At 45.9% G+C, this 286,916-nt stretch overlaps 3 protein-coding genes and 1 pseudogene across 6 annotated transcripts; all 4 read left to right on the top strand.

Moving 5' to 3' along the window:
• Nucleotides 1-20,542: 20,542 nt before the first annotated feature.
• MAS1 (MAS1 proto-oncogene, G protein-coupled receptor) lies at nt 20,543-42,450 on the top strand. The gene is made up of 3 exons (XM_074397179.1): nt 20,543-21,030; nt 28,926-29,131; nt 36,044-42,450. Exon 3 carries the CDS (start codon nt 36,080-36,082, stop codon nt 37,055-37,057), a length of 978 nt encoding a protein of 325 aa, XP_074253280.1. The 5' UTR covers nt 20,543-21,030; nt 28,926-29,131; nt 36,044-36,079; the 3' UTR covers nt 37,058-42,450.
• Nucleotides 42,451-113,997: 71,547 nt separating this feature from the next.
• IGF2R (insulin like growth factor 2 receptor) lies at nt 113,998-239,066 on the top strand. Its single transcript, XM_039467281.2, has 48 exons — nt 113,998-114,321; nt 136,048-136,187; nt 152,664-152,788; nt 154,379-154,477; nt 163,756-163,888; nt 166,350-166,479; nt 169,032-169,137; nt 172,201-172,363; nt 172,595-172,760; nt 174,071-174,174; nt 178,122-178,286; nt 180,884-181,024; nt 182,257-182,400; nt 183,502-183,639; nt 184,256-184,403; nt 184,901-185,078; nt 185,850-185,965; nt 186,432-186,600; nt 188,502-188,681; nt 193,631-193,732; nt 195,437-195,538; nt 196,301-196,493; nt 197,603-197,773; nt 198,576-198,719; nt 198,826-199,001; nt 199,274-199,361; nt 199,847-200,062; nt 200,824-200,954; nt 201,228-201,325; nt 204,534-204,670; nt 205,888-206,078; nt 208,135-208,261; nt 209,055-209,174; nt 209,504-209,760; nt 210,050-210,268; nt 212,004-212,153; nt 214,405-214,566; nt 215,765-215,972; nt 216,309-216,455; nt 217,475-217,709; nt 218,841-218,977; nt 221,560-221,674; nt 222,645-222,791; nt 223,460-223,647; nt 229,162-229,348; nt 235,140-235,292; nt 236,293-236,362; nt 237,234-239,066. The coding sequence occupies exons 1-48, from the start codon at nt 114,173-114,175 to the stop codon at nt 237,648-237,650; spliced, it is 7,482 nt and encodes a 2,493-aa protein (XP_039323215.1). The 5' UTR covers nt 113,998-114,172; the 3' UTR covers nt 237,651-239,066.
• Nucleotides 225,410-229,155, top strand: LOC120363182 (calcineurin B homologous protein 1 pseudogene; annotated as a pseudogene).
• An 11,510-nt stretch (nt 239,067-250,576) lies between the features above and the next one.
• SLC22A1 (solute carrier family 22 member 1) lies at nt 250,577-286,499 on the top strand. 4 transcript variants are annotated; one of them, XM_010344321.3, is made up of 11 exons: nt 250,582-251,276; nt 258,118-258,221; nt 260,010-260,164; nt 261,720-261,888; nt 263,571-263,685; nt 263,895-264,001; nt 266,793-267,007; nt 270,642-270,750; nt 281,850-281,921; nt 282,975-283,074; nt 285,532-286,499. In XM_010344321.3, exons 1-11 carry the CDS (start codon nt 250,866-250,868, stop codon nt 285,565-285,567), a joined length of 1,593 nt encoding a protein of 530 aa, XP_010342623.3. In that variant the 5' UTR covers nt 250,582-250,865; the 3' UTR covers nt 285,568-286,499. The 4 variants fall into 4 exon arrangements, with proteins under 4 accessions (XP_010342624.3, XP_010342623.3, XP_003933827.3 ...); XM_003933778.4 differs by having other exon boundaries at nt 250,587-251,276; nt 281,809-281,921; XM_039467925.2 differs by lacking the exon at nt 250,582-251,276 and adding an exon at nt 251,320-251,748 and having other exon boundaries at nt 281,809-281,921.
• Nucleotides 286,500-286,916: the final 417 nt, after the last annotated feature.

The following is a 286,916-nucleotide window of genomic DNA, read 5'->3' as shown; positions in this document are numbered from 1 at the left end:
GGGGAAAGGAGAGGAAAGACTTCAGAGAGAATAGCCCTGCTTGGAGTCAGAGGCTTGAAATGACTGAATTTAGAACTAGAATTGCCTGCCTACTAGAAAGGAGCTACTCAAACAAGAGATGGAGGGACATTGAGTGCCAAGATGGAGTATGTTTCCCGAACAAAGTGGTTATGGGAATTTGAGGGCAAATAAGCTCCACTCTAGAAAAGCAAAGATGGGTCTATTTCTGCATATTGGGGTCCAAGTGAATGGCCCTCCACCGGCTTCACTGCATGTTAGAGACCCACTGGGCTGCTCTTGCCTGATGAATCTGTTGCTACCTGAATGACCTCTCACCCTTCATCACTGCTCAGGTGGGCTCTGTGCTGCTGTGCAGTGGAGCAGGTGGGAAAAGCATCCGCTGTCCCTCCAAAACTCACATCCACCCAGAACTTCAGAATCTGAGTTTGTTTGGAAATAGGATCCTTGCACATGTGATTAAGGCTCCAGCTGAGGTTATACTGGATTAGGGCGGGCCCTAAATCCAAGAAGAGAGCATTGTAAGAGACAGAAAAGGATCAACAGAGATAAGAGGAAAGAGGTCAGGGAGATGGAGCAGAGACTGGAGTGATGCTGCCACAAGCCAAGGAATGCTGAAAGCCACCAGAAGTGGGAAGGGGTGAGGAAGGACCCTTCCTTAGAGACTTCAGCGGGACCGTGGGACTGCTGATAGCTTAGTGTTGGGCTGCTGGCCTCCAGAACTATGAGAGTAAATTTCTGTTATTTCAAGCCCCCCAGTTTCAGGTAATTCTTAACGACAGCCCTACAGAGCAAATATACTTCTCTGACACAATTAGGTAAAAAGAACTGGCCCATCCTTAACAATGTGGGGGTCTGGAATAAGAGTACACACCCCCCATGCCTAAATATTTAAAAGTTATAAAACAAGCTGCTCTTCACTTCCATTAGGATGGCTATTATTTAAAAGAATCCCCCAAAACACAAAATAACAAGCGTTGGTGTGAATGTGGAAAAATTGGAAATCTGATTTGCTGGTGGGATTGTAAGGTGGTACAACCACGGTCGAAAGCAGTCTGGCAGTTCCCCGAATAGTTACACATAGATTACCAGTTGATTCACTAGTACACTTTGGTTATGTGCTCAAAAGAATTGAAGGCAGGAACTTGTTCAGGCTCCTGAACAGATGCTTGTACAGCAGGGTTCATGGCAGCACCGATTCACACTAACTGAAAGGTGGAAGCAACCCAGTTGTCCATGATGGAGGAACAGATACACAAAACGTGCTATATAGCTACAACGGGACATTATTCAGCCTTAGGAAGGAAATTCCGACCCGCTGATACATGCTGTAATGTGGATGAACCTTGAAACCATTATGCTGAGTGAAATAAGCCAGGTAGAAAAGGAAAAATAAACGTGGTTGCACTTGCATGAGGTACCTAGAATAGGCAAATTCAGAGAGAGAGGAAATACAATGGTGGTTGCCAGGGGCTGGGGGGAGAAGAATGGGAGTTAGTGTTTAATGGGCAGTAAGTTTCTGTTTGGGATGATGGAAAGATCTGGAAATGGAGAGTGGTGATGGTTGTACAACATTGTGATTGTACTTAATGCCCCTGAACATTTTCTATATATTTTGCCACAACAAAAAAATTTAAAACAAGCTGCTAAACTATTAAATAAAATGTTCTATTCTTTACCTTGACAAATATACATTTTTAATTATTTATTTTGAGACAGAATCTTGCTCTGTTGCCCAGGCTGGAGGTCAGTGGCACAATCTCTGCCCACTGCAACTTCTGAATCCCAGGTTCAAGCAATTCTCGTGCCTCAGTCACCTGAGTAGCTGGGATTACAGGCATGTGCCACCACACCCGACTAACTTTTTTGTATTTTCAATAGAGGTGGGGTTTTGTGTGTTGCTCAGGCTGGTCTCAAACTCTGGCCTCTAGTGATCTGCCTGCTTTGTCCTCCCAAAGTGATAGGATTATAGGTGTGAGCCACCACACCTGGCCCCCTTTATTATTATTTTTAATTGACACGTAATAATTGTAGATATTTATGGGGTACACGGTGATCTTTCCATACACAAATACAATATGTAATAAACAAATCAGGGTAGTTAGCATATCTGTCACCCCAAACATAATTTGTTTCTTCATGTTGGGAATATTCAAAATTTCCCCTTCTAGCTATTTGAAAATATGCAATAAATTTGATAAATGATTAATTATAGCCACCCCATAGTCCTAGAGAGCACGGGCACTTACTCCCGTCTAGCTGTGCAATCGTGCCCCTTCACCAACCTCTGGCTGCCTCCCCGTCCTTCCCAGTGCCTAGTAACCACTCTTCTACTCTCTGCTTCTGTGAGATCACCTTTTTTAGCTTTCACGTATGAGAACATGTGGTTTTTATCTTTCCTTGCCTGGCTTATTTCACTCAGCATAATGTCCTCCAAACTCATTCATGTTGCTGCAGATAACACAGATTGTTGTTCTTTTTCATGGCCGAATAGTATTCCACTGTGTATGTGCACCCCTCCTTGGAGTTCCTTGACAGAGCATAGCCATAGAGTACGCCCCTGGCCTGCAGTCCAGCCCTCTTATCTTCCTGAATTTGGCTCTGTTCCTCGCTATGAGGGGCCTTACTTGCAAATGCGTGGCTACCCCTGGGAACATATCCAAGTTCTATCACACCCTTTGAAAACAGCCCCAACTTGGCCATCCCTTGGGCCAGGAGTATGCCCACTGGTAGCATGTATTACCTTCAGGAAGACTGACCCAGGAACAAGGCCTGTGCAGGCCCTGGAAGCAGGCTCAGAGCTGTTTGGCCCAAAATACCAGGGTCCTGGATATCTAAAGAACAATCAAAAGTGGAGGGCAATAGGCTGCCGGCCGGCACATGGCCTGGCTCCCACAGACTGCCCTGTGATGGAACAGGATGAAGGAGGCCACTGTGGGCCTGTAAAGTGTGGGCTCAGGTAGGGGCCCCACTTCATCAAGCCTAAGGGAGTGTAAAGTGGTTCGGGATGCTTACTAGCTGGGATGAGGACTGAAATGGGGCTGGAGGGGCCAGTGACACCTGAAGCGGATCTTTGTCTCTCCTTTTGGCCACCCAGAGTCTGACACCCTTTCTAGGTTGGGGGAATTCTCTACCTCATGGAATCTCACTTTCCCAGCTCCCCTTCCTGTGGGCCATGGGCTTTGGCCTCGGCGCAGCCAATCAGATGTTTCTGGTCCCGAGTTTGCCTCATCTACTGCTGCCAAGAAGGAGCAGGTCACAGAGAATGCTCTCCCTGGTGTGGGTGGTGACGGCAGGAAGATAGGTCACGGGGTAGCAGGCGCAGGCTATCAGTGGTAACAGGAGGTGCATCTGAGTCATGGTGGCTTGGGAGAGGTAGCAGCAGTGTCTTGATGGAGCTAATTCTGCTGCATGATTTTAGCTCCTGCAGTTGTTTTTGGAATTCTAACTTAGTCTGGATTTTATTTGTCTTCCTAGAGATTCTGTGAGCTAAACAATATCCTCTTAGTAAATCCTCTTTCTGCTCAGCTTACTTGGTGTCTGTTTCTGTTTCTTGCACTTAGAAGCCCTGACTGATACAGGTTCCTTGTCACATGTGTGGTTTGGGGTCAGCCGTACCTGCAAAGTACCCTCTACTTAGTTTTAGGTAAAACATACCAGCCTATTGATTGCAAGAGGGATCCTGAGAGCTGGATAGGATGAAGGGTATTTGGGAGGTGATCTATAAGCATGTCCGCCAATGGAGCACTCTTTAAAGAGGTGCCCTCCAGCAACCCAGGTGCCCAGCTACACATGAATGGATAACAAAATGTGGTTTAAGCATGCAGCAGAATATTATTCAACTTTAAAAAGGAGGGAAATCCTGACACATGCATTCTGACACATGCTATAAAATGAATAAACGTTGATGTCATGGATAAACCATGATAAATCATGCTAAGTAAAATAAGCCAGACCCGAAAGGGTAAATACTGTGTGATTTCACTTACACGAGGTCCCTAGAGTGGTCAGATTCTTAAAGAGAATGTAGGATGGTGGGTGCCAGGGGCTGGGTGGAGGGAGGAATAGGAAGATATTGTTTAATGAGTCCAGAGTTTCAGTCTGGGAGGATGAGAAGTTGTGGAGGTGGATGGTGGTAACGGCTGCGCAGCATACTTAGTGCCACTGAACTGTGCGTTGAAGTGTGCGTGCACTGGCAAATGTTATGTATCTTTTACCACAGTAAAACCAACTACAGGCTGGGCATAGTGGCTCACACCTGTAGTCCTAGCACTTTCGGAGGCCGAGGCAGGTGGATTGCTTGAGCCTAGGAGTTTGAGACCAGCCTGAGCAACATGGTGAAATATTGTCTCTATAAACAGTACAAAAATTCGCCTGGCATGGTGTTGTTCACCTGTGGTCCCAGCTACTCGGAAGGCTGAGGTGGGAGGTCACTTGAGCCTGGGAGGGCAAGCCTGTAGCGAGTGGAGATGGTGCCACTGTACTCCAGCCTGGGCAACAGAATGAGACCTGCCTCAAAAAATTAAAATAATCAATTATGAGAGAGAGAAATAGAAATTCTCCACAGAAAAAGTTTTGTGTGTCAGAGTCTGAAAGTGAGGCTTGAGGCCCACATCAAATGAGATTTCCTAGCCCTCAGATTGACCCTTACAAACTGGCTTCAGGCATGGAGTCACCTTTGTGGTAAGGTCTGACAATGTTCTCTTCAGGTAACCCCTCACTGGAGATGGCACCGGTGCTGAGGTCCCAGGTGGGTGTCCATAACCGTGATCTCGGGGTTCGTCATAGACCAAGCTGCAGCAGCAAAGATAGGGGACGCTCATTCCTGCCGATCCCATACGCGGGTCACAGAGAGTCTTCCCCAGGAAGGGCTTGAGAAAGTTCGGACTCAAGGAGGTCAGGAGATACTCCTGGTGAGGGTCTGGCTAAAGATTCACAGCCCCCACTCTCCAAAGTGGCAGCCTGTGGCACCAGGCAGGCAGCTGTCCGCCATTCAGTTGAGAGAGGAAATGGAGAAAAGGGCGGTGGGGTAGCCCTGAGCTGAGTGAGCTGTGAACACAAAGAGCAAATCTTTCGTTCCCAAGAGCCTCATACTTTTCCTGTGGAAATAGAATCAAATGAGGTGTTGTCCTGAGTATTTCAAAGTCATCTCCCAGACTAGTGGCAAACGGATCTTTCCTCTTGACACATGTTCACTCGTTCTAAAGAGATCAAACAATAATTCCATTGAACAATGGACTTTTGGGGAGGGCACATTTTGGGTCCCAGTTGGCAGAATATGGCAATTCTATTTCAGAGCCTTGGGCCTGCTGTATCCAGATGAAGGTGCTTGATCTCAGGGACAGCTTAGCTATGGCCTCTTCAAAAGCAGCAAGTCATGGGTGTTAATGTCCCTAGATGGCATGTCCTTGGACCTTAAGAGCGTGAGCCTTGGGAGCACACTGGTGTGCCTGCCAGACCACCCTCAGCGCACAGGTGGAGTCTACCCCGGAGCAGAAGGCACAGCCCGCCTCTGGAATTCCAACACTTCAGCACGTGGCTCCCTGCTAGAACTGTACCATGTCAGGTAATAGACACAGGAGGTACCTCAGCTCGGGGAAGGACAGAAATCCAGAACAATCTGCCGGTCACTCCCTCAACTGGAGGCCTCAGCAGGAGAGATGTAAAGATGCTGGGTATTAGGATGTCCATAATGTCTCTAGAAGTGAGGCCAGAAGACTTCCGTCTAATGCTGGGGAACTTGAGAGCAGACCTAGGCTGCCCATCTGCCTCTGGAAGGAGTCGAGACACTGGAGACCTAATTCAGTGTGCAACTAATTTCAGGAATAAAACACAGGAACTGTCACGAGCAGCCACCAACACATCTTGGAACAACTCAGACTGGATCAAGCAGTGGCCTGCTGCCAGGGTGAGGCTGTAGGAGCTTTTGGCAGATAGAGTGTGGCTGGGAACCAGGGGCTGCAGGACAGGAGCAAACGGTCAACTGCTGAAGCCTCTCTGTGTCTTGTGCTATGACTGTTTAGGACCTTACCCACTGTTATGGCTGAGTGTGTCTGACTGCACCCCGGTTCCTATGCTGAAGCCCTAACACCTGGTACCTCCGAATGTGACTGTATTTGGAGATAGGGCCTTTAAAGAAGTGATTAAGTGAAAATGAGGTAATTAGGGTGGGCCCTAGTTCAGTATGGCTGAGGGCCCTTATGAGAAGGGGAAATTAGGACAGAGTCATACACAAAGGATCTGGCGATGATACAGGGAGACAATGGCCACCTGAAAGCCAAGGAGAGAGGCCGCTCTGCCGGCACCTCAATCTTGGACTTCCAGCATCTGGGATTGTCAGAAAATACATTTCTGCTCTTTCAGCCTCCCAGTCTGTGGCACGTTGTTCTGACGACCCCAGCACATGAACACACCCAGGCATAAAGTAAGGGAGGAGGATGAAATAGCACAAATAGCATAACCCACAGGACACATCTGCCCACTGGTGAGCCGTCCCTGTGTATGTAGCGTTGGCCAGACAGAAGGTCCCGCCTTCTGTACACAAGGTTGGCCAGACAGGAAGGTCAGGGTCGCCACCCCTCTGCTGTGGATTGGATGTGGTTTGTTTCCACCAAAACTCATGTTGAAATTTGATCTCTACTGTGGCAGGGTTGGGTGGGGCACTGGTGAGTCCCAGTGCCTCTCTAGTCGAGGGAAAGTGGAAAGAAGAAAGTCTTTGTGAGAACACAAAGATTTTCCAAGTTATTCCATCTTCTCGCCGACGGACCCCGAAGGCTCCCCCACTGTCCCAGCCGCGTTGCTCAATATAATCATCCATTTCAGTCACAGGGGAAAATAAGGCTGCAATTCACCCAGAATGGAAAGATCAGGCGCATATTTTCACAGCAATTTTTTCCACTGACAGTGACTCGATAAATAACCATAGGCTAGGAGAAGAAGACTGTGGATGGGAGCTGGATGGGGCATGCAGTCCAGTTGGCCTTCCGCCCTTGGAAGAATCAGAGGCTGCCCAGCAAGACTCAGCCTCAAGCCGTCCCTCATGCTGCTGATTGTCCCTAAGATCAGTTTGTTGTCCGCAGTGCACTGAGGCGCTCCTCTGTGCCACAGACCCCACCCAGCTCTACCACCCACCTCTTGGAGTGAACAGTCCTCTACTGCACGACCCTCTAGAACACAGCAGGAAATTGGCATTCTTTGGGCTAATGAGGCATGCAGGGAAAACCCTGATCTCTGCCGGAGGGGCACAAAACAGAGCAGCTCTGTGATTATTTGATGTATATGCTTTCAAAGTTATTAATTTAAAAAAATTTTAGATTCAGGGGATACATGTGCAGGTTGGTTACATCGATACATTGCATAATGGTGAGGTTTGAGCTTGTAGTAAACCTATCATCCAATCAGTGAACCTTGTACCCAACAGGTAATTTTTCAACCCTCACCCCCTCCCACCCTCCATTTATATGCCAATTTCATGGTTTTGGTCTAGCAAAGTCATCCACTAAAAACACCCAGTGACTAACAATGTTAGGCCTCAGTTTTCCACTCTTTCTTTTTCTGGACTTTTTTTAAAAATTCATTTTATGGATATACAGAAATATTAACAAATTTTAAGTGTACAGGTCAATGACTGCCGATATAAATGTGTATCTGTATAACCATTACCTTACTCAAGATAACAGAAACAGATATTTTTTAAAGGATGACAGCAGAGAACTGTTTCATTTTTTACGAATCATTTCTTCCCCCTCATCGTCATCCCTCAACATATATGAGAGATTTTCAGTAATGTTGGAATGCTCCTGATTGCTCTGGGTACAGGCCAGCAGAGGGCTGCTTTGGGGTCTGGAAGGGTACTGATGGTCAGGGAGACCACTCAGGGCTCATGGGACACCCCCTGTTGCCTGCAGCTCACTCCCTAGAGCTGCCTGAGCAGGGTCTCGAGAACACGTTCCGATGCCATCCCCGTGTGCAGCAGGGCAATGCAATTCCACTTTGTAAAGCACATGCTACAGGCTGAACTGTGTCTCCCCAAAAGATACACTGAAGTCCCAACCCCCAGTACCTCAGAATGTGACTTTATTTGGAAGTCACTGCCGATGTAATTAGTTAAGATGAGGTGACGTTGGAGTAGAATAAACTCATATTGAATGACTCCAATACGATCAATGTCCTTAGAAGCAGACGGTCATGTGATGACAAAGACATGGCCACAGAGGTGGAGATTGTGCAAGCCATAGAGTGCCAAGGATGGACAGCCGCCCCAGAGGCTGGGGGGTTCCACCTAGTCTCAGAATGACCAAGGCCTTGGGGACACCTGGATTTGGGACTTGCAGCCTCCAGAACAGTGAGAGAACACACTTCTGTCATTTAAGCCATGCAGGATATGGGGCTCTGTTGCCGCAGCCCTAGGTAATCTGGGAGAACAGCGTGCTGCACACTGAGCACCACACCACTGCAATGTCTCACCGTCCGCTCTCTCCATCCCATGCCCCCAAGGTGACTTTACTGAGTCCTACTCTTTAAAGTTTGTATTATGAAAACAACTAACTGACTTATCAAAGATTTAGACAGAATTTCAAATTACATATCTTATGAGCCACACTGTTATGTCCCATGATAGCTATAGAAACAACACAAAGATGGCAAATCTTTTCAGCGCTTAGTAGGAGTCTTTCTTGCATCATCCCATTTAATTATCCCAACAGCTTTTATTAGGTGGATACGTCATTGTTCCCATTTTACAGACAAAGAAGCTGAGGCTTTGGGAAGTTAAGTAACTTGCTCAAGGTCAACAGCGGTGAAGTGGATTGCAGTTTGGACACACAATGCCACATGTGGTGTTAGGTGGGCTGACCTCCCCCCAGCTCCACCAAGAATCACTATGCAAGTGTGGGTGAGCTCCTGCCTCCTCCACAGCAACTCAAGGTGTGAAGGTCCTGTTGGACGTGGACGTGGGGATCGTATCACCTTGCTGCAGCTTGGGATATGACCAGAATGAGCAAGTCCATTTCCTGAGTGTGGTGCTTAAAGCCCCACCTCCTGGTAAAGGCAGGTAGTGCTCCTTCTGGCTCCAAGGCTCTTTGTTGTGCTAATGAGAAAACTTCAAGTTTGGCCTCCGGTAAAGCACCTCCCGGGGGGCCCACCTGCCCTGGGAAGCCTTGAGTGTGCTGGCATGGTATCCTGTCAAGATTGCGGGCCAGGACAGGAGCACACAGTGTTGAGGGATTTATGCCTGTGGAATTGCTTGGGAAAGGCTTCCAATCTTAGAACTTTCCTATTCTAGAGCTTTCTAGAATATTTAACTCAGCTTATGCCTTTTACAATCCCAGGGTATCAGAACGATTTAAGGAATTTGAATGTGACTTGGATGAATTGTGCTGTGAACCTGCGTTAGCGTGACTTCACCTATATCCACAGGTCTGTGCCCTCTGACCCTGACTTCTCCCCAGGGACTCCAGGGATTCCCTGTTGGGGAAGGTGTACTTCCCAGGGGTCACTCGGTTTTGCCCTGTGCATGGGAGTCTTCTGCTTTCCCTGTTATCCCCGTTATCCACTTCTTTCCTGTCAGCACTTAGGAACCCAACCCTCACTTCCACTTCACTACGGAAGAAAGGCCATGTATTAGTCTGTTCCCACACTGTTATAAAGAAATGTCTGAGAATGGGTAATTTGCAAGAAAAGAGCTTTAATTGGCTCATGGTTCTGCGGGCTGTAGAGGAAGCATGGCAGCATTAGCTTCTTGGGAGGCCTCAGGAAACCTACAGTCATGGTGGAAGGCAAAGGGGGAGCAGGTGTCTCACATGGCCAGAACAGGAAGAAGAGAGTGGTGGGGGAGGGGTCACACGCCATGAAACAACAGGGTCTCACAAGCACTCACTGTTGTGAGGACAGCCCCAAGGGGGATGGTATTAAGCTATGAGAACCACCCCCCCATGATCCAATCACCTCCCACCAGGCCCCACTTCCAACATTGGGGATTACAATTTGCCAGGAGATTAGGGCGGGGACACGGATTCAGACCATGTCAGGCCCTATGAGGGCTGGTGTCTTCTGGCTCAGCGTTAGTGGCCTGAAGTGGCAACCAGATGCCCATAGTCAACCGTCATTTTCCTTGTCAGCAGAATACAGTGGAGAAACTGAAAATCCCTTATCTCATTTTGGCCAATGGTACAGGCTCCTTCTCCAGCACATTCTCACAAGAACACGGGCATGGTGAGCTCGCCCCACGCTGGTCCTCTTGTTCCCTTTCCCGGCGGTAGGTTTGTGGAAATGAAGAAAGAGGAGCATGGAAGGAGCAGGTCTTCTGTGCAGAGAGCCACGCACTGCGTGGGTGAGACTGAGCCGTGGGAAGGTGACTGTTTTTTCCTCTTTCCTCTGAACGATGCTTAAAGTTGGGACAAAATTCAGATCTGTTTTATTTATTTTGTCATGTTGCATGAGCTGGGCACGTTTTTGTTTTTGTCTACTATAATTTTATTTTTTCGTTTTAGAGACAGCATCTCTCTGTCACTCTGGTTGGAGTGCAGTGGTACAATTGCGGCTCGCTGCAACCTTGACCTCCTGGGCTTAGGTGATCCTCCCACCTCACCCTCCTGAGTCCTTGGACTACAGGCATAAGCCCCTGCACCCAGCTCCTATAATTTTTATTATTAAACATTGGGTATGGGGAGGGATAACATGGGGAGAAATGCCAGATATAGTATACACCTAAAGTAAAATTAAAACACACACACACACAAATTGGGTAGTTGAAAAGCTACTGTTAAGTAGCCAACAGTTGCCAGAAATCATTAAGCTATGATTTTCCTCATTGCAGATGCTGAGTGCACCTCATTAGAGCAATGTATGGGCACTGGCTTACCAATAATGAACCCAGCAGATGGTGTGGCATTTGGGTGATATGCAGACTGTTTTCAGATAAGTGAAGCAAGGCTGCTTAGATATATTTTTATGTATATGTATATTAGCCAGGCATGGTGGCATGCTTGTAGTCCCAGCTACTCAGGAGGCTGAGGTGGGAGGATCACTTGAGCCCAGGAAGTCAAGGCTGTGGTGAGCTGTGTTCATGCTGCTGTCCTCCAGCATAAGAATAACAGACGACAGAGTAAGACTGTGTCTTCAAACAACGAAAAGGTAAAACAGTGTTCAGCCCTACTGTGTTCTCGGGCACGCAAGGAAGAATTGATTTAGTTCATTTCCCAAATGACTTACGTACAGTCTAACTGAAGGAATTAGATTAACATTCTAGAAATAATGATAAACCGGTATTTAAAATTGTGGTATTCTAAACATAATTTATTTATTCAAGTTATTGTTAGGCTCAGCCAGTACTAAATGAGTTAGGCATGACTCTTGCCACAAAGAGCTAATTTTAGTGAGGAAAACAGACACGTAATAAAGTAACTCTAATCGAATTTAGCAAGTGCTATTGAGAACGTAGAGGGCTCCCTCCTTTCTTCAGGGATTCTAAGTCACTTCTATTTTGTTAGCTATTTGTAGTATTTCCAATACACAAGTTATTATCCTTTGGAGGTGACTTTTTTGTCAGTATCCTTAAGGATATTATAGGTGAAAAAACATTGCCAAAATTTATAGTTACTGGCAGAAAAAGGATAATACAAATTTACGATACCCAGATTTTACTTCTGACTAAATAATTTCGAATATTTTCTTTTTTTTTTTGAGATGGAGTTTTGCTCTTGTTACCCAGGCTGGAGTGCAATGGCGCGGTCTCGGCTCACCGCAACCTCCGCCTCCTGGGTTCAGGCAATTCTCCTGCCTCAGCCTCCTGAGTAGCTGGGATTACAGGCACGTGCCACCATGCCCAGCTAATTTTTTGTATTTTTAGTAGAGATGGGGTTTCACCATGTTGACCACGTTGGTCTCGATCTCCTGACCTCGTGATCCACCCGCCTCGGCCTCCCAAAGTGCTGGGATTACAGGCTTGAGCCACCGCGCCCGGCCTCGAATATTTTTCTTTTAGGTGGCCATAAGACAGGTCAAATATATATCTTCAGCCTTCTTAGCAGGAAAAGAGAAACAAGCATTTCACTTACCCAATTTACAGTTTTCTATCAATACAAACAGATTGGCTGCTGTTCAGAAGAAACTCAGCTACTCCAGATGTAGAAATCTCAAAAAGGAAACTTTGTATATATCGTGGGAAGAGTGTTAGCCAACCTTTATGAATACAGTTTTGATCTTTCTGTGTCTCTGTTTTGTAGAGCCCTGAAATGCTAGCTGATGAGTATCTCCAAAGGATAATTGAATCAGTACAGTTCCATGAAGGGCCAAGTATGCCGGGCTCAACCCGGGGTAATATTTAGAACAGCTAGAGGAATGGGCAGATTCCATGACCCAAGGCAATACTCCAAAAATATTCTTTTTCACAACTGGATTTTTTTTTCAAGATGTTTGGGTAAGAATGAGCACATGATTATATTCTAGGTAAGGAATCTAGAAGGCAAAATATCTGTGTAGCAGATTAGGTGCCGATTCATGGGGCAAGGAAACGTTTCACTTATTTTAAAAATCACGTCACCCTCTCAGTGCTCATGTTTGTATAAATGGCTACCTGGCTATGGTCCAGGAAGGCCCCAGGAATTCTGCCACCTTGCTTATCAGCTAGTGTGAGTAGCATATGCAGTAGCAACATGTATGGATGCCTGCCTCTTAGCACCCTTACCAGCACTGAGTATTTTAATTTTTAAGTGTTTGTCAACCCAGTGGGTGAAAAAGGAATATATGTATTTTTACATGTGCATTTCTTTGGCTAACAATGAGGTTGGTTATTCTCCATATCCTTTGTTTGCCCATTTTCCTATTTGGAGTCTTACTGTTTTTTTCTTAACAATTTGCATGGGCTTTCTATGTATTAAGTGTGTTCATCCCTATTAACCTGGATCTTGAGCCACTACTTACTGATAATAAATATAAAACGGCCAGCAGAATCCAGGATGAGTTTTGGGAAGCATGATGAGGCTAGTTGGTTTAAAGTACTGTAATGTGGCTGGGTGCGATGGCTCATGCCTATAATCCCAGCACTTTGAAAGGCTGAGCTGGGCAGATCACCTGTAGCCAGGAGTTTGAGACCAGCCTGGCCAACATGATGAAACCTTGTCTCTACTAAAAATACAAGAATTAGTCAGGTAAGGTGGTGCACGCCTGTAGTCCCAGCTGTTTAGGAGGCTAAGGATCATGCAGGAGAATTGCTTGAACCTGGGAGGTGGAGGTTGCAGTGAGCTGAGGTCATGCCACTGCTCTCTAGTTTGGACAGCAGAGCAAGACTCCATATAAAACAAAACAAAAAAAATGCCATAATGCTCTGATGCTTTAGGCTGGTATCAAAACCCTTTATTTGTAATTCATTTTTAAACCTATCCTTACTTCCCAAAAGGCTTGCAGCTCACAACGTAAGCTGCTTTAGTAATAATTTTGGTGTGAGGCAGTCGCGGAGAAATGGGGGTCACAATACAACATGTAACTTTAGCATGTAATTTGAAATTATTGAAAAAATAAATTCAGAATTCTTATAGTTTGCAAAGAAGGCATTTCAGTTTGACATTATGTAAGTGTATGCTCCTGTATGAGTATGTCCATGCATACTTTGTAATTTTGTAGCAAATCACTTTCCTTAGCCACTAAGGGAAAAAAAGTGTGAAGATTTCAATGACTAAGCTCAGCTACAATGCTTTTTGAAATTAAGAAATACTTTTATTGAGGTATAAAATGTACATATAGTGAAATGCACAGATCTTAGTTATTGAGTTTGGTGAGTTTTGATAAATGCATATGTCTACCTTGGCCATACCTTCAAGATATAGAATGTGATCACCTCAGAAATTTCCCTGGTATGTCTTCCTGGTCAATCTGCCACTTCTAGGAAAACATGATCAGATTCCCATCACCATAGACAAGTTTGCCTCTTCTAGAACTTCATATACACATACGGATTCAGATAGTGTATACCTAGTGTTCCGTGTGCAGCCCGTCACTCAGCCTCATGCTTCTAAGACTTACCCATGTTGTCGTAAGCATTTGTATCTGTGGGTTGCTCCCTTCTGTTGGCAAATCACATTCCATTGTTCTATATATGAATGATCTTCAATTTGTTGATCCGGCTTCCAGTTGATGAACTTCTGGGCTGTGTCTAATTTTTAATTTTATTTATTTATTTTGAATTTAATTTTATTCTTATTATTTTTTATATGGAGTCTTGCTCGGTCACCCAGGCTGGAGTGCAGTGATGCGGTCTCGGCTCACTGCAACCTCTCCCTCCCCGGTTCAAGCAATTCTCATGTAATTGAAGCAATTCTTAGCCTCCCGAGTAACCGGGATTACAGGACCATATCACCATGACTAACTAACTTTTGTATTTTTAGTAGAGATGGGGTTTTGCCATTTTGGCCAGGCTAGTCTCCAATTCCTGACTTCAGGTGATCCACCCACTTTGACCACTAACAATGCTGAAATTATGGGTGTGAGCCACTGTGCCCAGCCCTAATTTTTATCTTTGTAAATAAAATGGCCATGAGCATTTTTTTTTTTTTTTTTTTGAGATGGAGTTTTGCTCTTGTTGCCTATGCTGGAGTGCAGTGGCGCAATCTCTGCTCACTGCAACCTGTGCCTCACAGGTTCAAGTGATTCTCCTGCCTCAGCCTCCTGAGTAACTGGGATTACAGGCATGTACCACCATGCCCAGCTAATTTTGTATTTTTAGTAGAGACGGGATTTCTCCATATTGGTCAGTCTGGTCTCTAACTCCCGACCTCAGGTGATCTGCCCACCTCGGCCTCCCAAAATGCTAGCATTACAGGCGTGAGCCACCGCGCCCAGTGGCCATGAGCATTCTTACACAAGGCTTTTTGTGGCTATGGGCTTTAATTTCTGATGGATAAATACCTAAGAGTGAAATTTCTGGGTCATAGGGTAGACGTGTGTTTAATGTTTAGGAAACTAACACAATTTCCCCGAGTGGCTGTGCTATTGATACTCCCACCAGAGCTATATTAGAGTTCTAATCATTCTACATCTTCACAAACATTTGGTGTGAACAACCTTTGTACTCACATTGTAGTGGGTATGAAATGGTATCTTATTACAGTTTTAACTTACCTTCCTCTGGTGATTCATGCTACTGAATACTTTTTCATGAGCTTCTTGGCCATTTGTCTATCTTCACTTATAAAGTATTTGTTTAAGACTTTTGTCCATTTCAGAAAAAGCTATATTGTCTTTTACAAATTGTAGGAAGTTTTTATGTATTCTGGCTACAAGTCCTTTGTCTGACATGTTTTACAAGAATTTTCTTGGATTGTGGCTTGCCTAGAAATTTTGTGTCTTTGATGAGCAGGCGTTTTAAATTTTAATAAAGCCTATTTTATCATTTGTTTATAGTTAGTGCTTTTTGTATCCTAAGAAATCTTTGTCTATCTCAGTATCAGGAAGACATTCTCTTGCTCACTCTAGAAGCTTTGTGATTTAGCTTTTATACTCACATCTGTGACACCTCTCGACGTGACTTGTGTGTGCAGTGTGAGGTAGCAGCTCCGGTTCACTTGTATCGCTGTGAATATTCATCTGCTCCATAAAGACTTGGCTTTCCTCACCGAATTGTTTTGTCACCCTTTTTGAAAGTCATCTTGTCATATGTGTGTGTCATAACTGTACTCTTTATTCTGTTTCATTAATCTATTTGCCTATTCTTTTGCCAACACCAGCCTGCCTCAGCCTCCCAAAATGCTGGGATTATAGGCATGAGCCACTGCACCCTGCCTACGCTGTCTTAATTACTGTAGCTTTGTAATAAATCTTTAAGTCAAGTGGAGTCCAACACTTTAACTCGAAACCCTCCTTTAATAAGCTATAAGGCTTCAGACATCTAGCCTACATCCCAAATCAGAGATACCATAAAATACCTATGGGTGTGCATTACCCGTCGTTTATTCTCATATTGAGCTGGAAGCGCTCTGACGGGCATGCAGTGACTTGCTATGAATTTACTAAGTATGAGCACTCGCTGCTGAACATCTCCCACTCCACAGTAATTTCCAAACTTGTTTCAAGAAAAAACGTTCTGGTGTGGTGTTCTGAATTTAGAAAATAAAGAGAAAAATGAGATTTAAAAAAGAAGAGGAGAAAAAAAAAAGAGAATAGAGATGAGTTTATAGTTTACAGCCTTTATGTCCTAGGTGTAGGTGGGGATTGTGCACCCTGGAGTCACTCCCTCTTTGCTCTGACAAGGGAGTTAGGGCAAGTTACTTAAACCCTGCAAGCTTCGCTTTCCTCATCTGTAAAATGGGGATAATATTCAGCACTTAAGAAATGTCCTTGTGACTCCCAGGAGTAAAGAACCAAAGGAATTCTGAGGACTTCCTCTCTAGCTCTGTGAGTCCAGATGGTGCTCAGCTGGAGGAGAGACAGATGGGAATACACACACCTGAAGTGCAGGTGAGCTCTCAGATCGGACAGAGCGAGTCATCGTGAAGTGCTCGTATATTTTCGCCCGTGACTTAACTGCAAACTTTCTCTAGGGATGTCCCTGTGAGCAAGATCATCTGTCATGGGCTCTGGCACTGGTTTCCCTCAGGGACACTTTTTTCAAAGATTCCCAGAGAAAGAGGGGAGAAGAAGAGAGGAAAATTAGCCAGGGTAAGGGTGTTTTCCCAAGCCATCAGAGCATGTGAGTCTCTTCAGGCAGACCCCGGGCTCCCCGGCACCGGGGGAGTGCGCCCTTCTCCTTTTCTCTCCATCCTCACCCTGCTCTGGCACCCGGTGCCACCCCTATCCCCTCCCCATCTTCATTCACTATGTTGGCCCAGGCTGCCTCACACCATGCTTGGTTTATATTCGAATTATTTTCTCCCACTGCAAACTTTAGCCAGCCCTGTAGACATGACATTGGGTGATTCTGGAGGACTCAGAAAGGCATTTATTTGTTTTCTTATTCCTTTGAGCTATATTAGTTGGGAGTTCTCCTTTTGGAGCTAGTGAGGTGTGGTTTGTCCTCTGCGATGGGCTCTGGGGCGACAGCAGCAGCTCAGGCTCTCCTGCAGGAGGGAGCAGCTCGCTGAGCCTCCCCCGGCTCCTCAGTGCAAGGGCTGTCCTGGATTAGGGATGCTTGCCTCCTTCTGAGTCACTTCACATCCTCCTCACTGCTCCGCAAAGGCACTTGTGCCAGATGAGAAGTCTCCTTCTGGGCAGATTCGTATGATTGAGGGGAGGTTGGGGGGCTCTGGGAGCTGGAAGCAAAGCCTCCCATATGATGAGTTCTCATCTGCAGCCGTGCTCTGTTTGGGCCCTTCCTTTCGGAAGGCTACTCACACTGCATCCAGTGGGTTTGCTTCCCTGTTTTCATACCTATACAGTTTCTGCCCTTTGTGGCGTTCTCACTGTGCCCCCCATGTGGACCTGACTAGTTGGAAGAAACCAAGCACATGGTGGGGAAGATGTCATTTCTCTTTCAGATCTGATGTTTAAGAAATGTATGCTGAGTCTAAAGATTATTGCTGGGGTCAGACCCAACCAATTCCATGGGGGAGTTGGCTAGCAGAAGCCTGGAGAAGATTCCCTGAGGCTGATGGGGATCTGATCAGCCTGAGACGGTTCTGTTCTCAGGGTTTTATCTTGGGCTTTTATCTGACCAGTGAGATCTGAAGCCTCTTTTGCAGCTCCAGAGGGCAGAGGGCAGACCAGTCCCGCTCTGAGACTCTGTCAATCAAACGGATGGGATAAAGAATCACTCATCACTCCCGTCAAGTTCGCAAGTCTAAATTTCTAGCATACCTGAGGCTGTTCTGCTTCTGAATGGTGAACCGAGGCCATGTGTTCTAAGCCAGCTGCCTGCCATTCTGCGGCCCTTCTGTTTCCACTTCTTACTCTGGAGCTGTCTTCTGTGAAAGTGAGTACTCCAGCAACTGACCGTTCCCTCCATCCCTGCAGCCCAGCCCCCTGCCCCCTGACTTTTCATCTTTCTAACACGGAGGGGAGTGCTGGGCTTTTGTGAGGCATTTAATGGTCATCCCCCCGGAATACAGGCTTGGCATGGAGGACATGGACGAGTTCCTTCCAGATAAGGAACATATCTTAGGATGTGACTTGAATTCTTTAGACTTCCCTGGGTTTAGTGCTGAGTGAAGACCCCATGGCACTTTGGGGCTTTAGGGAAAAGCACTGATGGAAGAAAGGAATTCTACCACTTACTGGTCTGCCAAAGGACTCTCTGTCTTACGGTCTACTTAGGGATTCTTCCATTGTATCCTACTTAGAGGCTCTACTACTTAGGGACCTACCACTGTGCCTACTGCCACTTTTATGGGTCCACTGCGTGGCTGTGGGTAAATATGTTTCCTTCTTCCCTGCTCCCATAAGGCTCTTCACCAGGCCCTCTTCATTATGGTTCTCTGTTGTTTGATGGGAGAAAGAGGGATGTTGTTTTTCTAGGGAACTTTGGAAGGTTTGACTTGGAGGTGGATGCCAGAACTTCCGCCGGAAGTTGGAGCTCCAGACCCTCCTCTTTCCCAGGTTTGGTTGCTTTGTTACCCACTGTTAATACACCTCCTTCCCCGCAACTCTGCCCACCTCTCAAGAAAAGAATGATTACTCACAAAGACAAACCAAGCACAGAAATAGCCAACCTATTTGTGGCTTAAATGCAAGCAGTTTTATTTTTACTGTGAGTTGCTGTATTTTCTCTAAGGATAAATCATTTACCACAAATGCGACTCCCTCTCCATCTGCGATAGTTCCTGCTTTGTTGGTGGTGCCAATTAGTCACAAAACAACTGGGGACTTCCGCCACCCACTCAAGCAGGGGGCAAAGGAGCCACCTCGTTCAGGCTCCCCCAGCCGGCCACCAGCCCCTTTAGAGACTTTCTCCCTACCTAGAAGCCATCGGGCCACCCCAGCTTCATGGTGTCTTGCTCTTCATTCACCTTGCGACCATTATCAACTTCCACATTGGGCAGCTTGTCCTCTGCCTGTGTGGACAGACTTCTGTTCTATCAGGCACTGGAAAAAGCAACTTGGTGAGGCCCTCAGTTCTGTTGACTTACGTAATGACGTTGGCGTCCTCCTTCTAGCTGGTCACCATGCAGGGTTTCACAGCACCCATGAGGACAGGGTGAAATGTTCATAACATCTAGACAGCCCCTGCTCTGAGAAGCAGTGAACGTGGAGCAGAGAGGATCGCTCTGTCCCATCCCATCTCCTTCATCCCGCGTTTCCTTCAGGGTCTCTTCCTCCCCTGCTGGGACTGGCACCTTCCTGGGCAGCCTGTTCTTTCTCTCCTACTTGCGTTTTCTGCCGTGGGTCTGATCCTTTCCCGCCAGGCACTCCCTCTTTTCTGCCTTGCAGTTTGCTTTAGCTGGTGCCTGTTTCCTTTCAGTTTCTGACCATCCTCTGGGAAACTAAAGTTCTCCAGGAGGCTGATCTTCTCCTTCCTTGGAACATCAGAACCAGGTAATGAGAACACCTCTCCAACTTCAGGACTTGCTGGTCTATTGATTTGCTGAAATCAACAGACCAGTAAATCACCTGCTCTATTGATTTGGTGCTCAGCACTGCCTGCCCAGTAGATGCCTGCTGGCTCCAGGGGAAGCTTTCTCCTTCCCCCCCTTTCTTCTTCCTTCTGGGAGGACTCGAGCTGCTGGTCAGGCTTCCCACGAGAGGAGTTTGGCTGTGCCCTGGGACTGTGGTCTTACTGCTTACGAAAACGGTCAGAGGGAAACTTCATCTGTGGGTGCCTGTGGCTGCTTTCCCACAGAGTCTGAAATTGCCTTCTTACCCGTTTTGATATAATCAGTCCCCAGGGTCCCTTAATAATTTGGCACAGTATCTATGAAGGAATCCCTTTACATAAGAAAAATGCTACCATGATTGAGGGGTGGGTCTTCAGGCTTGAGATCTCAGGCTTGGCTACCTGAGATCCGAGAGATCCAGAATTCTCCTGCTCAGCCTTTGGTGCTTCACATTGGGTTCTTTGAAAAATGGGTAACATATTGACCATTTTTGGTTTGAAAAAAAGAAAAAACCCAAACCAAACAAAAAAACAAAACAAACAAACAAACAAAAAAAACAAAAAAAAAAAAAAAAAAAAAAAAGGAAAAGTGCTCAGAAGGGATCAGGGGAAAAGGAATTTGCTCTCATGTTCCTGACTGCACGGGTGAGAGTCTGCATCTAACAGAAACAGCTGCTCCCAGGAGAAGTCCCCAGACTGGGCTGGGAAGCAGTGTGGGCATGGCCAATGGTGCAGACCCCTGCCTCCGCCCCTGGAACCCACTCCTTGGCTTGCTTTTCACTGAATCATATGGGTCTTATATACTACATTGAGCGTGATTGTCTCTGAAACTGGGTTGTAGGAAGGGAGCAAATTCTTAACTGTCTAGCCACATATCTCCCACATGTCTCTCTGGGTCTATACAGAGTCTTATCCCATCACTACAACATGGCAAGGTAATATTATTAGCTCCATTTCACAGGTGAGAAAACCAAGTCTTGGAGAGCTTGTCAGAGGTCACATGAGTAATTAGAAGCTGAGCGGAGAATTTGAGCTGGTTTGGTCTTTCCACCACACACGTGGTTTTGCCCTTCCATGTGGCATTTCTCCAGGTCATCTTTCTCTTTAGCCCTGGCTGGCCTTTGTGGTTCGAGGTGGTCCACTGCCTTGCGTTATCATCAGTTCACATCCCGCTCTGGATTGGCGTGAAGATTTTCACTCGAGTGTGTCACCGAATGATGCCATTGGAAGCTTCTGCTGATAAGCGTGGGACCATCTGCTTGGCACTTCTCAAATATTTTCAGCAGTGGGAGAGCAGCTCTGATTCCTTTTGAGATGAGAGGCTGCAGCCATCCTTCGAGATGTTGGGACTGGAGACCCTGCAGGCTGGCTGGGCATTGATGCCCTAGATGCAAAGGGAAAGCCAGCCTGTGGCCACTTCTGACCCTTCCTGAGCAAATGACACCAGCGAGTCTGCATCCCAGTTTTTCATTGTTCAGCTGTCCTTGACAACCAGAGTAAGATTTCCCCTCTTTAAAAAGCTATTTCCTGCGTAACTCTTTTCTGTGCTGGTTTTTTTCTTTTTTGTTTGTTTGGTGGGTTAGATGTTTGCTGTTGGAATGTGTTGGCAAAATTTCTGTCTCTTCCTGCTTTGTTTCAGAAAATTTACTTCTTTGCTGAGTTAACTGTTCCTAGGCATCGTTGTTCAACTTCAGGGTTGAAACTTATGAGTAGTGTTTTCTTTTTTAAGTTGTTGCAGGGGAAAGAATCTTAGGATCAATTCACGGTTGGAATGGTGGACTTCGAGGTTTTCAAGGTTGCTTAATGAAAACTTACGAATGATAAAGAAGTTGAGCTTTGAAAGAGTTGTTACTGAATTTGATTCCTCTGGAGAAATCACTTGGCTCACAGCTGTTGAGCATCACTGGGGCAAACTGCATTGATTTTTCTTCATTTTTCCCTAGTGGGCACTGGCATCAGTATTAGCTTCTGTTGCTTAGGAAGGTCATGTGCAGCACTTTGGTGACAAGGTATCTATTAAAAGGAATCTCCTGCTCAGTCTTGATCTTTGGTATGAGAATTTTAGCAACACTTCCCAGTCAGGATACTTAGAGGAAATTTGATGAGAGAATGTATAGGGTGTTGTTAGATTGCTGTGGGTGCAGCAATAAAAAGGTGATCACAAGCTGGCCTCTGGCAGAGTGCTATGGACTGGGTACCACTGGCTTTGTGGGCTGGGTAATTCTTTGCCGTGTGGGCTGTCCTGTGTATTGTAGGATGTTTAGCAGCATCTCTGGCCTCTACCTGCTAGATACCAGTAGCGCACTCCTCTCCACTGTGACAACCAAAAATATCTCCAGTCATGTAAAACATCCCTTAGGGGACAAAATCACCTCCCCGCTTATAGACCAGGGCTCTAAATTGATCCTGCAGTATGTTTAGAAAGGGAGTAAGAAGTCTCTGCCTCTCCATGCAGATGGTCCTAGCGTTGGGAAGACGGGAATGATGCATTTAACACAAGGACAGATGTTTCTGCCCTGTACATTCCCCTCAGAGCCCTTGCCTGCCAGCGAAATTCCATCTCACAAATGGGTTTCTGTTTGTCCGGGTGACTGCACACACACACACACAGGGCAGAATGTGCCCCTTTCTCTGGATCTGCACACCTCGAAAGTCCAGCCCTAGGGTCAGGCTCTCTTTTAAGCTGCCTGGGAACAGCAGGCAGTTTCGGATGGCCCACTCCTCAAACCTGAGTTCTGTTGGCTTTTCTCTCTTTCCTTTTTCCTCCCTGCCTTCCTCCCCAGCCCTCTCTTTCTATCTTCTAAGAGTGATGTGCTAGGCTGGGAATCTGGGGCCATGGGAGGACTGTACTCAACTGAACGGGAATGTGGAAGGGGTTGTTTGCTTCTGAGGTCTCTAGAGAACACTTGAGCAAGCATAAATGTATGGCATTTAGAACTCTCTGCCGACTCTGAGTCTCCTTGCTTTTCCTGTCAGCTCCCCCATCCATCTGTTCCTCTCACTTTCACTGAGAGGTAAATACACAGCAATCTCAGGTAGACCTGCCAGGACACGGGCTCTGCAAAGCCCACATCCTTGCACATCTATGGAAACCACCATGCTTGTTTTCCCTGCTTATTGATTCATTCTCTCAGTTTGGCATTTCCCTGAGACTCATGGTGGCACTCCTAGCATTTCGTATACCCCAGCCTTTCACAAATACATTAAAATGCCAGTTATGTGAAGCAGTTGAGGCGCAGTGGGGCTAAGCTGTTTGACGTAGGACTTGCCTGTAGTGGTCAGTCGGACTGAAAGTGCAGCTCCCAGGCCAAGCAGCCATAGGCACGGGCAGAATAGACAGTGGCCTCTGCGTCGTTCTTTGATCAGTGTCAAACCTCTCTTCTCGAAAGTCTCTTCTGCGTTCAGATGTGATAACTGCCTACAATTCTTTGAGTTTTGCAGGTGGGTGGTGGGGATTAAGTCCTACTTTCCACCATGGTCAGCCTGGATTGTGGTGGCTTGTGTGAGGTGCTGGAGCCTGAACAGGCAAGGATCATCCCCATGGGGGCAGCCACGCCGGCGTGAGGGCAGTGGCAGTGGTGGCATGGAAGGGGATGTCAGCGCTGGGTAGGGCAGGAGGATATCTGCATGGCGGGTACAGGGACCTGGTGCTGGGTGCTGGAGCTCCTGCTGGGTGAGGTCTGTGTCTCAGGGTGGGGGGCAGGGGCAGCATCAGCCCAACAGGAAGTAAAAGGACTTTACAAATTGAGGAGGCCGTCTGTGCAGAGGCAGGGGAAGAGCAGTGGCAGACATAGGCAACTGTTCATAGGTGGGTTGATCAAGTGAGCAAATGCATAGATGACCATGGAATCCAGGTTACTCAGAGAAGGGAGCTACACGTATGGAGAGGGAGAAAACGCGAATGAATTCATTGGTAGTGGGTCAAAACCTGAGATGTTGGCGTCAGTTCATCATTATATGTATATGTTTTACAAATATATTAAAAGATGTAGGAATACAGCTGTAGGTGTGTGTATGTACAACTATACATAAATGTATCTATATGCATCTATTCCTTGGCCCTTCCCCTGAGAGGGCCTGGGAGCAGTGACAGCCTCCTAGCAATGAGCACATTTTGCACCCAGATCTTAGCTTCTAAATATAATTATTAACTAAAAGGAACCAGGGCTCCTTGGAGAAATGGCTGATTCTAGGCACTGGTGCAGGGGACATGCAAGATTATGGTAAAATGTCCAGTTTTTTTTGTCTTGGAAGGCCAGGCATATTGGAAGAAGTGTGAACTGTCAGGGAAGGTTGGATTTCTGTTTTGGCTCACTGAGGCTGCTGTGCCGCCGTGAGAGGCCCAGTCGGAGATAGCTGAGGCTGTTGGTTATATGGCTCTGATACGCTGGGGAGATGTGTAAGCTAAAGCTATGCATTTGGATTTCATCAGCAAATGGTGACGTTTTGAAATGGGGGGATTGGACAAGACCACCCAAGGAGAATCTGTGGAGTAGGAAGGGAATAGGGTCAACAATGGGGTCTGCAGCCTGGCCAACATGGCAGAACCCCATCTCTACTAAAAATACAGAAAAATTAGCTGGGCATGGTGGTGGACACCTGTAGTCCCAGCTACTTGGGAGGCTGAAGCAGGAGAATTGCTTGAACCCGGGATGCGGAGGCTGCAGTGAGCAGAGATGGCACCACTGCACTCCAGCCTGGGCAACAGAGTGAGACCCTGTCTCAAAAAAAAGAATGGATCCTGGCGGAACTCTGAGGCACAAGGGCAGTGGAAGAAGAGATCCAGCAAGGGAGACGGAAGAACTGCAGGAAGGCAGGAGGAGAGCCAGAGGGAAGAAACTGCGTGAGGCACTAGCATCATCTCAGAGACAGCAGCAGGGAGACAGGGAGTGGGGTTCCATAGCAACACTCGTGCGCTGGGGAGGGGCTGGAGCCTGAGACCGTATTTCAGCCCCTTCTGGAGGACTTGGCTGAGAGTGCTGCACTCTTGAATGGACCAGCTCACTTCTGTTCTTTGTTCTGATGAAAGGACATGCCTGAATTTCCCCCTCTGACATCAGCGATCTTTACCCATAATGGCAAAGTGTCACGTTCTTCATCAATAGAAGTGTTTATTGATCAGGATGATGGCCATGAGCCACTCTGTTTCACAGAAGAAAGTGAAAACAGAGACAATATTTCTGAAAACAACTCATTCCTATGTGTTTGTGTTGTTTTGGTTATGGGTTTGGCATTGGGTAGATGATGCTTTAATAAACAAACATCCGTTATTTGATAAATAAGATCCATCCTTTGATAAATAAAAAGAATCCATCTTTTAAGGTTTTTAATAAGTATCATTACTGACAATGCAGTTGATTGTGTGGTTGCTTCTGGTGACATAAAAGCCATTAATAAATGTTCCCAAAGTCCTAACAGCCTCACAAATGGGCGTGTGAACTTCACACATAGACAGACTGTTGACAAAGAGCTGGTGTGTGTGTATGTTGGGTGGGGCAGAGGAGGGCTAGATATAGCGCCAACTTGGACCGGGGCAATCCAGGCTCTGCTGCTGCCTTTGTTACTAAGTATGTAACCTTGGACTAGTCCTGAGTTAATTTGCTCACCTGGAAAAACAAGGGGGTGGTTTGCAGTATCTGCGTGATTTTTTCAAGCTCTAAATCTTAATGATTAGCAGAGGATGGTCGGACCTTATCAACAAGGAAGTGTTTTTATGAAAACGCCAAACAGCATCCTTTCATGTTTTTAATAAAATACTCCAGTTCTGAGGAAAAATAATTTGTAACATATATGACCAAGTGTCATGTTTACAATTATTTCTTGCAATTCAATGAAAGAAATGAACAGAGAGTATAAAAAATCCATTGAAAAATACAAGTAACTGTTAACATAAAAGAATGTCCAACCTTATTAACAATCAAATAAATACAAATTAAAACAGGGTATCTTTTATCACCTATTACATTTGGGAATTTAAGAAACTGAAGATGTGTAAAAAAAGAAGCATATATATGCTGTGAAAAAAAATTATATACTGTTGATGTTGATATTAATATAATTGGCATGGTTATTTTGGATGACAATTTGTTAATACACATTTAAATCTTGAAGAATGTTTATACCCTTTGGTCTAACAATTCCACTTTTAGAAATATGTCCTAGGGGAGTAATTGGAGATATGCACAAAATTTGCATCCATACAAATTCATTACTGCGCTTTGTTTTTAAAAATAGAGATGAAAAATCAGAAGCAAATGGTATGTCCAAGGCTGGGGGATTGTTAAAAATAAATAAGGAGCCGGGCGCGGTGGCTCAAGCCTGTAATCCCAGCACTTTGGGAGGCCGAGGCGGGTGGATCACAAGGTCGAGAGATCGAGACCATCCTGGTCAACATGGTGAAACCCTGTCTCTACTAAAAGTGCAAAAAATTAGCTGGGCATGGTGGCGCATGCCTGTAATCCCAGCTACTCAGGAGGCTGAGGCAGGAGAATTGCCTGAGCCCAGGAGGCGGAGGTTGCGGTGAGCCAAGATCGCGCCATTGCACTCCAGCCTGGGTAACAAGGGCGAAACTCCGTCTCAAAAAATAAATAAATAAATAAGGAAAGCTGGGCACAGTGGCTCACGCCTGTAATCCCAGCACCGTGGGAAGCCAAGGCAGGAGGATCACTTGAGTCCAAGAGTTTGAGACCATCCGGGCAACATGACAAAACCCCATCTCTACACAAAATATAAAAACGTAGCTGACATGGTGGCATGTGCCTCTAGTCCCAGCTACCTGGGAGGCTCACTTAAGCCCAGGAGACTGAGGCTGCAGTGAGTTGTGATCTCGCTGCTGTACTCCAGCCTGGGTGACAGGGTGAGACCCTGTCTCAAAAATATCAATCAATCAATCATGATAACTCCAGCTAGTGATACTAAAGTCATACTTTTGAGTATATACTGACATGAGAAAATGTTTACAATATGCTATTGCATGAAAAAAGGTAGAAAGTAAGCATACCAAAAGATTATAAAATGCCATCTCAATTTTAAAAATGAGTAGTGTAAGACATTGAAAAAAAGACTAATGGAATATCCCAAATGTTGAATGGGGTTAATTTTTAGTAGTAGTTGTATGTGTGGATTTTCCGAATTTTCTTCAATGAACACATACTGTTTTAAAATTAGAAGGAAGGCGATAACATGTAAAAGAAAATACCCCCATTTTGGGTTAAGACTAAACAGGTTATAAAATGAGCCCAGTTGTGACTGTAACTGCCCAGAGGGTTCTCTTTGCCTGCTGCCCAGACAGAGCCAATTTATCAAGACAGGGGAATTGCAATGGGGAAAGAGTTTAATTCAATTTATCAAGACAGGGGAATTGCAATGGGGAAAGAGTTTAATTCAATTTATCAAGACAGGGGAATTGCAATGGGGAAAGAGTTTAATTCATGCAGAGCCAGCTAAACGAGAGACCAGAGTTTTAGGACTCAAATCAGTCTTCCTGAAAATTCAGAGAATGGGATTTTATAAGGATAATTTGGGGTGTCGGGGACCAGGGAGTGGGGAGCGCTGACTGGTCAGGTCGGAGGATGAAGTCACAGGAAGTTGAAGCAGGTTGTTTTTGCTGTCTTCTGTTTCTGGGTGGGATCACAGAACTGGTTGAGCTGGATTACCTGTCTGGGTGGCACCAGCTGATGCATCAAAATGCTCCAGGGTCTGAAAAAGATCTTGAGCCCCAATTATTAGATTTTACAATAGTGATGTTATCCTTAGGAGCGACTGGGGAGGTACAGAATCTTGTGGCCTCTAGCTGCCTGACTCCTAAACCATAACGTTGAATCTGGGCCTAGCTTGTTAGTCTCACAAAGGCATTCTGGTCCCCAGCAAGAAGTGGGTTTGTTTAGGGAAAGGGCTGTTACTGTCTTTATTTCAAAGTTAAACTATAAACTAAGTTCCTCCCATAGTCAGTTCAGCCTATGCCCAGGAATGAACAAGGGCAGCTTAGAGTTTAGAAGCAGGATGGGATCAGTTAGGTGAGATTTCTCACAGTCATACTTTTCTTACGGTTATAATTTTTGCAAAGGTGGTTTCAGGGTCATCATTTTTTTAGTGGCAGAGCTCTTTGAACAGGCAGGACTGGTTTGATCAGTCCCTGTGGACATCTTCACATGCAGAAAGCACGCAGTGACAAAGTCACAATGAGAAATTAAACTAGTCTTTTTTTTTTCTTTTCTTTTCTGAGACAGAGCCTCACTCTGTTGCCCAGGCCAGAGTGCAGTGGTGCGATCTCAGCTCACCGCGACCTCCTCCTCCTGGAGCGATTCTCCTGCCTCAGCCTCCGAGTACCTGGGATTACAGACAGGCACATGCCACCACACCTGGCTAATTTTTGTATTTTTAGTAGAGATGGGGTTTCACCATGTTGGCCAGGCTGATCATGAACTCCTGACCTCAGGTGATCTGCCTGCCTCAACCTCCCAAAGGGCTGGGTTCACAAGCGTGAGCCACCGCACCCAGCCTAAACAAGTCTTAAAAAATATTCCCGGCAATATGGTGACTTTAATTCCTTAAATAGGAAAGGTTAGAGGCAGACTAGATTGGAAAATTTAAGTGTAGAGAGACTATAAAAAGTAAAGTCTTAAAAATAGGATTAGGCCCCAGAGTATAGTGGAGAGACCTCTGGGCTAAGATCAGGCACGCTGGGCTACAGGGCTTCTCGGACCGGTTGTGAAAGTTGGCCTGCCTCACAGGCTCTCCAGCAACCACTTACTAAACTGCAAAGTTGAGGGGTTTGGCAGAACAGTGATTTCCAGACTACTACTCCTCCCCCTTCTTCCCCTCCCCCTTCTTCCTCCTCCTCCCCTGTCCTCCCTCTTCCTCCTCCTCCTCCCTCCTCCTTCCTCCCCCCTCCTCCCTCTTCCTCCTCCTCCCCCCTCCTCCTTCCTCCCCCCTCCTCCCTCTTCCTCCTCCTCCCTCTTTCTTTGCCTCCCTCTTCCTTCTTCTCCCTCCTCCTTCCTCCTCTTCCTCCTTCCTCTTCTTCCTCTTTTTCTTCCCGTCTCAGCTTGTGGTCAGAAGTCAGGTGACCTGGATTTCTGCCTGGCCAGCACTGTGAATTAGGATCCAGATAAGTTTCTGGGCACTACAGTCCTGCAGGACCCAGGGAGCACTGGACACACTGGAGCAAATGCAGATGGTGGACACTTTCGGGCTGTGCATCACAGTGGCTCGGAGCCTGGCGTGGTTATGAATCCTTAGGTTTCTCCCTCTTAAAAAAGGGCAATGACATTATCCTTATCAGCCTCCCAAGCTGATTGCAAGGCTCCAAAGCTAGGCTGGAAGGAAAGGTGCTTTGGCCTCAAGGGTCTACACCACGGTATTCTCACAGTCTAACTTATTTCTTTCTTCCTAGACATCTCTTTCATGAGAAGGAAGAGAGGAAGGAAGATGCTCTGTGATGCTGCCAGTAATGCTGACCAGTCATGGTGCCGTTACCTCCTCGGCCGTCTTTGCACTCTGTTCCCACTGAGGTTTCTGCTGCAGTGTAACTGAGCACTCCAGGTACCACCGGGGGCCATCAGGATGAGCTCTCCTTCCATCCCAGCCTGTCACTGCCAGGTAAACATGCATCCCTGCAAATGGATGTGCTGTGTAAGAAAAATGATTCCTGGCCAGATGTGGTGGCTGATGCCTGTAATCCCAGGACTTTAGGAGGCTGAGGCAGGAGGATCACTTGAGCCCAGGAGTTCGAGACCAGCCTGGACAACATGGCGAGACCCCATCTCTATAAGAAATAAACAGTGACAATAAAAATTAGCTGGGCGTGGTGGTGAGCACCTGTAGTCCCAGCTACTCAGGAGGTTGAGGTGGGAGGATCACTTGAGTCCAGGAAGTTGAGGCTGCAATGGTCTATGGTTGCACCACTGCACTCCAGTTTGGGCAATAGAGCAAGACCCTGTTTCAAGAAAAAGATAATGAAAAATGTTTGGCATGTCTGGGCAAAGAGCCTCTGGTCCTAGAATTGGGTTGACACAGAGAGAAGTTGCCCTCCGATTTACCCTGCTGTGCAAATGCCTACCTCGTCTGCATGGCTCTCTGAGATATCAACTGTGTGGTCTTCTCTCTGCGCTAGGGAAGGCTCACTGAGCCAACACTAAATTATTCTGAGCTAGACTGTTTTGTCAGCTAGCAGCAATTACCCTTCTACTTTCCTTACACTTCCCAACCTCAAATATCCCAGTCAGTCATCCACCAACAGAGATGAAGAATACACAAAATGACCAAGGAGCTGAGAGAGGAAAGGGTTGGGGTGGTGAGCACGTAGGGCTGGCTGTCGTCAAGGCATTTCTTGCCATCTGCTATTTCACTTCAGAGACCGAAACTCAGTTGGTGGGGTAAGACTGGGAATATAATTTTTAGCAATGTGTTCATTTAAATAGAACCCCACTATAAAAACAATTTGGAGGATTATGACTCGTTTTTCAATGAGAACAAGTTTTAATGGAAATTTTTTATGAGCATTCCGATCATGAGTAAAATTCACATCATGATCAAAATCTGCCTGAATACCGTGTGTGCTTCATGAGTTGTGCTCTAACCGTTAGAAAACCATGTGTATTACGTGTGATGCCCTGCACTGAAAGTGGTGGTTTTCTCTCATGGGGAAGCAGAGTGTGTTCTTAGAAATGTTATAATGGGGTTTATTTCTTGAAACAGTTCAATCAGTGTTTATTAAATGCCTACTGTGTACAAGTGTTGGAGATTCAGACGCAAATAAGGTAAAGTCCTGTTTTCAAGGAGTTTGCAGTTTAGTGAGTGTATTAGGCTGCTCTGGCTGCCATAACAAAATACCATGGACTTGGTGACTTATATAACAGAAATGTATTTTCTGACAGTTCTGCGGGCCAGAAGTCCAATACTGAGGCATTGGCAGGGCCGGTATGGTGAGGGCTCTCTTCCCGGTTTGCAGATGGCTGCCTTTTCTTTATGTCCTTACCTTGCTTTTCCTCTGTGCCCACAGAGATGTCTCCTATGTCTCTCCCTGTTCTTACAAGGACACCACTTCTATTGGCTTAGGGCCCCACTCTTAGGAACTTATTTAGCCATAATTACCTCCCTAAAGGCCCTATCACCAAATACAGTCACATTGTGGATTAGGACTTCAATATATGAATTTTGGAAGGGAACACAATTCCATCCACAACAATCAAGAAGATATAATTTTAACTCTGAGGCCGGGCACAGTGGCTCTCACCTGTAATCCCAGCACTTTGGGAGGTCAAAGCAGATAGATTGCTTGAGGTCAGGCGTTTGAGATCAGACTGGGCAACACTACAAAAAATTAAGAACAAAATTAGCCAGGTGTGGTGGCACATGCCTGTTGTCTTGGCTACGCAGGAGGCCAAGAGGGGAGGATTGCTTGAGCCCAGGCGTTTGAAGCTGTAGTGAGCTATGAATGCACCGCTGCACTCTAGCCTGGTCAACAGAGTGAGACTTTCTCTAAAAAGTATGTGTATTTTTAAATTAAAACATTTTTAACTCTGCTTTGTTGCAAGGAGAGTATAGGGTTAGGGTTAGGATTTGTTATATCTTGGCTATGAACATAAGGAGTCCCCATCTCTAAAAAAATAAAAAGAAAAGAAAAATTAGCCAGGTATGGTGGCATGTACGTGTAGACTCAGTGATTGGGAGGCTGAGGCAGGAGTGTTACCTGAGCCCAGGAGTTCAACCTGCAGTGAGTTATGACCACAGGACTGCACTCTAGCCTGGGCAACAGAGCAAGACCTTATCTCTAAAAAAATACAAAAAATTTCAAAAGAAGATACTATCTGAAACACCTTTCCCAGCTGACTTTTGTGAATTTACTTGGACACTTTTGGGGAAAGGAAGAAAAACTGAATACAGAAGTAGAAACTAGTATTGTAAAAGGAAAATGTAGGACAGGTCACTTGGGAGGATGGGTCAGTGGTGGAAATGGAGCATGCTTTTAATCTAGGATGAGCGAGTTAGATGACGGAGACGGGAGGCGACCTGCGGTCACTGAGAGCTCTCTCCACACAGCAGGAAGCTGCAGCTAAAGGACGTGGTCGATGAGAAATCCCAGGGCCTGGACTGGAGGCAGAAAGACGTTCTTGTCAGTATTCTCAAAAACTCAGATTAGGTCCTGATTTTACATTTCTAGTCTTTGGTTTAGGTTTGTAATTAGAAGATGAAGGCACTTGGCTTCCTTGCATAAGCAACTTCGGTTTTGCCATGGCTGTCAACCTGTGTTGGCCAACATGGGAGCCCGAGTCACATGAGGCTCCTGAGTGTGGGGAACTGGGCTCATCGGAAGCAAGGTGCTCTGCAAGGGTGAAATACCCACTGCCTCTGGGGGACTGCTAAGTATACATCAGTGTAGAAAAGAACATATTTGTTGTGCTGATGATATGTTGAAATAATATTTTAAACACATTAGGCTAAATAAAGTAGGTTATTAAAATGGATTCTGCTGGTTTCTTTTTACTTGCTTTAATGTGGCTCCTACTTCACTTACACAGGTGGCCCACCTGCTGTGTTTCTGTTGGATAGCGCGGTCCAGGCCCTTCTTACCCCGACTTTTGTGTACTCTGAGTTACTTTCCTTCCATCTCTCCACACCAGCAGCAGCAGGAGCAACAGAACACCCGCTCTGAAGTGTGTGCTGGCCACTGTGTCGCCACCCACTGTCCTTGCTGTGGCCACTCAGACCCCTGGGTTGCTCTGCTCTCCTAGATTCCCTGATGATTTGATTACAGCCATTTTTTCCACTGATATTTCTGGTCTCCAACACTATTTCTCAGCAATTGCAACATCTGTGGATGATTCTTCCAGCCCTGCGTCTCCAGGTTCTGCTTTCAGCTCAGATGATCTTGTCCTCCACCCTCCCTCAGCTCTTCTTTTCCATGGTCATGCTGTGCACTTAATGCAGGTAACCCTAAAACTACACTGCCCCAAGCTCAGTTTCAAGCATCGTGTTCCTCAGCCCCCACCTCCAAAGTCCCCTTCAGTGCCTTTAGTATGGGGACTTCAATGATTCCCTGACACCACTGGGACCTCTGATGTGTCGCTGTTTCCTGATCACATCTGTTACCTCCCTGGTGCCCTCACTTTTCTCCTAATCCCATCGGGCTCCACGTCCCACCATCGTAGCCCTTGGCTTCCACATGCTTCGCTGCCTTTGCCCCCAGCTCTGCTTCGTACCCGCCTGGTAGCCCCCAGCCCTGGTAAAATCCAGCCCTCCCCTTTCTCCATGCCAGCTCCTGGACAGCTGAACTGAGCTGGAGAGCAGCACAGGAGAGGCTGAATGGTCTCTCCGCGCGCTCTAGGTTAGCCTGGCGGGAGGTCCTGCGCTTCCTGTATGTCCCTAGCCCTTTCTTTCACTCATTTCTTTCACATCTTGCCCTCTTTCCTTAAACCCTTAACATCTCCTCACTCTTTGCCGATGACCTTGCTCCTTACTTTGCTGATAAAGAGATACTGTGCGTTCAGAAGACAGCTGCTCACCTTGGGCACTCCCACAGCCGCCTCTACCCGCCTCACGGCATCTGCAACCACACACGCTGCCTTCTCCTTCACCAGGTAGAAATTATGCTCTGGCGAAGGCCGTGGCTCCACCCAGCTCTAGACCCCTGCTTCTCGACTCCTCAACTGTTAGCTTTTTACTGGATACTTCTTATCCGTTTATCACCCCTCTCTTAACCCCACAGCCCCCAAGAGCGTTGTCTACACTCACCGTCTCCACCTACTCTCCTCCCGTTCTCTCTAAACCACTTGCATGAGGCATTCATTTTGTCGGGTCTACTGAAACTGCTCTGACCGAGGTCAGCAATGGCTCCACTCACATGGTCAATATCAAGTTCCAGGTCTCAGCCCACTTGAACTTGCGGCAGAATTTCACCCAGTTGGTTACCCTTTCTTCTCCTCGAGCTTGTTCTTACCTGGCCTCCTGGGTGCCCCTTTCCCCCGGTTGTCCTCCTGTCTCGTCAGGCCCTCCTCAGGTTTCTCGTCTTCTTCCTCCTCTCTTCAGCCTCTAATTTTGAAATGCTCGAGGCCCAGTCCTTGAACCTCTTCTCCTTTTTAATTGCCCATATTGCCCAGACACTCGTGGCTTCAAATTCCACCTGCTTGCATACAGCACCCACATTCACATCCCCAGGCTACAACTGTCCCCAGCTCCTGACGCTCCTCTGGACATGGCCCTGGCTGCCTCGCAGGCTTCTCAAACCCCTAAGCCCCTGCTAACCCGCTGCACCTGCACCTGTCTGTTCAGCAAATGGCTAACCACGTAGTCTCTCTTTCTACCACAACACGTGTGTCTTCCATCAGTGAATCAAATCAAAGGCCTCGCACCAGATATGACTGCCTCTGCCACAACCCGGTCCATGCAGACATCCCCCCTGAGTCCAGCACAGTGCCTTCCCCTCCCACCGGGCCTCTTCCTTCCTGCCATGGCCCCTAGAGCGTCACCTGAACACAGAGGCCACGCCGAGGCTGTTCCCGCCTCAGTCCCCTCAGGTTAACCACATTCCTCCTCTCAGACCTCTCAGAACCTCCTGCGGTTTACTGTCTCACTGACCGCCAAAGACCCCTGCCCTCAGCACCTGACTGTCCTTGCCAGGCCCTCCCAGCCTCGCTGGCCCTCCTGCGGCTCTTCATTCCTGGCTGGCGCCTGCTTCTGGAACTTTGAACTTGTGGTTCCCTTTGCCTGGAATGCTTTTCCCCGAGAACCTGCAGGCCTACGTCGCCTGCTTCCTTCGTGTCTTTGCCCACGTGTGTACCTTTCCCATCACTCTATGGACGCCAGAACCTCAGCCTCTGCCGCTCCTTGCCTTTAATGCTGCCTTCCTTTTCTCCTTGCACTTTTGATTCTCTGACATCAGCTTGTTTGCTGTTGCTGTTTTATTGCTTTTGCTGATCGACGCCTCCCCACTGGAACATAGACTCCACCAGCTCGGCACTTTATTTCCTGCCGGGTCCCAGAGCCTAGAACAGTGTCTGGCGTGGTGTCTTTGGTTAGCCATGACATGGAATGTGAGCTCTCATCCTGTGTGGGTTCCTGTCGGAGACCCTGTCTTCTAACTATGAAGTAAAAGGAGGCTCTCCTCCAGTGAAAGCGATTTCCTATATCATACCAGAACAGCTGAGCAAAGTGTCAGTAGGAGAGGCGTGATCGGGACCACGGAAGCAGGGGCCTCCTGGGTGCCTGGATCACATCGCTGGAAGGAAACACCCATTTCACCAACACAAAGGCCACCTGCTGGCCCAGGATCCAGGCCCGGCTGTACTGAGATCAGTCCCAGGGTCCTGCACGTGCCGGGCTCTGCTGACTCAGTTCTGGAAACATCTAATATCACCAGAGCCATTCAAGTGCCACAAAATAACACATTTATATATTATTCTGCTTCAGGTGAGCTCATGAGGAAAAAGGCAGATATCTACTCATCAAAAATATTCTTTTGATCGACTTCCTAAGGACAAAGTTCAGAAAGCAAAGAACAAATTGCCTTGGCTTTCCAAAGTGTTAGGACTGCAGGCATAAGCCACGGTGTCCAGCCTAAAAATCACTTTTAAAAGCCAAAGACAAGTTAGATTTGAAACAAGGGAAATGATCTCTGTTGACAGCCTCCTTTTCCTTCCCAGTGGTGGGGTGTTTTGTTATAGCAAGAGGGCAGAGCTGTGCATATATCCATTTTGTAATTGGTAAAGTGTGGGGGAAAGTTTCTGAGAAGCTTTACTTTGCAGCCTCGAATGCTGAGCATTTTTCCTGGTTTGAGTGAGCGCTTTACCTGGTGTCTGGCGATGGTGTTTCCTGCACCATCTGGCCTGTGGTCTGTGGGGACGAACATACATCTTGTTAGGGTTCTCCATCCAGTCCACACAGCGTTGGTTTGCCTGGCTTACGTAGTCTGCGCAGGTGCCCAGCTTTGTCGCAGATACTGAAGCTGTGTAAAATAAAGGCCTTTCCATTGTTCATGCCTTAAGCAATATTTGTACAGTATTAAACCCATTGTCCCAGGCACTCCCTCTCCTTACCCACTGCTTATGGCGCTCCATGTGTTACAGAATGGCAGCACTGCCCAAACGTGCATTTTGTCATCAAGTCTCGATGCAGTCAACCTGGTCCCTCTGGCAAATGAATGGAGGCACAGAAGGTGATTTTCAAAACGCATTAGGAGAGCTTGAGCCAGAACTGGAAATGGATCCTCCACGGGGGATTCCACCACTCTTGCCTGGCTACAAGCAGACAATAATACAGAATGAATGGCTATCACTGGGGATCAGAAAGGGTCATTCAATCAGTTCTCTCTCTTATCAGGTCTAAGTTATCTTTCTTATCAGGTCCTAAAGGTCTAATCTTATCATTGTGCTAAAGATAATTGTACATTCTGTTAAACTTTTTTTTTTTTAATAACATGAAGATGATGATTTATAGCTGAATTTCTCCCTTTTATTCCAATCCAATAATTTTCATGGCTTTTTGTGTTTGTTTTTGTTTTGGACACATTTTTAGAAAATTACCTGAAGAGGTCCAGCCTGAGGCCTCCTCATGGATGGGTCAAACGTGACATCATTTGTTGTTGAGGAACCTACGAACTTCTCCACCAGCGGGAATGCCTCAGCCGGGAACGTGCATCGGCAAATCCCCATCGTGCATTGGGTCATCATGAGCATCTCCCCAGTGGGGTTTGTTGAGAATGGAATTCTCCTCTGGTTCCTGTGCTTCCGGATGAGAAGAAATCCCTTCACCGTCTACATCACCCACTTGTCTATTGCAGACATCTCACTGCTCTTCTGTATTTTCATCCTGTCTATTGACTATGCTTTAGATTATGAGCTTTCTTCTGGCCATTACTACACAATTGTCACATTATCAGTGACTTTTCTGTTTGGCTACAACACGGGTCTCTATCTGCTGACGGCCATTAGTGTGGAGAGGTGCCTGTCCGTCCTTTACCCCATCTGGTACCGATGCCATCGCCCCAAGTACCAGTCGGCATTGGTCTGTGCCCTTCTGTGGGCTCTTTCTTGCTTGGTGACCACCATGGAGTATGTCATGTGCATTGACAGAGAAGAAGAGAGTCACTCTCGAAGTGACTGCCGGGCAGTCATCATCTTTATAGCCGTCCTGAGTTTCCTGGTCTTCACGCCCCTCATGCTGGTGTCCAGCACCATCTTGGTCGTGAAGATCCGGAAGAACACCTGGGCTTCTCATTCCTCCAAGCTGTACATTGTCATCATGGTCACCATCATTATATTCCTCATCTTCGCCATGCCCATGAGACTCCTGTACCTGCTGTACTATGAATATTGGTCCACCTTTGGGAATCTCCACCACATTTCCTTGCTCTTCTCCACCATCAACAGTAGTGCCAACCCTTTCATTTACTTCTTTGTGGGAAGCAGTAAGAAGAAGCGATTCAAGGAGTCCTTAAAAGTTGTTCTGACGAGGGCTTTCAAAGATGAAATGCAACCCAGGCGCCAGGAAGACAACTGTAATACTGTCACAGTTGAGACCACCGTCTAAGAACTGTGAGGGAAGTTGTGAATAAAAAGTAGAACAGGTCATTTTCAGTTTGTGCTTGGACTATAACTTAAGTATCTCCTAAATGTGATACAGAAGAACATCTCATTCCGTAGACATGAGATACTAATTAATGATGAATTTCAACTCTTGTACTGTATCTTCTGGAAATGACCTGTCATTTCTATACTTAACAAAGACTCTTTCTATTTCTTTCAGTTCTTTTGGGAGCATTTTGCCATGAACCACAAAAATGACTTTAGCAGGAAGATTTACAGATGTGTACAGGAGAAGGTAACAAAACTGTTGGAACTTGAGGAGGCAGCTCCAAGTAGCAGGCAGTACAAAGGTTGCTTTCTGTGTGACCTCAGGCAAGTTGTTAAATCTCTCAGAGCCTCATTTCCTCACTCATAAAATGGTCACAGCAATAGTCTATGCCTCCTAGGTCTGTGGTGAGGATGAAATGAGAAGATAACGCTTGCAAAGCACCTGGCACATTGTGGATGTTCATTAAACATCAGTCTCTCCTCAGTCCCTTCAATGGTAGACAATATGTAAATTTTTGTTTTGTAAAGCACACACACAAACATATACACGGCTCTATCATGTACAGAAGTTATGATGTGTTTTTACATGTTGAATGTAAATTTACAACAATCTTCTTTTTGCTTGCGGCATGAGAGCTTTTCATGGCATAACACCTCTGTTGGAAAACTTCACAGATGTTAGGCTCTAACCAGCCATGTGCTACTGCATCGCTTCAGGTTGTGAAGAAATGCGTTTGGCCACCAGTCGAGGAGTTTCTCATGGCTTCCCTTCCCTCTGCGGGAATACTAGATGAAATGAAAGTCTGTGTTTTGAAATCCTTTGATTGCATTGGAAATTTTTACGAATGGAGTTGAGTGTATGAGTTCCTGGGGGTGACTGTGGCCCTCCTCCTCCACGAAGCAATGGGTTATTTATAGCCAGAGTTCTCACCTGCAGCCAAGTGTGGGTCTCTGCACCTCTCTGCCTCCTCTCCTCCTGAGGCTTTTTTTTTTTTTTTTTTTGCATCATACCTTGAAGGAGGCTCAGTGGCAAGGGTTAATGAGAATGTGGTCACATCCTGGAGGACTCTGACATTTTTACTCATGACAGATCCTTGCATGACTTCCTCAGCATCTTTACTCAGCACTCCAGGGCGGGTTCTGCCTCTTGCCTGCCATGAGTTACCCTCCAGACACCGCGTGTCCTGGGTTCTAGCTGTGAAACCTGTCTCGGCCAATGACTGCATAGCTATGTTTATTTCCTTCTGTCCCTTCTAGGAGTTCCACAAAAATGACAGTGTGTCACATGATTCTACAGGTTGTAAAATATTCAAGCCCATAGAAACAAGCCCGTTAGTATTTGTTTTAACTGTTTACTCTTTAAAAGGTCAGAGAGGCAGTGATGAAATCGTTCTCTGTTGCTGCTGGTCCTTCCCCATCCTCTTCCTTTCTCAAAAGAAATGACAGGGGCAGCTTTGCTGGGGGAGGTGAGTCTCTCTCCTCAAGCCAGGACCCCACTGCCAGCCAAGCTTGGATGCACGAGGCTTTTCAGTGGGTGACGACATCTGATTCAGAAACAAGGCAGCTTGCTTTCAGAAGCCCAGATGGGGTGTGGAGCAATGACATTTAGAATGATCTTGTTTTTGGTTGAAAACGGAGTATCTTCCCTGGGAAGGAACAGAATATGGAGATGAGAGCGACTCACCTCTGTTTTCTGTCCTCTTCTGTGTGTGCTGCGTGCTGGGCTCTGGGATAGGGAAAGGGGCCAACCCCATCTCACTTCAAAGGGAATCTTAGTCTCAAAGAGGACCCTAAAGACTATCAGACACAAGGAATTTCTACCAAAGGAAAATACGGTGAACCAATAGGAAGCCCCTAGTTACCGTTTTTCTGCAGATCAAGTGGGGAAATCAAATGTGATAATGAATACAAAAATTTTTCTAACCTTTTAAAATGATGCCTTACCAAGAGGTAGGATTCAGAGTTTAGCAGGGTTATAAAGACTAATTTCTTTCTCTCTTCCCCTAAACCCATTCCCAAAGTGAACTGTAAAGTTAAAACTAAAACAAGAAGATTTAAGTAAACTTGCAAATGTGTAGAGAATATGAAATAATTTGTACCCTTTAGGCATTCAGACAATTTGCTTAAGTCATTTTAGGTTACTAGGTGCCACTTCTGAGAATTCCCCGGGTCCGGGAGGAGATTGTTTTGATAGCGCCTGTCCTAACTGCAGGGCAAGGGTTTGTAGCATTCCTACTACAAATATGCGTGGGCAGCCTTCTCTGCAGAACACCCTAATGTGGGCATGGCCAAGATGGGGAAGTGGAAACCCCTGCCGTGTGTCATAGGAGAGAGACACCACGTAACTACGACGCCAGGCTGCACACAGTTTGTTAGGCAAGTGTTAGGAAAAAAAATTGTGCGGCAGAGGTCACTGCAGTAGGGGGCTCTTCCTGCCACCCCTACACTGCACACACCCTCTTCGGTTCCCTCCCCTGCCCACTGGGGTGGGGTATACTGGCACTCATCATGCTACATATTGATTTGCTTATTTGCTCATTCTCTGTCTCTTCACGCCAGACTATAAGCTCCTTGGGGGCAGGGACATAGCTTTGCTCACTACTGGAGCCCCAGCTTATTTGCTGTGCTGGTTGAATCCACTGTACCCCTCTCTTGGCTGTTTCCCTTGCATATATAAATAGGCTCAAATTGTTTCCGCCTGACCAGAAGCCATTCCTTGCCCCACAGTCCTTTTCAGCTTTTATCTCCCCTCCCTCCCTTCCTTCCAAACCACCTTCTAGAAAGGCTCTTCCGCACTCACTGTCCCGACTCTTGCCACAATTTACCCCTCAACATCCTGCCAGTTGCCTTGCAGCCTGACCGTCGTAGAGAGGTTGGTACAGCTAGGAAGGTGAGTAACTTCCATGGTGCTAAATCTGATGGGCTGTTTTCTACCTATGCCTCGTGTGACATTTAGTACCCACAGTCTTCCTGAAATGATCTTTTCTTGGATTGCAGTTTGCTACTTTTTCTCTCCAGCTCTCTTTTTGAATCCTATCTTCCTGATTGGAATCCTCTCACTTCTTTCCTCCCTCTTCTACTGCTCCTCCCTTAAATGGCCACATTTTCCATAATTCAGTGGCTGGATCTCTGCTGTCCTCTTCCTGAGAATTCTCCCTGGATCTGGACTGATAACCACCTGCTTATTAGTGAACCTCACATTGACATTTCCTGACCAGAATTCTTTGCCGGGCTCCAGTCCTGTGTGTCTGTTAGATATAATGAACTCCAAGTTTCTCTTCAAAGAATCAGTATGTCAGTATGTTCAGCTCTCTTATTCAGTTCTCCATTTTAAAGTTTAACTTCCTGGTCCTCTGTGCCCCCTTGCCTCTAGTTTCAGTCAACAACCTTCCTGCTAATCAGCAGTTCACATCTGTTCCCCTGGTCACCTGCTCTGACTTGTTCCTAACTGTTCTTCCCACCAAACTACCCACCCTGCCACTGTGGCTTGTACCCCTGCTCTCTTTAAAATAGCCAATCAGAATTAGTTTAGACCTTGTGGTCCAACCCTAGCCATTGGGGAACGACACAGCAGTAGGGGCTACTTGCGTCAGGAATAAGAACCCCATTCCCTTCCCTTGTACAGGTGTGCTCTCACCATTGCTCCATCTGTGAGACACACCCTTCTAGAGAAGTAAATTGCCTTGCTAAGAAAATTAATATTTGGGTGCTACTTCTTTTGAGGCCCTGAAAATTTACATATAACATGTCTAACCATCTAATGGACTTTTTGATCCAATGTCTTACAGGCGCTTGTAACCTATTCATTTCCCCACCATGCCCCATTCCCTTTTTTTTTTTTTTTTTTTTTTTTTTTTTAGACAGAGTCTTGCTCTGTCACCCAGGCTGGAGTACAGTGGTGTGATCTTGGCTCACACTTCCCGGGGTTCAAGCAATTCTTCTGACTTAGTCTCCTGAGTAGCTGGGATTACATGTGTGAGCCACTGCACCCAGCCCACCCCTATTCCTTTTTCAGTGAAGGACACCACTAGTCACCCTGTCCCCCTTGCTATGCTATTTCCTTTGCACAGATTGCTCTACCTTTTTTTAAATCTAGCAAACTCTGTTTATCCATCTGCACCCAGCTCAAGCATTAGAGACTCAGGATAGCCTCTGGAAGCTGAGTTCCTGGATAACTGTGCTGTGCTTTTTCTTTCTCAAACTTTCCATATCTTTCCTGCCCTCACTCTTGGCAAATAATGGCTGGCTCCCCTTTACATAAAGGGAAGAGAAGCAACTGGAAGAATGCTTCCAGACGTCCTTGCCATCCCCTGCTGATCTAGCTACATCTCCTGCATATTGGCCTCTCTTATGGGTACTCAGGGGGATCTTGGCCTGTCCCTCCCTGGCTAAGGTGACACTCTCGCTAAGATGCTCCAGCCCCCTTTCCCTATTGCCTTCCTGATGGCATTTCTCCAGCAATTCTCCCCCTCTGTCCTGCACCATCGATTTCAGTCCAGGACAAGGGAGGGCAGAATTTTCAGGAAGCAAGATGGAGGAGGGTTGGCGAACAGAACACTGGTCTTGACTAGCCTGCTCCCCACCACACATGCTGCTTATTTCTCTGGAGACAAAATTGTATGAGCTGAGATGAGCAACTGGAGAGCCACCAACAGCCATCCCTCCCTTTGTGCCTCACAACCCCAGTGGTGGACGGAGATGGAGGTGGGATTACTGGTTGCCTTCATGGAGTTGTCTAAGGAGCACTGAGAAGATGCTTTACGGGTGTCCCTACAATTTCACCATCAGAAGAGTAACTCCATTAGGTTGAAATTTGTCTTTTTATTCAACCTCTTCTAAAATTACAAATCATCCCTGGAAAGGATAACATGTTAAGTCATACATGCTTTTCCCTGTGCTGTTTCTCATGGAGAGGAGCAGTGCAAGACAAGACAGCCAGGTGTTCAGGCTGCTGAATGAGGGGTGAGGAGCGGGTGGTGGGAGTGAAGGAAGGAGGAGGTGGGAGCAATCACGTATTTGCCTGTGTGATTCCACAAACAGGAACCTTCTTTTCTCTTTCCCTAACATTTGACTGTTTAACTTTGCAAGATTATGTGGGAAACAAAAATCTTCAATATGAAAACATTAGCAAATGTATCACTTAGAAAACTGATGCCATCAGGCCTCTCACTGCTGAGCACTACAGTCTCTTTCCCTGCCTCACCTACAGTTTTGTGGGTCAGTCTGGTGATGCCTAAGAGTCAATGTAAACACTATGCAAACTGTCCTCGAACTTAAATGGATGCTCTTGGCAAACATTCAGGATTCTGTCACAGAACTGCTAAAATAACACTTCACCTTTTTTTTTTTTTTTTTTTTTTTTTCAGACGGAGTTTCGCTCTTGTTACCCAGGCTGGAGTGCAATGGCGCGATCTCGGCTCACCGCAACCTCCGCCTCCTGGGTTCAGGCAATTCTCCTGCCTCAGCCTCCTGAGTAGCTGGGATTACAGGCACGCGCCACCATGCCCAGCTAATTTTTGTATTTTGAGTAGAGACGGGGTTTCACCATGTTGACCAGGATGGTCTCGATCTCTCGACCTCGTGATCCACCCGCCTCAGCCTCCCAAAGTGCTGGGATTACAGGCGTGAGCCACCGCGCCCGGCCAACACTTCGCCTTTTGACAAAAGATGTGAAGCAGAGTGAGACCTGTTACCAGTTGGATCAGAGGAAAATAAACAAGGAGATGGAAGCTTCTAAAAAGACGGGTTTGAATATCAAATATTGAAGAGAGGCTCTTGGGAAAACTCCTGAAGTCTTCAGATATTTTTGCAAATAGTGCCCACTTTCTGATATTCAGCAAAAGTAACCATTAAGTAAAGACAGAAATATTGGCTGGGCATGGTGGCTTATGCCTGTAATCCCAGCACTTTGGAATGCTGGGGCGTGTGGATCACCTGAGGTCAGGCATTCGAGACCAGCCTGACCAACATGGTGAAAACCTTGTCTCTACTAAAAATACAAAAATTAGCTCGGTGTGGTGGTTGGTGCCTGTAATCCCAGCTACATGGAGGGCTGAGGCAGGAGAATAACTTGAATCCAGGAGGCAAAGGTTGTGGTGAGCCGAAATCCCGCCACTGCACTCCAGCCTGGGCGACAGAGTGAGACCAATTGCTGCAATCAGCGCTTGGCTTTTTGTCCCTCGTTCAACCCAGGTCATTCAGCTATCCTGGCATTCCCGGTGGTCCCTGTGGGACGGGGCCAGAGTGGGCATCCCATGAAGATTACCAGATCACTGGGGATCTGGAATGTTCACCTCTAATTCCTCCCTGTCACCTTGGAAACGGTGGATCTAAGGACATTCTCTGAGTGGCGTCATGCCAGCGGAGGGTAGTGGCATGGTCTGAAATGATTGTTTCTCTTACCAGTTGTGGCTTCTTTCAATTCTGTGGACCCTAGGGGTTCCTCAGCTTCTCCACCAAGTTCTGGTGAATTCAGGGTGGCATTCTTGTCTTTGAATAGTATGAATATGTTGCTGTGGGGGGAATGATTCCAGAGAATCTTCTATTCTGCCACCTTGTTGAGCTCCCCCAAAATGCCTCCTTCTCCTACATTGGCACACACTTTAGTTTCACGTTGACTGATGAGTTTTGAGGAATATATACAAAGACACATTGTTCTCACAGGAAGCCGGCAGAGTTTGGGTGTGCCTCCAGTTTGCACTTTGAGCATTACACAGGTAGAATATACTTACGTGACTACCCGCCCCACTTCTCCAGCCTTCCCTGCCCCCAAAATCTATAAATCCCAAATTTATTTATGATAAACAATCTTGACAGGTGAGGTGTATCCTGCTGGACATAGGACTGGTTCACGGACTATAATGTTTCTGCAGAGCAGCCTAAGGTCTTCAGCATCTTTGCAAGGTGCCGTGGTTGAGGTTATTGTTCCTGGAGATGTTCCTGTGGGGAACGAGTGATTTGCAGACTTGATGCTAGCGCTCCCCGTGTGGTGTGTTTTGGCCAACACCAGCCTGTCAATGCCTGAAGCAGAGACCTCAGGAATGAGATAACAGGACTAGAAGCCTGACTCTCTACTTAGTAGCTGGACGAAAGTCAACAAGTTAATCTCTGTGACTGGTGACTGAGTAGGAGTTCCACTCAAAGCAGACCCTGAGACAAGGATTTAGTGCAAGTAATTCATGTAGGTGTCATCCCGAGGAGCGTGGGAGGAAGTGGAGAATTTGGGCAGAGAAAGGAGGAAGTCAACAAAGCGTGAGTGAAGGTGAACAAGGGCCCAGGACAGTGAGGCCTCACTTCAGAACTGCCCTCCTGGAGGGGCAAAGGTGCCGTGGCGCTGACCCCCACCTCCTTCCCCTCAATAGGGAAAGTCACCCCCATGTCAGCTCCCAGCTCTTCCTGGCCTGCCCTTTGCTCAGGCCGAGCATGATCCATAGCAGGGAATATGTCCAGGCATAGCATGCAGGGAGCCATGGGCAGGTACAGGCTCTACCTGCAAGTGGCCACAGGAGTGGCTTCAGGGCTGACCAATAGCATCTGCTATCACGGAATAAAAGTAACCTACCTCGCAAAGTAGCTGTGCCAAGTAAGTGAAATAATGCACAAGGAAATTCTGAAATTCTGTGTAAAATTTCAAGCATCAAGCAAATGTTAATTATTTCTTGAGGACCGTATGCAAAGTGAAATAAGCCAGTCCCAGAAGGACAAAGACTGTATGATTCCACACATAGGAGGGACTTAGAGTTGTCAGATTCATACAGACAGAAAGTAGAATGGTGGCGGCCAGGGGCTGGAGGGAGGAGAGAGTGGGGAGTTAGTGTTTAATAGGGACTGAATTTCAGTTTGGGAAGATGAAAAGGTTCTGGAGATCGGTTGCACAACAATGGGCACGGAGCTAACCCCACTGTACTGTATTCTTAAAAATGATTCAGGCCGGGCGCGGTAGCTCAATCCTCTAATCCCAGCACTTTGGGAGGCTGAGGCGGGTGGAGCACAAGGTCAAGAGATCGAGACCATCCTGGTCAACATGGTGAAACCCCATCTCTACTAAAAATACAAAAAATTAGCTGGGCGTGGTGGCGCGTGCCTGTAATCCCAGCTACTCAGGAGGCTGAGGCAGGAGAATCACCTGAACCCAGGAGGCGGAGGTTGTGGTGAGCCGAGATCGCGCCATTGCACTCCAGCCTGGGTCACAAGAGCGAAACTCCGTCTCAAAAAAAAAAAAAAAGGTTCAGATGGAAATTTGAAGTTATGTATATTTTACCACAATAAAAAAGTTAGTTATTGTACTTCCAAGGCACTTGATGTGTTTCTCAGGATGCCGGGCGGCACATGACCCTGAGGTGGGCACGAGCCAATGCTTGGGTGATGAAGGATGAAGACAAACCCCCCGTTCGTTTTCACGCCAGTGAGTGGAACGCTGGCACGGTCTCCAGCAAGGGGCAAAGACACAAGGCCAATCAAACAACCCATCGCAAACCTGTATTGCCGAGTGAGTGCAGACTCCCCTGATTCCAATGGAGCCGCTGTTGAGGGCCGGATAGCAGCCGCTCTTGGCTTTGCGGACTGTACAGCCTGTGCTGCGATGACAGCTCTGTGGGTGTGTGAAAGCAGACCGTGCTTAGATGAATGAGGATGGCTGCATGCCAACAAATTCATTATGAACACCAGAAATTGAATTTCATGTAATTTTCATGTCATAGAAATTCTTTTCTTCCCCTTCAATCATTTAAAAATGTAAAAAGCTATTCTTAGCTTGCAGGTTTTACAAAAACAGGTGGCAGCCAGATTTGGTAGTGGCTGAACTTTGCCACCTCCAGCGGAGTGTGTTTTGGGAATTCCCCCTTCTGAAATTTTCTCCAGTGTGGCTGCAGCACGTCTGTTTGACAATCCTGACCTCAGGGGTGACAAATCTTCCTTGTTTCCTGGTGGATTTAACTTTGCAGAAGGATCAGCAGACATCCTGATCCAAACCTGTTGGATGAGATTGGTGTTAAGTTGAGAAATTCTGTTTTGGGTTAATCACAAGGTGATTTAAAAAATGAGAGATTTTTCTGTAGCAGGTACATTAGCTGTAATAGAATTCCAATTCTATATACTCAGGGACCATTTTGTTCACTCGTATCAAACTGTAGTCTCTGGATTCAGAGGGAGTTATTGAAACTTTTTTTTTTTTTGAGGCGGAGTTTCACTCTTGTTACCCAGGCTGGAGTGCAATGGCGCGATCTCGGCTCACCACAACCTCCGCCTCCTGGGTCCAGGCAATTCTCCTGACTCAGCCTCCTGAGTAGCTGGGATTACAGGCACATGCCACCATGCCCAGTTATTGTTTTGTATTTTTAGTAGAGACGGGGTTTCACTATGTTGTCCAGGATGGTCTCGATCTCTTGACCTTGTGATCCACCTGCCTCGGCCTCCCAAAGTGCTGGGATTACAGGCTTGAGCCACCACGCCCGGCCAGCTTTTTAGAGAGCAGGAAAAAAATGTTCATGCACAAGAATTTTGTGTTGGGTTTTTAGAAGGATAAGGATCTGACATATGGCTTCTGGGTACAGCATGAATAAAATGTAGTTGCTAACAAATTAAAAACCAGAACATTCCTCATACTGGGTTGATTAGCACCTGCAGGTTCTGTACCATCACTATCTTCAACAAGGAACACAAGCCTTGTCCCAAGTTGCAGGATAAATCTTTCAGGAACTCAGCTGCAAAGGTCATTATCACATTGATTTATTGACATACGCCTTTAATCAAAGTGTACCCTTTAGAATTAGTTGCTCTTAGGCAAATGTCAAAAGCTCAAAACATTCCTTAAAACACTTAAAACAAAATAACAACACAATAAAACATCATCAGAAATCCTCAGGCTCATTAGCTCTAGTTGAAGATGGTTGAATGTTTATGAGAATTGAATTGAGCCACTGAGCACTTCCTGTCTTTCTTCTTCCAAGAAGAGAGAAAATAGATGAAAGCTGAAGGGCAGTTTTCCTTTTGCATCTGACTAAGCTAGGAACTTGCTTCCCGCTTACCCAGTGAATGACAATGCTGACTATGTTTCTGGAGGGTTTAGCATCCCCAGATCTTTTCTTTCATTTCTACAGACTAAGAAAAATGGTATTTCCCAGTTGAATTTTAGCTGTAGACATATGGAAAAGAATCATCTATATTATCTCTTTACGGACAAAGCGTGTCTATCAACCTAGTGGCCTTAGTCCTCGATGTCCAGCCATTTTCTCCTCCAGGACAGTGGCTCAGCACCCTCTCCCACAATGCTTCAAGCACTCATGCTAGACTGTTTTTTGACTTCTCCTTGCAGACCTTCTGTCCAGCTGGTATGTCCTGAATGCTGTAGTCCCAGATTCATATGTTGAAATCCTAACCCTTCATGTGATGATATTTGGAGATAGAGTTCTTGGGAGGTAAATGGGTCCTGAAGGCAGGGCCCTCATGAATGAGATTAGTGCCCTTGCAAAAGAGGCTCCCATTAGCTCCTTCACCCCCTCCACCATGTGAGGACGCCATGAGAAGGTGTTGTCCATGAACCAGGAAGCAGCCCTCACCAGACACTGAACCTGCCAGTGCCTTGACCTTAGACTTTCAAGTCTCCAAAAATGTGAGAAACAATTTCTGTTGTTTATGAGCCACCCAGTTTATGGGATTTCATAATAGCAGCCTGAACAGACTAAGACACTAACTTTTGATGATATCCCTTATTTTTCATAAAGTTGATGTACAGAAGTGAGGGAAGACAATGCCAATAACATCAGAACATTGCTGAGCGCTACAGAAATATGACAGCCCCTGGGCCCTGCACTTCCCCTCCCTGCACAGACAACAGCACAGTGAAGAACAGAATGAAGTTATAATGCTTGGGAAGTGGCCTGTGAAGCCTGATGAGCCCATGCCCTCTCTCTCACATGGTAAGAGATGACCCCAAGTGACCAGAGGGGCTCATCAGAGCTGATCTGAGTTCAGTAAAAGGGCTGATGCAGAAGATGAGGCAGAAAGGAGATCTTAGGTCTCAGAAGTATCTGTTGAATGGTGGAGATCTTCACAGGGAAAACGTTCTCAAGAAGCATTCCCAGCAGAGGTCTCAGCCCCTGGCTGATTCACAGCCTGAGATTAGAATGGAGATTGAGTCAGAGGAGATTCTACCTCTCCACACATTCTCTCTGTCCTGAAACTAGTCAGTGTTAGAACCAGAATTCAAACTATGATGGCCTGAGCCCACAGCTTTGCTCTTCATCTTACTCAGTATTAGATTCATTGCCATACTGTCCAAAGATCCACTTTCACTGTTTATCCTGAAGAGGAAGTTGAGAAATTGACATGTCATGTAGATGCCATGAGGAATCACTGAGGAGAGATTAAGACATTCCTTCAAGCTTCAGATCTTTCAGAGAGATAAGCAGGGCAGAGCTGCGCTGTTGAGAAACGAGTCTTGGTGTTCTGGCTCTTCACGTGTTCCCCTGCCTTCCTCCTCCAGCCCAGCTGCTGCAGTGGGGTATGTTACGCTTACACTTCACGGAGGAAATGGAACTGGGGCTGCTCCAGTGTTCTGTTTTCAGATTTTAATGAAAGCTTCTGCATTCAGCTGCACCAACACTGCTTGCAAACAAGAGAAAAACCCAGATAGTGGAGAACTTTGTGTGGAGACTTGGGTACTGATTCCGGGGAGTATCTGGAATTCCCACCTCGCAAGTCCATCTCACCTGGTGGTTGTTCCTGCTAAAAACAGATCCCGTGGTCCTGTGCCCTGAGGGCCGCAAACATCATAAATGTTCTGGAGCAGAGCCTGGAAGTGGGTGGGTACAGAGGGAAGACATAAGCAGATGGGGGTGGAAGCCTGAAGGGCAGTCCTAAAGCATCTTGGAGAGAATAGAAGATAAATTAGATGATAATGCACAAGGCCAAGAGCATGGCAAAACAAGGAACTCAGAAGAATGAAACTGGTTTGATAAAGAGATTAACAGGACACACCGTTATGAATAAAAGATGCATTATGTAATAATTAACAGGGATCCATAGGTTGGTGCAAAAGTTATTGCAGTGTTTGCCATGGAAAGTAAAGGCAAAAACTGATTACTTTTGTACCAACCTAAGACATCTTCTTTCACCAAGGAGCTTAAATATTTTAAAACAAAATATCTTTATGCACCCTACCTCCCCCTGCAGTTTGGAGCCTTTCCTTTCCCAGAATGTTCCAACTCAGGTCCCTCAACCCTTTGTCCTTAGCAATGAGTCTCCGGAGAGGTCTTATCTTTAACAGTTTTCATGTCTCAATAAAGGTTAAATGAATGAACAAAGAAAGCTTTCATATATCTATATATACATATACTATTAACAAATGATTGATTTACCTTTTTGCCTTCCTGTGTATCACACTCAGATTTTGCTTTTGAAAATTTGATCAAGGCAGATACGGTGTCCATGTTTAACGTACTTATGACTGCATAGACAGCTACCTTAAATTTTTTCTCTTTATCGCTCTCTTGCAATTAGCATTTTGTCATATCTGTGTGCTACATGATATATAGCTTATTTTGTGTGTTTTGGAAGTCTCTAAAAATCACATCATAGTCTATGTAGTTTTCTTCATGTTGTTTTTTCCACTCAGCATTATGCAGAGTGATTCAATGTCTTCGTGTGTAGTGTAGTTCATTTATTTTGAATGCTAAAATATATTCCAGTGGGTAAATATATAAAATTTTATTTATCCTCTTGTCAGTGGACTGTTTCCAGGTTTTTTTTTGAAATGTGGAAACATTGCTGCTTAAAAACTTTTCTATATATGTCTCCTTGTATACTTCTGCAAGAATTTCTCTTGGGTATATAGCTAGGAGTAAGATTACTAGGTCAAATTTATAAAACAATTCCAAAGTGCTTTCAAGTTTGGCCAGTCAGATCAAGTGAACCAATTTACACTACCATCTACAATATATGAATCTACTTGATCCACATTCTCTTTGTACTTCTCAGTGTTTTTTCAATCTGCAGGGTGTAAATGGTATAATGTTGTGGACTTAATTTACATTCACCAGATCATAAAAGTGGTTGAGCATCTTTTTATGACTCTTAGCCATATGTCCACCTGGACCTCAAAATGTAAACTGGTTTGTAAATAGATTATTATAGCTGTAATTAGTTAAATTATATTGATGTTATGCTGGGTTAGGGTCGACACTAAAGGCAATGACAGATGTCCTTGTAAGAGAATCGTGTGAAGACAGAAGTGATATGGTTTGGCTGTGTCCCCACCCAAATATCATCTTGAATTGTAACTCCTATAATTTCCACATATCATGGGAGGAACCTGGTGGGAGGTGATTTGATTATGTGGGCGGATCTTTCCCACACTGTTCTCATGATAGTGAATGAGTCTCACAAGAGCTGATGGTTTTAAAAATGGAAGTTTCCCTGCACAAGCTCTCTTCTCTTGTCTGCGGCTGTGTGAGATGTGCCTTTCACCTTCTGCCATGATTGTGAGGCATCCTCAGCCACTTGGAACTGTAAGTCCAATAAACCTCTTTCTTTAGTAAACTGCTCAGTCTCAGGTATGTCTTTATCAGCAGTGTGAAAACAGTAAATTGGTACCAGTAGAATGAGGCTTCGCTGAAAATATACCCAAAAATGTGGAAGCAACTTTGGAACTGGGTAACAGGCAGAGACTGGTTTGGAGAGCTCAGAAGAAGACAGGAAGATGTGGGAAAGTTTGGAACTTCCTAGAGACTTGTTGAATGGTTTTGACCAAAATGCTGATCATAATATGAAGAATAAGGTCCAGGCTGAGATGGACTCAGATAAAGATGAAGAAATTGTTGGGAACTGGGGCAAAGTTGACCCTTGTTATGTTTTAGCAAAGAGACTAGCAGCATTTTGCCCCTGCCCTAGAGATTTGTGGAACTTTGAACTTGAGAAAAATGATTTAGGTTATCTGGTGGAAGAAATTTCTAAGCAGCAAAGCATTAAAGAGGTGGCTTGGGGGCTGTTAAAGGCACTCAGTTTTAAAAGGGAAATAGAGCATAAAAGCTTGTAAAATTTGTGCAGTCTGACAATGTAACAGAAAATAAAATCCTATTTTCTGAGGTGAAATTCAAGTCAGCTGCAGAAATTTGCATAAGTAATGAGAAGCCAAACGTTAATCCCCAAGACAATGGGGAAAATGTCTCCAGAGTATGTCAGAGGTCTTCACAGCAGCCCCTTCCATCACAGGCCTGGAGGCTTAGGAGGAAAAAGTGGTTTTGTGGTCTGGGCCCAGGGTCCCCATGCTGTGTGCAGCCTAGAGACTTGGTGCCCTGCATCTCAGCTGCCACAGCCATGGCTGAAAGGGGCCAACCTAGAGCTCAGGCCATGGCGTCAGAGGGTGCAAGGCCCAAGCCTTGCCAGCTTCCATGTGGTGTTGAGCCTGTGAGTGCACAGGAATCAAGAATGGGTTTGGGAACCTCTGCCTAGATTTCAGAAGATATATGGAAACACCTGGATGCTCAGGCAGAAGTTTGCTGCAGGGGTGGGGCTCTCATGGAGAACCTCTGCAAGGGCAGTGCAGAAGGGAAATGCCCCCACACAGAGTCTCTACTGGGGCACCGCCTAGTGGAGCTGTGAGAAGAAGGCCACTGTCCTCCAGACCCCAGAATGATAGATTCACTGACAGCTTGCACTGTGTGCCTGGAAAAGCTGCAGACACTCAACACCAGCCTGTGAAAGCAGCCAGGAGGGAGGCTGTACCCTGCAGAGCCACAAGGCAGAGCTTCCCAAGACCATGGGAACCCACCTTTTGCATTGGCATGACCCAGACGTGAGACATGTTGTCAAAGAAGATCATTTTGGCGCTTTAAGATTTAACTGCCCTGCTGGATTTTGGACTTGCATGGGGGACTGATTTTTCCCATTTGGAATGCCTATGTGTACCCAATGCCTCTAGCCCCATTGTATCTAGGAAGTACCTAGCTTGATTTGATTTTACATGATCATAGGCAGAAGGGACTTGCCTTGTCTCAGATGAGATGTTGGACTGTGGACTTCTGAGTTAACAATGAAATGAGTTAAGAATTTAGGGGACTGTTGGGAAGGCATGATTGGTTTTGAAATGTGAGGACACGCAATTTGACAGAGGCCAGGGTTGGAATGATATGGTTTGGCTGTGTTCCCACCCAAATAACATCTCGAATTGTAACTTAACGTGATTCCCACATCTCGTGGAAGGAACCCTGGAGAGGTGATTTGATTATGGGGCAGGTCTTTCCTGCACTACTCTCTTGATAGTGCATGAGTCTCATGAGATCTGATGGTTTTTAAAAGGGGAGTTTCCCTGCACAAGCTCTTTTCTCTTATCTCCCACCACGTAAGATGTGCCTTTCACCTTTGCCATGATTGTGAGGCCTTCCCAGGTTTACTGAAACCATAAGTCCAATAAACCTCTCTTTTGTACATTGCCTAGTCTTGTGAAAACAGACTGATACAAGAAGGATAAGTTGGAGTGAGGCATCTACAAGCCAAGACACCCCAAAGGTTGCCAGCAACCTCCAGGAGCTGGGAATAGACAAGGAAGGGTTCTTTCGTGCTTTCAGAATGAGCATGGCTCTGCCAGCACTCTGAATTTTCCCCTGGTCAATGCTAAAAAATTTCTCTGGCAAGTCCACAGTGCTGTAACTGCCATAGCCTTACGTAAGTCTTGATATCTGAAGGGCAATTCCCTCTGCTGTTCGTTTTGTTTAGGGATAATAGAGCAACTGTTGCCAGGGCTCTCCCCAGATCCTTTTGGATTCATTTGCATTCTCTGTTGCACTACGTTTTTCTTTCTGGGAGTACTTCCTAATAAAATACACGTTCACATGTATCCCTGCAGAACTAACCTATTTTATTTTATTGTATTATTTTATTTATTTATTTTTAGACGGAGTCTTGCTCTTTCACCAGGCTGGAGTGCAGTGGCACAATCTCGGCTCACTGCAACCTCTGTCTCCCGGATTCAGGTGATTCCCCTGCCTCAGCCTCCTGAGTAGCTGGGACCACAGGCACGTGCCACCACACCCGGCTAATTTTTTTGTGTGTGTATCTTATTAGAGACGGGATTTCACCATGGCCAGGATGGTCTCGATATTCTGACCTTATGATCTGCCCTCCTCAGCCTCCCAAAGTACTGGGATTACAGGCATGAGCCACCGCACCCGGTCCAGAACTAGCCTATTTTAAAATTTTGACATCTCACATACATTTTGGAATATCTTTTCAGGTTACATGAAAATCCTGTGGAGATTTTATTTGGAATTGTATAGAATGTATAGATCAGTTTTGGAGGACAATTGTGCTTTTGTAATATTATTTTTTACACATGAATATAAAATCTTTTTCCATTTATAGTTCTTTTAAAATAAATTTCAACAGTTTTAATAACTTTCTGAGTAATGGTCTTGCACATATTTTATTAGATTTATTTCTAGGCACCCTACAGTTTTTGTTGCTATTGTAGATGGCAGGGAGGTTGCTATACTTAGGTTTCCTGTTGCTAGTATATAGAAATGAAATTGATTTTTATTCTTGGTTCTATTTTGTCCGTGTGTCTCTGGAAACTTTTGATTGAATTCTGGATGTTGTATCTAAGAAATGTGTCTCAGGAATCCTTTTTCAATCTAGAGAAGTTTAAGGTCTTCTTGAAGAATATTTTTAAATGCAGAAAGTGAAATCTATGAGATTACAAAAAACCAATTATATGAAAACCGTCCGTCATGCTGCTGCTGATAAAGACATACCCAAGCCTGAGCAATTTACAAAAGAAAGAGGTTTAATTGGACTTAAAATTGCATGTGGCTGGGGAAGCCTCACAATTACGGCAGAAGACAAGGAGAAGCGAGTGGCAGCAGGCAAGATAGCTTGAGCAGAGAAACTCGCACTTCTAAAACCATTGGATCTCATGAGACCCATTCACTATCATGAGAACAGCATGGGAAAGACCCACCCCCATGATTCAGTCATCTCCCACCGGGTCCCTCCCACAACACGTGGGGATTATGGGTGCTACAAGATGACATTTGGGTGGGGACGCAGAGCCAAACCGTATCAGGAATGCTAGCCACAGACTCTTTCTGAGTAAATAGACCCCCAGTTAAGAATGCTGCAGTTATGGGTGATATTCTTATTATCTTCTTCTAGAGGTGTGTGCTGCAAACTTTGGTTAGGAAGATAGGGTGAGTTCGATCATCTGAATCTAATTATGAACTGAGCTAACTTGAGGCTGATCTGAAGTTTTGGAAGATGTTGCCTCTGTCTGGTTTGCACTCCCTTGCTGGGGTACATTTCTCCAGGAGTCGAAAATACATGCTCGGCTGGGCGCGGTGGCTCAAGCCTGTAATCCCAGCACTTTGGGAGGCCGTGGCGGGTGGATCACGAGGTCGAAAGATCGAGACCATCCTGGTCAACATGGTGAAACCCCGTCTCTACTAAAAATACAAAAAAACTAGCTGGGCGTGGTGGCGCGTGCCTGTAATCCCAGCTACTTAGGAGGCTGAGGCAGGAGAATTGCCTGAGCCCAGGAGGCGGAGGTTGCGGTGAGCCGAGATCGCGCCATTGCACTCCAGCCTGGGTAACAAGAGTGAAACTCCGTCTCAAAAAAAAAAAAAAAAAAAAAGAAAATACATGCTCATTTGAATATTAGATAACTTTTAACCAAGAGAAAATCCCAACCACCCAGTGTTTTAGGGAATAATAATACATTTGGCAGAAGCAAATACATTTCCACAGATAATAGCCTCAGACAGATTGTAGATATCAAGATATTTAATCACAGGGTTCTGACATTTAAGAACTTGGGAGTTTGGAGTTTTGTTGGCTTCCAGAGATAGGGATAGGCAGAGCTTAATAAGCCAAATCAATTATTCTTTAGTTTTCTGCTGAAAAGGCTATAAATAGGATTTTACAAGTTCTGTCTGTCATATTTTTTATGAGGAACATTAACAATTTCCAATATTTTTATGATGGAAAGAACATTTCTAAATATACTTATTAATTGCCAAATAACAGGCAAATAAAGATCAGAGGTCAGTTGCCTACCACTCTTTCTTTCCATGATTCAAACAAATGTCTAAGATATTTTTAAAGGTACGGTTTTAACCTTTTGGTTAATTTACATTGTATTTTGGCAACAGAAAGCGTTATATAACAGTGGAGCCTCCATCTACCAAAAAGAGATCTGAGGGGGAAAAAAAACTCACTATTTAAATTTAGAAATCTTGAATGTTTGGATAAGAAGGAACAGTTTTCCCTTTTGATATTTTTACAGGCTTTATTGAAACTGGAGCTTTATATTCTTTTTAAAAAAGAAACAACAATAAATATAGTGCAATACTTTCCATGTCACATTATTTTAGTGGCTTAAGGAGAGCTGGAAGAAAAATACAGTTCTCCACAGTATATGGCTTTAAAGTGGTCATTATAATTTTCTACTTTATTTTCCAAATTAGTGCAAACATTTATTAAGCATCTTCTGCATGCCATGCACTGTGATACGCATAAATGTGATCCTGGTTCAGAGATTTTTTATTTCTTCATACTTGAGTGTAAGCCATATAGGATTGCTTTGTACTAAGCATGCCAGAAAGTCACAGGCTCAAAAACAAAGCAGAATAAGAAAAATTTAAATAAAACATTCGTTTTCAATAAACTCAGCACTTTGCATCCAGAAGGATCTAGAAATTATTTTTGCTTTCAGCATACATATAAGTTTTGAGTTTTATGACTTAGTATTGTTCTTATTTGAAGTTCATAGTGGGTGTCATAATCTTTTCAGTACTTAGGAACCACTAAAGGTCTCAAAGTAGTTTGCGTTTTAAGCTCTGACTTTGCCAAGTTGATTGAAAGAAGACAGGATATTAATTCACCCTGCCTGCTTCTCCTTTCCCAATGCACGCTCTACCCAGAATTCTTGAGCTAGGGATAAGAAATTCAAGGAACTTGGAGGCAGATTGTTTTTTGTTTTTGTTTTTGTTTTTGAGACAGAGTTTCTCTCTATTGCCCAGGCTGGAGTGCAGTGGTGTGATCTTGGCTCACTGCAACCTCCACCTCCTGGATTCAAGCTATTCTCATGCCTCAGTCTCCTGAGTAGCTGGAACTCCCAGCTCCCAAGTAGCTGGGACTACAGGTGCCCACCACCGTACCTGGTTAATTTTAGTATTTTTAGTAGAGATGAGGTTTTGCTTTGTTGGCCAGGCTGGTCTCGAACTCCTGACCTCAAGTGATCCGCCCACCTCAGCCTCCCAAAGTATTGGGATTACAGGCGTGAGCCACTGGGCTCAGCCCTTTGGAGACAGATTTGATGCAGAGGACACGTTGATTTGAAAGTGATCTTTTTTTCCAGTAAGAGTTTGGACATGGACAGAAGGGTCAAAAGAAAGTTCGTTAATGATGTGATGAGGACTGCTGTGGTCAGCTTGGGTGTTTCAAGGAGAATCAGGAAGAGGCAACGTCACACAATCAGCTTTACGGGGGATGCTTGAGCAGGGCTGCTTGCGAAGAGGGGGCTCCCTCATAGCAGAAGACTCTCTCAGAAGGAGAAGAGGGTAAGGGAACACCGGGGCCAAAGGGGAGGCAAAGAGGGGGCTTGTGTGTCTAGGTGACATCACTCAGCAACAAAGCGGGGAGTCTCTGGGTCAGAGACTTCCAAAGGGCCAAAGCAGTTTGAGATCTGTGATAGTTAATGTTACATCAGCTTGACTAGGTCTTGAGATGCCCAGAAATGTGGTTAAATGTTATTCTGTTGTATCTGTGGAAGCAATTCTGGATGTGATCAATACTTGGATTGTGAGACCAAGTCAAACGAACTGCCTTCACCAGTATAGAGGGACCTCATCCAATCTGTGGAGGCCTGAGTAGAATAAAAAAGGCTGAGTAAGAAGGAATTCACTAGCTTGGCCTGAACATCTTTTCAGCAGGACAGAGGTCTTCCCTTGCCTTAGGACCTGGACTGAAACTTCCACCATGGGCTCTCCTGGATCTCCAGCTTGCCAGCTACAAGTCCTAGGACCTCTGAGCCTCTGTAATTGTATGAGGTGATTCCTTATAAATCTCTCTCCCTCTGTGTGTGTGTATGCACATACAGAGATAATATACTTGCAGGGGGCGGTGGCTCATGCCTGTAATCCCAGGACTTTGGGAGGCTAAGGTGGGTGGATCATTTGAGGTCAGAAGTCTGAGATCAGCCTGGCCAACATGGTGAAACCCTGTCTCTACTAAAAATACAAAAATTAGCCAGGCATGGTGGCAGGCGCCTGTAGTCCCAGCTACTCGGGAGGCTGAAGCAGAAGAATTGCTTGAACCCAAGAGGTGGAGGTTGCAGTGAGCCAAGATCACAACACTACACTCTAGCCTGGGTGACAGAATGAGAGTCTGTCTCAAAATATATATATATATATATATATATATATATATATATATATATATATATATAAAGTATAATATATAATATATATAAATAGTATGTTACATATAATATATTTTGTGTGTGTACACAGACAAAATATAGACAGTGTGTGTATATAGGTATAGATACCTGTGTATATAATATATCAGAATGTATGCAGTCATCCACTGCACAATGACATTTTGGTCCATGATGGACCTCATATATGATGGTGATTCCATAAGATTATAATGGAGCTGAAGAATCCCTATTGCCTGGTGACATCATAGCTTCTGTGATGTTGTAGTGCAAGACTTAACTCATGTGTGTGTCATGCTGCTGGTGTGTACAGCCTACTGAGTGGCAAGCATAGAATAGTATAGCACATATAGTTATGCATAGTACATGATGCTTGATAATCATAATAAGCAACTATGTTACTGGCTTATGTATTTACCATACTACACTTTTTACTGTTATTTTAGAGTGTATGACTATTTATTAAAAAATGAATGGTCACAGCCTCAGGCAGGTCCTTCAGGAGGCATCCAGAAGAAGGCATTGTGACCACAGGAGATGACAGCTCCATATTGCCCCTGAGCACTTCCCAGTGGGGCAAGATGTGGAGTTGGAAGATAGTGATAGGGGATGGTCCTGACCCTATGCAGGCCTAGGCTTATGTGTGTGTCTGTGTCTTAGTCTTCCACAAAAAAGCGTAAACAAAATTTTAATAGAAAAAACTTATAGAATAGGGATATAAAGAAAGAAAATGTTTTGTACAGCTGTACAATGTGTTTGTGTTTTAAGCTAAATATTATTACAAAAGAGCCAAAAAGTTACAAAAAATTTCAAAGTTTATAAAGTGAATAAGTTACAGTAAACTAAGGTTAATTTATTATTGAAGAAATAAATGTTTAAAAATAAATGTAGTGTTCCCTAAGTGTACAGTGAGTCTAAAGTCTATTGTCGTGTACAGTAATGCCCTGCACTTCACGTTCACGCACCACTCACTTGCTGACATCCAGAGCAACTTCTAGTCCTACAGCCTTCATTCGTGGTAAGTGCCCTATACAGGCGTACCATTTAAACAGTTTTTAAAATGCCCTTCGTTCTGATGTTCGCATAACGACAGAATTGTCTAATGACATACCCCACAGTTAACTGACACATAAATGTATATACATTCTATAATGTATACTATATTATATTAATATACAGACTAATTCAGGGTAGTTTATAGCAACAGGGTTTGTCTTACCTGTGGCTTAGCAGATGTTGGGCAGTTTTGTGGGCTGTGTACAGTAGATAGGCTCTAAATCACTAAAAATGTATTTCTCTGGACTATATTTAAAGCAATCAGTGTGGAAGAATTTGAGTTTGGTGCCGGTGGGCTTTGAGCTAATGGTCCTAGCCTGCTGTGAAGGTCTACACAACACAGAACCATTGTAGGCCAACACACAAGGCCGCCTCTGGCTCATTTATACAACAATTATGGAGGAAAAAGAGAGGGGCCTTTCATCAGTAAACATCTCAGTAGCTAATGGTGCTTTCCCTAATTCCAGGGTTTTTCTTTCTTTCTTTCGCAGTCTGTTGCCCAGGCTGGAGTGCAGTGATGCCATCTCGGCTCACTGCAACTTCTGCCTCCTGGGCTCAAGCGATTCTCTTGCCTCAGCCTCCCGAGCAGCTGGGATTACAGGCATGTGCCACCATGCCCAACTAATTTTTGTATTTTTAGTAGAGATGGAGTTTCACCATGTTGATCAGGCTGGTCTTGATCTCCTGACCTCGTGATCAGCCCGCCTCAGCCTCCCAAAGTGCTAGGATTACAGGCGTGAGCCACCGTGCCGGACCACCAGGGTTCTTTCTATTATGAGACGGCAATGAGCTGGGGGTTGTATGTTTCCTATAAACTCTTTGTCACCCTTGTCCACACCACACCAGGCTGGAGAGGGAAGCGAAGGCTCAGGTAACAATGGCAGCAGTTATAAAAATAGCTGAATCCTCTCGGCTACTGTCCCCGTTCTGGTTTTTCTCTGGCAGAGTTCCAGGCAGTTCCATGTGCTGTCCCTGGCTGGCAGCCAGTTTAGTGAACCCACTACAGCCACTGGTGTGTTTGCTTAATAATTTTTCCTTTTTTTCTGATTAAAATACGTTAAATGCTTATTATAAAGCAGCTGGGAAGTAGGAAAATAGAGATTTAAAATTGACCTGTACCATAGATAAGTCCTAACACTTTGATGTACTTTTTCTTAGTCTTTTAGAGGGCATGTTTGTAATATTTAACATCATTACTTTTTTGTATTTAGGTTTTTGTACCAATGAAATCATATGGCTTTCCTGTGTCATCAAAGATGTTTTTGAGGCATAATGCTAGCATGAAATTACACTCAATGGTCATAGTGTGTTTGTCCAGTTACTGGATATTCAGGTTGGTGCCCAGCCGGCTCACTGGTAGCCAGTGCTGCAGTTGCTGCTGGGGCCCAGGCCACCCCTGCTGCTGCGCCTCCAGATGAGATTGGAGAGGTCTCCTGCCGCATCAGTGCTCACGCTACTGGGCATCAAAGGTAGATGAAAGTTCTTTTGTTTCTTCACAGCCAAGGCAGTAAGTAGATGAAAGTTCTGGCCGGGCGCGGTGGCTCAAGCCTGTAATCCCAGCACTTTGGGAGGCCGAGGCAGGTGGATCACGAGGTCAAGAGATCGAGACCATCCTGATCAACATGGTGAAACCCCGTCTCTACTAAAAATACAAAAAAATTAGCTGGGCATGGTGGCACGTGCCTGTAATCCCAGCTACTCAGGAGGCTGAGGCAGGAGAATTGCCTGAACCCAGGAGGCGGAGGTTGTGGTGAGCCGAGATCGCGCCATTGCACTCCAGCCTGGGTAACAAGAGTGAAACTCCGTCTCAAAAAAAAAAAAAAAAGTTCTTTCTTGGTTTCTTTCTGCATCTCTGATTTTATAACATTGCATCTCTGATTTTATAGCATTGAGCTTATTCTATCAAGAGACTACAAACCTTCTCTCTGAGACGTGTTGAAGCTTCCAAAAGCCAATAAAAAGAAAGTGGTTTGGAAAAGGAGAGAAGGCCTGGTCTGACTGAAAGTCTGCAAGGGTGACAACTGAGCCACTGTCTCAATTGAGGACACTGTGCCGAAACATGATGTGTTCAGGCTGAATTTATGTCAGAGCCCAGAGTGGGCCACTTCACACCTGTGGCTGTTAAAAGAAGAAAAATAACAAGTGTTGGCATGGATATGGAGAAACTGGAACTCTCATCAATATCGTTTGCTGGTGGGAATGTAAAATGATATGATTGCTGTGAACACATGGAGTGGTTTCTCAAGAAGTTAAACATGGAATTACCATATGAACAAGCAGTTTTACTCATAGGCATATATTCAAAAGAGCTGAAAGCAGGGACTTGTACAGATACATCAATGTTCATAGCAGCATTATTCACAGTAGCCAAAAGGTGCAAACAAACCAAACACGTGTTAAAGAGTGAATGGATCAGCAAAATGTGAAATATACCAACAACGGAATATTACTGAGCCTTAGAGAGGAAGTTCTGACATGGATGAACCTTGAGGACAATATGCAAAGTGAAACATACCAGTCACAACAGGACAAATGCTGTATGCCTCCAATTATACGGAGTAGACAAATTCATAGAGTCAGAAAGTAGAATGGTGGTTGCCAGGGGCTGGAGGAAGGAAGGGGTGGGGAATTTGTTGTTTGTTTTCATTTTGTTTTTTGAGATGGAGTTTTGCTCTTGTCGCCCAGGCTGGAGTCCAGTGGTGCGATCTCGGCTCACTGCAACCTCTGCCTCCCAGGTCCAAGTGATTCTCCTGCCACAGCCTCCTGACAGTTGGGATTATAGGTGCCCACCACCATGCCCAGCTATTTTTGTATTTTTAGTAGAGATGGGGTTTCACTTTGTTGGTCAGGCTGGTCTTGAACTCCTGACCTCAGTTGATCCTCCCATCCCAGCCTCCCAAAGTGCTGGGATTACAGGTGTGAGCCACTGCACCCAGTCTTCTTCTTCTTCCTTCTTCCTTCTTCCTCCTCCCTCCTTCTCCTTCTCCTTCTCCTTCTTCTTTTGAGATGGAGTTTCGTTCTTGTTGCCCAGATTGGAGTGCAATGGCACAATTTCAGCTCACCACAACCTCTGCCTCTTGGGTTCAAGTGATTCTCCTGCCTCAGCCTCCCAAGTAGCTGGGATTACAGGCATGCACCATCATGCCCAGCTAATTTTGTATTTTTAGTAGAGGTAGGGTTTCTCCATGTTGGTCAGGCTGGTCTTGAACTCTCAACCTCAGGTGATCCACCTCCCTTGGCCTCCCAAAGTGCTGGGATTACAGGTGTGAGTCATTGCATCCAGCCCAGTTTTTCAAGATAAAAAAGAGTTCTGGAGCTAGATGATGAAGACAGTTCCGCAACAATGTAAATGTACTTAATGCCACTGAATCGTACATTAAAAAATAATTAAGATGGTAAATTTTATGTTGTGTATACTTTATATTATGTATATTTTAAGAATAATCAAAAGACAACAACAACACACTACAATGGGGTGCACAGCAGCTGGGGTAGAGCCAGAGGCTGGAATCTATTAGAAGAGTGAAAGACTGAAAAAAAAAAAAAAAAAAAGCCAAGCTTGACTGAAGTCCCAGGGCAGGGATGATGTCCGTCTTGTTAATATCATATCCTCCACTCTAGAATAGCACTGGACATCTAGCTCAAGGTTTATTGAATGAATGAACTAAGTTGGGAAAGATGAGCACAAACACAGGGGGCAAAGTAAGCCCATTGTGCCAGTTATTACATTGTCCATCAATAACCAGCTGTCTCTGCTTAGCTATGCGGTGCTCGAGCTGACGCTCTGCAAACATGTCTGCTTTGCCACTGGCTCTCTCTTAGGTTTTGCTAACTAGGGGCTCAAGAGAGAAGGCTGGAGAAGAAGGAAAGGGAACATACTCCTTCCTGCTTGCTCCCTACGGGTTCCATGTCTGCTTGTGATCCTATGATTCTCGCCTTAACGATCTTCCTCTAGACATGCTTCTTCACCCTGGCAGCTGCAAGTTCTTCTGTAGCAGCAGCTGAGTCCACTTTGCAGCTGTTCCAGCACATGCAGCACCAGCGTCATCAGACCTCACTTCAAAGATCCCGGCACTTGCTTGCTGCCAGGAAGGTGCCCCTTCCTCAGAAGCCTGGATCCCAGGGCCATGGTGTCTCCTCTAGATTTACAAGTTTTAATAATGCAAATCTTCTCCTTTGTGCCCTCAGTCCTAGAATATCTGTTCCTGTGATGCTACCTTGGGGTGCTTTAGTTTTCTTCTTGGCCTTTCAATTTAGTTAACAAAATATATAAATACATAAAATTACTCAGGTTCAGCAATTGTCAGCATTCCACAGTTTCTTCTTATTTAACTCCACTCTTGTCTTGTTTTTTGCAGTTATTAATGCTGAAGAATTTTAAAGCCAATCCCAGATGTTGTGTCTCCCATAAATACCTTTGTATGCGTCTTTGGAGGTAATTCTTGAGCTAAGAAGGGATTTTCTCTAACTGAGAGGGTTATGCCCTTAAATCAACTGAATATCTCTGCAGATAAAGATGTTTCACATGGACATGCAGGAGAAAGGGATGCTCCCAGGCCTGCCATATCAGAAGGCGATCAGAACTACTCAGTGGAGTGGCAGCTCTTGTGGCCAGACGGCCCAGGCAGCTAAGTTTGGCGTTCAAGAACCCGAGCCTCCCCGTTATTTGATGGAGGGTGAGTGATTCTTTTACTTGCTAGGGCAGATCACATATATATTTTTTGCCCCATTTCATCAGCTACAACCCAGTGTTTCACTGGTTAGAAAGGACAAAATGACAAAAGTTTGGCCAGCCAACAAAGACTAGTCCTGTGCAATATCGGCAGGTTGGACATTGGTAATTACCGCTACTGTAATATCACATATGAGCTTCCAAGCACCACTACAAGGAATAAAGAGACTGTCATTTGTGAAATGTATTGACTGGCAATCCAAAAATATACTAAACCCTTCTGAGATTGAAACCTGAAGAAAAAGAGATTGTCGTGAACTCAAAAGACCTTTCTGATAAAATGAAAAGTGTAAGCCTAACTTTGGCTTGGAGGAAGAGCATTGTGGTTCTGTGAAGCAGCCCACAGCTTGGCCTGATGCCCAAGATGTTTGTTTAGCAGATGCTAGAGAGGAAATACACAATTCCCCAGCTCCCCCTCCACTATGATCTTTTCAGAACCTTTAAAAAACCTGAGTCGCAGCAGATGGGAACTCAAGGGTGATCTCTTTTCCTGGTGCTGTCTCTTTGCTCTCCTGGAGCTTACCTGAATGGGAACTCACCACCAGAGTTTCTAATCTCCTGGTAATTTCCACTAGATGGTTGACTAGCATCATTACTACCTTAGCATGGTCAGGTGCTTGCTGTCTCATCATTCAATATTGGTTTCAAAGGTTCACCTAAGCAGCCTTCTTTGGCAAATGACCAACAACTGCAATTTTCCTGACTCCATAGCTAGACAAGCCCTGGACCCGATGGAACCCCCAGCCCCCAGCTGCAGAGCAAGAGCTAAGGGTGATTTGTAAAAGCCACAGGTGCTTAAGAGAAGTCAAAGAGGTAAATTCAACAGAGGCAGCAATGCACAGGGACCAGGGAGGAGTCAGATTCCAGAAACCTGGAGCAGGATAGAGGTGTTACAGACCAGAGGTGGGTTTGGAAGGCTGGGGGCAGCTGATGGGGAATGGAAGAGAGTAGGAGGGAGATGAGGAGATGGATGGTTTCCTGGGCTGTTTGGTCCCTTTCTTGGGTGATACTGCATCTATCTGCAAGGCATAGAATGTGTTGATGAAGAACACAGACACTGGAGCCCCGCTGCCAGAGCCTACATTCTGGCTGTACCAGAACACTAGCTGTTTACTCCACACAAGTACATGAACCTTCTGTAACTCAGTTTCCTATCTATATGGGGGATAATTCTAATAATGTTTCTCTCAGACGCAGTTGTGAAGATTAACTGAGTTGCCATGTGGAAAGTGCCTAGAATAGCATGTAGCACACAGTATGCACTGTATTGGTGTCAGTTAACGATTAATTCTAAGCCCTCAGGGCCTCAGTCATGGGTGAGAAGTGGTTATGGAAACAGAATTGGCTCCAACTGGCACCCATAATGCTTGTTAAACATGTTACAGGCAGCTTTCATATGCCCAATCTGCTGAGGTTGCAGGGCAGCCATTATTATCTTTATTCTACACAAAAGAGGCTGAGACTCAGAGAGGTTACTTGTTCTGACTCACAGCAAGTTGGCGGCAGAATTCCTAAGATGTACCACTATACCTACTTTCTGTGCTACCTGCATCCTCCCTCCTCCCCTGCCCCCTTAGCCTCCATGGAACTGTGGCCATCCCTAAGAGCCTGCCTGATGAAAGTGGCATCAACTTAATAAAAAGTAGAATGTGGGCCGGGCGCGGTGGCTCAAGCCTGTAATCCCAGCACTTTGGGAGGCCGAGGCGGGTGGATCACAAGGTCAAGAGATTGAGACCATCCTGGTCAACATGGTGAAACCCCGTCTCTACTAAAAATACAAAAAAAGTAGCTGGGCATGGTGGCTCGTGCCTGTAATCCCAGCTACTCAGGAGGCTGAGGCAGGAGAATTGCCTGAACCCAGGAGGCAGAGGTTGCGGTGAGCCGAGATCGCGCCGTTGCACTCCAGCCTGGGTAACAAGAGCGAAACTCCGTCTCAAAAAAAAAAAAAAAAAAAAAAAAAAAAAAAAAAAAAAATGTAGAATGTGCAGCAAGAGGCAAATGCCAGACTGGCTTCCGAGGGACTGAGCAGTGGCATGCTACTTATGGGACCTTGCAGCTGCTCTGTGGTTTCATGGGCCCTGTGGGGTCTGCAGCAGCTGTGATCCAAGCTCAGGAGCTGCTGCTACTCTTGGAAGCTTTGGTGCTCCTGGGCCACAGAAGTGCTGGGCAGAAATCACAAGGTCAGGAAAGGAGATCCAAGCCTAAAGTCACCTCTACTGTGCGCAGCCCAAAACTGGCCCCTCTAGCTACTCATTTATTAACATGTAAAGGGGGGACGCTCAATGCAAGCGCCTGCATTTCTCTTTATACAAAAAGACCCTTGATGGTTTATACATGAAAGGAGAACAAAAGAGGAAGTGAGGGAAATAGAAATCAAAAACTTAATTCTTTCCTTTTCTTTAACAGGTTCGTATTTACTGTTCTGTCGTTCTTGGTTGTGGGAGTAACTCAAAGTCTCAAGTATGCAAAAACCAGTTGGAAATGTTTTAAAAGGGCAGCCAAGTAGGCAATTCTCTTCCAAATAACAAGCTTGATTCCACTGTTGGATTTTTAAAAACTTTTATTTATCTTCATTAATTAAACTTTGATTTTCATGCTTTCTCACTGAATAAATATTCCTAAATAGGTTAAAATAACAGAAAAATGAAATCATCCAAAGACATTAGTCACACAGTGTGCTCGGGCTGGTGATAAGACTCCTGGACTGTATCAGGAAACAGCATTGCTTCTGGCCCTGCCATGAAGTTCTTGTGTGACCGTGGAAGCCGTTCGCCATCTCTGGACCTGTTGCTTCCCCTGTCAAACTAAAGGGGGAGGGCTCTCAGGTGGGTAATTACTATTTTTTGGATGTTCACTTTGTCTCCTTTTTCTTTTGGTAATGAGACCCTGTATTTCCTTTGGGGAACCACCCCTCTCCTACAGTCATTTATTTCAGCTGGGTCACCACCATGAGCTTGAGCTGTGGCAGTGGGAGTTGGACAGGGTGCTTCTCATAGCATGAAAGGATAACTAGAAAGAACATTTTTATGAAAGTAAAAATGGTAGCAAGTCAAACTATTTCTTTTCTTTTTTTTTTTTGAGATGGAGTCTCACTCTGTAGCCCAGGCTGGAGAGCAGTGTCCCAGTGCTCACTGCAACCTCCGCCTCCCGGGTCCTAGTTCAAGCAATTCTCCTACCTCAGCCTCTCAAGTAGCTAGGATTACAGGCACAAGCCACTATGCCCAGCTAATTTTTGTATTTTTTTAGTAGAGACAGGATTTCACCATGTTGGCCAGTCTAGTCTTGAACTCCTGACCTCGCCATCTGCCCACCTCGGCCTCCCAAAGTGCTGGGATTACAGGCATGAGCCACAGTACCCAGCCAAGTCAAACTATTTCTTATCTTCTGTGTTAGTCAGTTACTGCTGCATAACAAATTACTATGAACTTAGCAGTCAGAACAACACACACTTATCATCTCGGTGTTTCTGTGGATCGGAAACCTGGGCATGGCCCATTTGGGTTCTCGGCTTCAGCGTCTCACCAGGCTGCAGTCGATGTGTTGACTGGGCTGCACTGTCATCACAGGCTCAATCGGGGAAGGATTCACTCCCAAACTCCCTCAGCTGATCGGTAGAATTCATTTCCTTCTTCTTGCACGGTAGAGGCTTTGGCTTCTTGCTGAAACTGCTCTCAGCAATGACAGGTGGCCTGCAGTTCCTTGCCATATGGGCTTCTCTATCATGGCCACTTGCTTAATGGCAGATTCTTCAAGGCCAGTAAGGGAGAGTACAGCATGTCTGCTCCTAAGAGGGAGTCTTATGTATATGGTAACTTAATCATAAAGGAACATCCCATTATCTCTGCCATATCCTGTTAGTTGCAAGTAAGTCCCACGTCCTGCCGACACTCAAGGGGAGGAGAGTACACACAGGCATGATCCCAGAAGGTGGGTGTCTTTGGAGGTCACTTTGGGTATTTCCATCACATTCTCCATTGGACCTTCTATGTGGAAAGACTGATTTGACATGTAAATGAATATTTAATGCCTTTCCAATTCCATTTAGTAAGTGTTTCCAAGTCTTGGACTGATGCCGCCCTTACCGTACATACTGTACAATGGTATTATCTTGAGTTCCTTGTGATTTTATTGTAGTAGAAAGCCATTTATGGAATTCCACTCTGTGGTATGCATTGTTGTGTTCAAGTTCCAATGTACTTACTTTCATTTCAACACTTGTGTTTACTGGATGGACTTTCTCCTGGGCAAAGCTGTCACCCAGGAAACACAGCAAGCCGGTAGGTGCTAGTGTGTGACCAAGCCTGTGTTTTTGTGTTTCCATCTGTGAGATTATCTATCCCATTAGTGGGACACTCCTCAGCAGAAGGCCTTTCTCTGCAGGGAACTCTGATTCCCAGGTCATGGAATGACTGTTTTCCTATCCTCCATTTTTATTATGCCCGAACAGTGGCCATAGATGATGAGAGCCTGAAACCTTCTTCTGTAACTTCCCATGCTTTCATGCCTTCCATCAGCACTGAGATTTTTAGATTCTCCTTTGAAAAGACTTTCAATATCTGTTTTTCTTATCTCTGATTAAACCAGAAAAAAATGACACGACCACGCTTGAGGAGAAAGAGGAACAGACGGAAGGGTGTTTGAACCAGGAAGGACTTGGGGAGAGACCAAAGCATGTTCACTTCTGCCGCCTGGAGCCATCTGTGGCCATTTCACAGCTCGAAGAAATGCACACCCAATCAAATAGAAGTGTCTGGAAGACTGAAGATTTGTGGTCATTTTTCAGTTGGGAAGACAATAAAAACAGAGAATGGTTACTTTTGATAATGGCTAGGTTGTTTTTCAGCAGCTTTAGTAAACCTTTCCTTTCCCTAACTTTTCTTCTCAACAGTTACTTGGACCTTTAGCAAAAAACAACTTTTTATTTTAGAGTAGTTTTAGATTTACAGGCAAATGGCACAGATCATACAGAAGGTTCCATGTTCCCTGCTCCCCTAACTTTCTGTCCATCCCTGCCCGTTGCCCAGTGCCAGGCTCATGCAGGTCGTCCATACCATGCTCCTAGGGTGAGAGGGCTAGAGATAGCCTCTTTTCCTGCTTCCTTCTTAGCATGTAACTGTCTCACAATTTCTGAAGCTGAGGGATTGAAAGTGAATTGGAAGAGGGAAATGAGGGATGGGAAGGAGGTACAATGAATTCTTTAATATTCCCAAATCTTATTTGAATGTCTCATTTTAGTCCCCGTGTCTGCAAATCTTTACAGAAACTGCTAGCAAGTGTCCAGTTGGGTGGCCCAGAGCTAGGAACACCAGTAGAGGTGGAGAGGGCATTCCTCCTTGCCAGTGGGAGTGGCTGTATGAGGCCTTCGGTTTGCTGTCAGCTTGGCTCTGAGGCTGGTTTGGGGAGCCAATGATGGATAAATTTTCTGCAGTGCTTCTTGTTGTCCACAAAGGCCCAGAAAATTCTCCGTTGCAACCTGTTGGGAGCACTTCTAAGACACTTTGAGAAGACAGGCAATGCTGACCTCTAAGAAGAGGTTGTAGGCGTTCCTCCTTAGAAAGGAAAAAGGAATTATAAATCTCCAGGGTAGAATAGACCTCAGGGCCATTTTTAAACTTCTCATCATTCTCAAATTCCTCTACTACAGTCCAAATAGCATGTCATTGGCATAAAGATAGACAAATAGATCAATGGAACAGAGAGTCCAGAAACATACACATGTATGGGCAACTGATTTTTGACAAAAGATGCTGGAACAGGTGCAAAAGAGAAGAAAAAGAAGAAGAAACTTAGCTCCTTGGATCCATAACTTAAACTGTGTTGAAAAACTAACGTGCTGGGTGCAGTTGCTCATGCCGATAATCCTAGCACTTTTGGAGGTTGAAGCAGGTGGATCACTTGGTGCCCAGGAGTTTGAGACCAGCCTGGGCAACATGGGGAGACCCATCTCTACTAAAAGAAATACAAAAGATTACCCAGTTGTGGTGACATGCACCTGTAGTCCCTGCTGCTTGAGAGGCTGAGGTGAAAGAATCACCTGAGCTCAAGAAGTTGAGGCTGCAGTGAGCTGAGATCATGTCACTGCACTTCAGCCTGTAATGGGAGTGAGACCCTATTAAAAACAAAAACAAAAACAAAAAGTTAACAAATGAAATTATAGACTTAAATGTAAAACCTAAAACTGTAATATTTCTATAAGCAATTTTGTAGGAGAAAAATTTTGTTACCTTGGGTTAGGCAAAAATTTCTTAAGTATGATGTCAAAAGCAGCATCTGTAAAGTAACAAAGTGATAAAGTGTCCCAGCACTTTGGGAGGCTGAGGCGGGTGGATCACGAGGTTGAGAGATCGAGACCATCCTGGTCAACATGGTGAAACCTCGTCTCTACTAAAAATACAAAAAATTAGCTGGGCGTGGTGGCACGTGCCTGTAATCCCAGCTACTCAGGAGGCTGAGGCAGGAGAATTGCCTGAACCCAGGAGGCGGAGGTTGCGGTGAGCCGAGATCGCGCCATTGCACTCCAGCCTGGGTAACAAGAGCGAAACTCCGTTTCACAAAAAAAAAAAAAAAAAAAAAACAAAAAAAAAACAAAGTGATAAAGTGTACTTTGTAAAAATTAAAAACTTGGCCATTCAAAAGGCTCTGTTAAGACAATGAAAAGACAAGCAATAAATGGGCAGAGACCCTTTGCCAAGCATGGATGTGAAAATGACTGTATCCGAAATATGTAAAGAACTCTCAGAACTCAGCAATGAAAAAACAAACAAGCTCATTTAAAATTGGGTAAAAACTTTGAACAGGCGCTTCACAAAGAAAATATTTGGATGGTAAATAAGTACATGAAAAGCTGTTCTACATCGTTAGACATTATTAATAAAACTACAATGAGATACCACTACCTACCCATTAAGATGGCTAAAATTTAAAAGTTGGATGATACAAAGTGTTGGCAAGGATGTGGAAAAACTGGAACTCTCAGACACTACTGATGGAAATACAGAATGGCACAACTATCTTTGCAAGTAATAGACCCACCATGCGTTCCATCCATTCCACTCCTAGATATTTACGCCCCCAAAAGGATGAATGTCCAATGATAGATGAATGGATATAATGATATACCCATACAGTGGAATATATCCAGCAGTAAAAATTAGAGAAATATTGATACACACAAGATAAATGTCAAAATTATGCTGAGCAAAAGAATCCACATAAAAAGGAGTGTATATACTATATGGTTCCATTTATATTAAGTCAAAAAAATCCCTCTAATCTATGGGGACAGAAGGCAGATCAGTGGTTGTTCACAGGGGGCAGAAAGGTATAAAAAGGAGGGACAAAGGAGAGTTTTATGGGGGATGGATGTGTTCACTATCTCATGGTGCTTATGGTTTTATGGGTGTATGCATATGTCAAAACTTACCAAGGTGTTCAGTTTAAATGGACAATGTATTGTTTGTCAATAAGCAATTCATTGCATGTTAATGATACCCCAATAAAGCTTTTTAAATTTAAAAAATCCCTTACTGAACCATTGCCAAGAACTTTTCAGCAAAACTCCCTTTATCAAAATCAGAGATAAGGCAGTGCCAAAACTGCAAATAAAACGGAGTCATTTGTACTAAATAAGAGGAAGTTTTCCAGTCACATGAGTTTTCTTTGGAGGGATTCAGTCAGTGGGACTGGGTGAGGGTGAACAGTAGGGCTGGCAGGTCAACAGGTCCAAGAGGCTTCTCATCGCTAAGATGGCAGCCTTGGGTAAGGTAACCTTTAGTCCCCGAGACTTCATGGCGGTGGAAGCACCGAGCATTTTCTATTGGTCTGGCTTGGGTTCATTCTCCACCGGGCGCTGGCACTTGCGTTGGCCTGCATGTCCTCAGGGTCAACGCTGGAGGTTATTAGACCCTTGCAGCTGAAGGGAGAATTCATGGAGTGCTGTTGAAGAGTGTCTGGCTTGTTTTCTTCCTTTTCCTTATTCTAGTGGGAATGAAGTTCTGTCCAAGTCAGACATGCCAGAAATTTTTTTTCTTCACTTTTCTGATACTGAATTTAATTTCTACTTTGAGCCATCGACCCACTGTTGAGTAGAAATCAATTAATTTGGTTGATGCCCTTCCTCAGAGTAACTTCTAAGCTGAGGAGGATTCATGTGGGGGCCTCTGGGCATGATGCCCGCTGGGGTATGTTCCTCGTTGGGGGATACTCAGCAGTCGTTGCCCACGACCTTCCTCTGGCTGACCACCCACGGCTCACAATTCCATCTTCCCTGTGCAGCCTCAAGCCTCTTCAGGCCCAGCTCTCCTTGGCGTCTTCCACTCACAGAAGTCAGAGGCATGTGACCCAGTGGCTCATGCCTGTAATCCCAGCACTTTGGGAGGCTGAGAGGATCACCTGAGGTCAGGAGTTCGAGGCCAGCCTGGCCAACATGGTAAACCCCATCTCTACGAAAAATACAGAAATTAGCTGGGCATGGTGGTACACACCTGTAATCCCAGCTACTCTGGAGGCTGAGGCAGGAGAATTGCTTGAATCCAGGAGATGGAGATTGTAGTGATCTGAGATCACACCACTGCACTCCAGCCTGGGCAACAGAGCAAGACTTAGTCTCAAAAAAAAAAAAAAAAAAGTTTGACTCATAGGGTTGTTGTGAAATTTAAAGGAGTTAGCACTTAGAGCAGTGCCTGAATACAGCGAGTCTTCAGCAAGTGACATTTATTTTGTCACACTGGAGTCAGGGGAGCTTGTCTGCCCTCATTCCTGGGCTCCTGGTTCCTTCAGGCTCTACCCAGGAAAGGTGGCTCTTGTGCCTCTGATCCTTTCTCTTCAAAATGATCCGGGGATTCTCGGGATGGAGAGGGGCAGGGCCCGGGGCCTCATCACAATCTACTTGCTTACGGCTTCCATCTTTAGAGAGGTCTAGCCCCAGAAACCTCCGTCTAGACTTGGGGAGAAAGCGTAACAGCAGAAAGCCTTGCTGCTCGTTACCGTGCTCTCTCCGAAAACAATACATTTAAAAATATCTCCACCAGTCTCTCAAAATGCAAGGCCAATGACTACTCCTTTTCCATCTGCATTCTGCTCTGCCACCCTTTGAGTGATCCACAGGTGGGCATGCCCTGGGTGACTGCATGTGAGTGGCTCAAAGGCACAGGGAAATGGAGGGGGAAGCCCCAGCCAACAGGTCCAAATGTTAACATCCACCTGGTTCTCTGTGGGCTAAGAAGAGGCAGTGCTGAGAAGGTGCCAGCAGAAGATGCCCTGCCACCCTGACCACCCACAAATCCTGACACTCAGATGGCCACAGTCTGCTCCTCCTGCGGGAGACAGGACGTACCGTGTCTGAGTCTCTTGTGGCAGGTGCTCGGGAGATGAGCATTACCTGTCATCCACTGCCCTTTGCAAAGATCGGGGGACACAGGTGAGGATGGCCTGGAAGTCTAATCAACTTCTCTTGCGTTTTCTCCTGGGGACATGCGATGTGCTCTAACTAAGCAGCTTAGGGGGTAGGCTACCAATGTTTCGGAAGAGAATTCAAACCGAAAATGTTATATTGAAGAGCAATGTCATTCTGCCATCTTGTGGTAGTGTCATACTCTGGGTTCTCTGGTGATCGTGGTCTGTGGCTGCTGGAGACACGGACTTGCCCTGATGAGGACAAGTGCTTAACCCTGCATGATGTCTTACTAACTACCATTACGCTTTCTATGAAGAATGGATTATTTAAATAGGAAATCCATCATTACGATGAAATCTTTGAGGTGTATGATACTTGAATATTCATTCAGCAAACTTTTATCTTCCTATATGCATAGAGCAATCCTAGGCTCTGGTGAAAAATATAATTATAGTTTATGTCTTCAATGAGCTTAAAATATGCTAGAGAATGAGGACGGTTGACACACATACCTGTGTTACAAGACACACAAGAAATAAGTGTGTGTTATATGAGGAGCTCTGGATAAATGCAAAGAAGTTAACAGCATTGGAAACTAGGAAGGGTGATGAAGGAAGTGGTGTTTGAGTCCAGGGAGTCACCAAATATCTTTGAGTAAAGGAGGGACATAAGAAGATCTATGTGGCAGGAAGGTCACTGGGCAAGTAGCACAGAGCAGTGATCTGCAGACTTCGTGATCATGTACCTCTAACAAACCAACCAACCAAGCAAAGTGAGCATGGATCCAACCAAAGTATTTTACTCATAAAACGTAAGCATTTAGGGATCTGGCATGTACAACTTAAGGCATATATTAAAAGAAAGAGACTAGGCTGGGCACAGTGGCTCATACCTGTAATCCCAGCACTTTGGGAGGCTAAGACTGGCGGATCACCTGAGGACAGGAGTTCAAGACCAGCCTGGCCAACATGGTGAAACCTCATCTCTTAAAAAAAAATAAAATAAGGCCGGGCGCGGTGGCTCAAGTCTGTAATCCCAGCACTTTGGGAGGCCGAGGCGGGTGGATCACGAGATCGAGAGATCAAGACCATCCTGGTCAACATGGTGAAACCCCGTCTCTACTAAAAATACAAAAAAAGTAGCTGGGCATGGTGGCTCGTGCCTGTAATCCCAGCTACTCAGGAGGCTGAGGCAGGAGAATTGCCTGAACCCAGGAGGTGGAGGTTGCGGTGAGCCGAGATCGTGCCGCTGCACTCCAGCCTGGGTAACAAGAGCGAAACTCCGTCTCAAAAAAAAATAAAATAAATAAAATAAATAAAATATAATAAAATATAATAAAATAAGAGACTAAAGTGATTAAAAAAAAAAAGCCTGAGTATTTTCCTCTTTCATCCTATTGGACATCAGTCTCCCCTGATTTTGAAGATTGCTGTTGTAGACCAGTATGTGCAGAAAAATAGAGAAAAGAGAATCAGAGAGACCCTTGCAGGCCATGATGATAGTGAAGACAAGAGATCACCTGGACCCAGGTAAGGCGGAGAGGAAGGGAATGTAAGGAAATAGACAGACATTCAGAGATAGAAGTAGAGAATTGCCAGGAGTTTAGGGAGAAAAAACTATTCAAGGTCATTCTGGGTTTGAGGTTTTGTTTTGTTTTAAAGTCTTATGCTGTTGGAAAGATGATGATTCAGTTTAGAGAAAGTACAGGGAGAAAAGGCAGGTTTATGAAGAAGATGGTGAGTTTGTTTTGTATAAGGTGAGTTTTATGTACCAGTGAAATCTATTTATCTGTCAGAAATCTAGAGATTTAGAATTGGACTCAGAAAAGGAGTCCCGAGTGGAGTAGTGCCAACTGATTTAGACGTGATGTCAAACTGCAGGAATGTGTGAGGGCGCCAAGGGCAAGAGTACAGAGTGAGGAGGAAACAGAGCCAAGGACGAACCCACAAGGACACTGGCATCTAAGTGTGTTGTAGCTCAGGTTCCTTGAGAAGTAGACTGTGAGATGGAAACTTACGAGCAGGAAGTGTACCGGGGAGTGTTCCAGAATCAACACCTGTAAGGAGGGAGCAATGCTGGATGGGGTGGAGAAAGGAGTGGAAGTCTGATATGGTTTCAACGGGGGCCTCAGCTGATCTCGTAAGCAGCTCTGAAACCAGGATGGTTCTTCGAGGGTTGGCTGTGGTGCGCCGAACTGGGTTCCCACAAGCTGGGATCCTGAGTCAGCCGTGTGCATCTCCTCCCGACGCCTCATTCAGTCATGTCAGGTTGATCTTGACATTGGCACAGTGGGAATATTTACACCGTGAAAGTTGCCCAGTATTACAAACCAGGACCTCCCCCCTGCACCAGGAACAATTTGTTAAATATTTACCAGTATACACATTTACATCCCTAATGAAGAGGGGAACCTAGCCTCTGTATCTTTGCATCAACGGATCACTGGACGCAGGCTGCCCTTGGGGAGAAGATGTTACCTTGGATGGGGCAGGCCCATTCAGCTGAGGACTGTAACTAGAGAAGAACACAGCTGTGAAGCAGAAAACGTTTCCTAAATCTGGAGAAATTAGTGCCTTCGAATGTGAAGGGTGAATATGAACAGCATACCGCAGCATCCACTCCACTCCACCTTTTGCCCAACTGTTTCATATAGTAATTTCATCTCATCTAGAAACAGCTACTCCAGCATCTCAGTTACTCTCTTTCCTGGGTAAACTTATGACCATAATATTGGTTGCTATGGTTTGAATGTCCTCCCCAAAACTCACATTAAAATTTAATTGCCATTATAACAGTCTTAAGAGGTGGGGCCTTTAAGAAGCTATTAGGACATAAGGGCTCTGCCCTCATGAATGGATTAATGCTGTTATTGCAGAAGTGGTTTTACTATTGCAGAAGTTTGGCCCTCTTTCTCTCTTTTTTTCACACACACCCACCCTTTCATTTTCTGGCTTGGGGTGACACAGAAGGCCCTTACCAAATGTGGGACACTTGGGCTTCCCAGCTTCCAGAACTGTGATAAATAAATCTGTGTTCATTATAAATTACCTAGTCTGTGGTATTCCATTATGCCAGCATAAAACAAAACAAAACAAATAAATAAAAATTGGTGCCAGGAGTGGGGTTATTGCTGTAACAAATACCTGAAAATGTAGAAGTGGTTTGGAACTGGATATTGGGCAGGGACTGGAAGAATTGGATAATGAGTAGAGGCTGAAAGAATTGGGAGGAGAAAACTAGAAAAAGCCTAGATTGCCATGAATGTAGTATTAAGGGCAAATCTAGTGAGGGCTTAGAGGATGACCCCAGAACTAGAGACAGCCTAAATCTTAGAGATTACTTAAGTGGTTGTGATCAGAATATTGGTAGAAACAAAGATGGTAAAGGCCATTCTGATAAGATCTCAGATGGTATTGGGAAGTAGAGTAAAGGCTGTCCCTGTTATATGGCTGTGAAGAACTTTGCAGGATTATGTTCTTGTCCTAGGACTTTATGGAATGCAGAACTTAAGAGTGATGACTAAGATATTTGGTAGAAGAAACTTCTAAGCAACCGAGCATCAGCTTGCCATGTAGCTACTTTTAAACACATGCAGTGAGATGTGACAGGCAAGAAATGACTTAAAGACAGGCTTTTGTAGTGGAAAGAAAAGAAGAATGGAAAAGATTTGGAAAATTTGCAGCCTGGCGATGTGAAGAGTAAAAAGACATATTTGGGAGAGTAAACCAAGGATGTGGTCAAGCAATTGTTTGCTTAAGAGAGTAGTATGAATAGGAAGGAAACCAGGTGCTATTTATTCATCAAGACAATGGGAGCAATATCTCAAAGGCATTTCAAAGATCTTTGAGGCTGCCCCTCCCATCACAGGCCTAGGGCATCTAGGAGGGCAGAGTGGTTTCAGAGGACAGGTCCAGGGCACCCTCCATGGGCTCACTGGCTAGGACCATTTTAGGACTCTGCTCTCTGCGTTCCAATATAATACCCCTCATCTGTCCCAGCTATGGCTCAAGCAGGCTCAGGTGCAGCTCAGACTCTACAAGGTACAAGCAGTAAACCTTGGTGGCATTCACATGATGTTAAGTCTGCAGGTTTACAGACGCAAGACATGTGGGAGTATGGCAACCTTCACTTAGGTTTCAAAGGACATTCAGACAACATGAGGGCCTGGGCAGAAACTTGTTTCAGGAGTAGAGCTACTATAGAGAGTCCCTACTAGTGGAGCCATTGGAACAAGGTCAACAGAGAGAATCCTCACAAGGGTAACTCCTGGTGGGAGTGGGATTACCACTGAGACTCCAGAACTGTACCTACCAGTGTGCCACACCAGGCTGGAAGATCTGCAGGCATGAGACTCCAACCTGAGAGAGCTGAAGTGTGGACTGAGCTCAGCAAAGCCATGGGGGTGAGGCTGCCTGAGGCCTTGGGGGCTCAATCTCCCACCCACTGTGCTCTCTGTCTTGCTTGCTCATTCACCCTTTTATCTTCTGCTATTAGGGATACAGCAAGAAGGCCCTCACCAGATGCTGGTACCTCAATTTTGGATTGCCCTAATGTAGCATTCCCAGCCTCGAGAACTGTGAGAAATGAATCTCTTTTCTTTACAGTTGACCCAGTCTGTGCTATTCTGTTACAGCAGCACAAAGCAGACCAAGACATTAGTCTCCTTTGCTGCAGGTGAGCCATGATCACTATTCATCATGTCTCTTCTTTACTAGCAATTCTAGATCTCCCTGTCCCTCAGCCAGCACCTCTGCTGATCTGGTTACCTTACATGACCTTGGTAGGATGATCTAAACCCTCATCTCTAGGGGTTGGAAATCTCAGTCATCATGCCCTTCTCAGGCTATGGTAGTTACCTGATGTCTGATCGCTGTTAGAATTGGGCAAAGAAGTACCAAGAGACACCCTCGTGAACTGCCAGTATACAAATATATTCTTCCACGACCTTGCCATGTAAGGGCCGACCCTCCTGCTGGTCTGATAAATCCTTTTCTTTCCAGCAGCTCTCTTGGCACCAAGAAACCTGATGGCAGCTGTGGCCCCAGTGAAAGCATTCCTTCTCTGGGAGCCAGGGCCTCTCACTCCACAGATATAGGATCCTCTTGGAGTTTATTCATCCAAACTTAAGGAAGTGTGTTCCATGCACAGTGCTCTTCGGGCTATTAGAAAATGAGCCTGGGATCTGTTTGGCAGGAGTTGAACCATTAGGATGTGGTTTGGACTCAGAACAGGACACACTAAAGTATGCCCCCAAAGTGCTGCCGGTGGTGAGCATAGATTCTCTTCTCTCACTAAGAAGACTAAGAAGAGGAGCATGGAAATGTGATTTCTTCTGTCCCAACAGGGCCTGGAAGGGAGTTATTGGGCCCCCTCTAGAATTAACACCACTGCATGTAAAATTAGGGATATTTAAAAAGTCCTGCCTAGGTATAATATTGCCTTTTCCGTTAGTAAGTAAAGCATATTCTCGTAAGTCAGCTATATCTTGGATAATATGGAATTTTTGTCATAAGCCTTCCTTGTTCATCATACTCCCAAACCCCGTTTTAGATCTTCTAGTCCTGGTTTTCAAATAATTCAAGGTGCACTACCTCAGAGGTATAAAAATTCCCAAAATGAAATTAATTTTAATTCATTTAAAATGCCACATCACATAGCTATTAAGGATGGAGAAGACTAGAGAGGAAAGAGGAAAATTATCTGCATATACCAGAGAAAGATGCCATAATTCCCAAAATATTGGGAATGATAATGCTTTGTACTCCCTAATTGCAATTTCCCAGGGGGTGCTATTTTTAACTCTGTAACTGAATTGTTGATTCTTTAATGCTTCCCCCCGACTTTCTATGGCGTTTACCACAACTCAGGAATGGTAAGGGGCTGGCGAATAACAAGTGATGAACTGAATCACTTGATCCAAGAAAAGGTCACAGAGAACTTGCTGTATGAACTTGATTTTCAGCTCTATGATGAATGGGCCACACGATAGATTATCCTACAGTAGACCCAATCTTGATGTTAGGCCATGTAACAAATGCCTAAATTAAAAATTTTCTCCTATCATTTATCTCTCATTTCTCGCTCTCTGCTCAGGAAAAGTGAAAAATCATCACTCATTGGACATGATCTTCTTATTCATTGATTTAGTATTTCAATGAATTCCTCATGCACATATTACACTAGGCATTTGCTTATAATCTCGTGAACCGAACATATAGTAAATAAACAAGTAACTATAAAGTGTGAAATGCTATGAAGTTAAAAAAAAATAGATAAAAAATGAGATTTTGCCAGAACAACTATTTAAACCATTTGTAACCGACCTCACAAAATCTGAGAAGGAGCTGGTACAGGAAATAGCAATTTTGCCAGAAGAAACTGTACACACGTAAGCCCCAAGGTAGGAAAGAGCTTGGCAAGTGTGCCCGTCAAAATGGAGACCCAGTGGGACAAAATCTTGGTCAGAGATGGGGAGGTGGAACCAGAGCCTTAAAAGCCAGAGGCCAGAGTTCGGTTTAATTTTCAAGTGCAAAGGAAACAATGACACTATTTTTAGCAGGAGATTGCTAAGAACCCACAAAAGGCATAAATTTCTCCATCCACAAACTCAGGTGTGCAGAAATGTGACTTCTCTAAAACTGAATTCAACTTAGCCAATAATGGTTTGTTTTTTCTTCTGATGGAGGAGACCTATGTCTTGCCATGCTTCAATTGTCTCCAGCTTACTAGAGTCTCTTTTGAGAAGCCACTTGGCTAACCCAGGATTCTTCCCAACTTCTCTTCCTTCTTCCTTTTATCTCAGATGGTGCCTGAGTTCAGGTGATTTGACTACAAAGGGACCTGAAATGAGCCTCCAGAGATACCCCTGTTTTGCCAACCATCAGGGCCTTGGTGCCAACATGAACACATTTGTGTTCACTCAGCCTCACCAACTGAGCAGGAGCCTCTGTGGAGTCTCTTCTCAGATTTTGAATCTCCCTGATTTTTGGTTTGAAATTCAGACTTTATTTAAGCGACCTGACTTCACACTTGGCAAAGCTGGAACTGGACCTCTACTTCAAGGCTTTAAGGGGGAGTGTTGCTTCTTAATCTCTAGAAATTCTGCTGACTGCTGTTTGTGATTTTCACTTTTCTCTGAGGTTCAGGTTTTGTTTGTCTTACTCATTAAAGTTTACAACCTTTACTCTTATTCAAAATGTGGTCAAACAGAAAACAGTTTTCTCTGTAAAGAGAAAGTGATATCCTTGTAAGCTTAAGTGAAAAAGTTGTAATGTTTGAAACTGGCCAGATTCTGAGACCTGGTGCAACTGACAGATCTAAAATTTCTTCTTGACTGACCGAAATTCCTCCCACTAGGTCTTTGTGGTCTTTCAAAGGAAAATCTAAATTGTGGACAATTGTACAACTAAAGGAGAGATCTGCCTTCAGAAATGCTACCCAGATTCATGTACAATACTAATGACGCCTCTTCATGCATATATTTAGAAAAATGGTCTTACATAACTTATGAAGACCCCAAGTTACAATGGCCAAAATGGGGTATCTTTAAAATACCTAAAGTAATTTATCTGTGCACTCAGTCAGAAAATGCTGGCCAAGATAAAACAAAATAACTGACAGAGCTATCTTCAATGTACTTAGAAGCTTCTAGGCCAGGTGCGATGGCTCACACCTGTAATCCCAGCATTTTGGGAGGCTGAGATGAGAAGATCGCTTAAGCCCAGGAGTTTGAGACCAGCCTGGGCAACGTAGTGAGACTCCATCTCTATTTTTAAAAGTTTCTAATAAAGTCATTTCTATTGCAAGAGGAAAACAATTATCTACAATAATTTCTGAATTGAGAAAAGACTGCCAAAATTGATTTGTAGTTAGGTTCTCTGTTGGGAACATGTTTTCCTCTTGGTTCTCTCAGCTCCCATCCACCTGATAGGCAGAGAGTTTTGTTTTGTTTTGTTTTTGAGATGGAGTCTTGCTGTGTCACCTAGGCTGGAGTGCAATGGTGCCATCTCCGCTCACCACAACCTCCACCTCTTGAGTTCAAGCGATTATCCTGCCTCAGCCTCCCGAGTAGCTGTGATTACAGGTGTGTGCCACCATGCCAGTCTACTTTTTGTATTTTTAGTAGAGACAGGGTTTCATCATGTTAGCCAGTCTGGTCTCGAACTCCTGACCTCATGATCCACCTGCCTCAGCCTCCCAAAGTGCTGGAATTACAGATGTGTGCCACCGCACCCAGCTGAGACTTTAAAAATTATACAATACCCCTATCTCTTTCTCTCCAAAGGGGAATAGTTATCACCTGTGTGGACGTTAATAAATTGCAGGCCACTCCCCTCATTAATCTCTTTTTGTGAGTTGATTTTTTTTCAGTGAACATTTACAGGGTGAGGGGAAAGCTTTCCCTTCGCCCCTACAGCTTTAGCGCTGTGAGCAGAGTACTCAAGCTGCTCTGCTTAAAGCCACAGTGAAGAGAACCCAGGACCTGACAGGCCAGCAGAAGGGTAAGAACTTATTACCAGCCAGCCTCCCTATCTCTCATTTTGTGGAATCTGGTTGAGTCGACAGTAAAAACCATGTTTGTCTCTTTTCCTCTGCAAAATTTTGCCAATGGGAGAAAAGGATTTGTATGACTAGTCTTGGGTAGAGCAACCTTGGTGTACTTCTTGGTATACATATGGGATCAAGCTGCTCTTAGAATAAGTACATCATTAAATGGATCCTTTGAATTAGAATAACTTCTAGATTTATACACACACACACACACACACACACACACACATTTTATTCATATTTTAAAGATCTCTCATTCTAAACAAATTGCCTTATTTGTATTTAAGGGAAGATCAGTTTTCTTTTCTTTCTTTTTTTTTTTTTTTTTTTGAGACCGAGTCTAGCTCTGTTGCCTAGGCTGGAGTGCAGTAGCATGATCTCAGCTCACTGCAATTCCCACCTCCCAGGTTCTAGTGATCCTCCTGCCTCAGCACCACTAGTAGCTGGGATTACAGGCACATGCCACCATGCCTGGCTAATTTTTGTACTTTTAATAGATACGGGATTTTATTATTTTGGCCAGGCTGGTGTTGAATTCCTGACCTCAGGTGATCCACCCGCCTCAGCCTCCCAAAGTGCTCGGATTACAAGCATGAGCCACTGCACCTGGCCAAGATCAGATTTTCTAAAAGACACATAGTGGTATCATGGCCAGCCTTCAAAATTCTCTTAACAAAAGTAAAGAGCAAAATTTGACCAAAAAGAAAGTTAAAATCCTTTGTAATCTCAAGGTGCCCGCTTCAGACACCCTGTGGGATTCACATTGAAGGCGGCTTCGCCTGGAATTCTGGTAGGTGAAATCCTGTACATTCACTGCCGCGGCCTGGGTTTGGTCCCTGGTCGGAGAACCATGCCTTTGGTATTTGTGTGACTTTTGGCTTTGGGGATTCCTGTTTGTTATTGACGCTGTTCCCTTTCATAGGCAGCTTTTGGTTTCCCGACTTTCCATTGGTGGGATATGTGAGAGCCTTGAGGTCTTCAGGTGTAGGTGCTCAGCTGTGTACATGGCTGGACAGAAATGTGAGTTGTACTCTGTTTGTGGTTATTGAAAGTATCCTTTCATTGAGCTGTCTTTGGAGTGGTTCTGAATCTTGTGAGGACTGCTTCTCACCTCTTTGGAGATATCTCATGTGTTCTCGATTAAAGCACAACATTGGTTAAGGCTTATTGGTTTTGGTGATTCACTTGGGAGGGTACCTGAGTGAAAAAAAAAAAAAAGCTCAAAAGCCAGTAATCTCATCTGTTTGTCTCAACAATAATCTGATAATAAGAGATTTAAAAGAGTTTTTTAAAAAGGAGCTCTGGCCAGGTGCAGTGGTTCATACCTGTAGTCCCAGCACTCTGGGAGGCTGAGGTGAGAGGATTGCTTAAACCCAGGAGTTCGAGTTCAGCCTGGGTAATATAGTGAGACCTGTCTAAATAAATAAATAAATAAATAAATAAATAAAAGTTAGCCCTGTGTGGTGGTGCATGCTTCTGGTCCTACCTACTCTGGAGGCTGGATGGGAAGGATGATTGAAGCTGCAATGAGTTGTGATTGTGTCACTGCACTACAGCCGGACTAACAGAGTAAAACTCTGTCAAGAGAAAGAAAGAAGGAGAAAGAAAAAAAGAAAGAAAGAAAGAAGGAAGGAAAGAAAGAGCTGTCTGGAAATTCAAACTGGGGCAAAGTCCACCACAGGTTGGCAAAGCCTCTGTAGCCAGTCTGCGTCTCTAGATTCCTCCTCTCTGGGAAGGCATCTCTGAAAGACATGCAGTAGCCCAGTCAGAGGCTTATAGATAAAACCTCCATCACCATGGGACAGAGCATCTAGGGGAAGATGTGGCTGTGGGCACAGCATCAGCAGACTTAAACATTCCTGCCTCTGGAGCAGTGGATCACCCAACATAGCCCTTGAGTTCTGCTAAGGGATAGACTACCTCCTTAAGTGGGTTCCTGACTCCCATGCCTGCTGACTGGGAAACACCTCCCAGCAGGGGTTGACAGACACTCATACAGGAGAGTTCTGGCTGGCATCTGGCAGGTGCCCCTCTGGGATGAAGCTTCCAGAGGAAGAACCAGGCAGAAATCTTTGCTGTTCTGCAGTCTCTGCTGGTGATATCCAGGCAAACAGGGTCTGGAATGGACCTCCAGCAAACCCCAGCAAACTTGCAGCTGAGGGTCCTGACTGTTAGAAGAAAGACGAATAGAGAGCAATAGCATCAGTATCAACAACAAGGACATTCACACAAAAATCCCATCTGAAGGTCACCAACATCAAAGACCAAAGGTAGATAAATCCATGAAGATGAGAAAAAAACCAGTGCAAAAAGACTGAAAATTCCAAAACCAGAATACCTCTCTTCTACAAAGGATCACAACTCCTCACCAGCAAGGGAACAAAACTGAACAAAAATGAGTTTGACAAATTGACAGAAGTAGGCTTCAGAAGGTGGGTAATAACAAACTCCTCTGAGCTAAAGAGGGATATTCTAACCCAATGCAAGGAAGCTAAGAACTTTGAAAAAAGGTTAGATGAATTGCTAACTAGAATAACCAGTTTAGACAATAGAAATCACCTGACGGAGCTGAAAAACACAGCACGAGAACTTTGTGAAGTATACAGAAGTTTCAATAGCCAAATCAATCAAGCAGAAGAAAGGCTATCAGAGACTGAAGGATCAACTTAATGAAATAAAATGTGGAGACAAGAATAGAGAAAAAAGAATGAAAAGGAACAAACAAAGCTTCCAAGAAAAGACCAAACCTATGTTTGATTGGTGTACCTGAAAGTGATAGAGAGAATGGAAACAAGTTGGAAAACACTCTTCAGGATATTATCCAGAGAACTTCCCCAACCTAGCAGGACAGGCCAACATTCAAATTCAGGAAATACAGAGAACACAACAAAGATACTTCTTGAGAAGAGCAACCCCAAGACACGTAATTGTCAGATTCACCAAGGGTGAAATGAAGGAAAAAAATGTTAAAGGGAGCCAGACAGAAAGGTTGGGTAATCCACAAAGGGAAGCCCATCAGACTAACAGCAGATCTATTTGCAGAAACCCTACAAGCCAGAAAAGAGTGGGGGCCAATATTCAACATTCTTAAAGAAAAGAATTTTTAGCCCAGAATTTCATATCCAGCCAAATTAAGCTTCCTAAGCGAAGTAGAAATAAAATCCTTTACAAACAAGCAAATGCTAAGAGATTTTGTCACCATGAGGCATGCCTTACAAGAGCTCCTGCAGGAAGCACTAAATACAGACAGGAAAAAAACAGTACCAGCCCTGGCAAAAACATACCAAATTGTAAAGACCATTGACACCGTGAAGAAACTGTATTAACAAACAAAATAAGCAGCTAGCATCATAATGACAGGATCAAATTCACACATAACAATATTAACCTTAAATGTAAATGGGCTAAATGCCCCAATTAAAAGACCAAGACTGAAAAATTGGTTAAAGAGTCAAGATCCATTGGTGTGCTGTATTCAGGAAACTAATTCACATGCAAAGATACGTAGGCTTAAAATAAAGGGATGGAGGGATACTTACCAAACAAATGAAAAAAAAAAAAAAAAAAAAAAAAGAAGCAGCAGAAGCAGGGGTTGCAATCCTATGATAAAACAGACTTTAAACCCACAAAGATCAAAAGGGACAAACAAGCGCGTTACATAATGGTAAAGGGATCAATGCAACAAGAAGCGTTGACTATCCTAAATATGCATGCACTCAATACAGGAGCACCCAGATTCATAAGGCAGTTCTTAGAGACCTACAAAGAGACTTAGACTCCCACACAATCATAGTGGGAGACTTTAATAATAATAGTGGAAGACTTTAATACCCCACTGTCAATATTAGACAGATCAACGAGACAGAAAATTAACAAGGATATTCAGGACCTGAACTCAGCTCTAGACCAAGTGGACCTAATAGATGCCTATAGAACTCTCCATCCCAAATCAATAGAATATACATTTTTCTTAGCACCACATAGCACTTATTTTAAAATTAACTACATGATTGTAAGTAAAACACTCCTCAGCAAATGCAAATGAATGGAAATCATAACAGTCTCTCAGAACAGAGTGCAATCAAATTAGATCTCAGGATTAAGAAACTTACTCGAAACTGCACCAACTACATGGAAACTAAACAACCTGCTTCTGAATGACTTCTGAGTAAATAATGAAATTAAGACAGAAATAAATAAGTTCTTTGACACCAATGAGAACAAAGACACAACTGTTAAAAATGTGTGCTTTGAAGAGACCTTCCCTAAACAGGCTTTGTGTGAGTAAAATGGCTGTTTATTCAACTGGATGCAGGTGGGCTAAGGCTGAAAAGAGCATTAGCAAAGGGCAGTGGGATAGGAGTTGGTTTTATAGGTTTGAGGTGGACAGTGGAAAGTTACAGAGTAAGATCAGTTACAGTGGTGGGGGTAGGGGCAAGGAGTATACATTACTATAAGTTCAGTTACAATGGCCAGTGGGGTAAGAGTAGTTAAGTTGGTAGGGTTGGGTGAGGAGTATTCACTTTATCATAATAATAGTTAAGATGGCAGGGTGGGATGAGGGGAAGCTTATGCCTGGGGGAAGTTCTGCTGGGCAATCAGGGGTAATGGCAAATGCAGACAGGGAGTTGGGGGGTGATCAGCTGAGGCAAAATCTAAGGATAAAAAAAATCAATGTGCAAAAATCACAAGCATTCCTATATACCAATAATAGACAAATGGAGAGCCAAATCATGAGTGAACTCCCATTCACAATTGCTACAAAGAGAATAAAGTACCTAGAAAAAGGCCGGGCACAGTGGCTCAAGCCTGTAATCCCAGCACTTTGGGAGGCCAAGGCGGGTGGATCACGAGGTCAAGAGATCGAGACCATCCTGGTCAACACAGGGTGAAACTCTATCTCTACTAAAAATACAAAAATTAGCTGGGCATGGTGGCGCATGCCTGTAATCCCAGCTCGGAAGGCTGAGGCAGGAGAATTGCCTGAACCCAGGAGGCGGAGGTTGCAGTGAGCCAAGATCATGCCATTGCACTCCAGCCTGGGTAACAAGAGCGAAACTCCGTCTAAAAAAAAAAAAAAAAAATTCCCTAGGTATACAACTTACAAGGGATGTGAAGGACCTCTTCAAGGAGAACTACAAACCACTGGCTCAAGGAAATAAGAGAGGACAGAAACAAATGAAAAAACATTCCATGCTCATGGATAGGAAGAATCAATATCTTGAAAATGGCCATACTGCCCAAAGTAATTTATAGATTCAATGCTACCCTCATCAAGCTACCATGGACTTTCTTCACAGAATTAGAAAAAAACTACCTTAAATTCCACATGAAACCAAAAAAGGGCCTGTATAGCCAAGACAATCCTAAGCAAAAAGAAGAAAGTTGGAGGCATCACATTACCTGACTTCAAACCACACTACAAGGCTACAGTAATCAAAACAGCATGGTACTGGTGCCACAACAGAGATGTAGGCCAATAGAACAGAACAGAGGTCTCAGAAATAATGCCACACATCTGCAACCATCTGATCTTTGACAAACCTGATAAAAATCAAGCAATGGGAAAGGATTCCCTATTTAATAAATGGTATTGGGAAAATGGGCTAGCAATATGCAGAAAACTGAAACTTGACCTCTTATTACACCTTATACAAAACTAACTTAAGGTGGATTAAAGATTTAAACGTAATGTTGCAGGAGCGGCCACAGGAAACATCTCTGGACACCCAATATTGGAGGAAGGAGTTTATTCGGCCGGGAGCCAGGTGGCATATTTGCCTAATATCCAAGCTTGCCTAACAAAAGAATGTTCCTTCTTTATATAGGCTTATACTTCAGATGTTACAGGTGGAAGAATCTTAGGTTCAGAGCTTAACATATGAAAAGGGTCTCTGTTTACAGTCTTAGGAATTACATATGAAAAGGGTTTCAGTTTACAGTCTTAGGAATTACATATGAAAAGGGCTTCTGTTTACAGTCTAAGGAATGAGAAGGGGAAGTTTACAGTCTTAGGAAAAGGGAAGTTGATCTGAGATGCCTGAGTCTCCCTCTTCATTCCCCGCTTTGAGACCCTCACCACTTTATAATATTAGTGAGAGGTCTCACTTTCATTCTCACTTTCCAGATTTTCTGAAGAAACAGACTGATAATGTTTCATATAATACACTTGTGATGTCACTTTTTGGCTAACTACAGTAGGGGTGAATCCCCTAATCATCTGAAGGAACAGGGGCAGTAGACAAGGGAGCAGTAAACAAACACCTATTATCACTATAACACTTATTGTGAGGGTTTTGAATCCTCCCAAGGATGAGAACCAACCTCCAGACAAGGACTCAGGGTCAAATCCGTGCCGTAGCTGTACAGGCACGTGTGCCAGTTTGGTCATGTCTCACACAATCTCCTCCACTGCTTTCCCCTTGTCATCTATGTGCAGACGACAGTAGGGTTAGACTGAATTTTCCCCAGACTCCTCCTTCAGCTGCTAGCAAATAATCTAGGGCCAGTCGGTTCTGCTAAATCGCCTTTCTCATTTGAATTTCTTGTCGGGCCAAGAGGGACAGAGCTTTGCCTGTTTCATTAGTGAGTATTTCCAAAACAGTCTGCAACCGGATAATCTGGTTGAGCATGTAAATAGGGGTCCGGTATCCCCATGAGCCATCCTCAGCCCATGTGGCCAGCCCATAGTACACAATAATTCTCTCAGGTGGCCGCTCGTCATCTGTCCAGTTCCCTAGTTTTGGGTCTCTCTCCTCCCTAGTGGAGTAAACTGAATGCTCTAACAGCTCACCTGTCTTCACAGATAATAGGAAGAAGGAAGGCTTAACGATGCCTATGACACAGCTACCTGTCCAGCTCATGGATTACACACCTTATGTTGAGTACCATTATATAAACAGGTTCCCTTCTGTGTCCCCGTACATTTGTAAGAACTGCAGGACAAAAGAGTAACGTTTCCATCCTACCTGGTGTACACACTGAGGGCATTCTTCAAAATTAGCTAATGTTCCTACTGTGCAAATCCAAATAGTAAGAACAAGTCCCACGATGAATCTCCTCATGCTTCGGCTGTGTGTGGACCAGCCAGCTTCCGGGATGTGGCTGGAGCAGGGCTTGTTGTCCTTCGTAAGGTGATTCTGCAGTCCTGGCCTTGGTCTAAGTCTCAGCTGTTGCTGGTTTTGACACGGCTGTGGTGGATTCAGGCTGGGATTCCCTCCACCTTCACAGCTGTGGGATTGGTCAGGATCAGGTCTGAAGTCCTTTCCATTGTGGCTTTAGAGGGGCTGGACTCCCGTCCTTTATCCACACGTGATTACCTAGTGAGAAACGGTGAACTGGGGAGAAAAAGGCTTACAGGACATTTGTTATTTACTTAGGTTGAAGTATCCTAAGCAACTCTCCTTAGAGCTGGTAACTAGCATCCTAAGTCAATCTCTCCCCACTCCCGAGGAGTTCCGAGGGGTGCCCAAAGTAGGGGAGGGGGCCTATGATATGAGACTTAAAAGGGGAATATCTTGTTTTTTTTCTAAAGGGGGTGCCTCTAATTTTGAATAATCCCAAGGGAAGTGCCTGCACCCACTCTAATCTTGTTTCCTAAACACTTTCCTTCAGCTGTTTTTGATGGTCCAGTTCATTTTTTCCACTTTTCTGAAACTCTGAGGTCGGTAGGCAGTGTGCCGTTTCCAGGTGATATTCCAGGCCGTTGCTGTTTTCCAGACTAAATCTGCCACAAATGCTGGTCCGCTGTCTGCTCCAATGTGCAGTGTGGCAGTCCAAATCTAGGGGTAAAATCTCAAAGCAGCACACGGGTTACTTCATGGGCTCTTTCAGTCCCATCCGGAGTATATGCCCACCAGGACCAACAAATACTTATGTCTCCACACTTGGACATTTCAGTAAAGTCTACCTGGAGATCTTCAAATGGAGCTGCTCCATCAGCTTGAATTCCAGGGGAAATAGCTGGACCCTGCCTCGCATTGTGTTGCCGACGTGTAATGCATCGCTGTGCCACAGTTTTGGTCAAGGCTGCTAAGTGTGAGATGTAAAATTACCAGCCCAGCATCTTTTCAAGTGACTCTCGACCTAAATGAGTGGCCTCATGCACGGCTTGAACAACTGCGGCCCCCAGCAGCTGTGGTGCTGCTATTCTTCCATCTGGCCATTGGATCCAACCTTCTTTAATCAGTTGCCCCCTTCTGTCTGGAGAAAGTCTCTTTCCTCCTTAGAGTAAGTAGGTATTAGATCAGGGATCTGGGGAATCAGCGGGGCTGTAACTGCTATTCGGTAGAGGGCAGATGCTGTCCTACCTATGAGCTGCTGAATCCACTCGGGAATTTCCCAGGGCCACGGAGGTGTGGGCCCGCTGGTGTCCTCGGCAATGCATGACCACCATTCTCCAGACCATTTCTAGGAGCTGCAAAATGTCATGCTGATGCTTTATTTCTTTTCCCCCTGAAGTTAACAGGCCTCTCTCTTTGAACAGTGCTCCAGGTACTTGGAGAGTCGGGAAGGCATAAACGTTTACCAACTTATCTTTACACAGCTCTAGGGCTTGAGTTAAATAATGAGTTCAGCCTTTTGAGCCGAGGTGCCCTGAGGCAGGGATTTGGCCTGGCTTACAGTGTCCAGAGTTACCACGTGTAGCATGCACATCTGTCCCCTCATTGATTGATAAAGCTGCTCCCATCCACATACAACTCCCAGTCTGCCACTGTCCATGGCTGATCCCAAGGATCAGGCCTGCTGGAATAGACTGTGTGCAGGACTTCAACACAGTTGCGTTCAACAGGTCCCTCTGACGTTGGGAGCAAAGTGGCGGGGTTTAAGGTGTTGCAGACTTGAATGGTGATGCGGGGATTTTCACATAGCAGGCCTTAGTATTTGGTCAGCCTAACATCTGATAACCAGTGGTGCCCTCTGGTATTCATTAGAGTCACTACTGCGTGAGGCGCCTTGATACTTAGGTTCTGTCCCAGAGTTAGCTGATCTGCTTCTTGTGCCAGCAGAGCAGGTGTGGCCACGGCCCTTAAGCATGGGGGCCATCCTTTGGAAACTCCATCCACCTGCCTGGAGAGGTAAGCTACAGGCCTGGGCCAAGGTCCTACTGTTTGAACTAGGACCCCAACTGCCACTTTTCTCTTTCTGCCACATATAATGTGAAGGGCTTTGTTAAATCAGGCAGCCCCAAAGCTGGAGCTGACATTAGTTTTGTATTCAGTTCCTGATAGGCCTGACGCTGCTGGGATCCCCATTCAAAGGGCTCCTTGTCTCCCGCCTTTGTCACATCATAGAGGGGTTTGGCTAGTACTGCGAAGTTTGGAAATCCACAATCTACAAAACCCACAGCTCCCAGGAGCTCCCTCACCTGCCTTTTAGTCTCAGGGTCTGTCACTCTGCAAGCGGCTTGCTTCCTCTCTGCTTCTAGGCTGCGTTCCCCCTTGCAGATGGTAAGCCTCAGATACTGCATTTGCTGTTTGGCAAATCTGGGCTTTCCTTTTAGACACTTTATACCCACAGTCCTCCAGGTGCCGAAATAAGGCATTTGTTTGCGCACCCGACTGCCGTGGGGTGTCCTAATAGAAGGTTATCAGCATACGGGGGCAGCATGCAAGCAAGAAGCTTCTGGGGGGCGGTCACGGGCTGATGCCTCCCCAAGAATGATGAGAGAGTTTTTTTGAGCTCCTGGGAAGCTGGTTCCAGGTGTATTGAGTGGTCACACCTGCTTCTGGGTGTCTGCCATTGCAATGCAAATAGTTCTTTTGACACTCTGAGGCCAGTCCAATGCTAAGGAGGTATTCTTTAAGTCCAATTAAGTGAACCAACTATCTTCTACTGGCAATAATCCCAACTGCATATATGAGTTGAGTGTAAAGCCACACAAGCCCTGCATGAGCCTGGGTGATAATATCAGTCTTCTGCTTCTGGCTAGGAAGGCGCCACCCTGCTTCCCAAGGGACAATGAGAGCCTGGACGACCCCTGCCTAAGGCATTTTAGCTGCAGGGAATCTCCTTTTTGAATGGCATAGTAGCCCTCACAACAGGTTTTGCCGGAGAAGGGGGGCAGGGGCAGTCCATTAAGTACAAGAAAGTCTGTTCTCTTAACACCTTAATAGCTCTAACAATATTGGTTCTGTTTTTTTTTGTTTTTTTTTTTTTGTCCATGGGGGGGTTACAGGGCTGTCGTCCGGACTGTGGGCTCTTTGGGGGCATATGAGTCCGGCCCCCTTCTCTTTTAGTCCAGTGGCCCTTCCATTAGACTGAACAGAGCCCCTTCACTTTTTATCTGGAGCCTCGTGCTTAGGATCGCCCTGTTCTCCCATTAACTGTGGGCATTTTTTTCCAATTTCCTATTTCTTGACAAAAGGCACACTGATCGCGTTGCAGGCACAGGCGGGCAGACTGTGGGGCTTTCCAGGAACCCCCCTTTTTCCACACTCTTGGGGGCATTCCTCTCATAGCAGCAGCTATCAAGTCAGCCTTTCGTTGAGCTTGACGTTCCCTTTCTCTATGACGTTCCCTCTGGTTTAGATAAGCCTCTTGGTTTACAAATGCCTGGTTAACCACTTCCAATAACTGAAGTATTCGTACATGCAAATCCTGCCTATTTCTGCCACTGCATTTGCCTGGTCTTGGGAGTCTGCATTTCTCGGCAGCGAGGGGGATGGTGGTTTCTAACAGTCTATCCCTTGGCTACTGAAACAATCGCTGCCTGCTCTCTTAGCCACTTTGGAGGGTTCAAAACTAACTGCAACCACGAGTCTATGTACGGAAATTGATCAAGGTGTTCTAGTTCGCCGTATATAACCTTATGCCTTACTTTGGAGACAAGCGGCCTCTCTAGGGTCCCTTCTGGGGCCCAACTGACCCCAAATGCTGGCCAGTCTTCCCTACATAAAAGCCTCAATTTCTTGGGTGTCATAGTTACTTTATAATCCCCACTAAATCCCTTCTTGAAATTTTTCAGCATGGTTCCCAAAGGGGTGGGCTTGCTATGGGAGTGAGCCATATTAACAATTCAAAGAAACAATTCCCACAGTTAGGAGAGTGTTAGTTCACCCACAGCAGCCCCCAACTAGCAAGACGCAGCACAGAACACTCTCCAATTTACATTCACTTCAATCTCTTTACAATGCACAGAGGTTTTTTCACTCAGCCTTGTGTGACTGTCTCTAATTCTTACAAATTGCTTGACACATGAGGCCCTTCCTAATGGGCCTAATACCTTTTATGACTGATGAGTTCGGCTGGACACATCTACACAGAGACACACATCCACACACAGACACACATCTGAATGCTCTTCTTCCAATTCAAAACCATAAGCAAAAGCTTCCAAGGTTACACACATCCACACACAGACGCATATCTGAATGCTCTCCTTCCAATGCAACAGAGAGCACCCTTGGGTGATCAGGCCACGCTTCCACCCAATGGGGTGGGCTACTTTCCCGGGTACAACGACACAGAAACACACCCGAATGCTCTCCTTGCAATGCAACAGAGAGCTACCTTCCAACGTGCCAACCTGGCACCCGTGGGTGATCAGGCCACGCTTCCACCCAGTGGGGTGGGCTACTTTCCCGGGTACAATCTTACCAAATTCAGTGTGCCGGACTTCCCCAACTGCTCATTCCTCCTCGGTGTTCAGCCACTGGGTGGATCCAGACTGCAGGGCCTCCCTGCTCTGCTCTGGCGAGGCTTTTCAACCGGGCAAATACCTGCCCAGGAGCGCTCGCAGGATGCGTCACCTCAGGGAGCAGGAGTCCCCCTGCAGGGATGCTCCACAGGGCTAGCAAATCACCTAAGAGACTTTTCCTTGCTGTCTGCTGTCTGAGCTCACTTCCCGGCCAATGCACCAAAATGTTGCAGGAGCAGCCACAGGAAACATGACCTCTTATTACACCTTATCAAAAACTAACTTAAGGTGGATTAAAGATTTAAACGTAATGTTGCAGGAGCGGCCACAGGAAACATCTCTCGGACACCGAATATTGGAGGAAGGAGTTTATTCGGCCGGGAATAAACTCGGCCGGGAGCCAGGTGGCATATTTGCCTAATATCCAAGCTCGCCTAACAAAAGAAGATTCCTTCTTTATATAGGCTTATAGTTTAGATATTACACGTGGAAGAATATTAGGTTCATAGCTTAACATATGAAAAGAGTCTCTGTTTACAGTCTTAGGAATTACATATGAAAAGGGTTTCAGTTTACAGTCTTAGGAATTACATGTGAAAAGGGCTTCTGTTTACAGTCTAAGGAATGAGAAGGGGAAGTTTACAGTCTTAGGAAAAGGGAAGTTGATCTGAGATGCCTGAGTCTCCCTCTTCAGTAAGACCTAAAAACTATTAAAACCCTAGAAGAAAACCTAGGCAATACCATTCAGGAAATAGGAATGGGCAAAGACTTTTTGACTAAAACACCAAAAGCAATGGCAACAAAAGCCAAAATTGACAAATGGTATCTAATTAAACTAAAGAGCTTCTGCTCAGCAAAAGAAACTATGACCAGAGTGAATAGGCAACCGACAGAATGAGAGAAAATTTTTGAAATCTATCCATCTGACAAAAGTCTAATATCCAGAATCTTCAAGGAACTTAAACAAATTTACAAGAAAAAAATAACTTCATCAAAAAGTGGGCAAAGCATATGAACAGACATTTCTCCAAAGAAGACATTTATGTGGCCAAGAAACATAGGAAAAAAAGTTCATCATGACGGGTCATTAGAGAACTACAAATCAAAACCCCAATGAGTTACATCTCATACCAGTTAGAATGGTGATAATTAAAAAGTCAGAAAGCAATAGATGCTGGAGAGGATGTGGAGAAATAGGAACACTTTTACACTGTTGGTGGAAGTGTAAATTAGTTCAACCATTGTGGAAGACAGTGTGGCAATTCCTCAAGGATCTAGAACCAGAAATACCATTTGACCCAGCAATCCCATTACTGGGTATATACCCAAAGGATTATAAATCATTCTATTATAAAGACACATGCATATGTATGTTTATTGCAGCACTATTCACAATAGCAAAGACTTGGAACTAACCCAAAGACCTGTCATTGAAGACTGGATAAAGAAAATGTGGCACATATACACTAGGGAATACTATGCAGCCATAAAAAGTTCATGTCCTTTGCAGGGACACGGATGAAGCTGGAAACCATCATTCTCAGCAAACTAACACAGGAACATAAAACCAAAAACCCCTTGTTCTCACTCATAAGTGAGAGTTGAATAATGAGAACACATGGACACAGGGAGGGGAACATCATACACCTGACAGGGGGTGAGGGGCTAGGGGAGGGATAGCATTAGGAGAAATGCCTAATGTAAATGATGGGTTGATGGGTGCAGGAAACTGTCATGGCATATGTATACTTATGTAACAAACCTGCACATTCTGCACATGTACCCCAGAACTTAACGTATAAACAAAACAAAACAAAAAGCTCAGAGGTCAAAATCAGCTGAATTAAAAGCTGATTTTTAGCTGCTGCTTCCTCTTGCTGTCTTCAGTAGCATATGAAGAAATCTAGAGGGGGATTCTAGCAACTCAGACCCCTAAAAAACACAGAAAAAAAAGTGTGATTCACCCCCTTTCTGAGATCTTCTGTCTTCCTGTGGAGCCTGAGGAGTCGTGGACAGGTAGGTTCCTCTTCGCCCTAAAGCTCGGCTTTCTTTTGCATTACATGACCTGATCTCTTTGGCTTTTGAGGTACCAGGGATCACTTTGTACTGTGAGAGAATCACCCCGTGTGTTCATATTCAGGGTAACTTGAAGTTATGCTTCTGGGTGGCTATTGTCAACCACTGCGCTTGAACATACTTTTTAAACTGGCTTCTGACCTTTTTGATTAGTTTAGGTTGACATCTCCGAAGACGTGCCCTGCGCTGCTGGACGTACATTACTGGGGCAACTTTGTTGGTCCTCTTTGTCCCAGTTGGGAGAGCCTATTCAGGACCACTGGCCCCCCAGCTACCATAGTCATGTCCTTTCCCCTCTGATCCTCCTCCACTCCCATCCCCCTCCCCCGCCATGTGAAGCCTCTCTCAAGCCCATCTGCCAGAGCACCTCAGGATTGGTGCCACCCAACCACTCAGGTGCCCTGTGGGTGTGGGAATTCTCTTTGGGGTTTCCAGCCTCAAGGGCCAAGCACTCTTGAGTTTTCTTGAAGTTTCTATCTAGTGTTTATTCTCCCCACGCAGCCTTGGAAGGTAGGGGCCTGGCCTCCTTCCCCGGAACTTCCTGCATCTGTATTCTGAATGACCCTCAGGTTCCCTCATCACACCTACAGGGTGAGCGCTGCCTTTTGGTGGAAAATGACTCTGATCGGTATACACATTTCTCGCGCTGAAGGTGGAGTTTCCCCATTCACCAGGGGGATGTGTAACTCTCTGCACTTTCCTGCTGGGCGTTAAACACTGCTTCCAGCTAAGCTCACCTCGGACAAGGGTGAGGTTTCCCCTCCTCCTGCCCAACTTCTTCCCCAGAAGTTCACTTCCACAAGCACCTCCGTCTTCTGCCCTAGGGGGATTTGGGAGCATTTTGGGCTCTTGGGTGATAGATTGGAAAGTCTTGAGGCACAGGCTGAGTCAACTAAAACCAGAGGATTGTCAGGCAACAGGCCAGGCATCCTCCCCAAGGGGGCTAGAAGGGGGTCTCTCTGCCAGCTAGTTCCTTCACCCCTTTCAGACAGGGGACTGCTTGACCCTCGCTCTGTGCTCTCTCAGTCTTTCGATTCCTCTAGAACAGACTTCTTCCTCCCATCTTCCTCCTGTACCAGCGCTAGGGGCAGCAAACCCGCTCTGTGAATCTGCATCTGAATCTTCTATCTGGCCCTGAGGCGTGTGGCTTCTGGGCCACATTGCCAAGTATTTGCCAACTCTCTGGTCTGTGAGGAGGAGCCCTCAGGTTACAAGTGAAGGACTTTTGGGTGGGGTTGGGTTGTCTTTAAAAAAAAAAAAAAAAAGGAGCAGAACTATAAGGACTTGCTTTGTCTCTGGAGACTCTGATGTTCCGTGTGTGCTCTAAGTTAAGGACCTCATTTCATCATTTCAAGGACCCTCCCAGACTAGTTCTGCACGTTTGTGTGATTGAAAAATTCTGTTTCAGTCCATACACATTTTTCAACTTTTCGGGGTCGTCTGCTTTTGCTGGTGTTCTGCCGAGGACTAGACATCCCACAAAATCTTGATGAATGGCAACAGCAAGGCAAAGAAAGCAGACGTCTTCTAGCAACAGACCTGGGGTCCACCTTGTCTCCTGAACAGTAATCCCCAGGGGGAGACCCCCAGGAAGGGGTCCCGTTCATAGGTGATTAAACAGTTAATGACACCCGTACAGGTAAAGGGGAGTGTGCATTTGCTATTCATTGTAAAATGCATCTGATTTCTCTCCTAGCCTAACGCGAGCAAGTTCCAGCGATGGGAACCCCTGAGCCCGATTCACCTTGGCAGAGGCTACACAAGCTGACTTCCTTACTCACCAAAAAGGCGAGCTTTGCTGGAGAGACGCCAAGGTCAGTTGGGGGACACACCCCTGGTGCCCATGTGCCTCCCACCAAGATTTCCTGTCCCTGTGATGGCAAATCTGCCCCCGCTGTGTGAACAATCACACCATCTGCACAGTCTGTGGGACAGAAAATGTTAAGGCAATAATCCACATATAATTAGTCCCCCTTCACTGCCTCTGGCCCTTTGCAACTTCCGTGACCACAACTCCTATAGCATACTCTTGGGAAACAGGAAATCCTTGTAAGAGCTGCTCAGTAATCACACTGGAGCTATTTCACAAATGCAAGAACTAAATTGCTTAACAGCAAAGCACAGCTTTAAGGTGCAAAATCAAACGAAGAGCACAGGGGCAGTTAGAAACAACTACCTTTCAGGGACCATTTTCCGGAGTAGTAGCCTGTAACCAAAGACTTTTTTTTTTTTTTTTAACTTGAAGAGATTGATACTTCCTTGAGAGTGTCTGTAGGTTTGACATGGTGGGAAGATCTTGTTCCTGCTTGTTTGGCAGCTGTTATTTTAATTAGGAATGTTGGTAGGACTGACTTAGGTCCATCAGAAAAATGTGTCATAAAATCAAAGGACACCCTCCTTCCTACCCAAATGGTTTTCTCACAAAGATTATGGGGATGGTGGAGTGACTTATGGATATAGTTGAGCTGATGTCAAGTGACGCTAAGTTCAGGTAGGCACAGAAGGTTCCAGGTTCGAGATTCCCAAACCTTTTGGTTTCAGGACCGCTTTGCACTCTTAAAATCAAAGAGCTTTTTAAAGATGTGAGTTGTATCTTGATATTTACCATAGTCAAAATTATAATGGAGAAAATATCAACACACAGGAATAAGCCTGTGTGCCATTAGTGGAGAGGTGACATCATTACACGTCCGATTGCCTCTGGGAAACAACGTTGTCCACACACCTGCAAATGAGAGTGAAGAAGGCAAAAGATGTCCTGCAGTATTATAAAAATAGCTTTGACCTCACAGATTCCTTGAAAGGGTCCTGTAGACCCTGAGTGTCCCCAGAGGACACTTTCCTATGTCAGTCAGCATCTAGCACTCCAGCCTGGGCAACATCGTGAGTGTCCTTGGCACTTGGAACAGCAGCCACTGGGGCCTAAGAGCGGGCAAGCAAGGTATCTAGGAGAAGGAGAGTTTTGTGCTGGGCTTGAAGGAAAGATAGTTGGTTTATGGGAAAGAATGGAGTTGGAGTCAGAAACTAGGATTCCCCCGGGTCCCCGTTCTGCCATTAATCAAATGTGTGACTTCCTGGATGCAAAAGCAGCTGTGACATTTCCAGGTGGCTGATCCCAGCTTGAGTTTACCCCTCTCCCTGGCAGACGGCTTGCTGTCCCTTTGCCCGCTCGTGGTCCAACGTGCACTTCCCCAGGGCCCTGCCTGCCTCCCCCAGTGTGGCACGTCCCACCCTGGAACTCAGCACTGCAGCCAGCAGCACTGGATAAGCGCAAACTCCTGACAGGTACACGCTTCCTGTTGTTTCCAAGCTGAGGGGTTCTCTCTGTAAATGCCTTTGACTTCTTGCAGACCTGGATATAAGTTCAGGCCCCTCCACTTCTTTGTTCTATAACCTTAGGCAAGTTGCTTAGCCACTTCTTTTTTTTTTTTTTTTTTTGAGACAGAGTCTCGCTCTGTCGCCAGGCTCCAGGCTGGAGTGCAGTGGCGCGATCTTGGCTCACTGCAACCTCCGTCTCCCGGGTTCAAGCAATTCTCCTGCCTCAGCCTCCTAGGTAGCTGGGACTACAGGCGCACGCTACCACACCCAGCTAATTTTTTTTTTTGTATTTTTAGTAGAGATGGGGTTTCAGCATGTTGGCCAGGATGGTCTTGATCTCTTGACCCCGTGATCTGCCTGTCTTGACCTCCCAAAGTGCTGGGATTACAGGCGTGAGCCACCATGCCCGGCTGCTTAGCCACTTCTGAACCTCAATTTATTTATGTGTGAAATAAAGGGATTAATACCTTACAGGATTGTGGGGAGAGTTGATTGCCAATCACTCAGTCCAAGACATAGTACAGTGCAGAGACTTCCAAGTGAGGGCTGCAATTTATCATCTGTCTCTGGTAGGCTGTACGTACAACATAGTTGCAAGCAACACAAGTCATGAAATGTGATACTGGATTATTTTCTTTCTTTGTTTCAAATTTTAAATCGTCACAGAACTGGGTCATCAGAGAAAGATAAAAAATAAATAGAAAAACAAATACTACTGATCCTACTAAACCTCCCTAGGAAGAGAGAAGACGAGAGAGAGAAAAAGACTATGAGTATTGTAACTTTATAAGGTTTTCAGCACTTTTTGATTTTAATAAATAACTGCAAATCCTTATTTATACTTTTTTCTGATACTATGGAATATTACCTATGAGAACTAGTAATACCCGGTATGTAATGATTTACTCAGAAGCCGAAGTTGGAAAGTCACAGAAGACCTGTTTTTGATTCTAGGCCCACATTCCTTAAAGTCAACTTTACCCATTGCTATTTTTCAGAAAAGAAAGATAAAAAGAAAGGAAGGAATGGAGAATAGAAGGAAGGAATGAGGAAAGAATGAAGAAAAAAGGAAGGAAGAAAAGAAGGAAAGAAGGAAAAGAAAGAGAAGAAAGGGAGAAAGGAAGGAAGGAGGAAGGGAGAGAGGGAGGAAGAAAGGAAGGAAGAGAGCCACAGAATGGCTTAGGCAGGCCTGTTTCTGTGCTAATATGGCCCAGGGGTTAGACATCTTGATTGCCGTAGGCTCATTAGTTGGGATATAATAGATATTGAGCATTTAACCACAATGTCTTCTACATATGTCATTTTCTAGATCAGAGGTTGGCAAACTATAATCTTTGCACCAAATCTGGCCAGCTGCCTGTTTTCGTAAGTAAAATTTTATTGGAACACAGCCATGTTCATATGCTTACGTATTGTTTATACCTGTTTTCCTGCTACGATCGCAGATTGAGTGGTTGTAACAGAGACCATACGGCCCACAAAGCCTGAGATACGTATGCTCTGTCCCTTTACAGAAAGTTTGTTGACCGTTGTTCGAGATGCAGAAAGTGGAGTCGAGGTTGAACAACTTGTCCAATGTCATAGAGCTGGTAGGCAGAGGCTAGAGTCTAAGCCAGAAGCCCAAAGCTCTCTCTCTTACCAGCTCCACTAGGAGAATGTCTTGGGCTAGGCTTGCATGTTTCATGATGTGTGCCAATGCTGCCTTTTACACAGAGCAACACTGACGTAGGCCTGCTGAAATTAATATGTCCATAGTGATAATTTCAGTCCTTAGGAACTGCAATTCTACATAGTAGTGTGAATAGAGGGGTGGGCAGGAGCATGAGAAAACAGAAGGGATATTTTATAATTTATCATAAAACACTGGACACTCCATTTTATTTATTTATTTATTTGAGATGTTTCACTCTTATTGCCCATGCTGGAGTGCAATGGCATGATCTCAGCTCAGCAAAACCTCCACCTGCCAGGTTCAAGTGATTCTCCTGCCTCAGCCTTTCAAGTAGCTGGGATTACAGGCATGTGCCACCACACCTGGCTAATTTTGTATTTTTAGTAGAGATGGGGTTTGTCCATGATGGTCAAGCTGGTCTCGAACTCCTGACCTCAGGCGATCTACCTGCCATGGCCTCCCAAAGTGCTTGGATTACAGGCATGAGCCACCATGTTTGGCCAGACACTCCATTTTAAAAAGACACACAAACAACAACTAGAATAGGATTTAATAAGCACTGGGATTAAATTACAGATTTTCTTTCTTTCTTTTTTGAGGCAGAGTCTTACTCTGTCTGGAGTACAGTGCAGTGATCTCAGCTCACTGCAAACTTCACCTCCCAGGTTTAAGTGATTCTCCTGCCTTAGCCTCCCAGTAGCTGGGATTACAGGCACCAGCCACCACACCTGGCTAATTTTTGTCTTTTTTGTAGAGAGGATTTTGCTACTTTAACCGGGCTGGTCTTGAACTCCTGACATCAGGTGATCTGTCCACATTGACCTCCCAAAGTCCTGGGATTACAGTCGTGAGCAACCATGCCCTGACAAAATTGTGGATTTTCAACAGAAAACTTCACACCAATGAAATGTTGATTCATGTTTACTTTGATGAGTTTAATTCACAGAAAGTTTTTAACATGAAATTTAAAAATGTGAGATGAATATAGATTCACAAAAAGGACACACCTGTAGTATCTGTTTCTTTATTATGCCGTCCATCCTTGCTCCCCACCTGTTATTCTTCAGCCCCTCACCTGCCATTCATGTTTCTGTAGTAGTTCACCTCCAGGGTGGTCCAAGTCCCTCTGGCCTTCTGGAACTCATTCTCTCATAGAGTTTCCTCCCACATCACCTAAGAGTGGGTCTATGACCAATAGAATATGGCTGACATGATGGCCTGCAACCACTTAAAAGACATCACAGAGTCCACCTTAGGTTCCTGGCTTGCTGGCTCTAGGGAAATTCAGTCACCACGCTGCGAGGATCCTCAGGTGGCCCTATGGAGAGCTGCCACGGAAGGGCAACGAGGCCTCCCACCAGCAGCGGCACTAACCTGCCAGCCATGAGAATGAGCTCGCAGAAGCAGTTCCTTCAGCCCCGGTCAGGCCTTCAGGTGACAGCAACCTTGGCTCACCAAAGATGGTGTGAGACATAATAAGTGCTTACTGTTACTTTTAGTCATCATGTTTTGGGGGTAATTTCTTTTTTTGAGGTGGAGTTTTGCTCTTGTTGCCCGGGCTGGAGTGCAATGGTGCGATCTCGGCTCACCGCAACCTGCGCCTCCTGGGTTCAGGCAATTCTCCCGCCTCAGCCTCCCGAGTGACTGGGATTACAGGCACGCACCACCATGCCCAGCTAATTTTTTGTATTTTTGGTAGTGACGGGGTTTCACCATGTTGACCAGGATGGTCTTGATCTCTTGACCTCGTGATCCACCCGCCTCGGCCTCCCAAAGTGCTGGGATTACAGGCTTGAGCCACCGTGCCCGGCTGGGAGTAATTTCTTATGCTGCAATAGATAACTAATATTGATATGCCTGCCTCTGACATCATGCTCTTTTTCTTTCATTTTTGGTCAAAAGTGATGGTGGAGGAAGCAGGCAGTTCAGAAGGAAGAGTAGGGATGAAATGAAAGACAAAAAAGGGAGCTAAAAAGATGTCAGATGAAGGGAAAAAAGGGGAAAAAAAGAGTCCCAGATTTTTCAGAGTAGCACACATTCAATTCTTCTGATAACAAGAATAATAGGTAGCTTTTACTGAGCACTTACTATGTGCTAGGGACTGTGGTGGGGTCATGGGTCCTGTGTTTTGACTTAAAATATGCACCTTAGAGGGAGGGAGTAATAAATATGAGAAATAAAAGCTGGACAATGGAGAACATTACAAATAAGGCTATACAGAAAAACAATTATATGAAACTTTCCTTTTCTTTTGAGATGGAGTCTCACTCCGTCTCCAGGCTGGAGTGCAGAGGCCCAGTCTTGGCTCACTATAACCTCTGCCTCCTGGTTCAAGAAATTCTCCTGCCTCAGCCTCTCGAGCAGCTGGGACTACAGGCACATACTACCATGCCTGGCTAATTTTTGTATTTTTAGTAGAGATAGAGTTTCACCATGTTGACCACGATGGTCTTGATCTCCTGACCTTGTGATCCGTCTGCCTCAGCCTTCCAAGGTCCTGGGATTACAGGCATGAGCCACTGCACCTGGCCAACTTTAAAACTCGGTCAGGAAAGGGGAAACTTGAAAAGATCTATGTGTATATTATGGATATAAAAAAGATATTCTTCCTCTTTTCTTTCAGTCATTTTTCATTCGTTCAATAAATATTTGTTCTAGGTACTAGGATCCAGTACTGGGAAAAACGCAGTAATAGAGCTTGCACTCTGGGGCCACTTCCTCTTTTCCAGAGGATGGCATCACCGAATAATCGTGGTTCCAGAAACCTGACAGTCATCCTAATTCCTCTTTCTCCTTGCCTCCACCACCAATCAACCCTGGGGTCCTGGAGAGTGCCTCTTGCTGTTTTGCGTCCCGCTGCTGCGCCCTCTCCTTCACTGGGCACTCATTATTTCTCCCCTGCTGCACCGCTTCACAGGGCTGCTGTCACAATGTGCCACGAACCGGGTGGCTTAGAGCAACTGACATTTATTGTCTCACACGTCTAGAGGCCGGAAGTCCAAAATCGAGGTCTGAATAAGGCCATGCCTCTCCTGAGGTCTCTCCCAGGTCTCTCTCCTGGATCCTGGGAGTTCCCTGGCTTGTGGGAGCCCAACTCCAGTGTTCACATGGCTCTCTCACTGTGCGCGTGCCTGCCTCATCATGTGATGCTCTTTTTTTAGGGACACTGGTCATGTGGGATTAGAGACCCTGCCTAGAATCACCTCATCTGAACTATTATATCTGCAACAACCCTATTTCCAAATAGGGTCACATTGCGGGCTCCTAGAGATTAAGACCTCAACATCTTTTGGGGGGAGTGGTCACAACTGAACCCATACCACCTGGGTTATGGCATAGTCTGTCAGCCCCCATCTCTTGAGTCCCTACCTCTGGTCATCCTCTCAATGCTCCCCACACCTGTCCTGCACATGGTGGTCAGTGTGATCCGCCTAAAATGAAAACTGGATTATGTGATTACTCAGCTAAAAAGCCTCTCAGGTTGCATTTGTCTTTAGCAAAACACAAAGTTCATTAAAATCTGCCCTGTGCTTCCCTCACTAGCTCCATCTCCCCACCTCTTTCACTTTTACCTGTACTTTAGCCACATAGAACCAGATACATTTCCCAAAATCTATCACAGGCCCCATTCCAAGGCAAGCTTTCTCTCGTTTTCATGTTGTTTTTCTTTTCTTTTCTTTTTTTTTTTGAGACGGAGTTTCGCTCTTGTTACCCAGGCTGGAGTGCAATGGCGCGATCTCAGCTCACCGAAACCTCCGCCTCCTGGGTTCAGGCAATTCTCCTGCCTCAGCCTCCTGAGTAGCTGGGATTACAGGCACGCGCCACTATGCCCAGCTAATGTTTTGTATTTTTAGTAGAGACGGGGTTTCACCATGTTGACCAGGATGGTCTCGATCTCTTGACCTCGTGATCCACCCGCCTCGGCCTCCCAAAGTGCTGGGATTACAGGCTTGAGCCACCGCGCCCGGCCCCTGTTTTTCTTTTAAACTAAGTTCCGTCCCTGCAACACCCACCCCTGCCAAACACTCCCCTTTACAAGACTCTGCTTAGATTATTTGCTTTGGGAATTCCACTCAGATTCCTCCAGATTGAGTTAGAATTAGAGGTGTTCTCTGTTTCCCTTAATTGCCAACCTACTAACCACACTGAGTTGTAAATAATCTATTTGTCTCTCTGTCTGTCAGTCCCTCCAGCGACGGACTCTGCATCCCTTGTCTTTGTATTCCTGTGCCTTCTTGTCTTTGGATCCCTAGTAGCAAGTCTAATATTGTCTTAGTCTGTTTGCGCAGCTATCACAGAATAACTGAGACAGGGTCATTTATAAAGAACAGAAATGTATTGGCTCACAGTCCTGGAGGCTGTGAAGTCCAAAAGCAAGGTGTCAGCATTGAGTGAGGGCTCTCTTACTGCTTCATCCCGTGGGTTAAGGCAGAAGAGCAAGAGAGAGTGAGAGCAAAAGGTTATGAGGTCAGACTTGCAGCCTCTAACCCTTTTAGAATTGGTTTTATTCCATTTATGAGGGTGATGGCCTCATGACCTAAACACCTCTCCTTAGGTCCCATCTCCCAACACTGCTGCATCGTGATTTATGTTTCCAACATACGAACTTTGGGAGAGTTCACACATTAGAAACGTAACGTACAAACATGGCAAGTATCAATTAAAAATAAATATTCGGTATATGTTTGTTGAACGAACTTTACTGTCTTCTCTTTGAAGTGTGCCTTTTGCAGAGTGCGAATAGAAGAGAGAAAGGTGGTGGCTCAATAAGCCACCTTGTTCTTGTTATGGTTTCATGAGGGAACTTAAACTAAATCTTGCCGATGGAGATCTAAGGAGTTTTATTTATTCTGACCTCTTTGACTCAGCTGGTATGAAACTAAAAATAAGGAAGCTGAGGCACACAACTTGAGTTAGATAAGGTTTGTTTTAAAAGACACTGTATCTTTCCCTATCTTCTCACTTACATGAGGTAGTCTTGGCTCCCCAGCTGGAGAATTTAAGTAATGATTGTCTCTAATTAATCTGGAGGCTTTTCTTGAAAACCACCAATCTAAAAGTGGCATTCTTGCTGGTATTGTTCACATCATGGCCACCACCATCTTTTCCACGTTTCTCATACCTGAGCTCCACACGGTCCCCAAACGTCTCTTCACCAAAACTTTCTCTTTCCTCTTGGCTCCTGTAAATCTCCTTGGTTCTCTTTCTACGTCTCTGCTCCTTTTCTAGCTAATTTTCTCTTCCCCATAACTGTGGTGCTCTTCAAGTGTGGCAAGTTGTGCTTTCCAAAGATAGCCACACCTGGATATTTATTCCATTCCACATTTTCTTATGATGTGAGTGGCCCTCCCCCATTGAGAGCTAGAGTCTAGATTTCCTCTTTTTTTTTTTTTTTTGAGACGGAGTTTCGCTCTTGTTACCCAGGCTGGAGTGCAATGGCGCGATCTCGGCTCACCACAACCTCCGCCTCCTGGGCTCAGGCAATTCTCCTGCCTCAGCCTCCTAAGTAGCTGGGATTACAGGCACGCACCACCACGCCCAGCTAGTTTTTTGTATTTTTAGTAGAGACGGGGTTTCACCATGTTGACCAGGATGGTCTCGATCTCTTGACCTCGTGATCCACCCGCCTCGGCCTCCCAAAGTGCTGGGATTACAGGCTTGAGCCACCGCGCCCGGCTTTTTTTTTTTTTTTTGAGGCAGAGTCTTGCTCTGTTGTCCAGGCTGGAGTGCAGCAGCATGACCTCAGCTCACTGCAACCTCTGCTGCCAAGGTTCAAGCAATTCTCTTGCCTTAGCCTCCCGAGTAGCTGGGATTACAGGCGCATGCCACCATGCCCAGCTAATTTTTGTATTCTTAGTAGAGACAGGCTTTCGGTATCTTGGTCAGGCTGGTCTTGAACTCCTGACCTCGTGATCCACCCATCTTGGCCTCCCAAAGTGCTGGGATTACAGGTGTGAACCACCACGCATGGCCAGGTTTCCTACTCCTGAAGCTGGGTAGGGCTTGGTGACTGCCCTGATCATAATGGCAAAATTGGTGTCCTGTGATCCAAGGCTGAGGATCACATAAGAAGGTTGCAGCTTCCACCTTGCTTACTCTCCTTTCTCTCTCTTTTTGCTTGACTTAGAACCCAGTTACCACAGTTGAAGAAACTCGGGCCACATGTGAAGGCTGTATGTAGGCATTTCAGCTACGGTCTCAGCTGACAGCCAGCACCAACCATCAAATGTGCAAGTGAAAAGCTTTCAGATGATACCAGTTTCCAGCCTTCAAGTCTTCCAGCTGAAGGCCCAGAAGTCATAAAGCAGAAATGAGCCATTCCTACTAGGCCCTGTGTAAATTCCTGACCCACAGAAACTAGTGAGAATAAATGATGGTGGTTGTGTTACACCACTGGATTTGGGGGTAATTTATTATACACCGATAGACAGGTAAGACCAAGAGTCTCTTATCTCTTTTGTTCTCTCCCTGGCAATTTCTTTCACTATGACAACGTCTAGTTATCCTTCTCATCACCTTCCTCCCAATGTCAACCCTCCCATCCCCGCCAGTGCCTCCCTGTCATTATTTTCCACGCCGGCTTCCTGCCTATGTTCAGTGTTGCATGACCAGTTGCCTAGTGGTCACCTCTGAATACTCAGACCTGCTACTGCACAAAAATATACTTAGCATCTTGCTCCTCAAATTCATCTCTCTTCTGTTCTCTCTGTTCTCTGGAACTAACCTACCTATCCAGAAGCGTTGATTATCATCGACTCTTTCCTGTCTGTGCTACCCAACAAGTTGCTAAGTGTTGCACTGAATCAGTTGGTGTGATTTTGGGTGCAAGCAATACACAAGGCAGCTAAACATGGTGTGGCAGTTTGGGGCCAATCAGGATGTAGAAACGGAGGAAATTTTTTTTTTTTTTTCCTGATATGGAGTCTTGCTCTGTCGCCCAGGCTGGAGTGCAGGGGTATGATTTTGGCTTACCGCAACCTCTGCTTCCTGGGTTCAAGCAATTCTCCTGCCTCAGCCTCCCAGGTAGCTGGGAATACAGGTACACAGCACCATGCCCAGCTAATTTTTGTATTTTTTTTTTTTTTTTTTTTAGTAGGGACAGGGCTTCACCATATTGGCTAGGCTGCTCTTGACCTTGTGATCTGCCTGCCTTGGCCTCCCAGAGTGCTAGAATTACAGGCGTGAGCCACCACGCCCAGCCCAGAGGAGTTTTAATATAAATAATTACTAACTATGATAAAGGAGTAACTATAAGATATAAGAAAACTCTATATAGTCCACCAGGCTGATGGGAAGGACCCAAGGAAGGACGAGCATTTAGATCTCCAGGCATTCAGATCTCCTGGGAAAGCATTGGTTCAGCTTGTTGCATAGCAGACTGGCCAGTCTGGAGCTGGTCTGCAATAGTATGCAGGTTGGGGAGCAGGTGGTCAGCACCTCATGGTATGGACAGCAGGAGAATCTCTTCTGTAGTTTCCCTCCAGAGTCCTCTGCTCAAAAAGCTTAATGTCACTTAGCCGAAAGGAGAACTGCTTAAAGGAATTCCTTTGTTTATCATGGAGCATATACTAGAAGGTGCATTCAAAGCAGAGAGACAAGAAAGCAATAAAACCCATTCATGGCTTAGGCAAATTTGTTTATTCTGTCACAAAACAAAAGATCAGATACTAGGGTTTTGGTGAAGTAACCCAGAGTCATTCAGGAGGCTGATGTCTTCTGTCTTGTTCCCACTGTGTGGGCCACACCTTCCCTTACAGATATGGGTGGACAGCAGTTTTGTATAGAAATTACTGCATCCAGAAAACAAACAAACAAAAAACAAAAAAGGGGGACGGGATTTCTGCTTTGCATCTCTTTTTATTGAAGGGGAAACATTTTGCAGAAGATCTCAGGAGACTTCCCATTAAGTTTCATCTTCAGGATCAGGTCGTATGCCCTTGCTCTCACTGTAAGAATGTCTGGGAAGTAGGAATCTCGCACCTGCAGCCTCTGGTGGAGGTGGGCTTTGCCAGCAACCAAGAGCATGAGATGCCTGCAGGAAGGCAGCCAACCACACCGGCCTCACGACTCTAACCCCATTCCCCTCTAAATTCCCACGCCAAAGCCTTAGGGCATTATATTTGATAGTTAACCTGGCCAGGTATTAACTAACTGGGAACTGGGTGCTTTTGAAGGACACAAGGCTTTCTGTTGCTGATTTTGTCACCTTAATTCTGATACTTGTAATAAATTAGCTTTCAGTCTATCTTAAAACCGGATGGAGTTTCCTGATGCGTCACCGGGAACATCTCCCTCTCATTCTTCAAATCTCTCAGTGAGGAGGCAGTTTATGAGTTAACAGCATGGGCTTTGGCCCCAGATCATACAGCTCACATCCAAGCTCTGTCACTTACTAACAGTATGACCTTCGGCAAGGTATATAATTTCTTTATGACTGAATTTTTCATCTTTTCAATGAGGGTAATAAAATTACCTATTTTGTGGGATTACTATTAAGAGTAAATGATATAATACAAGAATGATATTGACAGAGTGAGCCTTCAGTATGTATTATTGTATCTGCTGTTACTGTTCCCTACTTCAGTCAGTCAAATCTAAGCTTATTAGATGACCATTTAAGAGCCTCTAGGAGCTGGGCACAATAAAAAATTTCAAACTTATATAAGAATTGACTATCTCCTAACCTGGAGCTCCTTGTGGGGGGGGGGGGGATTATATTTTATAAACCCATGATCTAGCTGTAGCACAGTTTTTGGCCAAAAGTAGTTTCTCTCTATTCTTATGTGACTTTTGCCCAAGCAAAAGGCCTTGTATAGCAAATACAGCTTCTGTATTTGACCATGGCCTTGCCCGTGCCGTTCTTTTTGCCTGCAATGTCCTTTCCCTAAATTTCCACCTATCCTTCCAGGTTCACTCAAAAGCAATCTCTTTCACGATGAGGTCTCGTTCCCAATTTTCATTTTGAAAAATGTCAAACCTACAGGAAAGTTGCAAGGATAGTACAAGAGCACTGACAGTCTTCACCTATTAACAATTTGCTATTGTTAATATTTTTAACATCTGCTTGCTATCCATACATATATTCTTTTTTCCCCTCAAATCATTTGAAAGTTGCCAACATCATGACACTTCGCTTTTAGCATGTATCACAGAAGAATAAGCACAGTGTCTTATGTAATCACAGCAGCTTTATCTGACTCATGAAATTTAACATTGATTCAGTATTAGCTACTGTACAATTTTTCTTGGCAGTTTATTTATGATCTTAGGAATCAAGAAATGCCCAAAATGAATCACAATGTGTTTTGAGGGTCTTTTGGTAGATTCATGCTCCTTTCTGGGTGTTCTAAAAAGTTTCTGGATCTTTGGGGTGAGATTCTGTTTGGGTTTCAGAACAATGTGTGCATGCCATCAGTTTGATAGCTCACGGTTTGTGTTCCAAAGGGGCAGCTATTAGTGTCACCTGCCCTTGCTATTGTTGACACCATGCAGGGACACCCTCAGTAGCTGCTATTTCTGTCCTTGAGCTTGTGCGTCCAAAGTCAGACCAAATGTCACATGCAGGAAGAATGGGTCATGACAATGGAGCAGTGGTTGCAGCACCTGGATGCCAAGCCTGGATCTGTCCTATCAGTTCAGGGTCATTTGTGTTCTTGGCTTTTTGTGTTCTAGGCTGCCATAACAAAGTACCTATGGGTGGTTTAAAATGACAGATACTGTCTCACACAGTTCTGGAGGCCAGAAGTCCAAAACCAAGGCACTGGCAGGGCCACGCTCCTTCTGAAGGCTCTAGGGGAGAATCTGTTCCATGCCTTTGTCCCAGCTTCTGGTGTTGCTGGCAATCTTTGGTGTTCCTTGGCTTGCAGATGCATGGCACCTCTGTTCTCACAGGGCTGCGTTCTCCTTGTGCGTCTCCTGCCTGCTTCTTGTAAGTACTCCAGTCGTCCTGGATTAAGAAGCCACCCTACTCTAGTACAACCACATCATAATTAATCTACAAGGAATGACCCTATTTTCAAATAAGGTTACACTTGAAGTACTGGGGGTTATGAGTTGGACATATCCTTTTCGGGGACACAATTCAACCTATGACAGGGGGTCTAAGGCTGACATCCGTGTCTCTGTTTCCTCAAAGGTTTTCCAGAACATTTAAATGAAACACAGGAAAATTATGTCCCACAGTATTTGACTTTAGAGCAGGGGTCCCCCAACCCTCCAGGCCATGGACTGGTACTGGTCAGTGGCCTATTAGGAACCTGGCCGCACAGCAGGAGGTGAATGAGGCATTACCGCTGAGCTCCGCCTCCTGTTAGGTAAGTGGTGGTGTTCGATTCTCATAGGAGTGTGAACCCTACAGTGAACTCTGCATGTGAGGGGTCTAGGAGGCACCATCCTTGTGATGCCTGGTGAAACCATCTCCCACAACCCCCTCCACCATCCGTACAAAAGTTGTCTTCCAGGAAACTGCTGCCTGGTGCCAAAAGGTTGGGGACTGCTGCTTATAGTCTCTTATATGTGATTTATATTAAAAATCTTCAGGCCGGGCATGGTGGCTCACGCCTATAATCCAAGCACTTTGGAGGCCAAGGTGGGCGGATCACCTGAGGTTGGGAGTTCAAGACCAGCCTGACCAATATGGTAAAACCCCATCTTTAAAAAAAAAAACAAAACAAAAACACACACACATTTTGCAGGGCGCGGTGGCTCAAGCCTGTAATCCCAGCACTTTGGGAGGCCAAGGCGGGTGGATCACGAGGTCAAGAGATCGAGACCATCCTGGTCAACATAGTGAAACCCCGTCTCTACTAAAAATACAAAAAAAAAAATTAGCTGGGCGTGGTGGCGCGTGCCTGTAATCCCAGGTACTCAGGAGGCTGAGGCAGGAGAATTGCCTGAGCCCAGGAGGCGGAGGTTGCGGTGAGCCGAGATCGCGCCATTGCACTCCAGCCTGGGTACCAAGAGCGAAACTCCATCTCAAAAAAAAAAAAAAAATCTTCCAGTGGTCTCCAAACGTCCCTTAGACCTTCCTGTTTTTGGGTCTAGGTTCCAATTAAGAATCAGGCATTGCATTTTGTTGTCATGCCTTTTTACTCTTCTTTAATTTAGGACAATGGTTCTCAAACTTCCATGTGTATGAGACTCTGCTGGAGAGCTTGTTCGAGCAATCTCCTGGGGCCCATCTCCAGAGATTATGATTCAACAGGTTGGGGCAGGACCCATGCCTTGGCATTTCTAATAAGGTGGCAGGTGACACAAAAGCTGCCAGCCTAAGGACCACACTTGTGAAAACCACGAATCTAGAACAGAGGTTGGCAAGCTTTTTCTGTGGAGGGGCAAAATACATTAGGATTTTCAAGTCATACAGTCTCTGTGGCAACAATTCAACTGCGTCATTGCAGGCAAAAGCAGCCATAGACAATACAGAAACATGGGTGTGGCCATATTCCCACAAAACTTTATTTACAAAACAGCTGCCTTACCAGATTTGACCCACAGGTTATTGCTTGCTACATTGATCTAGAATAGTACTTGCACTTTTTTTTTTTTTGGAGGAGAATTGTTTTTCAGAGCATTAATGTTTTGCAATCGTCCAGTTCAGTCTCCTGTTGTATCTTTCACAATTTGAATTTGATTGTTTTATCTCAATTAGATTTAAGTTAAACTTCTTGGCAAGACTACCACATAAGTGATAGTGTGAACCATAGGGAATAACTATGAAAGACTTTGAAATGGACCAAAAGTATTAGTGGTCAACTGTAATGGAATGCTAGATGTTGTCTAGTACACTCTTTTGGGTGATCTGATTCTATGGGGTCTTGTGCCTCCCATTGTTTTTGAGGTATTTTCCAACTCTGTACATTGTAGAATACTGATATTCTACTATATATATACAAAATATATGTGATTTTTGTCTTTAGAAATGCAAATTGTGTCCATTGGGTATGCAGTTGTTTTTTGACATATGGCTACTGACCAACTTTCCATGTATTAGGCAACCTTATTTCAGCATTCCTAACTGCCTGTATATTTGTTGGATTCTCTTTGGATTTTCCTTTGAACCAGCTGTGACATGTTACTGGTTCTCACATTAATGAATGAACTAAGGAATACCTTTGACACATGTTCATTCTACATCTGAGTCATGATTATACCATCTTTTTTTTTTTTTGGAGACAGAGTTTCGCTCTTGTTACCCAGGCTAGGAGTGCAATGGCACGATCTCGGCTCACCGCAACCTCCGCCTCCTGGGTTCAGGCAATTCTCCTGCCTCAGCCTCCTGAGTAGCTGGGATTATAGGCACGTGCCACCATGCCCAGCTAATTTTTTGTATTTTTAGTAGAGACGGGGTTTCACCATGTTGACCAGGATGGTCTCGATCTCTTGACCTCGTGATCCACCCGCCTTGGCCTCCCAAAGTGCTGGGATTACAGGCTTGAGCCACCGCGCCCGGCCTGATTATACCATCTTTTAAATATTACCCTTTAGCATTTTTTAATTGCATCACTTTAGAAAGCAGAAAATGCTAGTTTTTAAAAAATTGGTGATACTGATTTTAATCACTTGATTAAGGTGGTTCTACCAGATCTTTCCACTATGAAGATGTATTTTATCTTTATTAAGGAAATAAATATACTTTGAAGGTGGTACTATCAGACAAAGCGAATATTCTGGTTCACAATAATTTTTCACCAGATGGTTTTAGTATTCACTGATGGTCCTTGCCTGTGTCTGTTACAACACTAGAGTTGCAAACCACAAACCCTTTTTTGACGTCCAGTTTACACCTGAGCTCTCCTTTGAACCACTACAATACTTTCCTTTCTTGGGCAATATATTAATAGCAAAGTGGTTAGGTCACAGGCTTGCGACTGACTTGGGTTCAAACCTGGCTTGGCTCAAACCTAGCTTTTTCACTTACTAGCTGCAAGACTAGCTAGTTATTTAATTTCTCTATTCCTCACTTTCTTTAGCTGTAAAATGGGTGCAATAAAGGTACCCCTTTTACAGGACTGTGTTAGGATTAAATGAGCTAAATCAGTGTCAGAACACTTCAGTACTTGGTACATAATTACTTGTTCAAGAAATATTAGCTATTATTGGGTCATGATTATTCGTATGTGTTTGAATCCCAGCTCTGCCACAACCCAGAGTGTCTTTGAGTACGTTACTCAGTATCTTTGTGCCTCAATTCCTCATCTATAAGTAGGTTCCCACCTCACAGGTTTTTGCCGATTCATGCTTAAATGTTTAGCAGTGTCTGGTATGGAATAAGCACCAAAAAAAGATGAGCTTTTATGATGATGATGATTACTATTTTCAATAATGATTATTTTGTGTCTTTGTTTGCTCTAAAAGAAAGTAAATTTTTTTAGTTCAAGACGTTTAGATTTATCGTTCTACTTTCACTGTGGCTAGCTCATGGCCATCCACACAGCGAATTAATAAAGCTTTGCTGAGCGGCACTTAGCGACACTTTGGGCCACTCTTTCACCCTGCTGTGTTTGTGCTGCCTTCCTCGCCGTAGGAAGCGCACGCTTGGAAAACAACATTCCCACAGAAGGTCTGAGAGGCTCTGATGGGCCAAGGTTGGAAACCTCCATGATGTGTCTCCACCGGGCAGGAAAAGTGTGTTCCCGCCCCCCCACGGATCCGCTGCCACGCGGCTATGCGAAGGTATTTACCGCCCTGGCACTTCCATCCAAGTTCCCTATTTTTCCCTACCCGTCGGTCGAGATCAGGAACAGTTGCGGTAAGCTGGGGAGCGCCCGCCACGATCCGGCAGGGCGCGGTGGGAGGGGAAACTGAGGCCCGGCCCGGCCCCCTCCGCGGCGCACAGCCCTCCGAGGGGCTCAGGCCCCGGGAGTCACCTGGAGCCCGCGCCCCGCCCGCGCCGCTTCCAGTCCGGCGCGTGCTGCGCTCACGTGACCCGGGCCTGGGCGGAGCCGGGGCGGGCGGGGGTCACCTGAACAAGGGAGTCACGTGAGCGGGGGGGCGGGGGTGGGGGGCGGTGCCGGGCGGCGGTCACGTGACGCGATTCCGGGGCCGCCGCTGCCGCTGTCGCCGAGCCCAGCCGAGCCGCTCTCACCTCGGGCTCCCGCTCCGCCTCCGCCTCCGCCTTTGCCCAGGCGGCACGACCCCTTCTCGGGCGCTGCCCCCAGCAGCCGCGCGCCGCCAGCCTCGCGCCCGCCGCGCAGCCCGGGCCTGGCGCGATGGGGGCCGTCGCCGGCCGGAGCTCCCACCTGGGGCCCGCGCCCGCCCGCCGCCCGCCGCGCTCCCTGCTCCTGCTGCAGCTGCTGTGGCTCGTCGCGGCCCCGGGGGCCACGCAGCCCCAGACCGCCCCGTTCCCCGAGCTGTGCAGGTGGGTGGTCGGCTCGGGCGCGGGCTCGGCTCCGGTGCCCGGGGCGGGCGGGCGGCCGGCGTGGGGGGCGGGGAGCTCTTGGGGAGCTCCCGGGATCTGCTGGTCGCCTCGGGTCCGCGCCGGGGTCCGCCCGGTCCCCGAGGGAAAGTTGCCTGCGTGGTGGTCGGGAGCCCAGCGGGGTCTGGGGCGCGGGCGGGGGGCGCGGGGGCACGCGCGGTGCTGGCGGTCCTGGCGGTCCTGGCGGTCCTGGAGCCCCGCGCCCGGCCACTTGTGGCTGTCACGGAGTCGGGGGCCCCCGGCCCTCGGGGTCGGCGCCTGCCCTCGCGCGGCCGGGCGGCGGGGAAAGTTGGAGGCAGGAACTCCACTTCGCTTTGTTCCAGCTGCGCGTTTGCAGAAGAGTTTCGCCAGCGGGGCAGCGGTGAGGCCCCTCGGTGTGGAGAGGCTCGCCAGGGCGTCGGGGCCCGCAGGAATGGCCCCGAAGTTGGGTGTCCGTGGTTTCATTTGCTGATTTATTTCTTCCCTGTGGGTTCAGTTTGTCTTTAAAGTAGTTTTTTTTTTTTTTTTTTTTTCCGTTGGCGGTGACTTTTGTCTTCTTTAGATTGGGGGCTAGGGGGTGGCCTACAGGGTGAGCTTTCAAGACTTGACTCTTCACTTCTCGGAGCCCAACTTCCTGCCTGGTTGCTCACATGATGTCATTGTCTCCGGGGCGGATTATTCTAGTGGATCTTGCTCTGGGAACCATGATTGTATAACCCATCATCCCACCGAGGGCTGTTCCCGTCCTGCAGCTGCTAGCAGTCCACGGCCTGGGGAACTTCGAATTTCAGGAATTTTCTGACCTTCCGTGGACTGTTTAGGATAATGGAAAATCCAGCTTTTATTTATTTTTTTTTAAACTTTGGTAAGAAGGAGTCAGGATGAAAAGTTCTCAAGAGACATCGGTTTGTCCCTTGGCAACAAAAAGTTGCTTTTCAGAGTGAAACAAAGTTAAACCTACTTTGGGCTGAACTTGAGTTCGTGGTTGGGTTTATGGTAGTTTTTATTTTTCCCTTGCATCAGAGATAGTTTTATTAGCCACCCGTGTGTTAAGAACACGCAGAAATTATTCTTAGGAGGGTGAGATTGATCTCATAATAGAAACTCCTTGGAAAGGCCTGCATTTTTTATTCTCCCTTTTGGAAGGGGAAGGGTGGGTGGAGAGTTTGTAGTTTATAGACCAGTTGGCTACCCTAAGATACATAGTTACTCCAGTAACTAGCGTGATACAGAGAAATGGTGGCAACTTAAACGAGGTCAGGCTGCGACCAACATTTAGAGGAAGGCATTTTGGAGTAATGGCTGCTGTGACCAAAAATAAGAAATTAACTTGCCTGGGTGTGGTGGCTCATGCCTGGAATCCAGCACTTTGGAAAGCCGAGGTGGGCGGGTCGCTTGAGCCCAGGAGTTGGAGACCAGCCTGGGCAACATGGTGAAACCCCGTCTCTACAAAAACTATGAAAATCAGGGCCGGGTCCGGTGGCCCACTCCTGTACTCCCAGGTAAGGGAGGCTGAGTTGGGAAGATAGTGTGAGCCTGGGGGGGTCAAGGCTGCAGTGAGTTGTGATCGAGTCAAGTTGCATTCTAGTCTGGGGAACAGAGTGGGACCCTGCCTCAAATAAATAGAATAAGAAATTAACCCAGCTGGCCTAGTGAGGATGAAGTCTTGGTCTTGTTAACAAATTGAAATTTATTTCTTAACAGTTAAGATTAAGGTTGGCTTCAAGGGCAGACTGATAACTCTGGCTGATTCCTGGGGCCCTTACTTTTGTGTTAGGTTAGTCATGGCAGTGCCTTGAACCTGTGTTCACTAACCTCATTTCCCGGTGGAACACGGCCTCTTGGCCCAGTGGGAATGGGCTTTGTGTCTTTACATATTTTTGGCCACTGTCGCATGTGGGCATACTTAGCACATGCCGAAGAGGTTTCTGAGGTTGGTCTGCATTGTGAATATAATAAGATGTGCCCTCTGTAGTCTAGAATATCTTCAAAGTTGGGTTGAATTTTTCTGCCAGATTTCCTTAGGACAGCAAACCTGTTGGTCATTTTCATCCACCTCCTCCCCTGTTACTTCCCTGTGGTTGCACATGTAGGACTTCTCCAGAGCCATTTGCAATCTCTACTTCAAACCCAACATGTGCAAAGTGAACTTCGTATCTGTTCCAGTATTGTAATTTTTTTGAGGCAGGATCTCTCTGCATTGGCCGAGCAGGAGTGCAGTGTTGCAATCATAGCTCACTGCAGTCGTGAATTCCTGGGCTTGGGCAGTCCTTCCGCCTCAGCCTTCTGTGTAGCTGGGATTACAGCTTACCACCCCACTTGTCTCATTTTTATTTTATTTTATTTTATTTTATTTTATTTTTGAGATGGAGTTTCACTTGTTACCCAGGCTGGAGTGCAATGGCACGATCTTGGCTCGCTGCAACCTCTGCCTCCTGGGTTAAAGCAGTTCTCCTGCCTCAGCCTTCCCAGTGGCAGCGACTACAGGCGTGTGCCCTCATGCCCAGCTAATTTTTGTATTTTTAGTAGAGACGGGGTTTCACCATGTTGACTAGGATGGTCTCGATCTCTTGACCTCGTGATCCACCCGCCTGGACCTCCCAAAGTGCTGAGATTATAGGCGTGAGCCACCGTGCCCGGCCTTTTTAAAATTTTTAGTAGAGATGAGTTATTGCTATCTCTACTAGTAGAGATAGTAGAGAGATGGGCTCTATTAGTAGAGATGTTGCCTAGGCTGGCCTAGAACTCCTATCCTCAAGCAATCCTCCTGCTTTCAGCCTCCCAAAGTGTTGGGATTACAGGCATGAACCAGCATGCCTGGTTTATGTTCCTGTCTTAAACTGATAGCCTCTCCTTAAATAGTTTTATTTTTAATTTTTTGAGATGGAGTCTCACTCTGTTGCCAGGCTGGAGTGCAGTGGCATGATCTTGGACCACTGCAACCTCCGCCTCCTGGGTTCAAGCAGTTCCCCTGCCTCAGCCTCTGGAGTAGCTGGGATCACGCCCAGCTAATTTTTTGTATTTTAGTAGAGACAGGGTTTCACCCTGTTGGCCAAGATGATCTCCTGACCTCGTGATCCGCCTGTCTCGGCCTCCAAAGTGCTGGGATTGCAGGTGAAAGCCACCATGCCTGGACTTCTTAAATAGTTTTTAAAAAATTTTCTTGGGGCAGGGGTGGTGTCAATCATCTGTATTTTTATGAGATAAAACTGGCTAAAATTTCCTTAATTGTAGCATGTAGTTGAGGACTAGAAATGTAAGTCGATTTTTTTTTTTAATTTGATACAAAAAGTTCTACCACGTGTCACCGAAGTGTGAAGCTACATTTTAACTGTTCTTGGACAACAGTTTGCTGAAATGTAAACAACTCCGCGAGGTCTCCATTGTGAGCATGAAAAGTCGAGTCCTACAAATGTCCCCGTTTGTTTTTGCTGCCTGGTCACATGGAGGAAGTCCCAAATGTACAGAAGGATCCCATTCCAAATGTTTGTAAATTGATCGTTTCAAACGTGGAACACGTTTTTCCATTGATAGTGTTCTCATTCATTGTTGTATGGTCCCTAGAAAGCCATTATCCTTGCAAAGGTTTTGGAGCGCCCAGATACCGTATGGCTTTAACAGAATTCTAGCAGTAAATTCTCATTGTCTCTAAAAGATGGAATTGGATTTCCAGAGAAACAACCTCTCCTCCTAAGCCCAGCTCTCTAGAACCTAGAGAGAATATTTTTTGTCTGCACTTAGACCAGTAAGGGGGGCATCCGGGCCTGCTTTGGGGGTATCTGTCAGGCACCTTGTGAGGACAAAGCTTCGAGGTGACCTTTGGCTTTGAGCACTCCTGGGTTGGGATGCAGTTCCTGGTGCAGTTAGTTATTGGGAGGGATGAAAGAGACAGCACCATTTCAGCTGCCGCTTTGACTATGTTTATGCACGTGGAGGGGCCTGCCCTCTGTGAGTTGGGCATTGAACAGCAGGCACGACAAAGACAAGTTTCCCAAAGTGCATCTGGCTTGAAGCAGCATTTTAAATAAGTGCTTGGTTTTTGGAGAGACTAAGCAAAGCATTTTTTAAGTGTCAAGTACTGTGCCAGGTAATCCCTGAGCTGAGTTAGAAGTTAGTGATTCTTATGCAGGTATTTCTTGGGAGGTGTGTAAAGTTAGTAGAAAACTTGTTTCCTGAGGCCACTGTGATAGGCTGTAGGACTGGCCTGTAGAGAAGACCTGGGGCAGGAAGGAGTGTCTGAAGGTCAGTGGGGCAGGGCCAGTGAGCAAGAAGAGAGGGCATTCAGGAGGAGAGGAGCAGAGGCCAGGCCATGCAAAACCAGCAACAGTGTCTAACATGATCTCTGCTTGTCAGTAGCTTTACTTATTACCGTATGCTTTAAACTTTTTATATATGTAATATCCATGTTTCCACCCTTTATTTACTTAGGTGTTAGCAAGATGTTTAATGGGTGAGGTCTTAAGAATGTGCATTAATTATAAAACAATGCATTGGGATGGCTAGATTTAGGTAGTTAAGAACTTTACAATTTATATAGCAGAAGTTTTCCCCAAATTGCTTAGGTATAAATGCTAGAAAGTTTTTAATATATTGAGGACAAGAGAATAATGAAGCCAGTTGGGAGTTGGATTGGTTTAGTTACTATCTCTAAGGAGATTTTTTTCCCTGTAATTTTTCCAAAGGAACAATGCATATATGTCTAATTTGGGCCACATGTTAAACCTGGATCACATCCATTTTTGTGTGTGCATTTGTTTCAACAGTAAGTGTATGTGGAAGCCTAAGGTTGTTAATTATGGTTGCATTAGATCTCATGCATTAATTTCTTAGAACAGCATCCTGACAGATTCCCCGGAAATGAATGCCTGAGTTGGACCTCACATCTTTTATCAGCATTTTATAGAGAGACTGGTTTTTAAAAGATGGGGCTGAGAGAAATAATTGAGATGTTTCCTTCTCTATTTTGATCTTGGTGTATAAACTGTTACATTGGGCGGAGAGAATTGAGCGGTCGCTAGAACTGAGGCTTAGTGGCAGAGAGTACGTAGCTCATCACTGCAGGAGCTCTTCTTTCTCTCTTTCCTTTCCTTCTTTTGATTGTCCTAGTCATGGAGAGCTCTTGCTAATGCCCTAGCTGGTCATGAATGGTATATGGGGGGTGGACATAGCTGTTTGACATTATGGGAATGGCCAAACGATAATGCCGAATTACCATTTTGCATTTCCACCAGTGATGCGTGAGAGTTCCAGTTCTACATCCTTGTCAACACCCACCAATCCTAGGTTTAGCCATTCAGGTGGGGTCGTAATGGTATCTCAGTGTGGTTTCAGTTTTCATCTCTCTGCTGACTTATGACATTGAGCAAGAAGGGAACATCTTTTCTTGTATTTATTGAAATCCTGGGTGATGTTCACCATCATCATGTGCTTATTGACTGTTTGGGTATTTTTTTTTTTTTTTTTGGACGGAGTTTCGCTCTTGTTACCCAGGCTGGAGTGCAATGGCGCGATCTCGGCTCACCGCAACCTCCGCCTCCTGGGTTCAAGCAATTCTCCTGCCTCAGCCTCCTGAGTAGCTGGGATTACAGGCACGCGCCACCATGCCCAGCTAATTTTTTGTATTTTTAGTAGAGACGGGGTTTCACCATGTTGACCAGGATGGTCTCGATCTCTTGACCTCGTGATCCACCCGCCTCGGCCTCCCAAGGTGCTGGGATTACAGGCGTGAGCCACCGCGCCTGGCCTGTTTGGGTATTTTTTTGTAGTGTCCTTTAAAAATCATATTTTGCCCCTCTTACTCCTTAAAAATTGTTTTTGGGGTCTTCTTATTGAGCTTTCAGAGTTCTCACATCTCTGGGTACAGGTTCTTTCTTAGATATGTGTAAGGTATGAACATTTTCTTTCAGTCTTTGCTTTGCCTTTTAATTTTCTCAGTGATATCCTTTGAAGAACGATTTTTTAAAAATTTGATGGACTATAACTTTTTATGGTTTGTGCTTTTGGTAGCTTAAGAAATCAACCCTAGAACGAATGATATTTGAGCTGGGTAATTTTTTGTTTTGAGAACTGTCCTGGGCATTGTAGGATGTCAGCCAGCATTCCTGGCCTCCACCCTAGATGCCAGGACTGCATTCCACTTCTCCCCTCCCCCAGTTGTGACGAATAAAAATGTTCCAGACATGTCAAAGGTCCTGGTAGAGAGGGGGCAAAATCACACCCAGTTGAGAACCACTGGCCTACCCCCAATATCACAAAAATGTTCTCCTCTATCTGCAGAAGTTTATAGTTTTAACTTTGATTTAATTTTTAAGTATGATATTGTTTCCAAAAACCTCAAACCATATTTTCCCTTTGCTCTCATTCCATCACAACAGTCATCAACACAGAAGACTTCTGTGATTAATTGTGTTGTTTTTTTCTCAGGCACCAAGCCGTGACCACTGGCCTGTTGTCTTGCCATTCAATTCCCGACCCTATCTACCTGGACATAGTGTCAGGTTTCAGGCTTAGTTTCCAAGACCTCTCTCTACTCCACACCAGTCACAAGTCCAGGCCTCTGGAACTTCTTTTTTTTTTTTTGAGACGGAGTTTCGCTGTTGTTACCCAGGCTGGAGTGCAATGGCGCGATCTCGGCTCACCGCAACCTCCGCCTCCTGGGTTCAGGTGATTCTCCTGCCTCAGCCTCCTGATTAGCTGGAATTACAGGCACGCACCACCATGCCCAGCTAATTTTTTTTTTTTTGTATTTTCTTTAGTAGAGACGGGGTTTCACCATGTTGACCAGGATGGTCTCAATCTCTTGACCTCGTGATCCACCCACCTCGGCCTCCCAAAGTTCTGGGATTACAGGCTTGAGCCACCGCGCCCGGCCAGGCCTCTGGAACTTCTGACCAACTGGCTTCAACTTGGGGTTCTCACTCTGCCTCTTTGGGTCTGATTAATTTGCTAGAGTGATTCACAGAACTCAGGAAACACTCACTCATGATTAGCAGTTTACAAGGGATATGGATGAAGAGATGTGTAGGGCAAGGTATGGGGGAAGGAGTATGGAGCTTGTGACCTCCCTGGCTCACTGCCCTCCAGAAGCTTCCATGCATTCATCTATTTGGAAGCTCCCCCAACCCAGTTTTTATGGAAGCTTCAGGAGGTCAGCATTTCTTCTCCTAGGGTGTAGGGTGGGACTCTCACTGGGGAGGATCTGAAGACCCACCGGGAAAGTGGGGAAGATGAGAGTCCTGCCTTGGGGCAGGTGGCAGATTGTTTCCTGAGGCCTGACACACCCAACATTATAGCAAAAGACTGTCATGAGGACTATGGGAATTGCCAGCCGGGAACCAGATGGAAACATTATGTATACAAATATATGACAGATAAGTAACACCACAGAAAGGACTACAGTTTTTTCCCCCATGAATATATCTAGTTCTGTTTACTAATATTTTATGAAATGTACTTGTAGCTCTTTTTTTTCTGTGCTGTTCTTGACTGATTTCGTTATCAAGAATATGTTTGCTTTGTGGAAGAAGCTAGTTAGCTTTTAGTATTCTTGTATGTGGTAAAATAGTTTGTATATCAGATGGACATTTTCTGTTAAAGTATGATGGAACTCACCAGTAAAACCATGTGGGCCTGGTGCTTTGGGGAGGGCTTTGATTATGGTTTCAGTTTTATATACTTTATTTTTCTATTCAGATTTTCTACTTTTTCTTGGGCCAGTTTTGGTAATTATTTTCCTAGAAAATTGTCATTTTAATTTTGTATTCATATATAAATAAGTAGCATGCTACTCTTATTTTTGATATGCTATAGCTCTAGGTAAATTTTTACCTAATGTTTACTTGTGTACTTTTTTCTTAATTATGTTTAGTGAAGATTTGTTTGCCTTTTTAAAGTCTTTTCAAAAGAACTAGTGTTTCGTTTTTTCATCATCTTTATCACCATTTATTTGTAATTTTATTAATTTATCCACTCAGTAATTTCTATATCATTTTTCTGTTTCTAGTTTGAATTGAATACTTGGCCCTTTTAATTTAAATCATTTTGCATAATTAAGAAATTATTTAAAGCTTCATGTTTCTTTCTTCGGAGTACCATACCACTCTCATGGATTCTGATTTTTTTTTTTTTTTTTCTGTATTTCAATTCTGCATATTTCCCTTTTGAGTTCAAAAGTTCTATCTGTTTTAACTTCCTGGACCCACTAAATTTTTAGATTTTTATTTTTTTCAAGTAGATGGACTTTGGGGTTTTTTAAATTTCTTTTTTCCATTGTGCTAGTAAATGTGGAACTTACTGACATTTCCCTTGTGGCCTAACACCTCGTCAAGTCGGGAGTGCATTATGTGTTTAGAAAAATGTTCTCTGTTTGGGTCAAAGTTCCTCATGGTGTTGTTCAGCTTTTGTTTGTCCTAACTCTTCTTTGTACTGCGTGATTTGTCTGTTGCTTTTATTCTTTGTATCTGGCTGCCGCTGTGGACAGGGATATAGATGAATGTCGTTTGCCCCTGTTGCCCAGCTTACCAAGTTCTCCTGTTGTTCACATGCTCTTCCACTTCCCTGTTGTCTTTTGTTTCAGGATCTCAGCTGATGTGTAGTCACAGCTGCCTGTTCTTTCTGCATGGACACTGTAGCTTCTGTCCTGCCACTGAAGATGTATCTTAAAGTTCTGCTCTGATTGCTCTAGTAATTCTTTTTCAAGGCTGGGCATGGTGGTTCACACCTGTAATCCCTGCACTTCGGGAGGCTGAGGCGGGTCAATCACGAGGTCAGGCATTCCAGACCAGCTTGACCAACATAGTGAAACCCTGTCTCTAATAAAAATACAAAAAATTAGCGAGGCATGGTGGCGGGTGCCTAGAATCCCAGCTACTGGGGAGGCTGAGGCAAGAGAATCACTTGGACTCAGGAGGCGGAGGTTTCGGTGTGCAGAAATCGCACCGTTACACTCCAGCCTGGGTGACAGAGCAAGACTCCGTCTCAAAAAAAAAAAAAAAAAATTCTTTTTCCATGGGCTCAGTGTCTTTGGTTTGAGTTTGTCACCTCGATTGCATGGTACTGGTGCCCTTGCAGTGACAGGCCACTCCTGATTGTACTCCCTGCGGTGGGTCTCCACCCGGCCTTGGCTGCCTCCTTGTGCAGCTGCACGGGGTTGGGCTGGGAGCAGTTGTTGGAATTTGGCTGTAAATTGTTCTTTGGGAGCCTGGGGGATGTGCCTCTGTGGCTGGTCTTGGCGCTTTAGGTCAAGGCGCTTTAGGACACCCTCCCGATGTCACCCTCAGGCGCCGTTCCTGCCAAGAGACAGCTGGTGATTGCTGCTGGCAGCGTGTGGCCTGAGACGGGGGATCTGGATTTTGAGTTGGCTGTGTCCAGTCACTTCTTTTCTCTGGATCTCATTTTCTTCCTCCACAGAAGTGGGACTTAGTTTTCTTTTTCTTGTTTTCTTCTTTTCTTTTTCTTTTTCTTAATTTCTCTTTTTCTTGCTTGAAAACCTCTCATTAGGGAGTTAGTTTGGAAGTCACTTTCCTGGTATTGAATCCAGACTCTTCCCCTCACAGGCCTTGGGCAAATCACAGCCTCTGAGGTCTTCCTTTCTGTGTGTGTCCAGTCAGGATGATAACCATGTGCGTAGGTAGGTGTGGGGATTAGGAGGCTTTCCGAAGTCTGGCACGTTCTCGGTGTTCATCGGTGCTGTGGTGGTAGCGGTTGCTTTATCTGTAAATTACAGATGCTGCCTTACATTAGGAATTTATTTCTGTAGGCTGTTTCTCTGCCTCCCAGAGCTCTCCATTAGTGTCTTGGGGTTTCCGCCTCAACCAGAGAGCATTTCTTCTTCATCTGTTTCATGATTGGCACCCCATGTAAGCTTCTTCATGAGGAAGAAAAGTTTCCACTGCTAAAGTTTCAAAACCACTGGGCTCTGTAATTTCCGGGTCTGTTTTGTATCCCAAATTCTGCCATTCTGAGGTTTGCAGCCTTGAGGAGTCCTTCCTGGCTCAGATTCCCCTAAACAATGAGGAGCTTGATAATTTGAGGTGTGGAGTTTGGTTGGGAGCTGGGGGTCACCTCCTTTGTGCAGTGGCTTGGTCTGAGGCCTGGAGCAAGGGAGCTGTTGTGGTTCCAGGGTAAGAAGAGCCGTGCTCCCGTTTCCCTATGGTGGAATCAGAAGTCTCAGCTAACTTCTGCACACGGTTTGGGGGCTCCTGTCCTCACTTAGACCTCCCCAGGCCTCCCTGGAGGGTGGAGGAATGGGTGCTGTTGTAGGTGGGAACAGAACGAGTGTGCGGGCCAGTGGCTTGGGTGTCAAAGTGCTTCATAAATTCCACCTTGCTGTGCAACTTAAAAAAAAAAAGTCCCGTGGCTTAGGTTTTCGAGGTGCCGAAACAGTGTGTCTGTCATAAGCCTATTTTTGTCTCTGTGTTAGCCAGGACCAAGAGGCACACTTCCCTGCGAATCCTTCAGGGTGGGGAAAATCCCAGGCGCTCCGGGAGCCTGGCCTTTTAGCCAACTGCAGACCATTGGTGGGATTTTCCCATTTTGTGTGTGTGTGCGCGCGAGGTTTTAGATTCCCTGGGGGCAGCCATCGTTTAGTAAGCTGTCCAGGAGTTGTCTAGGATGACGAAGCCAATCCCAGGAGTGTCATCTTTCACCTGAAGAGGTGGAGGAAATGAGGGAGATTGTGGAAATACTGGCCCAAGCTCTGTTTTCAGGAACATGTGACAGGGAAAACTGGCCTTTGCAGTTCAGTTGCTCGTGGGCGGTGGGTGGCTTAGAGGGGAAGTCAGGAGGGTCTTGCAGTCAGGGCTGCTGCCTTCTTCACTCCTGCTGTGTGCTGGGAGGAGGAGAGTGCTCCTTCAGAGCGGGTGACCATTGGATTTTGAGCGTGTGTAAAATTAACTTGTTGCCATCTGTATGGCTGTCTCTACTCCAGAATCAGTTATATATTTTAAAACAGCTGTTTGGTACTTGAAAATCTCCCCCAACACTCCCTGCGCCCCACCCTGGGCCACAAAGAAGAGTGCCAAGCCACCAGAATAGAAATGCTGAAGAAGTGGGTTTCCTAGAAGTGGCAAGCCTATGACTCCAGTGAGTCACCCACATTGTTCCCCTGAGGCACCCTCCCTCCACCTGGCCTCTGCTCCTGGAGTGACAGTTATGCCAGCACTTCTCTCTTTTCCGTCTTTTTAGTCACCGCTTCAGAGCAGGCAGCATGAGTTCATGGCCTTGACTTTGCTGGGCATGTAGAGGGAGAGGAGAGCTGGTGGGGAGGGAGGGGGTTGGGCGTGGTCACACCTGTCCTGTCTTCCCTGAGGCTCTTCTGCTGGAAGCTCTGGACTCACCCGTCTCTACTGTGGATGGTGCAGGGCAGGTGGGCCCAGAGTTGTGTGCCTGTCTTGAGAAGTTCCAGGAGGCAGTTGAGAGTGTGTGTGTGTGTGTGTGTGTGGGGGGGGGTGTGCATGTGTGTGAATGCAAGCGTGTGTATCCGAGTGTGTGGCTGAGTGCGTGTGTCTCTGTCTTCATCAGCTCCGTGGAGATTTCCTCCAGGCAGGGCCCTGCCCGCCTCTCCCTCCAGTTCCTTGTCATTCGACACTCCTTTCAGAGGCCCCTGCCTCCCAGCCAACTCGTCTGTTTTTTGTAAACTTAGTTTGTAAGCAATCCAAATCTCTCTTGATTCAGATAAAAGCTTTAGATCATGGTCTGTCTTGAAAGCTCTGCATTCCTGGTGGTGTTTTTTTTTTTCCCTCACAGTGACCTTGCGGGCTAGCTAAGTTTTGCGGAGGAAGTTGAGCTGGGAGAGACTGTGAGCTGAGAGACAGCCTGCTGGTCAGCACTAGGGCAGGAATCGGGCCCAGGTGCCTTCATGGCACTTTTCGTAGGTCAGCTGTTCCAGGTCACCGCTGTTGCTTTCAGTCATGGTGCTGGCTTTAAAAGCACTGTGGAGTCCCCATTGCCTGCCCTGGTTCCCTAGGCTCTGACATCGACTTAGATGCCACGTTTGACTTAGAACTTCCAGCCGAGTCTCTCTCCATGCCCTGAGCTTCCTTCCAGACTCTGCAGACCTCTCAGGGAAAACCAAAGGCTGACGTCTGTCACTTCCCTGATTGTATTTATTTGTATTTGTAGGCCCTGTATCTTTGTCCACAGCTTTGTGGCTTTGTTAGAATAGGAAGTGAAGTACTTCCTATATAAGATCTGGCCGTGCCGTGTCAAACTCATGTGCTTCCCCAGCCTTCAGCTTGGGGTAGGAGTCTTCATGCAAATCAGATTCTTTCTCTTCTTTTTTTATGGAGACGGAGTGTGATGGTGCAGTCTTGGTTCACTGCAACCTCCGCCTCCCAGGTTCAAGCAAGTCCCTGCCTCAGCCTCCCACCTAGCTGTGATTACCGACCACCATGCCTGGCTGATTTTTGTATCTTTAGTAGGGACAGGGTTTCACCATCTTGGCCAGGCTGGTCTTGAACTCCTGACTTCGTGATCTGCCCGCCTTAGCCTCCCAAAGTGCTGGGATTACAGGCGTGAGCCACAGCGCTGGCTGGATTGTTTCTCTTTTAGTGTGGGCAACAGAAAGTTGTTGATGACAGTGGCTCTTGACATTCTGCTGCCAAGGTCCAGTGTGGGAACCCTCCCTCCTTCCTTGCTCCTCTTCCTTACTGTTTTTTTTCCTTGATCCTTAGTTTAGGAGACTGGTCTGGGTTTCTGAAGGTGCCTATGCTGGATGTATGAGCTGAAACACTGTCTGATTCTGATAATGGGGAGTAGTGAGCTAGGTGATTTCTTGAATATTCTGTTAGAGGACTTGGATGCATGCCAAAAGTAGGAAAATCATTTTTGGATGTTCAAGTTGGAAAGACTTCACGTTCTCTCTGTCTCCAACATGTTAGATTTGTTGCTTGCTATAGACTCGGAAAAACATTTCTCTAGCTAGTGACCACCGAGCTTGTTATGTGAATTTCCCTTATGTATCACCAATTGGGTTTCTATCTTTTAAGGAAACCAAACTACAGATTCACACAGGCTTATTTATGTTATTACTGATTCCATCCTGCCTTTATCTTGCTTTATATGCCGATTATTACTTGCAGGCCAGTAATAAAATCTTTAATAGTTAACTGACCATTAGTATAATCCCAAGATTTACAGGGACTGAGGAAACTAAGGTATATTTTAAAAGAGTTTGAATATATGGCAGTAAGGGAAGGGACAGAGTGAGGGTTCATGGAGATGTTTTGTGTTGAAGGGAAGGAACCCAGTTTTCTAAGATTTTTTTTCTTTAAGGGATTGAGCATACCATATATTTTGATCAGAGAATTTTGCATACTGTAGATGCTAGCTATTTTTAAAATGAAAGAACTCCAAATTACATCTTGCAAGGTATTGTGGTTTTGCAGGCATTCAGTAATGGCATATGTGAAAACTCTGAGAGGTGTCATATTAAGATACCAATGTCAGCTTAAAGATATAGCTGTATTCCTATGACATTGTATTTTGAATTTTTTATTTTTCTTTTTTGGATAGATAAAAAAAGAAAATTAAAAAAAATCTCAGTGGAGATGGCTCTGCATCTCTCTGTATTAAGCTTTTTGAGCTCCAGGCAGCGATGTCAGCCTTGAATTAGATTCCCTTCTTCATTGCTGCCCCTTGATTGGTTTCGTCTTGACTAGGGTGGGTTTTGAATACGGCCCTTGCTGGGACAGTAGCAGGAAAGTTGAAATATCCTCCTGTCTCTCGGTTGGCCGACAGTCTGTTACTTGTGTGCTTCCTTCTCATTGGTAATCTGCCAACACCTTTCAGGATATTATGAAATTTCAAGCAAATGAGGTTAAAATGGAGCCTCTGTGCTGCTGAGCAGACGTGGACTGACTGCAGTTCTCTAGGTTAGTTTCAGCAGAAGCAGTGAGATTACAGTCGGGAGCAAAATAGGATCTGAGCTTTCTTTCTGCGGAAGAGTCTGATTAGGTGCTTGGTTTAAATGGTTAATTGCACTTGTTAAATCAAAAAAATAGGGTATGTTTCAGCCACAGACTTCGCTTTAAAATCAGAAATCTTCTAAAGTCATTTGCCTTGTGGGTGACTTCTGCTCCTCCCTGTTTCCTGCTGGGCCTGATGGTCTGATTGTAGAACGTTTCTGAGTTGTGAATAACACTTACTGTTGGCCTCTGCTGAGCTGAGTAGTCCGATTAAAGGAGAGTGTGCATCTGAGTTGAGGAAGATAATATAGATGTGGTCCTTGTTTGTGGAGTTCACAACCTGCTTGGATAGAAATAGCAAGGACAGTGCAGCCAGTGGGAAGGAGCAGGCTGAGGGAATTGATATTATTTCCATGGAAACCAGCTGGGTGTGGGGAGAGAGGTTGTGGAAGGCAATGCTCTGGTGTTTGGCAGTTCACACCGTGCAGAAGAGAAAGCAGAACTGGACTGGGAATATAGAGTCGCAGAAGTGCAGGCCTGGGGAAGAAGTTGAGCAAGGAAAAGCATGTGATCTCTTGATCAGCGTGATGTGATGTGGTCTGAATCTTCAGACAGTTTTCAGCTTTTTCATAGAGGCTGTCCTCAGATGGGTTCAACCACTCTGAGAATTTTGCCTTTACTAAGGATCCATGACATTAAAAATGAGAAGAGGAGGGTTTTGGTCAATGACGTACTGCATAAACTACAGTCTGCATAAATGACCTTGGTCCCAGAGGATGATGATGAAGCTGAGCAATTCCTATTGCCTACTGATGCTGTAGCCATTGTAATGCCGTAGCACGGTGCTTAGTCACATGTCTGTGGTAATGCTGGTAAAAATAAATCCACTGCGCTACCAGTCTTATAAAAGTGTCACATCAGGCCGGGCGCGGTGGCTCAAGCCTGTAATCCCAGTGCTTTGGGAGGCCGAGGCGGGTGGATCACGAGGTCAAGAGATCGAGACCATCCTGGTCAACATGGTGAAACCCCGTCTCTACTAAAAATATAAAAAATTAGGTGGGCATGGTGGCACGTGCCTGTAATCCCAGCTACTCAGGAGGCTGAGACAGGAGAATTGCCTGAACCCTGGAGGCGGAGGTTGCGGTGAGCCGAGATCGCGCCATTGCACTCCAGCCTGGGTAACAAGAGCGAAACTCCGTCTCAAAAAAAAGTGTCACATCATGTGCGAGACCTTTACATCTACACACCTCACTCACTGACTCACTCAGAGCCACTTCTAGTCCTGCAGGCTTCATTCGTAAGTGCCTTAGGCAAGTATGCCATTTTAATCTTTTATACTGTATTTTTGCTGTACCTTTTACATGTTTAGAAATGTTTAGATACACAAATACTTATCATGTGTTACAGTTTCCTGTGGTATTCAGTGCAGCATCATGCTCTGCAGATTTGTAGCGTAGGCGCCATAGGAATTACCACATAGCAAGCCGGGCACAGTGGCTTACGCCTGTAATCCTAGCACTTTGGGAGGCTAAGGTGGGTGGATCACCTGAGGTCAGGAGTTCAAAACCAGCCTGGCCAACATGGTGAAACCCCATCTTTAAAAATAAATAAATAAATAAATAAATAAGGAATTACCATATAGCCTGGGTGTGTAGCAGGTGACACCATTTATGTGTGTGTGAATACACTCGATGATGTTTGTGCAGTGACACAATTGCCTCATGACACATTTCTGACAGTGTATCCCCATTATTAAATGAGTGACTGTAAACCAGTCCTCCCATCAGCAGTTACATCTCCCAAGATTTTAGTGTAATGAAAGTGGTCATCTGAAGTCTGAACATATTAAAAAATATTTTGAGAGAGAGATGCCACATTCACATACCTTTTATTACAGTTATAATTGTGCTATTTTATTATTAGTTGTTGTTAATCTTTTACAACAACTAATTTATTTATTTATTTTTTTGAGACGGAGCTCCGCTCTTGTTACCCAGGCTAGAGTGCAATGGCGCGATCTCAGCTCACTGCAACCTCCGCCTCCCGGGTTCAGGCAATTCTCCTGCCTCAGCCTCCTGAGTAGCTGGGATTATAGGCACGTGCCACCATGCCCAGCTAATTTTTTGTATTTTTAGTAGAGGCGGGGTTTCACCTTGTTGACCAGGATGGTCTCGATCTCTTGACCTCGTGATCTATCCGCCTTGACCTCCCAAAGTGCTGGGACTACAGGCTTGAGCCACCGCGCCTGGCCTATTACAACAACTAATTTATAAATTAAACTTACATAGGTATGTATGAAGAAAAACCATACTCCTGGTTTCAGGCATCTACTGGGGGTCTTGTATCTGTTGTTACAAGGTGCTGTGAAGGGATGACTTTAATTTTTCTATATAATTAACACTTTATTGAATCAAATTGTATAGATGGTTGGCAACATAATAGGAACTCAGAGATCTTCGTGCCATACAGAATCTGTCATTTTAATGGCATTTATTGGGACAAGATTTAAACTAAAGTTTTGTGGAATGTTTTGCCCGTTTTTATGTTGTAACTGAAACTAAATGTTTTCTGAAAAGTTAAAACCATTTCTTTAAATGGAAAATAAATGAAACGTTTACCTAAGTGGTTAAGGACTCACCACTGGGTCTCAGACTGCCTGGGTTTATTCTTCACTTTGTAATTCTGTGATATTGGGCAAGTTCTTCATCTTCCGAGCCCTGGGATCTTTGGCTTCAAGCTGAGGAACTTGGGAGGGTTGGATAATGGTGGCAAGCTCTACGGGGAGATTTGGCTCCCACATTAGCTGTGTGGGTGGGAGCTTTGCCGTCATGCATTCTTAGCCACTGGCCAGTTTCCTTCTGGAGCCATCGATGGATGCTGATCCTGCATCTGCCAGTCGTTCATCCAGGGAGGGCATTCCTGTCCCAGAGTGACGGTGTTGTTGGGGATAGCAGACACCTCAGAATATGCCACCACCGAGCTGTAGGAAGTGCCACTGCAGCTAGTGTCAGAGGTGTGGATTCGGCGGGGGAGCGCGGTCTGGAGGACTTGCTGCCGCACGTGTGTGTATCTCCAGCTGTCAGGCTGGCTGTGGAATGCATTTGGATTTTTTGGGAATTAGAGAGGGAGCACTCTGAAAAGTGACATAGAATAGCAAGGATTGTACTTACTTTTGCTAATTTTCTGGAAAATTCTCTGTCTCAAAATGACGGTTTTGAAGAACGAACTAGTTTTGAAGAACGAAGGTTCTTGCACAGATGGTTTTGTGTCCAGAAGAGTGATTCTGATTTTGAAATCAGGCTGCCTCCCTTGAGGATGGTAACGGAATTTTGTAAGGCCGGGACAATGGGCAGGGATCCTGGGCTGTTTCCAGTGGACAAGCTGCTTCTGTGGGCCTTTCACTTCTCCCGGCTCCACCTCCTGTGTCCCCTGTGTCCCGCTGGTTTCCTTCAGTCGAGATAGAATACATTTCTTACCTATCCTGCTGAAGAAGGTTTTTTTTTTTTAAATTTTTATTTTTTGAGGCAGAGTCTCACTCTGTCACCTAGACTGGAGTACAGTGGCGGAATCTCGGCTCACTGCAATCTCCACCTCCTGGATTCAAGCTATTCTCTTGCCTCAGTCTCCTGAGTAGCTGGACTATAGGCACACGCCACCACACCTGGCTAATTTTTGTATTTTTTAAGTAGAGTCGGGGTTTCACCATATTAGCCAGGCTGGTCTCAAACTCTTGACCTCAAATGATCCTCCCACTTTGGCCTCTCAAAGTGCTGGAATTACAGGCATGAGCCTCTGCTCCTGGCCTGAAGTTCTTTCTTTCAGCAAATGTGTTCACATTCGTGTGTGTGTGTGTGTGTGTGTGTGTGTGTGTGTGTGTGAAGACTGCGTTTCTACACAGCTTGCAGATACGTTCTTCCAGAAGCTTGTTTGTTGCTAACATTTAAAGTCTTAATATTACAGCTTAGTTTTCTCTTTGATTGAATATGTTGATCTCTTTTTTTCTTGTCGGTTTTTTTCTTAAGTCTTTACTTGTGTAAGCTCAGATAATGTAGTCTGGAATGTAAGCTTCTTCTGAGAATCTCAGCTGAATGGTTTCATTTGCTTGACGGTTAAATGAACCATACTGTTGTGGAATAGTTTCCTAATTCTGGCTGTACATGTTCATTTCAGGTAGGGAATTTTCTCATAGAAAAACTTTCAGACAAAAAAAATATTATTCCTCAAAGATATAATTATATATTTTTTAGGCTGTAATAATTTCACTGCTTCTGAAGCCATTCTCCAGTTCTATAATGTGATCATGGTACTTTTAAACTTGAATATCAATTTAGTTTTAAGAATGATTTTAGCTTAGGCCATGCTGGTGGCTTGGCCTTTAATCTGGAAAGAAATTTAGAATCATTTAGTTTCAAACATGTGATTTCTTAAAACTTGATATCAGGTAATTATATGATTTTCAAGTTTGTTATGAAATAGTCTTTAAAAAATGCTTAGTGGAAGCATATCTAGATGATAATTTAACCAGGGTGCATACCAGAGTACATAGTAGTTTTGGGAATGCTCTTACACATTTTCAGAGAGATTATTTCAACCACATGACTGTTCATGAGCTCTTACTAATACTAGAGGCTAGGCGTATTAGTTTTTTTTTAAGATGGAGTCTTGTTTGTCACTGAGGCTGGAGTGGCACTGCAGCCTCCACCTCCCCAGTTCAAGCAATTCTCCTGCCTCAGCCTCCCAAGTAGTTGGGAATACAGGCGCATGCCACCATTCCTGGCTCATTTTTGTATTGTCACTAGAGACAGGGTTTTACCATATTGGTCAGGCTGGTCTTGAACACCTGACCTCAAGTGATCCATCTGCCTCAGCCTCCCAAAGTGTTGGGATTACAAATGTGAGACATTAGCTTGTTTTAAAGGAGACATAATGTCCATGGAAGTACTGACGGCTTGCAGGTGTCTTTGTAGTGAAGTTTAGAAATATGCTGTGACCATTCTTTATTCTAAAGTTGTGACTAAGAACTCAGATATTGGTGCCTTCAACCCCAAGTGCTGCTGGTGGATTTGAATGGCATTGAGGTTGCCAGGCCTGGAGGAGGGCTGCCTTGTGTTGAGTGGTTAAATCAACCCCCTGAAAAAAGTAGGTGTTCAAGTACTTTCATAGGATCCTCCTTTCCTACTCCCATAACCACCTACATTTGATAAATCTTGACAAAACAAGTATGAAATTCAAATAGAGGAAAGAATGTAATTGAGTAGAGGAACAGTTTTTCTTTCTTGCAACCCTGATTTCTAGATTATCGGGACAGTATACCTCATTTTATTCTCTTTTTTTAGTGTTGTTTCTGCTCCCCAAGCACACACTTTTTACATTTGCCTTATTTAAATATCCCCTTTGCAAAAACGGTGGATTTCTGTTTAAAAAAAAAAAAGGATAGCATTTTAGGTACTGTGTGGATCTCTTTAGTGTTGATTCCTACCAGTTAACTCATTTTAAATGGCACCTTTATGCACCACTGTCATGCACGTTAGGATTGTGAAATACTTTTAATGATGCCATTGCTGTGTCTTGAAGTTTGTCTCTGGTATCCTGGAGAAACTAGGCATGGCTCCTGAATAAGAGATTAGCATTTTTCCTGAGTTAGCCAAGTCTTTCTTTAGTTGTTTATCTTGTATCCTGCAACCTGGAATAGACACTCCAAGAGGGCAGGGTCTCTTTGTCTGTTTTGTTCATGGCTGTACTCTCCTGTGTCTCCCTTAGTACGTACTTAAGAAATACCTATGAAACACATGAATAAAGGGCAATGAAAGGCAAAGGAAAGAAGCCTTTACTGATGATTTTTCTGTCTGCCCGCTAATACTTGGGTTATTTTGTCATGTCCTTGAATCATCCTGACTCTAGGAGATAACCCTTATCATGTTCTTGATGAAGAAGCTGAGTTGAGGATTAACACCCCAAGGGTGTCACCCAAAGGCTGGGCCCCTAAGTACCCCAGCCTGTTCTTCAGGTTTGTAGCTGCTTAGCGGCCTTCAGACCTTCCAGGCCTCCCTGCTTTTGAAGGCCTATGTACGCGATTTGGTTTCTCCGCAGGTGGGTCTGATGGGTTCCCAGACCTAGGAGTTCTTGGCGTCTTGTCTTCCAGTGACCCCAGCAGGGCTGCTGTGGCTCCTCCGTTGCTGGAACTAATTCAGAGTCATGGGAGCAGACGTGTTGTGGGTGGCCTGGTGGTTGGTTTTGTGCTGAGTCATTGCCTTGGTTTTGTGCTGAGTTACTGCCTTGGTGCACTGTGGAAGGGAGCTGTGGGAAGTGGACCGCTCCTTCTGTGAGGGAGGGCTTCTGTCTTCAAGGGAATACTGCATCGGGTAGATAACACTGTTAGGTAAATATGGTGATCTTACCCCTAGGCACTCCCGTAACTCCTGTGGGCCTAGCCTAAGCAATTCTCATTTAACTTATTGTCCCTCCTTTTACTAATACTGTTGAGTTAAATAACAGTGTTTGCATTTAAAATTAATTTTTTTTTTTTTTTTTTAAATTTTGGTAGAGATACGGGATCTTGCTATGTTGCTCAGGCTGGCCTGAAACTCCTGGCTTCAAGTGGTCCTCTGGCCTCGGCCTTTCAAAGTGGGATTACAGGCATGCGCAACTGGCCTGGCCTTTATTTTTGCATTTTGCAAGGACATTTAAGTCACTTCCTTCTTGCTGAGGAGATGATCCTCATTTTACAAAATGAACGAAACATTGTCCAAGGGAAGAGTAGACATTGGGGATAATGGTTTTAACAGAACTGGCAAACCACCTGCTTTATCCCAACTATGCTGCTTGGTACATTAGCAATTACTCACTATCTGCTTTGCCAGAGGTTTGAACAATGAGTGTTAATGCTTGGTGTAGTGAATTTTGTGTGATTTGGAATCTGATGGTTGACTCATCATTGCACAGCTCTGTCTTGCAAGTCGAGATCGAAACTGTAGCTATAAAAGGTAAAAGCAGAAGTGGAGCTGCCTTTCAAACCATTGTGAGTTTTTAAATAAAATAGTTAAAAATCCTTTGGCTTCAGCATTTTCATGTGATTGGAAAGGCTGTTAATCTTATATTCAGCATGAATTTTGAGCAATTAACTGATTGATATGGTTTGGCTGTGTCTCCACCCAAATCTCATCTTGAATTGTAGTTCCCATAATCCTCGTATGTCATGGAAGGGGCCTGGTGGGAGGTAATTGAATCATGAGGGCAGTTAAGCCTCATGCTGTTCTCATGAGCATGAGTGAGTTCTCACGAGATCCAATCGTTTTATAAGGGGCCTTTTCCCCTTTTGCTCTGCACATCTCCTTGCTGAAAAAGGACACATTTGCTTCCCCTTCTGCCATGATTGTAAGTTTCTTGAGGCCTCCCCAGCCATGCTGAACTATGAGTTAATTAAACCTCTTTTATAAATTACCCAGTCTTGAGTATGTCTTTATTAGCAGTATAAGAACAGACTAATACACTGATCTGAGTTGATATTCTTAAATTAATGGTAGGATTTTTTTTTTTTTTTTTTTTAAATGATCTTTGAGTCCTGAGGTGGCTTCAGAGTGGATTTAACAAGAGACAGATGGTGTTAGTAGTTTCTGCCCTGGCTCCTTTGCAACTTAACATACTTGAATTCTAGTGTTTTTGGCTAAGGAAAGCGTATCTTCTAGTTTGTGGTAGTTTTAAGCAAACGTGGCTTGAGTAAAACTAGAGAGGAATTTAATTATTGGTAAATCAATGGCAGTGACAGGTTGTTTTTCTTCCTTTCCAGTTATACATGGGAAGCTGTTGATACCAAAAATAATGTTCTTTATAAAATCAACATCTGTGGAAGTATGGATATTGCCCGGTGCGGGTCATCAAGTGCTGTTTGTATGCATGACCTGAAAACAGGCAACTTTCATTCAGTGGGTAAGTAAAACTACTCTTAAATTACTGGATTGGCAATATGATTCCCCAGTTTTGCAAAAATGACTGTGTCTAGCTATACGTATATACCTATACAAAAATCATAAATGTTTAGAAAATATAAATGTTTATAATACATAATACACTTTTTTTAGTAGTTAAAAATGATAACAATTTGAATGTCTAGTATGAGCTAAAAGTAGGTTAGTTCTGTCTAGTGGATTCTATGCAGACAGTCATTATGAAGAATTATGTAGATGTGTATTTGATATTGAAAGATGTTTCTCAAATGACTCTCCCTTCTCACATTTTTCTTAAACCCTGTTTTTACATTTCCTCCTAGCCCCGTGTTTCCTTTCGTGCTCCCCCCACTCCCACTGCTTTGTACCTTCCAGTTTTGGCTGTGTTTTCAAACACAGCGTGTCTGCATAGTCAAAAATAGTCACTGGCGTTAGGCTTACATTAAAGGGTTATATAGTCCTGAGGATTGGCAGTCTCAGAAAAAAGGTGCAGCCTCTTCTTTCCTAGGTTTCATTTCATTTCCTCAAATACATACCTTTTGGGTCGGGATCGCTTGCCTTCTGTGAAGAATTTGAGTTCAGGTGGATTGATGGCACCAGGTTACATGGAGTGGGGTCAGAGAAGATGTCAGGAGGGCATGAGGGCAGACAGAAGAGCAGAACGCATTGCCCTTGGGTTTGGCAACATGGATGTCTACGGTGACCTTTCACTAAGGCAGTTGGAATAATGCGATTTGACCACAGTGGATGCTCATGACATGGAGATGATATGACTGGGGACCATCTGGTAACTAGAAGAGGATGCTAGGTAGGCTTTTGAGTTTGTGAGGGAAGCTTATTGTGATAGCTCTGTCTGTCATTTTGTTTTGTGTTTTTAAAATTTTCATATTTTTATAGATTTGGCAGTTCAAGTGCAGTTTCGTTACATGGATATATTACTTAGTCGTAAATCTGAGTTTTTAGTCACCCAAATAATGTACCTTGTACTCAGTAGGTGATTTCTGATTCCTCACCCCCTAACGGTTCTGAGTCTCCAGTATCTATTATTCTACCGTCCACGTCCATATGTATATATTATTTAGTTCGTACTTATAAATGGGAACGTAGTATTTGATGTTCTCTTTCTGATTTATTTCAGATTTAGATAATGGTCTGTTGTTCAATTCATGTTGCTGCAAAACATGTGATTTGATTCTTTTTTGTGGCCAAGACGTGGAATTTGGCCTTAAAAAAGAATGAAATGGCACACAAACACACATGCCCCCCCACCACACACACCCACACACACATTTTTGTTATCCAGTCATCCATTGATGGACACTTCGGTTTATTCCGTATCTTTGCAATTTTGAATAGTGCTGTGATAAACATATGAGTGCAGGTATCTTTCTGATACGGTTTTTTTGTTTTTGTTTTTTCCCTGCAGGTATATAGTCAGTAGTGAGATTGATTGCTGGATGGAATAGTAGTTCTGTTTTTAGTTCTTTGGTAGATCTCTATACTGTTTTCCCTAGAGGATATCCTAATTTACATTCCCACCAACAGTATGTAAGTGTTCCCATTTTTCTACATTCTTGCCAGCATCTGTTGCTTTTTGACTTTTTAATGATTGCCATTTCAGTAGGTATAAGTTGGTATCTCATTGTGGTTTTAATTTGCATTTCTCTGATGATTAGTGACCTGGAACATTTTTACATATGCTTGTTGGCCATTTGTATGTCTTTAGAGAAATGTCTGTTCACGTCCTTTGCCCCCTTTTTAAAGGGGTTCTTTTTTTCTTATTGAATTGTTTGAGTTCCTTGTAGATTCTGGATGTTAGCCCTTTGTCAGATGCAGAGTTTGCAAATATTTTCACCCATTCTGTAGGTTTTCCGTTTACTCTGCTGTGCAGAAGCTTTTTAGGTTAATTAAATCTTATTTTTCTATTTTTGTTTTGTTGCATTTGCTTTTGAGGTTTTAGTTATGAAATCTTTGTCTAGGCCAGTGTCCAGGAGAGTGTTTCCTGGGTTTTTTTCTAGAATATTCATAGTTTCAGATCTTATATTTAAGTCTCCAAGTTTTGTATATGGTGAGAGATAATGGATCTAGTTTCATCCTGCATACAGCTGCCCAGTTTTTGCAGCACCATTTATTGAAGAGGGTGTCCCTTTCCCAGTGTTACGTTTTTGTCAACTTTGTCAAAGATTAGTTGGTTTTAAGTATGTGGCTTTGACTCTGGATTCGCCATTCTGTTCCATTGATCTACGCACCTATTTTTATATCAGTACCATGCTGTTTGATTACTATAGCCTTCAGGTATAATTTGAAGTCAGGTAACATGATGCCTCCAGCTTTGCTCTTTTCATTTAGTATTGCTTTTACTATTCAGGCTCTGGATATTTATATGGCTCCATATGAATTTTAGGATTGTTTTTCTAATTCTGTGAAAAATGACAGTGGTACTTGGATAAGAATGGCATTTTATCTGCAGATTGCTTTGGGCAGTACAGTCCTGTTAACAATACTAAATCTTCTAGGCCATGATTTTTGCATCTGTGTTCGGTAGGGAAATTGGCCTGTAGTTTTCCTTTTCTGTTGTGTCGCTGCCTCTCTTTGGTATCAAGGTGTTACTGGCTTCATAGAGCAAGTTAGGGAGGATTCCCTCCTCCTCAATTTTTTTTTCTTTTCCTTCAGGGAACAGTTTCAGTGGGATTGGTACCAGTTCTTTATACCTTTGGTGGAATTTGGCTGTGAATCTGTCTGGCCCTGTGCTTTTTCTTGGGATATTTAAAATTACTTGTTAAATCTCACTGCTTGTTATTGGACTTTTCAGGATTTCTGTTTTTTCCAATTCAATATTGGGAGGTTTATGTTTTCAAGAATATATCCATTTCCTCTAGGTTTTCCAGTTTTGGAATGTGGAGATGTTTATAGTAGCCTGTGATGATCTTTTGTCTCGCTGTAGTATCAGTTGTAATGTCTGCTTTCATTTCTGAATGTGTTTATCTGAATTGTTTTTTTTTTTTTTTTTTTGGTCAATCTGAGTAGTGGTCCATTGATTTTGTTTATCTTTTCAAAGAACTGACTTTGTTTTGCTGATTCTTTGCTGTTTTGTTTTGTTTTGTTTTGTTTTGTTTTGGTCTCAGTTTCATTTAGTTCTGCTCTGATCTTTGTTGTTTCTTCTGTTAGGTTTCAGTTTGGTTTCTTCTTTTTCTTCTAGTGCCTTGAGGGTTACATTAGGTCATTAATTTGTGGTCTTTCTTTTTAATGTAGGCATTTAGTGCTATAAACTTCCTTCTTACCGCTGCTTTGCTCTATTCCAGAGGTTTTGGTCTATTGTGTCTCCATTTATATTCATTCCAAAAATATTTTATATTTTCATCCTGACTTTGTCATTGACCCAACGGTTATTCAGGTGCAGGTTGTTTAATGTTCATGTGTTTCTGTAATTTTGAGAATGCCTCTTGGAATTGATTTCTAGTTTTATTCCTCTGTCTTCTGGGAAGATAGTTGATAATGATTTTAGTTTTTAAAAATGTATTGAGACTTGTTTTGTGGCCTAACATATGGTCTATCCTGGAGAGTGTTCCATGCACTAAGAGGAATGTATATCCTGTGGTTGTTGAGTAGAATGTTCTTTAAATGTCTTTTAGGCCCATCTAATCCTGAGTGCAATTTCAGTTCAGTGTTTTATTGTTGATTTTCTGTCTCGATCTTTCTAGTGGTATCAGTGAGGTGTTGAAGTCTCTCATTATTATTACATTGCTGTCTATCTCTTCTTAGGTCTAGTGGTAATTATTTTATGAATCTGAGTACTTTGGTGTGGGGTGCATTTACATTTAGGATGGTTATATCTTGTTGAATTGATCTCTTTATCATTATTTAACCGTCTTTTTTAAAAACAATTGTTGACTTAGAAATGTATTTTATCTCAGTATTGCTTCTCCTGCTCACTTTTGGTTTCTTTTTGCATAGAATATCTTTTACTACCTCTTTACCTTGAGTCCTTGTTTTTATCAGTTAAGTAATTTTCTGTAAACAACATGTGGTTGTATCGTTTTTTAAAAAAAAACCTGCAATTCACAAATCTGTATCTTTTATGTAAAGGATTTAATCTGTCTATGTTCAAAGTTAATATTGATATGTGAGATTTTATTCCTGTCATAGTGTTGTTAACTAGTTGCTTTTTAGTGCCAATTGTGTAATTGTTTTATAAGATCTGTGAGCTTCATACCTTTTGTCTGACTGGGTTAATTCAAACCTATCTTTAAGCTCTCAGATTCTCTTTTCTGCTTGTCTAATCTGCTGTTAAAGCATTCAGCTGTATTTTGTAATTTCTGCAATGAATTTTTCATTTCTAGAAGTTCTGTCTGGTTTTCTAAAAAATAACTATCTCTAATAAAATTTTAATTTGGATCCTGTGTTGTTCTGATTTCTTTGTGTTGGGGTTTCCACTTTCTCTTAGATCTTATTGAGATTATTTAAAATCAGTATTTTGAATTCCTTATCTGATATTTCAGGGATTTCGTTTTGGTTAGCGTCTACTGCTAGAGAGTTAGTGTGAGCCTTTGGGGATGTTGCAGCGCTTTCTTTTTCTTTCCTTTTTAAAATACTTCTAGAGCTGTTACTCTGCTTCCTTCCCATCTGGATAAGCTATCTCTTCTTTATTTTTGAATTTACTTTAGCTTGGCAGAATTTTTTTTCCTTTGAGAATGTGAATATAATCTATGTTGTATATGGTTGTTTGACTTCAGTTCTGGGTGCTTTCAGTGGTAAAGACTCTGAGTTTCTTGGTTACAGATGGCCTGTTTGTGATAGCTTTCTCAAATGCTTGTAACAGTAGTGATGTGCTGGGTGTGTGGGCAGGCTCCTCAGTGTCTCCCGCTGGGCCTGGAAGGCTGACTTCTCAGGAAGTTCTTCTTATTCTCTGCTGATTTGCACGTGTGGCAGCAGAATTTATGTCGGGTTGTGCAGGACAGCAGGTGGTATTTACGGGTAAAAGCCAGCTGCAGTGGAATCCGATGGATCTATGCGTGACCTTTGTTTATGGGTGAAGCTCTGTTGCTTTCAGGCAGTAGAGTGGTCTGTGGAATGCACAGTGGCCCGAGCTCCCTGCCCAGCCCCTGAGTGGGGGACTAAGCTGGACAGAATTGAACTGCCAGTTCTGCTCTTGAATACTCCAGTGGCTCAGGCAGCCCTAACGGGGATATAGGCGGAGCCCTGTAGAAGGTGCCAAGCTGTCCATGGGGAGGTGTGGGGGTTGTCCCAGCTCCATGGCCTGGGCAGGTGGGAGCACAATCTGCCTCTTTGTCACAACCCCTGTCCTGGTGCCAGGGACATTGAGAACACGAGAATATTGCTGTCTGTCTCAGGCTGCAGTGTAGTGAGTGCCATGAGAGACACCTGTCCCATGGCTTACCACCACCGTGTCTTCTTCAGGAAGCCTCCTCCCTCCACCCAAAGCACACAGATTTGCAGCTCTCCTGCTGTTTGCCGCAGGAATGCTGTGGCTTTGTGTAGAGAGGGTGGGGTCCCACCTTTCATGCAAGTCCTGGCCCAGTGGGCACACTGCCAGTGGAAATGCAGCTGCCCCTAATAAACCCAGAATGGCCACTGTCCGGTGTGCATGTACCAACCTGTGGAAGAAGCCACGACTGTGCCCATAGCAGTGGGTGGAGGGTAGGGGAGGAGTAGTCCCACTCTCCACGTCCATGCCTTGCAGATACACTTCCCTTGCAGAGCTGAGTACAGCACCCCTCTCTCTGCTGGAGGTGGCACAGTCACTCTCGGCTCACAAGCCATGCTTTTGGGCACAGGAAAGTGCACGCTCTGGTCTCCTTTGTCCCAAGGGCTGTCCCCTTGATGTGCTGCACTCTTTCTTCCCTTAGGAGCAGCACTTCCCGAGGGTAGGCCTCTGGGAACCCTGCAGCTCCCCTGGGTCCAGCCAGCCCTTTGTGGCGGCTGCAGTCTCAGCAGGTGCCAAGGAAGGTCTGCAGGGGCTCTGGCGATATGGAGACATCACTGCTGAGCTTCCCCAGGCAATCTTCCAAGGGCTGTACTCTTAGTATGATGCCTGCTGCCACCCAGGTCCATGGGAAGGTGAGCAACCTGGCACAAGTGGTAGTCTGATGTAATGCCCTCAGGAAGTCCCCAAATTGCTGCCTCCACCCAGTGTTTGGGTTTGTGAGGGCAGAAGAGCTCTCCCACAGTTTGTGTACCAGCAGTTGGCCACAGGGGAAAGGGTGGTAGCAGCATTCCCGCCCCTCCTTTCAAGTATACCAGGTGTCTCAGGGCCCCTAGCTGCTCTCTGCCAGCTTCTTGTTTCCTTTTTTTTTTTTTTTTTTTTTGGCCCTGGCATCATTCCAGGGGTTCTCTGCTAGGCTCCAGTGCTCTCCACTTGATACTCCATTCCAGCGATGGTTGCTCACCTGTAACTCGGGTTCTTCTTTCTGAGAACTGGCCTCAGACAACCCTGTTCAGCTGTCTCAAAACAAAAGAAACCCCCAGTTGTCATTTTGCATGGAAATTCCTCAACATAGCTAAAAGAGCTTTGTAGAAAGCAGTGTTTAGAATAAGAAGATAAGGCAGTACAATGTCTGCTGGTTGAGGCCCACTTCCTGTTTGATTTTCCTCACTTTCTACAAAGAGATGATCCAGACCGAAAAACCCGGTGAGAGGAATTTGAGGCCTAGGATTGAGATCTGAGAAAGCACCAGGTTGTTGTGAATTTGTGGGTCTGACAAATGTTATCCTTTGGTGATATACATAGGAAACTGACAGGTGAGATGGCCAGTTTCCTTGTCATGCTCTTTTGAGAACTCATAGAGAAAGGCCACAAGTAAGCCTGTTGTTGACCAGTGTTATATAGGTGTTCAGAAAGAAGGAAAAGTAGCTTTCTTCTTGATTTTATTGTAATACTTCAATATATTTGGCTAACGAAAATGTGTCTTGAGTTTATGGTAGTATAGTATAGTATAATACCACATAGACTGATGCCTGATGGAGTCAAGTTACTTGAAGGATAATTTGTGAGCTTGGCCTCACTGGACAAAGTTTGAGTTTGACCAAGTTCTGTGGGCTTTGAAAGAAAGCCAGGGAAGAGGAGAGTTGGTATATTCTGGTAGGGAGTGGATCCATTACAGACCTTTGGTGATGGTAACGGGAGAGGTGATGTGATGGAAGGTGTTTGGGGAAGCTGGCCCCATGGAATAGGAAAGGATGCTTACAGGGGAGATACCAAAGATAACTAGATGACTAGAAACTAACTTACAGGTTAAGTTGATGATACTATTATAAATCAGCAGTTTCCAATCTCATTTCCCCCCCCTAGATACACGTGATAGATCCCTTTCCCAGAGCTTAAAACTTCCAGAAGGGGGTCATCATGAATACTTTCAGGACTGTCAGTAATGGCTCCATTTCTTCAACTGGAGAGAGCAAATTGTATGAGTGAATGAGGGGGACGTTGACAGTAGCGTAGGGATAATCCTGAATCAAATCTAATTTGCATATACAATAAAAATAACCTAAATTTGTTGTGCATTCATGTGCTAGGCCTAATGTTTTAAAGTAAAATATCTCATTTAATTTATTGGGCAATCCTTGAAAGTAGGTGATTTCATTTCCCTCATTTTATAAAGGAAGAAACTGAAGTGCAAAATGGGTCTGTGTTCTGCAATGGGCAGGTCTGTGCAAATCTGCCCCCGAAGTCTGAGAAAGTTGAGAGGCAAAAAAAGAGGCTGACACCTAGTTTCTCAGAAAGAAACATTTTCTTTTTTCTTTTTTTTTTTTTTTTGAGTTGGAGTTTTGCTCTTGTTACCCAGGCTGGAGTGCAATGGCGCGATATCGGCTCACCGCAACCTCCGCCTCCTGGGTTCAGGCAATTCTCCTGTCTCAGCCTCCTGAGTAGCTGGGATTATAGGCACGCGCCACCATGCCCAGCTGATTTTTTGTATTTTTAGTAGAGACGGGGTTTCACCATGTTGACCAGGTTGGTCTCGATCTCTCGACCTTGTGATCCACCCGCCTCGGCCTCCCAAAGTGCTGGGATTACAGGCTTGAGCCACTGCGCCCGGCAAGAAACATTTTCTAGGGACTTACGAATAGAAGTCACATCTCAAGAAGTCATGAGATGAGATGGATCCCTGCGTCATTACCTCACCCCAGACCAAGGGCTCATATAGCATAGGGAAGGGGTGGTTTAGAAGGGATCTGCAGGACAAATGAAGTCAGTTTTTTGACCTAAGGGGAGGATTCATGTAAGTACCTTCTCTTACACAAGGAACAGTAGATAAACTGGAAATCTTGAGGGCCTTCCTGGAACTGGGGTTAATCAGAAGTCAGCAGGGCTGATTGGCCTCCAGAATGGAGTTACTTCAGCTTCTACAGTGAGCATCTTGCAGGAAGCGGTGTGGTTATGGATTTGAATGCAGACAGGCCAGCTCCAGAGCCTGTGTACTCACTCAGGGCTATGTTGTTAATGTGAGTCATGGGGTCACATCAGACAGATTGGAGCTGAAATGGAGACCAGGATAGGAGATATGAATGTGTGGCTCTGAGAGGATATCTGAGAAACGAACTTCTTTTGATCTTGCCAGAAAGGAAAAAATGTGAAATTTCAAAACAACCACAGGAACTGGAGCTCCCAGCAGATCAGAGGAACAGAAGAGCTAGTATAGCAATAGATGCAAATATAGATGGGAACTTAAGATAACTTAAGGGAACTTACAACCAAAAAATTGGGTGTAAGTAGCTGTTGTCTCTTATGAAACAAAGTTCAATCCTAGATCACATACAGAAATTACAGCTCAATTAAGGTTTGAAAGTAAAAAGACAATAGAACATTGAAAAAAAAATAGTAACAGATACAATCTGGAAGAGCCTTCCTTCAGGAAACCTGGAAGCCATACAGGAGAAGAGGAACGTTTCTTACTACATATCTTTTAATGACTAAGAGTTGTTCTAAAGACAAAAGACATATGCTAGACTGGGAAAATATTTCCAGCCTGTGTGCCAATGTACTATTAGGGTGAGAGCTTTTCTTAGAAATTGATAAGAAAGACAACCTAGGAGAAAAATGGCAAAGTCAAAGAAAAGGCAGTTCACAAAAGAAGGAATCTAGATCATCAATATAACTTCAATAGTAAGCCAGGTGTCTTAGTCCTTTCTCATATTGCTATAAAGAACTGCCTGGTACTTGGGAATTTATGAAGAACAGAGGTTGGATTCACAGTTCTGAAGGCTGTATAGGAAGCATGGCTGGGGAGGCCTCAGGAAACTTAAAATCATGGCAGCAGGTAAAGGGGAAGCAGGCAGCTTCTTTGCATGGCAACAGGAGCGGGTTGGGGAGAGGCTACACACTTTTAAACAAGCACATCTCGTGAGAACTCTATGGTGAGGCAGCACTTGGGGATGGTGCTGAACTATTAGAAACCGGCGCCATGATCCAATCACCTCCCACCAGGTCCCACCTCCAACATTCAGGATCACAGTTCAACATGAGATTTGGGTGGTGACACAGAGCCGAGCCGCACCGCATCACCAGGTATAAATGCAAATTAGAACAGTTAGGAGATCCCATTTTTCTTCTATTAAGTTGGCAGAAATTTAAATGATTGAATCTTAGAGTGCTGGCAAGGAGCCTGGAAATGGGCACATTTATTTGTATGTTGCTGTAGGAAGATGGTTGTCTCTCAATCCTTTTGGGGAGATAATAGTTGGTGTGAATTTTAAAGTGCCCTGAAGCAGGGGTTCTCAGCCCCCAGGCCACAGACTGGTACTGGTTTGTAGCCTGTTAGGAACTGGGCCTCACAGCAGCAGGTGACTGGTGGGCAGGTGAGAGAGTGAAGCTTCATCTGTATTTAAAGCCGCTCCCCATTGCTTGCCCTACTACCTGAGCTCTGTGTCCTGTTAGATCAGTGGCAACGTTAGATTCTCATAGGAGTGCGAACCCTATTGTGAACTGCACATGTGAGGGATCTAGGTTGTGGTCCCTTATGAGAATCTAATGCCCGGTGATCTGTCACTGTCTCCCATTACCCTCAAATGGGACCGTCTAGTTGCAGGAAACTAAGTCAGGGCTTCCACTGATTCTACACTATAGTGAGTTGTATAATTATTTCAGTATATATTACAATGTCATAATAATAGAAATAAAGGGTACAGTAAACCATCGCTTCCCACCCCTCCATCCAAGTCCATGGAAAAATTGTCTTTCATGAAACCAGTCCCTGGTGCCAAAAAGGTTGGGGACTTCTGCCCTAAAATGTTTTATAGCGAGAAACAAATATTAAGACCTTAGTGCTGGTTTAAACAATATTACATTATTTGATCCTTGAATAACACTAGGGTTAGGGGGACCAACCCCCTGCATGGTCGCAAATCCATGTTTAACTTTCGACTCCTTCTAACCTTAACTGCTAATAGCCTACTGTTGATGGGAAGCAATGGGAAGCTTTTACTGGTAACATAAATAGTCGACTAACACATATTTTGCATGTTATATGTATTATATACTATATTCTTAAAGTAAGCTAAAGGAAAGAAAATAGTAAGAAAATGAGACCGGTGTGCTGGCTCACACCTGTAATCATAGCACTTTGGGAGGCTGAGGTAGGAGGATCACTTGAGCCCAGAAGTTTGAGACCAGCTTGGACAGCATAGTAGAACTCTGTCTCTGCAAAAAATAAAAAAATTAGCCAAGCATAGTGGTGCATGCCTGTAGTCCCAGCTACTTGGGAGGTTGAGGCAGGAGGATCACTTGAGCCTAGGAGGTTGAGGCTGCAAGTGAGCTGTGATGGGGCCACTGTACTCCCCTACCTAGGTAAGAGACCCTGTCTCTGGGAAAAAAAAGTCATAAGGAAGAGAAAATATGTTTATTATTCATTAAGTGGAAGTGGATCATCATATAAAGGTCTTCATCCTCATCGTCTTCACATTGTGTAGGGTGAGTAGGAGGAAGAGAAGGGACTGGTTTTGCTGTTCTCGGGTTACAGAGGTGAAAGAAAATCTGTGCGTAAGTGGACCTGTGAAGTTCAGACCTGTGTAGTTCAAGGGTCAACTGTATTTGATTTCCTTTTTAAGTACCTCTGGTGTCTGGTTTAACAGTTAAAATTTCAGTGTAACAATAATTCTTACAAATTTATCAGTATTATTATATATTTAATCTTACATATTTACTAGTTATGATAAATCTAAAATTCTCTTAGATGTTCTAAATCAATTGCTGAATCACAAAACTTGAATTGGAGTTTATATTAAGCATTGCAGTAGAAATACCAAATACGTTCACATTCCAACACACCAAATATTAATATGATGATTTTAATTTAATTAATCTTCTGAGGTTTAAAGCTCTATATCCACTTCAGGAAGCCTGTTACCAGCCCGTTTAATTTGAGGTAGTATATTTACCAGGGAACAGTGTTAATTGAGGTTACCACTAGAGCCTGGAATTCTGTTTGGCTTTTTGTTAGTGAGCAGGTAGGTCACAGTGAGTCCCAATGTAGTTGCTGTTCTAGGTGATTCACTTACTCTAAAGAACCTGGACCCTGACTGCCATTGATTTTATAGTGTCTGATTCCTGTATGCACTCACAGAAATCTACAGCAGGCATCTGGATTGATCATTGGATTGTATTTTTCATCTCTTTGACTGATAGAATGTGAAAATGTCTTTTCCTCTTTAGTCTTTTTGTTCTTTTATTTTCTTAAAACCTAGAATTCTGTTGGATATTTAAGATGATACCTGGTTGAGTTTTGGATATAACTTGTGTTTTTATCTGATTTATGGTCTCTCCTTATATTCTGGCAATACCTGTTACATTTTAAAACATATTTTCACATAATCTTTTGTGTCTCAAACCAATAGAAGAAATGGTACTATATGTAGATGTTTGTACAAAAGATTTTTTTGTAGCATTGTTTATTGTGGCAGATATGCTGGAACAATCTATGTATGGGTATGGTTCAATAATTTATAGTGTATTTTCTTATTTACTTGGTTAAATCATATTTAAAATTATATGTATACATTATATTAAAGCATAGCCAACAGTTAATGTTTATAATAATAAATATTTGACTACCAGCCATGGCTGCCGAAAGACAGCGAACATCTTTGTACACGCAAGGGGATCCAGCTTGGTCTAATGTGGTTCTACGCGGGCTCTGCCAGCGAGTCTTAGGGGTTCTTCTGGCGGGCAGACCCGCAGGCTTGGAGCCTGGGGTCAGCAGTGCTGGGAGGCTGAGGCTTGGCCTGTTGGGCACAGGCCTTGGAAGCCGGCTGGGGGCCATTCCCTGCCCGGCCCTTCTCTGGGAGGCCGCGGCTCTCTGAAGCCTCTCGCCAGTGTCTGCTCTTGGCCGCTGGGCTGCGAGGAATCCTCAGAGGGCTGGATGTGCGCCCTGCCTGGGATCTGCCAGCAAGGGCTGCAGTGGCTACCCGCATGGCTGTGCGGCTGGGTCCCTCTTGCCGCTTCCAGGGCCTTTTTCTGCGTCCTTTTCAGGATGTGCTCCGTACATTATGAGGGACCCGCAGGAACTCTTGGCACAGAGGGGTCACCCTGTATGCGAACAGGACACGAGGTTTGGGACTTGGCCTGTGAAGCTGCCAGGAGATGCTGCATCCCTCTGGCTGCTGCGGCTGCCCCCATCCTCCACCTGAACCGATTCCCCGCCCCATGCCCACCGCCCTGCAGCCCTCCCCCTCTCCTGGACCTCTCGAGTCTCCCCGGGTCCCTCACGCCTCCTAGACCTCTCGTGCCTCCACAGGACCCCTTGCCTCCCGGGCTTGTCGCGCCTCCTGCAGCCCCCAACAGCGTGTCCTGCCCCCTCCCCTCACGCCTCTTGGGCCTCTCGAGTCTACCCGGTCCTCCGCGTGTCCCCGCGCCCTTCTAGCCTCCTCGGCCCCCCCCCGTGCCTCCCCGCACCTCTGCGCCTACTGGGGTTCCGCGCCTACCGGGCTCCGCGCCTACCCAGCCTCCCGCGCCCCGCCCCGCCCCGCCGCTTTTCTCTTCACGCCCCTCCACTCCCCGTGCCTCCCCACCCCTGTGCCTCCCTGCTTTCCCCTGCACCACCTGGAGCCCTTTGCGCTCCAAGTGCTTCCCTGCACCCTGTATGCCCCGCGCGCTTGCTGCACCCCCTCGCCTGCACGCCTTCCCTGTCTCCAGCCCTCGCGCACCTTCAGCTGCGCATCTCCCCAGGCGGGCACCTCGGAGGCAGCTGAGCCTGCCCCGCCCTGACCCTGCCTAACGTCTCCCAGATACGCCTACTGCGGGCGGGACTCGGGGAGCTGTCCAGGCTCGCGGTAGCTGTCCAAGCGCGCGGTAGCTGTCCGGGCGCGCGGTAGCTGTCCGGGCTCGCGGGAGCTGTCCAGGCGCGCGGTAGCTGTCCAGGCTCGCGGGAGCTGTCCAGGCGCGCAGTAGCTGTCCAGGCTCGCGGTAGCTGTCCAGGCTCGCGGGAGCTGTCCAGGCGCGCGGGAGCTGTCCGGGTGCGCTGTAGCTGTCCGGGCTCGCGGGAGCTGTCCCGGCGCGCGGTAGCTGTCCGGGCTCGCGGGAGCTGTCCGGGTGCGCGGTAGCTGTCCAGGCTCGCGGTAGCTGTCCGGGCGCGCGGTAGCTGTCCGGGCTCGCGGTAGCTGTCCGGGCGCGCGGTAGCTGTCCGGGCTCGCGGGCGCTGTCCGGGCGCGCGGTAGCTGTCCGGGCTCGCGGGAGCTGTCCGGGCTCGCCGTAGCTGTCCGGGCTCGCCGTAGCTGTCCAGGCGCGCGGGAGCTGTCCAGGCTCGCGGGAGCTGTCCAGGCGCGCGGTAGCTGTCCAGGCTCGCGGTAGCTGTCCAGGCGCGCGGGAACTGCCCACGGGGCGCTGTCCATGGGGGCACTGTCCTTGGTCCTAGCGCCTCTGCAGGGCTTCTGTGTCCTTTTGGCTGAGCCGAGTTTAAGTCTGAGGGAGAAAGGTTTTAGAAAAGACTCTGGGCGTTGCAGATTGCAAAGACGATCCTGGCCAACCTTTGCACGTAGGCAGAAGAACCACCGGGCTGTCAGCCTGGTGCTGTGGAACAGCCCTGACTTCTGGTCCACCCCTGCCCTCCTTCTGCACTGTCCCAGGACTTCAGGTGTATGTGGGATTGGATCAGCTTTTGTGCCGAGCTCATGACACATGCAGTGATCCATGTATTAATCCATGGACTAACCTTTTTCCTTTTAAAAATTTAGTTGTTTTGTATAATGTAGTGAACCCTGTTTTCAACAAAAATCTAGAATCTTGGCGGTAACCACTATCTGACTGTTTTACTCTTCCCTCTTTCACTTTCCACTAGAAGTAATCATTAGCCCACATTTTGTATTAACTTTTTAAACTCTGTCTAATTTCCAAAATAAAGCACCTAGCTTTATTAAAGTGCATATCTTCCTTTGTATAGCTTTTTGGGACCTAAGTGATAACAGCAATATTACTAAAAATCAACCATATTGTTTTTTATTGTAGTTTATTCCTTCTGACTGCTGTGATGCTCTATTGTGTGGATCTGCCAAAGTTAATTGATCTACTCTTCTGTTGATGGGCCTTTGGTTATTTCCAGGTTTTTGCACTTATGAAGAGCATGAGATATTCTTTTGCATTTTCTGCAGTGCATCATTTCATGTGTGCATAGTTTTCTCTTGCGTGTAGACCTGAGTGGAATAACTAGGTCACAGGGCACAGAAGTATTCAATTTTAGGGCATAATGTCCTGCTGACTTAAATAGTTGTTGAACCAGTTAACATTTCACTAGCAACACAGGAGAGCTCTGACCCATCTCACCTCCAACACTTGGTATTCAATTTTTTGCCAGAGGGATGACTGTAAATGGTATACTTTGGTCTTGATTTGAAATTCCTTGATTACCAATAACAGCGAACATCTGTTAACATATTTATTGATGTACATTTTTCTTCAGTTTACTTGATCATGTTTTGTTCATTTTATATTGGGTTATCTATTACATGTGACCTAGATTAGAATTTTTTCTTTTCATTGGATATTAAAATCCACCATTATGTGGCTAGGTGTGGGTTTTTAATTCTCTCTCCTTTCTGGCATGGTGTGTGCTTTCTCAGTTGGAGGTAATGTATCGTCCTTTATTTCCTGGAATTATATATGAAAACTTCTTATTTGTTTGCATGTGAATGTATGTAGAGATTCTTGATGGTGGTTCTTTGCCAGTTCCGTGTTTTTCCCAGTTTATAACTTACTCCATTTTCTTGAAGCTATTTTTTTGTTGAGTATAAACTCTTAAATTGAATAGGTTAACCTTATTAATCTTTTTAGTCTTAAGAAATATTTTCTATGTTAATATTTCTACTGTGATTTGAAGTTTGGATTTTGATGTTTACATCTTTAATCCATTTAGGCAGAGGTGTCTAATCCTTTGGCTTCCCAGGGCCACATTGGAAGAAGAATACTGTCTTTGGCCACACATAAAATACACTGACGCTAATATTACCTAATGAGCCTCTCTCTCTCTCTCTCTCTCTCTATCTCTCTCTCTCTCTCTCTCACACACACACACACACACACACACACACACACACACACACTGTTTTAAGAAAGTTTACAAGTTTGTGTTGGGCTGCATTCAAAGCCATTCTGGGCTGTATGTGGCCCAGGGCTGTGGGTTGGACAAGCTTGCATTTAGAGTTGATTTTTTTGTACCTAGTACTAGGATAAGGATCAAATTTTATCTTTTTCCATATGGATAAGCATTTTGTTTCTAGTTCTGTTTCTGTTTTCAGTTCTCTATTGAACAGCCTCCTCTTTTCCCTGATCTATTACTTCTGCCATATTCAAACTGTAATTCATACTTGTGTCTCTGTGCTCTCTCTTCTAGTTGATTGGTCTCTATTCTTGTCTTTTGATCAGTTTATTCCTATGCCAACCCCTATCATGTTGATTTTTATATAGATTTTTTACTCTGGACTGTTACAGTAATGTCCTAGAGAAATGGAGATGTGGTTACTGTACTTGTGGGACTTTTTAGAGAATGTTGATTTTGTAGCATATGTGACAGGACGTATTGACAAATTTCAGTGGCTGAGTTATATATTCTGATTTATGTTTTTGAAGATCACACTGGTACAGGATGGATGAGGAAATGGGGCTGGCGAGGGATGAGACTAGTGTGGAGACAGGGGGACTAGTTAGGTGGCCAGTGCTGGAGTGCAGGTAGTGGTTTTAGTGGGAGTAGAGGTGGAGAAACGTGGACAGATCTGAGATGGGTGCACAGCTGTGGACCTTTCTGATGTATAGAATGCAGCAGACAAGGGAAAGATGGCACTCAATGTAATGTAATGGGGATGCCACTCCTGAGATGGAAAATTCTGGGAAAGGACAGTTTTATAAATTTATAAGCTATCAGATACATTATAATGACACTTCCAATTTGCTTTTCCTTGGAAATAGCTTTTTGGTTATGTATGTTTTATAGCCTGTTCACTCTGTTTTCTCTCCAAATAGGTGACTATCCTTTGAGAAGTGCAACCAGATCTCTTCTGGAATTCAACACAACAGTGAGCTGTGACCAGCAAGGCATAAATCACAGAATCCAGAGCAGCATCGCCTTCCTGTGTGGGAAAACCCTGGTGAGTCCACAAAGCCACTTTATGTATTTCTTAAAAAAAAAAAAAAAAAAAAAAAAAAAAAAAAGGTCTGCTTCTTGGTGCTCTGGCTGTAGAGGTATTCCAGGAAGACTCAGTGAGCAAACTTAGAAACACAAATAAGAAAAACCCTACCAAATCACCGTCACCATCAAGAACCAATAAGTAAACAAAGTCTAAACTTGTTACAGCTTTTAAGTAAAACACAGAGCACGTCTTTTGTAAAACTGCAATTCAAAGTGATTAGTGTGTTAGAAATCAACTGTTTAATGTTTATTTTGTAGGCATTTTTTTTTCTCCTAAAACCTCTTACAGCATTTCATTTTGATAGGCTTTAGGGCGTCATATTTAACTTTTTAAAAAATATTTTTCTTTCCTCATTTGTGTTAAATTAAAGATAACCACATCTGTTTAGGAGAAGTCTTGGCCTGTGGGTATGGGATTCTCAAGTTTTTTGGATATTACTTGGTGTTTAAAGGGGACATCATTGTATAAATTATTACGATTGTTCTTATATTGTATGTAATTTGTTGATTTTAATCTTTAGTTTTGTAAAGAAACTTGCAGTAAATATTTGTTTTAGCTCTTGGGAGAAGGAATTGGTATACAAATTCTATGAATGTTCTTGAATCAGAGTGAGAACCCAATCTTTAGGAAAATCACATTGAGTGAAAGTCCGTGGCTACTAAATTGCTTTAAAATACCATTTTAGAGTTTGAGGCTATGACTGTTGCATCTTTAGGTCTACAGCGTCTTATCTGAAGAACTTTGAAAATAAAACTAATATTGTTAATTTTGGATCAGCCTATGAATTGCATCGCTGTGCATATTGAGACCTTAAAAAAAAAAAAAAGAATCTGTAGCAGCATGAAATGAGATTTATATTTCAGAATAAAATATATAGCTGCTATTTTAACTTTAACTAATTTCCCTTGTGAATTCCGTGTTCACCGTTCCGAAAATAGAACTGTGAAGGGTAACTCCCTAGACTTGCATGTGGGAGTGCAGAGGCCAGTGCCTGCTGTGCCCGTGTCATCCTGCGATGCTGTGGCCGACTAGTTTGTCTAGTCAACCTACTCTAACGTCCTTTTCTAATGTCCTCTAGTCCACTCTGGTTGTGGTTAACAGGAGGGGCTGCCTTGCAGGCTGGGCGTCTGGTGGGTGTACTGACTTGGTCAGATGCGGATGGGCTCCTCATGGGAGCCTTTTCACGGGGAGCATGAGGTCATGTTTTCTGGCTTTGGTTTGCTGGCATGTGCTTGAGAACATTTGGAGTTTGAGAGGAGAATGCCTGAGGATTTCTTCCCATGAACTCACTCACTATACTTGCATAGCTGAGGCGGTAGAACACTTTTGGATTAGTTACACTAAAATCCCAGCATGATTTTATGAAGCTTTTGTCTCAGAATTTTCCGATTTGGGAACCTCCCAGTGACCCCATTTAATTAAAGCAGTTGCATCCCCTGCCCTTCTTGCTGCTGCTTTCTTTATTTTAGTAGCCATTACTGCATTGTAATTTTAAAGAAGAATTTTTACAATATGTGGTATGGTAACTTTTTTTTTTTTTTTAAATAGGGAACTCCTGAATTTGTAACTGCAACAGAATGTGTGCACTACTTTGAGTGGAGGACCACTGCAGCCTGCAAGAAAGACATATTTAAAGCAAAGAAGGAGGTAACACAGGAACGTCAAACTTACATGCTTACAAAGTATACTCTGGGGACCTTTATCTTTCAAATACTGATTCTAACCTTTCGGGGTGAAAATCTTTTTTAGCTTCCAAATTGCATTTGAGCAGATAAACCATGTGATTTAATTTTTAAAACTTTTCTGAGTGGTTCTTATTTTTAGGACAGGGCATTTAAAATATCACAGGATGTGATTTTTGGTCCAGATTGGAAATAGAATGGCTCATCCATATAGGGCAAGTTAGTTCTTGGTTTCTGGTGCTGTGCAACTCAGTAAACTAAGTGACGTTGGGCTTGGGCTTAGAGTATTCACTGTACCTGCAGGAGGGATCTGTTTTTGACCTTGACTGCTTCTTCCTTTGCAATCTTCCTTTGCACCTGGCTTTCCACCTGTGTTGCACCTGCTCTGATAAGTTTTCTTTACCTGTTTGTATTGTTAAATCTCTCTGTCCCTCTCTCAAGCCTTGGGTTGACTTCTGGCCGCAGTGTGAGTCCAGGCCAGGTGTTCCTTAAATTCTTTTCCAGCTCACCTCAGAGACTAGATTGCTAGATTTCTGTTATTGTTATGTCTGCTTCTTGTTATTTGAACACAGAATTTCTTGGTCAAGATATATATAAACGTTCACACACCTATATGTATTTGTTATGTGCCCCGTGATGTTTTGAAATATGTATACATTGTGAAATGGCTATCTTGAGCTAATTACCTGTGCAGTATGTCACATACTTAAACAGTTTTTGTGTTGTGAGGACACTTAAAATCTACTCTCTTAGTGATATGCAAGAACACATCATGTTGTTATTAACTGTAGTGGTGTTTAATGGATCTCTCGGGCAGGTCATTCTTATGGAATAATGAAATGTCCTCTTCCCCAGCTTGGACACCCCGATGTTGCTCTGCTACTTGATTCTCCCTGGCCCTGGGGAAGATCAGGCTGTTCCTTCTGCTGCTTCTCCATGCCCACCACCCCAGATCCTAAAGGGAGTTTCCTGTTCTCACCTTGATAACAATCTTAGTTAATTGATTATCTCGATTTTTCTCTGTTCTGTTTTTAAGAATTTTCAAAGATTGTAAGGATTCAGGAACTAATGAATGGTCATAATGAGTAATTTTTAGCGGTAGCTTAATACCATGTAGTTTAATAAGGCAAAAAGAAATATTTATTTTTAAAAAATTAATTCAAATTCAATTTTGAATAATAAATCACTAATTTTTTCAAATATGGTCATCTATAAAGGGAAAAACAATTTCATATGGAAGTGGAAGTGGAAAAATATTGCCTCCCAAAAAAGACATAAGGAGCAGTCAATGAAAAATAAACGTTTAAAGTGGTAAGAATTAAGGCTGATATTTAGAAAGTAGTGTCAAATGCCAACTTTCATTTAAAAACTTAGGTAAAGCTGTTAGATGACATATATTGTTAGCTGTAGGAAAAGCATCTCAAAGCAGACATCTGTTTGAGGGGTGGGCGTGAGGGTGGGAGTACTGTGTGTTCATTCTCACATTGCTGTGAAGAAACACCTGAGACTGGGTCATTTATACAGAAGAGAGGTTTAATTTGCTTGCAGTTATGCCAGTTGTACAGGAAACATGGCAGCATCTGCTTCTGGAGAGGCCTCAGGAAACTTACTGTCTTGCTGGAAGGCAAAAGAGTATTGAACACCTCACATGGCCAGAGCCCAAGGGAGTGAGTGGGAGGGGGAGGTGCCACCCACTTTTAAATGGCCACATCTCACAAGAACTCACTATCGTGAGAACAAGCAAGGAGGGGTACATGGTATCTGCCCCCATGATCCAGTCACCTCTTCAGGCCCCGCCTCCAACGTTGAGGATTACAATTTGACACGAGATTTGGGTGAGGACACACAGTCATCCTAAAGCGTCCATTTGGCCAAATCTGAATTTGCTTCCTGTGGGAGGTTGGAGGCTGCGACCACAGCAGTACCCTCTGCTCTCCTGTTAGACCCCAGACCTCTCAGTCCCATAGATACTTTCCTGGGCTCTGCTTTTTGAACCTGATCATGATACCCTTTTCTTTCTTTCTGTTTTATCTGAGTGTACCTCTTACCTCACGTTGCTGAATTGACGGTTGTGTCTTCTACCACCTAGGAAAAAATTGCTTTCAAAATAAATGAATAGCAATTTGTTTTCTGCTGTGTCAGAAATCACCAAATATAGCCTATGGGTCAAAGCCTGCCCTGGCCCTTTCTTGTACAACCCAGATCTAAGAATGATTTTCACAGTTTTACAGGATTGTTACAAAACGAAGAGGAATATGCCACAGAGACCTATGTGACCTACGAAACCCGAAATGTAGCTAACCACGTGGCCCTTTGTAAAAAAAGAAAAAAGTGCTGATCTGTGTTCTAAATAGTTTTTGGGGTGGGAGTGGGGAGGTATAGTCTGTGGTTTTCTCAAAACGATGATGTTTAATTTCTCCTGGGAGCAGATGGAAGATGCATGAGAAATGTTTGTAATTTGTTCTCTCTTACCTCTTCAGGTGTGGTTGGCAGCTGGGGCTTTATTCATTGAGTTTTCACTTATTGAGAGCCTGTTGTGAGCTAAGCAGTAGGAATTTTGTTAAGTTTTGGAATGCTTTCAGAGAGCCAGTAGACTAATGGTGTGGAGGACATATCCATATTCACTAACTCAGTTTTTTTTTGTTGTTGTTGTTGTTTTTTGCCTTAGGGATAGATTAATTAAATAGAAAGAACTGAAAAGCATAATGACTGCTAAAAATGTAGTGCTGTCACTGTTAGCAAATCTTAATAAACGTGCCCTTTTTTCTGTTTTCAGTTTGATTTGATTACACCTTACGGGTGATGGTATGATAACTTTAAAACATATTAAAGGTTTATGTACTTATAAAATACCCATTCCCTAAAGAAAAAAAAAAACAACTCAGTTTCGTTTAGTGTCAGTATAGGCATGCTTTCTACAATGTCTACAATTTTTACTGATGTCTCATTTATTTATTAGTTTTTCTCTGTCACATTTAGAATGATTTTGATGGGCAAAAATGACGTTAGTTCCAAATAGTACCTTTAAACTTATTGTTATAGTTTGTTCAGTGGATTCTGGTAGGGGTCTGTAAGATAATTATTTCTTTAAAGCAGTCCTTTAAAGCACTAACTCCTACCATAGTGCCCTTGGGAACAGGCAGAATTCAGAACTGGCCTGCTGGTAGTCTTACCAGGGATATAAAAGTAAGATTATTATATAAAAAACAGCATTCACTCAATGTGTGGTGTGTTGCAGCTGGCAAACAACCTCGCTCCCCAGGCTGCTAATTCCTGGTCTTATGAATGTCTCCTTTGCTGTGTTTGCTGTAACAGGAAGTGGGAGGACGTTCCACAGTAGCCTTGACTGTTTTTCCGATGCACACTCCAATTCTGTGGAGTGCGGTATGAGGCATGTCTTCTCTTCCTTTCTGGAGTAGGGAGACAGCCAGAAGTTGCTACCTGCCCCAAGCAGGGTGCCTGCCGATCTTGCCAACTTGGAATCTTCTAAGTATCTTGGTGAAATGGAGCTATTTTCAGAATGAAGAGTTCTTTGATTTTCCCTTCTTGCCATATGCCATCTTGCTCCCTTTCCATCATAGGCTTTCATTTTGCTGGCTAGAGAATTGCATCTTTTCTTGCATCCTGCCCAGTCCGCCGACTCAGTCCCCTCTTGGGTTAATGTTTTTGTATAAACTTGCTGGGGACGACAGGCTTTAGATTTGCAGGATAATGGGCACTTGTGGCTTTTTACTGTAACCCAATGATAGTCTGTGGCAATAACTTTCTTTTATTTTCATTGCCTTTCTGTGTAAATGTGGTGGTAGGCTTACGCTCCCTGTGCTGATACCCTCTGAGCACTAGAGGTTCCAACCTCCTCCATTATTAGTAGAAACACTTTGGTGTCTGAGAAGCGTTTTAGGCAACAGGCGACTTTGCTTTGAGGATATGGTGCCCCTGAGGCTTGTGAGTAGGTGTAGGTCCTTTGATTCACTCTATTAGCTCTCCATGAATCTCTGACAGCAGGACTGGGGAGAAAGGTTAATGGGTTAGAGCATTCATGCAGATTTGATAGCCTATTTCTAAGAGAGATTTGAAAGCTAAATATTAAGCAGTTAACTTTTGTAAATAGACCTATCTGTGAATTACTTCAGTCTAAAAGGTAACATTTTATGAAATTTATCCATGGAAAATAAGAAAACTGCTTTGAAATGATCTCAGAGAACATGAAATTTTAGAATATTCTTTGGAAGAGGTAGTTAAAATGATGCCAGTGTATTATTTTGGAAATAAGACTTTTAGGGGATGTTTCACATAGTCATGGTTCACTTGGTGACCAGGGCCTTTTTTTTTTTCACTGTGGGAGAGTTCATCTTTGGGCTTGAGTTCTTGCTGTGATGTGGAAGTTGGGTGCCCCTACTTCGTGAAACTGTACCGCAAAGATGTGGCCTCAGAGCAATGGTTTCTGTCTAGGGCAGGGAGTCTTGCAGTCTGGGGCAGTTTCACCATCTGGGCACAGATCCTGTTATGGTTTAGATTTTTTCTCTGTCCAAATCTCATGTTGAGTTTTAATCCCTAGTGTTGGAGGTGGGGCTTGGTGGAAGATGATTAAATCATGGGGGTAGTCTCTCATGAATGGTTTAGCACCATCCCCTTGGTGCTGTCTTCATGATTGTGAGTGAATCCTCTTGAGATGTGGTTGTTTCAAAGTGTGTGGCACCTCACTTTGCTCCTGCCCGTGCCATGTGACATGCTTGCTCCCTCGTCACTTTCTGCCATGAGTAAATGCTTCTTGAGGCCTCCCTAGAAACTGAGCTATGCTTCTTGTACAACCTGCAGAACTGTGAGCCAATTAAACCTCTTTTATTTATAAATCACCCAGTGTCAGGTATTTATAGCAGTGCAAGAACAACCTAATACAGACTGCTTGGATCTCAGCTGGTTTTTTTTTGGCCTGCTGCCAGTGATGGGCCACAAGTAAGAAACTCACAGAGTTAAGGGCATTAGAACTTGGTGGGTTCTGCTATTGCCTGCTGAGCTGTGGAGCTCAGGCTGCACCTTTTCTTCCCATGTGGGCTCTTTGGTGCAATAGAGGCGCCTCTGTGCCTCCCTAGAATGTTACCCTGGAGGCCCTCTGATCACTGTTGGGGCCAGTGCATGTGTCAGCTGTTAGAGAGCCTGAAGACGGGCTTGCCTGACCCAGCTCCGCCCAGCTTTCCTTCCTCAGCCTGCCTTGGTGGCAGAACACAAGACCGTAATTCTTAGACGTCCCATGGCCCCACCCATTTTCTGGCACATGAGAGTAGCCTCCCAGTTAACAAAGGCTAAGCATAAATCCTGCAAGTACCGTTTCCTGGCCAAGAGGTGAACTTTCATAGCCCATCTGCTGGCACAGCTGTGTACACAATCGCACAGTGCAATGGGAGGAGACAAGCTTTGCATGATCGCGGTGACCATCATCCCTCCCCACACCCTGGCTACTCAGGAGGTCCTGAGCCTGCTTACCAGCCTGGTCTATTACTACTGTTTGAGAAAGTCACCACACAAAGGCCGTCTATAACCAAGGAGTTCATACAGAGTCTTTGCTGCTAAAAGCATCCAGAAGCAAAGCCAAATAAAATTACGCAACATACATTATAGTCAGATTCTCAAGGCGGGGGAGAACCCTCTAGTCCTAGCAAAAGTAAATCTGAAACCAAAAAGTGACAGTTTCTTTAGATGAGAAGGAACCAGGGTAACAATTCTGGAAATACGAAAAAGCAGGGTGTTACAACACCCCCAAAGGATCAAATTAATCCTCCAGAAATAGTTCCTAAACAAAGTAAAATGATTGAAATCCTAAAGAATTCAAAATATTTATTTATTTATTTATTTATTTTGAGACGGAGTTTCGCTCTTGTTACCCAGGCTGGAGTGCAATGGCTCGATCTCGGCTCACCTCAACCTCCGCCTCCTGGGCTCAGGCAATTCTCCTGCCTCAGCCTCCTAAGTAGCTGGGATTACAGGCATGTGCCACCATGCCCAGCTAACTTTTTGTATTTTTAGTAGAGACGAGGTTTCACCTTGTTGACCAGGATGGTCTCGATCTCTCGCCCTCGTGATCTACCCGCCTCGGCCTCACAAAGTGCTGGGATTACAGGCTTGAGCCACCGCGCCCGGCCAAAATATTTATTTTTAAGAAGCTTAATAAGATGAGAAAGTTGAAAACCAATACAAAGAAATCAGAAAATCAGTCCAGGATATAAATTAGAAATTTACCAAAGAGATATTGTTTAAAAATTAAATAGAATTTCTAGAAATGAAAATTTTATTATAGGAATTATAAAATACAGTTGAAAGCTTCAACAGTAGACTGGACAAATAAACCTAAGTGCCCACCACTAGATGACTAGGTAAAGAACGCATACACACACACACACACACACACACACACACACACGCGTGCGTGCGCGCGTGTACGTACGTACATATACCATGGAATACCATTCAGTCATAAGACAGAATGAAATCCTGTGTTTTGCAGTAATATTGATGGAACTTGAGGCCATTATCTTGAGTGAAATAACTTAGTCAAACACCACATATTCTCATTTATAAGTGGGAGCTAAATAATACATACACATGGACATAGTAACTGGAATAATAAATATTGGCGCTTCAGAAAGGCGAGAAGGTGGGAGGGTGGTAAGAGATGAGAAATGAGAAATTCCTTAATGGGTACAATGTACAGTATTCCAGTGTTGGTTACACTAAAAGCTCAGACTTCACTACCGTGTCCTATCCATGTAATGCAACTGTACTTGTTCCTCTTAAATCGTGTCAAAGAAAGAAAGAGGCGCCTTCTTCAAGTGCAGGGTCTTACCAACTCTAACAATGTTTTTAAAATAAAAAGACTTTGGTCATAGGTATGAGAGACTGGTCTAAATTAGAACCGGGTAAGGATGGATTGAAATACCCAGAGGAGGAACTCATCTTCACAGTTTATGGAACCAATATTTACTGAGCTCTCTGTATGTTCCAGGCATCATCCTTAGTCTGCAGTGACAAACCCTTGTCCTCGAGGAGCTCCTATTCTAGTGGGGGGAAACTGACAAGTCAACAGATAGCAGTACCTAGTATCATATATCACAGCATTGTAAACAAAAGTGCGGCTGAGTACGGGAGACACGGGGAGGTGGAGAGTGCTGTTTCGGGTAAAGGTGTCAGAAAAGGCCTCACTAAGGGTGATGTTTCATCAGAGACCTGAATGAAGTGAGGGAAAGAGCAATGTGTATATCTGGGGAAGCACATCTCAGATAGAGAGGACTTTGAATTTCAGGGGGGCAGAACTGCATCAAGAGGTATGTGTGGGCTGGGCGCGGTGGCTCAAGCCTGTAATCCTAGCACTTTGGGAGGCCGAGGCGGGTGGATCACGAGGTCAAGAGATCGAGACCATCCAGGTCAACATGGTGAAACCCCGTCTCTACTAAAAAACACAAAAAATTAGCTGGGTATGGTGGCGCGTGCCTGTAATACCAGCTACTCAGGAGGTTGAGGAAGGAGAATTGCCTGAACCCGGGAGGCGGAGGTTGCGGTGAGCCAAGGTCGCGCCATTGCACTCCAGCCTGGGTAACAAGAGCGAAACTCCGTCTCAAAAAATAAATAAATAAATAAATAAATAAAGAGGTGTGTGTGGCTGCATAGGGTGAGGAGAGGGTAGGGCGGTGAGGGCGGTGTCATGAAGTAGTTGGAATCTCCTTCTCAGTGGGGAATCTGCTTTGTACAGGGAGATTTAATTCTAAAGGGCCAGTCCTGTGCTTGTGGAGACATGGGCTGAGGTAGTAGGGCTGGAACTGGGAGGCCAGTGAAGATACTATTGCAGGCAAGAGATTACGGTGCCTCGGACGCGGTGGCAATGGTGGAGGTGGTAAGAAGGGAGTGGATCCAGGATTTAGTCTGAAGGGAGAGCTGGCGAGACTTGCCGATGGTTGGATGTAGACTGTGAGAGAAGGTGGCAGTGGGGCAGGGGGACCTTAAGGTTTTGCCCAAGTGACTGGTTGAATGATGGTGCCATTTGCTGAGATGAGGAACATGGGGGTAACAGTAGGTTTTGGGGGAGAAATCAAAGGCTCATTTTAAATATCTTTTGAGATGGTTTTGTATATCCAAGTGATGGTGATAAACAACAGCAATAAACAGCACTTACGCCAACCAGCCAGGAGCTGTACCTCAAGCTTCATATACATTAGCTCACTCAGGCCTTGCAGTAGCCCCATGAAGGAATAACTGTCATTATTCCAGTATGACATGTAGGGAAACTGAGGCACAGAGGTTAACTTCATTCATGGTCATGCTAAGTGTTCATGCCAGAGTTTGAACCCCAGGCTTTCTGCTTTGAGTCTTTGCTTATAAACATAGCTTCTGCTATTGTTGGCTGTGCAAGCCTACAGTTCTGTGGAAAGGTCAAGGCCAGAGACATGAATTTGGGAGCCACTGGCAGACATTTATAACCATGCATGAGGTCACCAAGGGACTGAGCATAGACAGGAAAGAGGGCTGCTCAGTAAGCTGTGGCACACTTCTGCATTTAGAGGCAGTCAGAGGGAAGGCAAGAGATGTTTCCAGGAGGCTGAGAAAGAGCAGAAAGTGAGGCAGAAGAAAACCAGGAGCCTGTGGATGCAAGCCACAGGAAGAAGAGGTTTCAGGAGGTGGAGAATGATCAGTAGCATTCAAAGCCAGGAGAGACCATGTAAAGGGAAGGCTAGGGCATGAGTGCTGGGTGTGTCAGCACAGATGTTGTGGGTGACCTGGTAAGCAGGGTTTTGAAGGAGTGGGAGACAGCAAGCTGATGTGACTGTGTTCAAGAGAGAAGGGAAGGTAGGAAGAGGTGGAGATATGTAGGGACAATTGAAGGATTTTGGCTCTAAGTTGCAGAGACGTGAGATGATAGCTGGGGGTAGGGGGGAAGTAGGGACCCGGAAGGACATTTGTGAGGTGGTCGATCTCATGGCATGCTGACGGAAACGATCCAGTGGAGAGGGAAAACCTGGTGATGCAGGTGAGAGGAGACGATTGCAGTCCTCATGTAGTTGGAGAAGAGATGCTGAAAACACAGAGGAACCAAGGCATTTATTGACCTTGGCCTGGGTACTTTTGTTATTAGGGGACACCATGGCATGATAGTCCCTAAGGAATGGAGAGCAGTATTGTATGACATTGGCTATAAACTTTTCTGATTGACCAAGATGTGTATTGAAGACTTGCTTTTCTCTTCCTCCCTTTCAGGTGCCATGCTATGCATTTGATACAGAGTTGAAGAAGCATGATCTCAATCCTCTGATCAAGCTTAGTGGTGCCTACTTGGTGGATGATTCTGATCCGGACACTTCTCTATTCATCAATGTTTGTAGAGACATAGGTATGAACCTTTGTGGAGCTGAGGGGGTGATGGTAAGGGATTTCTTATATGGCTTCAGTATCTTTGCCCTTCTACCTTTATTTCTGTTTGCACGTCCATGTTACTGATGATGTCCTCTAAGAAAGCTTTTGTCCCAAAAGATGTTCTCTTTGCACAACCCACCTCTTCTCTCCTAATAGATTCCATGCCTCCTCCCCAACCCCTGCACATTCTATCCAAACTGTCAGTCTGTTCCGTGTGGGTGTTCTCTCGGCTGGACACCTTGGGTTTCAAGATTCTGTAGTAGTGAGGGTTGGTCTTGTTCTCTGTGTGTACCCGAATCACTTGGCTCTGAGTCACGGGCTGGGTAAAAAAGAAAAAGGGATGATCAAAGACTTGAGTACTTGGTCAGGATGTATATTTTGGCCCAAGCTGACTTTTTCCTTTTTCTGTACTTGCTGGAACTGATGTGAGTAGCTTTAGCATCTTCGATAAATTAACGAAAGGCTGTAAATAAATGGTCTTTATCTAAAAAGGGCCATGAAAAGTTTTACTAAGCCTTTTACTGGGCTTCAGCTGGGTTTGCTAAGCTAGGTTTCTAAAACCTAGTTTGATGTTTCCCTCAAGCGCTGTGAATTGTTAAGTCCTGGAGGCCAGGACATTCCTTCTACGGTGCTAGCCATGAGTAAATTCTGCTAGTGATTAGCTAATCGAAAGGTCATTTTGAGTGTTTTTCTTTGGTTTTTATTTCTCAAATAGTACATAATGCTTTGCCCTTAGGAAAGTTTAGATAAAATTAAAAAATACTCAGTATATGGAAGTATTGCTGGATAGTAGATGAGTCCTGACTTATAATTATTCTTTAACTTGTACATATACATTATATTATCTTGTTTGTGTATTATTTCTAAACAATTAAAAACAGTAAATACACCCCATTCGGGGCTCACCAAAAGTAACCAGTGATAACTAGATTTTTTGGGGGTTAGAGTATTACATCTTTCTTTTGTTCTCCAAGGATAACCTTTATTGGTCTTTTGGAAAAAGACTAATACAGTCTTTGTCATAAAAGGGTCTGTAACTCAAGTTTGATTTTAAAGTTGATGAATTGTGGATTATTGAATTCTGAATTAATATGCTATTTTGATTTGGAAAACATTTAGGTTTCTGGTCTTTTAACATTTTGCAGATCATCTAAATTTGCTGGGTATTTTCTTATAAAAGTTTTTTCTTTCCAATTTACTGGCAATTTGAGTTGAGCTTGAATGACTTTGATTCACAGTAAAGGTGCCCCAGTTTTTACTTAGACATTCTCCATTCCCCGGAAATTGCTCCAGGTCTCAAGCCAAGATTGCATGTGACCCTCAAAACCTCATGGATAGTTTTGGTCTTGCCACCGCGAACTTAACTCCTTGCATTCTCAGGGTGCTTGCCGTATATTATGCCTTTGGTATACCAAGTGGTTTGTCTTAAATTGAGTCCCTGTGAGGGCAAGGAGCCTGTGGCACAGCAGATACTATAGGTGGAGCAAAGCAGCCCATTTTCATAATTCCACCCTGTGTTTGGAGGGCTTGCGAGTTAAAGGTTTGCTTACCTCTGCTAGCTGGTGCCTCCTTACTGCAGAAGGTAGGTAACCCTTTCCATCTTTGATTGATAAGGCAGATAAAACTCAAGAGAGGTGATATTATTCCCCCACCCATTTGTGGGAAAAGGGTTTTTTGAATCCCTCCTGTGTGCTAGGCCCTAATCCAGGCACTGAATTATAGCACTGAACACACCACAGTTCCTGTTTTCCTGGAGCTTTAGTTAGATAGGAGAAAAGATGCAGAGTAAACAAGTAAATCCCCAAGTATACTATTATGTAAGGTATTGGGTCATGACCATAGAAATGCGTGGTAAAGGGCAACCCGGATGTAATCATGGGTGTTGCTACTGTCAGTCTGTAAAGACCTGCGTGGTGTTCGGGACATATTCTGGATATGTTCTCATCTTTAATCTTCCCCCAAACCTGTGCAGTAGCACTTGGCAATTGGATAGTTTTGTAGTTAGACCAATGTTACAGACATAGTAAGTGGTTGATTTAGGATTTGAACCCAGAGCTGTGGTTTCTTTCCACTAATCTGATTGTTCCAGTGATCTGTGGAGTGCCTGCATTTTCTAGTCTCTGTAGCTTGAAAGAGGATAATGCTAACGTTGTTGTAGCTCAAGCAGAGGATGGGTGCATTTCTTAACTCCAAACAACATAATAGCCCATTTCCTGGGCACCACTTCTGTACCAGTGCAGAGCCAGTACTTTACATTCCTTCATCCTGAGCTTTGTTTGGAGAGGGTTAATGGTTTGCCCAAGATTTCAGAATGGTTGCTTAGGGGCACTTTTAAGAATTGAATAATTTATTTAAAGGGGCCCCAGATGTGATTACCCACATGTGATTACCACTCCTGACACTTAATAATCTGATTTAATCTAATACATGATTTTCAGACACACTACGGGACCCAGGTTCACAGCTGCGGGCCTGTCCCCCTGGCACTGCCGCCTGCCTGGTAAGAGGAGACCAGGCATTCGATGTTGGCCAACCCCAGGAGGGACTGAAGCTGGTACGCAAGGACAGGTCAGTTGAGTCTGCTGCTGCTGTTGGAGTTTTTAATCTCCAGCAAGAACCTGACTTTCAGGGAGCTGCAGGAACATCCTTTTGTAGCAGGGCTTGAGATAATCCCTGCAGTTACTGCTTTACATGTGCTTGTGAGATCATTGGTCATTGCTGTGAGTCATATAGGCTGGTGTGCTTGATGTCTGCTTTCTAATCATTTGTCTCTTACAGCAGTAAAAATTTATCTCATGATCCAGTCCTTACTACATATCTTTATTTGCTTCATGAAATAATGCTCGTCTTGAGGTGCCTTCTGATATTTTTCATTCTGTGGCACCTGTGAAATTGATTTTGTGTCTCTTGTTTTCTCATCTTGGGAGGGCAAGAGACAGGAGGGACAGTTTGCTGGTGACCTTCACTGGACATGACAGGCACCCCTATTCCCAGTGGGGAATGGCGTTCCTGGTAATCTGCTGTGCTGTTTACATATGCTCTGGTACTGCCTTTGTAGCTCGACTTGGCAGACACCTGCGTTTCTTCAGTGTGTTGCACATGAGTGTATGCTGAACTGAGATCAAGGATTTACATTTTCTCCCCATTTAGGAGCCTTTGGTAAACACCTTGTTGTGCTTACTGTGCTCTGGAGCTCGTGGCATGTCTGGGTGGTTATAGGGAGCATGTGCACTCTGTCCAAAGAAAATACTTGAGCATAACCTAAGGAGAAAAACGTTTGGAATTTTCTATATGTGTGTCTGTATTAGTTTGCCCAGGCTGCCGTAAGAAAATATGACAGACTGGGTGGCTTAAACCGCAGAAATTTATTTCCTACACAGTCTAGAGGCTGCATGTCTGAAGAAGGTGTCACCAGGGCCGGTTTGTTCTGAGGCCTCTCTCCTTGGCTCGTTAGACGGCCATCTTCTTTTTATGTCTTCACATGGGCATCCTTCTGTGGCGGGGGTGGGGGGTGGGGGTGGGGTCTGTGTCCTAATCTCTTCTGATAAGGACAAGTCATTTTGGGTTGAGGCCCACCCACATGAGGTCCTTTTTCCTTGTTTACCTCTTTAAAGGCCGTGTCTCCAAATAGAGTCACATGCTGAGCTATTGCTTAGGGCTTTAACATACCAATTCTGAGGGGAAACAGTTCACTCTGTAACAGTGCCTTTAAGTGACACACTGGCAATTCTTAATACACATGAGTGTGAGTGACGATTTAGTAACGTGGGACACTGAGCAAAAGTGTGAGCTTTGCTTGTGGGAAAAGGCAGGTCATCTGTGATGAGCTGTTCTCTAGTGGGCAGCCAGGGGCACTGGGCTCATTCCCCACTGAGTGCAGTAAACCCAGGTGGTGGGGGCCGTGTTGGATCGTGGTTTGGGTGGTGGAAGAGAATCCCAGTTCAGTAACTGCCAGGCAGGTGCTGTGGGGTTAAGACAAAACAAAACTTTGGCTGGCACTTAGAATTTGTAGAATAAAGAGGAAACGATTGACTAGACTTGAGAGCAAAAATGCACTTGGCCTGCTTGTGTGCTTTTTTTTTTTAAAAATTAATTTTGTTATCTCACTTGCAACATTTTTTTTTTGTTTGTTTATTTTACTCAAACGGTGTTTCTTCCTTTCTTTTTTTTTTTTTTTTTTTTTTTTGAGACAGAGTTTCGCTCTTGTTACCCAGGCTGGAGTGCAATGGCTCGATCTTGGCTCACCGCAACCTCCGCCTCCTGGGTTCAGGCAATTCTCCTGCCTCAGCCTCCTGAGTAGCTGGGATTACAGGCACGTGCCACCATGCCCAGCTAATTTTTTGTATTTTTAGTAGAGACGGGGTTTCACCATGTTGACCAGGATGGTCTTGATCTCTCGACCTCGTGATCCACCCGCCTCGGCCTCCCAAAGTGCTGGGATTACAGGCTTGAGCCACCGCGCCCGGCCTTCCTTTCTTTTTTTAAAAAATAATTTTTACATTCCTTTTTTTCTTTCCTTCTTCTAGGACATGAAGCAGATCAAACAGGTTTGCTTTTTCCTTTTTTAAAATGTTTTTGAGACGGGGTCTCACTGTCGCCCAGGCTAGAGTGCAATGGTGCAATCTCAGCTCACTGCAACCTCTGCCTCCCGGGTTCAAATGATTCTCCTGCCTCAGCCTCCTGAGTAGCTGGGATTACAGGTGCACAGCACCATGCCCAGCTAATTTTCATATTTGTAGTAGAGATGGGGTTTTGTTATGTTGGCCAGGGTGGTCTCGAATTCCTGACCTCAGGTGATACAGCTGCCTTGGCCTCACAAAGTGCTGGGAGTACAGGCGTGAGCCACTGCACCCAGTCAGATCTTCTTAATATATCAAATTTATTTGCTGGTCATTTTATTTGATTTTAAACAAAATAACACTCATTGGAGTTTACTTAAAACTTTTTTTTTTTCAAATGGAAATGAAATGAAGTCATTTTATACCATAGCGTCTTTTATGTTTTAATAGTTTTTATGTACCCTCTCCCCCTAAGTGAATGTGCTGAATGCCCAGGGCAACACATCAATTGGATGCACTTTCTGCTTTTGTAATACTCGTTTCTCGATGTGGCTCTCCCAGGCTTGTCCTGAGTTACGTGAGGGAAGAGGCGGGAAAACTAGACTTCTGTGACGGTCACAGCCCTGCAGTGACTATTACGTTTGTTTGCCCGTCGGAGCGGAGAGAGGTAAGTGACTTGTCTCCTGATGACTGCAAAGTGGCGTGCATTAGCCTGGGTTGCTCATGTGAGTGTCCGGGCTTTGCACAGGGTGGGCCTGGAAGCAGGGAGCTGGGAGCCACGACGGAGGTAGGTGGGCTCTCAGGAAAACATGAGCTTCCTGGAATAGCTTCTGTCACATGAGGCTCACTCAGGAGAGCTCTTCGCATTTTGCCTTTTGCTTTTTTACACCAACCCAGAGGGGCCTCCCGTATAGTGGGATGGTGTTTTGTTCTAGTCTCTGTGAGATGATTTTAGGTGGTTCATGGACAGATATTTTTATTTTTGTAGTTTGGTTGATTTTAGTGACTAGTGGAAAAACGAAGTATAATTTTAGGCCTGTGATTTCTTATGAGGAGCATTTCCCTTCCTCTCCCTTCCCAGTCTGCCCCTAAACCCCGCCACCTGTGCCTTTCCCCTGACCGCCATCACAGGCCGATTTATTGCTGTGCACTCTGCTTTTGTTGAAATCTCCAGCAAAGTTGTAAACTCTTTGAATGTGGCTGCTGAGACTTACTTGTCTCTAGTGCCTCTGTAAGTGTTTTAACCAGGGGTAGGTGCTGATGGAAAGGAGGCGTCCCCCAGGGAGGAAGGGGTAGGGCGCGGCTTTCCTTTAGTTTATTTCTGCCTTCTTAGTAGTCCGATGAAGTAGGGAGGGGCTGAATTCTTTTGCCAGAGAACCACACTCCCCTGCCCCCAAGCAAATGTGGAATTTGCTCTGATGTCAGACTGGCAGCTGGCCTAGTGTGTGTGGGATATGGAGACAGTGCAGGGCTCAGCTTGCCACTTTCTGTCCCCAGCCTTCCACGTCCATGTGCTATCAGCTGAACGAAGGCCTAACTGTCTGATGTTTGTTCTAAATATGAATGGAGAGGAATATTTATTGATACTTTTTATTTGTACCTGCAGATGTGAGTTGAAATCTTTTAAGCCTGATGAGTTGTTCTCAGGTGGTAGCGCTTTTAGTGTTTTCCCTTTTTATTTGTTCTGCATTTGGTAAGAAGCATTTTACCCTATAATAATCAAGAGAATTATGAGTTTTCCTCAAAAAGGTATGAGGCATTTTTTTTGTGTGTTAGAAGAAGAGGCTGATTTATTTAGTGGGGCAAAATGTTCCCCCCCAACACATATTTTTTTTTTCTTTTTCTTTTTTTTTAAAGACACGATCTTACTTTTTCGCCCAGGCTGGGGTGCAGTGGCATGATCTCAGTTCAGGCAGTCCTCCCACTTCAGCCTCCTGAGTAGCTGGGACTGTAGGTGTACACTACAATGCCTGGCTGATTTTTGTATTTTTAGTAGAGACGGTGTTTTGGCATGCTGGCCAGGCTGGTCTTAAGCTCCTGGGCTCAGGTGATCTACCCGCCTCGGCCCCCACAAAGTGCTAGGATTACAGTGTGAGCCACCACACCCAGTCAGGTTTCTTTTCAGGCTTCACTGTTCACTGGGCAGGCATGTGTTTGGACGCTGTAATGCTTGGGCGGTTTGTTTAAACATTTACTAATGATTTTAGGAGCTGCTATTCAGTAAACACTCACTTTGTCATATAGATCTTTAAAAAAATGCTTTATTGAATTTACGTACCATAAAATTCAATTTTTTTTAAAGTACAATTCAGTGGTTATTAGTATTTTTTTTTAGAACTGTGCAACCATCATCACAGGCTAATTTTACATTTCTGTTACCCCAAAAAGAAACCTCATGCCCATTAGCAGTCTCTTCCCATTCACATCCCAAGTCCTGGCAAGTGTGCACCTTCTTCCTGTCTCGGTGGATTGGCCTTTTTTGAAGGTTTTATGTCAGGGGAATCCTGCACAGTGTGGCTTTGTGTGCCTGGCTTCTCTTACGGAGCCTTGGGGTCTGTGTCACTGTGTGTCAGACTGCACTGAGCCAAGGGGGCAGAAGCATCGATTTTGAGTCAGACAGAAGAGGGTTGGACCAGCAACTCTACAACTTACTAATTGGGCGCCACCTGTTTGTATACCTGGTACTTAGTGCCTGGTGTATAGCAGGTGCTCAGTGAGTATTTACAGAATGAATGGTGCTGGGAAGCAGCACTGCTGTGCCCAGTGCTAAGCCCAATAAGAAAGACGTGTCTCCCAAGAACAATTAAAAAGATGACAATCAGGAGATCGAGACCATCCCGGCCAACATGGTGAAACCCCAACTCTACTAAAAAATACAAAAATTAGCTGGGTGTGGTGGTACACGCCTGTAGTCCCAGCAACTTGGGAGGCGGAGGCAGGAGAATTGCTTGAACCCGGGAGGTGGAGGTTGCAGTGAGCCAAGGTCACGCCACTGCACTCCAGCTTGGCGCCTGGCAACAGAGCAAGACTCTGTCTCTTAAAAAAAAAAAAAAAGATGGCAGTGACTCTCTTGGTGAGCGGGGACCCCATCAGCCCCCTTCATGGCTCACATCGAAGATGAATGGCGGAGCTCCTGCTCTGTAGTAGCAACACAATGGCAGAGTCAGATTTGTGTCTGGGTGGTGTCCTAGATTCACCCAGGAGCAGAAGTGGGTACAGATATGGTGGTGCCAGGACCCCAGAGGGCCTGTGGACCTCGTCCCTGGATGTGCACACACTTGGTGATGTTTGCTCAATGTTGGGGTTTCGCCACTCCAGTTTAACACCTTGTGGAAAGCGATGAATGGACCATGCAGTCTGCACAGCCTATTACTGCTTGCCAACGTCTTAGTGATTGCCACATGCCACTGAGTCTGGGTGCTCACTGGCCAAAGCTTGAGTGTCTCTCTGATGGTGACCAGAAAGGAAATAGAGTATAAAAAGTAAATGGAGGTGTTAGAAGTGAAATGGAAAAAAATGACAGTTTAGGAAAATAATTAAGATAAAAGTAACTTTACTGAGTTTTTAGAAGTCAAATAATGTGTTAGAGGCAATTATGATTTAAAAAACAGAAGCAGCAAAATGTAGAAACTTAACAACCTGTCTTTGAGCTTTTCGTAAGTGTGGAAAATCTGCATTTAAGCCACATGAAACATTTTTTATTTTGCTTCTTTCACATTGTTTCTGATAGGGCACCATTCCCAAACTCACTGCTAAATCCAACTGCCGCTATGAAATTGAGTGGATTACTGAGTATGCCTGCCACAGAGATTACCTGGAAAGTAAAACCTGTTCTCTGAGCAGCGAGCAGCAGGATGTCTCCATAGACCTCACACCACTTACCCAGAGCGGAGGTGAGCAGGTGCCTTCTGCCTCCTGGTGCTGCTTAGGAAGAAGGGGATGGAGAGAGGGAATGGAAGAGTAGGGGCCGAGTTATTCCATGCATGCTCCTGGGGGGAGAGAGCTGTAGTTTGGGCTGGTGTTTCAGAAATAGGATTCAGGTTTGACTAAGTAAGGCTGTAACCTTCTAATGCCCATTTATATAAAACAAACCTCTTCTTGTTAATTAATTTCCTTGTTTCTAGGTTCACCCTATATTTCAGATGGAACAGAATATTTGTTTTATTTGAATGTCTGTGGAGAAACTGAAGCGCAGCTCTGTAATAGAAAACAAGCTGCAGTTTGCCAAGTGAAAAAGAGCAACACCACTCAGGTCAAAGCAGCAGGAAGATACCAGAATCAGACCCTCCGGTACGTCAGTAGCTTCTGTGTGATTTTCGTTTTTCCTTGTATTTTTTGTTACAGGGTTGTGCTCTGTCCCCCAGGCTAGAGTGCAGTGGTGTGATCTTGGCACATTGCAGCCTTGACTTCCTGCTTCAAATAATTCTTCCATCTCAATCTCCCGAGTAGCTGGGACTACAGGCACACACCGCCATGCCTGGCTAATGTCTGGTTTTTGTAGAGATGGGGTTTTGCCATGTTGCCCAGGCTGATCTTGAATTCCTTGCTTCAGAGATCTTCCCATGTTGGCCTCCCAAAGTGTAGGGATTAGAGGCGCATGCCATGGGATCTTGCCTGCATAATTTTCAAGTGAATTTTGTGTATTCTTGTGAAACATAATTCCCTCTCCTCTTTTTCTTCCTTTTTCCATTTTCCATAGGTACAGGAAAATCAGTTACGTTAGCAGTTTTTCCCATTAACTTCGGCAAGTTGCCATTTGTCACTAAACAATCGTTTGTTTTTCCTGACTTTAGAGTAAGAGTGCTTCTGTTAGAACTGTGTACTTTATAAACTTGCAGTTTGTGCGGCCCCCTGCTGCAGGAAAATTATTTAATGGGTTTACAGTTGTTAGGGCTTTTTTATTTTAAAATTTGTTTTTAAGGAGTTTCGATTTTCTGCTGGCAGTTTGAGAATTTGAAGTACCATCAGCATTGTAGAAAATTTTAAACAACTAAAAAAATGCATTCAGTGCATTTCTGTTGACCCTTAACTTGGCAGTTCACCTTCATAAAAGCAGGATGAAGATGCACCTATCTGAAAATGTGTTATGGGCAATTACGATCCAAAAATTAGGAATAGAAAACTGTAAAAACCCAAACACTGGTCTTGGAGCTTTTTAAAAACCTGGAATATCTGCCAAAAAGCTGCATTGTAAACATTTTGTTTCTGCTGCTTTCAAATTGTTCAGGATCAGTATTGTCCAGGGCCCCTCAGGCACGGTTGTGTTTGTGGCGGCTGTTACGAGGGCTAATTCTTGGGCGTTATTTATTTTGTACAAAATCTAAAAGTGAGAATAAGAGAAGTCTTCATGCTCACAGCAAAACCTTCAGCATTTTCTTCCAGCCAGTTACTACTTTGAAGCAAGAGGATGTCAAGCCCATACATTTGGAACTCATTTCCTGTAGATATTTTTTTTTCCTAGCTGGCTAGAGAGCTTGCTGTTTTATGTCAGTAGTGATTTGTTGATCTATGCAAAAGACTTAATGTGAACATTTTAAAAGATTCAAGTTTCTTTCTTCGTTCTACCAAACACATTTGTCTGTATATTCACTGAAATCTAGATATTCGGATGGAGACCTCACCTTGATATATTCTGGAGGTGATGAATGCAGCTCAGGCTTTCAGCGGATGAGTGTCTTAAACTTTGAGTGCAATAAAACTGCAGGTAAGCGTGTGCTAGAGTTCAGCCCCTCCTCTTTGCATTCATGGGCATGTGCTTGTGTGTGTGCACAGGCGTGTTCTTGGAAGGGAATGTTGAATGGAAGAGTCAGATGTCCTTCTTCGGACTGGCCAGTTTTAGCCCCCAGACTGAGTTTTTTTCTGCTGGAGGAATGCTTTCCCCACCCCCACTGCCCCAGTGGACACACACATCCTGTTTGCAGTTTCCTCGGTTCTCTCTGCTTGTTTTGGGAATGGGCCCGGCACTGAGCTTGTTGGGAAAGTTTTCGTCTTGAATTTTGGTGTACACTAAACTAAAGCAAGGACAGATTCAGCAGGGGTGGGATGGCTTGCCAATTTTGATTGAGTGACCTCTTCTTTTATGTAATGAGTATCAAGATAATCCTTTTTGCAAAGTGGTGGCCCTGTAGTAGAGTTTGGATCTGGGGATTGCAAAATGTCACTGGGTACATTGAAGCTGAGGGCATGGCTTTCTCTTGAGTGATGAGAAGCACCTTTGCATCCCAAGGCATTGGCATTTCAAAAAGGGGCACCACTGTCCATATCTTGAAGATTGTAGACACAGTTGTAGCTGTAGAGAGATGATGGGATTCCATTATCATCAGAGACGTGTCTTATCTGTTGACCCCAGGCTGTGACCCCAGGCACCCTGTAGGCCAACCCACCACTGCTCAGAGCACTGGTTCTAGAGCCCAGCCCGGTTTCCAGCCCAAGTACTGCCCTACTCAGAGTGTCTTTCTGGCCCTTGCTTCCATGTGTTTTGTATGTTTTTCTATGACAGAGCTTTGGATGGCTTGATCACAGGGTGGATTGCTATAGGATTCACTATAGGATGTGGGAGAGGCAGCTGGACATGATGTGAACTGTGCTCTCGAAGCCCCCAGAGATCATGTCTGCGGTGGGAGAGACAGTCAGGTACCCCTGCACTGGTAGCACCATGCCCCTGTGAGCATCCTAGCAAGCAAGCAAATAACCAGCCCAAGCCCCGGCTCTTGCTGGGAAGGCTCTCGAAAATGCCTCAACAACTGCCTGCCGTTGGGGTGCCCTTGCTTACAGGTCTGACATTGCTGTCCTTGTTTTCTGTGTGGCTCTTTTTGTTACTTTCTCAATGCACACTTTTTTAGTACCTATTTGCTTAGGCCCTACGAGGCTGGAGGGTGATGTGAGGATAGATGGCTCTCTAGGTGTTCACATACTAGAAGCGGAGAGAGGTAAGGAGCACGATGATGGAAGTTCAGGGCAGCACGTGCCAGAGTAGAGCTAGTGCTTAGTGTCGTCACTCAGCTTCTTTACCAGGAGGGAGGCACCAAGGTCAGCTGGATGGGATCTGGGCTGGGTGCAGGGGCCAGGCAGTTAAGAGAAGAGGAAGTGGGCCGGGCGTGGTGGCTCACACCTGTAATCCCAGCACTTTGGGAGGCTGAGGCGGGTGGATCACGAGGTCAAGAGATCGAGACCGTCCTGGTCAACAAGGTGAAACCCCGTCTCTACTAAAAATACAAAAATTAGCTGGGCGTGGTGGCGCACGACTGTAGTCCCAGCTCCTCAGGAGGCTGAGGCAGGAGAATTGCTTGAACCCAGGAGGTGGAGGTTGCGGTGAGCCGAGATCGTGCCATTGCACTCCAGCCTGGGTAACAAGAGCGAAACTCCATCTCAAAAAAAAAAAGGAGGAAGTGATGCTTGAGCCATGCTACATTTGGGAGCATGCCAGTCCTGTGTTGGGGTGGCTGTAGGGCTTGGGCCTTGAGACGTTCAAAGGCATGGAGTAGGGTAGCTGCGAGCAGGTCAGAGGTCACATGCTGGGAATGTGGCTGAAGATGACCCTAGAACGGTGAGTGTGCAGGATTGTAAGAAGCTTTATGTTCTACAGAGGAGCTGGACTATATCTGGAAATCTGTGAAGGATTTTTAGCAAGGGTGTGATATACATCAGACTCGTGAATGAGAAAATCAGTATGGCCTCTGGGTGTACCTCCCATCTGGTCTGAGCATTCCCCCCTTCCCTCAGCTTCTCCATCATTCTCCCATCTTCCTCACCTTCTGGCCTACTTAGGCTACTAGCCTACTTAGCCATCTCTGTGCTCTGAATCACATCTCCCCTACTCTGTGTCCCCAGTCCCTAGGGATACAGTCTGCGTCTTCCCCATGCTCCCAGCCCCTATAGTGCCGAGCTTGGTTCTGGCTCCCACATCACTCCAGCTGGCTCCCCTGGACTTCCTACTGGCTTGGGCTGCTCTGCTGTGGTCTGAGTCTCCCTCCAACCTTGTGATGCCCTCCTTTGGCCCTGTTCTGTTCAGGGCTTTTTATTAATGACTTGGCTGAGATCTTTGAGAGTGTGCTGATCTCATTTGGGGATGCTGGGAAGGCAGAATCATTATCCAAAAAGATCGAAATGGATGAGGAGGATATGAGGAGGGTATTATATTGTCTCAGACTTACAGGGAAGAGGTGTGGACATTGAGGAGCTGCCAACCAACCAAAGAAAAAGCACAGGAGAGAAAAACCAAAGAATAGAAAGAAAGAAAAATAGAAAAAACAAGACCCGCAGTAGAGTGGGGAGATCTTGCCTTGTGGTTGTGAGCGTGGATGAGGCCAGACCCTCGAGTCTGATTCCCAGCTGCCCTAGTTTTTAGTTATGAGACCATAAGCAAATTATTTAGCCACCCTAAATGTACAAAACGGTGCTAAAATTGTACCTTTGCCATAGGGTTTTGAGGATCAAATAGATTAATATAGCAATAGGGATATGTTCTGAGAAATGTGTCAGGCGATTTTGTCATTGTGTGGACATCACAGGGTGTACTCACACCTAGATGGTATAGCCTACTGTACACCTTAGCTTTATAGTGGGGCATGTTGCTCCTGGGCTGCAAGTGTGTACAGCATGTGAGTGTACTGAATACTGCGGGCAGTTGTAATATAATGGGAAGTATTTGAGTATCTAAATATAGCTAGACATAGAAAAGGTACAGTAAAAATGCAGTATTATAATCTTATGAGGCCACTGTTGTATATGTTATGTCGACCAAATGTTGTTAGGCAGCATGTGACTATATACAGAAAGTACTTAAACAGAGCCTGTTTTTCTGCAGCTCGCCCTTATGTAGCTGAGATGCTGAGCTCAGTGCCTGGCTGAGATTGTGTTCAGTACAGGTTCGCTGCTGTGGCTGGTATTAGAATTATAATGATGATAATATTAAAGATTTGGTAGAAATTACAACTGAAGTATCATTTGCTCTTGGTACAGAATCTTACTTTCCTTTTTCTTGCATGACACCAAACCTCAAGGAGGCAGATCACGTGGTGGGAGGCTCAGACGAGGATTATCAAACTGTCAGGGGTGGGAAAAGGAGTGTTGTGCCCACTGCCCCCAAGCTTTGAAAGGCTCGAGGATAGGATTTCCAACAAGGAGCAAGTCAGTGAAACCTGCCGAATCTCAGCGTCCGTGGGATGGGGACATGGCCTGTGAAGAGCTGGTTTTCAGACTTAGACCTTAACTGTTCCGGCTGTTGGATGGGAAGCCTGGGGGGCTCACTCTTGGTGGTGGAAGAGGCTTGATTGGAGGAGAAAATTATAGACAGGTGAACTGACGGAGCCACAGAATGCCTCTGGGAGCTGACCACAGCCTGGGAGCAGAGGGTTCCACTCACTGCTCTTGCGTTCCTCCTGCCTGCCCATTTTATCTTACACACAGCCTTCTGTCAGCATCTCCCAAGGTGAAAGGCATCCTGCTTGTCACTGAGGGCTTAGGGTTAAACACCTGGAGCTTCATAGAAGCATCTCTCATCTCAGACCCGCACGGTCTCTAACAAATCTGGACCTGCATTGTTTAACTGGGCAGTTGGCATTGGTCCTGTTCAGTTTCTTCTTTGCTCCTTATCTGTTCTTCAGTTTGGGTCATGTATGGAGTTTAAATTTCTCCTCTTGGATTGTACAGGTAATGATGGGAAAGGAGCTCCTGTGTTCACAGGCGAGGTTGACTGCACCTACTTCTTCACGTGGGACACGAAATATGCCTGTGTTAAAGAGAAGGAAGACCTCCTCTGCGGTGCCACCGACGGGAAGAAGCGCTACGACCTGTCTGCGCTGGCCCGCCACACAGGTACTGCCCTCCTTGCCATGTGGGCCTCAGACCACGTGTTTCGGGGAACATTTTCCCATGAGTGCTTTTGAAATGCTCTTACTATTTTCTTTGTCAATGGATTGGGTCACAGCCCACCCCACTCCCCCTTTTTTCATGTAGCTGTATGAATTGTTAGAGGGAGCATTGGATTGGGAGATGAAATATCGGAATTTGAGACCAGCATTATTGTTTTCTGGTCAGGTTACCTTGGGCTCATCATAGTTGCATGTAAACTGCCCTGCACCTACAGGGTGTCAGGCCTTGTGCTCTGTGTTTAGAAGCTTGCTGGCTTTTTTTTTTTTTTTTCCCTGTAAAATTTTTTTTCTCTCTGTAACAGCCTTCCGTATTCTCCCCTGACTCTCAGGCCATATTCTCTCATTAACTCTCAGGCCCACAGGGTGGAGCTGTGGTTCAGTTGTTGTCTTTTGACCTTGAGTTTTTACCTGTTTACACACTGCCTCTCTTCCATCTCTAAGGCGGGATCTGCAGCCCCTGCCCCCAGGATTCTTCAGTTTGGATCCTATAGGCAGATGGTGTGCCTTGGGCAGGCTTGTCCTTGAGGCTGAGCTCACTGCTGCACAGCAGGCCCTGGAAGAGATGCCCAGGAGGCAGCAGCGCCCCGCAGAGCACGTCCCCTGCCCTCAGGGGCTTGGGATTTTGCAGGAAACAGAGCAGATGGAATAATAAGAATGGGAGTCTTGAACAGGAATAATCTGATGCGGGCATTACTGGTTTTACCCTGTCGGCAGCTCAAATTAGGTGCAGCTGGCCTGGAAGCTAGTTGCCTTCGTAAGGGAGAGATGACCTGAAGCAGAGAGAATGACTTGCTTCACGCAGTTACCACCTAGAACAGTCACAGAACTGCTGGCGGTATGTTCTCGCTCATAAGTGGTAGTTGAACATTGAGAACACATGAGCATGGAGGGGAACAGCACACACCAGGGCCTGTTTAGGGTTGGGGCGAGGGGAGGGAACTTAGAGGGTGGGTCAGTAGGTGCAGCAAACCACCATGACACACGTATACCTAGGTAACAGACATGCACGCTCTGCACATGTATCTCGTTTTTTGTTTTGTTTCGTTTTGTTTTTTTTAAGAAAGAAAAAGCAGTGGTGACAGGATTGCTGCTCCTGTCTTTTGAGTCTCACCTGGTTTGGAAAATACCAGGTTAGAAAGAAGAATCCCTCTTGCGGAGGGTTTGAGAACCTGCCTCACTGTGAACCACCTGGGCAGTGAGTGCTGTCAGTGTTGTGGGTAAACACCCTGTGTGCTGTTGGAAATGGTGCTATTGTTAATTCTGGCACATGTGTGCTAGTGAAGATGTTAGTTTTCTGTGAAGCGGAAGAGCTCTAGCCGCAGAGTCAGAGACCTGGCTGACGACCGGTGTTGCCACGTTTGCTTGATCGAGTTGTTCTCCAGGCCTGAGTTTTTACAGTAAACTGGATGGTGCTGTGAGATCCCTCAAGTCAACATTTTTTTTTAAAGCATCACTGTGTACAAGAGACAACCTACGATCTGTGAGATATGGAGAGATACATTTTTTTCAATCTATAGACTTCCTGACACAATGCTGGTCTCTTGGAATCTGGAATATTTTGTGGCATTTGCACGTAGGTAGCCCTAAGGAAGTTATGAGGTGAGAGCTGAAACCCTTCCTTGCTGCTTGTAGTAAGACTTTACAGCCCCCCTGGCTCCACCCCAAACTTCCAGTGTTTAGGGCAGGTCCTTGTTCACAGGCCTAGTCTTGTGTGGTTTTTTTCATTTTGTTGACATTGGAATGCACTTCTCCAAATGTACTGTATCACCACTGATGAGTCATGGGGTTTTTGCCTTCCAAACCCCAGTACCCAACCCGCAAATGCTTCAAATGAGAATGTGTATTTTTATATTGTTACCTCCTTCTTTACACGCTTTCTAAGAGTCACTCCTTTGTTTATGGTGTGGTTTCCTTTTTGTGGCCACGCCCTCGCACTTGCTTGCTGTGCTCCTGACACTCAGTTGGTGCCCCCTCACCTCCTGCAGGCGCCTGCTCGGCGTCTGCTCACCCTGACCGGCTCACGAGCCTTGTGAGTTCAGCGGCCACCCGTGGTACCTTGCGTGTGTTCTGTGGTACCATGCATCCTGTCCTGCAGTCAGTCTGCAGATGTATAAGAGGTTGCGGATTTCTTTTAGCTGCACACGCCTTCCCAGGGGCTGAGCTGGGTGCATTATCAATGGTGTACCACTCTACCAGGTCCCAGGACACAGGCTGGCTTCTTGATTGGGTTTTCAGTTTCTAATTTTGTACTGTGGGGCTTGGGAGAATTTTGCTATTTAGTTCTCTACTCCCAAGTTGGGCGTACTCTTCTGAAGTAGTATTGGGGTGTAGTTTGTTTCTGTCACATTGAATGAGAAGCCTGAGAATCTTGGTGAGTTTCTGTGCCTTTGGTCTGCCCGGGTTCCAGAAACGTGAGTGCTGGGGATTGAGTGACTAAGCGCTTTGGGAGCTTTGGGCCCTTGACCTTTGGCTTAATCACCATTTGTGACTCACAGAAATCAGCATTGCTTTCGGCTAAAATGCTCTTTTGTTTTGTTACAGAACCAGAGCAGAATTGGGAAGCCGTGGATGGCAGCCAGACGGAAACAGAGAAAAAGCATTTTTTCATTAATATCTGTCACAGAGTGTTGCAGGAAGGCCAGGCACGGGGGTGTCCCGAGGATGCGGCAGTGTGCGCAGTGGGTGAGTTGTGCCTGGAGGGAAGATCTGGGTGATGCTTTGCGGGGCACGTGGCGCTCAGCGGCATCCAGTTTGGAATGAGTTTGAAGATCATCCTGTGGTCATCTAAGCCTCCTTTTTCTGTATTCACATAAAGAATGGTAAAAAATTGTTATTCCTAACTCAAATGTCGGTAACTGCTTGATGCACTCTGGAGTCCTGAAGTTGGCTGAAGCTTCCTGACATGGGCTAAAGCCGTAACTGGGGACAGAAGGAAACATGTGGAAAATACCGCGTTATCTTTTTAGTTTGTAACCCGAAGAATAACATTGCCAGCATTTGTGTACAAGTGATTTTATTTTTTTCAACAACTTTATTGCCTAGGGTTGTTTAAAAGTTACGGCGTAAGGGAAGTGTAATCTTAGCCGTAGCACTTGTGATCAGAGGGGCTTGTATGCTTTGCTTCCTTTTGCTGTCATTGTTTGGTCCCTTCACTGTCATGCAGAGACTTCTCAATTATTTGTTACAGATATTTAGCACATTCATTTTTGTCATTTATGACTTCACCTTGAAAATACCAGGCTATGAGAGTAGTGAGAATCTGTTATAAGCATTTGGCAAGGAACTGTGAGCCTTGGGTGGATTTTAGGAATTAGCCCGGTAGGTATTCAGAATTGCTGGTGTGTCTTTCAAAGCAGGTTCAGGCATGTCCATGTCTTTACATAAGAAGGACTTTGGAACAGAGTTTTAATCCTTTATAATAAAAAGCCAATGAACCAAGAAGTAAGTAGCCTCCTGCTTGGGTTGCTAAACAGGTTTCGTTAGTTTCTGCTTTGAATATCAGACACATTCTCACCCTTTGGCTGTGCTTTCAAAATACTTGGTGTCTTGGGGTAGCTAAAGCCCTGACAGTAGGGGACAGTGTCACTTTATGGTTGGCGCTGATGCATGTGGCAAGTCATTTGGTCTTTCTTGCCCTGGGAGTTCACAGCACTTTCCTGCTGAGCCTGTGGATGACCCTGCAGGACCTTGATATGGCTGCTAACATCTAGTCAAATGTGGCTCTCTAGGGAAACCTATCGACTGCCCTGTTGGGTTAGGTGGGCTGGAGAAGGGCTGCACCTGTTGGGTTTGGGCTGATTTATTTCTTTCCCTCCCTCCCTCTCTCCCTTTCTCTCCTTTTTTTTTTTTAAAACCCATTTTGTCTGCATGATAGTTTTTAACCACATCTGCTTTTTTCCCCTTTTCTCTTCTAGATAAGAATGGAAGGAAAAATCTGGGAAAATTTATTTCTTCTCCCACAAAAGAGAAAGGAAACATTCAACTCTCTTATTCAGATGGTGATGATTGTGGTCATGGCAAGAAAATAAGAACTAATATCATACTTGTGTGCAAGCCAGGTAAAAATTTAAAAAACAAGATGAAATCTTTTACTGGCTTCTGCCAGAGGTCCTGCATTCTTCATATCTCTGTTCCTCATCGGTCACTGCAAAGGTGATCAGACAGATTGGCGTGGTGTTAAGCATTTTGAGTTCCAGAATCTTTGGTAATGGGAAATAGGTCATTTGGATTTTTCCCCCATCTGCTCCCCCAAACCAAACCAGAAATGGAGAAACCAGATAGTGTCAGAAGGGAGTTGTGTGTCTCAGCGCTGCACCCTCTTCCTCGGGACTGATAAAGGGCCAGTCTTGTGGTTACTTAACTTCCTCCAAAGGGGGAAAAAAATCATTGTCCATGATGTCACTACTGACACATAATGTTAATTTTTATTACTTTTATTTATAGGTATATGTTGTTTTTACCAAGTCAGAATTTTTATATGTTAACAAATCTTAATGTTTTTCAAAGTGTAGTATTTTGTAAATAACTCGTTTATGTTTGACAGTTCTAGTAATAATTTTTAGGAACTTCCTTGTTGACATGGTATGGTTTTATTTTTTTTAAAACATTTTCCTTATTGTTGGATTAATACGTCATTTCTAGTGTTGCTAATTGTGCTCTTACGTATCCTCTCTCTACCTCCCATTGAAATATTTCCTTAGGATAAGTTCCCCGCTGTAGGCTAAAGTCAAAAGCTAGGGTCATTTTATTTGTTTTTTTTTTTTTTTTTTTTTTTTTTTATGATAAAATATACAACATAATGTAAAATCTACCATCTTAACTGCTTTTAAGTGTGTAGCTTGGTGACATTGTTGTGTAATCACCACCACCATCCAGCTCCAGAACTTTTTCATCCTCTCAGACTGACACTCAGTTCCCTTTGAACACGAGCTCCCCATTCCCTCTCTTTGACTTTGTCTCTGTGGATTTAACCATTTTACTCATACCTACTCATATAGGTAGAATGGTACCATGTTTGTAGGGCTGTTTTTTGACCCTTCATGCATTATACCTCATTTCCCACTGTCCCTTCCAAGTTTACTTCAAGTAGAGTAAGAATGAGGTAAGATTTTTAAGGAATGAATGGGTTAGTGATCCCCATCTCTTTTCCCCATTGACAGGTGATCTAGAAAGTGCACCAGTGTTGAGAACTTCTGGGGATGGCGGTTGCTTTTATGAGTTTGAGTGGCACACAGCTGCTGCCTGTGTGCTGTCTAAGACGGAAGGGGAGAACTGCACAGTCTTTGACTCCCAGGCAGGTATGTGTCTGAGCAGCACCTCTGGTTTAATGTGACTTGGAACCACTTAAGGTTTTTTCCTAAATATTCTCTGTGATGATTTTCAAGGTAACCTGCCTTCGAATTTTATTAATCCTGTTTGAACAAAATTCTGAGCATCTGATGTTCGGGGCTTATTTGAGATATTGAAAATACCATTTTAAATTCATTATTGAGGTGGGTTTGCTGAATGCAGAACTTTCGGAACACAGGGAATAAATTCTGTTTGAAAAAGCTTTCACGTGAATTCTAGGCAAGAAACTTCTCTGAGGGAGACCTTAAAAAAGACCAAAATATTGTGCTCATCCTACTGTGAACATGCTGGTTGTTTATTACACCAGCAGTTACGGGCTTTGAATAGGGCTCTAGGCTAATGCAGAAGAAGGGAACGGTGGAGTTGGATCCACCTCCAAGGGAAATGTGAGTAATAGCAGTCCTGATGGCCTCAAGGGATAGTGTCTCTTCTGCCTCCTCTGCCACTTCCTGCCATTGGGAACCTCCTGGGAAGAATCTCTCCCTTTTCACCTATGGGGTGAGACCACCCTGTTCACTGTTCTGACTGACCTTCCATACTTGTATCGTTTTTATTCTTTCTTAGGATTTTCTTTTGACTTGTCACCTCTCACAAAGAAAAATGGTGCCTATAAAGTTGAGACAAAGAAGTATGACTTTTATATAAATGTGTGTGGCCCAGTGTCTGTGAGCGCCTGTCAGCCAGACTCAGGAGCCTGCCAGGTGGCAAAAAGGCAAGTAGCTTCTCAGTTCTGGTTCATTGTCAGGCATTATATGCCAACAGATACTTTATTCAGGAATAGGCGTGCTCTCAATGTCATTGCTTTATGACAAGCATTTAAATACTGATGAGACCTACCTGAAAACTGAAGGACGTTAGGCGCTTAATTTCCCAGAGAAAGGAGCAGGCCACATTTTTGGGAAAGAAGGGTGGGTTGAGGTCATGCCTCACTTCTGTGCATTTTGTACTTCTCAGTTCCTGGATATTTATGTGTGTATTTCTGCATTCTGTGTGGCATTAGTTCAGATGAAGTGAGTTGTCTAAACCAGTGGTGCTGAGAGGAGATCTGGGTCCTGGTGTCCCTGCTGCGGTTAGAGACCTTGTGTGGGTTCCTGTGTTCTGAAGCCTGGCGGCTCCCCATGTCGCTCACAGGCCCTTCCTTCAGTGTGGCAGCCTTGGAGTGCTTCTGCCCCTCGTGTCTTTACTAAGAGAAACGTGTGTTTATTTTAGTGATGAGAAGACTTGGAACTTGGGACTGAGTAATGCGAAGCTTTCATATTATGATGGGATGATCCAGCTGAATTACAGAGGCGGCACACCCTATAACAACGAAAGACACACGCCGAGAGCTACACTCATCACCTTTCTTTGTGATCGAGATGCGGGGGTGGGCTTCCCTGAATACCAGGTAGGAATTTCTATCCCTCATCGTGTTCCCTGAGGGTACTACACATATCCGTGGTCTTTTTTTTTTTTTAAGATGGAGTCTCACTCTGTCGCCCAGGCTGGAGTGCAGTGGTGTGATCTGGGCTCACTGCAGCCTCCGCCTCCTGGGTTCAAGTGATTCTTCTGCCTCAGCCTCCCAAGTAGCAGGGATCACAGGTGCGCGCCACCATGCCTGACTAACTTTTGTATTTTTAGTAGAGACAGGATTTCACCATGTTGGTCAGGCTGGTCTTGAACTCCTAACCTCGTGATCTGCCCCCTTGGCCTCCCAAGGTGCTGGGATTACAGGTGTGAGCCACTGTGCCCAGCCTGGCGGGTCTTTTATTGAGAAGCAGAGCTTATATCAGGCTGGGTTTCTGGCTAAATCATCACCGTAATTAGATTTGCCAGGGTTCCTAGGCAGTATTAGTTTTTTAAGCTGTTTATTTAGTGGGTTGTACACATCAATAACAGCCCACAAGCTTTTCAGTTTTGGGTAGAAAACATGCAAAAGCTTTAAAAAAGTCCTGAATTAACCGCCACTTAGCAGAGGCTAAATTTTCATCCCAATTTATTACTCAACAGTCTTCCTTTTAATAAAAGAGAGAGAGATGGGCAGGGTAAGCTCTGTTTTACACGGTTTCTCATTGGGAACAATGCCCTTGTCCTTTTTTGAATCCTGAATCCTGGTTTATGTCACGTATCTTTCTCTTTTTGCCATCCCTCCCTGTATTTCTCTGCGGCTGTGGATCAGGAAGAGGATAACTCTACCTACAATTTCCGGTGGTACACCAGCTATGCCTGTCCGGTGGAGCCCCTGGAGTGTGTGGTGACCGACCCCTCCACACTGGAGCAATACGACCTCTCTAGGTGAGGCAGAGTCAGCTGCTCTGTTTTTGGCCTGGCGCAGATGCTGAGGTTGCAGGTGTTGCTGGCCAGGATGTGACTGAGCTGATGACAGGGAGTGATGCTGGCTCTGGGGCTGCAGGACCAAGGTGGGGCATTTTCAGCAGAATGAATTCCAATAATGGTCTGGTTGCCTTTGGGATAGCAACCAGTCTCCGCCACAGCAGAGCCTCAGCCTTTAGCATCATCATTTAAAACAATGACTGTCAGTGCAGAGACACGGGGGACAGTTCAGGTCCAGTGCATACCGAGTTTAGTGGAGATTGAGCGTAATCCTGGTGCATCATGAGTCCAGGCAAGCCAGCTTCTTGCAGTGTGATCAGTGGAGCATGTTTTATTTGATATCTTTACTTTCCAACTACATAGAAATCAGTTAGACTGAAATGTGTAAGCTCTTTAAAAGCATATACATTTTGCTTTGAAATTTTAGTCTGGCAAAATCTGAAGGTGGCCTTGGAGGAAACTGGTATGCCATGGACAACTCAAGGGAACATGTTGCCTGGAGGAAATACTATATCAATGTGTGTCGGCCTCTGAATCCAGTGCCGGGCTGTGACCGATACGCATCGGCTTGCCAGATGAAATATGAAAAGGATCAAGTGAGTCTGCTTTCACTGCGTGTCTCCTTTTCCCTCCTACTTCCATGACTTAGTGGGAGGAGGTGGTTATTTTGGGATACCCAGATCAAAGCGGGCACGGCTGCTTGAGAGAAGCCCTCTGAGCAGGGGTGGGGCCTCCGTGTGAACTCATCTGCCTCCTGTAGGAACAGAAGTGTGTCATGCAGGAATCATCGTTCACATGGAGAATGCTGTGTTGGAGACGTTTGATCACACAAAGGGCAGAGGAAGCACTGAATGTTTATGTCTCGCCTGAATTCGAAAGTGTCTGAGGTGCTTTCAGCAGACACCTGTGAAAAAGAGTTTTGCTTCCAAAAGCTCTTGCTTCTAGATTGATCAGGGGGAGAAACCGGTTTGGGAGAGTTTCTGTGGATGAACTAGGTACAAACACATGCGCTGTCCTTCACTGCAGTCCGTCACTGGGTTGAATGTAGTCACCGCCAGAATGTTTGCACGTCTCCTGTGGTCGTTGTACATGGTGAATCTTAAAATAGAGATGTCTCTGGAAGTTGGCTTCCGTAAAAATAGCATGTTGAGGATGTACTTTTTTTTGGTGTGTGCTAATGGCAGCTTGGAGGTTTTTAAAGGAAGGTGGCAAGTGTATTATGGTGGTTAGGAATTGAGTTCCTGGTTGTGTTTACCTGTGCACATGTGTACTCTTTATTGGAGCAGTGACTTCAGTGTACAGTCAGTCCTCATTATCCACAGACTCTGCATCTGTGAATTTGCCTGCTTGCTGACACTTGTAACTCCAAAATCGCCAGGCGGAGTGCTTTCACAGTCATTGCTGGAACGAGTGTATGGCCCAGTGTGTGTAGTGCCCGACAAGCGTGTTCCTGGTTGAAGTTGAACAAGGTGATGCTCTGGCCTCTGATTTCTCTCACCCTGAGATGAGCAGAGGATGGAGAGGGTGAGGCAGTGCAGCGCAGAAACTCCAGCCCTGGGGCTAGTTGGACGGGGTCTGAATTCCAACTGTGGCATCCCACTCAGAGATGCCCCGGAGCTGGAGCTTCTGTGCTGCATTACCTTGTGAGGTCTTCCTAAGGAGAAGTATCTTGCCTAGAATTCACACTAAAGCCTTTTCAAACATGATTTATTCCCTTGTGTTCTGAAAGTTTAGTGAGGCAGTCTTAGGTGAGCCACTTAACACTGCTGAGCCGCATTTTTCCTTTTGTAAAATAAAGAGAACAGAATCTGTCAGCATGAGTTGTCTTGGGATTTCAGATTATAATCTGTGTGTAATAGGTTTGTTGGCCTGATGTGTAGCCAGTCAGTACGCTGAGATACTGGGGATTACAGTAGAGAAAGAGTTTAATTGTAGGGCAGATGAATGAGGAGATGAGAGGAAACCTCAAATCCGTCTCCCCAAGGAGTTTGGGTATAGCGATTTTAAAGGGGTTTGGAGCGGGCCAGGGAGCGGGAATTGTTTATTGGTGGAAGAGTGCAGGGTGAAGTCATGGGATGGGCAGATAAACTGCATTTGGTTCTTCTGTAGGGGGGTCTTCAGAGTGGTCAGTGCCAGCCGTTCCACTGAAATTCAGGGATCTGAAGAACATCTTATGCAATTCTTAAATGAAAGCCTTATGACTCTAACGGCAGTGATTCTTTCTGTGGCAGTAGTGGGGGTGCAAGTGGTATCTAGTGCTGTGTGACTTTCAGTTACAGGCCAGCGTGCAGCCTGATTAATGCTCAATTGCATGCCCGGAACCCAGCACGCAGTTCTTGTTAACTCTGTGAGGATGGTTTCCTGTTCCTTATGTAGTAAGGGGATTTTGATATTCGATAAGGTATTGTGTGCTGCAACTTTATAGAGTGTAAACATCACCAATAATGAACCGACTGTCTTCAGAGGGAAAAGCCTAACAAGACCCGTTTTCTCACAGGGCACCTTCACCGAAGTGGTTTCCATCAGTAACTTGGGAATGGCAAAGTCTGGCCCGGTGGTTGAGGGGCGTGGCAGTCTCCTTCTGGAATACGTGAATGGGTCGGCCTGCACCACCAGCGATGGCAGACGGACCACGTACACCACGAGGATCCATCTTGTCTGCTCCAGGGGGAGGATGGTAAGGCGCTGCTGCTGGCCGGTGATCGTAACTGCTGCGTTTTTTGACTGAGCATTGCCTGATGTGTCTCTTGACAGAAATGAACAGTCTTGGGGTGGATGGCAGAGTTAGGCCAGCCTTAGTTCTGCTTAAGGTCAGTGTGCAGTGTATACGTACACAGGCAGGGAGCGATTTGTGGTACCTCCTTGGCTGCGATTTCTGAAGTACAAGCTTCATCTTTTGCTGCAGAGTTTGAGGCTATGGTGTGATGTGTGTTGTTCTTTCCGAGTCACACAGACATTATCTTGCCTCTTAGTTTTTGTGAGTTGGTGATCTGAGGATTGTGGGAGTGGGATGAAACGTAGATATAGTTTGGTCCCATGGGGCCAAGGGAAAGCTTCCCTTTCAACTCTTTGAAATTTCCCTGGAAATCAACTGTCAACAGGAGAAAAGACATGTAAAATTTTAACATGTATATCACCGGGGAATAAGTAGCAGGAGAAGGATGACCCAGCAGCCTAAAGCAGCACAGAAGTTACATGCCCTGTTTCACAGGGGAGAGGGCGATGGGGGATGCAGACAGTTCTTTTGAGGAGGAAGCAGGTGATTGTTAGGAAGAAAGAGTAGACAGAAATTAACTTGGAAATGATTCTCTTTGGAGCCCGAATGAGGCAGGTGTTTTCTTGTGTACAAGTCTGTCCAGGTGTGATTGCTGTCCTCAGTCTTTTTTTCTGGGATAGATGACGAGATTTCTGAGTTTCTTTGGAAAGAAGCCTTTTTGGTCAGGTAAGGAAATTCCAGAGAAAGTCCCTCCCTGTGCTTGGGGATGGAGGTAACAAGGCACGGTTGAAAGGACGACCTTGATTCTCAGGCAGCTTCTCAGCATGTCAGAGCACTGGTCCTTGGGGTATTGCTTTCTGAGCTCCAGCAGTCCAAACTCTGAAGTCCACAGATGAGGAATCTGAGGCTTGGTGTAGCTTAGGCCTGTGGGTGAACAGTGAGGGCTATATGTGTAATATAAAACAGGAATAAGAAATTAAGGCTGAGGGCTTGGCACGGTGGCTCAGATCTAACCTAGCACTGTGGAAGGCTAACTTGGGAGGATCACTTAAGGCCAGGAATTGGTGACCAGCCTGGGCAATATAGTGAGACCCCATCTACAAAAAATAAGAAAATTTAGTCAAGTGTGGTGGCACATGCCTGTAGTCCCAGTTACTCTGGAGGCTGAGGCAGGAGGGTTCCTTGAGCCTAGGAGGTTGAGGATTCAGTGAGCCATGATTGCACTGCAGCCTGGAAGACAAAGTGAGCCCCTGTCTTAAAGAAAAACAAAAAAAACTGGGAGGCAGAGATGGGAGGATAGTTTGAGCCCAGGAGTTTGAAACCAACCCAGGCAACCTAGTGAGACCCCCATGTCTACAAAAAAATAAAAAAGATTAGCCAAGTGTGTTGGCGTGTACTTGTAGTCCCAGCTACTCAGGAGGCTGAGGTGGGAGGATCACTTGAGCCCAGGAGGCAGAGGTTGCAGTGAGCTGAGGATGTGCTACTTTACTGCAGCCCCTGGGTAACAGTGCAAGATCCTGTTTCAAAATAATAATCATCATAGTAAAATAAATTAAGGCTAGGAGGTAGAAGAGGTGAGTGGGATTGCTGTTGACCCTGAGTTCCTTAGCCAGGGGAGAACATCAGACCATGTGGCGTTTGCTCTGCTCTTCTTCCCATGGAAATGCTTTGGGGCCACTTTGTACAGTACCAATAGCTTCTGTTTTTTAATTGGGGTAAAATATACATAACGTAAAACTGATGATTCTCACTGTCTATGGGTTACATACATTAAGCACGTCTGTCGTGTCCTGTATCCATCACCAGTATCGATGTCCAGAACTCTTTTTCTTTTTTTGAGACAGGGTCTTACTCTGTCACCCGCACTAGCGCACAGTGTATGCAGTCATTGCTCACTGCATCACTGCAGCCTTGACTTTCTGGCCTCAAACGATCCTCTCACCTCAGCCTCCCGAGTAGCTGGAACTCAGGTGCGAGTTATCTGTAGTTACCAAAATTGTTTTTAAATATTTTGTACAGAAGGGGGTCTCCCTATGTTGCCCAAGCTGGTCTTTGAACTCCTAGGTTCAAGCAGTCCTCCTGCCTCAGCTTCCTAAACTGTTGGGCTTATAAGTATGAGCCACTACACACAGCCTAGATACTTTTCGATGGTTTCAAATCTAATTGCTTTTGTCAGCTGAAGAATGATGAGGTTCCTGAATTTGGAAAGGAGAGTTTTGTTTCTCATAAAGGGTTGCACCCTACAGGGTGGCAGTTTCTGACAGGCTGGGAAGCAGAGCCTCAGGCTAGAAGCCAGAAACAAGCACTTGGAGAGAGGTAGACCAAGACAGGAATGGATGCTGAGCAGGTTAGCCAAGTATACGTATTCAGCCGGTTGCCGGGAGGAGCCATGCATATTCACGAAGAGGTGGCACACACGTGCGTGGAAGGCTGACGTGTGTAGCATGTGTCCCACCTTCATTTGGGGTTGGAGACGTAGCATTTGAATGCATTACAGTTAGGCCCTGTATGTCAAAAGGTGAAGCAAAGGACACGAAAGCCCACTATGTGGAGCCTCCGTAGATGGCCAGGACCACCTGGGAATTGTGGTCTCTTATCAGGAGGAAGTATTGGTCAACTGTTGTGTTGTCAGAACCACAGAAAGGATGGACTTTGGCAGGCCGCGGTATGATAGTGGCAACGGAGTAATTCAAAAGGGCCGGCTTCTGATTAGCACTTAGGGAAGAAGACCTAGCAGTTAGTGAGGAAAGGGGTGTAATGAGATGTGTCTCCCCTCCAACCCCATTATGGACAGGAATGCAGTTTTTAAGGTTTCTCTGGGGTCTCCTTGGCCAAGAGTGGGATGTGTTCGGTCAGTTGTGGGGCCAAGGATTTTATTTTTATTTCCTACCTTATTGCCTGTATTTTTAGGTTTATACCATGGTCATGTGTTTTTGAGAAATTATCAAATGGTTAGAATTGTGGAGAGATTAAGCCCTGTTCACCATCGGCTACGTTATTAATAGTACCTTGTTAAGGGTGTGTGGCCGCTTCTTCCAGCCCAACTGAAATGAGACAGGAGGATATGTTCCTGCCTTGCAGTGGCCCAGTGGATGCTGTGTCACTCACGTGCCTGGTCCACTTTGTCACTGGCTAACACACTCTTTTCCGTAAGAGATACTTCCTTTAGAGTTGAAGATCTCTGTGATCAGGGAATGCAGGCCTGGCAGGCTGAGCATGGCCTGCGCTCTCTGCAGGAGGTATTCTCTTGAGGTTGTGCGTACTCTCCTTAGGTTCGCCTTGAGCTTGGGCCGCCCACTTCTCTCAGTCTCAGCAAAGATCCAGGTTTGGGGTTCCACGGGGATGTGGCCAGGTTGTCGAGTTTAGCCTGGCCATCTCTGTTCTGGGCGCATCTGTACCTTCCCTGCCTGTGGACTGCTCCCTCTGTCTCTGGTTTCTGGTTGCTATTGAGACACTGGGTAGTTCCAGATTTTCCAGCTTTTCTGTGATACCTGATTTAGTTTACGGAGTAACTTCACATTGTCATCGTGTCTGTCGGCACTCATATGTGGCCTGCTACACAGTGTGGCCCAGGGAAGACACTCACTGAAGGAAGAAAGGCCACGCTCCCAGGGGTTTGTAGTCACAGAACTTTCACAGGTTAAAGCTCAGTCACTTTCACAAGCACATTGTGAAGTGGAAGGAGCAGGTGTGTTTTTATTCTACTGCTCGTGTTGGTGAGGCCTGGAGTGGGCAGGGGCTTTCCAGGGTAGGAGCCCATGATGGGCGAGGGTGTGGACTCAGTGTTAGTGGCATTGTTCCTGAACCCGTGACCCTGGGTAGGTGTCTTTACTTCTTTGTGCCTCAGTTTTCTCATTCATAGGCTGTGTTTGTGGGTCACCGTGAGGCGCAGTTGAGAAATGCTAACAAAACTCAGTGCAGTCCTGGTGTGTGATAAACACTCAAGAATAGGCAGCTACCATTGCCCACGTGGCGGTGGTGCTCTCACAAAGGCAGTGGCTCTCTGGGGAACTTTTTATGGAAACCTACACATGGAAGGGTATGCAGATGATAATGAGATACAGCTGGGTGAGTTTCTGCAAACTGAATTGGCTGAATAGGACACACATCAAGAAAGAACATGTTACCTCCTAAGAGCCCTCCTGTGCCCCTTCCTGCCACTGCTCAGCACCTTCCTGACCGCTGACAGCACAGACCAGTGTTGCCTCATCCTGAGCTGACGTCGGTGAATCCCATGTACTGGCACCTTTGTGTATGGATTCTTGCGTTCAATTTGTTGTGTAGGGTGTTTCTTAGAAGCATATACTTGGACTCAGACCTAGGTTTGGATCCAAATTCTACCATTTACTGCTGGCGTGATTTCTATATTTCTTTTTTTTTTTTTTTTTTTTTTTTTTTGAGACGGAGTTTCGCTCCTGTTACTCAGGCTGGAGTGCAATGGCGCCATCTCGGCTCACCGCAACCTCCGCCTCCTGGGTTCAGGCAATTCTCCTGCCTCAGCCTCCTGAGTAGCTGGGATTACAGGCACACGCCACCATGCCCAGCTAATTTTTTGTATTTTTAGTAGAGACAGGGTTTCACCATGTTGACCAGGATGGTCTCGATCTCTCGACCTCGTGATCCACCCGCCTCGGCCTCCCAAAGTGCTGGGATTACAGGCTTGAGCCACCGCGCCCGGCTGATTTCTATATTTCTTAATATCAAAGTGTAAGAGATTATTTTGCCTTAGTAGGGAGAATGAGAACATTAAATTCTAATTAGGTAATGCACATTAAGGGCCCAGCGTATGGCTGACTCATAATAAACATCCAGCAGATTTCGGCTGTTTGTATGTCGCAGGCTAGTATTCTTTTGGTTAGATATAGTTCCGTGCTACTGTTTTGACTTTTATCCTGGATTTGCCGTTTCAGAACAGCCACCCCATCTTTTCTCTCAACTGGGAGTGTGTGGTCAGTTTCCTGTGGAACACAGAGGCTGCCTGTCCCATCCAGACAATGACGGATACAGAGCAGGTATGTGTGGTGTCGCCTGGCCTTGTGCTGAATGGCCTGCTGGACATCTTCAACTCACCCAGCGTCCCAGCTCTGAACTGACCCTGTCCCTGCTTTCTGAATCAGTGACTGTGTTGCATTGACAGTGGGTGTCTGCAGGTCACCATGAGTTCCTCTCCACCCCCAGCTCCCAGATCCTGGGATGAGAACCAGGTCCCTTAGTCTTAACTCTCTGATCACTGTAGTTTCCTTCCTTTTGTCTCCATTCCTTTGTTCCTCACATGTGACAGTGGCGTCCTGGTGGGCTCTGGGGCTTCTGCATCACTGGCAGACATCTGACTAGTTGATATGTTACTCCACACCTAAACCGTCTTAGTATGTTTTAATGTGACCCTATCCATAGAGCAGAGCCCACAGGTGTTCATGTGATCCTGTCTGTAGGGTGAGGCCTGTGTGTCTCACCGTGGCCCTGTGCGTAGGGCAGAGCCCACAGGTGTTAACATTGATCCTGTCTGTAGGGTGAGGCCTGTGTGTCTCACCATGGCCCTGTACATAGGGCAGATCCCACAGGTGTTACATTGATCCTGTCTGTAGGGTGAGGCCTGTGTGTCTCACCATGGCCCTGTGCGTAGGGCAGAGCCCACAGGTGTTAACATTGATCCTGTCTGTAGGGTGAGGCCTGTGTGTCTCACCGTGGCCCTGTACATAGCGCAGAGCCCACAGGTGTTACATTGATCCTGTCTGTAGGGTGAGGCCTGTGTGTCTCACCATGGCCCTGTACGTAGGGCAGATCCCACAGGTGTTACATTGATCCTGTCTGTAGGGTGAGGCCTGTGTGTCTCACCATGGCCCTGTGCGTAGGGCAGAGCCCACAGGTGTTAACGTGCCACTTGAGGCACTCAGTGCCTGCTGTGTCCTCCGGCTCCTCCTGCCCTCTGCCCAGGTCTGTGCTCTCCCCTTGTTGAATGCACCCTGCAGGCCATAGCAGTAAGCTGCTCAGGGATGTTCCCTCTGACCTCTCCAGGGTAGTGAGTTGTTTTCACAGCACTGTGTTTATTTCTTTACGGTGGGACCTGTTTGCCTCCCTGCTTCCTATTCTAAGCTACACTGTAGACTCTCGCGGCAGAGACCAGGGCTTTTCCAAACCATCAGCCCTAGCACAGGGTCCTGGCTTTTTAAGTGCTCGGTGAGGGCAGGATGCCAGACACCGTTATTCATGGACAGTGTTTCTGGGGCTGTGGCCACTGTCCCCGTCCCTGCATTCATTGGACAGATGAAAGCCCAGAGCAAAGTTAAATTTACCAAGGAGAGGAGAGGATATTGTTTGACAGTCACCCGATCATACTTCCCATGACTACCTTAAGTGAATAATTAAGACAGAAAACAGAACATGAGATATCTTAAGATGTTTATTTTCTTTAAGAAATTAATTTATGGGCTTATGTTTTCTAGTCTTCTTAGTCAGGGAGATGCAGTAGCCTTAACAGCTTTCAGGCGAATGTAATTTCTGAGTCTGGACTCATACTTGGTATATTTCAGGGTGGTATATTTCAAGAGGCTGCTTAGTATGCGAAGGGCTTTGTTTTTGATTGGGATTTTGAAAGTAAGCGGAGGAACAACAGCTTCTCAGGTGCAGACATGCAGGTGTCTGGAGGTGCTGGATGTCTGTCATGTTCCTGTGGAATTGGTCTGAATGTGCCTTTCTCCTCATTTTGTTTCCTGTAGGCTTGCTCTATAAGGGATCCCAACAGTGGATTTGTGTTTAATCTTAACCCACTAAACAGTTCACTAGGATATGTGGTCTCCAGCATTGGGAAGACTTTTTTGGTAAGAGCAATATGATGAATTTCCAGTTTGCTTTGAAACAAGGAGAGAGTCACTTGCACCAGGTGATTCAGGAGACAGAATTTCCCAGGGCACTGGTGACAGCTTTTGACTCAGAAGGAGATAGGAAAATCCAGATTTAAGGGAAGAGTGAAGTAAAACCATTTACCACCATTCTGGCACAGTTCAGACATGAAGATTGTTATCCTTCAAATAATAAGTTCTCTTTAAGGAAACACTTTCTGTATGTAGTCCTGAAGCCTGTACTCACCGTCCCTCGGTCTCTCCTTACTGTGTCTTCACACTAGAGAGCATAAATGACTTCATTCTTGCAATTGTAATTATTTTAATGGGATGATACCAAAATTTTAAAGACATATAGGATGCTGCTTTGTATTTACTTGTAATTAACATGATTTCAATGATTTGTATTTTCTCATAATTGAAAATGTTATAACACATGACTCTTGTGTCTTCCCTCCCTTACGTATGGTACATTATTAAATGCAGTAGATCTTGCGCATTTATAGATACAGGGCTATGTAAGTAAAATGATGTATATGTACCAAACCTTAGAGGCAGTTTATAGATACTGCTCTTTGGACTTATGTACTAACTGTACTAATGTGCTGGAAAGTGGGAAGTTGGTAAGTTGACTAACAAATAACAAACGTTTGACTCAGTGGGATTTGGTGTTGCTAGGGTTCTTGTCGGTGGTGAGATACACAGTTCAAACTCGTTTGGCTCTTACTGTCTGACCTGCAGCTTAATGTCTGTGGCACAGTGCCTCTCTGTGGGACCGTCCTGGGAAAACCTGCTTCTGGCTGTGAGGCAGAAACTCAGACTGACGAGCTAAGGAATCTGCGGCCAGTAAGGCCAGTTGGAGTTGAGAAAAGCCTTCAGCTGTCCACAGAGGGCTTCCTCACTCTGACCTACAAAGGGCCTGTCTCTGACAAAGGTGAGCTCAGAGCTGTGTTGTTTTTGTAGCTAAAAAGGGCCCTGGTGGTTTTGTGGCTGGCCGTGCCCCTTTCTGAGCGTAGGATGTGGAGACTCCTGCCACTAAGGGCTGTGCTGTCCACCTTGCTGCATTTGACCTCACAGATTTTAGGAGTCCCATTGTCCACGGGTTCACTTTTTGTGGTCTTACATGGTCTGAAAATAAGGTATTTTGAGAGAAAGAATGAGAGACCACATTCACGTAACTTTTATTACAGTTTTTTGTTACTATTGTTCTGTTTTATTGTTAATCTCTTGCTGTGCCTAACTTACAAATTAAACTTCATTCTTGGTTTGTGTGTACAGGAAGCAGCATAGTGTATAGAGGGTTCTCAATTTCAGGCATCCACTGTGGGTCTCAGAACATATCCCCCTGCAGATAAGGGGGCCAACTGTAGCCTGTATTCAACACAGCAGTCAGAGTGATGTTTCTGAAATGTCACATCATGTCACTTCCCAGCTCAGAGCCCTTGGTGGCTGTGCACTACACCTAGAGTAGAAGGCAGCATCCACAGCATGGCCGTGGGGCACCCATGGGGGCTGTCTGAGACAATTACCCCTACTCTTCCTGCTCAGTCCGCCGGCCTCTGTTTCTGATATGAACGAAGCCCACTCTCCCTCACCTTCCCCTCCTGAGTCTTTGTACTTGCTGCTTGCTCTGCTACCAGCACAGCTGCGGGCAGGGGTTTTCTTCTGCTTCATTCATTCCTATATGTGGTAGGAACTTAGTATTTGTTGAGTAAACCAACAAATGAGAGTGACGTTATCTTCTAATGCATGGATTGATAAACTCACGTGGGATTTAAATATTTTCTGGAAGAGTAGGGATGCCAGGATGTTAGGCTCATGGTATAAACCTGTCGTAACACAGGCCACTGCTGTAGTGAGTGTGGCCACTCTGTGTTCATGTCGAGTCCCCTGTGACAGACTTGGTGCCCCAGGCTCATTGTTCTCACGAATGGCTGTGAAGCTTGTTGCCAGTGGTGGCCTTGTCCTGTTGCTGCACTTTGTTTGTGGGCTGCGTCATGAATACTGTTCTGTTTCTTAAATCTGCGCTTTCTTGCTCTCCAGGTACCGCTGAGGCTTTTATCATCCGCTTTGTTTGCAATGATGATGTTTACCCAGGGAACCCCGAATTCCTACATCAAGACATCGACTCTGGGCAAGGGATCCGAAACACTTACTTTGAGTTTGAAACTAGATTGGCCTGTGTCCCTTCTCCAGTAGACTGCCAAGTGACGGGTAAGGCCGTGTGGCCTAAGAACTGAGGCCGGTCAAGAGTCAGCATGTGTGTGTGTATGAGTGGATATGGAGGTGTGTTTCTGTGTGCGTGTATATTTTTGTGTGCATGGTGTGTGTGCTTGGTTTTGCAAGCAGCATGACATTTCTGTTACATATTTTCTTTGAATAATGCTTAGAGTTGTAATGCTTTTCTTGAAGAGAGAAATCTGACTGTCTGGTTAATGGTTTTAAACATCTTTTTGGATCAGATGCATCTTAAGAACAGAGAAGAACACGCAGAGGAAACAAATTTCACATACACTGTCAGAGCATCTTATTTGAGGATGAATAAAGAAAAAGATATTAAAACTCCCTAAGCTGTGCCCTGGAAGCAGACAGGGCATGCAGGAGCCCTTGACCTCTGGGGTTGGCCCTGCCACCTCTGCAGCAGTGGTACTTCCTTGTCAAGGGCAGTGAAGGTTTAATTTTTTTTTTTTTTTTTTTAAAAGAGTCTTTAGGGTCTCACTATGTTATCAGGCTGGCCTTGAACTCCTGGTCCTAAGTGATCCTCCTGCCTCAGCCTCTGGAGTAGCTGGGACTGTGGGTGCATGCCACCATGCCTGGCTGTGAAGGGCCGTTTTGAGGGACAGAGTGGGTGTGTTTCTATAGGCAAAGCCTCTCTTGCCTCCTGTGGATTTCCTTATTCCTAACAGTTAGCAATGCCAGGTTCATGCCCCCACAGTGTTCACTTAGGGTGAAAGGCAGTTCTTGAAAGCTCACAAGGAGGCAGAGTTCTCCAGTGTGGTTTTTCGTTGTCTTTCAGACCCGGCTGGATATGAGTATGACCTGAGTGGCTTAAGCACAGTGAGGAAGCCTTGGACGGCTGTTGACACCTCTGTTGATGGGAGAAAGAGGACTTTCTATTTGAGCGTCTGCAGTCCTCTCTCTTACTTACCTGAATGCCATGGTGAGTTCTGTTTGGTCTCTTGATCAGCGTCTGTTCATACTGTTCGAGCATTTGACTCAAGGTCATCTCCTTTCGTATGCCCAAGCTACTTATTCTGTTCTTCTAGGCAGCGCACTGGGGTCTTGCTTAGTGTCGGAAGACAATAGCTGGAACCTGGGTATGGTGCAGATGAGCCCCCAAGCTGCAGCAAATGGATCTTTGAGCATCGTGTATGTCAACGGTGACAGATGTGGGAGCCAGCGCTACTCCACCAGGATCACATTTGAGTGTGCTCAGATATCGGTGTGTGTTCAGACCAGCAATGAGATCTTGTCCCTGGGGCCCTCCATTTCCCATTTCCCTTTCTTCTCAGAGTCTTCTATCCTGTGTAAAACTTGCCTGTGTTTTCATGGAGTTTCAGCCATTGCTAAGGTTTGACACTCAGGTCTTAAATGTTTAATAAATGCTATGTATTTTGCACATGGAGGTCAAAGATTGGGTACTAATAATGGCTATCGTTTGATTAATTTTTAAAATAAACAGGAAACAAATCAGGCTGCTGGTTTGTATTGCAGGGCTCACCAGCGTTTCAGCTTCAGGATGGCTGTGAGTACGTGTTTATCTGGAGAACCGTGGAAGCCTGTCCCATTGTCAGGGTGGAAGGTAGGACTGGGCCTGTCTCGCACAAGTCATTGTAAATGTATAGAGTAGCAGACATTCTGAACGATGCCTTAGATGTGAGACCATGTGATAGCGGCCTCAGCTGGGGTCATGAAAAACACGGTCGGGGGTGGATAGCTTCTTGTCTTTGAGCTTTTTTTACCCAGGTACATTGCTCATTTTACCGGTGACATTTTCTTTATGTGCCTGGATTGATGGGATTTTGGCATCTGACACTTGAAGACACTAATGTGGGGTTTGGTTTTGTGGTGTTTGATGAAGCAAGTCTTTATTCCGGGACCGAGACTTTTCTAGAAAGCTGTTTGTCAGGCGAGTTGTGTTATATATAAACAAAATCAGGTGGAAATGGCTTTTAATGCCCGTTTATAGTTGGTATTTACCTAATCAAACATTGTAAAGCGTTTTGCTTGAAAACTTGAATGCGTGTGTGGTTGCAGTTGCCCCTCACTTCTTCCATGTTCTTGAAGGAGACAACTGTGAGGTGAAGGACCCAAGGCATGGCAACTTGTATGACCTGAAGCCCCTGGGCCTCAATGACACCATCGTGCCTGCCGGCGAGTACACCTACTACTTCCGGGTCTGTGGGAAGCTGTCCTCAGACGTCTGCCTCACAAGTGACAAGACCAAGGTAGTCTCCTCGTGCCAGGAAAAGCGGGACCCTCTGGGATTTCACAAAGTGGCAGGTACCATCGTTTATCCTTTTCCTTTTGTTGCAAAAGAATGGAATTAAAATGTTAAAATATTTTGCTAAAGATGAATTTTTTTCTCGAGTCAGAAACGTGGGTATTCTACTGTAAAAAAAAGAAACATATCAATGGTATTTTGGGTTTTGCTTGATTTTCTTAATCAGAGTACATACTGAAGGATGTTGGTAGAGCGTGTCTATTTTCTTAGCCATGCCGGTTACTGACTCGTAAGATCATATTTCTCTTTATTACAACATCGGGACACAGCGAAGTAGCCAGTGATGGATATTCTGAGGTAGTACTTGATAGAATTGAGTCAGAGGGAATGCATTTAGTATGAGGTTTGGCTATAAAATTGTAGGGCAGGCTGTTGGTCATTCATGCTGTTTCAGCAGTTGAGCAAGATTTAAATATATTTAGGAGCTTGTAAAAATGAAGTTGAAGTAGCTGGTGGTGAGTAGTACATGGACAGCCCTCAGGCACAGTGTAGAAAGTGACATTCTCTTAGGTGATGAGGCTAAGGGATGCCCCATGTCATCACACACGGGTCAGTCTGTGACGCTGCAGCAGCCTCGGACAGGAGGAAGCCCGAGTTTATTCCCAAGTGTAATGTGACAGGGAGTGCATGGTATGGTGCCCAGAGGCCAGAGAAACTTTGTCTGGCACTCTTCAGGATGTGTGGCGTCACATGTCTTAGGCTAGGTTTGCCAGCCTAGGGAACTGAACCAAACCTTATTTAACATCCTCCTCCTTTACAGGTCTCCTGACTCAAAAGCTAACTTATGAGAATGGCTTGTTAAAAATGAACTTCACGGGGGGGGACACTTGCCATAAGGTTTATCAGCGCTCTACAACCATCTTCTTCTACTGCGACCGCAGCACCCAGCAGGTGAGTGAGCTCCGACGGCCCTCAGCGGGGTCTTCTCCCACCGTCAGGCTGCTGGGATCATACTAGAAAGAATGTGTCCTCAGATCTCATAAAATCTTCTGGTCGACTGAGTTTAAAATATACAGTTTACAGAAAATATGTTGAAACTTTCATCAGTTAGTATTGATTTTTATGAACATAGCCATTCTTTACTGTTTTCATTCTTAAAACTCAAAGCATAAACTAAAGTTTCACATTCTCACTTTTATATATGTGCATCTTAACTTTTTTTAGCCAGTATTTCTAAAGGAGACTTCAGATTGTTCCTACTTGTTTGAGTGGCGAACGCAGTATGCCTGCCCACCCTTCGATGTGACTGAGTGTTCATTCAAGTAAGTCGACGGATATGTTGTCTCTTTTGGACAGACTAACTTGGTATGATTTTGCTTTAATCATTAGTGGTCTGGGAGACAGGGGATTAGATTAGTCAGTTGTTTTACCTAGGACTAGGTTTGCTACTATTAAAATGAGGAGTTGGGCTAGGTTAACTCTCAGCTCCGTCATCACCTTGAGCTGCTGTGGTGACTGTGCACGGGGAAGGGATTGGAGCCAAGGCAGGGAGTGGCTGCCTGGCACGCTTGCACGAGCCACATGTCAGTGGGCGAAGTGGGCCAGGAGTGATGTGGTGACCCCTGTGATGAAGGGAGGTCTTCGTTGCCTATGATCGTCCTCAGAGCTGCTCTCACAGCTTTGCCAGATCGACCTCTGGACACCTCGGGTCCCATCTGTGGAGATTTTGGTTTTGTGGGTCTGTGGTTCTGTTTTTTGGAGGGATGCCCTAGCAATTCCGCTGTGTGAGACACCCAGTACGAGCCACTTGGTCACCACTGACTTTCCTGGGGGAAAGTGCAGTTGATTCTGTTTCCTTCCAGCCTTTGTCCTGTTGTGTCATCTGTTATGTACATAGGTGAAATCATCACTGAAGTTAAATCATAATTTTAGTACCCTTAATTTTCCAGTTAACATTTTGTCAATATTTTCATTTGAAATTCGTTTCTCATTTCTACTGGATGTGAATTGTTCTCTGTTGGTATCCCTGGTTCACTTAGCATTCTCTTTCTGCCATTTGAGGCTAACTTCCGTTTTCTGATATTTATATACAAGGAATAAAATTTTGATTTTCTTTGCACATAAAGCTTTTTTCCCCAAAGACACACACACACACACACACACACACACACACACACACACACACGTATGTATGTATGTATTTTTTTTTTTTTTTTGAGACGGGGTTTTACTCTGTCACCCAGGATGGAGTACAGTTGCATGATCTTGGTTCACTGCAACCTCCACCTCCCTTGTTCAAGCAGTTCTCCTGCCTCAGCATCCCTAGCACCTGGGATTACAGGCACCACCATGCCTGGCTAATTTTTGTATTTTTGTTAGAGATGGGGTTTCATCCTGTTGGCCGTACTGGTCTTGAACTGTTGACCTCAGGTGATCCACCCACCTTGGCCTCCCAAAGTGCTGGGATTACTGGCATGGGCCACTGTGCCCAGGCTTCCTAAAGTTATTTTTTGCTAAGTTTTTAAAAGTTGAATTAAGTCAGAGGAGAATTTTGTAATTCTTATAATAAAAGTTAATACTTGTCTACTGTAATTAATTGAGAGTCCGAAAATGTTAATATATGAAATGAAATTACCCACCTCACCTCTTCCTCCCCTACCCCTGGCTTGTCTCCACTTTTACTATTTCTTCTTGTTCTTTTTGGAACCTTCTATAACTCTAAACCTCTATTTGTCAGCTTCTGTTGGTGTCTGTTGACTCCGTTTTAAAAGATGAAAGATGTCTTTCACTGCTGCTGTTCTGGTTTCCTCACTCCTGTGCCCTCGCTTCGTTAGTCCGATTTTTATTTCTTCTATTGAATGCTTTTGGAGCCGGTGGTGATACACACTGAGTTCTGTTCCTGCCCCATCACCTTTAGGCAGCCTTCCCTTCCTGCTGCCTGCCCCTGGTTTGGGCTCTCCTCCTCTCGTGCCTGCAGTGCTGCAGTCACCACTCCAAGGTCCCCCTGCCATGCCCCTTGTCACACGTTTGGTTAGTCCCACACAGTAATTAGAGCGATCCTCTTGAGATATAAGTCCCACCATGTCGCTGTTGCTGAAACCTTCAACACAGTGAGCACCCATCTCATTTGGACCCACAGGCTGAAGTTCTTACTCTGACGGACATAACCCCCATGTTACCTCTAGCCTCACTTTCACTCTGTTCCAGCCACAAGGGGCTTCTGCCTTTGTCAGGCCGTGCCAGCCTCAGGTCCCCTTCTTGGTCACGCGTTCTCTGGCTCCTCTGTCTAAAATTTCAACAGCTCCTTTCCTCTACCCGCCAAATTTCATATCCCACTCATCTGCCTTTTTTTCTTCAGCTCTTACTTCCATCAAATATACTATGTATTTTTAACAATCTGTCTCACTCATGGTCATTTTCTTCCATGGGTAATTTCTGTAAACTTTGTAAGATTGGTGATCTTTATCTGTTTTGTTTGGTACAGTACCCTCAGCTTAGCACATAGGTTTTGAATGAATGGATGATCATTCCCCTCTGAAGCGCTAGGAGCTGCTGCCGAGGTGGTTATCTGTAGGTGCTCCCATCCCTGCTCCATGGTGGCAAAGTATGTGTCTCACTCACTGTTACTACTGCGCCAGGCATGCGGTTGGTTCCCAGTTATTGTCTGTATTTGGGATTTCTGTGATTAGGGAACCTTTAGCCTGCGCAGAAAGGTCAAGCCCATTTTGATTTCAGTAACTGCCGGCAGCCTTGGGTTTAAACAGCAGGTGGCCTGTCTGGCCCCCCCTGGGCGTGGCCCTTGCTGTGTGTGCTCAGAGTATCTTGGCTGTCCACCTTTGTCACCAGCGAGTTCCACTTCTCGGTGGCCTGAGCACAGACAGCACTTACTTTGCAGACTTGGGTTTTTCTGTTAAAATTAAAAATTTTTTTAAAGTGAGTCTAATAGTTTTCTTTTTTTTTTTTTTTTTTTTTTTTTTTTGAGACGGAGTTTCTCTCTTGTTACCCAGGCTGGAGTGCAATGGCGCGATCTCGGCTCACCGCAACCTCCGCCTCCTGGGTTCAGGCAATTCTCCTGCCTCAGCCTCCTGAGTAGCTGGGATTACAGGCACGCGCCACCATGCCAAGCTAATTTTTTGTATTTTTAGTAGAGATGGGGTTTCACCATGTTGACCAGGATGGTCTCGATCTCTCGACCTTGTGATCCACCTGCCTCGGCCTCCCAAAGTGCTGGGATTACAGGCTTGAGCCACTGCGCCCGGCCTGAGTTTAATAGTTTTCTGAACTGAAGGTTATGTTGTTGCTGATTCTGATTGTGTGTGTTTGTGTGTGTGTGTGTGAGAGAGAGAGAGAGAGAGAGAGAGAGAGAGAGAGAGAGAGAGACGGAGAGGACTGAGAGAGAAGTCGAGTCTAAAGTTCTGTCAGGGTTAGACTGTTAGACTATGTCTGAATACTTGAACATTTCTGGATAGAGTGCGCAGTGTTTAATTAGAATACAGCTGAGCCTAACTAACTGCAGTGTTTTCTTTTCAGAGATGGGGCTGGCAACTTCTTCGACCTCTCATCCCTGTCAAGGTATAGTGACAACTGGGAAGCCATCACCGAGACGGGGGCCTCAGAGCACTACCTCATCAATGTCTGCAAGTCTCTGTCCCCGCAGGCCGGCACTGGTGAGAGAGGCCCTCCTCGTGGGGTGGTGGTTGTAGTGAGTGTATCACAGGCCGACTGGTGAGAGTGGCCTCCTCGTGGGGTGGTGACTTGTCATGAGTTTATTGAGGAAGATCAAGTAGAACGGGAATTCTGTGGAGGCACTTTACTCTCTGCAGCATGGAAGTGGTTTGGCCAAGAAGCAGCAGGAGGAAGAATGATTTAAGGGTCTTACCTATTGATTCCTAATATTGCCCAGAATAAATCAGTGCTGAGGACTGCTGGGAACATGATAACCTTTTGTGAACATGAGGAGCTGGAGGTATAATATATAGAAATAATAACTGTGGTAAGGAGGTATAATAATAACACGAGGAGCTAGAGGTATAATAGGTGGAAATAATAACCTTCTTAGCAGGTAGGAGATGGGAGGTGTGACGTGGAGGGTCTGCACCTGGTGAGAGTTGTATGGTCCATCCTTTGGTGATGAGGGACCCCTCACTTAAGCCTGCAGTGCTTGGCTGAGACTGGATGTCAGCTGCACATGTGAAACCAAGGGCATCTCCAGGTATCTTGGTACCACTCATGGCCCGCTGGAATCCTGAAGATGAAACTCATCCCATGTTCCTGGGGTTTCATACAGCCCCATTTATATCTTGTGTAGCTCACCTCAAAGAGGGTGTGGTTATTTTAACTGCAGAAGGTGGTTCCATCTTCTGCTGGTTTGAGGCTGTGGGTCCACTTCTCCTTGCTGTGTTGTGCTGTGCAGACTTTGACACAACCGCTCCACCCCTGTGGCTTGGGACTGGTTCTTCACCCAGGGCACATGGCACAGCCATTTCAGGGACTGAGAAATGGGCAGAGTTCTCGGTAATATCTTGAACAATGAAGGTGCGTGGAGGTAGGCCATTTAAAATGTTCCTCTGGCTTAATTTGGGAATCTGGGCTTCATCCTACATGGGGTTCAGAAAGAATTTCAGCTGTCGTGGCCTGGCTGTACCTCCACACCTCACACCCGCCTGCCCCAGTCCATCTGTGACAACACAGCACACAAGTGAGTGAGAACTAACATGATGTCATTGTCATCTGACTTAACGTGAAAGAAATAGCAGATATTTTGGAGCGATTTTTAGAAAGCGTATGAAGTTCTGTAGCATGTGTGACATTTCTTGCCTGATGAAGTTGTGTTCTAGCCTGGGGAGTCACTCAAGGCAACTCTTCCTTGTGTATGGTGCTGCAGAGCCGTGCCCTCCAGAAGCAGCTGCGTGTCTGCTGAGCAGCTCCAAGCCCGTGAACCTCGGCAGGGTAAGGGACGGACCTCAGTGGAGAGATGGCATAATTGTCCTGAAATACGTCGATGGCGACTTATGTCCAGACGGGATTCGGAAAAAGTCAACCACCATCCGACTCACCTGCAGTGAGGCCCAAGTGGTAAGGGACTGGCTCCTGGCCTTTGGCTGCTGCAGCTTTGGGAATTGGGCCTGTGTGCAATTGGGCTCATCTGCCTTGGAACGCAAGTTCTGGAGCCTGGGATGATGCGCCCTTACCAGTGGTTGGGGGAGCACTGTCGCCATGGCCTGCAATCTGGGGAACCCCCGTGCTCTCTGCCTCCTTAGATGCTTGTCCTGGGAGTTTCCCTCTCAGAATTGGTTCTCTTCGGAGTTTGACTCTGACCCCTTAAAGGCTGTGGAGGAGATTGTTGTTTGACAAAATGCCCTTTTCTTCATGACAGCAGCTTGAAAAGCACAAGAAGGTTGGCTGGGCCCAGGTCACAGATAGTGCTGCCACTTCCCAGCCATGTAACTTGGTTAATTTCTCAGATAGACCGCACTGCTCACCCGTTCATACACGAGATATACCTGTCTTGCCTGTCCTGGGTTTTTGAGAGAAGAGGCAGGAAGTGCTAGGTGTCATTTCTGACACGTGGGAGGTACACAGACTGTGGGGATGAGTGCCTGGGATCACTTCTTCCCTTGCTGGTTTGGCATGCATGTAAGTAGGTATTGACTGCTGGTGTCTCTGTGTGTAAGACTGTGGTGAGCCCCGGTGCTAGCATACCTGACGAGCTCGGTGGCTGAGTTGGGCATTAACTTGGGCAGGACCAGCTCGCTGCGTGTCAGGATGGCTCTTCCCATACACTCCAGCGGTGGGCAGCAGTGGTAGGGGAGCTTGGGTTGGGGGTTCCAGGAGCTTCAGGCCTGCCCTCTTGCCTGGAGTGGCAGTGAAGTTTTCTCCTGGGATATTGTGCAGAGGCTTAGCCCAGACTCACTAGCTGCTGGGCCCGTGAGCATTCTCCTCTCTGAGCAGGGAGTCTCATGGCTGAGGACCAAAGGGCTGCCCCACATGTTGGGGGCAGAGGTGATGGGGGCCGTGTGGGGGCTCTGGGCACGGCCTGGGAGGCTGGGAGGAAAGGTGAGGAGGTGTGTGGGGCCCCCATGCCCAAGACCCAGGAGGCTAGGAGGGAAGGATGAGGATGGTGTGTGAGGTTCTGCATTCCCGGGGCCCAGGCGGCTAGGAGGGAAGAACGAGGGTGGTGTGTGGGTGTCCCAGTTCCCAGGGCCCAGGAGGCAGGGAGGGAAGGATGAAGGTGGTGTGCGGATGTCCCAGTTCCCAGGGCCCAGGAAGCTGGGAGAGAAGGATGAGGGTGGTATGTGAGGGTCTCTGTTCCCAGGGCCCAGGCGGCTGGGAGGGAAGGGTGAGGGTGGTGTGCGGATGTTCCAGTTCCCAGGGCCCAGGAGGCTGGGAGGGAAGGATGAGGGTGGTATGTGAGGGTCTCTGTTCCCAGGGCCCAGGCGGCTGGGAGGGAAGGATGAGGGTGGTGTGCGGATGTCCCAGTTCCCAGGGCCCAGGAGGCTGGGAGGGAAGGGTGAGGGATGTGTGGGGGCCCTGTGTCCAGGGCCCGGGAACTAGACTGCAGCGTGGCTTATCCGCGTGCACAGCAGGAGTCATGGGGTTCACCTGGGAAGGAAGGTGCTGCTGAATACATCATACCAACTCTGTGGTGGACATGAAGCGTTTTGAGATGGACAGAGTAAGCTTTGGCCAGTGGGAGGACGTGTAGAATTGGCTACTTCTCTAGGTGGTTCTTTTTGTTTTGACTGCGATAATGGATTTTACTTCATTTGGGTTTTAGAATCTTATCAGTGATTTACACATTTGTGTCTCCTGGCAGCTTTTTCAGCATCCTTTGCACCCCCATCCCCAGCTCCTGTCCTGTTCCTCAGCCCAAGGGACCTTCGTGGTCCCCTCTGTGGATTGCTGCCTGTGTGTGTCTCACCTGCCTGCATGGGAAGCCCGTAGTCGCAGCTCAGGACACATTCTGACCCTTTGCTTTTCCTGATCTGCCCCTCATCCCACAAGCCTGTGGAGACAGAAATTTCACACGCTTGTGGAGTTTTTCAGAGACACTTCCACTTGTAAGTTGAAATCATGATAGACATCAAATTTTTGCGTGATCCCTTCAGGACCTGCCTGTGCTTTGTTGTAGAACTCCAGGCCCATGTTCATCAGTGCTGTGGAGGATTGTGAGTATACCTTTGCCTGGCCCACGGCCATAGCCTGTCCTGTGAAGAGCAACGTGCATGATGACTGCCAGGTCACCAACCCAAACACAGGTGAGAGATGGTGCCAGTTGCCAACCCCAGTGCAGGTGAGAGACGGTGCTGGTCACCAACCCAGGCACAGGCGAGAGATAGTGCCCTCACCAAGCCCAGCTCATCAGGGGAGAGATCCAAGGAGAAGCTGTGGGCAGCAGGCACCCGGGGCAGAGGGGTCATGGTGTGTGGATGTGTTTGGCTTTTCTCTGGATGGGCCACTGTGTGTTCTCCTGGCCGTCCTTCAGTGGAGGAGACAATGCTCCCTCGGACACCTTCTCCCTCACATACCACGGAGAACCCATCTCCCTGTGTGAGAGGTGCTCCTGGCTGGGGTTACTGACAGTGTCAGCCCCAGCGGCTCTAGGCTTTCCAGGGCAGGTCAGAGCTAATCCCCTGCCTGCCTCTCAGCGTCAGCGTGGTGGATGGCCAGGAGTCTCTCACCTGCCCTTGTCCTGGGCACCTAGAAAGATGCAGGCGCAGTCATCGGCAGTGAGAAGTGCATGCTGGCAGGCTCTTCCCACACCCATGGGAATCTTAGTGGCTGCTGTGGTATGGCCCAGCAGAGGGTGCTGCGAGCCACAATCTTCTGGGGGAGAGATGGGACATCTCTTGGATCTAAGGACTGACAGCCTCATGATACAGCCTGGCTGTTGGAGGATTTAGGACAGTGTCGGCAAATGGGGCAGTGGGTTGTGGTGAGAAGTCAGAAGTCCCTATGCTCACATGATCTGTGCGTGAGGTCGCTGGTGATGAGCCTCCCAAGTCTGAGCTCCCTGGAGTCACTGTGTGGCCATCTTCTTCCACCCTACAGGACACCTGTTTGATCTGAGCTCCTTAAGTGGCAGGGCAGGATTCACAGCTGCTTACAGCGAGAGGGGGCTAGTCTACATGAGCGTCTGTGGGGAGAATGAAAACTGTCCTCCTGGTGTGGGTGAGTGCTGCGGTCTCTCATGTGTTACCTGACTCTCCCGCCCCCTGGAGTTGTCCTTGGCCTGTTTGTGTGTCAACGGCAAAACACATGCGCAGAGCCGGGAAGCTGAGATGCTTTTGTCTCCTGTAGCAGTCAGCCCATGTCGGGGACACATGGGTATGTGATGGAACAAACCGTCAATGTAAAACAATGGTTAAAGCCTGATTGGACACTTGAAATTACAAGTGTTAGCTGTGAAATTGATGGTCCTGATTTGCAGAACGTTTTAATCGGAAAATTGGCCACTGAGTCTGTGATTGTGTTTTCTCTGCGTCTCCCTCGTGGTGCAGGGGCCTGCTTTGGACAGACCAGGATCAGCGTGGGCAAGGCCAGCAAGAAGTTGAGCTACGTGGACCAGGTCCTGCAGCTGGTGTACAAGGACGGGTCCCCTTGTCCCTCCAAATCCGGCCTGAGTTATAAGAGCGTGATCAGTTTCGTGTGCAGGCCTGAGGCCGGGCCAACCGACAGGCCCATGCTCATCTCCCTGGACAAGCAGACGTGCACACTCTTCTTCTCCTGGCACACGCCACTGGCCTGCGAGCAAGCAGTAAGTTTGGAGATGGGCACGGGAAAAGTGCATGTCCAGTGCCCAGCTGCACCCGGGCCCCCTGCATCAGGTTCACTTGCCCACTAGTAGATGCCCAGCTGATCTTGTCCACTCCTGATGGCCCCAGTAATAAAGTTGACTGGAAGTGCCCAGTGCTATGTAATGAAGCATTTTGACACCTTTCTGCTTTTTTGTTATTGTTATTCAGCTTTTAAATTCTTAACGTATGGAAGATGTCGTGATTAGGAAATTGTTTTGTAGACTTAAAGCAGTTTTTCCTACTTAACAGACGGAATGTTCTGTGAGGAATGGAAGCTCTGTTATTGACTTGTCTCCTCTCATTCATCGCACGGGTGGTTACGAGGCTTACGATGAGAGTGAGGATGATGCCTCTGATACCAACCCTGATTTCTACATCAATATTTGTCAGCCACTAAATCCCATGCACGGAGTGCCTTGTCCTGCCGGAGCCGCTGTGTGCAAAGTTCCTGTTGATGGTCCCCCCATAGTAAGTATGACGAATCCAAGGCTGGCGATAATATTTGCAAGACTTCTGGCAATAACCTTTGCACTGTTTCTTGCCTTCAGTGGAGAGTTGCTCAAGCATAACAAAACGGAGAAAGTAAGTGGGATTGCGTGTGTTCTGGGTCCACTATGGGAAGATTAGAGGTTCGCACATTGAACTGTTAGAAAGTCTTTGAGCAGGTGACTTGTGTAGGGACTCTACCTGTCGTGAACCTCAGAGTTGACCCGAATCAAGAAGTTTTTAGGTAAAGTGACAGAAAAGCACATGGGCCTGCCCCGATTTCTTTGTGTGAAATGCTTGTCTTCTGTAGTTCAAACACTTGTGAAATGCAAAAACTTTCTTTGGCCAGGAGTTATAATTAAGGGCAAGAGTACATTTGCTAATAGCTAAATATTTTGCCTTGAAAGCTTTGGTTTTATGCATTAAAAAATTGTTTTGTAGAGACGTGAGTCTTGCTATGTTGCCCAGCCAGGCTGGTCTCAGGCTCCTGGCCTCAAGTGATCCTCCCAAAGTGCTGGGATTACAGGTGTGAGCCACAGTGCCCAGCTTGCTAGCATGTTTTCATAGAGGTTTGGATCTTTAAAAATTGTTTCAATGAGTTATATTCATATTTTGTCAAATCCTTGATAGGTTTTAGTACTTGAAATGCATCTCACAAGTCATCTATATTTCTATCTGTATTATCTATTATGCTTTAAAGATGGGTCCTCTTGTAAAATATCTAGATGTCCTTGAAAAAATGGACATTATATGTGGCAGTGGTATGGGGAGATGTCGGGAGTGGGTAAGTTCGGCCACAGCGTGAGTTAGCATAGCTGCAGCTCTGCGTGAGATGGAGGCCTGGACAAGCCGAGTCTCCCCAGGAAGCTCTTTGGTAGCATCCTTTCTGACGGGAGAGGTCTGATCTGCTTGACCATCCGTTGTTAGATGTTAAAAAGTGTAGGAAGTTCTTTAACTGGAGAAGGTGTGGTGCTGCGTGGTCTGAATGAGCCTCACAGTGACGAATGAAGAGTATTGTAGCTGAGAACCAAATCGTGGGGAAGCTGCTTACACACACACACACACACACACACACACACACACACACACTTCATCACATACACCATTCCTGGCCATTCACTTTTATTTACTTCTAAAAAATTAAAAACAAAAGTTTTTTTCTCATAATACTCAGACTGGTCTTTCATTTATTTGTTTATTCACTCAAAAATATCTATTGGGCAGCCACTGTGTGCCAGGTGCTGTAATAAGCAACAAAAATGAACAGTGAACACCACCTATCCCCTCTTCCAAGGACAATGGGTACTGCTGGGCCACGTCGGTGGACAGTCCCAGAGCAGCACCGGGTAGTGAGGGTGGCAGGTCAGCATCGAGGTTCTGGCCTTCCCCCGTCAGGTGGTGGGAGGACTGTGTAGCATCCCTAATGTGAGAGAGAGATTCCTATTGCTTAGGATCTTCGAAACTTGAAGATACACAGAAACAGAACCAACCTTAAAACTAACCTTAGGATCAAAATGATAACCACCAACATAAGAAACTTACGTGTCATCTGTCAGGCCTTCTTATTGGAGTTGGTATAAACCCAGTTTCTTTAGATGCTGCTCATTCTCAGAACCTATAAAGTCTGGGTTTTCCAGTTCTGTATCAGTTGTTAATCCCACTAACCTTGGGAACGGTTTGTTTCCTGAAATACTGTCTGCCTTTGCTCTTTGTTTAGGACATCGGCCGGGTCGCAGGACCGCCGATACTCAATCCGGTAGCGAATGAGATTTACTTGAATTTTGAAAGCAGTACTCCTTGCCTAGCGGACAAGCATTTCAACTACACCTCGCTCATCGCATTTCACTGTAAGAGAGGTGTGAGCATGGTAAGTGTGGGCCTGTGATGATCTGGATGCTCAACTACAGATTATAGAGCCAAGGTTAGACAGCCCAAAGTACACATCAGGTCCAGGGATACTCTTATTCAAAATGGCTGCCTTGGTTAAGATGGTACACTAGTAGTGTGTCTGAATAATTTAAACCACTAATTGAGGGCTGAGTGAGCTCCCCCCAGAGCTAATAACATATAGAGGCTTGCTGTAATTTAAAAACATAGAACGCGAGTAAAGAAATGACATTCAGCTTTGACTGCTGATGCATGAAAGTGTCATGACTTCTGTTTTTACTTTAACAATTACTGATTTTATTCTTACTGGGAAGTCAGAAAGACATTTGAGCAGCTGTAATCATTCAAGACAAAGCCCAGAAGTTAGCAAGCAACGAAAGACCTCTGGAATCAGAATAGCTACAACAAAGTAGAACCTTTTACTTATAAGAAGATACTGACTTCCATTTTATATGCATTAAAAAAAAGCAGCTTCCATTATAATGAGTTCTGTATTGTTAGAAAGCGTTTTTGAGTACCTTTCCTTTTGACCCCTACTCTGTGAGATAAAGTGGTAGATTATGGCCCCCATTCCACAGGGACTCTGAGTGGCTCTGTAGGGGCAGATCTGGGTCCCAGCCACTGCACAGGGGAACAGCTGTTTGCTCCAGGGCCATAGCACCACAGCCTCTCACCTGTGCTTCTGTCGTCTCAAAGTTCTGAAAACTTGGGACTCCTTTGACATGAGTGGACTGAGGTTATTGACGGTGTGGATTTGTCCCACCTAATGTGGATATTGATACATCTAGCTGCAGAAATATTAATATGCTTGATCACAGGATCTGGGGGGTGGGTGTGTGCATGCCTGTGTGTATTGCATAATAGAAATCATATATCTAGAACTGCCTCTTAAAATCCTAATAAAGGTGATGGATTCCAAGGCTCATCTGACCCCTAGGAATTCGGGTGATGGATTAGAATCTGTTGGGTGTCTTAAAATTCTGATAAAGATGTCTCTCTGATGTTTGAGCCTGGAGCAGGTTTGTAAAGGGACTGTTAGACATGTGTGTGTTGACAGTGACAGAAAGTGACCTGGCAGCCATCTGACCAGTGGGAGAGAAAGTATTTGAGAGGGAAGAGAAAACAGTCCTGCTGTTTGGGGATACTCCACAGGGCCCAGAGAACCTCAAAGCCCTTGGATATATCCCTGTTCATGAATCTTAGAGTGTATTGACAGTCCTAGTTAGCAAGGAAACGTGGAGCTGTATTCAGTCCACCCATTTCATCTATTTATAAGCATATCTGCCTATTTATATGGGCGTATCTGTGTGTGCCTCTGTAGATACATGCAGCGTAGGGCAACATGGACTTTGCCTTGACGAGGGCTGCTGCTTTAAATTCTTCATTCTTTAAGGGATGGTCTTCACTCCTAAGACCTGCCTGATCATGAGTGATGCTGTTATCTCACACCACCAGCTAAAGAGTGTGGAACTGTGCCTTGCTTTCACACTGCTGCCAACTTGACAAATCAAATTAGCTAATGTGATTTTAGATAATTCTCAGCAGCTGCACGTTGAGAGTGATTAGTGTTTACTTGATTTTAGAAATGAGGCATCTCATGCTGAATGTGTTTTCCAGTGTTCCAGAAAGATTTTTAGAAGATTTTTCCTCCCCAGCAGTTTTCATCTTCAATGGAAGTACTTTTACCCCTGAATCATAGGAGAAAAGATGCTTAACAGTAATTACAAATGGAATTCCTGAACGCTGCCTCATCTTTTTTTGTTGCTGTTGAATGAGGGAGGGAATAAATAAAGTGATTCAAGAATATTTGGTCTATGAAACATCTGGCCATGTGACATCTTGCCCCGGTAATAAATATCCCCTGTGTCTAGAGATAGTGGATTGGAGCCCTTGGAAGTCACAGTCTCAGTTTCACAGATTTCTCTCTCATGATACTTAAGCCCTCCCCCTTTCTTTCTTTGAACCTGTGGCATAGAACATTGAGGCTTTCTCTCTCTCAGTAGAAGACAAGACCTGGATTCAGCCAGGGAGTTCCTGGGGTATGTGGGGGGTAAGGGTGGGGTGATGTCTGTGCCTTGAAGACAGCATTGGGTCTTTCAGCTACTGTTGCCCAGTGTGCCTTCCCTCTGAGAGGCCGCTGCGGGTTATGCACTGCCTGCTTAGGGGCACGGTGTGTCGCTGCTGTCTCTATCCCATGGGGTTTTTAAGACCCATGCTCTTCCTGGCAACAGGGAACGCCTAAGCTGTTAAGGACCAGCGAATGCGACTTTGTGTTCGAATGGGAGACTCCGATCGTCTGTCCTGATGAAGTGAGGACCGAGGGCTGTGCCCTGACAGATGAGCAGCTCCTCTACAGCTTCAACTTGTCCAGCCTTTCCGCGAGCACCGTTAAGGTAATGCGTTCACCCTGGGCTTTGCTGGTGCAGGCGTACAGGTGCCAGGTGCTGTGGGGCTGCCGGGAGTGATTGGATAATGTGGTACCTGTGAGCTGAGAGGGCTGTGTGGCCGCTGGGCAGCACCTGGGGGCTCTCTTAGGGCATGCGGGGTCTCAGGAAGGTTCCTGCATTGTGCGGCCAACTAAGCACAGCTGACACCTGTGTTGTACCTCGTGGCTCGGGCAGGGTGTTTCTGCACCCAGGCTTTTTGAGGATCGAGTAACCTCATGAGGCAGGTAGTAGGACCCTTTGTGTCAGACAGAGAGCAGGCGGGGCAGTCCTGGGACATGAATGTAAAGTACTTATGGGGGCAGGCCAGCTCTTGGGTGGCCAGCTGAAATCTGTGGGGAGTTAATTCCTCCAACTTGACTGAAGATGATAGAGGCAGTTATTTGCTGATTGTGGCAGCTATGGGTGGAGGGAGGTAGGAGGTGCCCTGGAATTGAGAGGCACTCGGGCGTGTGCCTCCATGTCATGCCAGAGCCCTGGCCTGTGCTGTGTCTGTGGGCTTTTGGTCTTACTGATGTGATGTTGTGGTCGCTGGTGCCTGGAGACCCCTAACCCCCTAAGCCTAGGGATCTAGACATTACCATGCCAGTTCTGGGACTGGGGTACGGAACCCCAGCACCTGCCGCGGCACAGTAGCTGGTGAGTGATGAGCTTGCAGTTTTGGGCCCAGGTGCCAACACGCTGGCTGCTGTGATGGAGCCCTTTGCCTGGGCACAGGTCCTCCCGACAGGTATGCAGCAGGCATGAGCCTTCTAGGGGCGGGGCAGGCCAGGAGAGTCGGGTCCATGCTTCAATGTGTGGCGCTGGCTCTGCTGTTCACTTGCTTGGCCCGTATACCTGCCTCATTACACAGGTGAGGGATGTGAGGTAAGCCTAAGGCCCCACAGCTGGTCCCTTTCCACAGCCAGCGAGGGTGACCCAGGTCCCCAGTAGGGAGCAGGGGGAGCAAGCAAGTTGGGCCTAGGGGTTGCGGGAGGCCCCCCTGGGGGAAATCTAGGGCAAAGGCTATTGTATGACTGATGCACACAGAGGAGCCTCTGCTCTTCCACGTGAACCCACCTCCTGCGCCGGCTGCAATAGTGGTTTTCACCTCACGTCGAGACCCGGGCGCTGCCACTGCTTACAGCCCTGCATGGTGTTTGTCCAGGTGACTCGAGACTCGCGCACCTACAGCATTGGGGTGTGCACCACCGCAGATGGGCCAGACCAAGGAGGCTGTAAGGACGGAGGAGTCTGTCTGCTCTCAGGCACCAAGGGTGCATCCTTTGGACGGCTGTCGTCAATGAAACTGGATTACAGGCACCAGGATGAAGCTGTCATTTTAAGTTATGTGAACGGTGATAGTTGCCCTCCAGGTAAATATTTGCAACGAGTTAAACTTCAAGCTCATAGTAAAGTAGAAATTAGACATAGCAGCACAAAGAAACTGAGGAGTGGAGCTCCGCAGTCCTATGAGTGCTGTAACCTTGGCTGTGAATGTGAGCCGTTCCTCTGTACCCTGGTGTGTGAATCACACTGTGTTCTCTCAGTTGCCTGTTGAGTTTGGCGGATGAATGCTGGTTGTCACGTCGGTGGTTTAGGATGGACAGCGCCCTTAGGGGCTCCTGCTGCATTCTTAGGCGATTATGCCTGGCTAGGCACAGCTGTCACACTGATAATGTGGATTATTCAGATGTTATTCTTCTTTCTAGAAACTGATGAAGGTGTCCCCTGTGTCTTCCCCTTCATATTTAATGGGAAGAGCTACGAGGAATGTATCATAGAGAGCAGGACGAAGCTGTGGTGTAGCACAACTGCGGACTACGACAGGGACCACGAGTGGGGCTTCTGCAGACACTGTGAGTAGGATGGCCCTGCCTCCCCACGTGACCTGGGCCCTCGATACTCTCAAGGCTTGATTCACACTGAGATGTTTCTGGATGCTCCAGTCAGTGGCAGGAATTCTCTTGCGTAGGATATTTTCTTACTCAGGCTGTTTCCCACCGAGAGACGTTTGAATTGCTTTGGGAGGTCGCTGGGTAATCATCTATAGACCGTAGTGGAGCTGCCCTGAAATCCTGTGCCGGGTGGCTGGCTAGACCCACTCCCTAGCTGGAGGACCTTGTGTCTTCATACCTGTTTTTAGCCCTGGTGGTTCACATTATGCCTCAGCAAGATGAATGTCTGCCATGGATCTTCAGGATTCTGAAGCTAGTGAGGATTCCAGTAACCCAGGGGCCTCATTTATTGACTTTCTGCCATGTGGCAGCCCAGGCGGGGATGGGCTTTCTTGGTGAGCCACACTCAGCACCCTTGCCCCTGCGGTGCCAGGAAGTTTCACGAGAGGAGCCCACTGCTGTGACTTGTGTCTGCGGACCGCGAGATGCATGAAAAATTTCTCATTTTCATAAATGTCCAGGGACCAAAATGGGATGTATTCAGGAACCAAAGAGGTTAAATTTACAGAGGATTACTTTAGCTTTGAGGCTTGTTTGTTTTGAGGAATGATGTTGACAAAATGTTATTCCCTATTCTCTGAATCACACTTGCATTTTCAAGTGCCTGTAGGTATTGTTGTATCATCTTATTTTGTTGTGATCATTACTGGTCAAATATTGACGACCTGTCTGAGGAATTGCGCTAGGGCTATGAGGTTATTAAAAAGTGCAATGAAAGGTTGTGCGCCAAGGAGCTGGGTCTCTTTGGAGTCAGGATACACATGGATGAATCACCATGAGATGTGGCCAGGGCAGCATGTGGGGCGTGGCCTGATGGCGGATGGAGTCTGCAGGTGCTCCTCAGGCAGCGTGGGGAAGGCGTGCGGAAACATGCCCTGGTGCAGCCCGTGGTCTGACGTTCTCCTGCCTCTGCTCCCCAGCAAATAGCCACCGCATGTCCACCATCATATTTAAGTGTGATGAAGACGAGGACATTGGGAGGCCACAAGTCTTCAGCGAAGTGCGTGGGTGTGAGGTGACATTTGAGTGGAAAACAAAAGTTGTCTGTCCTCCCAAGAAGATGGAGTGCAAATTCATCCAGAACCACAAAACCTATGACCTGAGGCTGCTGTCCTCCCTGACCGGGTCCTGGTCCCTGGTCCACGATGGAGTCTCGTGAGTCCCTTCTCATCCACCTGCAGTGCCAACCCTCAGCAGGCGAGCTTCAGACTGCCTGATGATGGTTGGCTTTTTGGGATTCTAAAGATGGGAATACTACCCCCATGTGAGGCGGGCGGTGGCTGAGCGGTGACTCTGCTCCTGGAAGCAGCCCGCAGTGTCATTCCTGGCACAGAGGGTGGCTCTGAGTTCAGAGTTGAGACTGGAGCTTTGGTGAGTGGAAATGGAGCCTTTGAAGCTGAAAGAACCCGGGCCGACTGAGTTAGCTGGGTTTGATTTGCGGTTGTGCGTAGCTCAGGTTGTGGGAGGTGTGTGGGTTTTCTCAGGTCTTTGGCAGAAGCGCCTTAGGCGTTGCTGGCTGGTCTCAGCCCACAGTCCTGACCACTCTGTGTGGGGAGTGCCCTCTTGGCCAGGCACTCCTGGCAAGGCATCACCAAGGAGCAGGGGCGTGATCTCGGAGGGTTTAAATAAGCTCTAAGTAAGAGGGGAAACTTGCCAGGATTCCAGCCACTGCCTCTCCCAGCTCCAGAACCTGTCTTTCTGCTGCACCAGGCTGTGTCCAGGGTGGCCATAGACGTGTGGATATTCCACTCCGGGTGTGCCTGGTTGGTCAGCTCCCTTCTTCAGTGATGACTTCCTTTTGCCCTTTTTTTTTTTTTCTTTTCTTTTTCTTTTTTTAGACGGAGTTTTGCTCTCGTTACCCAGGCTGGAGTGCAATGGCGCGATCTCGGCTCACCGCAACCTCCGCCTCCTGGGTTCAGGCAATTCTCCTGCCTCAGCCTCCTGAGTAGCTGGGATTACAGGCACACGCCACCATGCCCAGCTAATTTTTTGTATTTTTAGTAGAGACGGGGTTTCACCATGTTGACCAGGATGGTCTCGATCTCTTGACCTCGTGATCCACCCGCCTCGGCCTCCCAAACTGCTGGGATTACAGGCGTGAGCCACTGTGCCCGGCCTGCCCTTTTTTTTTAATTGGAATACTGAAAGTATTTTAGTGCTACATTCAGTGACAGAATGGAGCCCTTAGCTATCATAACTTTTCTCTGAAAGTAAAGTGAAGAGCCTCTCCTGTGTCAGGGCAGAGACCTCACTTGCACGCCTGTTTCCCCTTGTGTCATTTTCCAGGTACTATATAAATCTGTGCCAGAAAATATATAAAGGGCCCCTGGGCTGCTCTGAAAGGGCCAGCGTTTGCAGAAGGAGCGCAACTGGTGACGTCCAGGTCCTGGGACTCGTTCACACACAGAAGCTGAGGGTCACAGGTAAGGCCTGTGGGTCCTGGTCCTGGGTTCAAGGAACGGCGTCTGAACTGGGAAGGTGAGGGTGTTCTGAGGATGGCAGGGAGAGTGAGCAGGTGCTTTGGTGGAAACCTCCAGATATGATTGCCTGTCACTGTCTCACAGCCAAACTGCCTGTGAGACAGTGACAGGCAATCATATCTGGAACATTTAAATAAGTTCTGCTTCGTATTATGTGAGACTGTAGGTCCCAGTCTGTGTGTTTAGAGTGGTTCAGCTATCTTGGGCAAGTGCGTCTATCCAGGAGGAAGTCTTAAGAATGCTGAGAGTTTCTCTGACGTTCACCTTATATCTGTAGATCAAGTGCCTAAGTTGATGTAGATGCACGAGTTTGTTTAGGAAAGCCAGATAGTTATATGAGGAATTGATACAGGTCGCTCAGGGGTACATCTTTATAAAATGTCTTAACAACTTTGAAAATAATAACGATGCTTTTTAATGGAAAATTCATCTTGTAGTTTGCTGGTGAGTGAAAGATGTTTTCTTTCATTATTTAAAGGAAGAAAATAGAGGTTTCTTGGCTTAAGAGCAATTAGGATGTGTTGGAGGGACCAATAAAGGAAAACATTTGCCTTTTAGGCTGGAGTGGGGTTTCCTGCCTTGTCCTGATTCAACCACAGGATTATGTCAGATTAGCTTGAGATGTTAAGGTGGGGAAAGGGAATTCCAGGGAGACCACTGTCACCCTTGATAAAAATCACATGCAGACTCTGCAGGTTGGTAGTGGAGGGAGAGTTGGCATCCAGGAAGTGGCACCCAGACCTCCAGCCTGAGACTCGCCCTCCCCGGGAGGTTCTTACTGCTTTGGAGGTCAGTTATTGCTGCCACTCCCACCCTGCCCCAGAAGGGCGAAGGAGGGAGGGTAGTGGGAGGACCACTGTTTCCCCAGTCATCTTGCAGCGTATATGCATATTTGACTAGTCGTTCCCAATTTCAGCCACCTGAAACAACTAAAACACTTAAGGCCTCACCAGAAGTTTGAGGCAAAAGGAGCAAGAGAATAGTGAACACAGTGGGTGACATGGAACTAGATCACCTAACTTCTTGGTGGTGGTGTCATCCATTGCACAGTCTGGGCCCCTCGGGTGGGGAGGTTGAGCCTCCTGCCCAGTCTGTATGGGCTATCTACACTATTAAAGTCTTCACTTGTTTGATCCCATATGCTAGAAGTTCTAAAAATTTTCCTTAAAACTGGAACTCTTCCAAAATTTTACAGAGAAGCCCAATATTTAAAACAAATTCAGCTGGAGCAGCTTTGAATTTGGGGCAGGGTGAGAGCCTAGAGTCCCACCTCTCACCTCACCATACTGCAGCCCCCCGTACCTCGGCCTGTGTCCTGTGGAAAACACTTGGAAGGGGGCACTGTACCCATCTTGCCTCCACCGCATGCCCCTGCCTGGAAGGATGTATGTGTGTGGTCAGGGTGGAAGGCACGTGTTCCCCCAGACACCCTGTGCCATGCATGCCTTGGAATCGTGGTCTGTCCATGCAGCCAGGCTGGGCCTGGACTGTTCCCAGAACAGCCCCCTGGGCAGCCATGAGCAGCCTCTTGGTGGTGGCTTGAGAGTCGGAACTTGGTGACCACGCTGCGCAGTGATACTTGCAGCTTAAAACATGTACTCACTTTTTTCTCAGACCCTGCAGGTTTGAGGGCTTAGGTTTTTTTTTTTTCCTTTTTTTTTTTTTAATGGGTCACTTTTAAAAGCAGACAGTACTCGACATAAAGCCAGAAGACCCTAGAAAACCACAGTTGATCTGTTCTGCCTTTTCAGTTTTTCCAGTCCCTGCCCTGTTATTATTGGGAGACTCACATGAGGGCACCTGTCAGGAAAGCACCTAATAGGAGACAGAAATTTTACACAGTTGGAATAATGGGGAAGGCTGCCGTTACCCAGGGTGCCGTTCTTCACATGAGCTTGTCAGGCAATTTCTGTACATGCCTGAAACCTGCCCACTTTGGACAGTGTCCTGTTCTGTTGGTAAGGCCCTTGAAGCTCAGAAGCTCAGCAGCCCAGGGTCACAAAGTACGGGAGTAGGAGGGTTTGGGTTTGACCCCAGGTCTTGGGCTGTGGCAGTGGTGCGATAGGCCAGGTCTGATCATGGTAATGCAAGAAGAGGTGGATAAACCTGTAGAGAGCCAAAACTTTATTTTTTCCTGGCCTTTAAACCAGATTTTGACTTCTAACATTGAGGCTTTGTTTGTTCGTTTTGAGGTGGAGTTTTGCTTTTGTTGCCCAGGCTGGAGTGCAATGGCATGATCTCAGTTCACTGCAACCTCTGCCTCCCGGCTTCAAGCCATTCTCCTGCCTCAGCCTCTCAAGTAGCTGGGATTACAGGTGCCTGCCACCGTGCCCGACTGATTTTTGTATTTTTAGTAGAGATGGGGTTTTACCATATTGGTCAGGCTGGTCTCAAACTTGTGACCTCAAGTGATCCACCCACCTCAGCCTCCCAAAGTGCTGGAATTAACAGGCGTGAGCCAGCGCGCCAGGCTGAGGCTTTTTATAATGCACCAGAAATAATGTCATTTCAATTGTGTGTTTCAGGTGACAAAGTTGTTGTCACGTACTCCAAAGGTTATCCGTGTGATGGAAATAAGACCGCATCCTCCGTGATAGAATTGACCTGTACAAAGACGGTGGGCAGACCTACATTCAAGAGGTCAGGAGACTGGGGACACAGAGTGGGAGGCGCAGACTGGGGGCACAGAGGACGGGAGACTTGGGGCACAGTGCAGCGAGCACACTGGGGAGGTTCCTCCTTGGGGTTTTCACGTGCAGGTTTTGACTGAGTCTTAGGAGCTCGGGGCTGCGGCGCTGCTTGTGCTGTATTGGGCGGGGCTGCTGCGGGCAGGGAAGATCCCGGATACAGCGCGGAGACAGTTACAAGACCAGTGCAACTTCTCTGGCCTAGCTTGCCTCTTGAACTGGGTTTAGCACTGGCTGAGCAGTATTTAACTGGCCTTCATCTTTGTCATAGTAGAAACAAAGGGGCGTTGATTTGTCCCACCCAGGGTGTTCAGGCAGCCTGCCTGGGACCCTCGGGCAGGTGAGACCTGCCTCTGGACCTAGGATGTGCTTGGGTTGTATTCAGGTTTTCCAGGCGGCGTTGCAGCTGGCGCCGGGGAGAGCCTGGCCAGCAGAGGGTGCATGTGAGCTGCTGTCTGGGAACAAAACTGATTCCTTCCAGACGCTCACTTTGGAGAAGGGGAGACTTGGAAATTGCCAAAGGATTTATCAGTGTATGAGTCTGAGAAGCTTATAAAACAAAAAGCCAAAAATCTAGGAGCAAATATTTCCAGGTTTTAAATGTTACATGGTTTACAAATTTTAAAAAATTGATACTGAGTGCTTGCCTGCTTTGTCGCATTACTGACACAGTCATCTTCCCTATCCATTGTGGCGATGAAGAAAAGTGAGTAAAATAACCATCCTTAGCTCAGAGCTGCTGTCAGTGTTGAGTCGGGAAGTTCCGCCTAGGTCCATGCAGCCCGGGGAGTGGGGGTCTCGGGACCCAGCCGAAATCTCAGTGCACCTTGACTGAAAGCCAGCGAGCTGCTTTAAGGGTTCTGAGTGTTCCCTGTTTTGCAGTCTGCCCTGTGAAGACTATAGTCTGCGCTTCCCCCTCCTAGGTTTGACATCGACAGCTGCACCTACTACTTCAGCTGGGACTCCCGGGCTGCCTGCGCTGTGAAGCCTCAGGAGGTACAGATGGTGAATGGGACCATCACCAACCCTATAAATGGCAAGAGCTTCAGCCTCGGAGACATTTATTTTAAGTAAGTAAAACGTTTTCCTTTTGAGCTGTGAAATGTATTCAAAATTAAACCAGCAATGCAGCTCTTTCCCTATTGGGGAGCACTCCAGGATAAATAGGTCTGTGTGTTTTAGTTACTGTTGCTGGAATTGTCGTCATCTTTTGCTTAAACTGAGGAAAAGCATTACTCAACTATTAAATTTTAATACCAAAGATGGTGAATTCTTGTGAGTGTAAAAATAAATCCCCCCCTTCTCCCTCACTTCGTGATAAGCACAGGGGTTGAAGCAGAAGCCTTCTGACATGTTTGAGCAGGAATCTTCTGGGATTGCCAGTTTGTAGAAAATGGATTTCTCAGCAGTGTTACTGGGGCTGCTCTCAGGGGCCGGTGGCCCAGGTGCCTGGCCATGTCTTCTGCCCGTGCACGGGCAGGGTGAGGGCCATGTGGTGCTGGACGCGGCACCTGAGGAAGGCGGATTAGCACTCAGAGGGCAGAACTGGTTGGGGAGAAACCCTCTTGAGATGGAAGCTGGTGTCCTCAGAATCTCTGTGGGGTCACAGATGTGCTGCCGTAGCTTAGGACAGGAAGCATCCTGGGGCCCTGCAGTGATTCCGAGGACTGTGGCCTTAATGTAATGAATGCCTTTTTGAAAGACTTCCATGTCACTGTGGTCGTTTCTGTCTCTTCAGGCTGTTCAGAGCCTCTGGGGACATGAGGACCAATGGGGACAACTACCTGTATGAGATCCAGCTTTCCTCCATCACGAGCTCCAGAAACCCGGCATGCTCCGGAGCCAACATATGCCAGGTGAAGCCCAACGATCAGCACTTCAGTCGCAAAGTCGGAACCTCCGATAAGACCAAGTACTATCTTCAAGGTAATCCATTGCTTCCCATGACAGGTCCTCATTTAGCTTCCTCCAAGGAAGGGCATTAAAATTTTCAACTAACCCCCTTCGGTTAAAATCTCAGATCACTTTTAAAACGAAAACCATGGTCTAATTCTTTGCTTTCTTATGAATTTCATCAGAATGGATCAGATGATATGTGCCAGACCTGAGCATTTCACTGTACATAAATTGTATCTCAGTTAACAGGTAAACAAATGTCCAAAAAATGAAAACTTGGTCTGATCCAGTGGTTCTGAGGTCAGGTGGAGGCTGAGCTGTGCAGAGTCAGAATTACCTTTGATTTGGTTTTAGCCATGACACTTCCTTATTTTGGAATACCAAATAGTATTAGAGAAGGGAAAGAGATTTCATATTTGTAAGAAGTACGAAAGTGTTAGGATATAGGTTAAAATCAACCAGGACACACGTAGGGCAGACTCCAGGGTGTGAAGGAAGGTTTTTTACTGGCACTAATAAGGGTGTTGCCCTTTGTTCCCTCTTGTCCTTGAGGGAAGCATCCTGAAAGGCTGCTTTTGTTTAGAACAGCTAGTCGTAACTATATACCTTCCGTAATTTGATTTTTAAACCATGCGTGGATGTAGTAACTCTTTAAAAAATCATATGTGTTGAAAGAAAACCCCAGCCTTCTCTGATGTCAAACAGTTGCTGAACGGGTCCCGTGGGAGGGGAGAGTAGTGATAGCCAAGAAGGAGTGGGGGTGCTCCGTGCCCTGGTGCAGTGTGCATCTCCACAACAGCAGCACCTGGTGGAGGGAAGCTGGGTCAGCGTTGCTGCTCCCGGTCACAGATTGGAGACAGCGCCCTGGTGCATCTGCTCATGACACCTGTGGCCCATGAGTAGAACTGGGAAAGTGAGTGTCCTGCTTCTGGGCGGCTTGATGATGGGAAAGTTGATCAGCCTCATTCACTTGTGTAATTCCACAGCACAGAGCAAGTGCTGTGTGTTTCTGTGTTCTCTGCCTTCCTCGTGCTTTGGTGAATCCTCCAGTCGTTCAGAGTCAGCTGTTGCACGTCACAGGTCGGCCTGCTCTTGCTGTCCTGTTTCCCAGTGCCTGGCCCATAGGAAGTGCTCAGTACATGTTGATGAAAGGAAGGAAGGATTGTCATGCCTCAGCCATCAGGTTATTCACCAGCTCCCAAAGTCACTCTGTAAGGTGGTGGCTTTACACATGCTGTTCCTTGTGCTGGAATGCCTCGGCCCGCCTTCCTCATCCTTCCAGTGCCACTCCCTGGAAGGCCCACCTTCTCGTAGCAGAGTGATGCCGCCTGGTGTCTTCAGGCTCCACAGTACAGCACTGGCCACTCGTTCCACATAAGCACCTCCACATTCACCAGTGGTGTGTTGAGCAGACCTACGGGGATCCACGTTCACAGGTGGTGTGTTGAACAGACCTACAGGGATCCACATTTACAGGTGGTGTGTCGGGCAGACCCACGGGGATCCATGTTCACAGGTGGTGTGTCGGGCAGACCCACGGGGATCCACATTCACAGGTGGTGTGTTGAGCAGACCCACAGGGATCCCAGCTTTCAGAAGGCTGGTGCATGCGCATTTAGTCGTTCTTGGTAAATAAAATCGCTTTCAGACCTTTTCACTTTCTTCATCCACCAGGCCCAGAAAGTAGCTTTAGTTTTAAGATCTCTTTTCATCTTTCATGAAGAAATGAAGTTTCTTTCTCTTCCTGAGGCTTGCCATTCCTTCAGGAGGGCAGCAGCTGTCTCTTGTTAGGATGTGGGGCTGCTGGGCAGTTTGCTCCCTGCCACCGGCCCTGCGGAACGGTCCATTCAGTAGCCCCTGCTTCAGCCACTTCCAAGTGAGAATGCAGGACCCTCCCTAAGCCGAGCTGCCCTGCCCGTCTCTGGGCCCCTCTGCGTGTGGACATGTCCATCTCATACCCTGCACTTTCGCCTCTGCATTCCTGGTACCCAGAAGCGCCAACCACAAAGATTTTGAGCCAGCGACAAAGGTTGGGAGCAGCAGAGTTTATGCAAGGAGTCCATGCAAGGCTTCCTCACTTCTGACACCAGCAGCACACTGAGGGGGTGTCCAAGCCAACTTTATTTTTATTTATTATTTATTTTGAGACAGAGTCTCACTCTGTTGCCCATGCTGGAGTGCAATGATGCAATGTTGGCTCACTGAAACTTCCACCTCCTGGGTTCAAGCGATTCTCCTGCTTCAGCCTCCTGAGTAGCTGGGATTACAGGCACCCGCCACCACACCCAGCTAATTTTTTGTGTTTTTAGTAGACACGGGGTTTCACCATGTTGGTCAGGCTGGTCTTGAACTCTTGAAGTCAGGTGATCCACCCACCTCAACCTCTCAAAGTGCTGGGATTACAGATGTGAGCCGTGGCGCCCGGTCCCAAGCCAACTTTATATTCTCCCTATCACCATAACTCCCTGAAAGTGGTTATGCTCACAGTTATGATTTACTGCAGCAAAAGGGTATAGGTTAAAATTAGCCAAGTTGCACACAGGGCAGAGTCCAGGAGGGAATCGAATGCATAGCTCCTGCCGGACTCTCCTGTGGAATCAGGTGTGCAGATGTGTTTTGTGTTCCCAGCACCCACATGTGGCAGTGTATGTAGAGTATTTCCCGCTGGGGTGCTCCCCAGCCTTGGTGTCCAGAGTTTTTCCCAAGGCTCCATGATGTGTGCAGAGCTGGTTGGCTGATTGCTCGGGTACTGCATGGACAGCCCTTGTTCGATCTCCTGTCATTAGCTGAGGACCGAGGCTAGCCCTCTTTTTGGGCAAGGTTAAATTCTTGCCTTCCTTCCTGTCGCTGTCACTTCTGGTGCCACTGCTCCTGGAGGAGCCCTGGCGCAGTGAGGGGATCTCAGGCCTCCACATTATTGAGAAATGAAGAGCTCGAGGAGCTCAAGGAGACTGGCCTTTCCCACTGTGAAATTACCCCCTCTACACCTGGTTTACCAGCCTGGACAAAGGAGAGAACGGGATGATTTTCAGAGGAGTCCAGAACTTGCTATCAACTCAGTGGGGGACTGGGTCATCAGTGCCTTCTTTCCAGAGGGAGAGGACCAGGTAAACTCGGTGGATTCCTGCGAACTTTGGCTTATCTCTGAACCGTTGAGGATAATGAAGAGAGCAAAGATGTGAATGGACCTGATCCACTCAATAGCCAGAGCAACAAACAGCACTTTGCTTCTGGACTATATGAGTTGGATAAAGATGCCAAGATCGCCCGTGATGAGCTGTTACAGGCGCCATGCATGATGGTCCGAGTAAATATCTCAGATGAGCAGCTGAGCAGCATCGCAGACAGGACCATTCGGGAGGCTGATCAGCATGGGGACAGTAATGCATCTTTATCACAGACTTTGCTAAGGTTTTGGAGAAGGTCGATGCAGAACAGAAAATGGGCATTCCATTTCTTCACTAAAGGGCAGACAGCAGACTGTTCCTTGTGGTCTAGTATTTAAGAACTGGAACTTGACCGTCCTCCTGTCCACCAGCCCCACCCCCGCTCCTTCATTCCCTTTCTTCCAAAGTGCTACTGCCGTTGCATGACAACCCCAAGTGTGTTCTGTCAACGCAAACCTGCCTTTGTCTATAAACAGGGCATTACAGAATGGTACACCCAGTCTATTTCTGTTGGGTATCCGTTCACCAGTTCTTCATTTACAAATACCATCTTTCTGTGTTCTGCTGCTGAATGCCACACATCCGTCAAGTCTGAGAAAGTAAGATGGGGAATCATGCTGCGGAACAAGCCAGCAGAGCTCTGTCACCGGATGCGGACTGCACCCATGCTGCCTTCCCTCTGGCGAGTTCGCCAGCATGCATCCTTTTTGTACGTCCCTTGCTTCCTACTTCTGTGTCATTCAGCATACTGGTCACCGAGTCATGCAGTCTTTCTGCTTTTCGTTAAGCCTCAGAATCTCCTCTGTTCTACTTGGCACCTCGAGCTATGCCTGGTATATGTATCTCTGACTTGGCAGGATAGTTTGGTGGTGTGGTAGTTTTTAATCTACCTTCATTATTCAATGGGCCTCTGGGATGTTGCCTCTCCAGGCGCTTTTTGGTAACCAACACTTCTCCCAGGAGCACGAGATCATCCTCTGCACTCTGTTTTGTCATCAGAGGGCTGCTGGGTGGAGATATTCTTGGAAGGTGGCCTTGGTGAGAGGTGTGGAGTCAAGTCTTCTAGGTTGCTTGCCCACGTCACTCTCCCTCTGGTCTCTTTGATTCTCAACTCTGAACCTATGTGGCTCCTCTTGTTGGTGCAGTGTTGGCTATTCAAAAAGTAGCAATATGCCTGCAGGTTTACTTAGTCTTGGGACACCGTTACCACCAGAACCGCTGCTCTGACAGTATGCTTGGGGACTTTCTCATGGCTTTTTGAACAAGGAGGCTGGGCACCCTATACACCCTCCTGCTTTCACACCTCTGCAGTATGGTTTATGCCTCAGTGTTATGTACACTGGAATGCTTTTCACTTTACGTTTCCAAGTTAGAAAGATTAGTGTTACCGAAGTGCCTAACTTATCCCAGTCCAACATATTTAAAGATTGTTCTCTGTGTGTTGAAGTTTTGCACAAAATTCTTTATGAATTTCAAACTTGGCAGATGTTAATGCTGGAAGCCATAGTCAGCTCCTAATGCAAGTCCAAAGCATGATGGTTTTGTCATTAGCTCCCGAGTTAACATTAGTTTCCATAGCTTATCCTTTAGAAACAAGAGGTCTGGCACTAGTAGCACAACCTCAGGTGCATTACAAGTGTTTGAGCGAATCACAGCAACTTTCCTGCCAAAGTCAGCTTAGTTTAGACTTCCATGAATCAAGCTATTGCCGTCCTAATGTATGTCTCTGTGAGTCTGTTCATTCATATGTCTGCCCTTGGCTTTCTTGACTCATTGCTTGCTTGCTTGTTTCCTTGCTTTGGAAACTATTGAAGGTGTGTACATAATTCTTTAAGTAGGGGATTGCTAAAAAATACCACAGCAAAGCAATGGAAAAAGGTGGAGAACAGGGAAGTAGCCAGGCTGGATGGCTCAAATAGAAATGAATGAGGAATTCTTTATGAAGTATCAGTTGGACTTTGTGATCAAGTGATGTAGTATAGGAATTGTATAAAAGGGAATATATCTTATACTGAACTGTTAGAAAGGTACTTCAGAGGCTTGTTGATTTTCATAAAGTTCCTAAGATTATAGCTTTTCCCCTCTTTTCCACAGTTGTGCCTTATTGTTCCATTAAAATTGTATCTTCAGTCCATCAGTAAATACTTGTGGTAATAACAAGACAAAACAAAAGTTCTTTACTGGGTGCTGAGGGCAGGGCTCTTTCAAGGTGGACTGAGTGGCTTTGTAAGCTGTGAACAGAGTGCGTGGGACGTGGGACGAAGTTTCTGTGTGATTTTAAGTCTTTGCAAACTCTTTTAGACCGTAATGAGCTAAGCTCAGTCTGCTCGTGAAAACTGATAGTGACACACCATGTGTGCCCCTTCTTTTTTGACAGATGGCGATCTTGATGTCGTGTTTGCCTCTTCCTCTAAGTGTGGAAAGGATAAGACCAAGTCCGTTTCTTCCACTATCTTCTTTCACTGTGACCCTCTGGTGGAGGACGGGATCCCCGAGTTCAGTCACGAGACTGCCGACTGCCAGTACCTCTTCTCTTGGTACACCTCGGCCGTGTGTCCTCTGGGGTAAGTGTGACATCAGGATACTTAGCACTTGGACCCCACATCCTCTCTTGAACCTTATCTTGAGAATAAGTGTATGCATGTTTTTTTCCGCAGTGTTTTATTGGTAAATACTCAGAACATTCTCCAAAAAATAGAGACACTGCTAAAGGTAGCCCCCCACGGCCAGTGCGTGCTCCGGCGCTGTCCGCGTCCTGCCACTCATTTTCGGTCTGCGCCTGCATCACCCTCAGGAGCAGTGCTGGCACTTCTTCGTGTGTACTGTGCCCCGAGTAGGGTCCAACCAGGGTGTCCCAGCTCTGTCCCTCCACCCCTTTCCCGTTGCTGCTTCCCTCTCCTTAACTCCTGGGAAGCCGGCACTGGCTGTGCCTCCTCTTTGTTATCCCGGGACATCTTTTCTTTGGTCCTAATACGAAAGATTGTATAGTAAAGTTTCACTTTGATTTGAGTGCAGTATTTTTATGTTTGTTCGAATGAATGAAAAGCTTACTCTGCAGATTTTGAGAACCCTTCTGGGAACAGAGGCAGCAGTTTCTGCCCTGAAGGAAGGTGGCACCTCCGTTGGTTGTCTCGTGTCCCACAGCTGTTTCATACTTTGCCACGAATAACATGTTGTCAGCTGCTTTTTTCTTAGATTTATTTTTCTGTGTCACCCGGTCCACCATTTTATTTATTTTTGTTTTTTATTTTTTTGGGGGACAGTCTCAGTCTGTCACCCAGGCTGGGGTGCTGTGGCACCATCTTGGCTCACTGTAACATCCGCCTCCCAGGTTCAAGTGATTCTCCTGTCTCAGCCTCCCGAGTAGCTGGGATTACAGGCGTGTGCCACCATGCCCTGCTAATTTTCGTATTTTTAGTAGAGGCGGGGTTTCCCATGTTGGCCAGGCTGGTCTTGAACTCCTGACCTCAGATAATCTGCCTACCTCAGCCTCCCAAGGTGCTGGCATGAGCCACCCTGCCTGGCTTGGCCCACCGTTTTACATAAGCTTTTCATTCTGTTTTGAGACTTTAAGATCGGGGGAACATGAATTCTTGCCATGTAATTGTTTCCTTCATGTCCTGAAAAAGGGACCGTATACAGTCAACAGATGACAGTGGTAGGGGTCATCGGGGAATGAGGATCACACATTTTTACATCTTAAATCAGCACCCCCGATTCCCCCACCAGCCCTTACCTGTGGACATCAACTCAGCAAAAAACAGCTTTTTTCCTACGCTGTTCAGGGGCTGTGTACCTAGGGACTTTTAGCTGCACAGTCAGGGAAAGAGGCTTCGGTTGAAATTTCACTTGTGATATTTTCAGCTTTTGAATGTTTATGGTGTTCAGTGAGATCATTACAAAATGAAAGGATTAAAACTGGAAGTTCTTCCTTTAAGAAGCAAAATGTAAGGCCGGGCACGGTGGCTCAAGCCTGTAATCCCAGCACTTTGGGAGGCCGAGGCGGGTGGATCACGAGGTCAAGAGATCGAGACCATCCTGGTCAACATGGTGAAACCCCATCTCTACTAAAAATACAAAAATTAGCTGGGCATGGTGGCGTGTGCCTGTAATCCCAGCTACTCAGGAGGCTGAGGCAGGAGAATTGCCTGAACCCAGGAGGCGGAGGTTGCGGTGAGCCGAGATCACGCCATTGCACTCCAGCCTGGGTAGCAAGAGCGAAACTCCGTCTCAGAAAAAAAAAAAAAAAAAAAAAGAAGCAAAATGTGAATTTTTTAAAAAGATCAAACCTAGAAGCGAACTTTCCCTGCATTGTCTGTCACTGAGGGTTCAGAACTGCCACGAGATGAATCCTGCCTCCGTACACGGCTGCTGGTTTGGCATGTGGGTCTGAGGGAGACCAGCCCAGGCCTGGGGTCCTGTCAGTGTTGACGTTTAGAGTTGGACTTCCGTGAGTGGGAAAGGCACCATTTATAAGGCTTTGGTGTTTTACTCTAAAACCAGAGAGGAAAATTCCCCAGGAAACCTCGGTTTCTTGATGTCGTCAGGAATGGCAGTTGTTTAAATCCCTTAACACATTGACAAGTAATAAGGACTTTTAAAGAAGGAAACAGAAGTTGAAACCAACAGCAAAAACTCAGTCGGTCAGTTATGAGGGATGCAGCCACCCCCTGCGGGTGACGTGGAATGGTGCCTGAGATTTTTTCCCCCCAAATATTATCAGTGTTGTACATTTTAAAGTCACGTAAATATGGCCAGATGCGGTGGCTCACGCCTGTAATCCCAACATTTTGGGAGGCCAAGACAGGCGGATTGCTTGGGGTCAAAAATTCTAGACCAGCCTGGGCAACATGGTGAAACCCTGTCTCTACTAAAAATACAAAAATTAGCCAGGTGTGGTGGCACATGCCTGTAATCCCAGCTACTCGGCAGGCTGAGGCAGGAGAATCGCTTGAACCCAGGAGGCGGAGGTTGTAGTGAGCCGAGATGGCGCCACTGCACTCCACCCTGGGTGACAGAGCGAGACTCGGTCTCAAAAACAACAAAAAAATCATGTATCTATAACAAACAGGTAGCAACGATTACCTTAATAGATGATCATTTTTAGTTCTTTTAGGTATTTCGTTTGGAATTTACCTCAGTCTTTAATTAACATCCTTTATTTCACCTGTCGACTTCCTGCAATAGTAGATGAAGATTGGGCTCTCTTATACAACTTCCTCGTATTTCCCAAAAATGGTTATTTCACAGTATTTGGTTAAAGCAGTAATCAAAAAACGTACACAGTTAATAGACATCTATAGATGGAAGGGGCATACTGTGTGCCCAGCGCAGTTACCGATGACAAGACCCACCCACTTACGACATACCAGGAGAGCAGATACAAAGGAAAGTCTGTAAAAACTGCGGGGGAAGCTAATTTGTTGTATTAGAAAATAATTTAAGAAAGATTAAAATACTTTTAAGTCCTCACTTCAACATCATCGATAGGTTCTTGGAAACTGCAACTTTTGTGAAATGATGTATAATGAAACCGATTTTTTTTCTCATCAACGTTAATAATGAGACTGTTTTGAAGGAAATGATGTTATTCAGAGACCTCCTGTAGTTGGCTCACGGAAGGCTGCAGTTTGAGGGAACCTGTCCGCCACCTTGTGAGGTCTCACTGTACTGGACAGGTGGTGTCTAAGCTGCGTGGGGTGGCAGAGTTCCCGGCTTTTAACATTTCTCACAGCAGTAGCGTCATATGAAAGTAAAACCATTGTCTTAAAAGAAAGGAAGAAACAAAGAAAAAGAGTTCCTAATTGCTTGGAAGACATACTATTGGACTCTTTGTCTTAGTATGCATGCCAGTATTTCGAGGATAACCACTAAAATAATAGAAAGATAGTATGAACTTCCCAAACAGTAGTGAAGAAAAGGAGAAATAAAAATACTTAAGTCCCCAAAGAAGACAGGAGAAAAAGAAAACAAAAATAAGATGAGTAGAAATCCAGCCTAATGTGGTAGAAATGAATCTAATGATATCTATAATCATAGTAAGCATAGCTTGACTAAACTTGTGAGTTAAAAAAACAAGTTGTCAAATTGGATTTCAAAAACAACTCTGTATCCAGGGAACATACCTAAGACAAGGATACTGAAAAGACCAAGGTGAAAGGATAAGAAAAGATATGCCGGAAAATAATCTGAAAGAAAGCTACAGTAGTTATATTAATAAAAGGTAAAATAGGATATTAAAGAAAAATATTAGGGATAAAGAGGGTCATTTTAATTTTAAAAAGGTCAAATTTCCTAGAAACATACAAGAATCCTAAACTTCTGTCAACCTAGTAAAAAGCCTCCATATATAAAGCAGAAATTGACAAAACCACACACACAGGAAACAGTGACAAATGCCCCTCGCTTAGTGATTGCTGGGTCAAGTAGACAAAGAGTAAAGCTTTTTTGGAAGACTGGGACGGCATAGTGCAAAAGCATGATTTAGTAGACATGCGTAGGACACTATTCCCTGCAGCGGGAGAATGCTGCTTTCCCAGGCTCACATGAAACACTTAGAAAACTTTATCAAAAGTTAACAACGAAGCAGGCAAGTCAGCAATTTCCTTTTTTTTCTATTGAGACAGTCTCACTCTTCTGCCCAGGCTGGAGTACAGTGGCATGATCTTGGCTCACTGCAACTTCCACTTCCTGGGTTCAAGTGATTATCGTACCTCAGCCTCCCGTGAAGCTTGGGATTACAGGTGCATGCCACTACCTCCTGGCTACTTTTTTTTAGTTTTAGTAGAGATGAGGTTTCACCATGTTGGCCAGGCTGGTCTCAGACTCCTGACCTCAGGTGATCCGCCTGCCTCAGCCTCCCAAAGTGCTGGGATTACAGGGGTGAGTCACCATGCTTGGCCTAAATCAGCACATTTCTGGCTGATGCAATTAAATACATACATGGTGCAATGCAGTTAGGAATCAAGAACAAACAACTGAAAAACAGAAATACATTTGAAGATTAAAACCTGCTTCTGAATAATCCATGGTCCAAAGAAGAAATCAAAGGTAGAAATTAAAATATGCTTAAAACTGAATGATGATGTGTCTCTCGGACGCATGTCGAGTGTTCCTGAGTGGCTGGAGCTGCCTCTGGGTGAGTGGGTTTCTGGCTTGGAGGGAGAGGTCTGTGGCGCTCTCAGACTTGTCTGTGAGATGTGGCGCTTCTGCCCGAGCAGAGGTCAACCCTCGCAGGTCACTTAGAACTGGATGCCAGGCTCTCCCTGTGGTTTCTTGTCTTGCTCATGTTTTGGATCAAGATTGTTTGGCTTAAGCTGAACTTTGAGAGCAGTAACCCTTGTGGCCCTGCCGCAGATCGGCTGGTTGCCCTCGACCTCAGTTCTTTGAGCAGCCGGCGTCTTCAGCACCACAGGATGAGCCTCGCTGGGGTGGCCTCTTATCTCGAGCAGCGCCGGAGGCATTTTGGTTATATGATCCTGTTCCTGTGTGTGTGGCCCCAAATGACAGAGGGCCTGAGGTGAAAAGTGTCAAATCGTTGTACTCTTGAGTGTAATGTTGTTCTCTGAGCACAAAGGGAAGTCTTCGTGGTTGTTTCATTTTCTATCATTCTTTTCTCAGCTCTGCTTGAGTGGTGAATGTCATGGAAATGCACTTTTCCCCACAAGTGTGCATGTGGGTCTTGAGTGGGAATTGTGAACTCTGCGGTGAGGCAGCAGCTGTGCTTCAAGAGCCCCTCCTGGGATGGAGCAGGCTTGGAGAGAGGAGGCGTGTCGGGGCCTGTGCTTGGCTGTGGCTGCTCCCTGGGCCCTGTCCTGGCCTGTGGCTGCCCCCTGGGGCCTCTCCTGGTCTGTGGCTACCCCTGAGCCCTGTCCTGGCCTGTTTCTAAGGCCCCCTGGGCCCCGCTGGTTTGGAGGTTGGGTCCCACAGTGGGCTGTGGTCACTGCTTCCAGAAGAAACTCCAAGAGGACAGAGTTCTGACCCTGGAGAGAAGTGTGGTGCTCTTCTCCACGCTGGGACAGCCTCTGCCTCAGCCTGGTTCTGCTGTGGGTTGGGCCACCTGGAGGGAGCCACGTCGCTCCTGCCTGTCTCTGCTCTGTTTGGTTGAACGACAGTTCATGGAGCTGGAAGCAGTGCCTTGTCTGCTTTCTGACAGCCCTGCCCCAAACTCATCAGGAACTTTTTGCAGCCCTTTTCCGTGTGGAGTGGGCCTTGTGGCCTTGTTTTCTGGGGCAGGAGTAAGAATCACATGGTGTGGGGAAAGTGAGAGGTGCTTTTGCCTTGGGGACTCAGGTCTCAGATTGTGGCTGTGTCACTGCCCTGTGACATGGCTTCTTTCCTGTGACGTCCTTGCAGGGTGGGCTTTGATGGCGAGAATCCTGGGGACGATGGGCAGGCGCACAAGGGGCTGTCGGAGCGGAGCCAGGCGGTCGGCGCGGTGCTCAGCCTGCTGCTGGTGGCGCTCACCTGCTGCTTGCTGGCCCTTGTGCTCTACAAGAAGGAGAGGAGGTGAGTAGGGGGTGGGGCAAGGGGGCAGGCAGGCGGATACATGCCTGCCACAGCTAATCATAGGCTCAGTTTTGGGGGTTTTAATTTTATTATTTGTTTTTGAGCTCTACAACAGCAAAAGGCTCAAGGTTCTTAGTTCAAAACTCTCTGGAAGCAGTCTCCAGCATTGTGGTTATAAATGCCTGCATTTCTGTCTGACCAAAGCTGAGGCCCTCACGCAGCACCCATGCCTGCGGCTTCTAGGACCAGGGTCCTTTGTGTCCAAAGATGGGTAGAACATTAAATGGTACCTTTCATGAGTGCCTTTTCCCACTGAGCAGCTGATCTCTCTGCCCTCCCGCGTCATAAAAGCAAGAGTTTAAGTGCCTGCTGTGTACCAGTTACGGTGCCATGTTTTTGCCCCACTTTACTGGGTGCAAGGACTCGCCACGTGACTGTCAAGCAGATTTTCATATCAGACGTCAGTGTTGGTGGCTTTGGCCTGGGGGCAGGAGCTTACCAGCTCAGGCATTCCCTGCTGCCACTGTCATTTGCCAGCTGAGCCACAGGCCAATGAGAGAGGTGGTCAGGAAGTACTAATCATGGCCCTCCACACCCACAGTGCAGAATGGGCAGAAGAAGGTCTGGGCCAGGAAGGCATGTGATGTGCATCTCTGACCCACCATCGGGCAGGCTTAGGGGCAGCGGGCAGGTGTGGTCCCGTTAGAGTCATATGTGAAAAAGCCCTTGCCCAAATGTTAAATTGCTCTTGAGGGTCTTCCCCTGTCAGATTCCAAAGCCCATGGTCTTTCCACTCAGTCACAACAAATACATTAGGGTATAACCCTGTCACAGCTGCTCACTTGTCATTCAGAACGTCCATTAACCCATGCTTGTGGGAGAAATGCAGCTGCCACCAGCCTCCCGGCGGTGCAGAGTCGGGCAGTGCTGGTGCGGGCGGGGCTTCTGCCCACACTTCCTCTACCCTGGAGTAATTACGGTCTCCTTTATTTTTTAATAGGGAAACAGTGATAAGTAAGCTAACCACTTGCTGTAGGAGAAGTTCCAACGTGTCCTACAAATACTCAAAGGTAATTTTCTCTGGAGTCTCCTGAGGGACTGCCTCCCCAGCCTCCCGTGCCTCACTGTCCGCGTTCTCATCAGGAATGCCGAGGAGAGCAGTCACAGGCAGGCTGGAATCCAGGAGGGAAAGCATCACCCATTGCCTCAGCCACTTACCCCAGCACATGTTTTTTGTTATTTTTTTCCTACAAAGTTTCTCTCATTGTGGTTGCAACTAATTTCCTTTGGGGTATTTAATATTTAGGTTGTTTCCACTGTTTTTGGCTGTTCCTTAAAAAAAAAAAAAAAAAAAAACCACATGATAGTGAAGATAGTTGTGCATCTAGCATTTGGATGATTTCTTTCCGATAAATTTCCAGAAAAGGGGCATCATCTGGGTCAAAGGACGTAAAGTTTGTGGGTCTCTATGAGTGTTGACTAATTGCTTTCTCAGATGAGGCTTTTGACTCGAGTCCCTCCATTGACTTTCCTCCCTGCAATGCAGGGGGCACCTTTCAGTCGATGAGGCACCCGGCAGAGCCCTGTCTCCTCTGGTGCTTGCTGATGTCACTGGTCTGCTTTTCGGGTCCATGCCATCCTGAATGCCTTCTGCTTGACCCCACCCTTGGGTGTGAGAATCCTGCCAAATGGCCCCACTGCCGCCCTCCCAAACCCTCCTGCCTTGGTGCAGTCTCATTAGGAACAGGAAGGTGTTTCCTGCCCTTGTCTTCCTTTCCCTGATGGGGACCTGGGACCCGTGAGGACAATGTGCCAGATCCCGCCCAGCTCGTGCCAGCAGAGAGCATCGCTGATACGGGGGGGATGGTGGAAAGAGTAAGAGAGGAGCAGAATGGGTTCTCTGAGGGGGTTCATGTGGTCTCTGCTGTTGATCCCTGGCAGGTGAACAAGGAAGAAGAGACAGATGAGAATGAAACAGAGTGGCTGATGGAAGAGATCCAGCTGCCTCCTCCCCGGCTGGGGAAGGAAGGGCAGGAGAATGGCCATATTACCACCAAGTCTGTGAAAGCTGAGGCCCTCAGCTCCCTGCATGGGGATGACCAGGACAGTGAGGATGAGGTTCTGACCATCCCAGAGGTGAAAGTTCACTCGGGCAGGGGAGTTGGGGCAGAGAGCTCCTACCCGGTGAGAAACCCGCAGAGGAAGGCCCTTTGGGAGCGTGAGGACGATAGGGAGGGGCTGGTCAGGGGTGAGAGGGTGAGGAAAGGGAAGCCCGGGTCTGCACAGCAGAAGACAGTGAGCTCCACCAAGCTGGTGTCTTTCCATGACGACAGCGACGAGGACCTCTTACACATCTGACTCCGCAGTGCCTGCAGGGGAGCGCGGAGCCGTGAGACCGCCAAGCACCTCCAACCAAATAAGACTTCCACTTGATGATGCTTCTATAATTTTGCCTTTAACAAAAACTATTTCAAAAGGGAAGAGTTTTTGTGAGGGGGGAGAGGGTGAAGGAGGTCAGGCCCCACTCCTTCCAGATTGTTTACAGTCATTGGAATAAGGCATGGCTCAGATCGGCCACAGGGCAGTACCTCGTGCCCAGGGTTTTGCCCCAAGTCCTCATTTAAAAGCATAAGGCTGGACATGTCTCCAAACAGGGGCTGCATTTGAAAAACCCTTGCTGCTTTAAGCCCAATAGGGTATTTAACCCCATTATATTTTAGCATTTTAATTCTCTCCTCCTATTTATTGACTTTGACAATTACTCAGGTTTGAGAAAAAGGAAAAAAAGAAAACAGCCACAGTTTCTTCCTGCCGGCATGGGTGTAATGCACCGGTTTGTCCATCCAGAGACGGCGAGGCTGTCAGTGTGCAGGACAGTTTCCGGTGGGATTTTGAACTGGTCATTAATGTGTCCCCTGAGTTGGAGCTCATTCTCTTTTCTCTTTTGCTTTTTGTTTCTTAAGGGCATATACATGTGCGTACAGGCGCGCACGCGCACACGCGCACACACGCACACACACACACACACACACACAGGGTCCCTGAGTGCCTAGGTTTTGGAGAGTTTACCTGTTCTATGCCTTTAGACAGGAATGGCTGCAGCTTTTTGCATGACATCTTCAAGCCTGGGTGTACAGAGCACATTTGTCAGTATTTCTTTCACCGGCTGGTGAATTCAAACAACCTGCCCAAAGATTGATGTGTGTGTCTGTGTGTGTGTGTGTGTGTATGTGTAGTTGAGGTGTCAGAGAAAATGAATTTTTTCCAGATTTGGGGTATAGGTCTCATCTCTTCAGGTTCTCATGATACCACCTTTACTGTGCTTATTTTTTTAAGAAAAAAGTGTTGATCAACCATTCGACCTATAAGAAGCCTTAATTTGCACAGTGTGTGACTTACAGAAACTGCATGAAAAATCCTGGGCCCGAGCCTGGGCCCTAGCGTTGCACTTGGCCTCATGCTGGAGGGAGGCCGGGCGGGCACGGCGTGGAGGAGGAGGGAGGCGGTGCTGGTGTCCTTCCTCTCGCGGCAGCGCCTTTCCTGCCATGTTTAGTGAACGACGTTTCTCGCGTTGTAGAATTGTCTATAGACTCAGTGTTTAACGCTGAGAAGCAAACCGCCCCACAGCATCCCTCGGCCTGTACTGGTTTGGCTGGCTTGTTTGATTTCAACATGAGTGTATTTTTTAAAATTGATTTTTCTCTTCATTTTTTTTCAATCAACTTTACTGTAATATAAAGTATTCAACAATTTCAATAAAAGATAAATTATTAATTGGGTGTTACCGTTTTTTCCTCAGTAGTGAGACGTTCCTGAGCGAGTTGCCAGGCTGCCTGCCTGTCTTTTCTTCCTGTTAAGTGACTGGATTTGGGTTTTCACGCTGGTGTTCTCGTTGACCTTTTATGAGGCAGCACTTTCATTTTTCTCTGGAGTCTCCTGGTCGTAGGTGTTAACTCTGGGTCCGATCTGCCTCCTTCGGCTCTTGCTAGATCTGATTTCTTTACCTTCTCCAGGCCAACCTCGGGGTGTGTCCTGTTCATCATGGAGTTTAGAGTCCAGTGAGACAGTAAAGCTTTTTTGTATGCAACCTAATCTAACACGGGGAGGTTGTCTCTTGAATAAATGCACTGAGTCTTCCATCTTAAATTACTCACCAGTGGCTGAGGGCTGCCTGTGTGTTAACCTAGAAGCAGAAAGTTACTCCAGTGTTAAAAACAAACTTAGACTCAACATCCTAGCCTCCATTTCTTTCCCCTTTCTCCCCATAGAGTTCAGAGATCTCAAGCATCTCACTTTTAAATTATCCAATTGGAGTTACCTTTTTAAAAAAGTTATGCTTAAGGGCTTTACAATACCTCTCCTGAGGAAGGCATGTCGGGGTCTTCTAAAAGTTATGACCAAAGAAGAGTCGCTGGTTCTCAGGCATTCTACCCAGGGGGCTGTTCCCCAGGCCATTCCCATCTCCTCCTAAGGCCAGGGGGAGCCCTCTCTGTAAGGAGGGCATATTCAGGGACCTGTCCGTCTCCTTGGTTAGCTGGATGGCAAAGAGGTGTGTTGTCTGCACTGCTGGCTGCCTGCTAATGTCGCTCTCAATGGGGAAGGAAAAGTGATGACATCTTTGAGTGCATTTGCTTTGACTTAAAAACCCACCCTCGGAAAAAAGAGTCACCATTTGCCAGCTGTTGTTACAGATGATATTTTTAGGAAAAGATGCCCTGACAGCAAATCAGAATTGGACTCTTTTCAGAGAAAGGATTTTATTGATAAGATACAAGCTTGGTATTTAGTTTCCTTTTAACATTTTCTGTGCCCCTTTTTTGAGACTGTCCATGAAAGGCAGAGACATGGAATAAGAATTGGGGTGCTAAGGATGGTATAGGCGAACCCCACGCCAAGGAAAGCCATGGAAAAGAGGAAATCTGGTTCTTATGAACATTTGAACGGCATTTGAAGCCTGTACTTCACCAGCCCTAAAATAATACATGATGTGATTTTTTTTATTTTGCAAAGATTTCTATTGGTTTTGTATCAAAGATGGCAGGCCATTTCCTGGTTGTAAACACTGGGACAAATTAAAATGAAAAGGCTTATAGGATAGAATATAGAAAAAAGGGGTATTTACAGAATATTGTTATAAAAATAGGATAGGACAGTTCTCAAAACATCAGCAACAACAAAATCACCTAGAAACTTGTTAGAAATGTTACTTTCTGTGGATTAGGATGAGGACAAATCACAGTTTTTGTGGAATGTTAGGAATGTAAAATGGCGCAAGTTTTACGGAAAAGTGTCTCAGTTCATCAAAGAATTAAAGTTAGAATTACCATATGATCCAGCAGTTCCACTTTTTTGGGTATACCCAATAAGAATTGAAAGCAGGATCTTGAAAAGATATTTGTGCCCTTATGCTTGTAGTAGCAATACTCACAATAGCAAAAGGTAGAAGCAACGTAAGTATCTGTGAGTAGATGTCAGAAATAAAGGAAATGTGGTAGATGCAAGCAATGAAATATTGCTCTGCCTCAGGAAGAACGCTGGCCACCTGGTGATTTAAGAATACTTTGGGCTGGTCTGATTGTGCAAGTTAAAGGACTGATGGGTATCTAGGTCTTGCCCTTCTTGGCGATTGGGTCACGAGGAACCAGTGTATGTGTCTAACTGGGAGGTGGTATGGATGAGACTGGATTTCTGGAAATACCCTTTACCAACTTCCGAAGAATCCCATGGCTCAGGGAGGTCCACTCATGCCCTTTCTTAAATCTCTGGCTCCACTCTGTTGATTCACAGTTAGTTGGCTTCTTGTGCCCTTAAGCCAAACTTGCTGTCGGTTCTGGATGTTGTTTTGTGAGAATGGGGTCAACTGGCAGAAGTGGTGCAGGTGAGCTGTGGGCGCAAGGTGGCAAGATAGCCATGCTGAGTTTGGGGACAAAGTGGCCCAGGGATGTTGTGTAGGTAAGGTGGAAGCAAGCCCAGAACTTGGAGCCTGCTGTGACTGTTGCAGTAAGGAGTTTGAACTTGTCCTGAAAGCAGCTGAGAGCCATGGGAGGGCAACATTGGCTTTTGAGAAAGATAGTGTAGAAGAAAGAAAAGAGATGGAGACGCTTCTCCATCCAGATGGGAGGTTGGGCACAGGAGCTGTGGCTGTGCTGAGCTGAGAAGCCTTAGACTCTGACTGCAAGGCTCTCTCTGGGAGGAAGCCAGGTCGTCTTCTTAAAGATAGAGGTACAGACTGAAGTTAGGCTGTGAATGGTCAGTTATTTGTATTTCTTTACCTCTTAACGCCATTTTGTAGTTTGACCAGTTTGCAAATAAAATTGAATAAAAAGTAATTGATAATGTCATTTCGATGTTCAAAATGAACCTTGAACAGTGTTTGATGGAAACACAGTCTAGTGAGTGGAGTTCCTGGTTGTCACACCTGGGACGGTAACACGAGGGGCTCACACCCCAGGTGAAGTCATCTGGTGCCACTCAGCACCATCCTGGAGAAAACAGCCATGGGACGCTGGCCTTGGTGACAGCCAAGAAGTGATGGCAGGTTGCTAGAGACAGGGTGGAGCACAGTGCCCCAGAAGGAAGCGGGAGCTCAGGTTCAAAAAAGGACTCGTGACCTCGCCCTTGGCTTCAGCCTTTTATTTTTATTTCTTTTAAAACATTTTGAGACAACATACAGACATCCTAACTTACAGGACAATTCTTTTGCCCTGAATCCTTTGAGACTAAGTTCCCTCCCATCACCAGGCATTCCTACGGACGGGGACCTTCACATGACTAAGATGCCACCATCAAAACCACAATATGTGGGGACGGTACTGCCAGCTAAGCCTCAGTGCTGTTCAGGTGTTGACAGTTGTGACAGTGCTGCCCTTTCCAGTAGAGGAACCAGTGATGGTCACATTTTGCATTTGATCACCATGCCATTTGGTTTACTTCTGCCTGGAAAGTTTCTCCTTTCTGTAACTTCCATGACCATGACACATGAAGTCACTCTTCTCACCTGTCCCACGTCTGGGGAGGGGTGGGGTGCCTGCTTTGCTCTGCCCCATCCAGTGGCTTTAGGACTCAGCTGTTAAGGAACAACAAGGGAGAGGGCCCTTGAGTCTAACTGCAAAAATCATGCTTGAACTAGAAAATCTTGTTGGCATACGTACGGGTTGTCCTATAGCAACATTTTCTAAAGTGTGCCCCATGGAACACGTGTTCCGTATGATGTTAACAGATGTCCTGCAAAAAATGAAAAGGACCTGTATTCTAATAAGTTTGGGAAATGCTGAAGTGAAGTGAAACAGCTTTTCTTGGCATGAGACCTCTCAGAGTCTTTAAAGGAGAACTGCTGAGCACACAGGAAATCACAGTAGAAAACAGCCAGCAGGCCTCCAGGTATGCAGCAATTCCTAGACATTTGCCCGTGTTCCGTGGGGGACCTGGCGGCCTGTGGACCATGCACGGGAACTTCCTTCCTGTAGTGAGTGTCTGCTGTTTTCCAGGGGCTCCCACGGAGCACACTGGGTGGGTGGTCTGTGTGAGACATCACTGTTGATGAGCAGTGAGGCCCAAACAGGTATGTGTGTATATATAAACAAACGCTCAGCACCATTGATCATCAGGGAAAAGCACATCATCAACAGCCTGCTAGAATGGCTACTGTCAGAAAGACAAATGATAGCAAGCGTGGGTGAGGATGTGGAGAAAAGTGAACACTTGTCCACCTTTGGCGGGAATGTAAATTGGTACAGCCATATGGAAAAGAAGTTCCTCAAAAAATTAAAAGCAGAGCTACCAGCCATCCCGCATGTGGGTGTATATCCAAAAGAAATGACATCAGTGCCCTGAAGAGATCTCTGCAGCCCCTGTTCATTGCAGTATTATTGACAACAGCCAAGATAGGGAAACAGTCTCTGTCTACTGACAAATGAAGAAAGATGGATAAAGAAAATGTGTGTGTGTGTACACACACAGTGGAACACTAAGTCTTGAAAAGAAGGAAATCCTTTTATTTGTGACAACATGGATGAGCCTGGAGAACATTAATGCTAAGTGAAATAAGCCAGACACAGAAAGAAAAATACTGCATGATCTCATATGTGGAATCTAAAAACGTTGGACTCAGAAGCAGAGAGAGGAATGGTGGTTACCAAAGGCTAGAGGTGTGGGAAATGAGCAGATGTTGGTGAAAGAGTACATAGGTGCAGCTGTGCAGCATGAGTGACTTCTGGGGACCTGCCGTGCGGCAGAGTGAGCTCCGGAGACCTGCCGTGCGGCATGAGTGAGTTCTGGAGACCTGCCATACGGCATGGTGATTATGATACTGCTTTGTATATTTAAAATTTTCAGAGAGTAGATCTTGTGTTCCTTCCCTTCTCCAAATAAAAGGAAATTATTTGAGGTGATGGACATGTTAACTAGCTTGATTGGGGCAATGATTTTGCAGTGATATGCATCTCAAACATTTGACCCTTGAACAGTACAGGTTTGAACTCCATGGGTCTAGTATACGTGGAATTTTTTTTTTTTTTTTTCAGTAAAAGTTACACCCAGTGTTTCTGCCCCTACTTCTACTTCTTCTGCCTCTGACACCCCAGACACAGCAAGACCAGCACCCCTTCCTTCTCCTCTTCAGCCTACTCAAGGTGAAGATGACTAGGCTCAAGACCCTTATAATGATCCACTTCCACTTAATGAATAATGTATTTTCTCCTCATGATTTTCTTAGATTTTTTTTCTGTATTTTCTTGTAAGAAGTGGAACACTAAGTCTTGAAAAAGAAGGAAATCCTGTCATTTGGGGCAACATGGGTGAGCCTGGAGAACGTTAATGCTAAGTGAAATAAGCCAGACACAGAAAGAAAAATACCACATGATCTCCTAGTCATCTTAATACAGTCTATAATACATTACAGCATCCAAAATATGTGTTAATTAACTGTTTTTATTATTGGTAAAGCTTCTGGTCAGCAGTTGGCTATATTGTTAAGTTTTAGGGGAGTCAAAGTTATATGCGGGTTTTTGACTGTGTGTGGGGTCCATGCTCCTAATCCTTGGGTTATTCAAGGGTCAGCTCTACGTAATTTTTCTGTCCATTACACCTCAATAAAGCTGGATAACAGCAAAGCCCAAGAGACTATGAAGGCCAAGAGAAAATCAGTCTGTGCCGCGCCAGCACCCGTTCTCCCCAGAGGCAATCCTCACTTCCTCCTCTCAGCTTTGTTCCCTGTCAACTTAAAATCATGAGGGTCATAAATTTGGAAAGGAAAGCTTTATTTCTTATAAAGGGTCACAGCCTGCAAAGCAGCCATCCTGGCAGCCTGGGAAGTGTAGCCTCTGGCAGAGACCAAAAGCAGGCACTTGGGAGAGAGGGAAGGATGGGACAGGAATTTATGCCGAATGTTTTGGCCAAGCGTACATATTCAACAGGTTGTAGGGCGGAGCTGTGAATATTCATGAAAGGAGCACAGGCAGATGTAAACAAACTTTCCTGTTACATTACATCCCATGATCACTTTGGGGTGGAAACTTGACATTTAAATGTATTACAGTTAGGCCCTATGTGTCAAACAGTGAAGCAGGGACATGAACGCCTTCAGTGCATGCCTCAGTTAACTGGATAGAACCAGTCCATGCTCGGTGCTCTCCTACCCAGAGAAAGTCACTGAAATCAGTCTCTTGTTCAATCAAAGCTGTAGTTATGGCTGGTGGAGCAGGTGGTCAGCCAGCGTCTGACCATAGGTGGTGAGCTGCAATTGTTGCAGTATTGCTGATCTCCAAGCCGCTGTGTATTTAGCTGCTAGAGAAAGAGAAAAAACAAACTTTGTGGCGATTATAACCTTTTTTAAGTGTAGGAGTGCCTGACTTAACCCTTGCCTGGCATGGCCCTAGGTCATGTTTATAATTCGGCAGCTTATTGCCACAAAGAGTCTGATTTGCCACCTCACAGTCTGTTCTGCTACCTTATGATCTGTATTTTAACACCCCTAACAGAGTGCTCTCTCCTTCGGGTCAAATTCTCTAAGTTAGCCTTGGCATTGACACTGCCTAAATACTGGAGCCGTTGAACTGATGCTTCTGACCCGTTCCCACACTTGCTCTCCCACCTTTGGGTGCTGGGGTCGGTTGCTATGGGTTGAATGACATTCCCCCAAATTCACATGTTGAACTCCTAACCCCAGGACTTCAGAATGTGACCTTATTTGGAGGTAGTGTCTTTAAAGAGATAATTAAGTTAAAATGAGATAACATGAATGGGATGTAATTTAATATATGCGTCTTTATAAGATGAGATTAGGATGCAGACACACCGATAATGGCCAACTGGAAGCCAAGGAGAGAGGCCTCAGAAGAAACCAAACCTGCCTACACCTTGATCTTGAACTCCCAGCCTTTAGAAGTGTGAGAAAACAAATTGTTTAAACTACCCAGTCCGGGGTACTTTAAGGTGGCCTGAGCAAACTATCCCAGACACCCAGCCACCTTCCCATCGCCAGTCACGCCATGCGTGAACATACATGCTGGGCACTCCCCAAGACCCTGTGCCCCTGGGAGAGCACACAGAACCCCATATCATGATTCCTCCCATCGGAGCTGAAGGAAGACAGAACATGCTCACCTGCAACATGCCACTTTAGCCTAAGGAGTATTTGACACTGGACACAGTTAAGAAGCAGCAAATGTATTCACCTGAAAGCAGGACATACATTTTTTAAAGGTGTCTCTCCTTGGCTCTCTTAAGAGTTAATCACAAAGACAGCTGCAGACTCTGCTCAGCTTGGAGATGGCAGCAGAGGTGTTCACGTAACCAGCCTCCCTAACACCTTCTCCACCCTGAGCTCCCTACGTGGTACAGACGCCTTCTGGCAGTGCCACCCCTGGAAGCCTGAAGCCATTCTCCTTTGTCCTCGCATTTTTCTATAAAGAATTTGTTCTTAGTGAAGATACTGCCTATGCCAGAGCTCAAAGCCTCTCTTTCAGTTGCTCTTTCCTGAGTTTCTCTCGTGTCTGTGTGAGATGCACATGCTAGAAACTTGATTTTCTCTTATTAATCTTTTAGTTTTTTATAGGGGCGCCAGCGGAAAACCAAAGAGTACACAGAATAGGATTTTTTTCCTCCGCTACAAAGTTCCGTGTAGGAAGGCATGAGCATTTCTCTTCCTATCACAAGTGCCTATGCCATGGAACCTGGGCTAAAATGGACATTCGGGACCTTATTTTTGAACAGCTAGGAGAATGAGTGGATTTTCTACATCACGTTTTCAGTAGCTCCTGGGAACAGCTAGCATAATGGGCCACGAGGGCATGGAGGGTGGTGAGTGGACGTGGTGGGGCCGCCTGGATGACCGGCCTGGCCTGGAGCCCCTCGTGGCTGCAGGTCAGCCTCCCTGTGTGGGCTCTGCTCGCAGGTGCTGGGCCTCGTCTCTGGATTGGTTTGGGAGGGCTGCCATGATAAAGTACCACAGACTAGAGGCTTCACCACGGATATGTGTGTCTTCCAGTTCTGGAGGCTGGGAGTCCAACACAGGTATCGGCAGGCCTGGTTCCTGCTGAGGCTGTGAGGGAGAATCTGTTCCAGGTTTGTAGGACTGCAGGGTTTCCTTCCTGACTGGCACAAGGTGGGAAACAGCTAACCCTGGGGGCCCATAGAGGCCGGAAGCTTAGGACAGGCTGCGGGGCCCTGAGCACAGCCTCGGGGGTGGAGAGTGGCAGGAGCAGGAGTTTCCACCCCAGATATCTGCCCCCTCTGCACCTGAGACCACCAGGTGGGCAGCAGGCCCAGTGCCCAGTGACCAACTTGCTCAGTCATGGCTGATTTTCTCACACATACATGCTTCTCCAGAACTCCATCACAGCCCTTGGGGCCAGGACTGGTCTGCCGTGTTTGCTGACGGCCACTTCACTGAAAGGCATCTGGATTTATGTACAAATCTGGGCCTGAACCCGGCTCTTGCCTTCTCTGTTTCCAGGTGAGACCCGCCTCTGCTCTGGCTCCGGCAGCTGGCTTGATCACTTCTCCTCCCTGGCCTCGGGGGTCACTGAGAACTGGGACAGATGAGATGCCCACCAGGAATCTGTGTCTAGCTGGACATTAGTGAATTGGGTTTCAGCACAGGACGTTTTGGAAAATCAGTTCCTGGTGACAGGGTTTTGAGTGAGTTGATTTATTGAGACTTGACATAGAACCAGGCATGTGATTTTGGGTAGGTCACTTGCCCCCTTGGGCCTTGGTTTCTCATCTGCTGTAGATGGAGTATCATGGCTTCCATCGGATCAGGAGCGGGTGGCTCAGAAGGAGCCTGGTCTGTCATTCTAGATGCTCAGGTTGTTGGCAACGGCTTTTTCTCAGTTGGCCATGGCCCTTGGTCATGTCTCCCCTTTGCAATTTTGATAGCCTGGAATGTCTGGATCCAAACCATAGGGCTGGGAGACAGTGGAAAAGGAAGACTGCAGGGGTGGGTAAGGGCCCCCCTGCTCCCTGGTCCAGGCCAAAGAAAGGAGTCCTGAGCCCATTGAGCAAGCAGAGCCGGGGGGTAGCTGCTTTTTCCATGGAACAGGTGAGCAGTGGCACCAGGTTGGGCCTGGCCTGGCTGCTGGGAAGGTGATACCACAGAGGGGCCTGGCTTCTTCTCAAAGTGTGCTGAAAGTGGGCCCCTTGCACCCTGGCTGCTTCCCAGCCATGTGCCAGGCACTTGTATCAGGGCTGTGGGCACACGAGGGCTGGCACTGAATGTGTGCCACCATCAGAGGGAAAAAAGAAAGAAAAGGAAGGAAAGAAAAGAAAGAAAGGAAAAAAAGAGAAAGAAAAGAGGGAGGAAGGGAAGGAAGGACCGAAAGAAAGAAGGAAAGACTGCAAGTCATCGTGCTGACACCCTAATGGGCAGTTGGGGACTGGAGTTGGTCCAGGGGCCTTTGGATAACACTAAGGTGTAGCTTTGGCCAACCCTCAGTTGCCCCAGGACCTCTTTCCAGTCCCACATGAGGGTTAGACCTCCATGACATAAAACTGGGTTTGAACAAAGCCAATATTGCCAACACCCAAGGGTGACGGGGGTAGACAGCATCTGCCCCAGCAAGCCTGTCCTCTGAGTCTTCAGTCCGGCAACCATGCTAGTAGTTGTTAATTGGCTGACACAAGCCTAGTGTTTTTCCTTGACTATTACGGACTTTAGAGACTCTGAAAAACAGGACAGAAAGCAGATTCGCGTTTACTGACCCTTCCACAGATCCCAGACAAGCCCCCCAAATGTTACAAGATCTTTGAGGTGTTGCTTTTTTTGTCTGGAGACCTCTGTGGCCACTGTGCCTTTGCCCAAATTCTTGTCCTGCATCCAGGAGGAGTGAGGTATGCAGGTAAATGAAAGGCGAAAAAGACTAAGACAAGCTTTATTGAGTGTTAACAACAGCTCAAAAAAGGTTCACAGTGGCTAGCTCCTCTTGTAGGCAGGTCATCTGGTGAGTGTTCAGTTCTCAGCAGAGGGGAGGCCCTGGAAAGAGTAGCTCCTCTCTGCAACTGGTCATCCCAATGTCTGCAGCTCTCAGTGGAGAAGAGACCTTGGAGAGGGTGGCTCCTGTCTGTGGTCAGGTAGTCTCTGCAGCTCTCAGCAGACAGTAGCTTCTTTCCACAGGTGGTGGTCCCATCATCCCATTGTCTCGAGCTATCAGCAGAGAGGCTAGCTCTTCTCTGCAGCTGGTTGTTCCATCCTCTCCAGCTATCAGCAGAGAGGGTGCTCCTTTCTGCAGCTGGTTGTCCTGTCATCTCTCTGCCCTCTTCATCTTCTGGCTGTCCTTTGCTCTGCTCTGGCTGAGCCCAGGGCTTTTATGGACCTCAGAAAGGAGGTCCATGCTGATTGGTCCATAGGCAGCCATGGGTGGGTTTGGAAGAGGCATCACGAGTCTCTACTTAGCTCGCGGGATTGGTAGCCTGGCCCTCAGCCTTCAGGACCTCCCTGGCCGGAAGGCGGGACCTTACTGGGGACTCGCCCCCTTCCACCCAGGACTCTGTCTGTCGCCTGCTGCCATTATGGCCCCAGGGCTCAGTTCCAACGGGTGCTCTGAGATCAGAATGGGCACCAGGAAAGGAGAGAGGCCAGGCAGTGGGAGCAGACAATTCTGAGCCTGCAGGGCCTGGGGTGGCAGGGGGGAGTCTTCCTGGGTCCCTGAGAGGGCAGGCTGCAGAGATGCCCAGGTCCTGCACCTGGGAGCGCTGCCACAGCTGCACCCAGGGAGTTCCTACCCTTCCAACTTGGAAGGGAGGTGCTTTCTGCTTGTCTTAGGCTCCTGCGTGCTCTGTGGAGCAGGATGCCCGGGTCTGCAGTGGTGGGTCAGGCAGTCGTAGCTGCACCCAGGAAGGCAGATCCTGCCTGCTCCTGGCCGCCTCCAAGAGTGGACATTTGGGTGGCTGTAGTCCTGCCTAGGAAGGCAGGGGTCCCACCAGCTCCATGGAGTGTGCAGCCCCAGCCAGTGCCTCCCTGCTGCAGCTGGCATGATCACAGCACCTGCTGCCATCACCTTTGTGAGTAGCTCCCCCAGTGGACCATAGGCTGCTTGGAGTTGGGGACTGTCTCATCTCTGTGTCCCGGAGCGTGGCACACTGCTTGATATATATAGGGACTCAGCAGGTAACTGTGGAATGAACAGAGGATCCAACACGTGAGCTGGTGAGGAGTCCCTAGGTGGGCAAAGGTGGCTTAATAAATCCGGAGAGCTTGCTCTGGAGAAGAATGAGGTTCAAGTACAGCACTTAGGGCAGCCAAGATGGGCAGATCACCTGAGGTCAGGAGTTTAAGACCAGGCTTGCCAACATGGCGAAACCCCATCTCTACTAAAAATACGAAAATTAGCTGAGTGTGGTGGCCCATGCCTGTAGTTCCAGATACATGGGAGGCTGAGTCATGAGAATCACTAGAACCAAGGAGGTGGAGGTTGTAGTGATCCATGATCGAGCCACTGCACTCCAGCCTGGACCACAGAGAAAGACTCCATCTCAAAAACAAAAAACAAAAAACAAACCCCAAATTGGGTGCAGTGTATACCTCTTGGGAGATAGTGCACCAAAATCTCACAAATCACTACTAAAGAACTTATGTAACCAAATAACACCGTTCCCCCAACACCTATGGAAAAGAACTTTAGAAAAAGACTTAAATGGTATCACAGAAGTAATTAGCCAAATACAGCACCTAGTACCTGGCTGTCACCCAATACTTGCCTCATATCATCACATCTAGAAGGAAAACCTTTTCTTTGGAAGAGCCCTGAGGGGCTGCTGGGGGTTCGCTCGGCTGCTCTCCTGTCCTCCCCTCGCTCTGTGGCCGAACTCCAGTTCTCTTAGGGCTTAGACCCCACTAACTCACTCCCTGGCAAAGCAAACAATTTGATCAGGCAGCCACCTGCATTCTCCCTTTTCCTGAAATCAGCACCATGGGGTAAAAGATTATTTCTACTTGGTTGACTTCCAGATGTTTCACTCTTGGACAGCAAACTGATTTCAAACCACTCCTTTTCAAAGATCTATAAGGGAGACATTGCACCTGGGTACTGCAGCCCAGAGCAGGTCCGGCCACGGCCATGAGCGTGCTGAGTCATCATGCCCACCGTAGACGACATTCTGGAGCAGGTTGGGGGGTTTGGCTGGTTCCAGAAGCAAGCCTTCCTCACCCTATGCCTAATCTCATTTGCCTTCGCACCCATCTGCGTGGGCATCGTCTTCCTGGGCTTCGTCCCTGACCACCACTGCCAGAGCCCCGGGGTGGCTGAGCTGAGCCTGCGCTGCGGCTGGAGCCCTGCAGAGGAGCTGAACTACACGGTGCCCGGCCTGGGGCCCGCGGGCGAGGCCTTTCTTCGCCACTGCAGGCGCTATGAAGTGGACTGGAACCAGAGCACCCTCAGCTGCGTGGACCCCCTGTCTAGCCTGGCTGCCAACAGGAGCCACCTGCCCCTGGGCCCCTGCCAGGACGGCTGGGTATACGACACGTCTGGCTCCTCCATCGTCACCGAGGTAAAAGAGCCTCTGTAACACGGGGTTCCTGGGACAGGGAGAGATCTAAAGTAAATCCTACCAGGCTCAGTTCCACATCAGGAAAGAGGTGGGGCCGTGTTTTAGTGGGTGTTTGGCTGTGTCCTGGGCATGGGGCATTCTTTTCTCTAGTTAATCCACCACGAACTCTGGGACTTTGATGGGGAAGCTGAGGCAGGAGAGACCAGCCAGCACTGTGGGGAGCCAGGTTGCTGGGTTGCTTGAACAGGAGTCGTCTGGGAGACCAGCAGCCTCTCTTATCATCCCACTGACTTCTCCCAGAACTACCAACTTGCTCTGGGCCCTGTTCCCCACCAATAGTACTGTGGCTCCTCCTTCCACTCACGAGCAATGACAAGTGACCTAAACGATGGTGCTGAAGTGGCCTGGGAACCGCCCTGGCTTGGGAGTCAGAATATCCCAGCTGTGTCCCTTATTAGCTGAGCATCACTGGGTAAGTCACCGCCTCTCTGAGCCTCATTTCCTCATCAGTCAACCAGAGGTGATGACAGCTGCCTCACAGGGAGGCGAGGTTCAGCTGGGGTCTGTGAAAGCACTGAGCAAATCCAAACTGAGTCACCCCGTGCAGTACGATGGGGCCGCGGGGACAGGGCGACGGCATCAAAGCGCCCTTGCTCATGATGGGGAAAGAATGTGGTAGCGCTTTTCATTAAAAATCAGGTTATTTGAGCATTTTGCCTTGAGAATCTTTTAGTAAAAAGTGCCACCACATTTTTTTCCCCATCATGAGCCCTTTTGAAAGGGATGTATGGTAACAAATGTGGACACTGGGTGAGTTGGAGAAGCCGTGGGCCAAAGCCAGTCAGAGGCTCTCTGTTAGTAGGGAGCAATGGCGTGGTTTTGGCACGGGCACTACTCCCCTGAATTAAGAGGTAACTGGGCCCTCCTTGCTTCTGTCTGCCCCCACTACCCTCACCTAAGCTCTCAGGGATTCTTGGGTCTCCCTTCTTCCTCTCTTCCCCTTCCTGAATGGCTTGAGTGGTGACACATTTAGAGATGTTACTGGAGGAAACATAGGGTCCCTCCCCTCTGGGCCTGAGCATTGCTCTCCCTGCTTGCCTGGGGCAAAAATGTGCCCAAGCGATGCGCTTTAGCATGCTGAAGAGGCATCTGGTCTCCACGGCATCCTCCAACATTGGATGACAAGTTAGGCGGCCCACTTCCCAGGGATCTCCAACCATCCGACAGGCCCACTGGGAATCTAGAGTAGACCAGGATGGGGATGCATTTGTTCTCTGGGGCTGAGGCAGACTCTGCTTTGAGGAGATCAGATGTAGTTGCCCTCCCATCACACGTCCATCCAGCATGCCCTGCATGCTCACTCTGTCCTGGCGCTGGGTGTGATGCCGCGCGGGAGACACAGAAGAAGATTGTCAGGTTCCTCGAGGAGTCTGCAGTCTTGCGGGGACTGAGAGGGGATGGGGGAGGGTGGAAAGAATGAGACCAGTGTCCATTTAATGACCGCCCAAGGCCGCCTGTGGTGAGTGCCATGAGCAGTGCGGAAAGGGGCTGGTGGGCTCTAAGGAAGCTGAGATCTCAGCTGCTGAGCTCTGAGCTGATCATGGACATCTTCCAGGAGGAGGTGGCTTTGAGCTGAGTCTCCAGTGGTATTTTGACCAGCAAGGAGAGGGGGCAGGTGGGAGGGGAAGTAGATCCCAGACTAAGTGGGGAGCTTGAGCCCAGGCTCAGGGCCCAGGGAGTGTTTGGTGCGTTCAGGGTGCAAGGAACCCTGATATGAGGGTCATGTCTGGGAGTTGTGGGGAGAACACTGGTGTCTAACCTTGGGACCAGAACATGGAGTGCTTGGTGTGGGGTTGCTAGATACAATACAGGACGCCCAGTGAAATTCGAACCTTTGAACTTCAGATAATCCAGTTGGATGGGATACTTACATCCCAGATACAGCATGATATTTGATTCTGATAACAGACTGTGAATGCAAATATTGCATGAACATATTTATTCTAAAAGAACAATTATTTATCTGAAGTTCAGATTTATCTGGGCATTCTGTATTTTTATGTGCAAATCCTGGCAACCCTACCTTAGTGCCCAACAAAGGATTTTGGGTCTTATTTGGGCAAGCAAGCAGGGCGATCCTAGCTGGACCTTGCGAATGGATGGGAAGGGGTGATGGTGGGATTGGAGACTTCAGGAGAGGTAGAGAGGTGCACGAGGGGGCCAAGAGCCTGGGTGAGAAGCACTGGCCAACATGGTTCTTGTGGGAATGAAGGGAAGAAATGATGTAAGAGATGCCAGTGTTGCCAGGGCTGGGGAGCAAAAGACCAGCTTGGTGGAGGGCTCTGGCTTGAGGGGCATGGACAAATGGAGGTTTTGAACACCGATCTGGGAGCCCCTGAGAGGCAGCTGTGTGGGCAGGTGGAGGAGCCTGGTAAGAGGGGACCTTGGGGCACAGCAGGAGTGGGGAGGCCGGGACATACGAGAGTGGCCCGAGAGGGCTTTAGAACAGCTTGCCTGTCCATGACAGCTGTGGAGGGGGCTTCCATAACCCAAGACAGAGAGCCCTGGGGAGGACTGTGGGAATATCCTGGAACTCTGATTGGCAGAGACTGAAGAGGATATGGTTTTAAGAGAAAGTGTTCATTTGGGGCCACGCGGAGGTGGAAGGGTGGTGGCGTTCATGTGAAGATTTTCCGAGGTGACTGGAAGCCTGGGGATAGATGGGAGGGTGACGGAAACTGGCTCCTGTGTAGGAACTGTCTTCCACTTTAACCCAGCTGCCTTGGCCCCAGCTCCTCCTCCAAAACTAAAATTATTGTTGGGGAATCAACCTTGGTCGTTCACTTCTGCAGAACTAATTTTTAACCTAGCATTGCCTTGGACTTTGGAACTTGTTTTAGGAGGGAAGATGAGCTGATTTGTTTAAACACCAAGTTTAACTACCACCCCAAGACCAGGGCTAAGGCCATGAGGTCCACTGGGGGAGGAATGTGGGTATTTTCCTGACTTTTGACTCTCCTCTGCCAGTCCTGGCTTCAGTCAGCCCCGACACCGGCCAGGTGTCTTCCATCAGCCATGGATGCTGAGCAAGGGAAAGGGGTTTCAGGCCGAGGGAGACGCAGGTAGTTACATCAGGGTTTCCCAAACTTGCCTGATCCTCAGGATCGCCTGGATTCCTATTCGTGACTCACTGAGGCAGAATCTGCAGGGAATCTGTGGTTTCACCAGGACCCTGAGTGGTTCTTGTGATGAAGCAAATAGGTTGCTTTATAACTGTCCCAGAAAGAGCTGCTCCAGCCCTGGTGAAATCCCACCTTCCACCTTCCACCCCATCCCTACCTTTGTGCAGCCCCAGCTTCTCCCAGGGCCCGGCCTACCTTCTCAAGGTACACAGATGTGTCGGGGGCCTCGTGGTTGGGCTGGTGTTTGGGAGGAGAGGAAGCATGGCAGGTTTACAAGCTTTGCAGGTGGCTCTAGAAACTGATCCTCAGGGAAGCCTGGGGGCAGTCAGTTCTCTGTGGAGGAGGCGTTAGAAGGTGGGATGCGCTCCGGCTCCAGGAGCTCCTGGCTCCACACACAGTCCTGGGGCAAGATGGCAACCAGGTGTTTCAGGAAGGCGGTAGGCACATCTCACAGAGATGCCGACTTGCAAAGATTATAACGAAAACCAGGCAAACAATGGCTGAGAGGAGAGTAAGCTGAGGCCCCGGGCAATAATTCCACATCTTTCCCCGACCCCTGCAGCTTGAGTGAAACCTTTTGCAGCAGACCACGGGTGGAGGCTGCAAAGAGAGAGTTGGAGACAGACCCTGGGACAGCCAGATCAGCCCAGGGAGGACATGTCCTGTGTATTCTGTGGCAGAACACAGGGCAGACAGGAAGAGAACCGCAGGCTGTAAAGGGTTAACACATTGGGTGGGAAACCTAGGAGGCGCTCCATGGAGAAGATACATTTTAAGCTGAATTTTAGAGGAAATCGACATTGGGATTGGCAGAGGACACGAGAGTGACACTGAGCAGCAGCTTGTCACATGCCCCAGAGCTGTACAACCCACGGGAGCAGACGCTGGGGTCTGGACAGAAGACAGTTACTAGGAGAGGCTTGTATTTGTTTCTGAAATTCAAGTGGTAACACAGAGTTTAATCCATATTTCAGGAAAAAAATGTGCTCATGTCAAGGAACTAGTCAGTCCATCAGACAGAATCCAGGCTGGCTGAGTTCAGAGTCCTTGAGGCCTTGAACATTGTTTTGTTTTTGAGAGAGTCTCGCACTGCCATCCAAGCTGGAGTGCGGTAGCTTGAACACAGCTCGCTGGAGCCTCAACCTCCCGGGCTCAGTCGATCTTCCCACCTCAGCCTCCCAAGTAGCTGGGACTATAGGCACATGATACCATGTCTGGCAAATCTTAAAATATTTTGTAGAGACAAGGTCTCACTCTGTTGTCTCAGCCTGGGCTCAGGTGGTCTTCCTGCCTCAGACTCCCAAAGTGCTGGGATTAAGGTGTAAGCTACTGCACCAAGCCAGCTCTGAATGTTCGACCCAGGATGGGCATAGCATGGCTCAAACTAGAAAGTTTAGAGATTTGAGGGTTGGAAGTGGGGTAATAAAACCAGTTTCTAAAATAAAAGGGCTTATTATTTATTAAAGCTATTTGCAGGTGATTTCTCCCCTCCAGTGCACACAGCAGCCCTATGGGTGTGATGGAACGGGTATAACACGTGTTTCGGGCTGAGAAACTGAGGCCCAGAGTTGTGAAGTGACTTGCTGCCATCACACGTGACAGTGTTCTGGTTAGGAAAGCTACGGATCTGATGCAGATAGAGCGGTGCAGAGGGATGGGGGCGGGAAGGAAGGATGTGTCCGCCACCCCGGAGGGGCTGCGCCGGAAACTGAAGGGGTTAAGAGGCCCCCAACACCTTCTGTTCTCCCTAGAGTCCACTCTTTCTGCCTGTCTCAGCTCTAAAGAGGAAGGGGCCATTCTTCTGCCCTCTGGCCTCTACCATGCCTAGACATGTGTGAGTGTCACCATGCTCTGTGCTGTGGGAGGTGGGGCTCTTGGATCTCCCTCTGCTCCTGGTTTTCTTCCTCAAGGCCTCTAAATGCAGGGAGCATCTGCCTTCTCCAAAAACCCAAACAAAACAAGCCCTTCTCAGCAGCCCGTGCCTGTCTTTTCCTCTGTCACCTCCACCTTGCTACCTCCCGTCTGCTGGCTTTTGGTGTAGGGCAGCCTCTGATGTCCTTCTAAACCCTGGCCACCCCCACACGTGACCCTAAAGCACAGTCTATCCCAGGCACCCCCACTGTCTTTGCTTCCCTCCTCTGGGGTTGCCACTCACAGCTCCAACAGTGACAATAGAAGGTTCAGAACTGTTGGTGTCATTTATATAACTAAATACATAATCACCAATATGTAATTAATGAGGGATCTTTGGCCAATTCTGGAAAGCATGTCATATTTCTCTTGGTACATTTCTGTTTTAGAAAAATTACTTCCTTGGCTATATTTCTCTTAGAAATCTTACGTAGCAGTCATGTCTCTTCTGAGAAGACATTTTGCTGCCTTTTCCAAAGATATTTTGTCCTTCGATAACCAACTACCAATAGCAAGGCTCTTGACAACAGCCTCTTTAATTCCTGCGTGATGGGAGTGGTACATGCTATTAGGAATACAGTCAACCCCAGAACAATGCAGGGGCAGGGACACCAAACCCCTGCAGACAACTGGAAATGCACGTGTAAGTTCTGACTCTCCCGAAACTTAACAACTAACAGCTTACTATTGATTGGAAGGAAGCTCTGCCAATCATACAAATAGCCAATGAACACGTATTTTGTATGTCATATGTATTACATGCTGTATTCTTTTTTTCTGTTCATAAGCCTTTTCCATGTCAGTTCTTAAAAATATACTTCTCTAAAAACGTGTATAAAATTCTATAATAAGATTGCACAATTTAAATATCGACTTTCTCATGGATGTTTAAATTATTTCTAATTTTTATGTCAAACCATGCCATAATGCATTCTTTGTTGGGATCTCTTAGTACACGTTAGTTATTGCTGATGTACAGGTACTAGATAAAGAACTGTTGGGTCAAGTAATTTTTTAAAATTGCATTTTAGGTTTTGGGGTACATGTGAAGAACATAGGGACACACGTGGCAGTGTGATTAGCTGCCTTCCTCGCCTTCACCTATATCTGGCATTTCTCCCCATGCTATCTCTCCCCAACTCCCCACTCCCCGCTCTCCCTCCCCTATCTCCCCCCAACATACCCCAGTGTGTGATATTCCCCTCCCTGTATATAAGAATACAATATATACTCTATTCTTACAATAAAGTAAGCTAGAGAAAAGAAAATGTTAAGAAAATCCTAAGGAAGAGAAAATATATTTGCTATTCATGAAGTGGAAGAGAATCATCATCAAGGTTTTCACCCTCATCGTCTTCACGTTGGGTTGGCTTGAGGAGGAGGGGAAAGAGGGCTTGGTCTTGCTGTCCTGGGGGCAGAGGCAGAGAAGCTGGAAGAGGTAGAAGGAGACACAGGCACACTCGGCGTAACTTTTATTGAAAAAGGAATCGATTTATAAGTGGACCCGTGCAGTTCAAAGCCATGTTGTTCAAGGGTGAACTGCATTTGATATTTGCTGAGCGATTCATCAGAAACCTTCTATCGTGTCTTATGAAAATGTCGTGGGAGGAAGCTCTGTGAAACAGCCTGGGGATGCTGAGTTTCATGAGATGCGTTTGCTTTGCTGAAGAGAGGATGGAAGCGGGTAGACCTGACTCACACGTGGTTCTGTGCTTTCGGTCCTTCTCCTGCTGTGGTGTGACCGGCAGTTCAACCTCGTGTGTGGTGACGACTGGAAGGTGGACCTCTTTCAATCCTGTTTGAACGCGGGCTTCTTCTTCGGCTCTCTGGGCTTTGGTTACATTGCAGACAGGTATGTAAAGGCCAGTCCAGGTAAGCCTCCTCCAGTGCCATGAGAACAGGTTCTGAGGGACAGTGGTGGGGAGTGTGAGCAGTTGGAATTGGCCGCAGAAGCTGCTGGAGATGAGATGCAGCGGTCCCTGCTTTGGGCCACTGGGGGGCTGCCAGGGGAGCGGTGGAGAGATCTGAGTGTGTTTCAGAGTCAGAGCTGCATGCAGATTGGCCAGTCTGGGGGGGCTGAGAGAAAGTGGGGACAGAGACCAGGTAGATGCTTCCAGCAAGTGCATGGTCGTGAGGCCATTTTGAGATGGGAGGTAGAGGATTCGGAATGGATTTTGTTGCAGCTGTTTATAGGGGAGGGGGCATGGAGGAAGGTAGAGCTCTATCTCGGAGGCGTTAGGTTTGGCCAGGATGTGTTGCATGGGCTGAGACATCTACGAAGAGATGCCAAGGAGCCACTTGGGTATGTGAGTGAGCTCTGGAAAAGGGTCTGGGCTGGAGTTCCATGTCAGGGGTTTGTCACCAGTGCTTGGTACTTAAGACTCTACAGCATATGAGGATGCACTGGCGAGAGTGTCAAGAGAGAACTGCAGCACGGAAAAGTAGGCAGGGAAAGTGCCCTGGCAAAGGAGACATAGGAGAAATGGCAGTGAGATCGCAGGACAGCTGTTCTCCAGGGCACTGTGGAAATGCACCAGGAGCTCCTGAGGAGGAGTGGTCAGAATCTGCTGTGGGGGCCTGGGCACCCAGGACAGGTTGGTTGGAGAAAACTGGAAGGCCAGAGAGTGGAGTTGTGTGGACAGCTCTAAAACAGCTGGGAGGGTCCAGAATGAGGATGCCGATGGGGGCGGGAATCAGGGATGCAGGAGGAAGAGACAGGCCAGGGGACCCAGGCCTGGGTGGGGGTCTGGGGCTCCACTTAGAGGAGGAGACAGGGAGAGGGGACAGAGAGCCAGGTGCTGCCCCAGGACACAAGGAGGGGAGACAGAGCCAGGTGCTGCCCCAGGAGACAGGGAGAGGGGAAGGAGCCACGTGCCGCTGCTGGGTCTGAGCATCCCTGGTGAGAAGATGTGGCTTCTGGCAGAAGTTCCTATGTTTTCATAAAGGGCGAGGGTTTACTGGCTGGGGTAGGGCCGTGCTGAGGAGGGGTGGAGGTCTGAGGCCAGGGGACAGAAAGTGGACACGTGAAGTGGCCTGGTGGGGGTGGCAGAGGGGATTGGGTGGGCAGGTGGGCAGGAGCATGGGCGGGCAGGCACACCCCGTGGCCTGGCCTTGGCTTCTTTCCTTGACTCTTGATTGAAAAGATCAGGTGGGAACAGTGTGATCCTAGCAAGTAATTTGCCCGTTTCATTCCTGAGAAAAGGAGAAGAGAAATAGCCCTGTATGGCTACACTATCAGAGCTGAATATGGCACAGGCAAGCTTCCATGATGGTTGATAAGACTGTGGGAGGAAGGAAGCCCGGTTTTGGCACAGCCTGACCCGTGGTGATAATGATGCCATCTGCTAAGTATGAAGTTAAGGCGAGGGGACAGCTGTGAGAACTGGAGAGGAGCTGTGGGCACTGCCTGGCTGAGCTGTGATGCTGCTGAGAGCACTCAGACTCCTCTTCAGACCCGGCAAGGGCTGCAGGGCTCTTTGGGACAGATGGGCTGGGCGGTGCACTGGGCATTGCTATCCTGATAGATCCTGGAGACAGTGGTGCGGTGGCCCCCGACTGCGACCCTTGGCATCCCACCGTGCATGTCTGACCCCAGATTTCAACCTCACTGCCTACCCTCCATGTCTCCTTGTCTTTGAAGGTTTGGCCGCAAGCTGTGCCTCCTGGCCACCGTGCTAGTCAATGCGGTGTCGGGTGTGCTCATGGCCTTCACACCCAACTACATGTCCATGCTGCTCTTCCGCCTGCTGCAGGGCCTGGTCAGCAAGGGCGCCTGGATGTCCGGCTACACCCTGAGTAATTATGCATGGGGCCGAAGCAGGTCCGGGGTAGAGTGGGGCTAGCCTAACGTGGGTGGGGGGCTTGTGTGTGGGGTCAGGGAGCTTGGGGAGCACCAGTTCCTTGTTATGTGGCTAGGGCAGGACACGGGGTAGAACGGCCTCCTCTCCTCTCTTTTTGTATCTGAGATACTTAAATGATCACTTAGATCAGTGATCTACTAATCAACTAATCTCTAGGGGGAACAAAAGACCCCATACTGATATGCTCGCAGTCAGGAGCAGGTGCAGAAGAGGAGACAAGTGAGAGAACATTCTAGCATCTTACATCGTAGCCAACAACTACTTAAAAGAAATACAGCAAACTCGACAGGCTTGAATGGCACTCAAGACTTCGGAGAGGAAACAGGAGCCAATAACAGAAGAGCCAGCCATCAGGGTGTTGAAAAGTTGAAGTGTGAATCCACACGAGGAGGTCTACATGCCAGCCTTTTTTCCTTTCAAATATTCTGTGAAGGTTAAGAATACAAAACAAAAAAACCCTTTCCCGGAGGGAGGTAGCCTAAGAGCTACCTGTACTCCCCAGACCCGTGGACAGGGCAGCGCACACAGCAGTGAGGATTAGCCACGCGTTTGCTCTTTAGTGGAGGAAAAAAGCAATAGCCACGTCTTGTCGTCTTTGTAAACAAGGTACTATCACTTGGCATTCAGGGAACTCATTCACAAGGGTCAAGAGGATCCACGGTCCCACCTTGAGAAGCCATGAACAGGCTGGTGAGCTGAGCTAGCTCAGCCCCATGTGTGTGGAGCCTGCGACAGGCTCTGCTGCTCGGCACTGTTTCACACATGGTTAGCGGGGCCGGCCCAGGGCCACATTCGCGCTCCAGCACCACCCGCAGCCCCTCCTCCCGCGACTCCCCTGATTTCCTTTCCCCTTGTTCATTTGTGTTCCCCATAACACGTATCACGCTGTAACATAGGATTGCATTCACTTATCTGGGACGTGCATCGTCTGCCATCCCTCATGGGAATGAGGCCTCCAAGGGCAGGACTCTACCTCCAGTGCTCACGACGTACCCCAGACACCCTGAACAGTGCCAGGTTCCCAGCAGGCACTCAACGATATTTGCTAAATCAGTGAACACCCCTGGGGTCCTGACAAATATTCCAGCTGAGTCTGGAGCTGGAGCAAAGCGTTGGGGAGGAGAGACCTGTCGGCTGAGTGCTGAAGCAGGCAGAGTGGAATGCAGATGGTGAAGGAGCAGGTGCAGAAGGGGACGGTCAGGGAAAAGCCAGAGAGTGAAGCAGCCTGGTGGATCTCTCGGGCCTTCTTTTGATGGGTCCACGGCCCCAGGGAAAAGGGGAGGCGTGAGCGCGGCTGTGGTTTGGGGGAAGGAGAAATGGGAGACACACAAGAGAGAAGCCTGGGAGCAGGTGGGGCTGGGCCAGGCCGGGTGGGGGCTCCCGGTGGGGAGACTAGCCGGAGGGGCCCGGAGCTTCTGAACGCACCGCGTCGGGCTCCTGTGCTGCGCTCCTGCGAGGAACCCGCATAACGACCACGCCTTCTGTTTCAGTCACAGAGTTCGTTGGCTCGGGCTCCAGAAGAACTGTGGCGATCATGTACCAGATGGCTTTCACGATGGGGCTGGTGGCGCTGACCGGGCTGGCCTACGCCCTGCCTCACTGGCGCTGGCTGCAGCTGGCCATCTCCCTGCCCACCTTCCTCTTCCTGCTCTACTACTGGTGAGGCCCTTCCTTCCGCCTACTGGGAAGGGGCACCCGCCACCCCTCCGGCTGCACTTTCTGTCCCCTCGTGGGACCGGGCTCATGGAGTGGAGGGCGCCTACACGCCGTCCTACAAAGGCCGTGGTGTCCACACACGTGACGCACGGGGCTGCATGGAGCCCGGCGTTTCCCACACGTACACCGCATGGGGCTGCACGGAGCGGGAGCTTCCCGCTGCTTGTACTGTTCAGGGTGTTGCGTTATTACCGGGCAACCCTGGTTAGGCGTGGAGCCACCCTCAGACACAGCCTCTTTAGACTGGCTCCCCCAGATAAAGGTGAGCCATGCCAAGAGTCGGACAGAAATCCAGGGAAACGCAGGGCCTCAGAATGTGCGTCTTCCAGAAACACAAGGCCGAGCCTGGCTCCCGGGTGAAGGAGGATTTTCTGTGGGCTGCTCGGTGGCCTTGGGGAATCTGTATCAGCGACTGGTCGTGGGAAAGCCTCCATACGTGGCAATTCTACTGCAACGGCCACTACTCCTGATGGTCCCCTAGAGCTCCGCCAAGGTGCTGCATGAAGTCAGATGTTCTGGATCTTCTTGACCCTCTCGCCCTTCCCCCTCTACACTTCCGTGCTGCTGTCGTCTCTCTTTTTCTCCCACGTCTTCATTTTTGTATACTATTGGTATTATTAATAAGACTGGGAAATCCTTCTCATCTAGCCATAGAGCAGATATCTGATCTTAACTGAATGAATGAAAGAAGGAAGGAACAGCAGGCCTGCTCAATGCAATGTTCTCTGGGAAATGCGCACACCGAGCCATTAGGAACCAGACCGGTCCAAACGAGGTGTTAATCATATTAGCTGTGAGTGCTTTGCAGGGTCTGAAGGGCAAAGAACTCCACGGGTCAGTTTTGATTGTGGTAGAGGGAAGAGGGGGTAGCAGAAAGGGCCACAGAAAGGAATTTCTCATCCCTCCACCTTTTGTCTTAGTTGTGCTGAGAGCAGACGTCATCTGTGGGTGACACTAGAGTTAACTCAGTCTCTCTAAATGAAAGCCGGCCTCTAAGAGTTGCACATGCCTGGCTGGGGAGTTCTGAGGAGCCTGCCCTCCCCCAGTCTGCATGGGCAGGCAGAGTGAGGCAATCAATGCCCGTGAGTTTTCAGAAGATCCTTCTGCCAGAGAGGCCCAGTCTTTGAGTTGTACCCTCCTCATTCCGTTTGAAATAGACAGCATGGTGTTGATCCGATTTTAAGTGGTGGTAAATACATTTTATTTTGTTTGGGAAGTACTTTGAAAAGTGTTCAACAGCTCTTGTATTACCTGGAGACATCCTGTTGTCATTGGGTGATGTACATGGAGCGTCTCCTCTGTGAGTGTTTTCCCTGGGGGACAAGGGCTGCCAGGGTCCAGGAGAGATGAGACCCCTGCTTCACAGAAGGAAGGCTACATAGGAAGTGACGGCTCCCTTTTGGTCTATAAATCTTAGGTTACACTAGGAGCATGAGTGACCTACAGAGCTCCCACCTGGGCCACGTAGGCAGTGCACAGTGACCCCAGGTCCTCAACTTCTTGGGGGGTTACAGTCCCAATGTGAGGAGGGCAGGCTGCACTAAGCACCAGCATCTCCCTGCTCAGGGCTGGGCGTCAGATGAATTTCAGGGAAGTTGCTGGGTAGTGATGTGTCGTGTCCGCAGGTGTGTGCCGGAGTCCCCCCGGTGGCTGTTATCACAAAGGAGAAACACTCAAGCAATAAAGATAATGGACCACATCGCTCAAAAGAATGGGAAGTTGCCTCCTGCTGATTTAAAGGTGAAGTCTAGGAAGGGGTGTCTTATGTCACAGAATCTGGGGCTGAGCTCTGGTGTGGAAGGTTCATCTGGGGCTGCCAGGGGAAGTGGCAGAACCTCTCCCTGTCATGGGTGTGAAGCACAGCAGGGACAAGTCTGACCTTGCTGGGGCCCCCCCGGGGCTCAGCTTGCAGCAGCGTGGTTGTGGCTGATGCTCTCCCTTCATCCTAGATGCTCTCCCTGGAAGAGGATGTCACCGAAAAGCTGAGCCCTTCGTTCGCAGACCTGTTCCGCTCCCCGCGCCTGAGGAAGCGCACCTTCATCCTGATGTACCTGTGGTGAGGGGCATTCCTGTTTGTTTTCTGGGGTAGAATCAGCATGCTCCTCCAAACACTGGGCTACCGATTAGAGACAGTGGAATACTCAGGTCGGAAAAGAGAAAGGAAACAGGAATTTTATTATAGTTGTGAGTGGTCAAAGAGCTTATTTTGCTTCTCCTTTGGGGATTGAATAATATGAAAAAGGCTTCATTTTAGTAAGGAGAATTTGTTACCCATGAAGGGCACTAGTGGGGTGAGTGAAATATGGGAAAGTATTTCTGGGGCTGCCTCCGTTCCATGTGGCCTCATCTTCTGGGAATAGCCAAGTCCTGACCCAGCGTCAGAAGGTGGACGAGAGCTCCCGGGGCATTCGAGGAGGAAGTTCCATTCCTCATATCTAAGCACCCTACAGACCCTACCTGAGTGTCTCTGTGCATTTGTTACCTTTTGACTAGAAAACTCACACCCATGTGAACCTACTCACACACGTCTTGCACAGTCCCAGGATTTGCATGCTCCCCCAGCTGCTGTCACGAGCAGGAATCCCCTGCCCTCCTCCCTGAGAGGATGCTGGCTCACCTCCTCCACACAGGGCTTTCCCCTCAGCAGACAGTGAGGGCCCCGCAACCGCGCTCGGGGCCTCGGCCCTTGGGCCGGAGCAGCTCGGCTACCCAGGGGCACTTGTTTGCCCCTGGGGTCCTGCATCCAGCCACATGCTGGGCCCATGAACCTTTGCAAATAGCCCCATGTGTCTGGCGGGCTTCCATGGATACTCAGTGTTGGACTCAGCATGGTGGCTGGGACTGGCCACTGCGATGGAAATTACTGCCTGCTCTGCTGCGCCGTCCAGCCCCAAGAGTCCCCGCAGGGAACTGTTCTCTTACCCCTACCTCCAATCCTCTGGCAAGTTCCATCAGCTGGCTTGGAACTGCCTCGGAAGCTGCTGCTTCCCATCGTGGGCACCCTGGGTTCCCTTGCTGGGGCTGTAGCCTTGTCCTTGGCACTAATTCGTTGTAGAAGCGTCAGCTGTTGCATGGACGTTTCTGCAGCACCTCTTACCTGCTTTGCTGCAGGCGCCTTCTGGGTGGCCGGCTGGCTTCCCCCGCGCGCCTTGGTGCTACACAAAGCAGGTGGCGGCATTCCTTCGAGCTCGGCGGGCCTCGTCTCTCCCTGTTTACCCTCCGCTGGCTTCCTAATCACTGAGAATGAAGTCAGATCCTTTTCTGTGGCCCCCAAGGCCTCACACCATTGGCCCCGGACACCCTCTCCCACTGTCCTACTGGAAGTCATGACTGAGACTTGGAAGGTCTGTTCACCATGTCCTGGCTGAGTGACCTTCCAAAGGGCCTGAATCTTTCTGTGACTCAGTTTCCTCCTCAGTAACGGGAGTAGCGATAGTTCCTATCTCACAGACGTAGTGGGAGGATTAGTGAGATTATGCGTGTAAATGACACAGAGGAGGGTACAGCAGCGATGCGGGGGATGTTCGGTGTCAACGTTCCTTTTTTCTGTTAATACGCACATGCAATTCATGGGCTCTGCCCACAGGTGGCAGCCCGGCACATTTGTTAACCGGCTTGTTGACAGGAAGGTCGAGGTTGTACGTCCCTTCCTGATCAGTAATATGACTGTTGTCTTTACCTGGCTAAATGGTACAGAGGCACTCAGGCTAATCTAAACGCACTGAGGTGCGGGCAAGGGCCTTCCTTCTTGTTCTCTTGACCGTTGTCTAATCAGGAATAATTTAGGACTAGAAACGAAAGCGTCCCAATGCTGCTTTAGGTGAAATTTTCTCAAACAAGGCGATACACTCCTTAGAAACATCCATTTCGTCTCGGTTTCGGAGCTGACAGGCGATTTGCATGCTGGGATGAGAGAGTAATTTCTTGTTCCCAAATCTCTTCTCACAATGTAAATACCACTGTAAAAGCTTTCCAGCTTCCAAATGATATTTTCCCCCCAAAGTGACACATGAGGTGCCCTACATTTGGCGCAGGTAAGAACGATTTAGCTAGGCCTCGGGTCTATGTGCCATATTCTGTAATGTTGGTATATTTTCTCAAATATGGAGCCGAGGGGGTGTGCAGTGGATGGAAGAGTGCAGGTGAATCAAGGGCGCCCACTAAGGACAGCTCCGCGAGGGGCAGGGAACGCCATGGTGCAGCTGGAAAAGCGGGCCCAGGCCTGTTTGTTGTGCCCTGGGTCCTCCACCTTGGAGAGAGGATGACGATGATGACAGTGACGGCTCGTCTTTACTGAGTGCGTGCTGTGTGCTGGGAACTTAAAATGGCATTTTTGTACACTAACTCAGCGAGTGCTCAAGGCAAACCATTGTGGTAGGTACTATTACGATCCCATTTACAGGTGAGGGAACCGAGGCCCAGAGAAGTTAGTTAACTTCTTCAAGGTGACACAGCTTATAAAGCAGTCCGACACCTGAACCTGCTCCCTCACTTCCTGCCCTCTCCTGCCCACCTCCTCGTAGGCCTGTTGGAGTGCCAGATGAGGTTACACACGTGCAGGGCTGGGTGCAGAACCAGACATCTAAGTGCAGTGAACAGTAGCCATCACCACGTGCGATCTCTAGGAGACTTGGGGACATGTCCTGCAAGTCATACTCTCACATCCGTCATGAAGAAAATGTATCATCAAGGGCCCTTGCAGACACGTTTTCTAATATTTACTCCCCTCTTCTCATATTGCCCTAGGACATTCTAAACCAAGTGACTCACACTCCTCTCCAGCTGGGAGGGGCTTCTTCATCAGTCTCTGACTCATGCCTTTGACTTGAAACGCCCTCTTGGCTCAGGTTCACCGGCTCTGTGCTCTATCAGGGCCTCATCCTGCACGTGGGTGCCACCAGCGAGAATCTCTACCTGGATTTCCTTTACTCCACTCTGGTCGAATTCCCAGGGGCCTTCATCACCCTCGTCACCATTGACCGCGTGGGCCGTATCTACCCCTTAGCCGTGTCAACTCTGTTGGCAGGGACAGCCTGCCTCGTCAAGATTTTTATCTCACCTGGTGAGTTGTCTGTTTTCACAATTTCCCAGGCAATGGAAGTGTGGGGAGAATATTGCAACTCTTTGATAAGCTTCCGGAACGAGAACAAAGATGAGGTGTTACCTTTGTCTATAATTTTTTTTTTTTTAAATTGAGGGGCCGGGCACAGTGGCTCACGCCTATAATCCCAGCACTATGAGAGGCCGAGGCAAGTGGATCACCTGAGGGCAGGAGTTCGAGACCAGCCTGGCAAACATGGTGAAAACCCGTCTCTACTAAAAATGCAAAAATTAGCCGGGCTTGGTGGCACGCGCTTGTAATCCCAGCTGCTCGGGAGACTGAGGCAGGAGAATGGCTTGAACCCAGGAGGGGGAGGTTGTGGTGAACCGAGATTGTGCCGTTGCACTCCAGCCTGGGTGACAGAGTGAGATTTTGTCTCCCAAAGAAACCAAAAACCAAAAACCAACAACAGCAAAATTAAATTGAGGTTTAATGTACATACACTCAATAAACTAAGTGTATGACTCTGTAAGTTTTAAAAAATGTATACACCTGGGCAGCAGGATCCAGATAAAGAGGGAGACCATTTTCAACTCCTGCAAAGCCTCCCTCATGATCCTTCATAACAACCCCTGCCGCCCCTGCCAAGGTCATCACTACTCTGCCCCTGGTCACCACAGATTGTGTCTGTTCATGAGCTTCATACAGATGGAACCATACCAAATACACTATTTTTGTTATTGTTATTGTGTTTTGAGACAGGATCTTGCTCTGTTATTCAGGCTGGAGTGCAGCGGTGCAATCACAGCTCATTGTAACCTTGAACTCTTGGGCTCAAGGGATCCTCCCATCTCAGCCTCCTCAGTAGTAGCCGGGTCTAGAGGTATAAGCCACTATGCCCATTTAATGTTTTTATTTTTTATAGGGATGGGGTCTTACTATGTTGCCCAAGCTGGTCTCAAACTCCTGGGCTCAAGCAGTCCTCCCACCTCAGCCTCCCAAAGTGCTGGGATTACAGGCATGAGGCATTCATCACTGCACCTGTGCGATCCACCCATGTTGTCACATGAGAGTGTAGTTGGCACTTGAAAAAATATGATTGTTTAGCATTCCATTGTGTGAATATGACACTCTGCATTCATTCTGCTGTTGATTGTCACTTGCATTGTTTCCAACATTTCCCACTCATTGGGACTAAAGTCATCCTTGCACATATCTTTGGGTGGGCACATGCTCTTATTTCCCTTGGGTACAGGTCTGTGAATGCACTTGCTGGGTCCCAGGGAGGCATATGCTTAGTTCTAGCAGACATTGCCAAACAGCTTTCCAAAGCAGTGAAACCATTTTATACTCCTCCCAGGAACACATGGGAGTTCCAATTATTCCAGATCCTCCCAACGCTTGATATGACTCGTCTGGTTAAGCGTGGCCATTTCGGTGGATGTATACTTTAGCCTGTAATTCTTACAATTAAAGATAAACCAAGCTACATTTAAACCTAAAGCAGATGAACTTCAGTCAGTTTTAATTTGAGTACATACATTGCCTTTCACATTCATTGCTTCTGGATACGTTATAAAATAAATACAAGGGCAGATTTGCTCTCTTCTCAGTTTTTATTGCTTGTGCTCTGCACTTGTTGGCTTAGTGACTCATTCTGGCAGGCTTTCGTGCAGGGTATTGTAGAGACTTCCCGTGAAGCCTGTATGCCCAAAAACCAGGCTGTGGAGATCAGGCTGGAAAGAAAAAGGGGTGGGAAAAGCAAGCGCTTTTCTTCTTCCTCTTTTTGTGGGGAAAGAACAGAGAATGCAGGAAAAGGAGCAGCATGGATCTGAAATAGATTTTACCCTCTTTCTTCCCCACCTCTTGGTTTCTGGAATCCTGGGTAAGACATGATGGATGGGCAAACTTTTAGAAATTAACATCATTGAGTGCCAAGAAGGAGGGTGACTGAGGGCTAAGTCCATCCGGTTGCCACCTGGACAGAGCCCAGGCGTCATCCCCTCCCTAGCCCTCTCCTCCCAGCTCCAGCCCTCCCCCATCCCTCGGTCTTAGTCCTTATCGCATTTTAGGACAGTCATTCATTTCTCCTGCAGGAAATATCTCCAGGCCGTCTATGTGGCTGGCAGATATCTAGGTCCTAGGATCTCAACCATGAGCAAAGCAGAGAGAGATCTTGCTCCATGGAGCTGACATTCCAGAGGGAAAAGAGAAGATGTCAGTGCTTTCTACAATGGGCAAGGGAGGTCTAAATGAAGTGGGAAGAGCCATTTAAAAATCTGGGGAGAGTGTTCTGACATGTGCGAGGCCCTTGGGGTGAGAAGACTGTGGCATTGGATCGACCGCTCAGGATCTGGGAACCAGGGTCAGGCAAGCATGTAGGGAGCAGTGGAGTGAGGTGTGGAGTGAGCTGGTAAATAGCCAGCTGCGGACTTTATCCCAAGAGTGGTAGGAAACCACTGGTGGCTTTGAGCAGGGGTGGATTTGACCTGATTTTAGTCTTAACTGGGTTGCTCTTGCTTCTGTAATGAGTGGCCCTGGAGAGTGGAGACATGGTCAGTTCTCTGAGGCCAGGGATGCAGTGTACCTCTAGCCAAGCATCATCAGGATAAAGACCTGTGAACCAGGACCTCCCTCGAGGCATCAGAGTGAACTCCTTACCTTTTATCTTTTAGAAGCTAGATGAGGTGTAGTCCTTAATGGAAGGCTCAGCTTGGCTTCTCCACCAGGGCTGAGAGATGCAGGAGGCAGAGACTGTGTTGCACTCATGAGATGGGTGAGGGGCACTCTCGTTTGGATCCTCCTATTGGCTGAGTGAAATGAAACAAGACTTCCATAAATAGCCAGTATCTATGGACAATAGTCAAGCTGACATCATGTCTGTGGTCCCAGAGGCCTTTATAGTGAGCTGTGTGTCACAAGGTCACTTGAATTTCAGTGCTGGGGGTAACCCATGCAGAGCAGATGATGGTGGTTATTAAGGAGCTGAGGTTCTTTCCAATGAAGCCAAATTCTTTGACCAATCTCAATAGGGAGAGGGCTTTCTGGGCCTTCGGGAGGTCAAGAGCCCCGTAGCAGCCTGCCAGAGTGAAACAAGGGCACACTTCCCCAATTCTCAGCCTCTGAGACTATTGTGAAAGACGTTTTGGTTAAAACTGTATTGGAAATGAATATTAGATTGAGGATCAGAAATCTGTTTTGTTAATTTGAGAACTACTGTTAGGGGGATTATGTTTATTGAGTTCTTTCTGTGTTTCAGCAACTGAACTAGCAGAGGATGCTCTCACATAATAAATGAAAAGCCAACTTCAAAATTCTGTGGTCACAGTGGACATTTGACACAATCAGCTCTAAGTCTCATGATGATAAGCTGGGTGTCATGATTCCCATTCTACAGCTCAGGAAACCAAGCTGAGATTCCAAAAGCTCCTTCTTTCCCCCACACAGTGGAGTCTTCTTGAATATGTCATCATCAAATCCCCAAATCTCTTGAGACTCAGTTTACTGATCTCAAAATGAAAAAGTTAGATAAGACAACCTTCCAGGCCGCACCAGCTCTAACAGTCCAAGCATGACCCACTGTGGCCTATCACCAGTAACTCAGAGAACAAAACCCCCATCCACCATCCACACCCTCTTTGTGCTTCCCTTCCAGATCTGCACTGGTTAAACATCACGATCATGTGTGTTGGCCGAATGGGAATCACCATTGCAATCCAAATGATCTGCCTGGTGAATGCTGAGCTGTACCCCACATTCATCAGGTGAGTGCAAAAACAGGGGTAGCCAGTGAAGCGGCTGTGAACCCACCAGCTCAGTGGGGACCAACATTTCCAAGATGCTTCCTGAAGATGCCCCCAAGCATTGCTCAGTTTGGACATTGAGTGGCATGGTTAATAAATCCCATTCAGAGAGATGGGGTTAAGCAGCAAGAGAGGGTCAATCCATTATTATAGCCGAGAATGTGAAGTGGGACCTTGTGAGCTGACGGATGGGGTCAAGGTTATTCTGTACATACAGCAAGTACAAGAACAAAAGGCGGCTAGTGTAGAGAAGTGAGCACTGGATAGGGAGTGGGGAAACCTGTGTTGTAGCCCTGTCCTTGGCACTAATTCATTGTATAAATGTCAGCCATTCCGTTGACACTTCTGGGCATCATCTTCTTAACCAGCTGACATTTGTATGGGGACACACGAGTATTTCCATACATGAGATTCCATTCAGCACTTACGTTTGTTCTTGGGTATGGTTATCCCCATTTTATGTATGCAGAAGCTGTGACTTAGAAAAGGAAAGAGACCTTCCAGGGCTCAGACAGCTAGAAAGAAGCAGGGCTAGGGTAAGGACCACATCTTCCTGACCTGGAACCCTGTGGTTTTCCCATTAGGACACATCGCTGTTCTGTAAACTGAGGAACTTTCCAAAATTGTGGTAGAATATACATAATATGAAATTTACCATCTTAACTACTTTTAAGGGTACAGTTCAGTAGTGTTAACTACCCGCACACAACCAAGCTCCAGAACTCTTCGTCTTGCAAAACAGAAACTCTGTACTCATTAAACAGAAACTCCCCATGCTCTTCACCTTCCAGCTCCTGACAAGCATCAGTCTACTTTCTGTTTCTATGAGTTTGGTTACTTTAAGTACCTCATATAAGTGGAATCATGTCTTTGTATGACTCGCTTGGATCACTTAGTGTAATGGTCTCAAGGTTCATGTATGTTGTAGCATGTGTCAAGATTTTCTTCTTTTTAAAGGCTGAGTAATATTCCATTATATATATATACCACATTTTGTTTATCCATTCATCTGTCAATGGACCCTTGAGATGCTCTACTTCTTGGCTATTGTGAATAATACTGTTATGAACATGGATGTACTAATATCTCTTCAAGACTTCTTTCAGTTCTTTGGGGTGAAATTTCCATAAGTGGAATTACTGGATCATAATGTAATTCTAATTTTAGTTTTTAAAGGAACTGACATACTTTTTTTCCATAATGGCTGCGTCATCTTACATTCCCACTAATAGTTCACAAGGGTTCCAGTTCCTCCACATCCTCGTCAACACTTGTTATTTTCTGTTTGTCTTTTTGATAGTAGCCACCCTAATGGGTTTGAAGTGTTATCTCATTGTGGTTTTGATTTCTCTGAGGATTAATCATGTTGATCATCTTTTCATGTGCTTGTTGGCTATCTGTATATTTTCTTTGGCAAAATGTCTACTCAAGTTCTTTCCCCATTTTTGAACTGGTTTTATTGTTGTTGAGTTGTAGGCACGCTTTACATATTCTGAGATTAACTCTATCAGACACATGATCTGCAAATATTTTATCCCATTCCATAGATTATCTTTTCATTCTGTTGCTTGTGACCTTTGATGCACAGAAGTTTTTTATTTTGATGTAGTCTAATTTATCTTTTACTTTACTTTTGTTGCCTTTTCTTTTGGTGCTGAAGAACTTATTTTTTAAAAAATCAAGTTTATTGGTATGTAATTGACATAGAGTAAAATTCACCATTTCTAACATGCAGTTTGATTAGTTTGACCACACACACACACACATATGCACACAGTTCCCTGTGTATACAGTTATTTAGCCACGGCCACAATTAAAATAGAGACTATTTCTGTCACCCCCAAAAGGTTCTTCATATCTCTTTGCAGTCAGTGCCCTTTTCTTCTCTCCTCCAGACCCTACAGGTTTAGCTTTTCCACAGTGAGCTGTAAATGAGTAACAGGGCATGAAATAATAGGGTGCTTGGCTTTCTCACTTAGCATGATGACACTCACCCAGTTGTTGCATGTGTCAGTGTTTTGCTTGTTGCTGCTGTGTAGTACTCCAGCATGTGAATGTCAGGGTGCCACGATTCACACACTGTTCAGCTGTTCACCACTTGAGGGACATTTGGACTGCTTCAGAGCGATTCTGATGCAGATGCTGTAGACATTTGGGTATAGGTCTTTGAGTGGATGCATGTTTTCGTTATTGTTGGGTAAAAACTCAGGAATTGGATTGTTAGGTTATATGGTAAGTGTGTGTTTAACTCTATGAGAAGCTGTCAGACCGCCCTCTGAAGTGGCCGTGCCATCCTGTGTTCCCACCAGCCGTGTTTGAGGAATCCCGTAGATCCTCATTCTCATCAGTGTTTGGCGTTGTCAGCCTTTTTTTCCTTTTTCTTTTTTCTTTTTTTGGTCTGAGTTGGAGTTTCACTCTTGTTGCTCAGGCAAGAGGGCAGTGGTGTGATCTCGGCTCACCACAACCGCTGCCTCCCAGGTTCAGGTGATTCTGACTCAGCCTCCTGAGCAACTGCAACTACAGGCATGCGCCACTGTGCCTGGCTAATTTTTTGTATTTTTAGTAGAGATGGGGTTTCACCCTGTTGGCCAGGCTGGTCTCAAACTCCTGACCTCAGATGATCCACCTACCTTAGCCTCCCAAAGTGCTGGGATTACAGGCATGAGCCACCGCACCCAGCCTGGTGCTGTCAGCTTTCTAAAAGTCATTTTGAGGGAGGTAATGGTATTATTGTAACTTTACTTTTTCTAATTGCTAGTACTGTTGAGTATCTTTGCCAGTACTTATTGGCTTCTGTATCTTGGAAGACTTAGTATTAAATGGAGATTATTTTAATTATAAAAGAAACCACTTTATTTAAAGTTTTTAAAAATTGTAATTTGTTAGACATTCTGTATGTTACCTTAAACTCTTTTTCCTCTGTATAAATTGTTTCTTCTCCTTATGTCATCTATGTCATCATACCAACAGTTTCTAAAGAATACCCCAGCTCCGCAGTCTCATCTTAATACTTGCACAGTGCTCTGAGCCCTTCAGTAAAGCCGGAAGACACCAGGATGGTCCTGATTCACTCTTTCCTGACTAATCCTTTATTAAGAGGCCATGTCTGAGACTCTCCCTTGTAAAAAGCTACTTGGACTGAGTACGGGAGATGAAGGCAAATTAGAGAGAAAGCCTTCTATATTTGGCAGTTCTGAGCTCGGAGTCTAAAATAGCCAGGCCAAACAATTCCATTGTCATGGCCACCGGGCACAGGGGACTGACTCAAAATGTAAACCATGCAAGGTATTGAGTGCGTAGTTCTCTAGGGAAAAAGGCCAAGTAACCCATCCCCGAGGAGCCCTTGACTGCTTGTGGAAAGCCTGTGTGAAAAGCATTCTCACTCACTAGGGAAGGGAGGCTAGACGTTCAGAAAAAAGCTCTCAACTTGTTACGTACACACACTTGCACACACAGGTAAGGCAGTCATTCAAGGGCCAGTATTTCTAATCGATTGAATCAAGTTTAAATTGCAGAAAAGGGATAATTTCTGTGACTTTATTACTTTATAAGCAGTCCAAGTTTAGACAGTCTGTATGTAAACCATTTTGACCCTGCCTCTGTTCCAGGCGGCTTCAGAGTTGGACTGCTCTGCTTCCCCTAACTTTGTGCAGCGCGTGTTGTAAGAAGATTCGTTTGTCATTAATACCCACTTCCTCACTTTGAAAATGATCTTTCCGTTTTTATCTACTCACTGTCTTATGAGGTCCTTGAAAACACAAACCACGTCATACTTCTCTGTACCTCACAAAACCCTTCCATAGCCCCACTCACTACGTGCTGTAGAATGACTCAATGAATGAAATACCACAAACATCTAATTTTAAATAAAGGACCCAGTTCCCTACTTCTTCTAGCTTCTCTATACTTGCTTGCCATTTTTTCCTTTTTAACAGTAATCTTTTTTTATTGATAGTAAAAAATAATGGTTTCTTTTCTTGCACCTCTTGGAAATCACACAAAAGCTATCAGAAAAGTGAGGGAAAATGCAAATGCATTTGAAACTAAGATAACATGAAAAGACAATCTACAAGAGGAAGGGCTGCCCAGTGCGTGAGTTCCAAGGGGGTCTGAGAAGACTCCAGGAAAGGACACCGGTGACAGCAAATCATAGACGCGGCCACCAGCTTTCCAAAGTAGACAGTGTGCCTTGAAGGGTGTGAGCCATGATCTCTTGTCTGGAAGGACAGGATGATGGGTGCATGGGCTGGAGGTGAAAGCTCCCTGCCCTGGACATTGTGTGGCTGAAGATGGAGCAGGGAGGGAGAGGCTGTAAAAGAAGACGTGCAGGAACTTTCAGATAGCAGTTACTGAGAGGCGGGTGGAGGAGACTAGTTCCACACCATCAGCCCCTGTAGATCTGGAATGAGTGAGCTAAAAGCACCTAATCACAAACAACTCTGGTTAAAAAAAAAAAAGAAAAAAGAAAAAAGGATTTCTACTAGCCCAGAATAGGGCCTGGCTGCTTCCCCACAAATCCTTCTAGCAATGGCTGAAAGAGGAAGAAATTACAGTATGAAAAGACGAATAATAAACCAAAAAGTAACTCACTCAGGAGCTACACAATGAGAAAAAGGGGGAACTGAGAAGGAAAAGCAAAAGTCAAATGAAAAATACTTACCAGAAAAACACCGTCACGAGCTAGGTCAGAGCTCTAACCAAATACACTACTCAATGCAAAATATTGGTCAATCAGTCATCTCTATAAAAATAAAGTGTTTAAAGCAGAGATACAGTTCTTCAGAGACTATATGGCAAGACGATAGAAGACACTGAAGCTGTCTTAAGAAATAAAAAAAAAAGAGAAGTGGAGATATTTTTGCGTTTGAGAAATGAAAACCAGTTTACACACAATGCAAAGAAGAATAATTACAGTGAGGGAAAGGTAAGACAGGACAAGGAATTGCAAAGTAGAACAGAGATAAGACATAAGCAGAGTTGAAGCTGGGCACAGTGGCTCACACCTGTAATCCCAGCACTTTGGGAGGCTGAGACGGATGGATCATCTGAAGCCAGAAGTTTGAGATCAGCCTGGCCAACATGGCGAAACCCCGTTTCTACTAAAAATACAAAAATTAGCTGGGTGTGGTAGCGTGTGCCTCTAGTCCTAGCTACTCAGGAGGCTGAGGTAGGAGGATCACTTGAACCCAGGAGGCAGATGTTGCAATGAGCCAAGATAGGGACACTGTACTCCAGCCCGGGCCACAGAGGGATATTCTGTCTTAAAAAAAAAATAGAGTTTAAAAGGTTCTATGTATGCATATATGTATGCATGTATATAGTCTGTAGCCCTTTCAGTAAAAAAAAAAAAAAAAAAAAAGATATATATACACCCCCCACTCACACACACACAATAAATATACTTCAGGAATACATCTGAAAATAAAAGAATGCTTTAAATTAAAGAGGCACATATAACAGGGAAATATATTAGGACATATTTTTATTTGGTTACTATACTTTAAAGATAGAGAAAGAGTCATCAAGTAGCCAGGCTGCAAGCGTGTCGCCTATATAAGGAGAACAAATTGGTATCATTTGATGAAGACAGTCAATGCCTGCAACGATCGCAAGAAAATAAAGTGCGATTTTACCAATGATGATTATTAATATTTTTTGAGATGGAGTCTCTGTCACTCAGGCTGGAGTGCAGTGGCATGATCTTGACTCACTACAACCTCTGTCTCCCTGGTTCAAGCCATTCTCCTGCCTCAGCCTTCCCAGTAGCTGGGATTACAGGTGCCCACCACTACGCCTGGCTAATTTTTGTATTTTTAGGAGAGACGGGGCTGATCAAGCTGGTCTTGAATTCCTAACCTTAAATGATCTGCCTGCCTCCACCTCCCAAAGTGGTGGGACAACAGGTGTGAGCTACCCTGCCTGAATCCAATGAATTTTATTTAACCAAGCTCTCATTTCTATATAACAGCAATAGCCAATCATTTAAAATTAACTCAAAGAATATGGTTCCTATGATCCTTTCCCAAAAAAAGCTGTTAGAAAAAAAATTCAGTAAGTATAGTGGCAAATGGAGTAATGTGTCGGAATAATTGGTAGTGATCATTGAATTTGATATTAAAATGACTGTATTTTTGGCTATGCAACAGAATATAATATCACAAATATGACAATAAAGAAATGTTATAACAAAGATTGAAAAGGAAAAGGAAAGAGAATGTTGGAGATGGTGTAATACACTGATTTCTTCAATACACTTTTTTGGGGGGGGAAGTGTATTATTAAAAACTGACAAATTTAATTTGTTCAGCAGCAATATATTTTCAAAAACTGATAAATAATATCTTAGGTATATTTTAAGATATAAAGGACAACACTAAAAGTAATGATATAATCAATGAAATCAGGTCATGGAGGGGTGGTTTGAGGAGGAAGTAGAACTATACTAATTTTGTGATTGTTCATAATGGAAAGTTAATCAATACTGTCTAAAGGAATAGGGTATTAATTATATTATATAAGGTTATATAGGTAATCATTTGAATAAAATACAGCCCTTCCAAATTATCGGAAAAAATACACATAACCAACACATACTGAAAATGAAAGACACCAGAAGCAATAAAAAGATATGGTGTGAATAGAAGGTAGAATATGAATAGATGATAGCATTGATATGATAAAATTGACATGATAGAATTGAGACCAAACATTTCTTTCTTTTTTTTTTTTTTTGAGGCGGAGTTTCACTCTTGTTACCTAGGCTGGAGTGCAATGGTGCGATCTCGGCTCACCCCAACCTCCGCCTCCTGGGTTCAGGCAATTCTCCTGCCTCAGCCTCCTGAGTAGCTGGGATTACAGGCACGCGCCACCATGCCCAGCTAATTTTTTGTATTTTTAGTAGAGACGGGGTTTCACCATGTTGACCAGGATGGTCTCGATCTCTTGACCTCGTGATCCACCCGCCTCAGCCTCCCAAAGTGCTGGGATTACAGGCTTGAGCCACCGCGCCCGGCTGAGACCAAACATTTCTGACATTTAAATAAATGAAAAGAGGCTTAAATCCTTTATTGGGAAAAAAAAAAGATGACTGCCTGACTTTATTACAAAGCAGAATCCAACAATATGCTCCATATATGAAGTATAACTGTTCCTCAGGAAAGCTAAGAAGGAAAGAATGCACAAAAGCATACTAGGGAAATATATAGCAAGAACCATAATCTAATCAAAGTTGAATTTATAGGAAAAGGTACTAAATAAGATTAGGAGGGCCCTAAATAATGATAAAAGAAGGAATCCACAATGATTTTGAAAGGGGATTTTATAAAACATTTAATAAATAAAAATTCCAGTAACATTTAAGTTCCTCTAAACCATAGAAAAAGGAGATTTTCCAAGTTTAAAAAATAAAATTAGCATAATATTGGTATCAGAGAACAACAAAGATAAAGGAAACTACAGACAAATATTTATGAATGTTGCTTCAGAAATTCTAAACAATATATTATCAAACAGTGGAGAACATTAAAATAATTACTATACTATGTCTAAGATGAGTTACTCCAGGAGTGCAAAGATGGCTCAGTATTAGAAAATTTCACAGTATAAATCATGTTTATAAGTAAAAAGAGAAAAATTATATTATTATCTCCATAGATACTGAAAGGCATTCAATAAAATTTCCACCTCTACATTTGTTTTAAAATTTTCTAAGAGATGATATAACTAAATACATCGTCAGGATATAGGTCATGAAGGGAGGGATTGGGAAGGAAATAAAAATATATGAATTTTGTAATTAGTCATTATAGAGAGTAAGAAATTATGCAAATAATTTTAATAGAAGAAGCTTAAAAGTAATATCCTAAAGGATAGAACTTTTCCTGATTTATTATTCCTAATTTAATCATGTTTTCCAAACAAAGCTCAACATTGTTTATAGGAATACAAAATTGGGCACGGAACAAAGTGAAATTTACAATTTTTAACATCCAATCAAAAGTTACCAAACATACAAACAAGTAGAAAAAGAGAACCTATTTTGAGGAGAAAAATAAATAAATTCAAACTGACCTAGAAATGGCATAGTTGATAGAATTAGTAGACAAGAACATTAGAACAGTTGTGACACCTATATTCTGTATGTTTAAGACCTAGAGAAAAGATTGAGCATGTTAGGTGGAGATAAGGGAAAAAAAATTTTAAGTCTCAAATTAAACTTCTAGAGGTAAAAACACAATATCTGAGATGAAAAATACACCACATGAGTTAACAGCAGATTAAACATTTACGGAAGAAAAGATTAGTGAACTTGAAGATAGCAATAGAAATTATCAAAAAGGAAAGATAGAATCAGTGAGCTGTGAGGCAATTCAGTGCATGTAATTGGAATCTGTAGAAGTGAGTAGAAGGGGTTAATAGAGAGAGAGAAATAATGTTTAAAACTTCTTCAAATTTGATAAAAGCTTCAAATACATAGATAAAAGAATCTCAATAAATACTAACCCCAAAAAACATCAAGAAAGGCACATTGTAAAAATCTTAAAAAGGCCAGCCTGGGCAATATGGTGAAACCTTGTTTCTACAAAGTATACAAAAATTTTCTGGGTATGGTGGTGTGTGTATGTAGTCCCAGTTACTCTGGAGGCTGAGATAGGAGGCTTGCTTGAGCTGGGGAGGTGGATGAGCCAAGATCACACCACTGCACAACAGAACAAGAACCTGTCTAAAAAAAAAAAATCTTAAAAAGAAATCAGAGAAAAAAGATATCACAAACAAGAACAGAGATAAGAATAACAGCAAATTTCTCATTGGAAATGATACAAACAAGAAGATGGCTGAGTAACATGTTTAAAGTGCTGAAACAACAAAAAATAAGAAATTGCCAATCTAAAATTATTGACCCAGCAAAAATACTTCCAAAAACGAATGGAAAATAAAGACTTTTTCAAACACACAAAGTCTGAAAGAATTAATCACCAGCAGACCTACACTACAGGAAATATTAGCCTTGAACATCTTTCAGAGAAAAGGAAAAGAGTGTCAGATGGGAACTACATCTACACAAAAAAGTGAAGAGCACTGAAAATGACAGCTACAGGGGTAAATGGAAATATTTATTTTTTTCTGGTTATTTACTTGAAAAGACAATGAACCGTTTAAAGCAGGGATTGGCAAACTTTTCCTGTACAGAGCTGGATAGCCAATGTTTTAGGCGTTGTGGATCACATGTGGTCTCTGTTGCATATTTTTCTTTCTTTAAAAAGAAACCTTTTAATCATGCAAAAATACTTTTTTACTCCAAAGCTAAAAATGCTGTCCTTATAGGCCTGTGGGCTATAGTTTTCCAATGAAAGCAATAATCACAATGTGTTGTGCAAAGGCTGGCGGGAAGAAATGCAAGTGTGCTCTTGTAAGGTTCCCATGTAATCTATGAATGTTACAATATTACTTGAAGGTACGGTGATCAAAGAGTTAGGTTTACTGTAAACCTAAATCAAAAATTAAAAAAATAATTATAGCTATTAAGGCAACACAGAAGATAAAGTGAAATCATTTAAAATAATTTATGTGAAGGCAGAAAAAGAAAGTAAGGGTTACAAAGGACAAACAGAACAAAAAGGAAACAAATAGCAAAATGGTAGATTTAAACTCAATCGTATCAGTAATCACAAGAAATATAAATGATCTAGGCACTCCAGTTAAAAGGCAGAGATTGTCAGATTGGACAAAAAGTGAAACCCAACATGCTGCCTTTAAGAAACTCACTTTAAATAACTAAGCGAGAAAGATAGTTTAAAAGTGAAAAGATGGAGAAGAATACTTTATGCTAATACTAATCAAAAGAAAACTGGAGAGGCTATAGTAATATCAGACGGTATAGGTTTCAGAGCAAAGAACACTGCCAGAGATGAAGAGGGTCATTTCAAGTAGACAGTTTCTCTACATGTTTCCCCACTAGCTTTCTTTGTCCTTGATTCCTCAATACCTTCTGTCCACCCTTCCCTATCTTTCCATGCATGGGGGTAGGGGGTTCCCTAGTGGAGACTCTTTTCCTCCCATATTTTAACATCTGCTCTGAGCATCCCCAGCAACTCATCAGGCGGAAAAAGCAACTAGTCACAGTTTAAATCTCATTTCCCAAGAAAATGCTCGTCTTAGCACAGACCAAAGCTTGCAGCCACAGGAAAGGAGCTCTAAGAATTTCAGTGATTAGTTTTATCTTTCTCAACAACTACACATTCAGCACCAGAGTATCCTCGTCAAAACTGCAGATGCCCCATGGTACTAGTGCTAGAAGCTAGAATCCATGTTTTTCTTGGGAAGATCTATTTAAGGCCTGTTACCCTGTGCAACAAATCTCTGGGTCACATGCATAAGGAACCACATTCATTGACCCTTAACCAACAAATGCCAGTGGTGGATCCCTCATTCTGATTAGGCCTCCTTTCTTCCCCATGTGTCTCCTCTAAGGGTCACTTGCTGGTTATTGAGGTGATGGCTTGGTTGGTTAGTCCCTGGTGTAGATCAGCCCTACTCCCAGGGTCTTAGGGCTTGGATGGGCCCAAATCCCGCTAGACTCAGTCACTCCCAGACACTGTGCTTTCCTCACAGGTGATGACAGATCATGGAGCTAGGAAAGGAGTGAGGTGAAACTGAAATTTAGAGCAGGGAACACGTGTTCTTTTTATCTTTGTAAGGCTTGTAGCAAGTCTTCAGGAAATACACACCTAAGAGCTAAATATCTGAATGGATAGTTAAAAAGAGGTAGGCTCTCTTCCATCGCATGGGCAATGGATGGCTCATACCCACTTTCACTTTAGCCTGTTACCGCCTCTCAGTACCCTCTGGGCTGGTCCTCCTGGCTCCTTTTGACCCCTGCAGTTTGCTTCTGAGGTGTTAAGCACTGGACACCCACAGCAAGCTGCAGGTACTGGTATTGTGTTTGTTTTAGCATTAGGTTAACATTTGGAAAAGTGAATCACATAATTATCATACTTTTTGTCCTCTGTATTTTATCAGGAACCTTGCAGTGATGGTGTGTTCCTCTGTGTGTGACATAGGTGGGATACTCGTCCCCTTCATAGTCTTCAGACTGACAGCAGTTTGGCAAGCCTTGCCCCTCGTTTTATTTGGTAAGACTTTGTGAAGTATATATTATTCCTTCTTCTCCAGCTTGGCAGTTGGCTCAGCATGGGTGTGACTGAGTGTGAGTACTTGGTCATGTCTGTTGAGTGAAGGGAATGATAGCTCTCAATGAGTTTACCGAAGGCTAGGATGGTGCATGCTCTTGGGGTGTCTCCTGGCTTATTCTGTCTTGCTTCATGAGAAAGATAAGAAGCCGTTCCTAGAAGGTGGGTCAGAGATTTCTATCCTCTGGCTCTGGACCCCAATCATTCATACTATAGGACAGAATCTGAGAGACCTTTTGACATAGTCTCCTGATAAATCTGATCACCAATTCTTACACATTTAATTTATAATTGCTAGAGTCTTGGAGGTGCTGAATTGTCACCTCTCTCTTATATCTAGAGCTTAACAACCGAGAACACTCCCAAGGAGTTGAGTGGGAATCAAAGTTCTGTATCCGCTTTCTTCCTGATACAGTTGGATGTTAGAAGGGAGAGGGGACTCCTACTTCTCTCTCCAAACCTAGGCCAGGAAACTTCCAAGACCCTGCTTACCCACTTCATAGAAGGCAAAAATGGTTGGTTGGTTGCAGAAACTTGCCGTGCCTGGGCACAGGTGAATACAAAAAGAGGGGTGGAGGAAGAGATAGGGAAAGGGAAACAGGAAGAAGGAGGGAGAAAGGGAAGTAGAAGGTGAGGGAAAAAAAGAGGGAGAAAGTGGTGGGAAGGGTCTACCCTGCCCACATGTCCAGTACAGACTGTGCTCCATAGCTAATTATGTGTATATATGTACCGTGATCAACAAATCCCCTAATACCTAAACATCAGTTACTGTGAAAGTTTATACTTAGCAAAATGAAGGCGATGTTGCCTTTACTTTGACATTTCGCCAGCTATCCTATTGTTTTAATTTTCTTTTATAAATGTTCCTCACTTAAAAAAAAATAATATCTCTCCCGTCTGTGTTGTCTCTTCCTCTCTCTGGCTAGCTGTGATGATTTCTGTAAATGGCATTGGCTGTGCTCTAATGGCTGTATTTGCAATCTGTTTCCTTTGAAGCGGTGCTGGGCCTGCTTGCTGCAGGGATGACGCTACTTCTTCCGGAGACCAAGGGGGTCGCTTTGCCAGAGACCATGAAGGACGCCGAAAACCTTGGGAGGTGAAACCCGTGGTGCCCAGGACTCTGAGGCCCATGAGTCTGACACGCCCTCCAAAAGGGGCTAATTTCACTCCACATTCTCCATTTCCTCTATCTTAAAGGTTTAGGAGAGCTTTACAGATATTTGTGTGTCTTTTTATTATTCCCAGAACTGCTATGAGGGGGAAAAAAAACCACGACAGTCACTGACTTTATGTAAGGAAATAATGAAGAGCATGTGTTGACAGTTACCTGTTCTCAACTGCACGGCAGCGAATGATTTGTTTGTGATGTTGGCTGTGGTGCACCAAGAGTCCCTAGCTCACCCGGGAGTTAATGACTCTGAGTGGGGAACATTTTAAAATCAGTCTCTGTCCTCTGAGCAGTTGTCTCAGATTCTTTAGTGACTTTCTTCACAAAATTCTTGTGAAGAGACAGAGAGCAAGATTTGCTGGAGTTTCATATTCTAGTCTTAGAGCAATGAAAAAGGAAAGGAAGGAACGGCGTTTGAGGAGGTGGTCTCTCTCCGGATCCTTTACGGGCTCAGTTCTCCGGATTCCACGGCAAGGATGCCCGTGTCCTTGTGAATGGAGAGGAAAGTCTATGCCATCCTAAGGATCTAGATCTGAACCTAGGTCACCTGACTCAGCATCCTTATCACTTCAGGAATGTCATTGAACCCTACAGTTCATTTAATTTCCATGCCTGCAAAATAGTCACAATAACACTTAGTTTACAGAGTTTCTATGAAGATCCAATAAGATTAAGTAGGTAACAGTGACTAATCCGTTGCCTGGCAGGTAGTAGGTGTTCCGCAGAGCTCAGATTTTCTACATTCTTCTTGCAAACTGTACTGTTGACCCAGTGATCCTCAAAACTGAGCCTGCAGAAGCAGCACAGGTGGAACTTACCAAAATGCTGAATTCCTTGGCCTTCTTGGTTTTTGACTTAGAATGTGAGCCATGCAACTCAGGAATCTGTTTTAATAATCCTTGCCAACAGTGCCCATGCAGATAGGCACTCTGTACACCTTACTTGGAGAAATTCTAGATTTCTTCATAGTGATAAGGGTGAAACACTCATTTTAACAGTAAACGCATTTTCTAGTTGCTGATGATTTCCTTCTTTTTGATCCCAAATGTTGTGTTATCTGATTTAAAGATGTTTCATTCTTGTTTGCTTACAGGTACTTGGTCGTTTTTTTTGTTTTTTTTTTTTTTTTTTTTTTTTTTTTTTTTTTTGAGACGGAGTTTCACTCTTGTTGCCTAGGCTGGAGTGCAATGGTGCGATCTCAGCTCAACACAACCTCCGCCTCCTGGGCTCAAGTGATTCTCCTGCCTCAGCCTCCTGAGTAGCTGGGATTACAGGCATGTGCCATCACGTCATGGGGTTTCTCCATGTTGGTCAGGCTGGTCTTGAACTCCTGACTTCAGGTGATCTGCCTGCCTCAGCCCCCCAAAGTGCTGGGATTACAGGTGTGAGACACCGTGCCCAGCCTGGTCAGCTTTTAAGATGTTTTGTTTAATCCCTTCACTACCTCATCCTAACCATTGCCACCCTGCCAGGGGAGGCAGGTGCTGTTGCCCAGAACCCTGCATCCCCTGTGCATCCTGGGTTCTTGGCAATACTCTTCACACTTCCTAATATTTGTTTATTTCGTTGTCTGTCTTCTCTACTATATCATACCAATTCCGTATATAGGAGCCATAGCCTATGGCCAGAGTGATCATGTTGATTACTCCTTCTTCCCCACTTGCAAGGGGAGAATATCAGGAATGGAAGTGACTGTAACTCTAGCTCAGCTTCATGGGGTGCTTACTGTGTGTGTGTCCGCCTCCCTGAAAGTTCTATGTGCATTTTCACCGAATCCTCCCAAAACATTAGGAGGCAGCTTCCATGGTTATCAGATGAAGGAGATAATGACCTGTGTCCCAAAAGTCACCAGCTTCCAAATGGGATACTGCCTCCAGTTAAGTGACTGGGTTAGGCAACAACGTGATCAACCTTCTACTTCAGGGGCTGGCTGACTCTTTCTGGAAAGGGCCATATTGTAAATATTTCAGGCTTTAGGGTCCTGTGGTCTCTCTTGCCACCACTCAGCTCTGCCCCTGCATTGGAGAAGCAGCTATAGACAATGCTTGAAGGAATGGTTGTGTCCGGATTCCAGTAAAATGCTATTTATGGATGTTGAAATTTGAATTTTAAGTGCCATGAAATGTTTTCATATTTTCCAACTATTTAAAACATAAAAAAACCATTTGTAGCTCACAGGTAGTACAAAAACAGACAACAAGCCTGGTTGGGGCCACGGGCTGTAGTCTGCTAAGCCCTTTTCTTCTTTGCTGTTTGCTAAACTTAATTTTCATTTGTCTTGACACTTACTCATTTTTGTGTACAACTTTGCTACAGTTTCATCATGAACATACTAATGGCATATTTATTTATTTTAACTTCAACTTTTATTTTTCATTGTTACAGAAAAACAAAGCCCAAAGAAAATACGATTTACCTTGAGGTCCAAACATCAGAACCCTCGGGCACCTGAGAGAGATGCTTTGTGGCAGATGGAGCGTCGGAGGGATGAAGATGGAGTTATCCTCTGCGGAAATTCCTGGATGCCTTCACTTCTCTATATTCTTTCACATACTTGCCTACCTCCAAATTAATATCAGTCCTAAAGAATGGTTTGTGTGGGCTTTATCTTATTTTGCTTTCTTTCTTTTAAGTTATCCAAAGCCCTGGCTATCTTCACCTGTGCATTCATTCTAGGGAAAGCTGTTGGTGCTATTGGTATCAAATACTTAATTATCTAAAGGCTTTTGAAGATCAGTAGAATTTAAATACTGCTATAAAAGAGGCCTGTGTAACTGGATTTCTAGAAGTATTCTGGAAAGAATTTTTTAGAAAGATAATTTGTTTGATTCACTCTCTGAAAGAAAATGTCTTTGAATTTGTAGGTATCTATGTTGGTGAAAGTCTTTCAACATGTAGATTGCTTGGAGAGTACCATCAACCTTCCATATCTGTGAGTTCTGTATCTGTGGATTCAACCCACTGCAGATTGAATATATTTGGGTAGCTGGGGTTGGTGGCTCATGCCTGTGATCCCAACACTTTGGGAGGCTGAGGCAGAAGGATCACTTGAGCCTAGGAGTTTGCGACCAGCCTGGGCAACAGTGAGAATCTGTGTCTACAAAAAATAGAAAATATTTAGCTGGCCATGGTAGCACACACCTGTAGTCCCAGCTATTAGGGAGGTAAAGGTGGGAGGCTCACTTGAGCCCAGGAATTCAAGTCTACAGTGAGCCATGATTCTGCCGTTGCATTCCAGCCTGGACTGTTGCATTTTTTGAGAAAAGGTGAATGAGACCATTTCTCAAAAAAAAAAAAAAAAAAAAAAAAAAAAAAAAAAAAAAAAAAAAGAAAGAAAGAAAAAGAAAAGAAAATATTTGTGGTAAAAAGAAGATTGCATCTGTGTATACAGACTTTTTTGTGTGTCATTATTCCCTAAACAATACTGTATAGCAACTATTTACATAGCATTTACATTATATTAGGTATTATAGTTAATCTAGAGCTGATTTAAAGTATACGTGAGGATGTATGTCAGTTATATGCAGAAATGATATCATTTTATATCAGGGACTTGAACATTCTCAGATTTTGGTGTCCATGGGGGTCCTGGAACCAATCCCCATGGTTACCGAGGGCAACTGTCCTGGTTTTTAGTGTGGCGACTCTGCCAGCAAACCATGTCTTTGTGACATTTACATACACATGGCAGACTAAAACATGCTCCTCGTCTAAGTACCAGAAGCACTATGGCCATTTTAGAGAAGATGTTTCTGCCCCCTCATCTCAGG

Source organism: Saimiri boliviensis, chromosome 4 (assembly GCF_048565385.1).
Source record: "Saimiri boliviensis isolate mSaiBol1 chromosome 4, mSaiBol1.pri, whole genome shotgun sequence".
NCBI lineage: Eukaryota > Metazoa > Chordata > Mammalia > Primates > Cebidae > Saimiri > Saimiri boliviensis.
This window is presented reverse-complemented; position numbering and strand designations above follow the sequence as displayed.

Excerpts from the sequence above, each read along its gene's own strand:
- MAS1 (XM_074397179.1), top strand. The coding sequence starts at position 36,080 with ATGGATGGGTCAAACGTGACATCATTTGTTGTTGAGGAACCTACGAAC.
- IGF2R (XM_039467281.2), top strand. The coding sequence starts at position 114,173 with ATGGGGGCCGTCGCCGGCCGGAGCTCCCACCTGGGGCCCGCGCCCGCC. Across the intron at positions 184,404-184,900 it reads GCCTGCCAGGTGGCAAAAAG|TGATGAGAAGACTTGGAACT; the intron begins GCAAGTAGCTTC and ends TGTTTATTTTAG. Across the intron at positions 236,363-237,233 it reads TGTCCTACAAATACTCAAAG|GTGAACAAGGAAGAAGAGAC; the intron begins GTAATTTTCTCT and ends GATCCCTGGCAG.
- SLC22A1 (XM_003933778.4), top strand. The coding sequence starts at position 250,866 with ATGCCCACCGTAGACGACATTCTGGAGCAGGTTGGGGGGTTTGGCTGG. Across the intron at positions 261,889-263,570 it reads CTCTTCCTGCTCTACTACTG|GTGTGTGCCGGAGTCCCCCC; the intron begins GTGAGGCCCTTC and ends TCGTGTCCGCAG. Across the intron at positions 264,002-266,792 it reads TTCATCCTGATGTACCTGTG|GTTCACCGGCTCTGTGCTCT; the intron begins GTGAGGGGCATT and ends CTCTTGGCTCAG.